The 288358-nt window shown below is 40.3% G+C and overlaps 5 protein-coding genes, 1 long non-coding RNA gene, 1 other non-coding gene and 2 pseudogenes across 9 annotated transcripts; 7 read left to right on the plus strand and 2 right to left on the minus strand.

The window, feature by feature from the left end:
* Window positions 1-1793: 1793 nt before the first annotated feature.
* Window positions 1794-1899, minus strand: LOC146636837 (U6 spliceosomal RNA). Its single transcript, XR_014905663.1, has one exon. It is a non-coding gene; the product is annotated as a U6 spliceosomal RNA (small nuclear RNA).
* A 46735-nt stretch (window positions 1900-48634) lies between these two features.
* Window positions 48635-148212, plus strand: fgf11a (fibroblast growth factor 11a). 3 transcript variants are annotated; one of them, XM_085349700.1, is made up of 6 exons: window positions 48635-48687; window positions 49089-50165; window positions 104577-104687; window positions 119762-119865; window positions 143256-143454; window positions 146126-148212. In XM_085349700.1, the coding sequence occupies exons 2-6, from the start codon at window positions 49973-49975 to the stop codon at window positions 146266-146268; spliced, it is 750 nt and encodes a 249-aa protein (XP_085205826.1). In that variant the 5' UTR covers window positions 48635-48687; window positions 49089-49972; the 3' UTR covers window positions 146269-148212. The 3 variants fall into 3 exon arrangements, with proteins under 3 accessions (XP_085205826.1, XP_085205827.1, XP_085205825.1); XM_085349701.1 differs by lacking the exon at window positions 48635-48687 and adding an exon at window positions 48825-48883; XM_085349699.1 differs by lacking the exon at window positions 48635-48687 and having other exon boundaries at window positions 48999-50165.
* A 9177-nt stretch (window positions 148213-157389) lies between these two features.
* Window positions 157390-187854, plus strand: chrnb1 (cholinergic receptor, nicotinic, beta 1 (muscle)). The gene is made up of 11 exons (XM_085349702.1): window positions 157390-157621; window positions 162193-162326; window positions 167114-167158; window positions 167672-167781; window positions 169738-169846; window positions 169947-170091; window positions 170283-170468; window positions 172550-172773; window positions 178830-179005; window positions 184012-184159; window positions 184688-187854. The coding sequence occupies exons 1-11, from the start codon at window positions 157561-157563 to the stop codon at window positions 184832-184834; spliced, it is 1485 nt and encodes a 494-aa protein (XP_085205828.1). The 5' UTR covers window positions 157390-157560; the 3' UTR covers window positions 184835-187854.
* A 1126-nt stretch (window positions 187855-188980) lies between these two features.
* On the plus strand, window positions 188981-207888 carry chrnb1l (cholinergic receptor, nicotinic, beta 1 (muscle) like). The gene is made up of 11 exons (XM_085351077.1): window positions 188981-189080; window positions 193054-193187; window positions 194657-194701; window positions 195068-195177; window positions 195533-195641; window positions 195754-195901; window positions 196298-196483; window positions 197060-197283; window positions 198662-198840; window positions 207460-207598; window positions 207748-207888. Exons 1-11 carry the CDS (start codon window positions 188981-188983, stop codon window positions 207886-207888), a joined length of 1515 nt encoding a protein of 504 aa, XP_085207203.1.
* A 6314-nt stretch (window positions 207889-214202) lies between these two features.
* On the plus strand, window positions 214203-219495 carry cldn7a (claudin 7a). The gene is made up of 4 exons (XM_085351078.1): window positions 214203-214425; window positions 217058-217222; window positions 218699-218783; window positions 219327-219495. Exons 1-4 carry the CDS (start codon window positions 214203-214205, stop codon window positions 219493-219495), a joined length of 642 nt encoding a protein of 213 aa, XP_085207204.1.
* Window positions 219496-221396: 1901 nt separating this feature from the next.
* LOC146636842 (uncharacterized) lies at window positions 221397-225020 on the minus strand. The gene is made up of 3 exons (XR_014905488.1): window positions 224791-225020; window positions 224124-224465; window positions 221397-222994 (listed from the first exon to the last, which is right to left on the minus strand). It is a non-coding gene; the product is annotated as an uncharacterized LOC146636842 (long non-coding RNA).
* Window positions 225021-236470: 11450 nt separating this feature from the next.
* On the plus strand, window positions 236471-241999 carry LOC146636843 (placenta-specific gene 8 protein-like). Its single transcript, XM_085351079.1, has 3 exons — window positions 236471-236570; window positions 236689-236843; window positions 241841-241999. Exons 1-3 carry the CDS (start codon window positions 236471-236473, stop codon window positions 241997-241999), a joined length of 414 nt encoding a protein of 137 aa, XP_085207205.1.
* Window positions 242000-259729: 17730 nt separating this feature from the next.
* Window positions 259730-261283, plus strand: LOC146636844 (UDP-glucuronosyltransferase 1-2 pseudogene; annotated as a pseudogene).
* Window positions 261284-286337: 25054 nt separating this feature from the next.
* LOC146636845 (UDP-glucuronosyltransferase 2C1 pseudogene) lies at window positions 286338-287927 on the plus strand (annotated as a pseudogene).
* Window positions 287928-288358: the final 431 nt, after the last annotated feature.

Raw genomic sequence — 288358 nt, forward strand, 5'->3', positions numbered from 1 at the left:
GGTGCTAACCTTGCAGCCACATCTCAGTCAAGTTCTTTATCCAAGTCACAGCAACAAAGTCAGTTCTGTTTTCTGGATGTGGAAAGGTCAGAGGTCAACCTCGAAGCCTAAGCAACACAGATTCTTGCTGATCTATTGGTAAAAGACGTTTGACAACATGTAAGAGATGAATGAAGAGAAATAAATACACATATTTTAGGACCCCTTTATTATAAACCCTCCACACATTTTTTTTTATGTGATATCTTCAACTTGTGCACACAACACTGCTAACAACCAAACAAATGGAGCAGATTACATACAGCCTCGCTTTGAGGAGAGAAAAAGTTACTGCTTGGAGTTTCATACACCAGCTTTACTTCATCATTATTGTTATGGCAGTATTAACCTAAACGAACTTTGAACTGGGTTTATTCTAGGTTTACTTCAGAAAACTAGTACTAATCTAAATCTACAAACTTCTTCCATTTACCAAAAGACCACCGAACAGCACAAGGCTGATGAAATTGAATAGTTCACCTTCATGTCTGTTAATGTCAGCTTGTTCTTAATGTGGAGCTTTCTCTATTTTCTAGCTTGAATATTTCCCTGCTCTCTTACTTTTGCTTTCTTGTCTTTCCCGGTTGCTTTCCCTTTCTTTTTCTCACTTACTTTCTCTTTTGCTTTCGTGCTTTTCCATAATGTTAAGCGATCAGACACACTGACTATTATTTATATTGTAAAATACTCGGTTAACACATTTGCACTATTTTAACTTCTTTAAGTTTCTTCATGTAATCTCTCTTGAACTTTCTCAACAGAGGTTTGTGTAATTCTTCATCTGTGGTTGGTTATTTCCTGGGGTGCAGATCCCGGGTGGGTAATTTGACAAAAATAATTATGAGTAATTTGGTTTTGTCCCCAGGTGACATTTGAGAATGTTATCCATAGCCTGTCATTAGTTATGTGATGATGGCACAGATGCTTTTGGTACAAACACACACATCATATCGTTTTCCATTAATGCCCGAGACCTCATGCTGATAGCAGCAATCTGTTAATGTCTTTTAAGCAGATTATGAAGCGAGGAAATCGCTGGATTGTTTGATTTACAGATGCGACTCTGTCACGCTCTGACCTCACGAGTCACTGGGACCAGTGACCAGCACAGTGGATTTTAAACCAAACAGTCATGATGTGAGTCTGTGCAGACTTTCAGCTTTAATTCAAGAGGTTTGATAATCGCAACCTTTGGAGTTTCCAACTAACTATGCAATCTGGTCAAAATCGTCTGCAAGAGCAACATGAGCCTCTAAGAATAATGAGCTGGGAGAGTTCTGTACCAGCAAAGACTACAAGTGGGTCTTTTCCAAAGGAGAAGGGTTAATCCTATGATTCTCTATATATATTTTAAAATATACCAATAACCTCTTATGACTCCATCCATTCGCTTCCGCTTATCTTTTTCAGGGTCACGGGACCTGTCCCAGCAGTTTTAGGGCAACAGGCAGGATACACCCTAGACAGCTCGCCACTCTGTCGCAGAGCAAACACATATACACAGACAACCATTCACATTCACTCCCACGGGCAATTTAGAGTTTCTAATTAACCTAAACCCAATAAGTGCATGTCATTGGGAGGATCCAGGTAGAACCCACACAAACACAGGGCGAACATGCACACTCCACACAGACTGATGGTAGAATTGAATGCAGAACCTTCTTACTGTGAGGCAACAGTGCTAACCACCGTGCAACCATGCTGCCCAGATACCATTCTCGGGCGTGCTAAGGGTCGTATGGCCATAAGCTAAAAATGAGGAGCGCTTCACAAATTTGCGTGTCATCCTCGCGTAGGCGCCATGCTAATCTTCTCTGTATTGTTCCAATTTTAGTATATGTGCTACCGAAGTAACACATATACTACTGTATATACTGTTGTGGGACATGATCATGCAAAAAGTTGTTGAATTACTGCATCATGTGTAGTGATGGCTAAAAGAGTGTTTTTTTGAGCTTACATTAGTATTATTTTTATAAACGTGGAGATCTTGAAGGCCTTAAACCGCAGCTGTTCACAATTCTTATTCACCCCGTCAAATCTAAATGAGGATGCGTTCCCAGGTAGTGAAATGAAGGTTGAAATTTCCCACTCCTTGCGAGTGCGATCGATTACACAGGTCTGGAAAAAAAAAGTTTTTTTCAGCCGCATGGGATATTTTTGTTAAATTTCATGTTTTTTAGGGTGCTGAATTCAATTTTCCTCCATCATGTACAGTCTTTTTTTGCAAAAAAGGACAACAGCGATGAAAAAAATCTATATTTTGTTACAATTAACTATGTATCATTTTTCTTATAATTAAAGAAAGAAACAAAAAACTATTCCTTCACAATATATTTACCACTTTTTGTCTGTGAAACCTTTTCTTCTTCTCTTTGATGCTCCTCTGAACACGCTTTCGCTTTATTTCTCTTGATTCTCACTCTTAGAAATATTACATTAATATAAGAAATTATTACTAGATATGGTTTTTTGACTCTAGTATAGGATACCAGATTAAAAAGGGAAATTATACGCTTAAGTAAACTAAAAGCATGAAAACCTGACTTGATGGAATTTAAAAAATATTTTTCCAGGTTTCAGTGATTATAAATCTATAAGGAGCAGTCAAAAAATCCTATGCAGTTTTTTGGTTGCAGACATGTGTTATTGAATTCAATAACAGAAAAAAAGTCAGATGTTTCTGCGGGTATGTGGTCACACTCCCTGATTGTGACTGTGTTCACTGGTCCCCCCTCACATTCACATGTCCACATCCTTCACTGTAGGGTTTAACATGTCCTCACCGGTGCCTCTCTCTCGTAAATAGGCCAGTGTAACCTCGGCCCTCAGGCAGCCTGTTTCGGTGTGTTTGCAGTTTGGAAGTTGTGAATGAGGCCAGGCTGTAACTACCACCGAGCTGAGCAACTGGGGCTGAACGGGGACATGTGTTCACCTGATGCACACAGTCGTAACTGTGCCATTGGGCCTTTACCCATCCTCTCATCCGAGTTACCTGCCTAAATGCAAAAGGTGTGAATATGTAAGTGTTCATGTAACAAAAACCCACCATAACCCGCTATCATCCATCCGTGGATTTGACAGAAGAGCTGGATCTCGAAGCGTCCTTACTCACCTGTAGTTGTGTGTGAAACCACGTGACACGTCACTAAATCAGTTCCACAGTGGACATCACTTCACACATTGATGATTTATATTCAAATTCTGTCTGCCTTTTTCTCACCATCATGCCCTGTGTGCGTGTTTCTGTGAAACTTGTCCCCGTGCCAGCGTGCATTAATCTCCATTATTGAATCACGTGTATTAAGAGTTTGCAGGGGGGGAAAGAAAAGGGAGGACAAATGGGGGAGAGCTCTGCTTTGTTTTCATGCCGCGCACACGTCGTGGGTGCCTACCCCAACCTTTTGCCCTTGTGCTGTACAGTTTCAGCCGCTCCTTTCGGGCCTCATAATGGCCGCTGTCATAGCTGATTGTGAATCACACGTCATTAAGCTGATAGTTTTCTGCTATGATTGAGTGGCGCACGTGAAGGTAGATGTAAAATTCAAGAGAAATGCACACTGTCGCCTTTCTAAACGTATGTGTAGTTAATCTTTTATGGGGTAATGCATTCTCCATGTGCAACTGTATAGCATGTTTCATTTGGGATCTCTTATTCCGACCTTTAGCCGACTCTTTAGCATAGCCTTTCTCTGGACTAGGATTGGTTAGATCAATTGGCCCACCTCTAGCTCCAATAAAAAATGGTGTGGATACTTGGGGTTAAGGCTACGTCCACACGTACCCGGGTATTTTTGAAAACGCAGTTTTTTCTATGCGTTTGCTCCTTTCGTCCACATGTAAACGGCGTTTTCGGTCACTGAAAACTGAGATTTTTAAAAACTCCTGCCACGGTGGAGATTTTCCAAAACTCAGTTTTTGCATTTACATGTGGACGAGAAAAACGGAGAAAACGCAGCGTCAAAGGTGTGCGCCTTTTTTGACGTCAGACTGTGCGCCACATTATTGTTTCGGTGAAATGGATTTCTACAATGGCGGACTTAGACAAAATACTGTTATTGTTAACTTTAATCTCTGCAGTGTTTACATGCTTACATATACAACACAGTTTCTGTCCCTCCACACATAGGACTCAGTTCTGCTTCTATGTGCCATCTTTGTTTACTCTTTCCCGCCCAGGTTTCTAGACTTCTGATTGGCCAACATTTCTAAACGGTTAGGAATATATCGCCACCTGTTGCTTTAGCATGTTCCTAGCAGCGTTTTCCTTTGTTTTTGCGTTTACGCGTGGACGGGATTTAAAAAAAAAAAAAAACGAAAACAGAAAATCTCCGTTTTCAAAAATACCCGTGTACGTGTGGACGTAGCCTAAGTTTTTAATTTTTTTGCTGTTTTGTTTTATCAGTTGTTCTTAACTTATTTACTATATAGCACATTGGTCCTGTGTTGGCTGTTTTAAAGTGCTTTATAAATAAAGTTGGATTGGAACTTTCTACCATAAGCTTTTTGCTGTCTATTTTTGGGGAAATTCTAGTTTTATTTTGGCATACCCATGTCTACAACAAAAGCTGTCACAGTGCCATATAAGCTATGCTGTAGCATTATGCGCACCTTCTTTGAACCTACATATAATAGCGACAAACAGCAGCTGTGACAGGTCTATATTCTTGTAGTATGCTGTTTAAAAACCATATGCTCACATGACATTAGTATGAGGTGAGTACCTCTATGAAACAAAATGTAAAAGACTAAACTTTTATCTAGCTTGCTAGCTTGCGCTATGCTAATTTCTACACTGATAGAACAGCTAGCTTTTTGGCAGCGCTGTTTTTCTCATTGTGAACTGGCTCCTCCTGTAATTCGGTCAAAGGAACTGCCAGTTTGATATATTGGAGACCTTACCCATTTAAGATCTTGACGTAAGCTTTACGAACACGTAAAATCTATGCAAATACTTCAAGTTTTGTTTTGTAGAAACAAGCTAGATTTTGCTGACCTGTATAAACAGATTTGACCAATCTGACCACTGCTTTGAATGGGTCTCTGAAATGATTTCTTTGCCTCCTTAGATGTGGTGCCAACTCTGCCGACAAGTAGTGATGTGCGATACCACTGATTTCCTTTCCGATCCGATACCAAGTAATATTCAGGGTGGTATCGACGATACTGATCCGATACCGATACTTTGTACAAAACGGATTTTATTTATTGTATCTCAAATTATAGCGTCATAATGATTACAGGACATCAGAATACCTTCTTCTTATCACTTAATAATGCAGAGTTCATCATATAGAAATAAAAAAACTAAAGTTGTGTGCTATTTGAACACCTTGCCTGCCTGGAGGACTAAAGGACTCCGTGAGAGACTCTCACCCTAGCAGCACCTGTCCCTCTCCTCCTCTTCAGTTCGCCTCAACATACGCTCGTCATATTTTGTGATATGATTTACTCTGAGGTGTTTGACAAGGTTAGTGATGTTGCCACAACCATACATGCCAACCCTCCCGATTTTTCTGGGAGAATCCCACCTTTCTCCAGATTTTCCACCCGGACAACAAAGTTGAAAAACCATATCGCAGAATTCATAGCGCGGCCCAGCCAATTCCAGTTTCCAACAATGACGGCAGCGACTTAGTTTTAATATCACTCTTATTTCTCTTTCTGGGTCGCAAAAAAACTTTTAACATATTTTCAGGTGAGAATGTAGCTGTGTAAACTTCAAATATCTGAGCCGACCGACACATCGTCTTCAAACCCCCGCGGTCTTTCACCACTCGGGTTAAACATGATGTACAAGTCACTTTGATAACTTAAAAATGTTCTTGTTTGGCTTTTTCAGTGTTTTATTTGTTCGTGAGTAAATCGGTTTGGCTGAGATTAAAGTTATTAGATTAGATTAAATTAAATTAAACTTTATTATTCCCTCGGGAGGGTTCCTCCGGGGTTTTCACACAGCTGAATAAACGTCAAACAGAAAACTGATTAAACAGAAGAGTTTACGTCAGTGTCCGGTTATATTTTAGACAGCAAGGAGCAGACGGCAGAGTTTCACTCCACCGAGGGAGCTCGTGACGTACTACCCGGCTTTCTTTAGACCGCGAAGGCTGGGTCCTCAGGTGGAAGCAGCCTCTGAATTTGGACACCCCCGCTGTTTCCGGGCCGGCCAATAATAACGGTGACATTTAACGTATTTTATCCGATAAATAAACCCTGTAAAATATATTTATCCGCCCAAACAGCCCTTTTGAATGTCTCCCTAATTCTGAGGTCTCAAGGTTGGCAAGTATGGCCACAACACCTCACTTTTTTTGCCACATTTATTGCAAACCACGGCTCAGCTGTTTGTGGAGGTAAAATACTTCCGCACAATTACGCTCAGCCATTGTTGTGAGTGCGCACGCCAAGGGGCTGCGAGACATTTATACAGCCGTATTTCGCACATGACTATGAAAGGCGGAAGAGGAAGTAGTTCCTTTGAATGTAGGCAATCCGAATGTTATAGTTTCTTTCCACTGTGTTCCTGTTAATGATAAACTACAAATTTACTCTAAATTACTAAAATATCGATATTTTAATGTGAGAATCGATTCTAGAACATAAATGATTGGTATCGGAGGAATCGATATTTCAGGATCGATCCGCACATCACTACCGACAAGAGCTCAAACTGCCATGCTGACCTCCTGAAATGTACAAAAGCAGCTGCGATACAGCTTCAACTTCCTGCTGTTGCCTCCTTGTGACATTTAAATGAACCAGAATTTCCGTTTCTTCCTTTTCTTGTCAAGAAACATCAGGACCAGCGCTGATGTCAACTTTATTGTTTTCACAATGTGTTTTTGTATGTATGTACTGTATGTTTGGTGTGTGCATATACATTACACAACAACTTCAGACCCAAATAATTTTGAATTTTGTGTCATGTTTTTGCAGCATGCTCGGTGAGTAATGACCTTTAGCCACAGACCAACCTTTATCTCGGGTCAGGTCTGCTAGTTTTCTCAGCAACTACTGTTACACATCTCAGCTGCAGCTCTGATTTAATGATGTGAAATACCAGCAGGTCACATTTTTCACCAGCGTACGTGTGTGTGTGTTAAGCCAATCTCCATCAAATATAGGGTGAGAATGCCTTATACAAATGAGGCCCTGTAAGTTTGGCTCCGAGCAGAAGCAGAGATGCCAAAATGATTTTTGCGCCCATCGATTTTTGACAGGGTAGTCGATGCTGTTGACTTTGTGGCTTGGCCAGAGAATGTAAAACCTCCTGCCTCAAGTTTTCTTATCTACAGGCTCAGGAGAGAGGAAGCGGAAGAAGGAGCGGGGGTAAAAACCAGCGTGTCTTTCTCATGCAGAGTGTTTGCCCTGCTGTTCATGACTTAAGCACTTTTTCTGTTTAGTTTGTCATCAAGTTCACTTGCAGAATTAATCTCTCACATAGCAGTTCCTTCATCTTATTATATAAGCATCCTCCTCAGTTGTCTCTGTCTGTAGACTGCTCCACGACTCTTGCAGGAGGCACTTGATGACATCACTGTTGATTGTAATGCTGCCAGTGATGCCCATCATTGGACACAATTACTTTTATCGATCATCTCTACCTTCTCTCCTCTCCTTTGCTCGCCTCCTTTCAACTTTGCAGACACTGCTGTTGGCGTCAGATCCATGTGTGTGTGAGTGTGTGTGTGCGCACAGCAGGAAATGTCTAACTCATATCCAGAGAAATCTTCTTTAAAACTTGGATAACATCTTTAGCAGCAGACCAGCTTTGACTTAATCTCCAGCGAGCTTTACACATCAGATATAATTGTTGTCCTCTTTTACTTGCAGCTACATGACTAACAAATGTGCTGCTAACAGATGGGACATAGTGTATGGCACAGACGTGGGAGTTTTATCAATGTCCCATAAGAGGCGATTTGTTCGGCTGAGAACAGGAAACAGACATAAGACCTGGAGGTGAGGGAGAAAAGTTTCACCAGTCAGTCATAACCAACTGTAAAATAATATTGATTTTATACAGCCACGTGTTTCAGATTTGCACCATGACAAACAAGAAGAAAGAAATAATTTTTTGTTTCGTTTTTACTATTTAGACAATTTGCGATGTCTGTTGCCAAGCTTTAGATAGAATGTATCACAAATTACATCATTATCTCAGAGTTCTGACTAAATCTTACAAAATCTGAACTTTTTAAAAATCTCCTTTTGATTGATAGCTGTGACAATTTGCAAGTAACAGAGTCACAGATTCGGTTTCCATTTGCACTCCCGCGGGCGGCAGTCACTTTCTGGCATACAATAACTTTTTGGCACAACACCTGTAGCTAAGGGGGCAAAACAGTCGCATGAATGCTGCTGTTTGACTGAGGAAGAATAAAGTAGTCGTGGTAAGCCAATCACACGAACACTTCAACATGACAAAGCAACAAGGTGATATATACCAGTTTTGAAATTGTGTCGATAGGCCACGTAAAACCAGAGTCATGATAAACAATATACACGCGTGTTTTTTCCTGAATAGTTTCGTCATGTTTACTGTCTAAGGACAGCGCTAGCAAGCACTCTCTGCTTATGAGCAAATCCCCCCCCCAAACAAAACAAAACCTGCCCTTTCGTGTTGGTGGAAAAATGCACCACGTCGACCAATCAGAAAATGATATGGCAACATGACATTTGGTTGTTTAGGAAGAGGGGGAAGTTTTAGGAGTGATGGTGAGAGAGAGAGAAAGTTTTGAAATGTGAGAGATTTGTGACGTTTAGCGGGTTTGGAGTGTGTAGTTAATGTGTTGTCTTGTGTAGTTAGTGTGTAGTGTTGTGGATAGTTTTGTGTTGTGTGTCAGAATGAGGCGACTGCTGACTACGGGTAGAAAACAGGAGGAGTGATACACCTGCTGCTGTCAGACCTGCAGGTATCAGGCTGTGATGTTTTCCTTTATAGTGGACAGAAATTTTTGGAGTGGCACAAATAATTTGTGTTGCATCTTATTGAATGCAGAACAGCTGACTGTTATGTAAATAGTTTGAAATGGTTATTTAAAAAAGGGTAAAAGGTAAATGGCTGCAAATATCTTTGTTGTTTGCAAAACTTGGTCAATTTTAAAATCCTATGCACATTTAAATTTGCATTTAAAGTCATGAAACATGATTAAATAAACATGTTTGTGGTTGTTACAGTAAAAATATAACTTTCTACTCAGATTTCATTTTTTTTGTCTGATTTTAGATCAATTGTGTTAATACAGTATGTCAAAATGAAAACATAACTGTAAATTCAGACACGTGAGGTTGTGCTGAAAAGGATGACACCAAACAAGGCAAAGTAAATAGTTTTTAAAGGTGAAATGTGGAGGGAAAATCAAAAGTAGTTAAAAATGGCCAATTATACCCTGGACCCCAGAGAGTTAAACGTTTTTTTTTTTTAAAGTAACGCAATAAATTAATTACTTTTAGAATCTCGTAACTCAGTTACTAACTCAGTTACTTTTTTTGAAGAAGTAACTAGTAACTATAATTAATTACTTTTTCAAAGTAACTTGCCCAACACTGGTTAGTCTGTTGTGCGGTGTAGTGCGGTACTTAGACGGCCATCCGTACTCTCATTAAGATGTCACTGAGGTATTGCAACTCATTTGGCTGCTATCTGCCCATTGAATTCTTATCAGCTGTTATCAGTCCCATACGTATCACTGTGGGTGATACGCCCGCGTAGCAGGCTCAAAAGGTACTTTTCATTACTTCAAGGGGGTTGCCCCTCCACCCCACCTCTGCTAATGTGGACTTGAGCTTCTGTTTTAAACTAAGCAGACGTCGCCCATTACCTCTGTTCATGACATGGTAACTAGCCACTTGAAGGAGCAGGAGGATGCCTGCTTGTGATGTGGGACTGATAGCAGGCGATAAAAGCCATGAAGTGGGTGACTATTCAAATAGGTGGGGGAGGTTTTAATTGACTCATACCTGCTGCTTTTTGTCTGCTAAAATGTAACAAGTTCTAACTAACTACACAAATCAGGAGTTTGTTATTTTTGCAGTATGGCCTCACCTGATAGGCAGACCACCTGCAACCAGCCCCGTCAACCTGCTTTCTCTTCTTCCCCTCTACATCCCTCATTAGCCTTTCGTCAGTACAGAATTATGCTGTCGTTTTATTATCCTCCTGAGGCGCCTGGTGCTGACGCAGCACTAAGGAGTTGTCTTGTGCCGTCTGCGTTTTTTCTTTTCCAACCCCTTTTTGCTTCCGCAGCCCAGGAGAAAAGGAAACGAGGGAGGAAGGAGCAGGAGGAGAGGGAGGTGATAGGATGGCTACCATCCTAGATGGCGGCATGGAGAAAGAGCAACGGCAAGGCTAGCAAAGACACGTGTGATGGAGAGGCAAACCATACACATTAAACTTTACAGCAAGAAAATGACGAGACAGATGAGAGACTGACATGTTACGCATCTACCAGAGATTACTGGTCCCAGCTCCGGCTCACAATTTGGGATCTAAAATAACTCGTTCTGCCTTGGCTCACTAATCTCTCCCTCTCTTTCTTCTCTTTTCCTTTTCCATCTTTTCCTCCGTCTACTATGAACGTACAGTTCAAAGACCCCTCCTGCTCCTCCCTTCCCGTTCCCACATTAATTAAATCTGTATGTAATTACTATCGTCAAGAAGGGAATCTGAGACGAGCAAAGAAAATTGGTCACGGCCTCGGTATCTTTGAAGTGAAATTACTTGAGCAAAATTTACTACCCGAACATAAAGATGCTTCATCGGGATCGACACGCAGAGGAAGGTGGAGGCTTAAAATCTTAATGTCCAAAATGTGACGCTGGGAACGAGCTTTCACTTGTTGCAACCTCAATGTGACATCTGACCCCACTATGAGGATACAGGAGGGGGAACAGGGAGACTGAGAGGGGTGAGAGGACAGAGCCTTCAATAAAGATTGTGCAATGATTTGTTGCTGTATCTCGCCTGCTTGTCCTCATTTCCTGACCTCAGAGCAAATGTTTCCCCGTAGCATCTTTAATAGTTTATTTATGAAAAGAGACTAATTATTCATAGCTGCTACAGGCGCTGGAAGACAACTATGTGAAGCTGTGACTTTGTAGGAGAGCGACGAGTTAAACCAATAGTACAGATTACATGTTGAGTTTGTGGTGTGACACGCTGAAAGCAAATTAGAAATACTGAAAGCGGTTTTCATGTGTACCTTCTCAGCTGAATATAGACAGTAATAAACAGGGCAGTCTGTAGACGCTCATGTTAAAATCCCCAACTTTACAGGAGAAATAGACACACTCAGCTGGGCCATCAACAGTTTGAGTATCTGTAGCTAATTTCCTGTGTTTGGAACAACTGGTGGTGAATTTTGAAAGTCTGAGGCCTTAGACCAGGGGTGTCGAACTCCAGGCCTTGATCTCACCCTGGATCAACACACCTGAATCAAATGATTAGTTCATTACCAGGCCTGTTGAGAACTTCAGGACATGTTGAGGAGGTAATTTAGACATTTAAATCAGCTGTGTTGGATCAAGGACACATCTAAAACCTGCAGGACACTGGCCCTCGAGGCCTGGAGTTCAACACCTGTGCCTTAGACTAACAGGTCCAGATCGCCTTGATCGATGATCCCCTGGCAACCACAAGGATAAAAGGTATATTCTCTCAACCGGTTGGCAAATGGCTCGTAGCTGTCGCTAGGTGAAATCAATTCCAAAGATTGCTTTGGTTGCTAGCAGATTGCTGCAGTTGTCCGTAATTTTACTGGTAAGATGCTGACTTGTCTGTAAACATATGCTAACTAATCACAGTCCCTAGCACAGTCAGCTTCACTTAGTTGTGCAGGTAACCTCTTTCAACCACTCAAGGAATTCACATTTTTCCCAAAAGGTGGGTGGTTTTCAGGGGGTCAGTGATGGTGAACACACTTAGAAATCTACCTGTTACCAGTGCTAATTTCTTATCTGTTGTTTAAAATAGATTACGCAGAGTGGGATTGCCATACTGACGGTAAAATCGATGTATTTTGGTAGCCTTGTAAAAACAATGTTTTTTTTAAATGACAGAGATTGCATTTGCATTGCTTAAACAATTTTTTGTCCCAAAGGGTTTTTAATCATATTTACAGATAAATGGTAAATGGCCTGTATTTGTATAGCGCTTTACTTAGTCCCTAAGGACCCCAGAGTGCTTTACACTACATTCAGTCATTCACACACTGGTGATGGCAAGCTACATTATAGCCACAGCTGCCCTGGGGCGCACTGACAGAGGCGAGGCTGCTGGACACTCTGACCACCACCAGTAGGCAACGGGTGAAGTGTCTTGCCCAAGGACACAACGACCGAGATTGTCGGAGCCAGGGCTCGAACCGGCAACCTTCTAATTACAAGATGAACTGCCAACTCTTGAGGCACGATCAGCTAGGACACTCGCTCAGAAAAAAAAAAGACCTACAGTATAATAAAAATATAGCACCCAGCAACTTTGTGATCCGAGGCAAGCTAGGTAGCCAGTGCTAATTACACAAAGCAAACGTTTTCCAGCTCTACCCTCATGTTCACATATTGCCACATCCTTTATTGCAGCGGTCCCCAACCTTTTTTGTGCCGCAGACCAATTTATGTCCGACAATATTTTCACGGACAGGCCTTTAAGGTGTCGTGGATAAATACAACTAAATAAAACCAGTACCAAAAAAAAGTCGCTCGCCAGTCTCGAGTTCACAAAAGTGCTTCAACCTTATTCCAGACTAATAACATGTGAGATGTCAATCATCCTCTTTCCCTCCAGGCTAACCTGCTGCCATCATCGACTCTTCATTCTGTGATTATTCACCATCCCTCCTACATGAACTGCTCAGGCCAGGGGACGGCAGAACACATGAATAATTCTAGCAGAGCTGTATTTATTCTTGCATTTAGTTTAATAGGACTGAGACTAATACGAGTGTGTTTGTGCATGTGAGCCTCTCTTTCACCCATCAATTTGTCCTCCGTCAATTGTACTCTCTACACAGAGATGGAAGCTTGTTGGCATGAATAGAAATGTACCTCTCATCGTGAATATCCATGGTCCATGATGCAACATTGTGTATGTGTTGTTCCAGCTTTTATTGACACTGATGACAGGGAAAATAAGTAATGAACAGAAGAAGAAACCTCTGTATGTGTGTCTGCACGCACGCATGTGTGTGTGTCTATGTGTTAGCCTTTAAATGTGTGCTTTTACAAAACTGTACTTTTCCCTAAAATCTACATGTGTACTGTATTTCTGTGAGTGTATGTGCATATATTTACATACACTAAGCACACAGATTTATACACACACACACATATATATGTATACATATATATGCAGAGCTTATGATTGGGCTCAAAGGTGCTATTTCAGATATGACTTAAAAAGGCAGGTAATCCATTTTTGCACACACTTTTTCCTCTGGGTGTGTGTTTGGGGAAACGATGGGAGGCTGTAGTGACGGGAAAAAAGAGGTGAAAACAGGCTGATTGGAAGAACGGTGGAATACTCCAGGGAGCGATAATGGAAACAGATGAAAGGAGCAGAAAAATATGGAGATATGATATAGAGCAATAATCTCAGCCTTATATTACCTTTCATGTACGGGCAGTGGTGCGAACTTACATTATACAAACAGCACAAGAGGAGCAGCCAGAGAGCTGGTGCATGTGTGTATGTGTATTCATACTATGTGTGTACATGTTTTTTGTGGGTAATTCATCATTTGCTCTACTTACAATACAAAGCAATTTTACAAGTAAACATACAGAGAGATTACAGCCCACAAAAGCACCACAACAGAACTGTTGTAGTAACTCACTCTGTGGCTTGCACACACACACACACACACACACACACACACACTGTTACGGCAGACCTCCGGCACCCAAAGTGCAGAATGCTGTTTACACTCACTGCTGTGTATGTTGTTGGGATTTAATACTGACAAGAAACATGCGACAGCTACAAAAAACAAAAAAACATATCAGATTGTTTTGTAGAATGTGTAGGAAGGCAGAGCTGTAGTGTTCAAAAAGTGGGTTTTATTTTAAACCCTAAAATATGACAAAATTATTACCTAAAAGCGATGATAATAAAAGAGATCAACTAAAAGACTGCTACATGAAAATACTGCTTAATTCATTTCATTTTTATAACAGTTGCCCCAGGGCGCTTTACATTGTAAGGCAAAGACCCTACAATGTTACAGTCAGACGACCCCCTACAAGCCAGCACTTGGCGAGAGTAGGAAGGAAAAACTCCCTTTTAACAGGAAGAAGCTGTATGCTAGTGGAGCAAACCATTATAAACACAAAAGGGTGTTTATATGGAGTTAAACCTCTGCAAAAATAAACATCGACGTTGCTCCCGGCTGGAAAAATGAAGCCCATGAGGAGGTGCCTAAAAATGCATTCTATGTGAAAGCCACATGATGATGATAGCTGCGTTTGTTAAAAGATTTCTGCTTCTACAAAAGTCTGTTTTACACATTTAATAAAAATACTGTTAATTTTCACGTAGTTTCAACAGAATTTTGTCTGCCACCCATTGTTTCTGGACTTTAGTAATCAAAATTAATGTTAGCAAAATGGCCACCACCATCTTGGAGCCAAAAAATATCATGTTATTGATTTATTGGGTAACAACTTTGATTAGCAGCCGACATTAATAAATTATACAGGCACAAAAAATGACACACGATACCTGCTAATTCCTGCTAAGTAACACACTAATCAAACACTACAATTTCGCTTACCAAAGCTGGAGCACATTGTTCTTAGATGGACTGTACCTCACAGAAAACCAAATTTTTTGTTAGATATTTCCATTGAAATGCTATAAAATGAACCAACAGCACAACCTTGATCGAGAGGTTGAGTTCAGCAGCTTGACATGGCAGAGTAAACATGCTTTTTAATGTAAAGTTGGGCAATTTTAAGAAGTCTGACCCAGTTCAAGTCTTGCCTTTTGTGCATCGGTGGTATGCTAGCTTTATTTTCCAGCCCTGGGTGCTACGTTGCATGCTAGCTGTTATCTATTGGCTAGCCTTGGAACCAAACACAGTTAAGACAAACCTCTATGCTATGTCGGGAATTTAGGACGGTCGGGATATAATGTAACTACGGTTACACCTTTCTGCATTTTCTTGTAACTTTAAAGCATTTTCTCAGATTTCCTTGTAGCATAAGGACAACATTTGTTAGGTCTGATTCACTAGTTTGAAATAATCTTTGTGCACAGAGATGATTAATCTGAGGAAAGAAGCTAAGCTGATTTAAATCCTCTTGAAATTTGGAAATTTTCTGCATACAGCTAGCATGCTAATACGTAGCTTCCCATGTGATTAATGGCTACATATTCCTGATCCCCGTTGGCAACACATTTGTAAAATGATATCATAGGCACACATGTATTCTATGACTCAGTTTTTTAATATTTTTTTTCCACAGTAAAATTTGAGCACACATGTACCGTGAGAGCAACGGGACTCTGGCTCATGTTGAGTCTCTGGTGCTGAGTATCTAGTGATGTGTACAGTAACAGCCAGCAGCAGCAGCAGCGAGGTGACATGAGGTGGCTGTCATTCAGCTCTATCTGCATATATAACATGTGCTCCTTTGTCTCAGCCACTTACTCCTCTTGTCCATCAACGTCTACATGTGACAGAGCCGAGCTACGGCTCAGTGCTTCATAGACGGAGACAGAAGGGGGGGGGGGGGGGGGGGGGGGGGGTGCAGGAGCGAGAGAGACCACAGGAAGGACAGTGAGGGAGACGAGAAGAGAAGCAAGTGCTGCGCTGAACACTGACAGCAATTCACGTCTTTCACACTGTAGGATGAGTCATCGCACTCGGCACTGCGCTGTGAACGAAACAGAATGGGGAGAGACACCTGCAGAGAGGGGCTGTAGAGTGTGACAGAGGGCTAGAAAGCATCATACAGTCACATAGAGGAAAAAACAAACAAGCAAACAAGCAAAAAAAAAAAACAACAACCCTAGTGTCTGCCGAATCTCCTGCTGCAAATAGGAGGAAAAAGGATGAGTGACAGACAGGAGGGGGGACAGAGTGTTTGAATAGAAACCGCACTGAGTTATAGAGAGAAATTGAATGATGATGCATTTGTGCAAAGTAAAATATAATATATAAAACAAAAAAATATATCAAAGTGATTGCTATTAAGTGAAAGGTTCCAAAGTTGTACGTATGAGATGCTGAATGTTTGTAATGTTGAAGAAAAACTACACAGAACTGGTGAAATGGCTCCTGTTTTTATGGATAAGTCATCATCTTAGAAAGATGCTCCGGATCCTGAAGAACGCAGCTCACTCTCTGGGCAGTATTTACTTGTTATATTTTGTGTATGTTCTTCAAATGTACTTTAAGAATTTTCTATGGTTGTTTGCAGAGGTGTGATCTCTGGTTCTGCTGCAGGACAGGAGTCATGCAGCGAGCTCCAGGGACAGTACCGGACATGCTGGCAGAGCATGCAGACTGGAGGAGCCAGGGATTGAACCACTAACCTTCTGATCAGTAGGTGACCTGCGCTACCTCCTGAGCTACAGCCACACCTGTAGCCTGCTGTAGTCCATCCCAGTGTTACAGCAGCAATAAAAATTTGCTTACGAGAGCGTTCCATCTGCGAGTGGTGACTGGAGTTTACAGCTGTCATCGAAGTGCGTTTTTCAAACATTATATTCACTTTAAAACGCTTTACGTTGAACCCTAAATGTAGTCTATACATGTATTAGTGCTACACAATGAGGTTGCCCATTGGTTTCTCATTTTTAGCATTGTGTCAGTCGACATTTTAAAGGGAGAAATTAATTCTAGAGGCCAGAGATCAACATGCTTTTTGAGCCTCCCTCAATTGGCCATTCAAAGAACTGCACTTCCATTGCAATCGCAATTTATCAGCCTCAGGTCGATAAAGTAGATGCACCTGGTGATCCGGGTTACCCTCCACAACTATAAATACTTTGTATCATTCCTTAAGCAGTTGTAGGTGCAAAACATTTCTTCTGCTTTCTTCTCATTGATTGCCCAGTGATAAATCGGCCCTGGTAAACAGTCCATTTGAGCAGACACTCTGGGATGGAAGATCTAGCAGAGGACACTATGTTGTTAGGAGCAGAGCGTTATGGATCCCTGCCTCGTGTTTTTCTCGCAAACCTTCCCCCTTTGATTTGAGTTGACAAAACCTTTTCCAGCCAGCTGGGAACAAAAAGATCTTCAATTACAGGCTTTCAAAAGCAAGGTTGATAGCAGAGGACACGCTTGGGTGTGGAGGAAGAGTTGATCCACGTCATTATTCAACAGTACACTCAAATGTATTCAGTAGGTGTATGGGAACAAATCAAGGGGCCAGGGTGGAGGGTATGGCAGGAGCTGGGTTAGTGTCGCTAAACAAGGTCAAAGGAGAAGCTGAGCTGGAGGAAGATGCAGAAGTGAGAACACATGAGTCATCTTCAGACTCATCTATCTGAAGGATTCTCGCACTGTCCTCTCACAAAGTTATGCAGTTCAGCTCATTATGGAGGAACGAGATTAAAGCTGACTTCTGGGATGGCAGTTGTGTTGTGTCCATGGCATCACTTCTGACCTACAATTTTTGTACTGGAGAAAAAGAAAGAAAAACAGGTTAAAAACATTTTAATCTTTGGTAACCATTGTTTTATGACAGGAACCAAAAGGTAGCTGTAGGAAACAAAGCCGTAAGTATGTTGATGTCACAACAGCCTCCTTTGTTGGCACTGTTGTTCAATTATAGCACCTTGACGAAAGTTTAACATGATAGTTGTGCACTTCCTGTTGCCAGTGGTTATTTCCTGTCATCAGCACATGCAGTCACTGAATGCCACTGACTTTTTTCATCTCAGCTAGTTGATTTCTATGAAGATTAGTCTGGATTAAAAAGTCTTTTATCAAGACTTGTCATAGAGAACTGCTGCATCTCTCTAAATGGCTGAATAGGATATTCCTACAGCATGCATGCGATTGTGGATACTCATACATTCAAGTCTTTAGTTGGTATTGATTAAAGTATATGCTGTTGTTTTCCTTATCTTGAGGCATTTAAATGTAGGACATGAACCAATTTTAATTACAGGGCAATAAGTTGGTCAATCAAATCAATTATTTGAACCAATCGCCTGTATTGTCATTTGTCACGGTTCACTAGCTCCTATTGAGTGGAGAAGGGAACCCTGTCAAAGAATAACATGAGTTAATGGGAAAACTCAAAGGAAAGTCAAAAATCTACGAAAAGCAGATCAAAGCAGAGGCATCAATATCAAATTGCGAATGGAAGCATCAGTTGAAGCGGATAACGACAAAACCACAAACGAAGGAGAGCAGATCGATAAATGGAATTGGAATCTTTTGCTGAGCCAGTGGTTGGGTCAACGACTTGAAGCTGGATGGAGATCTATAGATGTGGTTCCTTTGAGTTACACTGATATGAGAACGGAGCTAAAGATGAGGGCTCCATCGGGGTCCACCCACTCAGTGTTTTCTGCTAACTCTTCTGTTGTTGTGTTGGGCTCATATCTCATGTATGATGCATACTGCAAGGCATATTCTTTTAACACCATGCTCTAAATGTTAGATTTCAGATTTCTACAGCTTGCAGTGATCCCAAAAGGAGTCACAGCTTTTTACTCATATTTGCATTCAGAAGTCAAATATAATCAAACTTTAATAAATGATAAGGTAGCATTAAGGTCAAATACTCCAGGAGCCTGGAGCCAATAAATGCACTCAACATACATTTAATTTTGATTAAGCCCCTTTAATGAGAAGTAATTACAGCAGTCACTATACACAAGGTCTATGGCTTATGGGCAGCTTGACCTGCTAGTCCTTTTAATAATGTATTTAAGTGTAATGGGGTGAAAAACATTAGATGATGACACAACAACTGTGTAGTCTGAACAAATTGCTTTTGGTATGACAATCAGCCAATGAAGATATAAGGTGTCATTGAAAAGTTCTGACACAGCTCAGTCTGGCCCTGTGGTCCAGTTCCTCTGTGGAGTTTGCATGTTGTGACTGTGGCTGCTTGGGTTCTCTCTGAATACTAACTCACAATTCTGAGTCAGGTGTGAATGTGAATGTCATGTTGTGTGTCTCTCTGTGTAAGCTCTGTGTTATGCTGGCGACCTGCCCAGGGTGTACCCTGCTTCTCGACCAGTGGCAGCTGGGATAGATTCCAGTTCTCATCACCGGAAGTGATCATGGATGCAAAATGTGGATCAGTCTGAAGCAGAACTTTGATGATTGATCTTTGTGCAAGTTTGAGCTCAAACTGGTGAGAACAAACAAAGAGCAGTCTGGAGCTATACAAGGCATGCCCAAGAAGACCTTGAAGGTGGGATCGGACAAATTGGAATGAGAAAAGGTTTTTGATTTTTTTTTTAACAAACCACACATGACACATATTGTAACTAGCAGTTCTTTTGGCTCCCAAACCAAGCAAGTCCTCATAGACTTCCATGTTAGAAAGTATTACTTACATTTATTTAGGCTGTAGAAACAATATAAACGAAAGGCCGAAGTGAACAAAGACGAAGTTAACCACAAACAAAACTGGGAAAAAATAACCTAAACAATGAGCACTGAACACTGAAACACTGAAACCTGGACATGGAAAGACCTGGAACATGAAACACAAGGAATAGACGATCTGACGGGGAACAAAGGGAAACTCACACAATATAAAAAGCACAAAGGTGATTAGGGAGAGAGGAAACTCATGTGAACCCAGAGGAGGCAAATAGACTAAACGACACTCAGGGGAAGCAAAACTAAATTCAATTCAATTTCAATTCAATTTTATTTATATAGCGCCAAATCACAACAACAGTCGCCTCAAGGGGCTTTATATTGTAAGGCAGATCCTACAATAATACATACAGAGAAAACCCAACAATCTTATGACCCCCTATGAGCAAGCACTTTGGCGACAGTGGGAAGGAAAAACTCCCTTTTAACAGGAAGAAACCTCCAGGCACAGGGAGGGGTGGCGATCTGCCACAACCGGTTGGGGTGAGAGAAGGAAGACAAGATAGAAGACATGCTGTGGAAGAGAGACAGAGGTTAATGACAACACACTGAACATTGGATGAGAGACTGTCAAATAAAACAGGAAACACACTAAGGCACACACTAAAACTCCCTTGACGCGGGGACAAGAGGAAAGAAACAGACATGGGGAAGAGATGGACTGAGGAGGCAGAGAGATGAACCACAAGGAGAGGAACAAGGACATGACTAGGACACACAGAGGGCAAGGGAGACGTAAACACAGATGACACAACAGGCTCACACAAGTGACACAGGGGTGAGACGAAGACACAAGAGGAATCTCGCAGCCAATAAACCATAAACTGGAAACACAAGAAAAGTCAAAAACACAGAAAAAACTAAACCCAAGGCTAAACTGTAAAACTTAAACTCAAAATGCAGGGTCAAAAGACCCAGCGCCCTGACAATGTGTTTGTGCTGGTGGTAACTTTTTGGCATTTTATTAGAAGCAGCTGAGTTTCAGTATGGCCCGCTGTGAGGTACAGCCCGTCCTAGAAGTTTGTGGTTTAGTTTTAGTGTGTAAATTCCTAGTATTTTATTAGTCGCTGATGTAGCAGTGTTAGTGTGTGTCTGTGCATTCCACCTGTATGGTTTAAGGATGCAGCTTGCAAAGTGCAAAGTTAAATAATAATTCCCCGTGTGCTCATAATAGCTACCATTTTCACATTACATACAAATATTCTGATGTTAATATAAAAATCTAGATTGATGTGGCTTCAAAGTTACATTGGTAAAAACTGAAATGAAAACTTTATGCTGCAAGCCAGCTGCTGATTTATGCATGACAAATGTTAGAGGCCTATATTTGGGGAATTGGTTATGGCATTTCAAAGATTAAAATTCAAAACTGAACAGCTATATGTTCAGGAATAATGCATTGTGTTACTGACTGACCCTGTGTGTGTGCGTGTGCATCATTTGCAGAGGATGCTTGCTTTGTGGATGTGCATGTTCCTGGTTTGTTATATCACACTGGGGTTAATCACAACGTGCTGTCCTGATTGGTTTGAAGCTAATCCCCCCTGGAACATTAGCACTAACGGACATCCTCACACAGATGAATGCACACACACACGCGCGCACACATAGCCTTTGCCAGACACACTTGTATAGAGCCATTCATCAGTGAGTTTTTTCTCTGCTCCGATCCTCAGGCGAGCTGGTACTGCTGATGAAGATTTAGGACCTCCGCTATGAGGTGTGTGTCTCCCTGTTAACACTACGTCTGTCCCCTTCCCCACACAGTCGCCCATGTGAATCCTGACATGTATGTAAGCTGCCCACACAGGCACTCTCATGATGTGTGTGAAGTGGGATACTGTTTAAATGAATGATGACACTTCTTAGGTTTATTTTCCAGCTTGTTTTCACGTCTTTGTGCGTTGCCAACAGACAGAAAATGCTCTGTTAATCTCTGTGTGTCTCTGTGTGTCTCAGTGGTATTCCACAAGACCTATAAGAATTACATCAGAGAAACACTCTGCTCTGATTGGTTGGTTTTGGAGGTTCAGAGGCGGGGTGCAGTGCATTTTGTTTATCAGTCCATTACCCTTGTAGGAAGATAAGGATTGCCCACTAGATGTTGGGGATGCATTTGGGTAACGGTGTGCAACTGCCACACACATGAACAACTCAGATCTGCGTACAAAGTGTCGCCTTGTGTTTTCCAAGCTGGACAAGGTCACAGGAGGCATCTAGAGTATTCCTCCACGCAAGCAGTCAGTCATAGCAGAGCTGCTGATCCACTCACCTCTGTAGAGGTCATATTTGCCATCCCCAAAGCCCAGAGGCCTTTGAGGGAACATCAATCATTACAGACCTTGGATACATGAACACACACGTATACTTTAACACTATAGAACTATAATGTGCCATAGGAACAGCCATGGCTATCCCTTTCACCGAGGGATTTCTGTTCCTTAACACCCAGGTTGTATTTCCAAAGGGCATGCATAGAAGAATTTTAACTGTTGTTGAAATGAGAGCTTTTGATGTGAGGTAAAATATGTTCTTTACAGGCTCCTGCTGGGTTGACTTTGGTAAGTACAAAATGTCAAAGCATCTCAAACACAGATCAAGGTTGTTTCTGTTGCCGTCATCAGTCACTGTAGCCTCTGCAACAATTTCTCACCCTTTGCAACATAGTAAAAGCACAAGGACATGAAGGCTTCTCTTTCTTACAATTTCCATTAGCACTAGCTCAAAAATAGAGCGATTCATTTTCGTTCGTGCACTACATTCTGAATACTACTGAATATTGGAAAAGAATGGTAAATGTAGGACTGATGGTTATCTGCTTGAATCAGAAGAAGGTGCTCTTGTGTCTGTGCATCTTATTATAGGACGCAAACACAAGGTGTTACAATCTTTTGTTGCCAGACAGAGACATCCACGCGACACTATTGTATGCCCAACTTTTTCCCAAGTGGACTGTGAGAATAACAGCTTTAGTGCAATGTTTGCAGTTATCTGGATGTGAGTTTGCAAACGTGCATAATCCGGGTCTTGAGCTAGCCAGATGTAGCTCTGTACCAAATGCACAGGCAAAATAGTTTTTGATTGGTGAACAGGTTCGTCTGACCTACGCTGGACAACTTTATATTAACTCACTTTGCTTTGTGACAATAAAAAAGTTAAACCAAGCTCAAGTTGTGAATTAAAAAGTTACATACCTGTAAAAATCTTAGAAGATATTTTTCAGACATTTCATGAAAAACAAAAAATACTGGTATAAAGAGCAGGCCAGGACTTTATAAACCAGACAAAATAATTTAAAACTAGAGGACTAATGTACAGAAGAGGCTACCACAGGGCCCTGTGAAGTTTACAATGTCACGTAGTAACGAGGACTGCAAACCAAACAGAGATAAGTGCTCTGGCCTAGATTGTACGAGTTCTCGCCTGCCTTCCAGCACAGTATCAGCACTACTGTTACTTATGCATGCATAGCTGGTCAGGGCTGCACAGATGAAGTTGGCTCGGCTTAGCAGAAGCAAAAGCCATCTTCTTCAGATAACAGCAAATACTCTTACGGTAATTTATATTTTAATTTTTGTCTTAAAATATTCAATCCCCCTACCCTTACACGCACACAAACAGTGTCTTAAGAATTCAAACCTTCTGGCAATCCAAGCTGTTTGAACTACAGACGTATTTAGCTGACTAATATACAGAGCTAAAATGTATTCAAAATATGGAGATATTAAACATGAATACATTTACTGTCCAGTACAGTCAGCTGGAAATTCTACTTTGTACAGATTGTGAGCAGAATATTATTTTAAAGGATGTGTAGCATAGCAATGCATGACAGTGCCACCTGATTATAGCCCTTCAACCTTCCTCTGAAGAATTCTTGAAAGAGTAGTTGTCAAACAGCTGGCTGATCATCTGCATCCACATCGCCAGTCGGATTCCATCACAGTACAGAAACAGCATTAGTGATGGTTACTAATGATCTTCTTATGGCTTCTGACAGTAGACTCGTCTGTGCTTGTCCTGTGAGACACGAGTGCAGCCTTCAATACCACTGAGTACAATATTTACTGCAAAGATTAGTGCATGCTGTAGCTACTGCACCGCAGTGGTTTGAATTGTATCAATCTAATGGACTCTAATGTGTACATGTAGTTATGGAGCTCCACAGGGTTCCTTGCTAGGACCAATTATTTTTTTCATTATACATGCTTCCCTTAGGCAATATTACTTAAAGCTAGATCTAGATGATGCCCATCTTTATCTATCCATGAAGCCAGATAACACACAACAACTACTTACACTTAATGGGGCGATTGTGGCTCAAGAGTTGGGGTTTCGCCTTGTAATCGGAAGGTTGCCGGTTCGAGCCCCGGCTTGGACAGTCTCGGTCGTTGTGTCCTTGGGCAAGACACTTCACCCGTTGCCTACTGGTGGTGGGCAGAGGCCCGGTGGCGCCAGTGTCCGGCAGCCTCGCCTCTGTCAGTGCGCCCCAGGGTGGCTGTGGCTACAATGTAGCTTGCAATCACCAGTGTGTGAATGGGTGGATGACTGGATGTGTAAAGTGCTTTGGAGTCCTTAGGGACTAGTAAAGCGCTATACAAATACAGGCCATTTACTATTTAAAGAATTTCCTGCTTCTAAATTCAGGTAAAACTGAGGTTATTGTACTCCGCTCTAAAAATCTTAGAAACAGAGTATCTACCTTGGCCTCCGGTAACACTATGAGGAATCTTGGAGTCTTTTTTTTTTTTTAACAGAATACGTCCTTCAATGCGCATATTACACAAATATGTAGGACTGCCTTCTACCATTTGTATAATATCTCTAAAATTATAAAAATCCTGTCTCAGAGTGACACTAAAAAACTAGTTCATGCATTTATTACTTCGAGATGTTACTATTGTAATTTATTATTATCAGGATGTCCTAAAAACTCCATGAAAGCCTCCAATTAATCCAAAAATGCTGCAGCAAGAGTACTGACAGGGGCTAGAAAGAGAGAGCAGATTTCTCCTATAATGACTTCTCTTCATTTGGCTGCTTGTAAATCCAAAATCAAATTTAAAGTCCTTCTTAAAGACCTCACAGTACCCTATCACCCCATTAGAGCACTTCACTCTCAAACTGCTGGTTTTGAGAAAGCATATAGTTAGAGCTAGATCAGGTGACTCTGAAGACTCTTATTTTTTAAGTTTGATGCCTTCATAAAGCAAAACTATAATATCTTAAATATTATAGTCATAGTTAAATTCTCTACCTTTGTTTAAAAAGAGATTTATAAACTAAATGTATTAGTAGTAGTAACCAAATATTTCACTCTCTCCTGTGGTGTCCCCAGGGCTCATTTCTGGGACACTGTTTATTCATTTTATCTCTGCTGTACTTGGAACAGATTACTAAGCATTTCAACATGAACTATTACTTAATTACTTATGCCATTCAGCTTAACATGTGACTGAAATGATAAGGTTTACAGATTATCCAGGTTAATGGACAGTCTAAATACTATCAAATACACTGATGATAAGGCAGAATCTTTAATTGTTGCACCAGAAAATGCTGCCTACATTATAATCTCGAGCCTATATCCTCTGTTCACGTCAGTGTGTGTAGTCTAAGATTTTTGTGTAAAACAGCTCTGTTGCTGCTAGGCTACATCCTGGAACAAACAGATGGTTCCACATCACTCCCTCACAAACTGTTTCCTCTCCACTGGCTCTGTATCGACTCCGTTTAAAATTTTCACGGCACAGAGACTTGCATTGTCAGTTGAAACACGGTCAAGCTGCTTCAAGCTCTCTCCCATATAAGTCAACCGGTCTGAAATGACTGTTTTTAAAAATTAATTCAAAAATATTATTAATAAACAGTCTCTTCCCCACAGGTTCCTCTTTCAGCACATCTGAGATACTGAGCTGAAGGTGGTTTGTAAAGGTGGCCCGTTACTTTTCACATGGAAATCATGTAAACACTTTGAGGAGGGGGAAATGGCATTTCTGTAAATTCACTTCTCACTGTATTAATTTGATCCTCTTATAATAGAAAATAAACTGTTAACTACATTTATTTATTTTGCTTCACAACAAACTGTTGCTGACTTCAAGAGAGATCCGATCCCAACCTGTGATCCTCTGGCGCCCGCAGAAACATTAACTCTCTTCATGTAAAACAGATGTTCCTCATTCCTCAGCGCCGGTTACAGCTGCTGCTCTCCACTCGAACAACACAAAATAGATAAGCTCTCCAGGATATTTATCATTAAGTAATTGCGCACGGATCCAAGTGAGAGTCATTATGCTGAAAGTAGAAAATAATCTGGGGTGATTTGGCTCCCCACCCATCAGCCTTCCTCTGCGTTCTCTCCCATTGCCAGCCATTTCCCCTCCTGGTCTTGCCATCCTTCTCCACTTAATCCACCTTGTTGTGCCCTCCCCCCCTTTGCCGATCTCCTCCCTACTCCCCCCCCTCTCCCTATTCTCCTCTCCCCCCAAAAGTGACCAGATGCTGGCAATTTCATGACTGTTGACTTATTTACATTTTTGCAATCATGGGAGCGCATGAATATTTATGCCGCTGGTCTCTTGCTGCGGGGCATCTGCCTATACAGCCTGCTTATTTGATGTGTGTTTGAGCGCATCATTTCCATGACACCGTGTGTGTATTCACAGTTGCATTCTGTGTGTTCCTCAGCCATACATTTCAAGTGTGTACTTTTGTCAGCAAGCAGTGAACAGCTGGTGTGTGTGACTGTGTGTAAAGCAGTACTGTACTTCGTTCCTCCTTTCTGTGAAGGAGCGTGAGGACGCAGATGAAGAAAGCCAATCACTATTTTATGAGGACTAAACCCTCATGGCACACACATTCTGTCTTTTCTCTCCCTGAATGCTGTTTATAAATGGATTATTTTCAGAGCGCTGGAGGATGTTCAAGGAATGAACTACCCTGACTTTGAGGCTATAAGTACATCTATGCTTGGCTGATACAGTACAAGTTTTTTAACATAGCAGTTCTCATAACATAAAACTATTTCGTACTTTAATCATCGTGCATTTTGGCTCAGTATATTTTTTTATTGAGCATATTTCAGGCATGTAAAATAGGTTTGCAAAAGTTGCTACTTTCCTCACTTTGAAGCAGCTGGAACAAAGTGAATTGGCATGCTGTGTTGTTTTGTTATCCTGTTATTCCTTGCCTAAGGGGCTGCTGCAAGGTGTAGTGGTTAGCACTGTTAGCTCACACCAAAATGGCCCTGGTTTCGAGTCAACTGGGCCCCACTGGGACCTTCCAGCATGGAGCGTTCGTCCTGTTTCTTTGTGGGTTCTAACCAGGTAAATACCCACAAATTAAATAAATTAGGTCTAAACTGGCCTATGGCATGAATGTGAAGGTGTGGTTGTCCATCTCTTTGCGTTACCGCTATGGTAATTGGCAGTCTGTTGATGGTGCACACTGCCTGTCACCCAGTCACCTCAGGCAGGTACCAGCCTCCTGTGATCCAGACTTGGGAAATTGGTTAAAAAAATGGATGGATGATTATACAATCTTCCAGTCCTTTTAAATAAATATCAAAATCTGTAATGGCATATATCATTTAAAAAGTTCCTTACAGAACCATTCTGTGATCGTCGCCTTTATGATTATGGTTTAATTCAATTCAAGCACAAAACACTCAACTATGATGGCTTGAGCGAACACAAATACACTGCGACTTAAAAATATCAGGAAATAGAAACATGTCCCAAAAGCACACAAAACATCTTATGAGGCAGATAAAGATGTAAGGTAATCTATTTTAATCGCATGATTTATGTAATATTGTAGATTCATGTTTGCTGTTAGCCGTTCACTGTTAGCTTGAAGGGAGGGTTACTGACTTTGCGGTCCAAAGGCAACAATTAACAGGATTATTGTTATCTTCATGGCAAACTCAGCCATATGCTGTTTTACACTCATGTATTGAGGGCTGATGTACGGGGATTGCAAATCCGCCAAGACTCAAGCTGATACATCAAAGTAAATAAGATCAAACACTGAATTTCATTTGTCAGCAGGTAATATAATCCACCTAAATGATCATCGCTGCTTTTCACAAACAAAGGCATCTTTATATTGAGACTAAAACGGGGCAAAGCATTTAGAAACACGATTAGATTTTTCATGTGGTTTGTAGTTTTAAAGGATGGTTTTGTTGGAACACCCTAATTCACAAAAGAGGAAGTGGTTTTGAACTCTATCATAGGAAAAAAAGAGTTTTTCTTAATTTTTCATTGATTATGCCCCATATTTACCTTTTCCTTTAATGCACTTTTAAATTGGTTCTCACCAACTTTCTGCCACACTGCACATACCACACAAATGTAATTAAGTGAATTTCCCGCTTTACTGTGATGGAGAAATTAAAACGTAAAACTAAACTAAAAGTCAGATCCCTTTGATTATTTGTAGAGTTTAGTTTTGTGTGTCTTTTTTAAATTCCATGTTGACTTGTAATGATTTTTGATGTGTGGTTTGTTGCAGTGACTCATCTTTTTCATGCAGTTAAACCTCCCAATGAAGGTTAAAGACTCTTTGTACATGTGTTTTTAGATTGTGCACCGAGGGAGAGAGCTGAGTGTGCAAACAAAGGTGACATGCACAAGGAAAAACATTAGCGCTATTTATGCCACTGGCCGAGGGAGCGACTGCGTGCACACACATACACGCTGCAGCATGACAAGCGAGGGCTGTATGATTTAAGACTCTGGTCATGTTCTCCTCCATTTCCTCTTTAGCATAGCCACGATAGCTTTCTCTCTCTCTCTCTCACACACACTCACATACACACAAACATGTAAAATGATATAGAGAACCTAAAGCTCTGTTGCATGATAACAAAGGATACATTTGTGCAGACGCAGCCGGGTGCACTCCACAGTAAACAATTCAGGGTTTGCTGAGGTCATGAAAGGTTAACTGAGTGATTTCACCCAGTAATCATTTCTATCTACGAAGCAGAAGATAAACAATCACTTGCATCTTCCACTCTTCATTACCCGCTTCAACCTGTCCCACTAACCAAGCACAACACTGCACATAATGCATGGTGTTCGCTCTGTTTTCAGTAAGCCACCTAATACCTTGAAGACCTTTTAATGTGGTCTGGAAATGATCTCCTATCAAAAGCTTCTTCATCAAGCTACACAGGCTCAGCAAAATGTGGAATATTTATGTTGGTTCACAGTAAACCTTGTTGTGGGGCTTCTTCTTTAAACAGAATTCATCAGCACACACATCAACACGTACCCAATTTATTTATTTAAATGTATTAATTTATTCTTTAGGCACTTCATAACTGGCAGCCTGTCACAAAAAACACATCACTTGCTCCTGATTCTTTAGTAAATTCTATCAAAAATGCCAAAGATAACACAGTTTGACAGACATTTTTGCACCAAAAAGTGATTCCCAAAGAAATATGAGGCAAACGTTTGGTATGTTTCAGGATGATGTGCAGTGTGTCCTTAAAAAAACAAAGAACGAAGGAAACTGGACAAGTGGAGGATAAAAGAAGAAGTTCCAATCCTAAAAAGAAAAATATCTGCAAAAGATTAACAGTAAAAAGTCGGAAATAATCCAGCAAAGACCTGACACCTGAGAGTCCTTCACTCTCCATCGAATGTTCGCTGAAGCCTCATCAGAAACATCTCAGCTTAAGCGAAACAGAGAAAATGCTGAGGTAAATTACACAAGAACTGGATGCAAAATGAGTGGCAACAGGTCTTGTAGAGTGGAAATGTCAACATTATTGAAGCAGTGTGGGATCATCTCGACAGAGAACGGAACAAAAGGCAGCCAAGATCCAAAGAAGAGCTTTGAATGTGCTTCAAAGAAGCGTGGAGCACTCTTCCTGAAGACAAGAGCTGAAGTATTTGCAAGAACCAACGACAATTCAGGTTGTGTTGACGAATGAAGGTGGTCATACCAAACAAAGTCTGTACAAACTCTGTTTATGCCTTATTTACTGAATTTCCATATACTTTTTCACATGTTAATAATTTGCTGTACTAATTTCCCATTTCCTCAAATTCCTTCCTAGTGTTACAGATCACTGTAGGTATGCTTAATCATTTTTCCTGGCACAAAATCAACTAATTCTCTCTACAGAATGTTTTACTTTGAAAGGTTTTTAAACTGAAGACTTGACAAAGAGTATCCAGAACAAAAAAGGAAAAAAAAGAAGCAGCACATGAAATGCTGAAAAGTGTGTTTTGTTGTGTTAACTAATTATTGTGGAAAGTTAAATCACATTAATTTAGTGATCATTAAATGTGTTCAGAATTTGCAAATTAATGATGATTCATGTCATAAACCACTGATCTCCCCTACATACACTGTTTTTATGGGTCAGAAGTATTGGTATCGACAACACTCGCCCTGTAGTGTTTTCCTTGAGAAGAAGTCTACTTGAGAGAGCAGATTTCTCCTGTTTTGGCTTCCCTTCATTGGCTCCCTGTTAAATCCAGAATTCAAAATCCTGCTCCTCACATACAAGGTCTTAAATAATCAGGCCCAGTTTGGATTCGGGAGACAGACAATATCTGTACTTTCAAGATTAGACTTAAAACTTTCCTTTTTGCTAAAGCATATAGTTAGGGCTGGACCAGGTGACCCTGAATCCTCCCTTAGTTATGCTGCAATACACGCATGCTGCCGGGGATTCCCATGATGCATTGAGTTTTTCCTTTCCAGTCACCTTTCTCACTCACTATGTATTAATAGACCTCTCTGCATTGAATCATATCTGTTATTAACCTCTGTCTCTCTTCCACAGCATGTCTTTATCCTGTTTTCCTTCTCTCACCCCAACCGGTCGCAGCAGATGGCTCCGCCCCTCCCTGAGCCTGGTTCTGCCGGAGGTTTCTTCCTGTTAAAAGGGAGTTTTTCCTTCCCACTGTCACCAAAGTGCTTGCTCATAGGGGGTCATATGATTGTTGGGTTTTTCTCTGCATGTATTATTGTAGGGGCCTTACAAAGCGCCTTGAGGAGACTGTTGTCATGATTTGGCGCTATATAAATCAAACTGAAATTGAAATTGAATTTAAACTTGTAGTATCAGATTGATACTAAACTTTGCAGTATGGACAATCAATACTTTGAATACACTCTTGCAGTATAATATGTGCTTAGCTCACAGAAAGTAACACTTTATTCCATTTCTCATGGTTTTTATCCTGTTCATGGTCAGAGTGTAATGCACTCACAAGACACGGATTGTTCTGTGTAATACAAGCACAAGATAATCAATCCTTACTTTGTTCATAATTCCTTTCAGCTTGACTCGAAACAGAAATAATCAGTAAACATAATTTCTTACACATGTGATCATCATTACTGCAGTGTAAATTCAGCATTTTTGGAATTTCACTTTTGGCAGTAAGTTTAATTTTAGCAGCCATGAACTTCCATATCTGATAATATCTTTTACATTTTTTAAAATGTCGTTTTTATCTCCTTTGCTGCCTCCAAACAACCCTGAAAGCGCACCTAAATCTAACAAATACAGCATCCAGTATCTATTTTTACTTTCATCAGTGCCATCTTTCAGCGCACTTCTTCCCCTCAGGAGCTTGACTGCCTATGAGCCTTTCATCATCTCACCCTCATAAAGTCAGCTCCACCATCAATGGTTTATTAATAACATTACGGGCTTCTAATCAGATTATCTTCTTGAACTTCATCTCTGGAGAACTCTCATTATCCAAACAAATGCTAAACAAGCTTCTGATCCGGGACTCAATTTGATTTCCAAGTAGCCAGCCAATCAGCTGCTTCTTGAACTTTTTCCAAGCCTCAGGACACCCCCCACTCAGTGCGTGGGCCTCATCCATGGTGACCGATCAGCTGTTGACCAGGCTGTATGGATGACTGTCCCCTGGCTACTGCTGTCAGATTCGAAAAGCTCAGCAATAATGGCTAATCCAATTTAGCAAATCCCCGCTGTCAAAAACTCAACATACAGCACCCAATACAGTGGGGAACAGATCTGTAGAATACACATAAGACCTCATGCTGTGCCATGTTTCATCATGATTCATCGTGGAGAAAAACTCTCTAAGCTAGTAACATCAAAGACCGGTCTCTGGGCTGTCTTCATGTGCCAGGCAGACTCCAACAGGACAGAGCAGTGAGTACAGAAGAAGAAGAAGAAGAGCTTCCACACGAGGAGATGTCATAATTGTTGGGATCAGAAAATAAAGATGAAAGACTGAAAGACTAATTTACCCAGAGGGTTGACTGCCTTCTCAAGGTAACACAGGGGTGAGATTACAAAGACACAGAGCCTGAGGCGAAACCTCAGGAAGACAAAGGATGGAACATAAAGTGATGAGAACATACTGGGGAAAAATTCTGCATGTGTGCTGAAGTGATACAGTGGCTGTCATCCAATCATTAAATATAGCAAAGCTGGGATGCAACCAAAGTGCAATTGTGTTATTAGGAAATATGGAAGAAAAAGGAAGAAAGAACTTGTCTTCCTCTCTACTTTAGAGCATGCTCCTAGCATCGCATGAAAGCAGCTCTACAGCTCTATCTCCACTTCCCTCTCCATCCTTCGCTTCCTCTTCCATCCCTCTTTTCTCCTGTGTGGATCATGGCAGACTAATCTCAATCTGTTTCGCTGAGATATCACACAACAGCTCTGTAGCTGCAGCGGCGCCAGCCCATTGGGCTCGCCGGTCTGCCAGCCGGCACCGGCTCGCGGCAGCTCTGGCGCTCGCCTAACTTTAGTGTTGGGGGGGTTTCCATCAGCCGTGCACAAACACTCAGCTCAGCTGCTCCAACAGCGTCTCTCTGCCATTGTGCCGATTGTTCCGTCCCCTGCTTCACACACTGAGACGTTCACGCTCCGCTTTCCAACGACACTGAGACTAATTAAGACTGCAAGTAAAATGCTCAGGCTTTTAAGCAATCCTATAATTTTTTCTTAACTGAAATTAGGAGTTTTTAATGAACACATGGGAAGCAATTGCTTCGCTTTGATGGGGTTTCACATAAAGTTGCTGAATTTTCCCAAAATCCCAACAGTTTTTAATGACAGTTTCACTTTTAGTGGCTCCGGTTGATGTGTCTCCACTGAACCAGCCCTTGATGGGAGCTCCTCTGTGAACAATTGCTTAAACGTGTTTAATTAGATGCTACACTGTGTGTCTCTGCGTGTCTGCGTGTCTATGCTGTTACACAAAGTGAGAGTACAGTCTGTAAAACTGTGCCTCTGCTGAATTTCCCAAGTGTGCACACCTTCATTTCTGTCACTTTTACCGTCGCTACAGACTTTTAATCACAGATTACAGCTTCTTAATGCCAATTAGACCGAGATCACATCATTATTATAAGTTCATTAGATTTAAGAGACCTCGTCATATTTCTGAAACTCTGAATGCAATACTTCACCGCACTTTTTATTTGAAACTTTTGTTCTTCTTGAGGCATTCCCAGTCTATTTGGCTTATGACCTTGGCACCAGCAGCATTTTTCTAGGAGTGGAGGTAAATCAAAGTAAATCAAAGACTCATAATGTGCTACTTGAATACTTCATAGCAGGGATGTCAAACTCATTTTGGATTGCAGGCCACATACACACTTAGATCTTGAATCAGTGTTAAGAAGTGTAGCATTTCCAATGTATGTCAGGCTTTCTACGTGATAAAGAAATGTTGCTGTAGATGAAAGACATCTGTCAGCATAACTCTTTGGGCTTTCTAAGAACTGTCCTATAGTTATAAAATAGAAAGTTTTATTGAATTCATAGAAAAGTGGCATTAAAAAAAAATGCATATCCATTGTAAATAAAGAAATTTTTCCATTAAATCGTCTTTCATTGTTTATTTATTGCTTTATTTCTTTGTTGTAGTATGAATGGCCAATTGGGAAGTCTTTATTAGGCGAAAACGTTGTAAAACTTAAAATATAGTTAAAAGTCCAAATTTTATGACCTTCTTCACATTTTCTAAAGCAGCACAGTGGTTCAGATTTGAGTCTTTGCTGGTCCTTGAGCCTTATGTTTGACACCCCAGCTTTATACAGACCTGAACCTTAGAAAAGATTACAAATAATTCTGGATAATTTTGTTTCTTGATCTCCTGCTGCCCCAGATTTACTATGACACATGGGTCCAAATCCAGAATGGCACCCTAACAACCAGTCAGTTGCCTAAACTAAGACCAGTCTGCCTCAGTTTGGCAGTCGGTGCTGCCCGAAGGCTCACCATTGCTGTTTTTTTTTAAAGCTACTATGGCATCAGCAAAGTCGCTTCAAAACACGACTCCCCGACTGAACCTATACATCCATCTATTGCCTGCAGTCTTTGCCGAAAGACGAAGACTGCAGGCAAAGATGGCACTGACCACCAGACACAACTAATGATTCCAGGGACACAAAGAGCTGCGGTTATCTCAGGCAGAAAGCTTTGGGGGAAGTATTTCAGTCTGGCAATAAATTCCTATAAGGCATCAGTTTCTGAGGTAAACACAGTTCTTGGTCTGCCCAGGATCCAGTACCTCAGCTACTATTCTGCTCATCCTCAAACTACTCCTTTATAATTTGAAATGGTCAAGATTGTAGGAGTTAATTAAGTTTGTGCTTTTAAGTTAAACAAATCTAAAGAGTAATTGTACTTTTGATTATTAGTAACTGGGTAAAAATTCAGTTGTTTTACCAGTTTGAAACAGTCTGTTTTTTACAGCATAAGAAAACACAGTAAGCGTTTGCCATGTAGTCTCTCAGCTTATCCTTCCCTGGATATATTATTCAAACCGAAATATCTGCAGGTAGATGTTGGGGCGGTGGAGGGGTTGAAACAGCGGACAGGGATGCAGTTCCACTGACATGTCAGAAGGATATTAGTGACGCCTGCCTGAACTTAGTTGCAGTTCCATTAGTTTCCCACTGCTTTTGTTTTTTGAATGTTTTCACAGCAGTTTCACCGACGTCCCCAGATACGAACACTGCTACTTAGATGAATGCAGGACAACCAGGTTTGTGAAGATATACCAATAACTGGACAAAGCTGTGGATTTATCCGTCTTTTCCACAGCGTAACCCACCCTCACTTTGACCATGAAGCTGTTTTCATTTTCCACTCCACTTAATCTGTACTGCATTCATCTCCTTAGCTGTTTGTCAATAAACCCCCCCCACGTATCACTCTGCATATTGATAGCATCGCCACGACCTCCTAAACACCCAGAAGTCATCAACGGCTTTAATTAAAACTTCAGGAATAGAGCTCATTTACGTGGAAGCAGACATGCAGCAAGCAAACGGTGTGATGGGGTTGAAAGTTGAAGTTGAAAGTTTTACAGTTGTATCGTGCTCGCCCCACTTCTTCCACAACTCTCAAAGGGAGTAAAGAAAGTTGTATTGAACAAAATGAAGGAGCTGCTGGAGGCCTCTGAGCTGCGCCCAGCGCTGCGGAGAGATTGTCCGCTCTGCTCGACTGGGTGTTCGTATCTGCTCGAGACAACGGGTCAGTTCTCTTCCTCCTGTCTCTGTGTTGCTCAGTCCGCTGTGGCTCTGTAAGTATTCAGAGCTGCTAGCCTTCTCTTCTGCTCCTCTAACTCTGTCTTTTTAAGTGGCTCTAATACTCCCTTGTCAGCTTCCCCTATTCTCCTTCCTTTTTCCCCCCATCTCCTCTTTCCATTTCCTTTCATGTCTTCTTTCCCTCATCAGCATATTTCTGTCCGCAGACATAATGTCAGTGTCCCCTCGTGTCTCCCGGCTTCTCTGTCCCTTTTTCTTTCTCTTAAAATGTCATATCTGTGTTGCATTTTGTTGCCCTGTCACGTCCTGTCCTGCTCTGTCTCCTCAAATAAAGCGTCAGTGAACCTACCTGCTCTGGACCTCTGCTTATGAGTCTAGCCTTACAGTCTGTGTTTGTGCCCACACATGAATATTCATGATCTTGCCTGCAAAGGAGACACATACAAAGAGGCAGTGTGTGTGTGTGTGTGTGTGGAAGAGAGTGACTGGTTCGCAGATGGAGCTTCTACTCTTCGTCTCATACTGTATACTCAGCAGCAGGAGCGCACACACACAGCACTGTAGATGAGAGGAGAGGGCTGTTCCTTGATCCGTGTATTGTTTTGGAGATTGCCAGAGAGCCTTCTGAACTGAGTCACTTTCATTTTGCTGAAAAGAGAAGTTTGTTGTAGCAGCAGCTGCTGGGATCCTGCCTTAATTGCCTTGATTCCTTCGGTATCCCCACCCCTTTGTTCTTAACTGTGTGTTTTTAATAAGAGAGCAGATCCACAGAGGCACCCGCGATGTACAGTGCTGTAGTTGGTCCATTTCTACAGGGAACCCTTCAAAGTCGAAGAGCAATACCGACTGAAACATTAAGTGAGCTTCCGTCCACCTAAATTTAAAAGGACCTATATACAATATATTCTGCCAAAACAATTCACTCAGCCATCCAAATCATTGTGCTCAGGTGTCCCGATCACTTCCATTCAAGATTCAAGATTCTTTATTTGTCACGTGCATGGTCATACAAGTACAACACGCAGTGAAATGTGACCTGATACGATTCACAACTGTGAAAAAAGGACACATACAGTGAGTGAATATATACAAAGAGACATTATGTGCAGCAAGTGGGTGAGTTATATACATCATATAAATAAAATAAAGCCGGTGATTCTCTGGAAAAGCTGATAGAAAAAGTTCCTGTATAACATTGTTGTATATTAATAAAGCTCCCAGTAACCATAGATGGATTCAACTTTTAGTTATTGAGTCATTTATAAATTATGAGTAATTTTCATTACATGGCATCTGTGTCCCGTGTCTCTGTGTCCTTTCTCATTCTATTGTGTCTGCTGCTGAATGGGATAATCACATAGAAAAACAGTTCGTTCCAGCATTTTGTACTTTGAGAAATAGTCTTAAATCATCTATGATCTCATCATCATCACCTGTCTTTTCACAATCCTGATTGGTTTGTTGGGTAACCACTTGCTCCGAGCAGGAAAAACAACCTTGACCGGAAGTCATTACACCTTCATCCCTCAATAAATACACAGTGTCACAGAAACAGTCCAAGGTCTGGCTTTGCTAAAATAAATGGCGACAGAAGGTAGTGTAATATTTATGACAAGACAATAACAAGTCCAGCCAAACCTCAAATCTAATGAAGCTCTTAGCAGCGCACAATGTTGACCCGAGGCAAAAAGCTGTGCTGTGCTTTTATGCAAATGCAGGCATTTTTGTTTGAAGCTGATATCTAGCACTAATATCAAGCTTTGCTGCCTTGAATGTTTAGAAGAGTTTCATATTTTTATCTGCTAACATAGAGCACGAGTTTGTATTTTCAAAACAAAAGAAGAAAAAACAGGCAAGAAGGTTAATGCCACTTTGTTTGGTGAAGACTAAATAGCAGAAGATTGTGTCCAGTAAGAATTAAGCACATATATTCTACTCATATAGCATATCAAGACTCACACTTTTCTCTTTAGCTGAAACTAACAGCGCCTGTACTCATTAATTGTCATTTTGGTTCCAGACTTTGGCCCCAGGCTGTTTGCAATGTTTTTTTTTTCTTTTTTTTTTTCTTTTTAATTGAATTCTTAATGAATTTCTGTGAGCTGCTTCCTTGTTACTTGTCTTGTCCTGCAGACACAGAATTGAAGGGAGGGCTGCTTTGCTGCACCCACATAATCACTTTTTGTGAGGAAAACAGGGGTTTAGTTCTTTCTGCATGCTCAAATTAGAGATGAAAAAGTTGGTGGGTTGCACAAAGGATGCAGAAATTGTGGCTAACTAGATGGGTAACTTGCGAAGCAGCAAGCAGTACGCATTTTTGTGTGACTACTGCTGTGCAGCTTAGAGTAATGTGGTTGAGCGCTGAGAGACTGGCCAGCTTTGTCACGGGTACAGCATGGATTACAGCTGGCCATGCTGTTTCTGGCTGTAACTGGTTAGATCGTATGGTGTTGAAGAGCGAGTACTTTCACTGTGTGTATAGCTTCTGCCTGACTGCTTGAACAGCTGTGTCAAGTCTAATATCTAGGGGCATCCCCGTATACTAAACTGTTTGGACATTTGGTACATTGATAAGAATGAACCCAAAGTCGTCTTTAGTCATAACTCTATGATATCAGAATTAGTTTCAACATTTTCTCCCCAGTCTTGGCAAACAGAGGACAAAATAATGCAAGTAAGGTTGAAAGTTTCCACATACTCATCATGAACTTAGGTGTCATCATAATTTTGGGCTTTTAATCATTTCTTTAAACTGTTCTTTTCCAGAGTGGAATAATTGTATAGCATAAATGTGACTTCAATAATGACTTTAAAAGGAAGATTTGGGTTCAGAAGTTGGAAATTGAGTTTTCTGTATTCCAAACAGGCTCAAAAGTAAACATATAACTTACCTAATATTTGGTTTAATGTCTCCTAGCAAGTCGCACAAGTACTAAATGCTTTTAGAAGCCATTGACAAACTTCTGGCTGAATATTTGTTCACTCTTCCTGGCAGAATTAGTAGAGATCATTTAAATTGGCACGAACCAGACTTTTAGTCATCTGCCACAAATTTTCAATGGATTGAGGTCTTGGATTTGGGAAGGCCATCCCAGCAGTTAAATGTTAGCTTGCTTTATCCATTCCAAAAGCAACCTTGATGTGTTGTTTAGTTGGAACATGCGTCTTTATATAGTTCTCCTTCTTCATTATTCTAACCACTGGTACCATGGTAAATGGACTGATCTAGCATTCACACACATACATACTCCAAATTGCAATTCGGGGTTAGTATCTTGCCCAAGGATAGGGCTGTAATGGTCCAGGTGAGCTCCAGTGTTTTCCTATACCTTCCTGCGTTCTCTGGTATCCACCCTGAATGAAGAACTTGTCATGCCTTGAGGCGACTTTTGTTGTGATTTGGCGCTATATAAATAAAATTGAATTGAATGCCACCTGCTCAGCTCACCTGTTCCTGATCCGCAAGCTATCGGCAGCGTCCTCATCTTTCCTTTGCCAGTTCGTCAGCTAAAACCTCAAGTTGGTAGCAGGCCCTCACTTCATGTTCCCTGTGAAAGACTCGTACTTACCATATCTTCTCTGCGCTTCTAGTTGCCACGTTTCTCCATCATTCTACTGCCCGCAGCTCAGGATCTTCTGGACGCTGATCTCCATGACAAGGCTTCGTTTTATCGCTGCACACTTCACCGCTCAGGTTAGACTCCTTTCCAATACTCCTCACTTCTCCTGTCTAGTTTCCCCTGCAGTCCTCTCTAACCACACTCTCTCTCTGCCCAGTTCAGACCTGCTCTCCTCTGTGTTGACATTAATTCCGGTGCTCAATTAAAATTAACTAGTGGAAACCTTACCATTGCCTTCTGTACTTGAATCTGCTTTTGGCTTCCCGCACTAGCCTCCGGGCTCTCCTGACAGTAGAAGCAGGGATTGAACCACCAACCTTCCAATCTGCTCTACCTCCAAAGTGGGGACACATCTGAACAACTTGTTCTTGCCTGCAATTGTTTGAACTAATGATTTTTGAATCTGCAGTTGTTTAGAAAGGGCCCATTAAGCTTTTAGAGTTGACTTCCCAAAGCCATGACCTCAAACCTATTGAAAATTTGTAGACTGTACTTAAAAAAGCCTGGTTTCTACCAATTCTGCCAACCAAATATGGTTGCTGGTGAATGGAGCTGCGTGAACCAGCTCTTCATTTGTTCTCCCAGTTGCACTACTAAACTTTGCCTACCAGTAACCTCCAATACAACGAAGAAGGACAAACAGGGGATAACACAGAGCATGCATGTTGCCTTGTGCCTCGTTTCTTGCACGACGCAAGTTAAACACAGATTAGCATCCTGGTCCAGTCTCACTTGCCACCACTGAGAGATTTATTTGCGGCACCTAGGGAGGCCAAAGCGGTGGATACCTTCATTATGTGTTCATTAAAGCCCCCCCACAGAAATACCCTCCACATCAATCCCAATTTGGGGCTCATTTCTCTCAGGCCTGTACGAGTTAAACGGCACTGACTGACACAAAGGAACGGTGCATTATTGGATTATTTGAGACAGCGTAGAGCCGCTGGGGTGTAATTTACCAGCATCTAATCCACAGCTGTACCTGGAGATTTAGAGGTTAGAAGGGGTAGAACAACACCAGCAATCACACATAACGAGGAAGCGGAACTCGTACACCATTTATAAAACACACAAATGATAAACACGCACTTTTTCCAGCCTTCAGATCGGCTTTGACACGGCTCCGTTTATGGTTTTATAAATGCGTTGTATGTATTTTCTATCTTTATTGGTTATATTTATCTGTGACACCAAAGTCCCAGCATGACGTAGGTTGAAATATGGCGCCATAATGCATTAGCGCCCTCAGCTACCTCCGTGCAATTGCTGATGTCGAGATGACAAATCCTGAGCTATATGTTGCACAGCTCATATTTTTTTCTGTACACAGTATAGATGCTTGAATGCAATAAAAAGCATGCAGTCCTTCATTGTTGCACGCTTCAACACACATCCCAAAATTCCTTCCTTTGAATTCGTCTGCAGCATGAGACTTTATGAATTAGCCTGAGGCTTCCTGCTGTCACATGCAGTATATACTGTGTATATATGCTAACCTATATAAGACAAGGCTGCAGCCCTCTGCACTGCTTTCTTCTGCTACACTTCTTTACACACACATCCACTCCTGCTGGCTCCCAGCAGGGGGAGAAAGGGTGGGTGACAGATAACCGTGCATGAATACTGTACAGCAAATGAGGCATGAACCGGTTAGCATGAACCATTACTTTTATTTTTTGAAGTGGTGTTTTTCACTTTGACTTTCCGCTGGTGAGTCACACACCATCACAAATAAATGGCCGTGTTGTTTGGGGAGGTTAAAAAAACACAACAAGGAGCTTAGCTGTCTGTAAATGTGCAGCCTATGAATTTTCTTCCAACATATGTTGCAAACAGTAGTTCACAACCTTCAATCAAAGATTCCTCAAAGCCACAACTTGTATATTTTGTCCAGCACCAAGAAGTGTGTGCCAGTCAGTACCCAGTTTTATTCGCATTCAGTTGAGCAGTTTTTACCTTTTCCATTCCCTGCTGCTTTTTGTGGCATTTTATAGCCTTCGCTGAATCCCTGAAATCTGAATATCATTGAGCCGCCCACAGCGAAACACTCACTGTGTCATCATTTTTTTAACTGAATGCCTCCCATCTGTTTCAGGGAAAACAAAACAAAACCATGTAAGTGATGCATGATATTCACTCCTCACTGTTAGAAAAAACAGAAAGATGATGAAGAAATGGATGGTGAAGAGAAGTTTTGCAGGTTGTTGATTGCTGACACTCGCTAAAAACAATGAAGAGCTTTACATTAAACACACTTGCTTTCTTGTCATTACAGTTTAATGTAAACCTTGAGTCACAAACAGGTTTTTTTTATAATGGGAACTCCCCCTTTGTACATTTTCTTGAGGGTTGCAAACAGAGTTTGTGAATCACTTCTTACTCTAAATTAACTGTCATGTTTTGAGCTAGCCTGAGAATAAATTAGCATTTAGTTTTCATATGTATCAATCAATATGACGACTAATATCCTGGCATGCAGGGAACAAAAACTAATGTAACATATTGTGTGAAAATAGTTATTTAATATTCCCACTTGATCCCAGTTCTTTTGATAGATTTGTGAAAGAAAAAACCCCGTATGCTAACAGTCTTGCTAGGTGTGAAAGCTAGCAGTCCTGTGAGGTTGGAAAGTCCATTGCTAACAGCATAATACATTTTTAATGCTTCAGAAATATTTATCTGTACAAAGTTTCAAGTACTATGACTTGGACTTCAAAACGGATTTCCGCTCTCCTCATTTATATCCTGAAAAGGCGAATCATCATAATCTGGTTAAATTATAACCTTGGAACAAAGTCAAAAAAACTTGTATGTGTGTTTGTAACCTGTGTAATTTCTCCCAGACTTCTTACGTGATTTGGTGCGTCCACTTGCAGCCACAGTCTTTGCAGTCTGTGGTTTTTGTGTCTAACTAAAGAGTGATGAGTAAGAGGAAGCTTATGGGAAAGTGTAAACTGTCAGTTGGGTGGCTAGATCCGTGTCATCAAATTCACTTGTCTCACACACACAGACCCACAAATGAAAATGTGCACATCTTGCCCTCTTTGACCTTCTTGGTTTTATTGTCTCTTTCTCTCTCTCTGTATTTATGTCCCTGTGTCTTGGCCAGCGTTTGTGCTCGTCTCCTTGGCAGTTCTGCTCTCCCTACTGGTACTATCTGTACTGTGTCTTGACACATGGGTGCCAAGTAATGTCTTGTGCCTCTCCACAATCTCCTAAACCAAAAATCTTGATGCACCAGTTGTTGTTGGGACTGGACCCTCTAAGCTGCCAGGCTTAAAAGGTGCCAGAGTTGGCACAAGGCATGATTTAAAAGATATGGCAGAGGCCGATCGTGGTAGGATGACTTCTGATGTGGGTTGGTGTAATTCTGTAGAGAGTTATGGGATGGCCTGGGGGTGGGATGTTTGGGAAAGACACCCATACTGCTGTAAGAGGAGAGTGCACTGACAGAAAGAAAGGTAACTACTATTTTAACAACTTGGGAAACTGCAATACAAGGGTGTTATGTGCATATATATGCGGGGCTAAGTGGGTATTTGCTGGGGGTGGGGAGGATCCTGCAGTCCAGCAGAAACAGCGAGGAAGAGAGACCAGTGACAGGTTTGCCTACAAATCACAGAATCATCTTACATTTGCCTTCTCAGGAAAAAGCTGGCCGCTCCGGGGGCTGACACACTCTTGTTTTCCTGCCATTACAGTTTCATAAAAATCTTGAATCACAAACAGGAGAGGATCTGGGCTCCATTTTTCTTTTTAGCTTATGTTATGAGTTTTATCATGGGAACTCCCCCTGTAATATTTCCTGATGGTTGCCAGTAGAATTTGTAAATCACTCCTTACTGTAAATTGACTGTCTAGGTAAATTAGTATTTAGTTTCTCTTCACTATTCAGGCTGAAATCCTGTCCATGTTTTGTGGGCTGCTACATTCATATCAGGCTCGGGCTAATCAGGAGTGTAGCAGTGGTCTCACCAATCCCAGGGTACGTAAACAGTGATTCAGCGGCAAATCAAATCAAATCAAATCAAATCACTTTTTATTGTCACATCACATGTGCAGGCACACTGGCACAGCACATGCGAGTGAAATTCTTGTGTGCGAGCCCCACAAGCAACAGAGATGTGCAAACACAACAACACAAACGGCAGTTGCTAGGAGTTCTTAAATTAGCCCTGGGGACGTTCTCGTAAAGAAACAAACACTGTGGCTAAGTTTAAGTGCTGCGAAGCAGGTGCCATATTTCTTCAGTGGTCCCTTTTTATGGACGTTGCAACACCGAATCTATTTTGGCTCTGTGCATAAATGATGCTCTGAGTGTCGTGTCCATCACCATTTCAGCTGTTCAAAAGTACATAGTGCCAATGTGCTTGGGAAACATATTAGTCATACCAAATGGGAATGGGAACGCGATTGCTTTTCTACTCTTACACTAGAAGTACACTGGGTATTGGGCACCGCTGAATTTGTAAGTGTGCTCAAAACAATAAACACTCTCTAATTTTATGGTAGTTTCATTTTAACGAAGAGAGACAGCGTATCAACCAACAATCAAGAAAAACATGTTACATAAAAGTCATAAATAGATTTGAATGTCATTGAGTAAAATAAGTATTTGATCCCCAACAAGCAGCCAGAATTCTGGCTCCCACAGACTGGCACTGTGGCCATGCGGCACACAGATCACAACTAACCAACCAACCAACCAACCAACCAACCAACCAATCAATCACAGATACTCCTGATCTCTACTTGTATTTTGTATAAGGCATAATTGTCAACAGCCGTTAAAGGTCAGGGACAAGACTGTCGATCTGCACATGGGTTGAATGGGCTACAAGAGCATAAACTGTTGGTGCCATTATTTGGAAATGTAAGAAATATAAACCATCAATCACCATCGGTTGGGAGCTCGATGTAGTTTTGTGCTGTTTCACCACCTTGGCAGTTGGGCCAATTGTGGTCATGGGGTTAATGACCAGTCAAAGCTCTTCATCAGTCCCTTGACTACAAGTCACATTTAACCCTTAAATTCACATACTCAATGTACTTGAAGTACTTTATGTACCTCAAATCTATAGTTAACTAACCAAACATGCATGTGTTTGAAAGTAGTTGGAACACCCACAGAAAAAGCCACACAGGCGCAGGTAGAATATACTCCATATTCAAGACCAGGATCCTCTCCTTATCAAGCACCAACCTGTTCCCCACTCATACAGTACCAGCTTGTCATTCACACAGTAAGCCTGTGCTGAAATCAATCCATCAAAAAAAAACAACCATGTACCCTATATTATATAGGATATATATGCAGAGATGGGCAGTAACGCGCTACTTGTAACGCGTTACTGTAATCTGATTACTTTAAAAAAAATAACGAGTAAAGTAAGGGATTACTATCGCAAAACAGTAATTAGATTACCGTTACTTTCCCGTAGGAACGCTGCGTTACTGCGTTACTAAAACCGTGATTTTTTTTTGCGAGAATGTCTCATGACATTGACGTAAGCGAGTGCGACGTTCGTGACAACAGCTGTGTGCAGATCAACAATGGATAATATATTGAGTGCAGGAGAGAGTATGAGCGTGCAGCGTTTAAAGCGTGGAAGTACTGACCTTACTTTCAGTTTGATTCCATAAAAAGTGACAAAAACATTAGTGTCCATCGTGCGTGGGAAGAAAACTTCTTTTTACAGCGAAAAAAACCCCTAAACTTCCAAGCAAGCACCGAGTGCGCAACGACGTAATGGGAAACTCACAGAGAAACTCGCGGATTCTTCCACTGACCGCTGCGGCACACCTGCACCAGGGTAAACCTCCGCCTACCCTACTCCTGCTTTACAGGTGAAAATAGAGCAACAGGACCGTTAGTCTTTGATTTTATTTATTTTCTGCTGTGTTTTACTTGATTCTATTTGAAAGACTGAGTGTAAACACAAAAAATATTTTATTTTATGTGCTGGAATGTGCAGAAAATAAGTTTAAATATTAAACTAAGTTCTTCAAGTCAGAGAATGGTGCATATAATTTAATATTTATTTGATGCATAAAGTTAAAAGATTTAAACTGATAAAACAAGTTAAAAAAAGAGACTTTTCCATTTGATTACATTTTGTATGATGGATTATGCAGAAAAAGTAGAACTGGGCTGAAAGATCTATCGCTTTATCACCTCTTCAGGTTGTAAATCGTGTTTTTAAAAAGTAACTAAGTAACTAAGTAACTCAGCAATTAATTACTTAAATAAGTAATCAGTAAAGTAACGGGATTACTTTTTTGGGGAAGTAATCAGTAATTAGTTACTGATTACTTTTTTCAAGTAACTTGACCAACACTGTATATATGCTATATTATAACATTCTATATAGCGTATATTATAGACTTATACAGCTGAACTTCTTGTTGGAAATCATCAGAGAAATCACCCACTGCTGGCCATTAAAAAAAAGAGAGGTTTAAGACACTTCCATAAAGATTTTTGCTTGATATAAAAAGTAACATTTGGTGGTATACTGGTGAAAATATGTGTTAAAAGTAGTGATTGGGCATTCCAAGAAAAAGTGCAGGTTTACTGGGAATTCTTTTAATGAATTTTTTGGTTCTTTCTATATCATGCCCACCCCAAAATGGTGTCAGATGTGAGTGCATAGTTTAAGAGAGTCCTAACTGCAGAGCACCACACATGCTTTACTGGTCTGATGCATGCAGTCAGGAATGTGTTCCTCTATTTTTGTCGCTTAATGGGACTCAGCAAACAACTTCTAGGTGCATTGATGGGAAAATATTGGCAATGAAAAACACATTTTAGACAAAAAAAAAAACAGCTGCAAAAACTCTTTTTTGTTAACATTTTTTAGTATTTGAAAATTTGAAAAAAAACCATCATACAGCTCTTTTTTTATTTATTGATGAATGTTGAAGAATATAAATGCAGAAGTGTTTGTGCTTCTGAATCTCTTCACCATCAGTCGATTATCTCTCGGGGTCTTTTACATATAGTCAAGTGGATTTCATTACCCTTTTTTTCTTTGAAATTACTTACAAAAGCTTGTACAGTCACATGCCTTGCTTGATTTGAATAAGAATTGTGTGGTAATTTCATTGTTGCTACTTAACTCGATTCTTATTGGTCCAATAATCACTGAATAGGTGAACAGACTGATAAATGACAGATAGAGAGGTACGATGTGATTAATTGCCATAATTTACCATATTGCTACATCCTTGGCAACTGAGTGATGTCCTGCTGCCAGCTTACCACCTGTGTCATTCAGTCTGGGCATTCATAAATTTGCCCTCCGGCATCAAAATTTGAACATGGGCCAAAAGAACAGAAATATGTATGGAGATGTCAGCTGAAGTTAGAGGCAACTGCCAGTTCTCTCACAAGATTAAATGCACTCTAAATCTGTAGCTACTCCTGCCTTTCACAATCACCTGCTCAAACTCCCAAAGTGCTAAACTTGTTTTTCTTTCTTTCTTTCTTTCTTTCTTTCTTTCTTTCTTTCTTTCTTTCTTTCTTTCTTTCTTTCTTTCTTTCTTTCTTTTATTTTTTAATAGGCCTTAATCAGTGTAGTCTTTAGAGATTAAAACAGTTTTTATCTGACAGTGTAAGAGCCTTGGTGGAAGTGGTAATTACAGGATGTTAGCTGAGCAGTCAGCACAAGTATGTTTATTTTTTTAAAAAAGAATGACTTACTTGGATTATTGGTGGGTCCAGAAAATTTTAGGCATCATTGATGGAACATCAGAAGTGTCACCCAAAAAATATTACTCAAGGTCATAATGCTCAAAGACTTTATTTGACCATTTTCACATCTACCATGTATGCTAGACAGAAGCTGGACATAACAGCATTTCCAACAAAGTGGCTGGCGAGCCCAAACTAATAGGCAGATAGCGCACATACAGTGAACTTGTGTTTATTGGTGTGGCCAAAGTTTTTTCAAGTATGTAGGCCAGTACCACAGAATACTTATAATAGACCTCAGTCTTTATATGCAGAATAATGACAAAAAACCAACAAACCCAAAAACAAACTCTGAGGACACACCTGATCAAGCTCCTGAGATGATGTGCCAGTTCTGGTTTAGGAGGTTGAGCAGATCATCTGATAATTGAAAGGCTGGTTTTTCGATCCCTAACCCGAAGTTGCTCTCCGATGAATCCTTCAGAGTGTGAATGTTAGAGAGAAAGTACTTATTTAGAATAAGCATTGAGAGCAGGGAAAGTGTGGTAGTTTAAATACAGCAAGTTGTACAAAGTGCTTCGAGCACTCAGGTAGAGTGTACCAACGTCTTTGTACTCAGCTACATCGCTCAACAAAGTCAACAGGACCACATCATCCACAAAGCATAGATATCATCCTGACACCACCAAACCTGATACCTTCTAGGCCCTGGCTGTGTCCAGAAATCCTGTCTGTGAAGGTTTTGCAAGAAATAACAGTTGGAGACTGACACCCAACGGGTCTAACAGCACCAAAACATGCTCCCGAACCAACTTTCCAACTGATTTGGTTGAATTCCTTCTCCAAGGCCACAAAGTAGGCCGACTGGACAAACTACCACACACCCTTGAAAGGTTAGCAAGCTGGTCCATTGTTCCATGAATACATAATTTCAAGGCAATTCATCAAATATATTAATATTTTATTTTTTACATTTTTTTTTGTCTTTGTTCAGGTTAACTGCACACGTCTGGGAATGTGCATTAGTTCAATATGGTCAGTTTGGTAAGAAACCGGGACACTATGGGTCAATAATTAATTCTTATTGGAAGAACGAACAAATGCTATCAGAAATGCTACGCGTGGAGCGTTTGAGTGTTGTGCTTGAGCTGGAGGAAACTGAGCTCCAGCCTGAATTACAGAAAATGGAAACTAAGAAGAACAGACAGCGTCTTGTTAGCCACGGCATTAAAAGTGAGTATCTGCCTGTTCTAAGTTGAGAAAAGTGAGTTCTGGGTAAATTTACATGATGTTTAATGTACTTTACTAGAGCGTTTAATGAGCTAGCTGTCTAGCCTGTCTTCCATACTGGTGTCTGTACAAAACCTTACAGTGCAATTTAGGCCCATTAACCAAAGTCTGGGTGTAAACACTCTCGTTTCATTCTGCGTGATATGACCCCATAACTATGTGATGTTGTGTTTGTGTGCAGATAACATGACGGCAGAGATAGGAGGTCCTGACTGAATCAGGCTATGTGTCACAGCATCTGTATGTCCTCATCACGGCGGAGAATGCAGCACCGACAACCTTGCTTAGTTGGACTCTTTAAGGTAACATCACTTTAGATGTTGTGGAGTGGAGGTGGCTTGGTCTGAACTGGTATAACATATGAGAGGTGATAGATGGGAGATAGGGGAGGAGGCGACGGTGAATCTCAGACGTAGAAGGAGAGATCTGAATGACAGAGGGGGAGGAGAAAAGGGAGGGAAGAAGAGGAGCAAAGGGGAGGGTTTAGGGAAATAGATTTGAGAAAGAGTGAGGGAGGGAGTGTCTGTGTGTGTGTGTGTGTGTGTGTGTGTGAGAGAGAGCGAGAGACAGACAGAGCGAGAGGAGGGAGGGATTGAGCGTGTGAAGCACGCTGCCAGCACACGCTCGGTGAATGCACTGTGAACGGGAACATGCCGGAAAGCGAGTCACACATGCACACTCACACTTACACGACATGCTGGTCATCTGTGTCACACACCCTCGCACCCGTACACCTTCACAGTGTATACACATGCACACACACCCATCTCCCATATTCACTCCCTTGCACGTGTGCAATCGGGCTGAGAGAAGCCTTATACCGGAGACACAGACTTTCCTCTCACACGGACGCGGACTGTGCAGGTGGACTCGGCAGAACCACACCACACTGCTGTCACCCACCAGTAGACACTTTTGCACGCGCACCGGCAACACAGCACCCACCGTAAGGCAGAGCTACCTGCTTGCACACCCCCCCTTCCTCTGTCACTCCCTTCTCCTCATCACCTCTCCCTCCCACCGTCTCTCTCTGTCTCCCTCTATTCATTCATCTCTCTTCCCCCCCGCTGTGAAGTGGCATGAGTTTCTGAAGGACACAGCGCTCCGCTCTGCTGTGGTGTAGTGCGCTGCTGTTAGAGTTGGTGAGCCTGATCCGACAGGAGGGATAGATAGACTCACTGCACTCCCTCCCTCTCTTTCTTTCCCTCCCTCTCTCTCTCTCTCTCCCCCCCTCTGTGTCGCTGTCTGTCTCTCTGTCCCCGCGCTCTCTCGTTCATGAATGTCACCTCTATCTCTGGGAAATGCTGGATTTGTCAAGTCTCCGTCTTTTTCCCTGTCTTCTCTCAGGGCGCGGGTGAACGCGACGGGGATTCCAGGGGAGCCTGAAAGATGCCGAGGAAACAAGCCGCGCTCCGTTCAGCAGAAGCCGCATCCCTTCATCAGCTTGCAGAGCTGATACCTCAGGTCGGACAGTCACTACTTCTTCCTCTACTTCTCTTGCTCTGACTGTGTTCGAGGTGGAGAATTTTTACAGGTGAAGGCAAAGAAAGGACGGGAGTCACAGGCTGTCCCAACAGTGATACTCCTGTCATTTTGGAGAGTTAATGTGTGGACCCCTTTTTTGTCCCAGTGAACAGCATCAGGCTTCTTATTTTTGGGACTGAGCAGGTGAAGAGGACTAAATTTCATCGTTTTTTTAATGGTTCTGGTTTTATAATGCGACGAGTCCCGTTTTGAGACAAACTTCATTTGTGCTTGGAGTACTCTTAGACTGGGACAGAGGTGTCAGAGGGATAGCGGCTACACTGCACTGGAATTTGGGTGGATAACAACATGACTCGTCCTGGCAGAGGTAGAGTGACATGTGAAAGCTTTACTTGAATCGGTCTCCCAACCACAATGCACAAATCCCAGAAGGACATATAAAGGCAAACGACCACTCATCCAAACCTCCGTGAGCAGTGGTTGTCAGACTTGGGAGGGCTTTTAAAGGATCCACCCTTCTCTTTCCTCCACCTCCAACTCTTCCTCCCTTCCTCTCCTTCTTTTTCTGTTCCCTCCCAGTTGATTCGTCCTAGGAAGCCCCCTCCTCCGCTCTGCACCCCTCCCTCAGTGGTGCTCCGTCGCCCTGGGTGAGTGGGCAGGGGGGTGGCCCACGGTACCCCCCGACACCTGGGTGCCACCGAGCCGCCAGAGGCTGGTGAGGGGGCAGCTGGGTCAGCACTGGGAAGATGGCCGCTCTTGCCAGTTCCCTCATCCGCCAGCGCAGGGAGGTCAAGGACCCCCAGGCAAACCGGCAGATCGCCAGCAAGCGAAAGCCCTGCCCGAAGAGCAACAAGTCACTTTGCCAGAAGCAAATCCTCATATTAATATCAAAAGTTCGATTATGTGGCAGTCGAGGGAGAAAAATGGAGAAAAGACCAGGTGAGTTTGTAAAGGCCTTCCTCATTCAAATCCCCTTTTCCAGTTTGGCACTTCCCCTCTGTAACCCCCACCCAATCCCCTCTTTTTCTTTGCTCTGTTTGCTGGATAACTGAATTTTAGTTGACTTGCCAGACGACAGATTAATCCTCAGCTGTAAAGCCTGTAATTTCAGAGTTCAGGACTTAATCTGAATCTGGGAAACATTCCAGCCCATCTTCCTGGTAGCTGTACCCAACATGTCCTGTGTTTATCGTAACAGGGCTCATACAGGAAATGGACAGAGTAAATTCCAGCTAATACACTCAGCTCTGTAACACTCACCACAGGCATCAGCCAACCTGTGCTGTGACTTTAGTGATGACTTTGTCAGGGTGCATGTGGACACATTCACACTCATACACTGACACAGACACGCACACACTCTGGTAATCTGCAAGCCTACGGTAAATGTGGCCCATGCATGCAGTGATTTACTGGGAAGTAAAAATGTCAAGAGGTCTCTCATTTGTAATTCTGACAGCCATTACTCTCCCTGTGCTTCCTTCAAAACAGGTTAAACACACTTTGGACTAACATGTCTTGTTTGCAAGTTTTTTTTTCACACTGAACTAAACAGTTGATTTGTTTGATTAGGGTGACCTTGCTGCACAAGTTGGACAAGAGGGTTTGTGCCCCTGATATAAACCTTTGGGGTCTGTTAGAAAATACTTTTCTAAATTTAGATAAAGAGAGGCAGGACTGGGTCGTGAAACACAGGCACACGTACAAGTGGAGTGGACTTGGTCACTGGCAGTCTTGCCAACTCCTCAGTAAGGAAAATCGCTATTGGCTGTCCTAAAAGTCGCTAGAAGTCACTAAATGACGTCATCACCTAATTTGCATAATTGGTCATGCTAATGTAATTGTAACCTACGTTGTTGGAGACAGAAATGACATCGTGGAAGAGACATAAAGTGAGTAAAAAATGTCCTAAATGCACTTAGAATTTATTTAGAACTACAAATAAAATTTCTTTTAGCAGTTATTGTTTTTTTAATGTCACAATTCCAACCCTGCTCCTTTATCCGGGCTTGGACTGGCAGAAGTGACCCGAAATAGGCACTCTGGTAGAGTTACTTTGTGTGTGTTTATAAGTAGTTTTAAACCTTGTGATCCACATAACAGCAAAAGAAGAACTGATTGTGTTACAGTCAGTGCGCGATTCATTTGCAGTTTGGATGCATTGGTGTGAACATCTCCTGCCCTGATAGCGCTTTGGCACAGGCAAGGTGCCCACGGCAGTACCCGCCGCTTGTTGACTGTAAGAGTGATACGCGCTTTCACATCAAAAAGTCGTCATAAATAAGTCTCCAATAACACCAGAAAAAGTCGCCAGATTTGTTGCTAGTCACTTTTTAGAAAAAAAGTCGCTAAGGTGGCAACACTGGTCAACTGGTCGACTGACTTACTTGAGCCTTGAGCCTCACTGAATTAACAAAGGATTAGGAATAGGTGTAACTCTGAGGTTAGAGCTAGCCATATATGCTTTAGAGACAGGGGAAAAAACCAAAATAGATGAAGCACATCATTTTTCAGGTATGTCATTTTATTATATTTGTGCCTTGATTTTTTTTTTTCAGATTTAACCCTACCATCAGATTAGTATGGAATTAAAAACGTATCGATAACTCGAATTTCTTTGTGATAATTACGTAGGGAAACCTCTGGCGTGTGAAGCAGCATCTGCCATAGAGGCAGCTGCTCTCTATATTATAATTATGGTTGTAAAATATGTTGGACAGGCCGTGGCAGTGCCAGCTCCTTGGGAAAAGGCCACGTGCGCTACCATTCCCATTGTTTAAAGCCATTTACATCCTGCTGGCTTCACTGCTTCTCACACTCCTGTGGATTTATTATCGTAATCACGGGCACGTATGGAGGCTGTGGTTTGAGACACATTACCAGCTTCTCCATTTCAAGTTATGATCTACAGAAGCCTGTGATGAGCACCGCGTGTGACAAGATATCTTCATCATGTGTGCATGTGTCATGGACCCCCCCCCGTGTGTCTGTGTGTATGCTAGCTGGTGAGTGCGAGTTTGAATCCTCATCGTGTGTGAGTTTCTCCCTCCCTCTCAGAGATTTACCCGAGGCTACAGTTGACCCCTGGCCAGGAATAAACAACTGGAATATTCTCGAGCTGTGGCCTCTACCTCCTCCTCTTCTTCCTCCTCCTGGCATCACTTCAGACCAGCTTGCTTACAGCTTACCTTCACTTTGCTTCCAACTGCCTTCCATTGTTTCCATGGGCTTCATTTGCCTTCTTTTGGCTTATTCTGCATGCTGTGGCTTACAGTCTGTTGAATAGTCATGTATTTTCATTGGTCGCTGTTATCTGACATGAGCTCCTTTGGCTCTGGTTGCCTTTTATTGGTTTCTTTTAACTCTGAGACTGTTAAATTAAAATTCAGCCCAGATTTAACTACAGACATATTACAACATGAGAGCTTTCACAGTAAAAAAAAGAAGAAGCTAAACACATGAACTTATGAATAAGGTGCACATGTGCAAGTATCCCCAAGGCAGGTAGAGAAACACTGATCAACCCCAGAGCACCATTAACTCACTCAAGTTACACGTTAGTCCACAACTCACCAGAAAGCAGCAGTGAATCTTTAACTCCGAGCCAACGTTGTAACATCAGACCACTTGCAAAGTGATCTGTGCTGCTTTTTTCCCTTGTTTTTGCCATTGTTCATTAAAAATCGGTCTCTGTCATCCTTACTTGTTTCCATCTGAAGTAACTGGACCTTTTTAGTCCCAGGAAGTCTAAAATGTTTGATGGGTCTTGTTGTGTGTTTAAAAATAAAGCCAATATTACTAGTCTGCTGGTTATTGAAGAGATTGCAGGGTTAAAGTGCTTCTACATTGACTTTACCTTTAAGAACCTGGAAGTTAATCTATCTTTGCTTCCTACTCTATAGCGAATGTTACACAGCTTGAGTTATTGTTGAATGTTCTGATACAACCTATTGGAGAAAAATGTGGAAAGGTTGGTAGTTTTGATACCACTTATGATGTGCTGCAGGTCTTTTCCAGGGAACCCCAAAGGAGATTACACAGCTTGGTGCAAATTTAGGTGGGGATTCAATCCTTTGACGAAGCACACAAAATGCCATATCCTATAAGTAAGCAGAAAGCATTAGTGAAATGATTTATTCAGCCTACCAGAGCTCATTTAATTATGTAATCTTGTAGTGCCATTTTGAATACATTAACCGATGGAAAACTTCAAATCTAGAGAGTTGTGTGGCATGAGTCAGCACAGATGAGCTGCTGTGTGCCAGTTTAACAATCTGCCCACCGTATTTACAGACCAGTGTGTCAGGGACTCTCCACAGACACCTCAAACGTGCACCTCAGTCTTTCCGTATGCCTGTAAGCGTGCGTGTTTACGCTATCGTGTGTCAACCGCTCTCTGCTAGTACGTCACTACATTGTGACTGGATACTTCAGGTTCCCTTTGTTGAAGACCATTTGAGGCTATTGCAGGAGAGGAGGAGGTGTACTCTGAAACAATTGTGTGTGCGTGCGCACGTATGTGTCCTCAAACATTCGCTTTGTACCTGTGCTGTAGTGACGGCCGGAGTGACGTGTGTTTGTGTGTCCTGGCCCGACCTACATACATCTCCCCCTTACCTTCCCTCTTCTACTGTCACCCCATTTCTCCCGCTATCTCACTCCTGCACCTCCACACACACACACACACACACACACACACACCCTCTAACCCTCACCTAAACCATACTAATGATGCCCCAGCACTACAGCCCACTCAGCTTATAACAAGGTCATCTTGCCCCACACAAACACACACACTTACACACACACAAACCACCCTGAGCAGAGACACAATTTCAAGTACAAACATACAAACCCACACACTCATACAGGGACAAACACAAACAAATGATGAGATTTTATGATAATTTAGGTAGAGTGTGTAGGAGAGAGATAATTTCACCCCGGCTTTGTGCTTGTGTTTGTAAGCAGGGTTGATATGATCTAATGAGGATGTTAAGCCGCCTATTGGATATCAAAGCGAAACCAGTATAGCTTGTCTTGTCCTCTGACTGCCGGCTGGAGCTGCTGTGGAAACCCTCCTCTCTTCTGTTAACAGGATAGAATAACACTCGGAGTTGTTTCTGCAGCACGGGGGCCAAGTGTTCATCCAGCAACGGCAAATTGGTGTGTGTGTGTGTGTGCAGCACAGAGAGAAAATCTGCATGCATTTGTATCAGAGACAAAAGAGGAATGACAGTGTGACAATAGTGGGCATGCACACTTCAGCCTGACTCTGTGTGTGTGCGTGTGAGTGTGTCCGAGGCTCATTGTTGTGTCGTGATACATCAGGGCACATCAGCTCCTCTCATTAACACACACTGATTTATCAATAACGTGCGGCAGCGTTTGGAGAGCACACATTGAACCGGGGCGATTTACTGCCTCGTAGACCGGACACTCTGGACAGGCCACACGAGGGAGGACTATATTTCTTTCTCTGCCTCTCTGTTTGTCTCTCTCTTTATCAGCGTTCTCCCTCTCTCCTCCTGCTGGTCAATCCATCAGCTTTCTCCTTCTCTCTCTATCTCACCTCTCTTTTTTTCTCTTTTCGCCCATAGCTTTGATCACCCCGATCTTCCTCCACACACACATACACTTATCTTTTCAAGGACATCTTGCTTTCTTATAACTGTCCGTCTCTCAGTGTCTTCCTGTGTCTAATCATCTTTTCTTTGGTCCTTTCTTTGTTTATTCACTGGACACTAGAGAGACTCTTGTTATTGTGAATCCATGTGATGTAACATGTGGTTGAGTTGTTAACTGATCACCAGTGGGTGTGATGCATGCCCTATACCAGCTTTATCTTCTAAAATTATACCGGTGTACTAATTTTCAGCAGATGATACATTCTAGGAAAAGTTCAACCCACCATAGACTGTATGGATGTGATAGACCTTGCCACTGTGACATCACTCATTGGTGCGCCACCGCAAGGTTGCATTTATCACTATCAGAAAACAAACTTATTATCCACAAAGACCAAAAATGTTGTTTTTACAAGGTTGTAAACTGGATTTTAACTGCAATGTTATTGGGCATTACAGATAAAGTGACTGGAAAGACAACATGTCTATTTAATTAACCCTTTAATGCATCAATTATGACAACAACAATCAGAATTTCATGCATGAAAGGGTTAAATAACAATAATTACAATGAAACACGTCATACATCTATAGTAACATTAAACGACCAGTGGGTGGCAGGATATGGAGTGACAGATCATTGCCCAATGTAATGGTTTATGTGCAAGTGCACCATCAACACTGACACAAATAGGAGAAAACAGCCTTTGAATAGCTGTCCACTGTAGTGACAACTATGTGTGAAAGGGTTAAAACCACAGTCCTTACCCAACATTAGAAAATGGCCCATGTTTATTAAAATGCAACTATAGACAGGAGTTTAAAAGACAACACTTCAAATATTTATAGCTCTTTCAAGGGTCCCAAAAACACACTCTGATATCACTTGAATTAATTGCATGTTAAAGAAAAATGGATGGATGGATTTAATGGAGACATTGTTACCAGAAAAATCTCTGATTCAGCTTTTCATGTGGTGCGAGTTCACAGGAGCCATCGTAAAGCACTTTTTGTGTACCACATTTTTATTTTCAGTTTCTCTGTTACTGACAGTTAGTTAGAGATAACCAGCCTTCAATCTGCTGTCAGCCAAACTACTACTACCACATGCTTCATGCAGTGCATTAGTAGCTGATTACATCCATTGTTTTATAACCGGTTCTGCTCTCCGTCTTTGCCAGTGCGGCAGATGTTGTGTATGAAATGGGGCCCAGAATAAATGATTCAGAGATGCTAACATTTGCCCTGTGTGATGATCAATGTGGGCTTTCAGTCCCGCCCCTCCCAAACAATTGATTTATGGAGACAACCGGCGTTTGTTTTTGCTGCAGAGTTTTTTTGGATCAGCATCAATCATCATTATCAAACAAAATCGAATATTTCTGGTGGAAGTGCCCGTATCTGTGTGTGTGTGTGTTGTATTTTATCTGGCATCTGTCTGAACTGTGGGTGAGCGCTGATTGGGACACGTTTGGTTTATGAAGTCTAGTAGTTCCTACCCTAGTAGGAATAAAGCGAGCTGCTTATATGGCATTTTGTTGGCACGACATGGCACAGCGAGGCACTGAGTGCGTCAAAGTGTAATTAGAGCAGGGCAACGAGTGCCACGATGAGTTTCAGATCTGAAGACGTTGCTCTTCAAATGACCTCCAGTTGAGATCGTATCACACACAACTGAAACTCAGTGTTTGTGTGTGCATGGGAAGACGTTTGAGTTCATCAATCCTAATACTCAACATCCTGCTTTGGCATCAGACACTGTGATTTACCATCTTGAGAGCCCGAGTAACAAATAACAAATAACGTCAAGCCAACGCTACCACCATCACCACCAACCCAACATCGCCTTTCTCAATGTCACAAACCCCTACAGGAAGACTGTCCCTTTAATCAATGCTTGTAGTTTAACCCATTATATTAACATGCTGAGGGCAGCGAAGCCATCATTTGCATTTGATATGCAATCAATTTGCCGCATGGTCTCTGTGCGGAGCCGGGCGAAACGTGCATCACATGGCGATGACAGTTTAGGGGTACAGGGAACACAGACAGACGTACGACTGCAGCAACAATCAAGCGGCACGAGACCCTTCTGTCTAACATGATGACACACAGCAGTGCAGGGAGATCCACATAAGCACACAACACACACGCACGTACATGTCGTGGTCACGCGTTCGGAGTCTGATCTCTCTTTCAGCTCCACCACACAGTGTCCCTGACCGAAGTGAGGCTCTCCAAAAGAAAACTCATGAAATCAGATGCCATTTTTATCTCCCTTTCTTACTCTCTCTGTGTGTGTTTGTGTGTATAAACCTCTCATTCTAACACATACGCACCACATCAAAAGTGCTGTCGAGTGATGTGCAAAGATAAGCTGGCCTTATGGGAAAAGTCTCTGTGTGCATGCTTTTCTGCTTGCGTCTGTATCTGATTACGTGTTAATTTACTCTGATCACAGGGTGGTGGTGTAGGATTTACTGACAGGTGCTCTGGCTAGGGTTGCCAACCGTCCCTTAAAATACGGAATCGTCCTGTATTTAGAAACAAAAGCACACGTCCCGTATTGAGCTAATAAGGGACGCACTTTGTCCCGTAATACAGTGAGAATCAAAAGTAGTCTATAAATGTTTATGGAATTAACGCTTTGTTGGAAAGCATAATTCCCAGCCCCTCTCCTGCTTTGTGACCAATGAGCTGACAGCACACTTATGACAATTCGAGTATGACAATTCAGATTACCGCTCATCTCATTGGTCGATGAAAGGTCGCTTACGGAGAAAATACCGGAAGACAACAGATGACCACAACAAGAAGCATGGCCAACAGGGAAACAAACGCCGACACTGCGGTGCAAGTCTCGGACGACAGTACACCTAAAGCTGGGCAGACACTGTGCGATTTTCAGTCACGTTATTCAGCTCCTGCTCAAACTGCACGATTGACTCGCAGGGGTTAGAAGTTGGTAGGTCACGATGCAGGGTCTCACACTATACGGCCCGATGCTCTGATGCGACCTGAGTGCTCACACTGTGCCTCCATAACATGAAGGTTATAACAGAAAATCTGTCGCTCTCTCTCTCTCTGTCTTTCACTCACACAGACACACCACCACCATCAACTTTGCTAAATTGCTAATGAAAAACATGATCAGGCAGCTGTGAATGAGCAGCAGTGTAGATCCAACTATTTTCACGGTTGTTGTGGTCGTGATAATTTTGTGATGCCACATCGAAAAGGCTCGGATGAGCTTTCCAAAGTTCTACAAGTTGTGCCTCCATCACTTGTGTCCAGATCACACGCTGCACTGCCGTGCTGCGCCGTCTTTTTCACCGACGTTTACGTGTTTGCGCGTGAGCAGTGTGAGCGGCTCACGAGCGATTGATGATCGGGAGCTGCTCGAGGTGTTAATCGCTTCTCGTTACCCCACGTATACTACACGATGCACGATGAAGGCCAAAATCGGGCCGATCACCAAATCGGTCGCACGACTCAAAAATCGGCTCAAAATGGGCCAAAAATCGCACAGTGTAAGCCCAGCATTAGAGCAGCAATGTTTGTTCGCTCAGAGAAAGAAAAATAGGCTGCAAAAGTACTGGGAGGAATGGGAAAAGGGAAACACCTGGCTGGGAAAATACACCATAACACCTTTAAAGCGCACTGCACTGTGTGCCGGCGCACTTTTTCCATAGGCATGCTTCTAGTGGTGGGCACATGAAGAACATGAGGGGCGTGAAAGCTCGGGGAACCCTTAACCAATTTCTTGTCCACCAGGCCACGGCAGAAGCAGATATGGTATGTAAACACTGGTTTGTTGTTTAAACCCTCTGGTTAAGGTTAATATGGGCATGTGCAGTGAATATCAGCGCTATGTGGCCAGAAGTGTGATAATATAACTTATTTTGTGTAATAAACAACTGCAAGGATGGATGATTACAACAAATAGATCACTAATACATAAAAGTAATACATAGATGAATAATGATGATGAGTTATGATGCGTAATCATGGGAACAAGTGGGTTTACAAACCTGATTAGCTTTAGAAAAGCTGAAATAATACCTCAACTGAAGCCAGTTGTACTAAATGCACTAAATGTGCACAGTTACAAGAATGATTTTGTTCTATTGTTTTCTATTAATTTATATAATTTTAAGTTAAGCAGGACAGAGTTCTTTTAAAGAAAGATTTACTTATATCCTCAAAAGCTAAGCATGACAGGCTTCTGTTTAAGAAAGAGACCTGTTTTACTGTGTTAATGTTGTCATTTTGAGCTAAAAATAAATGGCTAAATGATCATTTGTTTCCCATATGGTCATATCACAAAGAATATGCATCTGCTTAAATCAAATTCAAGTCAAATGGTTAAAAAATAATTTCACACACAAAAAAAAGAGCTACCACACTGGGAAGGGTGAAGACAACTGGGTTGCCCGGCCCTGGCCACGAGGTGTCCCTTATTTATTTTTCAGGGAGTTGGCAACCCTAGCTCTGGCCCGTGGCAGATCAGCACACAGCACACACGAGCAACCCTTTTCTTTATAGCTTCTTTATATAATTCTTTTAAAATGTTGCTAACATGGGGTTAGACTTGTTATGTTTTCTTCTATAACTGGTCATTAGAAGTAGATCTCCAGGCTTTCTGAAGGTCTTTTAGAGTTTTTCTTTGGACATTTCTTTTCACTTATATCAGTCCAGTCCTTGCACATGATCATTTTCAGAGGAATAACTAAAAGGACGAACCAGTGTTGTGTTGCACTGACAACAAATAATTTTAAATTATTTTTTTGGGCACTTTGTTACTAATAACCTGTCATAAAAATATAATTTGTTCGATTTTCCTTTAATTGAATCAACAACAAAAAAATACCACTACCAACAAGATGATTCTTAAAGAGCTCTTAGCAGATTAGCAAAACATGCTAATCTGCTAGTAGTTTAGCATGTTTTGCTAATTGGCTAATGTCCCTACAAAATTTGAGAAACTGGTTAAGTGAAGGACAAAAGAAGAAGTGGCAGGCCTAAGAACTATCTGCGGCACATGAACAGCATAGAAAGTCGTGTCTTTAAGAAATAGGACAAAAGATCCAGCAAAGACCTGACACAGGGCTTGAATAGCTTCATTTATTAGCATGACAATCCCAAACACGCTGCCAGTTAAAGCATACCTGAAGAGGAAAACATACCATTGATCACTGAGAGCCTGGACATCAACATTAATAAAGCAGTGTGGGATTATCTTGACAAAGAATGAAAGAAAAGAAGAGCTTTGAATACCCTTTAAGAAGCCTGGAGAACTATTATTGAACACCACTTAAAAAAATTACAAGAAAACCTGTCTAGAAGAGTTCAAGCTGTGTTGTTCAGGTTTTTTTAGTTTTTTTTTACCTTTTTTATTATAGGTTAGCATGTTTTTCAACAAATCCCTGCACCTACCTCCTGTTTTCCTAGAAAAATATAAAGAGTGTGGTTCAAGACTTTTGCAATCTACTATATACCAACCAAAGTGTGATCTAGTTTCCAGTCCATAAACTTCAGCTTGCACAAGTCATTCAAAGTAAATTTATAACAGAAAACCTGCCCAATGAGCTGGGTTTGGACTTTAACAGCCAGGGGCTTCTAAGACTGCTATGAATGATATTAACCTAAATTACAAGATCCAGAGCTTCTGGCATATGATCCATCCAAAGAACTCAGTGTGGCAAGTGGACTACTGCTGCTTTCATTCCAATTTTAACTAAATTCCTCATGGAAGTGTAATACTGAATCAAGTGTCCCTTTTATTGATGTCTGAGCAAGAGCGGCTATATGGCAGCATACTGTATGATAAACAGGGCTGCTTCCAATATATTTGTATTTTGCAGTGAAGAGAAACGTATTCAGCCACAAACACAGGGAGACACAAGCACACGCAGGACCAAATCCCAGGACCCCCACAGATATTTACCACTTGTCCTGTACTGTATTTACAGTGCTGTTTCCAAGTCACTGCACGAATAATCCTGCATTACGCCTCTTACGAGTGTCTATAGAGAGGCAGCAGAGGCAAATGTCTTCCTTATATAATCATAATTGATTGTGTTAGTGTACAGACATTGAACAGGTACAGCTTTTCAGACAACTCTCCAACGGATACGCACACAATGTGTGCACAGTAACACAAACACTACTGTACTTGTTTTGGAAAGAAATGTGGCAAATTGCATAGACAGACTTGCAGTTTACATTTGCAGTACACACACACACACACACACACACACACACACACACACACACACACACACACACACACACACACACACACACAGGTGATAAAAGAGCTGCAGTCTACACTGTATCACCCTCTTTAGGCAGGTCTGTAGTTTTAATACTGTGTAAATCTTAAACTGGAACCTACAGCACACACGTTTCTTATGTAAAGGATTTTCTGTTAATTTCTTTTATATGTCACACACATAATTCATATGTATATGCATGTGTTTGTGTGTGTGTGAGTCATCTTGCTGATTGCGGCATCCTGTCTACCTGTGTGTTGTTCCCCAGCGGTACACAAGCACAGGTGCATAACGTGCCCTTCACTTTAATGTGCCATCAATCTGGAAAGCTGGAGGCAAGCCAAAGTGCAACCTTCCCAAGCCACTGCACACATCACGTATGGACACACGCAGCCATACGTGTGTGTGCGGTTAATGTATGGTGGAAATGCTTGCCTTAACATGAGAGTTTGCATAGAATCGAGAGGAGAATTTCTTCTAATCCCGGGGCTTTCCCTGTGCCATTAAATTATCCATCATGCAATTAGGTTGTCATTCATCAGAAATGGGCAGAGACGGATCGAGAGTGATAGAAGGTCCTCTTCACCATTTATTAAGTCTGCACTGAGCATTAAAATCTTATAAGTCAAATGAAAAATTTCAATTTGTAGATCTTTGATCAGCCTGCTCTGTTATTGTCCTTAAACCAAGCAGAAATATCACAAAAATGTCATCTCTCAATTTTTAGCAAAGATGAATTGGCATAATAATCTGCAACCAAATTTTTTAAGGTGTAAATTGGACACGAATAAATGCTACACTATATGGTTGAATTTTTGTGTGTATAAGCTGCAATAATTAGCACTCTTACACCAACTATGTTTTAAGCATCTAAATCAGTGGTCACCGAATGGTGCACCGAAGCCAAGTGATTATATCATAATTATTATTATAAGTCATGGTCCTTGAGATTTGTTCTGAAGTGGTGTAATTGAAATCAAACTGAAACTGGTTCTTTGCTAATTAGCATACAAGATGCTTGCAGCTACAATAACATCAAATGTTTGTTTGGAAAAACCCATTTTGAAACTGTGAAATGCCAAAATCCAAATACATGTATGCAATGTACGTTTATATGTAGTCTAATAATTTGCCTCAGCTGCTTTAGCCTACTTCCTTTTCACAAAATAAAAGGAAATACTTAGCTTATCCTTTACATCTTACAGGGCAAAGCTAGCACAGTGGGCTACTTCTATTTACTATTTCTCTTACTTCATCATGCAGCACATCTTGGCGAGCACAAGCTCTCTACAGGAGTGCAGGTGTGTTGCTTGAGTGGAACAGCTCGGTTATTAGTTCTTAATTTGCATACTTAACATTAAGACAAATGCATCAGTGGCAGCTGTCGTCGCGGGCCGCCTAACGGGTATTAGCGGTGTAGAAACTATTGGCGTTGCAACTGCTGTGTTTACACAACTCTGCTAGCCAGCAAGACAGCGGCTGGTCTAGCTGTACACTAACTGCACCTTATCCGGTCTTTAAGTCTGACATCATTAGCCTTGTCTGGGCTCAAACTCCGCTGCAGGTCCATAAGTCAAACAATCACTGCGGCATCACTGAGAGTTGAAAACTGTCTAAATTCTTTCATCTGTGATAAAATGATCAGTGTGGCTGCTTTACCAGGTGTAACAATTACGTTTAACATCCAGGCATCCATGAAAACGGAATTTATGACATTTAACGGAGTTAGAAATTAGCAGGAAGTTAGCTCGCTACCTTCCATCATACATAAATACAATATAGCATGTCCTGACTGAGGGATTTTGGAAACAAATTAAAACGTACAGCTCTGCTATCACTTCCGACATAAATGAAGACAGAAAACTAAACAGCAGTGACGTTTGTAGGGTTACTGAAGTTTGGCTAGCTGGTATATAATGATGTGCTACGTGACCGCTAGTGACACAGCTATGTTAGCATAATATAAACACGCAAACTTTTTTCCACTCAATAGTTAACATGAGGATTCTCAATGGTCAGCGACAAATGTAATCGCATGGCAGGATGCTGTAAACAGACCAAACTTCAGCCAGGAGAACAACTGAGAGAATCCATCCACAATATGAGGTTAGTCATTCATATAGTGCTGCATGAGCTGTAGTTACATCCAGAGATGGGCAGTAACGCGTTACTTGTAATCTGATTACTTTTTTCAGGTAACGAGTAAAGTAAGGAAATACTATTGCAAAAATGGTAATTAGATTACCATTACTTTCCTGCAGGAACGCTGCGTTACTGCGTTACGAAAACCGTGATTTTTTTGCGAGAATGTCTCATGACAGTGACGTAAGCGAGTGCGACGTTCGTGACAACAGCTGTGTGCAGATCAACAATGGATCATATATCGAGTGCGGGAGACAGTATGAGCGTGCAGCGTTTAAACCGTGGAAGTACTGACTTTATTTTGAGTTTGATTCCATAAAAAGTGACAAAAACATTAGCGTCCGTTGTGCGTGGGAAGAAAACTTCTTTTTACAGCGAAAAAAACCCCCTAAACTTCCAAGCAAGCACCGAGTGCGCAACGGCGTAATGGGAAACTCACAGAGAAACTCGCGGATTCTTCAACTGACCGCGGCACACCTGCACCAGGGTAAACATCCGCCTAACCCACTCCTGCTTTACAGGTGAAAATAGAGCAACAGGATCGCTAGTCTTTGATGTTATTTATTTTCAGCTGTGTTTTACTTGCATCTATTTGAAAGACTGAGTGTAAACACAAAAAAATATTTTATTTTATGTGCTGGAATGTGCAGAAAATAGGTTTAAATGTTAAACAAATTTCTTCCAGTCAGAGAATGGCGCATATAATTAAATTTTTGCTTGATGCATAAAGTTAAAAGGTTAAAACTAATAAAACAATTTTTAAAAAGTGTCACGGCTGGCGGAGTGAGCCGTGTGGAGTGGAGGAAAAGGAGGACCCAAAATGCAGCAACTGATGATACGAGTGAAGTTTATTTACACGGTGGCAGTGGCAAAAACAGGCAATGAAGCATGAGTAATGACAAACCTAAACTGGGAGAAACTAAAGAGCAAACCTGAAATCTACAAAACTGAGAGCGGAGCAGAGAGACGCAGACTAAGGAACAAGATACCAAGAAACACAGACGAGCCGACAACGAACAAAGACCGACACACACACACACACACACACACACACACACACACACAAGGTAATCGGGTAATCGCACACAGGAGGGAAGAACAGCTGATCTGAATACACATGATGACTGGAGGACACAAGCTGAACACAATGACAACAGACACAGACCTTCAGAATAGAACAGGAAATCTAGGGCACGAGCCTTCAAAGTAAAGCAGGGAACACAGACTGATTTACAACACGACACGGGGACATGAACAGAGCACCAAGGACAGACACAGGTAGGGCTGAATACACACCAAACTTCAGGTTCAACCCTAAACTAATACAAAATCAGAATAAACACGAGGCACAAAAATGACTTCAAAGAAACACAAAACTCTGGGTCAAAATTACCCAGGACCATGACAAAAAGAGACTTTTCCATTTGATTACATTTTGTATGATGAATTATGCAGAAAAAGTAGAATTGGGCTGAAAGATCTATTGCTTTATCACCTATTCAGGTTGTAAATCGTATTTTTAAAAAGTAACTAAGTAACTAAGTAATTAATTACTTTTGAAAATAAGTAATCAGTAAACTAACGGGATTACTTTTTTGGGGAAGTAATCGGTAATTAGTTACCGATTACTTTTTTCAAGTAACTTGACCAACACTGGTTACATCGTACAGTTTTAAAAACTGAGCTTTAAAATGATTAGCAGTAATAAAAGTTTTTAGGGGCTTTTTGAGAATAAATAGAAGAAAATACAAAACATTAAACATGTTAAAAACAGTAAAGCCATATTAAACGAGACTACTTTGGGCCCGGAAGCAGGATTTGTCACGTCATCACTTAAAGACCGGATACTGACAGACGATGTGCTTTGCTTTCATAGCTAGGGATTCCATGCCTTTTACCGTCTCAGTAAACTACGACCCATAGTGGTCAAGCAATACTAACTTAATTCTACTAATCTGAGTTTGACATACTTGCCTTGCAGCACTGAGTGGATGATCTTTCACCAACCTCTCTCTTCCACCGCGCTTTCCAAAAGCCATACCCGCAACCTTGTGGTTGTTAGTTCAAATTCATTGGCCAATGTTTAGCGTCATTTCGTTATGTGTCCCAACATCCAATGGCATGTCACATTGTTTTCATGACCGTGCCCTCGCCCCAGGTGCAGAGGCCTATTTCTGTTCAGGAATGTTGCAGTTCCTACCTCTACATTTATTTTTTAAAATATATAATTAGCACAGCGTGGCCGTGCAATGTTTAATGTTTTTTTTTTTTTTTACGTTTTTATTCATATTAATTATATTTTCACTTATTACCTCTGAATTATTGAAACAGACCAAGATGACATAAAATTTTCAGCAAAATTATCATTCAAATACTCCTTTAATTATTAATTGTTCTCATTAATTTTTGATCATTTTATATATTTTTCCATAGTATTACATTTGAATTTAACAGTTCACAGTTAACAATGTAACTATGCATATGTATAAAAATATATTTAAAAAATAAGAAAATATGTTTTATTACATTTACAGTGATTTTATGTTATTTTACATTTGACATGTAAAATCACAGTTTATTTATGTAAATTTAATGATATTCTAGAAAAACAGTAAAAAAAACTGTGAACTACACAGTAAAATAGAGAAGGTCTCTCCTTCCCTTCCCCCCCAACCAGTCACTACAGATGCCTGCCCCTTCCTGAAGCTGGTTCTGCTGTAGGTTACTTCCTGTTAAAAGGGAGTTTGCCTTTCCCCACTCTCACCAAGTGCTTGCTGTTAGGGGGTTGTTTGATTGTTGGGGTTTTCTCTGTGTTATTGTAGGGTCTTTACCTTGCAATATAAAGCTTGAACAGGTGACTATTGTTGTGATCTGGTGGTATTTAAATAAAACTTAGTTGAAGAATCAGAAGAAAATGGATGGATTGACTTGATGTTTTATTCTGTATGACCAAAAGCAAGTGAATGGGCCCAAAACTCATCAGCAAAGTATTTACTGAGGTCAGGACCCTTTTTCCCCATTAGACTTCTATAGGACCAGAAGTATTTGTGCAGTCACAGTTCAAGTCAGGTTTGACTTATTTAGGAGTTACTTAAAGAATCTTTACGCAAAAAAGCTAACGCAGTCTGCTTTAGTCTGATTCCGTCATTGATATGGTTAAAATATTTACCTGTTCTAAATTTGTATACAGATATAGAAATGAAAATTATACCCAGCTCAATGAGCTGCTACTGTTATGTGTGGTTATGTGTTTATGAAAGGCAGCCAGGGTACCTAGCTGTTTTTAATCCTTAACCTCCTAAGACCCGAACTCTTCCATGGCATGCATTTTTAATTTCTCTTTGATATTTGGGCATATTGAATGTAAAAACAAAGAATTACAGATTTGTTTTTTTTTTTACCTAATTTTTGTTTCCAAGAAAAACGAGAGCTACATATGAGGATATTCGTTTAAAATTTTGATAGAACAGTAGCAGTATAATGTCCTCATAAGTGGATATCAGGTGCTTGTAGAGCAAAATTGAGAATTTTGGTCTAAAAACCCAAAATGTGATGTCCACATATGTGGACGCCATATGCTGTAAGCCACCCAAGGCCTTTGCGCCATGAAGACAGCCATTCAAAGATATTTATCATCATTATTTTTAAACCATTTGAGTTTCATTAGACATGCTGAAGTGGTAAATGATGGGAGTGTCGGGTGCTGACATTCAGTAAGGTCACAATGCAGATTTAGACTCATGACGTTTTCTTCCATAATGACTCAAATCTCTAGAACATCAATCACGTCTTTAATAACTAATAAGTTAACCCATGTTTTCATGCAGGCATAGGTGGTGAAGCATTGAATACTTACATAACTTATAACTTATTTAACCCCTTTTTCATCACAAATTTATGTCCGTCTTCTCTTAAATGTAACCTCATCATTTCAACACACCTTATTGCAGATCTGCAATCAGTTGTAGGTTCATTGCACATTCATACAGGCTGAGGTATGTAGGCTTGTATGTTTATGACAGACTAACAAGCTAATGCCTAGTGCCTAATGCAGAGCTGAGGAAATTCCAGTGTTGTGTACCAACTCTACCCATTCACATAAGGCTATGCCAGCGTCTTATATGCTTTCTCTTGAGTGCAAGGACGTTTCTTGGTTGATTCTAATTGAAAAAACAAAACTGAAAAAAGACCTTGTGATTAGGGTTGGAAGACCTCTCAAACGATCAATTCTCAAAAAAGTGCTCCAGCTTACTACACATAAGTTCTTGTACAACTATAATCCAAGTGAAAATGAACTTTATTTGACTTTTTAAAATTGTATTTGTATAGCTCTCTGCCACTACACCTTTCAGATGCCGGTAGGTGCTGTTGTTACTTTGCTGTGTTTGGCTAAGTTTTGTACTTCTTCTAACAAAATGCAGAGAGCGTAGCTGAGCGGTGTATCGTGTGTCCGACAGGTTTTCTTTGTGATACCTGGTTCAACAAAACCTAAGATCTCAAACAAAGATAATGGCTATCATGGCAGAAAAAAACCCTTTTCCGTTAAGCTACGATTTCTGCTTCAGGCTCAGTGCACAGAGCCTTAAACATGTCTGACACTAGGACTGACACTTGACTCTTCTTTTACACAAAACAAACCTATCAGGAAGAAACCAGAGATAAAACTTATTCTTGCATTATCTAAATTCCTGAAACAGAATTCATGTAAATTCCTTTGTGCTTACAGTTTGTGCTTCTTTAATGCGACTGCATGGGGCCATCTGGGTGTATCAGCCCCACAGGTTTCATGTATAATGTGTTCTGTGATCTTTTAGTGTCACTTTGGTGCTTTTTATAAAAGATTTTTTCCATGACTCTGAACACAACCTGGTCCACAGCTTGTTATATGTTCAGCATAAGTTACCACGGCAATTCTAGTGCCAGAGTTAGATGCCCCTCCCACTGTCATGGAGGAGATCTTTGCCTAATCTGGCAGATGATTGGCTGACAGATGTAAGGAAGCTCACAGGGGCGTACAAAACTACAGAACGTTTCTCAGATGTTCTCTGGTCGCTCCTTCCTTTCACCTTACGTCAACCTTCTTTGATCTTTATGTTAGTTCATGTTTAATAAATTATATTTTCTTAGAGTAGTTCTCTTGTGTTGGCTCCTTCTCTGTCATTTACCTCGAGCCATTTCCTGACAAATGGGGGTTCTCGTCATCTTGGGTGCAAGAGATCCAAGGCGGTGATGCTGGATGATTCTCCTATTTGACACAAATTTGCATGAGGACATAGACAAGTGAGAAGAAGTGATTGGACACAAGACAATTTCTTAAATAAAAATAAATAACCATAAACATAGAATGTGGGTTAATCCCCAGCGGTACAGTTTCCTAATAGCTTGGAAAAATGTATTCTCCAGGGTCACATGCTTGCTTGTATGTGATTTGTTAGCACAGCTCCTTTCTCCAGTTGGAGAAATGATTGACCAGTTTACTATGGAGCCAGAATTTTAAACAGGGGAAACTACCCATCTGTATTCATTAGAAACTGCAACAGGGTAATGACCACAAAGATTGCATGTAGCAGATGGACAAAGCTGTCTGCCGGTTTATTGCATGCACTGGCAACACAGAGAAAACAATTTAAATTCAGAATATGTGTAAATAACATGAACAGCTGAAATCAGCAAACATGAACACAATGTTGGGCTGAATGAAGGAAGGGAAACACCAGGGCCCGACTGCACACAGGGCTGTCTCACAGAAGGCTGTGTCTCTGTCCATATATGCTACCATAAAATAAGTGTGAGCCATGCGAATTACACTATCAGTACAGCTTCCTCAGAGTTCCTGGCAGGCGCATCGACACAAACATTTGCTGTTTTTCTAAGTGTGAAATGAGGAAGCCGCTGATTTTACTATAAAACTGTGCAAATGCTGTTTTTAAAAAAACAGGAATGTGGGCTATGAAGTGAAGCATCCGCTGCTTCCTCTTGCTCTCTCTTAGACTAAAATTGAGATGGGAGATGGTGTGATTAGAGCAGACGAGGACAGACTGAAGTTTGACCTCTAGCTGAGGATATGGAGAGAGTGGATGAGGAGGAGGAGGAGGAAGGAGAGATAAAGAGAGATGTAAGTGGGATCCCACAGGTCAGAGGTCCAGCGGAAAGAGAAACGATGATAGTTGTGTTTTTAATGTGATCAGAATTCAGATGGAGGGATTTTTCTTGTGCTGTGCTTTTCTGAGTATTGCTTCGTTGAGCATGAATTGGACAGAAAGGTCTATTTTAGTAGCTGCTTGTCATGTCTGGGTGCAGTAGGTGCGATTATTCTTACAAAGGTGGAGGCTGATGGAGGGTATTGACTTTTTGTCAGCTCTCGTTGAACTAGAGACTTTTTGGAGGGCTTTAACTTTGAAGAGCTGCGAAATGAAGACATTTCTGTTTGGACCTGGAGATAAAATAAAAAAAACCACCCTGACAAAGAGGGAGTGTTTGTTCACGCCAAATCTACTTGAACCTTTGAGCACACACACACACACACACACACACACACACACAGGTCCTTTTTCATATACTGCTGCTTAACCTACACACTGTGCTGGCTGCTCTGCCATCAGAGGTAGAAGTAGAAAAAGAAAGTCTTAATCCAAGAAATTCAGCTTCATACGGACCATTACTCATTCCTGTGTTAATGGGCTAATAACTGAAAGCTTTAAGTTAAGACAGAATGATCCAAAACATGGCACCTCTACAGGTTTAGTAAGCTAGTTAAAACAATTTGATTTCTCTTGAACCCCAACACTGCTGTGACTGAGGGCAGGAGTGGGAACATTTGGTTTTCCAGGCTCTGACGCCTGTGCGTTAGCCCCAGAAATGACAAGATCTCAGCTAAAAGCTCATACAAACCATTTCTACGACCAACAAACGCAGCTAAACAGCAAACTATTAAGAGCGCAGGTAGGCACATTTTGCGAAATGATGCAAACACAAAGCTCCAAACACCCATTCACTCGACAGCACATAACGCAAATTAACTGGACCAGCCACAAAGACCAAAGTCACGCTTCACGTTTGAAAAACAGTAGCATGAATTGAGCTTTCATTCCAAAACTTAAAAATTTGCGGTTATGTCTCATTCCCTGAATAACTCCATTTCCCACAATGCCTCAGAGCTGTTTCTCATCAAAACACAACACCAGTTTTCTGCCCAGTTACAGCGATTTAATTGGATGACAGCGAGTGTCTCGAATTTTGCGTCACATGGAATTCTCGCCTTGCAATCGGTGATTTATGGGATTGATATAAACGCAGGGATCTTACTGTAATTCTATTGGCTCATTTAATCAAGATCACGATTGGCTCAATCATGCTAATAGAAGCCAAAGTTACTGCCCCTCAGAATTTAAAGTCCCGGAAATTATTTTCACTGTGCAAATTACATTCATGCAAGCCACATTACGAACATGTGTGGGCAATTCTTTACAAAATATTCAAAGACAAGCATGTTTCAAGCAGGTAAATAAAGTAAAATAATTTCTGCTGTTCAATAACTACAACATTTCAGCTCTCACAGACTGAGCCAAATGTGCCAAACTGCAAAATGACTGGCTATGTCTTCACTAAAACCTCTGTAACTTCAGCCTCAGCCTTTGCATAGATAATTTCCACACATTGATTCATGATTTTCTGGAGTTTGTTGTCTACTACAGCATATTTTCAAAGGGGTTATATGCTATGAAATAAAATAAATAAATAAGCAAGCAAATCTTATTTTTCTGTGATCCATCCTCAGTTACCTTTATGTCTGTGAAGGTTCTCAGTCATCCAGGTCATCGTAGTCAAAGGAGCTTGCAAAGAAAAGCGTCTGGACTTCTTTAAGTTGCTTGAAGACGTTTCACCTCTCATCCGAGAAGCTTCTTCAGTTCTTAGGGTCAAATGGTGGAGAGTCCCAGATTTAAACCCAGTGGGAGTTTCCCCCCAAAGAGGGACAAAAGGACCCCCTGATGATCCTCGACCTAATCACATGAGCCAAGGTGTGAAAATGGGTGTGGGTCACAGTCAGCCAGAGTTTCGGGTGAGCTCATTGTGAAACCTAGCCCCACCCTACACAGCCAAATCTCCAGTGTTAAATTAACACTAGAGAGTGTCTATATGGGTCCACACCTCTGAGTGTTAAATACAACACTGTTGAGTGTTAAATTAACACTTTTGACAGTGTTATATGTTTAAAAGTAACCTAGTCAGTTTTGAAGATTAACAATGGCTAACACTGAGCAGTGGTGATTTTCTAACACTGGAAAATAACTCAAAATGTTAGAAATATTCCAGTGTTAGAAAATCAGCAGTGGCTGTGGAAGTGGCTGTTTGGTCTCTCCAATGTAGAGGTCTGGGCATTCCTCGCTGCACTGTACAGCATACACCACATTGTTAAGTCGGTGTTTTGGAGTTATGTCTTTCGGGTGAACCAGTTTTTGTCTGAGCGTGTTGCTGGGTCTGAAGTACACTGGGATGTCGTGCTTGGAGAAAACTCTCCTGAGTTTTTCTGATACACCGGCTACATAGGGGATGACAATGTTGTTGCGTCCGTCCTTCTTATCCTCCCTCGCTGGTGTCTGATCTTCTTTTCTGTGCCTCTTTGCTGACTTATGAACGCCCAATTAGGATAACTGCATGTTTTGAGTGCTTCCTTTACATGTGTGTGTTCCTTCTTTTTCCCTTCAGGCTTAGAGGGAACATGTTCTGCCCGGTGGTGTAGGGTCCTAATTACTCCAAGTTTAAATTCCACTGGGTTTAAATCTGGGACTCTCCGCCATTTGACCTTAGAACTGAAGAAGCTTCTCGGATGAGAGGTGAAAGGTCTTCAAGCAACTTATAGAAGTCCAGACGCTTTTCTTTGCAAGCTCTTTTGACCAGCTACCTTTACAAAATACCATCTTCTGTAATATTTACACCTCTGATGAAGTCTCACAAGCATTAGCTTTATTTTGATACCAAGATTGTTTATACAGAGTTTGTAATTGCAGACAAGTTGAGCAGGAACTTAAGAAAAAAAACAAACCCTTGGGGTTTAAGAGGTTTAAAGAAAAGGGGTGAAAAAAAGCTTCAAGGACTTAAATTTTTCAGGAGCTAAGGAGATAATAAGGGTATAGGAGGAAAGGAAGCAGGAGGCAAAAGCCATATATCTTGGAAAGCCAGAGACATACAAAGATAGGGAAGAGGAAGTAAGAACTAAAAGCACTCTAAAACAGCGAGGAGGAGATAGTGAGATAAGGATAAAGAAGGACAGAGATAGGCAGGTGGAAGCAAGGAGGGAGGTAAGAAGAGGAGGGGATGTAGGGATAGGAGGAGGTTTAAGGATGGAGAGGAGGAGAGAAGAAGGGAGGAAAATTGGGAAGGTGTAAGAAGGAGGAAAAGGTTCGAAAACTGTGGATTGAGAGAAGAAGGCAAGGCTGGGAATAGTGGTGGTGGTTAAAGGTAAACAAATTAGGCTGGAGTCAGTACATGACGCTCTGAGGAACTTTTATTAGATAGATTATCTGAAAAATACCCGTGTGTGTGCGTTTGTGTGTATTAATGAAGGTTTCAGCAGTGAGCAGGAGAGACCTACATGGATAAGAAACAGAACATGTGAGAAAGACTGGATGTAAATATGAACATGCCGTGTGTGTGCGAGCGCTGTCGTGTAGCTGAGATTAGAGTCCGGGGGCAGGGTCCTTTCTTTAGGAGAAGATAAGCAGACATAATTAAGAGGCCATCAATAAACTTGCTAATAAGCACTCCACGTAACAGACAGACGGAGTGAGCGAGGATCATGTGTCATCGTGCATGTGTGTAACGCAGGGAGGGAGGGAGCCGTGCTCACTTTGCGAGCGTCTTTCATTTTTCCTATCAGGCGTATCTGCTGGCTTAGATAACTTATCATTATGAGATATATCCTGCCTGTGACACATACACACTGTCGTCTCCACTCCATTTGCATAAAGAGGGCTTTTAGCGATGCCCTTGTACCCTCAATGACAGTATCTCTGCATTAGTCAGTGTTCACACACAGATATCCTCACGCAGAAGCATTGCGTATTAATTGCTTAACATTCTGCCACATTTCAGTGAAAGGATGCTAACGAGCGAAGCGTAATGTTTACCATGAAACGCAGAATTATTCAGCGGGACAACAGCTTCACAGACGGCCTCTCAGTGAGGTCCAGAAAGCCCAAAGAAGCTGAGGGCAGATAAAGAGAGTGGATATTTGGTAATGAGCCTTTTTAAGTTTTTTTTTTTAGCAAAGAAATAACATCAGTGGACGTTTGGTGCTTTGCACTGAAAATGCAAGTCAACAGAAGTATGACTGATTTATGTGGATGATAAAGAACAACCGTCGGTGGCATTTGTGAAACTTTAGATTTCAGTTTAGAGCGACAGGTTTAATAAAATGCATACAGACAGAAGAGTTTCTCTAAATACTGAATGAGAGTTACGTACCATTATTCAGCAGGATATACTGGATTTAATTCACACTAACTGAATCCTCTTCCTTCTTCTACATGTCGAGGTAAAGTGAGCTCTCGAGCATCAGCGGCAAATATTCTAACCCCCTCCCACACACTCACCTCGTGGAGCGTGTTTTGCTACGTGTGACTTTCAGCAGAAGTCTAGATGTTAAGATTAATGTCAGTCAGGGAGCTGGGGAGTGCTTGTGTCGGAGAAGTAAACAACATGTTGAAGTGCATGTGTGTGCACGAATCACGGTTTACATTTGATCGTGTGTGAAGTTCAGGTTGCGTGCGGGGAACCATCCTGGGAAACACTGACTGGGCTGCAAAAAACGAAAACAGGAGGAGCATTGATTCTTCCTCCGCAGAGATCCGATCTGATACCGAGCTTGTGCCACGTGCACCGCTGAGCTGGAACTCTCAATGCATTTCATTCTTTTAGTTCTTTTAGTTTGAAAATCCAAAAAATGTCTGTCTATTAAAAGGCTCAGCCTGACATGCGAGTCAAAACCCTGCTGTGGAAATGCAGCTAATGCTCACATTACTGTATATTTTATTCTGTGAATGCAATTTCCAAAAGATTGGCATTAAATTTAAGAATGTGCACACGTTATACTTACACACTTGGACACTTGGGCAACTGCTTTATTGAAGCCTGACGTTGCAGCGCTCAGACTGTAATGTGTAGTGTCAGCATGATGTACAGCCTAGAGGTTGTCCACTGACAGTGATTTTGTGGACTTCCATGTGTTTCTGAATTTATAAAATCAAACTGGCTGTAATATTGTAATCAGTCCAAAAGGAAAAGCACTACTGAGAGCTCCTGTCCAGTGTCTGGTAGAGCTGAATGATTAAACATAAGCTGATAATGCTAAATGCAGCTTGGCAAAGTCCCAGCCCTAAAAGTCCCTTATGAATCCAGTATATTACGTACATTCATCTATTCATTTGTCACAGTTGTTTTTATAGGGTGTAATTATAGGAAAAACAAAATTAGCTGATTTGAAGCAAATAAAGACTTCTGTCTACTTGCTGTGTAGTAATAAAGCTTTATGGTGACTGAGCACTATTTATTCAAAACAGACGGTGGGATAAGAACGTGGTTAAAGGAAAATTGAAGTTTATATATGTCAATTATTATAAAACTGCACTTAACAAAGGTATTTGCTGACGTTGCCAAACTCTGTCACTGCCCTTAACCTGCCAGGCAACCAGATTGTTTTTATGCATACATGAATGAATGTGCAGTGTTACTTACAAATTTCACAATATATATGTATTTGTTTCTCTGAAGACATATCCACATTTCTGTATATATTTTTTTAAATCCACAATTTTTTTTATAAAGATTCGTCTTCTTTAGAAATGTATGAAAATACATAATGACAATATATATTAATAAAATAGAGTGAATTTTAAAAATGTTGCCAACATTATAATACACTGACAATTTAAGTCAACTAATTTAAGTTTTTTCTACTTTACACAGCAAAATAGGAATATATTTTTATTTGATGATCGAAAATATAATTGTCTACCTACTAACTAGTAAAAGCAAAAGATTAGAAAGAGTAGAACACCAGGGTGAAAACAACATCCAGATAAAGGGGAAAAATGAATGTGATAGCAATAATATAATATTCTATCAATCATTTTTAAAATACTATTTTTAATGTGTCGAACAAGCTATTCATTAGCTCACTGCTAACAAATGATTAGCTAAATGTCCATTTGAAACATGATGTCTGTGAAGTAAGATTTTGTTGCAAAGTTTTATTTTACATAATGGTTACACAGTTTATTTACAACGAAATCTGAATAGCACATTGATAGCTGTGGTCAGGGGTGGGCAACTCCAGGCATCAAGGGCCGGTGTCCTGCAGGTTTTAGAGATCACCCTGGGTCAGCACACCCGAATCAAATGATTAGTTCATTTTAAGGTATGTTGAGGAGGTAATTTAGCCATTTAAATCAGCTGTGTTGAGGCCTGGAGTTCCCCCAACCCCTGGCTTAGGTAAAGCTCAGATCAAAACTGATAGTTCTGATAACCTCTTTACACAGCTGGTTTCTCATCACGCCCATATTACTGGTGAATTTAGCTAGTGAGATGTCATGTCTGACATTAAATGGCTGCTATTTTAGCCAGTTTACATTAATGTTCTGGTTGTAGTAATATAACTGTTTTACTCAAGGAACATAATTATTAGTTTAAATTAGTGCTGTCAGCGTTAATCTCGTTAAAATGACGTTAACGCCATAACCGCATTAACGCAGCAAATCTCCGTTAGCGCGTTAGCGTGGATCGCCCCTTGCGTGGGGCTGGATGGCACTAAGGCGTTAACAAGCTAACCGCGCTAACATGTTGATGCTGTGCAGCCCCACGCACAGGGCGATCCGCACTAACTCGCTAACGGAGATTTGCCGCATTATTGCGGTTATGGCGTTAACGTCATTTTAACGACATTAATGCTGACAGCACGAATTTAAATTATTATTAGTATTAGCACTAATCAGTGTTGGGTAAGTTACTTTAAAAAAGTAATTAATTACTAATTACTTAATCAATATTGTATTTAAAATACTTATCTAATTACTGTGTCAGAAAAGTAACTTAATTACTCAATAAGTAATTTAACTAAATACTTCTCAAAATCCCTATAAACCTTGAGTGGACAAACAATAGAAATTAAACTCTTTAAATAATAAATATATTTTTTTAAAGACGGAGACTCTACAGTACGCAGCGGTAGCATCTCTTCCACAATGTAGCCTGCAATCATTTTTTAAGCTCACCTTTTTAAGCACCTTCCGTGCTGCTGAAGTAAAATCAAGTTTTGCCTGCTTAGCAGGAGTTGCCGCGGTGTTATCCATGGATGATGAACAAGGATCACTCAGAAGTGTTCGTCCATGCTCTCGTGTCAGGCGCTTCAGTAATTACTCGTGCTATTAACAGCGGCTGATAGTTTTTTTCTCCCCAGGACATAGCTTACATACAGTATTACTGTAATATTCTTGTCTGCTTGTTTCAGAAAAGTGAAGAGACGGGAATATGTCCATTTCATAAAACAGCCACTCGCTTCAGCCGAGTCCGACATACCTAAAAATGAACAGTAATCAGTTACTCTACTTTTTCAGTGGAAAAGTAATTTAATTACAGTAGTAACGTGTTACACCCAACACTGGCACTAATAACAGTACTACTCATGTTAGATTCTTGTTTTTTGCTCATAATTGTAAAACCAACATGTCACATCTTTAAAATAACAAACAAAAAAACTTTCTACACCTCAGCATCTTTTACTGACAATGCAAAAAGTGTCTCAAATCACAGTTTACTAGAACTGCTTTGTAAACAAGAGGTGAACAAGAGAGTGGTTTCAGATAAAACATATGCTTTCATACGTCCATGGATTGACAGTGTTTGCCGTGATGTTTGACTTTACTGCAAAGCTTGTGTTCCTCTTTAAGCGAAAGCATTTTGCTCTCCTCTCCCATTTCCACCTTTCCCAGCCTCTCCGCTCTCAGTCCTCCTGGCTTTTGGCTTAAATGTAATTACAAAACTCTACTCCCACACCTGCAGCAATTAGACCGACAAAATGGCTGAGGATCTGCTGCCTCCCACTCCCCACGCCTTACCAACAATTAAACTACAGAGACAGAGAGAGGAAAAATGAGTAAAGCAACACGGGAAAGTTGATCATGTTATTGAAAACCCGCCTCTCGCCTCTTTACTTCTCCATGAGCCATCATTTATGCACAAATTATTCCTGTTTTTCTGTGCTGTTGCATGACAGTAATGACTGGGCTAATGATAGCAAATATGGCTTTACATGTTGTGCCACTGTACAAACTTGCTGCCGGATCCTTTGCATTTTCATCCTTGGCCTTAAAAAGATATTATAATATTCATTGTCAATAGTTATAATGGCCTTTTGTATTCCTGATCCTGCAGTCCTCAAATACTCTGCGAATAATGTATGAATTTGACACAGCTTTAAACATTATTTAAAATTTCTCTCCACACTTAAAAACAGATTGTCATAATTGTCATTCTGTTATTATCAGTTCTATGCAGTGGCCCTGAAACACAACAAAAATAGAAATAAATACTGTAAAAGCTTGTAAAGAAAACACAATCAGGGTACTTTCTGGTGAGACAACGGACCAACTGCAGAAATGACAAGCTAACAGTAAAGCTAAAAGCGAGCATGTATCTGCATTTTATATGAATAATGTGAATAAAAAACACATTACTTTAAGCTTTTTTTTACCTCACAACATCGATGAATCTTCCACTTCTTTTAAATTCTCGGTTTATTCAGCTGTTTTTTGTCTATTCACGTTGTGTTTTATTCAACATCCAATGTGGTTCTTGTGTTTCTGCAGCATTTTATTACTGGCTGGTATTTTCTTATGTCATAGAAAATTTGACCTCACAGGGCCACCATAGTTCTAACGTTTTACTTTCTCAGAGGCAGAATAAGTGCCTCTCTGCACTTATCATGCATAAGCAATTATCATGCATAAGCACTGTTACTACAGTAGCTGTAAGGGTGCTAAATTCCTAATATTTTGTCCAGCCAATGCACCTTTATTACTTCATGCATATAGTGCTGATTTTAAATTTCTTTTGTCAAAACTAGTTGAAAGTAATGAAAACATTTTGGCAAAAAGGCTTTAAAAATATCATAAAAGGTAGAATGTGCAGTGTCCATCGACTGTGTACATTAAAACCAACTTTTAATACTGTATAAGGTCGTGCTTCTGATTCTTGTCAAATGTGCGCACTGGCCTGTGTCCAACTGCCTCAGCCAACGGGCTCAGACATTATTTAGAGCACCGCTGATGGTGACTCAGGTTGATCGTCAGACTTTAACATACACGCAATGAAGTGTGAGCAAGCCTGAGTGGGTTTTCTGTTTTCCTCGTGTGTGTGGGATATTTAATTTCATATTCACATGTGTCAGAAGACAAGTGTTATTTTCAGCACAATATGAAAAGTGGACAGAATTTAATTTAGACTCTGGCTTAATCTTGTAGTGCACCTGAACGCCTCATTAACTCACCCGCAGAAATACAGTCAGCCCTTCTGCGCAAGTACTTGGTTACTGCTGGATAACGCAGAGGACTAAAGCCAATATAAGCTGCGAGCTCTGAGGTGTATCACATGGATCTGTGGCCCCGTGGGCAGCCCTGCTCTGCTGCAGCCTTGTAGAGACACACGATTGCATGAAACGAATCACTAGCGGTGAGCCAGACAGACTGACCTACCAGCAAAAAGGAGGAAGAGATGTACTGAGGGGACGACTGGGAGAAGATAAGCGACAGATGAACAGGCGAACAGATGTAGGAGGACATCACCGGCTGGACATGATGGGGTTGCCCGGTTGGGTTTTAAAGGGGAGGCCTGCCTCCTTACGCACAGAGGGAATTATCCACGTCCAGTACAATAAAGTATGGTGTATAATTACAGTGCAGTTTAGTAGCTGGAAGGAAATTGAATCCTTCAGAACCGGGACGAGAGCAGCGAGGGAAAGAGAGGGAGGTAGATAAGCAGGTGAACAAAGGGGAAAAGTCTAAAGAGAGGAAGCCTACTGTAGCTTCACTTTTTCTATTATCTTGGAGGAGCAAATTAGACTCCGAGGCACCGGAGCTACTGTACAAACTGTGCCTGTGTGCTCTCTCTAGTTTCCTGTGATTAGCTGTGGCCACTTTAAAAAAATAAGAACGCTGCTGCGCTGTGAGGATATCCCCATCTAGCTGCTTTCATTTTAGCTGACAAATGAACAGCAGCCTGTGACAATTTCCCCTGCTCCACCCACCCCGAGGTGTCACTCCAGGACACTTTGGGTGGCTGTTTGTTGTTGAGTCATCGCTGTTTGGCGTCACCAATCAAAGCGCGGTTGTACTGGATGGGAAACAGCTGCTTTGATGAGATCAGGAAATAATTAGGAGTAACATTTTGCGAACTGCGTGGCATTTCGGTTGATTGCAGAACTGCCAACGAGAACATAGTGGAACGAGCGTAAGTGTGCATGTGCTTTGGTATGAGGGCACGAATGAATTGAGGACAGACCAGAGGAGAGAGTCTCTGCAAATCAGTTTAATTAAAGAGTACCGATGCATGAGATTAGATTGGGAGCCTATGGTGTAAAAGATATGATTACACAGTGAGAGAGACACAGAATAGGAGATGGAGGGAGAGGGAGAGAGAGAAAGGACAGAGTTAAAGAGAGAGAGAGTGATGGTGAGAGGTTGGGAACAAACACAGCGGCACACTCCTGTGGTAGTTGTCGCCTGTGGTGATGCACAGCATGCCGGTCCCACGGTGCTCCTTAGGTTACCACAGCACCCGGGGTGTTTCCTGTCTTGACGATTTGGTACCTCCCGAGTCAGGAGGGGTGTGCGTGTGTGTGGCTGAAACTTCTCTGGCTGTGCGGACTGTCTGTCGCTGAGAGCCTAATTAGTAGTGTCGTTCAGAATCTGGTGACAAGATTCAGCACAAGTGCTGCAGGATGCACACTCACCCACACACACATGCAATGTCCTTGTTCGTGAGAGAAGTGAATCCCACGTGCACTTTCTTGGATGAAATCCTCAGACCTAAGGCGACTCTTTTAATGTCATTAAATAGAGAGCTTTAGTCAGAAGTCATGTTTCAGCTACCGTTTTCTACAGTCTTTGTTACAAATTGTTACAATCATTGATGATTGCATAACCTGAAATTCAGGTCTGAGTAATACACTGGTGAGGTGTATGACCACTGACATGTGGAGTGAGTAACATAGTAGAGTAAAATTATGTCTTCATCACGGCACCTGTTGGTGGGTGGGATATGTTGGGGAGGAAGTGAACATTTTATGTTTCGAGTTGATGTTTTAGAAGCAGGAAAAATGGGCAAGTGGAAGGATTTGAGGGAGTTTGCAAGGGCCAAAGTGTGATGGCTAGATGACTGGGTCAGAGCATCTCCAAAACACCAGTGACAGGGTCATGAGTGGCCAAGTGTCAATGAGTTTCAGTTTCAAGTTTCAAGTTTGATTGTCATGTACAGATAAACAGTGTAGCCACACATTTATCCAATGAAATTCTTTGGCTCGTGCTCCTTAGCTTTACATGAGCATGTAGAGAGTGTGCAGTTATATTAAGAAGAAAATAACAGAAATTAAAAGTAGTAATACAAATGGTGATGCACGTAATGTGGTCCGGTCCAACAGACGAGCTACTGTAGCTTAAATTGCTGCAAAAGATGAGGCTGGCTTTAATGGAAAGGTGTCAGAATATACATTGCATTGCAGTTTGCTGCCTATGGAGCTGCCTATCTTCAGTCTGGTCAGGGTGCTGATGCTGACCCCTATCCACTACCGGATGTGCCAACAATGGGCACATCTGTATCAGAACTGGACCATGGCAGCATGATGTGGATGACTGGGTAAAGTGTGCATCACTTACCTGGGGAATACCTGGCATCAGGATGCACTATGGGGATATGGCAAGCCGGCAGAGGCAGTGTGATGCTTTGGGCAATGTTCTGCTGGGAAACCTTGGTTCCATTGGTCTGATATGTTGACTTGGTCTCCAAATTAAATTAAATTAAATAAACCTATATAGCATTGATCATATAACACTGATCATATTCAGAACAAAGGTTCCCTCAAGGTGCTTTGTATTATAAAGCAAAGATGCTACAATAAAACAGAGAAAATAGAAAAAATCTGCAACTTTCATATGACCCCTAATGAGCAAGCACTTGGGAAGGAAAAACTCTCTTCTAAACAGGAAGAAACCTCCAATAAAAAAGGCTCAGGGAACGGCAGCCATCTGTCTGGGGGTTTTCTGAAACAAATGCATGTGTTTCTGTTGACAGTAAAACTGTTAAAACCTAGCATCTGCTTTCTTGCTACTCCTCTATGACATACATTAGCAGCTAGTTTTTCTGTTTTCTTCTTATTATTGATCTTCTTACCCACTTTAGATCATGGTGCAGTGCCTTTAAAAAACAATGACTATGGATAATAAAGCATACCCTGCACTAGGCCAAGTCAGTTTGGACCTTGGCCATTAGCTGTGAACTAGCCAATTCCAGAACCAACAGTATCAAGTAAACTCATAAAGCCTCTAAAAACAGACATGATAATTTAAATAATTTGTAGAATACATTTCACATTACTATTGACATTGACCACATGATCTCTGCCACACATTACACTCAAAAAGATTCATAAACACGAAGCTAGCAGTACCTAGCTTTGTGCTAGCAGTAGCTAGCTTCATGTTTATGAGCTTTCTGTCTCGCTAGCTACTGATAGTGAAGTGGGAAATGAACTTTTTCTACATACAAGCGACAGTATCTCCACATTGTTAGTTGAATAGCTTTGCCAGGCTACAGCACACCTGGTTGACATCACATCACAAGTCATCATTATCACATTTATTTACTTATTTATAAAAGGCGCTGACCATAACTCCTAGTTAGCTGACAGCACCTGTTGAATTGTAATATTTGTGTTCTTGAAATTAAAAAAATAGGTAACTGCATGTATGTCATATGTTAAGAAAAATGTTGTTATGCATTTATTACTTTTAAATTTGACAAGTGTAGGATGCAGCGTCTCCACGAAAGACAAGATTTTATTGGCATTTAATGGCCGATATCAGCCTGATTTAGCACCACTGTTGTTCTGCTTGGAGTTAGAAATATCACAGCCAGCATGACAGATGGCTGTGAAGGATTACGGGTATAACCTGAGGAAAAAAAAGGTATTATAGTGGTATTATGGTTACATGAGTGCCGATGGCCTCATTTGGGACCTGATAAAGGGATAAGCAAGACAGGGGGAGGAAAAGTGAGGCCGCTACACTGCGAGGCAAAGTTTGTTTCCCTTTTATGACTTCAGTCACTTGTTAAAAGGAGTTTTTCTAGCTTGTAGGAGTAGAGAGAAAGTGAGAGGGAGTGTATGAGGGGCTGATTAGCATTGTGCCCCATGTTCCACTGCTGCGGCTTGGAGAGAGAGAGGGAGAGAGCATGAGGAAGACTGAAAGAGAGAGAAGTGCTGGCTCAGCACCGTACCAAAGGAAGAAGGAGAAGACGAGAGGAGGAGAAGGAGAGGAGAAAGGAGATGAGAGGTGTTAGTTCCATATGTTTAAAGATGACTGAGAGCAGAAAACAGTGTGGGGCAAAAAGGAGAAGCAATTAACTGAGATAAGGTGCTCCCTCTCTCTCATTCTCCGTGCACTTCGTGGTTCTGGGCTGTCCCAGATGGAAGCCCGACAAACGTGGAGACTAACCCTTGTTCGAGCCAAGGGAGAACAAAGGCAACAAAGGCCGTCTATTTCAAAACTTGAAGACGCAATTATCACATCGAGATTGTTGCCACGATCGACATCGACAAAACAGCCAGTCACAATGCAGCGCAGCCACACCGTCTGCTAATAAGGTTAACTTCACAGGCATGTGCAGAACGATTGTGTGAGCTGGAGGCATGTCTGCAAGATTGCAGACCACAGTTGTTAGCTTGCGCTAAAATTCATTCTGCATGTTACAGCGTTTGCGATGTAACTACCGTACATGTGGAACACCTTTACCAGACATGCTCATCATAACAGAATCACCGCAAACACATGCAAGATCTACTCTGAGCTGAAACCTCATTTAGCAGCACGTCAGACTGATATCCAATATAGTTCAGTTTATGAAATCTATATTGCCTGTATGATTCTGAGTAGTAGTAGATCATCTGAGATGATCTACTACAACTAAGCCGTGGAGATCTTCAACTAACATCCGAGTATCTCATCCCCCCGGAGATCGTTAAGCAACCCCCGGGGCTACCCGCAACAGCAAGCCGCAGGAGGAGACGTTGCGAGCGGAGGCAGAAGAGAGGCAAGCGGGGAGGCCTGTGGGCACGGCTAAAGACTAGTCCGTTTAAACCACCACTCCCGATCATATTCCTCTCCAACGCCCGTTCAATCCGTTACAAACTGGATGAAATACGACTGCAGATCGCCACTCGACGGACTTTTAATAACTGTTCGTGCATGATTTTCACTGAAACCTGGCTGGACAGCGCCATTCCCGATGCGGCTATCGATCTAGCAGGCCGCACCGCCTATCGAGCCGACAGGTCTGCGGACTCGGGTAAGAAGACTGGCGGGGGGCTGTGCATCTATATTAACAACCTTTGGTGCACGAACGTCACAGTAACGGAAAAACTGTGCAGTACAGAGGTAGAACTGTTGGTGTTAAAGTGCCGTCCATTCTATCTCCCTCGGGAATTTTCTGCCGTTTACATCTGCGCTGTTTACATTCCACCAGATGCTAATGCTAAGCTAGCGTTAGCACAATTGAGCAGCAGCATCAATAACAGCCTGGTAGCACACCCGGACAGTGTCTTTATTGCGGCTGGGGATTTTAACCACGCGGACCTGAAATCTGTACTTCACAATTTCCACCGTAATGTGAAGTGTGCTACCAGAGGAGATAGAACGTTGGACCAGGTGTACACCAACATGGCGAATGCGTACAGAGCCCAGGCTTATCCCCACCTGGGTCTGTCAGACCATCTCTCCCTTCTGCTACACCCAATATACACACAAAAGATCAAGAGCACTGGGATTACAACCAAAACCGTGAGAACATGGCCGCAGGACGCTATTCCGATGCTTCAGGACTGTTTCCACTGCACAGACTGGGATGTATTCAAGGTGCAGGACACTGACAATCGTGTCGCATTGGACAGTTACACCTCCACTGTCTTGGACTACATCTGTTTCTGTGTGGACAATGTAACAACTTGGAAACGATTCCGTGTGTTCCCTAATAATCCACCCTGGATGACACACGGAGTTCAACAACTTATTCGAACAAGGAACAACGCTTTCAAATCCGGGGACCAGGAGGCATACAGTGCTGCCAGGGCCAACCTGAGAAGAGGCATCAAGACTGCCAAGCAGCAGCACAGGAGGCGTATCGAGGCCAGGTTTGAGAACAACACAAACCCAAGGCAGGTCTGGGAGGGCATCAGGGCTATCACGGACTACAAAAGAAGAACACCATCACCCTCAGCCGACAGTTCTACTCTGGCTGAGGATCTAAATCTCTTTTATGCCCGTTTTGACAGGGAGAACACCGACCCTGTCCTGTCCCCTCTCCCCTCAACCGACCCTGCTCCGGTCCTGAGCACTCATGAGCTGAGGCGTGTGTTCCGGAGCATTAACACCAGGAAGGCGGCCGGGCCGGATGGAGTGCTGGGCCGGGTGCTAAAAGACTGTGCTGCGGACCTGGCGGACGTCTTCACCTCTATATATAACACCTCGTTGTCCTGTTCACTGGTACCATCCTGTTTCAAAGCAGCAACCATCGTTCCCATCCCAAAACAGTCAAATGTCACATGTCTGAACGATTTCAGACCTGTGGCACTCACCCCCATTCCCGCCAAATGCCTGGAGAGACTGGTCATTAAACACATCAGAGCTGCTTTTCCACCATCCCTGGACTCGCACCAGTTTGCATACAGGGAGAACCGGTCAACCGAGGATGCGATCGCCACAGTGCTGCACACATTACTGAAGCACTTGGAACACAGGAACACCTATGCACGGCTCCTCTTTGTAGACTACAGCTCGGCTTTTAATACCATCCGGCCATACAAACTCCGTCCCAAACTCCACCAACTGGGACTTAACTCCTCTCTGTGCAACTGGATTGTGGACTTCCTCACTAACCGTAGACAGAGTGTCAGAGTGGGTAAGAACACCTCTTCCACCCTTGTGGTCAACACTGGTGCCCCTCAGGGGTGTGTTCTGAGCCCTCTGCTATACACTCTCTTCACCCATGACTGTATTTCCTCCTGCGCGTCCAATCTCATTGTTAAGTTTGCAGATGACACTACAGTGCTCGGACTTATATCCAACAATGATGAGACAAACTATAGGACAGAGGTGCAACAACTAGAGTCATGGTGCCACGACAATAACTTGGTCTTAAACACCAAAAAGACCAAGGAGATCATTGTAGATTTCCGGAAGAGGGGTCATAACAACCATCTGCCTCTCTTCATTGGCAGTGAGGCGGTGGAGAGGGTGAGCAGTTTTAAATTCTTGGGGGTAACTGTGACCGAGGACCTGTCCTGGGGCAACCATATCACCTCAGTTGCACGGAAGGCCCAACAGCGCCTCTACTACCTGAGGAGACTGCGGAGCGCACACATTCCCAGATCTCTGATGTTGAACTTCTACAACTGTGCCATCCGCAGCGTTCTGACGTATGGATTTCTAGTGTGGTTCCCCAGCTGCACCAAGGCCGATCAGCAAGCACTCCAGCGGGTGGTGAAAGAAGCTGGCAGAATTATTGGAACAAGTCTGCCAGAGATCAGTAATATCTTCCCCACTCGCTGTCTGAGGAGGGTGCACAGTATCCTGCGGGACCAACATCACCCTGCGCGCCACCTTTTCCATCTGCTGCCCTCAGGGAGAAGGTACAGGTCTATACAGGCCAGAACATCCAGACTGGCCAACAGCCTGTATCCACAGGCTGTGAGGCTCCTGAACTCTCTGCCCCCCTCTCACGGACAATAACCATATCCAACTTCTTAATAGCAATGAACTGGTCTGCATTGGTGCATCATATCTTTATTCTCTTCCCCCTCCTGCCCCCCCCTCTTTCTTAAATAGATAACTATCATATCTGATATCATATCTCACAGTACAATAATATTGAATGGGTTGCATTGTTGTATTTTGTCATGTTTCTCAGGTCTTTGTCTGAATTTCTATGAACATTATTGCTAAGGATTGCATTGGAGTCACACTGGGTTAAATATGTACACTTGGGTTTTAAGGGGTATTTATTATTTTCTTCTTTTTTTTGGGTTGTATGGAAGCCCCAAACGCAATTTCATTGTTCTTGACAATGACAATAAATAAATAAATACTAATACTAAATACTAGTAGAAGTGAGTCCGCTCTTAGCATGTGGGGCTTTCTCTCGCTGTGAATTGTCTTCCAGATGTTGGCAAATAATCTGCAAAGAAATACAAATGTGATGATATATTTTAGTGTACTGATTATTCTGTCTACAGATAGAGTGCTAAACCATAGGTGGTTAATGGTGATAATTAACAAATGCATAATAGGATAATAATAGAATGTAATATGTTACCGTAGGCACACTTTGTTTTACTTCAGATTCGTTTTTTCTCACTGACACTCACACTGTCTGTCACTTAATTTTCAGCTGTCAGCCTGAGTTTCCTTTCTCCTGGTTTTTAAATGCTGCCTCTCGCGTTACATCGTGCCATCTATACTGTGTGTAAGACACCCTTTATCATTATATTAACAAGATGTGATGATAAAAAGCACAAATGTCATATTTATATGTCATGTTCCTTTCGATTATGTGACTCATTATGTTTGAGATTACATGATGATGATCACTGCGCTCTAAAAAGCTTGTTCAAAAATGCTCATAATCTAGTTTTTCCTTCCCCGTAAACTAGACATAGGAGAGCCTTCAGCTCAAACACTTTTGTGATTTGTCTTTGAGTTTATTTCATTTATTAGGGTTTGCTTGTTTCATCTTACTTTTTTATTCTTCAAAAAAAAAAAAAAAAAGTTTAAGCATAGTTTTATTGTTAGCTACAGTATTAATATTGTTGTATTTTTATTATTTCAATGTGGATTTATTAGCTTAAAAATCTAATGAGCTAATCGATGACATTTTTTTTAGGACAGTGGAGTCATGATTATGGCTCAGTGGTTGTGGCCCCATGCCCCCCTTTAGACTCACCCCTGCTTTTCACAGAGCTGCGCTAACAATGAACAGCTACAAAGTTTGGTTTGCTTCATGTTGGCCTTTGTTGAACAGGTGGTTTGATTCAGCATTCCCACAAACTTTTAATGGGGATAAAACTAACAAGTGCTACAAATTTCTTTCACTTACTGTTAGGCTCACAGTCTCAGTAAAGGCTCCACCTCTTTAGTCTTTGTCGGACTCCGCCCCTATGTTAAACTACGTAGAAAGTGACCGCCTAGTGCTACAGAGTCGAGGATTAAATAAAGCAATGAAACAAAAAAATTTGCATCAAGACTTTTTTAAAATTGAGTTATTTGATGCATCACTGGAACCCTAAGCTATAATAATCGTGTAGAGAGCCACATAATCACACCAGGTGATATTTCACCAAGTTCTCGTTACCACACAGGTTTGTACTGTAATAACTCAATCCCACACCTCCCTGACATTGTTATTAGTGGATTTATTCTCAATCTGCTACTTAAAATATTCCCCAACAAATCATTATGTCCTTCTGTTTGAATAATATTTGCATAATCCTGCACAGCCCGTCTGTGTTTTATGTTTCAAGCCTTAAAATATGAGTAAAATAGCCACACATCTATGAAAGGATCATTTTAGTTTCTCTGACTGCAATCCTTTGACATCTATTCTTCACCTTTTTTTAGTGATAGTGTCGTGATCTTCTGAAACATTGAGTAAGCTGGTCTTTACATTGAGACACTGCAGTTAATTTCTCCCTGATTTCCTGCTTTCGAGGACCAGCACATACCGAGCTGTCAAGTCTCTCATAACAATGTGAGCGCAAATTGATTTGTCCTCTTTCTCTCAGCGTCTCTGCATGAGATCCAAGTGAAGGACTGAGCAAAGAGTCCTTCTGGGTTGTTTAAATCCGTCAAGTCATCGTCGATTCACCCTTTCCCGCAGCCCATTATCCGTCTGCTCCTACGCACTCACACTGCTGCTACTTGAGGATGAAAAACCCACCTGAGTGTGTGTGTGTGCATGCGCGTGTGTCGGAAGGCAGGAAATGGTCATTAACTAATGCACGGTGGGGAAGCATGTCCACCGTTGCTGGCCTAGCTGAGGCCGGAGGTCACTGACGCAAAAGCACACCAATCCCTTGCAGGGCTGACTCTGTCTCATCCATCTCTGTCAGAGTCTCAGCCAAGAACACACACACAGACACAGCCACACACACACACACACGCACACACCAATGCACAGAGACACATATGTAGGTTATCCTCAAGTCCATGTGTGAACACGCGGGCTCGCATGTCAGACGTGCGCACAAACACGAGCGAGTAAACATACATGGCCTGCGATCTCACACACACAGTGAGCGCACAGAAACAGATGGAGCATCCGCAAAGCATCTGGCATCACTTCCACGTGCGATTTCGTTGCGCTCTCATGGGAAACGATTGTGAAGCAGAATGACAGCAGCAAGTGTCATGACCCATTTCTATTTATTTCTTAGTGTAACGGGATCTTCAGCTGTACACATTCATGAACCCAAAGATACTTGATGAACGTTCATGACGCACCATGAAGATATTGAGCTGGCTCTCAGGAACACGGAGGCCTGCGCTTACTCTGGAGCATGATAGCATTGCAGAGATCTTCGCTTAATGCCTTTATTAGCGTCATTTAAAGCTTTTTTGCTGTCTACTCTGACTCTTTTGTTGGGGACATATAGCAAAGCAGTGCACAAAACAAATGTAAAGAGTCCAAGGTGCTCTCATATTACGTGAACTCATCCTTGACCTTTTCTTTGTGCGTCTACTAAGGTGCCCTAGTTTATCGGCACAAAGACAGGCGACATTAAAGGAGCAAAGTACAAATTCAGTGTTCTATAGATTTCAGTGCTTCAGCTAAAACTACCATGACCTGGTCTCACAGCGGAGACAGTGTGAAAACACAAGTATTATTAACATGTGTGCACAGAAATACTTCAGAATTCTGCCTTATTGTGCCAAAACATGTAAGATGGTAAAGTAAGAAGATATTGTGTAAGAGCAAAGAGGGTGGCATTTTTAAACCGTTTTTATCACACATTACTGGTGATTCTACAATTGTTTTTTTTTTTTATAAACCAGTAACAACTGAGGTGTTACTAAGGCGACTAACGAGGGTAGTCTTTTTTTTTCCAGATTTACAAAGTTTGACTTACAGCTACAAACTCAAATTATATGTCAGCATCAACATAATTTGCAGCTGTAGTGTACTGGCGTAGCTCAGGAGGTAGCTCAGGGAATTACTGATCGGATGGTTGGTGGTTCGATCCCTGGCTTGAACCACCAACTTAGGGTTAATATCCTTGGGCAAGGTATTAAGCACTTAAAAGCATAGAAGATGTTGTATGAAGTGCTTTGAGTGCTCCAGGAGACTAGAGTCCAATCAGTCCATTTACCGAAACAAAGAATTTGATTGGCTGGGGCACAATTTTGTTAACCAACCAACACAGGATGCTAAAGCACAATAGTATTAGCAAACTCTTAATATCACGTGTGACATGAAGAGATGCAAATGAAAAGTGAAAACAGGCCAAATAAAACCTTTTATTGCTGATGATTGATTAAAATGTGTGCTTTGCTTGGCATGAACCTTTCCTGTTTCTGAAGTTGGACGTGCAAACATAATTCATATCGAATCAGATAATTTAGGGATGACCCCACGCTTGCCCTCGTTTGGGTTTCTGATGTTTCTCTGCATTTGTTAGTGTGTTATTTCCATCAGGTTTGGTATTGATGTGACTGTAAGATAAATTTCGGTATGATGTGGGAATTAATTTTTCATTGCTGTGAACAGATGATGCAGATTAATCTCACAGTGTCTACAACAAAGATTTATACAAACAAGGAAAAGATTTTGTAATGCAGAAATGCACCAATATAACTGTCATCCTCTTCCAGGCGCTTTTCGGACTCGAAGAGCCCCAGCTTTACACTTTCATCGGTGGGAGTTATAAACTTCAGAAATTTGGCCAATTTGTGTCTTTAGGGCTGTTTCTCGCACATTTTCATGCGTGATATTTATTTCTTCCATTTGCGCGTTACTCTGAGTTATTGCATAATGTGGTTTAAGTGTCATCCAGAGAGCTCCTATAGACAGGAAATTGGCTCGGATTTACCTCTAATGGGTCCAAAGGGAATATTCCTATTTATCTCCGTGTAGGTCAGCACTTACCAGGAAAGAGCAGAAATATAGCGTGGTGTTAAAAGGCTGAGAGATGTAAGGTGTTGTTAAAGGGAGCGAGGAGGAAGAAAGCAATAAAGTGAGGAGGACAGAAACACGTTGAGAAGGTTTTCCAGAGAAGAAATAGAGAGATGCTGGCGACGAAGAGAGAAAAAGTGTGTGGGTGGAAAGTTTGGTTCCCGGCCATTGACTCTTTTCAGTGTTACAACACCAGGGCCACTGGTGATTGATCTCTCCACTCGCCTCCCACCCTGCTCTCTCCCTCTGTGATGGCCCTCTGCTCCTTTTTCTCTTGCTGATTCACTTCTCTCGCTTTCATCCCCTCCTTCTGCAGATGTTTTCACATAGTTTATCTCTATCCGTCGCCCTCTTTTTCTCCCTTGCTGTTTACCCTGATTCCTCATTCTTCACTGTCCTTCCTTCCTCCTCTGTTGTTCCACTTTGTATCATTAATTCTATTGTTCTCTCATTACTTGTCCCTCCTCTCCTCTTCTTCCTTTTCATGTTGCACTTCCTCGTGGTGCTCTTCCCTTCTTTTCTTTCTCCTCCTCATCGTTTTACCCCCATTGATTCTTCTTGTGCTTTCAAACTGCTCTGCCTTCTCATTTTCCTTCTCATTTTCCTTCCCAAGTCCATTGCACATGTTTGCAGTGTTTCTCCACAATAGTCCGCCCATCAGTCATTGTCACCCTCTTCTCTCGCTCCTTTCCCACTTTTCTCCTTCCTAACTGCTTAATTTTCTCCCCCTTGTTTCCTTCCTTGTCGATTGCCTCCTTTTCTTCCTCGCCCTTGTCTCTTTGTCCTTTCTCCTTCCCCCTCAGGTGATATTGGGTCCTGGCCTGGGTGGGCACAGTCTTCTTCCTGATCGTTACTCTAATTAACATCAGTAAAGAAGGGTCCTGGGATACTGAAAACCTCTGCACTGGCTGACTCACATTGCTCTCTATCTCTGTGTTGTCTTCGATCAGGCCTCTAGCGCAGGCATTTACAATAAAGACATAGTATTGGGAGACTGACTCATTTTAATCTTGCCGTTTTTATTTGATTTTATTCAAGAAATGCTGGTTTCCCTATAAATAGCAAAAGTCCTCAGTGTTGTGCAAGTTTCTGTAGCTCTAGTTTGGTTCATTAGTAGGTCTGGAGAAGAAAAAATGACGTTTTTCAGGAAATCCTCCAACACAACCAATCATCCAACATCTAAACTCAGCCATTCAGTAAAATCCTCAATTTTACAATATTTAAGCACAGCAACCATTTTCTTAAAAGAGACCAGTTATGCTCATCTGAGGCTATTATTTGTTATTCTTGGACTCTAGAGCAGCTTGGCCTGGTTAATAGTTCAAACAATCCGGATTTATCTTGGACTACAGTTTGCATAAGATGATCATTCCGACATCATCTTATGTTGGAAGCAGGCTATTTTAGCTCTCTTTCTCTTTGCAGGATTTTCCAAATCAATGTTGTGTGCTTGAAATGAACACATTAGAGATATCTGCTGTCGTAGAGCGCCAAGAGTAGAAAAAACCCTGTCTAACGTTGAGTGTTTGCAGCAGTCATATGTCTGAGCTTTTGGGTCACATAGGTTACGTGCCCATTATGAACACCAACCCAGAACAGAACAGGATATTAGGATGTGTTAAAAGCCCATACACTACTCCACCACCAGCATTATTTCTATCTACTTAGCATTAGGCACAATTCCGGCTGTTGAACTGGACAGCACGTTGCTCCTGGTGTCCATGCTGGGATACAAGCACCAAATTAGTTAAATGAAATATTGAAAACCAGAGTCAACAATGAAGGAACCAATCATAAAATACCTTAAATGACCTGCAACTGCCTACTGAAAACCCAAGCTGTTGGGGCTCATTTACACCTCGTGAATATGGGACAGAACAGAAATAGCAGTGGCACTAAAACTCGATTTTCACACTTTAGTTTTAGAACCTGTAAACAGGACCTTGAGATCAGGTAATAAAACCGGAACCACCGTTTTAGTAGTTGGAGTGCTTTAATGTCCACTGCCAAGTTTTCACTTACTAATTAGAAACAATTTAAGTGCAGAACTTTTGAGCTTCTTGACTTTTGATTCGTGGGGTTATTGCCTGCTTTGCACACATGCTAATTAGCATTACCTAGCGTTTACTATCTATAGCTATATTTATTCATTCACATTTGTCGGTGGCACATTTTCATAATTTTGCCTCTGCATTGCACTGCAGTGGATTTAAGATGAATCAGTGGGACATGCAGCTGTTTGTCTTTAATCCAAAAGGGATTAACAAACATGTTATATCTACAGCCAACATATTTTACTCATTTTCGGAGGCCATCTTCTGAGGATTTCTCAGTAGCAGATAATGGCCATTTAATCAACATTTTGAGTTTCAGATTCACCAAACATTGATCGCAGAATTGATCAGTCAGGATTTTCAACTCATTCACTGCCAGCCATTTTCAAATGGCTGGCAGTGAAACACAACAAGACTTGCACCACATTTTTGTCTCACTGCGCAATCCCTTACGTGCGCAAACCCTGCACCTCCTTGCAGGTCTACTTTTACTGCTGGTGGGCTTCAGTTCAACTTACGTTGACTGCCATTGACGTCAATGGCAGTCAACGTAAGTTTTTCAATTGACGTCTATAGACGTCAATGGCAGTGAATGAGTTAAGACACTGACAATTGACACATGAATTTTACTCAGTGGAAGAGGCTTCCTGGCAATATAATCAATGGTGATTTCAAATGTCTACGCATGTAAAGCAGTGTGATGTAGCGGTTTAGTTTGAATTCAGTTCCATTTTCTTTATAAAGCTCCAAATCATAAGAACAGTCGCCTCAAAGTGCTTTATATTGTAAAGTGAAGACTCTACAATAATACAGAGAACGCACCAGCAATCAGACGACCCGCTAATGGCTCCAAAGGGACCCAGCAAGTACTTGACGACAGTGGGAAGGAAAAACTCAGTGTTAACAGGAAGACAGCTCCGGCAGAATCAGGCTTAGGGACAGGAACTGCTGGGACTGGTTAGGGGTAAGGGGAGACAAAAGACACATTATGGAAAAGAACCAGAGATGAATAATAACAAATAAATGTAAAGTATCATATAAACACTTACTAAGACTTACTGGTAATGTTGTATGTTTCAGTGCTGGGTATTTGGTAGCTTTATTTCTCTTTTCACTTCCAACGGTTTTCCTCTCTGCACCCACCTGGGCCCCTAACTTCTCTTTAACTTTTATGTTTGCCTTTCTTGTACTCCCCACATCTTTGTGCATATTTTGCAAATGCACAGACAGTGCCCTCCCCCTTCCTCCTCCTTCATCTTTGCTCTTTTCTTGATTTATGCCCACCGTCTTTGTCCCACTCTTTCTCCTTTTCATCCCATTTTCTATCTTGTTCTTTATCCCCTTTCCTTATCTTCCTCTCCATATACTCTGCCTCACTCATTTTCTGAGACAGCTGCTTTTGTTTCTGTCTCGTCTCGTCTCTCTCGCTCTCTCTCTCTCTCTCTGACTTAATCATTAGGCCATTCATTTAAGCTTTAAATCATTAAGCTTTGGAGTGCAGACTGAAAAAGTTCACCCATTGCTTTTCTAATTAATCCACAATGTCTCGCTCTCTCTGCCCTATAAATGTGTGTATTGTGTCGCTCTCTGTTCAAGTAGTTCCTAGTTCCTGGTCACCGTTTTTCTTGTTGTGTGCATTGGATCAATTTGTGCTTGTCCAGGTGTGGTTGCTTTGTCAATGTAGTGAATCATTTTTGTAATTACTGTAGAACACAGCCAGCATTCATAGCCATTATATTCATATTGGAAAATCCTGGAGGGCACAATTTATTCGCTGTCCCAGTGTTCAGTGTAACATATTTTCTCAAAATGATTCTTGCATACTAATAATTTGTTCAGAAGTACAAAAGCAAATGACTTTTTCTAAGGGTAGAGAGAGGTTTTAGTTCATAGTAAATACTGCAACATCTAAAATATTCTGTCCAGTGTGTCAGTTGTGTTTTTATAATCTAATATGACCCCAGAAGCAGCAGTTATTTCTTATTAGGACATATAGGAAAACAACTTAATTAAACCATTTTACCATTTTACAGAATTGCATGCTATCATGTTTTGCTCATTATGTTTTGATTTGGCAAATAAGTAGATACAAGCCACCACAGGCCACCACTCATGCTCAGCCACAATACCAACGGCTCATCTGACGTTAATGCCAGCTCGCGTCAGCTGCTTGCTCAACCGACACCTACCGACACCTTCTATGCATCAGAATGTTAAATCTCATATAGGGTACACTGTTTAAGCTGCTGTAGATTGCATAAAGTTGGATCTGCAAGCTGCTTTGCAACCCACCGATACCAAGTGCATCTTTTCATGCTGTGACTGCCTGATGCCCGTTCTGTACTGTGCTGGAGTCTTGCTGATGCTCTCCCTGCATTACATTCTCCACAGATAGGGTTAACAGACTTCTTTTGGCTGTACTGGTCCTGAGCAATGTTGGTCAAGTTACTTGAAAATAGTAATTAGTTACTAATTACTGATTACTTCTCCAAGAAAGTAATCCCGATACTTTACTGATGACTTATTTTCAAAAGTAATGAGTCTCTTTATTGCTTAGTTACTTTTTAAAAACATGATACACAACCTGAATATGTAATAAAGCAACAGACCTTTCAGCTCAATTCTATTTATTCTGCATAATCCGTCATATAAAATTGAATCAAATGAAAAAAGTGTTAGCATGCAGAGTGCACAGCGGACGCTAATGTTTTTGTCACTTTTTACAGAATCAAACTCAAAGTAATGTCAGTACTTCCAAGCTTTCAACACTGCATGGTCGTACTCTCTCCTGCTCTCCATATTATCCATTGTTGACCTACATGTTGCTGCCTCGGACATCAGACGTTCGTACGTCATCGTCATGAGACACTCCCACAAACAAAATCATGGTTTAGTAATGCAGTGGGCTTACTTTAATTTTTTTGCAACAGTAATCCCTTACTTTACTTGTTACTTGAAAAAAGTAATCAGATTACAGTAACGCAGAACTTTTAACGCGTTACTGCCCATCTCTGGTTCTGAATAAAATGTGATTTATAGGACACAGTTTTGCAGATTGTCTGTGAGGAGAGTAGTGTGATCTTTCTGAAGCCAGCGTGAGGAGTAGGAAAACTAGCATATACACGAGGGTACGCATCGGTCTAAACTGGTCATCCACCTCTGCTCATGTCAGAAGAGAAAACACGTTCTTACACCGTTTATAAATAGTGTGAAGTATTCCCCATAGCTTTTAGTATATTCTTCTAAAGCAGCTTCTCATGCTGTGTTTGCTCGATTTGACTGTTGACTTGTTTTGTGTCCGAAATGTAATGAGAAGACTATCTCACACACGAAAAAGTAAAATTCATGGCTTAATTGTAGCTTCACTCTCACTCCAAAAAGTCCACGCATTACAGTTTCACACGCTAACTGTCTATCTTCATATCACAGCTTCCAAAAGACACACACTTAAGGTATAATAAGAGAACTGGCTCAATAATGAGCTAATAATGATGATAGCGGCCAGCTTTTCGAGCCAGCTGACATTCTGTTCTCCTCAGCTCTTTCTGCTGCTGTTTGTGTGGGGGCATTGATCTCTCCTCTGCAATACAGAGTCTGACACATCAGAATCAGATTTTCACACACACGTTAATTTAATCTTGCCTTCCTGAGCAGTTACTTTCCCTGCAGATTTACTGGGTACCCACTTCTTCTCCATTTCTCAGCTAGCCACTGTGCTTTCTTGGTTTTCTTTTCTTTTTTTTCTACTTCCTTTTAAATGGTGTTATTTTTGTAATTTTAATTACAACCAACAGCATGTCTTAAGTGCAGGCCTGGTAAACTTTAAGCAGGATCGCAATTCATCGGTTTTGTCAGTATTGATTTTCCTAAAAGCTGAAGTTGGACCGCAGTGGGAGAGAGAGAGAAAGAGAGAGAGATTGAAGGGGAAAGAGGGAGAAACAGTTTGCTTTGAAGGCATCCCGCCCCTTTCTCGCTCTCCATCCTATGAGGGATAAGGCGTCTGGCGGTTTGGAGATGATTGATGCTCCTTGTAAATATGGCCATTACCATATAGGCTCTCCCCACCTCTATCCCCATTATTCACTGTCAGCTGGGGCCACCGTGAACCCCCTAATTTTATGCAATTTAGCAGCACTCTTAATGTGAATATGAAAACACAGGAACTCGTGTGGCACTTTCTCATCTGAATGTTTTTCAGCTTTCTGGAGGAGCATTAAAAAAAAGAAATAAAAAGGCTTTTATTGTGATTTGAAAAATCATACTCCACTTGTTCCTATTTCAATACAGGATGTGTTATTGCTTTTGCGGCTGCTGCCGAGCGTTTACCAATGGCTGCAATAAATGCTGGGAGATGAAATACTAGCAGTTGTAAAATCCATATGTCCATGGATTAATAGCATCAGGCTTTCATGCTAGTGGTGAGGAAGACAATATTAGAGTCAGTGGGGAGTTACAAGTTATTATCTGAGGAGAAGCCGAGGAGTGTTTCGGGGACCAGTGTGCAGAAGCATGACGTGTTAAGTAGCGGTGACCAAGGACTGAATTACAGTACCCACAGAGCTGTACATGATGGAAGAGAGATAGGAGGAAGTGATCCTTGCACACTGGATGGGATAAACAGAGAAACTGATTTATGGCATGAAAGAACCGAACAAACCAAGTTTGCTGATGAAGATGTGAGATGCAGGGCCCTGGCTGCAAGAGGAGTTTGGTTCACTTGTCTTGGCGAGAAATTACAGGCGTGAAATGGAACTAGATAAGATATTATGTATGTGTCTCTTACTCCTTTACAAAGGTGCACTTAAAACAAAGGATGTGTGAGACATTGTTTTCTCCTAATGCATGATTACGGAGGCAGGAAGTCTGTCCACAAACAACTCGTCAAATTTCTAACTTCATTTTTGTGTCTTGGCCTCACTGCCCTATTTACAATAACCCTGGAAAAGCCCCTGGTACTCTTGCCACTGCATGACACAATGGCAAGAGCAAGCGTGGACGGTAAAGACGACACTCTTTCACATGAACAGCATGCAGCTGTAAATTACTGCTGCACTGCTGCTCAGCCTCGAGGAGTAATTACCTGTTTTTTGTTTCCACCTGTCACGCGGCACAAAGAACAATCTGTCAGCCAGCTCACTGAGTTACAGTAGGTGTTTCAGAGGCAATGCGACTTTACAGTTGCACTTGGAGGCTATGGATAGAAACAGCCCCGACTTTTAATGCAGTTCATTTCCCCCACTAAACTTTTAATCACATCTTAATAAAAAGATGCAACTAAATTAAAAATATAAAGCTTTAAATGACTGGTAGTAAGTGGAAAAGATTCACACACTTCCTGTCAGGATTTCTGTACGGAGCCCCGCAGGGGACATGGGAGAAAAAAAATAATTAAGATGGACTTTTGCGAGATCTTGCAAAACAAACTCGGGATCTCGCAAAAGTTTTGCGAGATCTCGCAAAAGTTTTAGCCGCATTCTTCGGAGGCCGCCAGCTCGAAGCTCGGGAGGTCGAGGCACGATGTGCCGGGAAAGCGGTGTTCCTCCCGGCTGTAGTAGGTCTCGACCTCCCGTTAGCTTCGAGCTAGTGGGTGTCAGATTTCCGAAAACGTCGGACCACTTTTGCAAATATGTGATGTCTTGTAAACCGAGCAGGTATCTGACGTTTACACAACTACATTCACTCCTCAAAATATCTTAAAAGTGTATTTTGTGACCCAGAAAGAGTAATATTACAACTAATCTCGCAAAAGTCTGTCTTAATTTTTTTTCTCCCATGTCCCCTGCAGGGCTCCGTATTTCTGGTATTAGTGTTCAACTAGAACTGCTATTTTTCTGTTGCTCGTACATACCACCGCTTGTCCAGGTTTAGCTTGACAGGTGAAAAAATGACTCTAGGTTATTTGTACAAGCAACTAATTATGAACCTTTAAGTTTTATTCACTTAACAATAAAACTTAAAAGTTCATAATTTGTGCAAGACAGTAAAAAGATACAAAGGCATGTTATTAACGAAAGACAGGGATAATTTAATATTTTTTTCTATTCAGTTCATCTAATAGAATGAAGGTTTTATATTCCGCAGGGTAAATGAATCCACTGTTGCATTCATAACATAACATGACATAATGCAATGCAACAACACATATTAACAAACTTCATCCTTAAATTAAAGCCTTGTGCAACATTAAGACGTAGGTTCATCATAGATGGTTTTTGAGTGTGTCTTTTTGAATGTGATGTATAAAGCTGCGGATTTTCTCCCAGGGAAGGTTTTTCTTTTAATTGTTCCAAGAGTTAATGAACTACAATGACCATATTTCATAAGTGATGTTGCACATCTGTGCTCCCTGGAGTTTGACTGTGCCGCTGCTGACAGAGACGGAACAGAGAACGCGTAAGACGACGACTCAACAAACAGATGGAAGTATAATCATCAGCTCTCGCCGCAGTGCCATCAGCTTCAAGAGCTTTGGCAGTCTTTAATGTGCCTAAAGGAAAAGAAAAGAGTTACAGTGGAAGGATAAATGAAACATCAGTATCTTTAATGTTTCCCAGTGAACTTACTACCTGTGGGGAACACATGAAAACACATTATGGTCCAATCATAGATATCTTTCTCGCTCTTTCTTCTTCGCCATGTCTGCCTTGCTACATCTAACTCCTCTTCCTGCCCGCTCCTCTTCCTCTGAGTGACAGTCTGTCATTCAGCACTCTCTGCTGCCGATAAAGTGCTGTCCCCCCTTTTCCTCACTGCTTCACTATTTAAAAACAGCAAAAGTAAGGATTTCCCTGCAGGCTAGGCATGCAGTTTTTGGGGATGAGATGAGTGAAGATAGAGAAAAGCAAAGATGCAGGAAAAAAAGGAGCGCTCAAAGAAGAGAGAAGAAAAAGAGGGGAAAGTTAGAAAGAAATCTTTGAATTGACCAATGTAGATTGCTGTGAGGACACTTAAGATGGGAAAGACAGTCAAGGAGAGAGAACTATTTCTACTGTGTGTGTCTGGTGTGTGTTTGATGACTGAAAGACAGACACGATCCTTGGCAGACCATCTCTGCTTCTTCAGCAAAGTCCATTCTGTTGGAGCTGTCAAAACACACACACACACACACACACACACACACACACACACACACACACACACAAACTTTAAGAATAGCAGTGTGTAATGGCCGTGAAAATAACACTAGCTATTGCCCAGTTGTCATCTGACTCGAGGCATCGGGCAGCTGGAGGGTTCAGGGTGACTTTGATGGTTGAAATTCTTAATAAGTGAAATTAATCCCGCTCTTTATTAAGGTCACTCCATAATTGGCGTTGAATGTCTGTGGGATTACGAGAACAAATCCTCGTCTGTATAAACACACGCACAGCCACATGCTCTTGCGTTGCAGGATATGATTCGCAAACTCTGTTATCTGTCGACTAATGCTGCGATTTTCTCGGGGATACATTCTGATGGGACAGAGTGACTGCTGTCCGCACAAGCACGAATTTGTTTTAGCTGTAAGAGGCTTTTCCACACTGCCAACAATAGAAATCCAAGGGAAACTCAGCAGAGTTGTAATTAAAACAAAAACAAAAACAAGTAGATGTCAGTAGGAGCTTTAAAAATGTCTCCTTCAGTTAAACCCAAGCTTGATTCAGTCTTTGCCCTCAACTCACCAGGAGTCCTGGACAAGTGGTACCACTTACCGTATGCAGGATTTGCCAAAGTGTTTGCTTGCAGTCCTACAAAACCCAAGTAGTAGCTTAACGGGGATGTTCTTAGGTTGAATGCTGATTGGTTAAAAAACTGGCCTGAACGGGAAAGGAACTGACATTGGAGTTCAACACAAAGAGGCAAAAGGGTGAAAAGACAACAATGGCTGCTGTGGATGATTTTTATTGATTTGAACACACTTCGCTCTTTATAGGTTATAACTTTTCTCTGTAACTGGAGGAAGGACAAACAATGGCTCACGCAAGAAGAGCCCACACCACTTGTTTTCATATTTCTGTGACCTGCGTGAAACATCTGCAATCAGCTGTGTATAGGCTCTGTGAAGATGTCCTGGGGGACAAAAAAATTCAAAAAGATAGTCTGCATTACAAAGGAAATGAATAAAGGGACTAGAAGATGCTATAAAGTGTGCGTTTTTAGAGCTTTGCAGATGACTAAAAGCATTTTCACACCTGACTGGTTTGTTTGGACAGGTGAGATAGCTACCAATTGGAACCTGGTGAGAAACAACTGGACTGAGACTATATTTCCAAATGTCATTTTGTTTACTGTGGTGCAGTCTAAAAGCAGAAAGAAAACCACGATGTTATGTGATAGCAGATGTGTGATTTTAGCATGAGTGGAAAGCACAGGAAGAGCAGCGTGATCCGCTGTGAGTCATGAGGGTCCTGATGAGGCATCGAGGATGAAGGATTACATCAAGAAAGCTGCATTACTTAATAACTTTGTTTATAAAACATCAGTGGGAATATGATTCATATCTTTATATCTTTCCTTTGGTCTGGGTTAAATGAAGCACACTGCACCAATGAGGACATGAAAGTTGTGATGCAAGCTTGTTTTTTTGTCCTAGCTTGATGGGAGCTCTGCTGAGAGACAGGAAATGAGGGAGAAAGCTGAGGACTGACATGAAAATGTTCTCATAAACAGACAAAAAGAAACTTTTTTAATAAGAAAACTAAACTCTTTATAATCATAGCTCCAGGATTATTCATTTTTCTCTTTTGACGTCAGAGGATTATTTCAGAGAACTGAAGTTACGTCTTTATTAGCTGACTTGTCTGTCTCATTCACTGTGCTCATTTCCGTTTCTGTTTTCTTCTTGTGGGCCTTTGTGCAGGCCCTCAGTTCACTCATTGTCTGAACCAACTTCATATGATCTTCTCTGCTGGCTGAACTGTAGGTTGTGGGGCTGCGGTGGAAATGACCACGTTAGAGACAACCACCCCTTCTCGCTGATGTCACACAGATCCAAAAGTAGAAAAAACTTTCTGAAGCATGAGCTTTTGAATCATTGAGAGTACTTGTACATAGACTGACCTCATTATTTGAAGCTATCTTTAATATGAGCATGCAGAGCTATAGCAGTATATTTATGACAGAAACTAGGTCCCCTTTAATAACTTTACAGCCACTTGCTGATTAATCAGCTGCTTGGCTATCAGCTGAGTGTAGTCTTTAAATACCCTCAGGCATGCAGTGCAACCATTATAAGTGCGTGATACATTCCTCCTTCGACTCTTAACTCGATCCAAGACAAAGTGTTTCAAAAACTAAATGTGTGATTGCATAAACGGTTTCTTCAGTATCAGGGTGAATCTTTGAACTGCAAACAAATGCAGCTTCAGTGACTTCAATTTTATTTTAAAGAGAAAATGCAAACCCTAATTTCTAAATATTATAAAAAACGTGTCTGTATTTAGTTTGACTTTGTTGGTAATGTTCGCCTTTTTCTGCAGCATCACTCTGGATCTGTTTCTAAGTGTGTGTGTGTGTGTTTGTGTGTATTTAAACTCTCGGTTTAACTAACATCCTGCCTGAGGTATGACTCAAGGCAATTTCTCCTCATTTTAGCTCAAGCGATGCTCTACGTGTGTGTAAATACAATATCTCTGCTCTGCACATGCATCAGCAGTCTCCTTGTGTCCAAGCAGCACTTCCTATGTTTTGAAACACAGCATCATCACCAAATATCCACACGGAGGCAGAGTCACGCAAAAGGTCAGCGTCAGCCTCCCACCTCGTGCCCGTTTGTCACCGGGCTCTGCCCTTCCCTGTAGCAGATGTGTTAAGCAGCACATGGCCTGGTGTGTGGGCTGAAGCTTAATTTGGGATTAACACTCAGGATATTACAGATTACCTCACTCTGCGTTTGACCTTCTGTGTTTAGTCAGCCAGCGTTGGATGGATGAGCTCTTATCTTTTAGTAGTTACAGCGACTCAATCTCGCCGCTGAGGCCGGAGCCTCTAATGAAAAGCTCCCAAACATGTTGTGTCACGCTGTCAGCATGAAAGCAAGGATTACACATCACAAGTCTTTTGACTAATTCACAGATATAGTGGGGGTTGAACATTTAAGAAGTAATCAGCTTCAATTCATAGATTTCCGGAAAGATGTTCGAGTCACAAAGCAAACAAATAATTTCAGTCGCACACGGCATCGGTTTTGATCGCAGATGTACTACAAGTGTCAAAATGCTCCAAGCGTTAGAGGATGTATCTAAGTCAGTTGTGTCAATATGACGCTTTCCTGTTTTTTTTAGGAATCCATTAGTGTTGGACCAAAAAGATTGTGCCTCTTTTCTTTATTCAGCTCTTACTTCAAAACGCTTTAGTGCTCTGTAACTGCAAACAGTAGTTATGACAGGCTGAAATATCTACTGAAATATAAAAAAACGACTTTTTTTGATTAGCGAGGTTTGTTTGTGTTACATCATTGTTTCCCATGTGCTTAAACACACACACACACACACACACACACACACACACACACACACACACACACACACACACACACACACACACATACCCCTGCTGTCAACTGAGGACCAACTGCCAGCTGCCCCCATACTTCTCTGTCCTCATCTATATTTGATGCACCTCATTAAAAGTTGATTGTGGAAACACTTCAGCATTCCCGACATTCCTTTTGATCCACTATTTAGTCTCCCTCAGCACTTCAGACCGAAAAAGTCCCCTCAGTCATGCATGAGTCAGTTAAAGGCAGGAAACAGAGCGCGTGAGGAGAGCTGAAGACATGCCAACTTATCTGTAGTGCGACAGCTGGTCCAATACAGCTCATAGTTGAGAGCAGGCTAAACAAATGTAGGGAGATTGTTCCTTGCCGACTGTCAGTCATGTTGCAAAAACCAGTGAATTTAAATTTCCAAAGCAATAAACGTTCAGAGGACGGAGAGGGAAAAACAGATATGGAATTTTTGGATGGATCTAGTAACTTGTGTTAGTATTTAGCCGTCTAATCCTACCCTGCACTTTGGGAGATCAGCACCAACCACTGCTAGCAAACAGTGCTTTCCAATATCAAACTAAAACAAATACCTTTGAGAGTTAAAGTAAATTTAATGGTAAGGTAAGTAAAGTGCACACATATCCACCGATTAATCAACAGACCAACAGCATACCAGGTGACATTTAACTTAATATGTGGGTCTGTGGGGATTAACTTGCTAGGAAGCAGTTTTGAGTGGCCACCCAAGGAGCTACAGCTTCTAGTCTACAACAAGATTAGTGTTTCGGGCTGATATACCACTAAGGCTTTACCTCAGTGAAATTTACTACACGTCTAAAACAAATCTTTTGACAAAAATACTAATAAAAAAATTAATAATCCTGCTCTCATAGATATGTTTTCCTTTAGTATTCCTCAAACAGCTGACCTTGAAGTTCTAACACTTTTCTACGCGTGTTAGAAGTGGTCACCTTTTGAAGTGACGTGCTGCTGCGAGGCCTCTCGTGCACGAATGCAAACACGCACACGGAATAAAGCATCTTAAACAGCTTGCCTCCCTCGCTTGAGCCTCTCTGTGAAAGATGCATGTTTTAACCCAACGCCGAGGTCCCATCAATCGTGTTGAAGGCCACAGTCACACACGCATATACGAGTACACACACTTCACTGTTTGACTGTTTCGCTGGGTAAATATTAAGACCTGCCTCTTAGGTAGCCGTGTGCATTAATATATGTCACCTGATGAGAGTGTATGTGTGTTCTCAGACGTTAGCGTGTTTAACATTGTGTTTGCTCTGCAGAGCCTCAGCTGAAGGGCATTGTCACGCGGCTCTACTGCAGACACGGCTTCTACCTCCAGATGCTGCCGGATGGCACCATGGAAGGCACAAAGGACGAAAGCAGCTCCTTCTGTAAGTAAAGGAGGACAGACTCTTAGATATTGTTGCTGTACAAGGGTTCTATTTCATGCCTGAGTCAGTACATGCACCTCTAGGAGTTTCCCCTGCTTCCATGTCAAAGTGTGTTTAAATGGGATCTTCCTGGTAAGACAGATTAACATCCTGAGAGCACGCAGAGGCACGACAACCCTGCCATGCTTTCTGGTTTGATTTGCACCAGGATTGATCAGGCTGAAAATGCATGCACACTTGGCGAGGTGGACTAGGGGAACAGCTGCCAAATGGGATTCATTCTCATTGCATAATATATCACAGAAGATCTCTGGCACTGATTAAGCTCTTCAAAGACATGCTTTTAATTGTTTTGCTTACAATCATTCTGACCTTCAGGTTGTAAGCCTTATGTGCCTATGAATAACTCATCTGTGAGTATACACACTGCACTGTAAGTGTGCATGTTGTGCTCTCAGTTTCAGGCACAACACCCTGAATTATTTAGGCATATGTCAGAGTGCAAGTTTCCAACAGAGTTCAATGAAACATTAAAGGGTCTTTAACCTGCTGGGTCCATGTGCTGTTGGAAGAATCCGTAGCAGCTAATATTCTGGTGTATTTATCACTAGTAAGTAGATGTCATGTGATGTCTCCTAAATGTTCTATCCAGGCAGTTCAATCACCACACAGACTTGATGTTACAGTGGTCACAGCTGTTCATTGGAACAACGTGTCAATGCTGCCGCCATATCGCTCAAGGGGAGACAGGCTGTCTAATGCATGCACGTCTGCAGAGGCTGATGTCTTTACACAATTAAAAATCCTCATTAATCACTGATTTTTCAAGTAGCTTTCAAGACAATTTTTTTGTTGTAAAAATGTTTTTTTAGCAACAACTCTTAAACCATTGGAAGTCATGTTTATTTCCTATTAAATGGTGACACTTGTGAGGAAAATACATTTGTTAGTTGAGCAGCAGAGTTGTTGGTTGAAAGATGTGGGTTGCACCTATTAAAAACTTCCCAAATCTTCTCTGCCAATGCCAAACAGCTTAATCTGCTACTCCCTCTTCTTTGGCGTCGTTCAGTTGATTGGATGGTTGAAGTATGAAGAAACAAGACATTTTGAAAATTTTGCAATAATTTTACAATATATTCCTTTAAAAAATTGGGGGCCCTCTGTAGCATGTGGAAGAACTTCTGGTGATTTTCGTTGGTAAGTTAGCCATTGTTTGTTTCTGTCTATCTGCTGGTCTGACTTTTCTCAGCTTCAATCATGGTTTTTAAGAGAAACTTAACACCCTTTAAGGCACAAATACTGTAACTGAATTATCCTGTTAAATTAACACGCTCGATCTATGGAAAGGATATTTCCTACCTAACTCTAATGTTATAGTTTTATTGTTAGCAATAGCTGCTAACCGCTACCCAATGATAACTTAATAGATGGCTAATGTGGCTACTGGATAACTGCTAACAGTCTTTGCTGGCTGGGTTAATGATTATGATAACTGTTTAATGCTTCAGTGTTGTTGAAATGGGAGATTCTCTGACCTCTCGAAATTCCTCATGAAACAGCGTTCAGTGTTGTGAACACTGACTATTGTTCATGTGTTCAGCTGCTAGCGATTCAATTTCTAACTATAGTATTTCAAAACTACTTAATGGTATCAAATAACCACTCTGAAGATTTTATTGAAGACCTACAGTTCTTAACAGTCACACAAAAACCTGCTGTCCTTCTTTGGTTGCTGAGTTTGTGATTGTGCACACACACCTAACCCTGCGAGGGGCATCGCCTAGAACATTAATGACTCAAAACATCCTATCCCATGATTCCCTAGAGTCTCTGGATGGACTCCAACCTTTCCAAAGAGATCAATATTATATTACAGGAAATCCCTGATGTGGCAACACGGCAGCTTTTTTCTGTCAAAACACCAGTTTGGGTGGGAAATATGAGCTTAGCACAATTTTGGATTTACACTCTACACAGGGAGGGGAGAAAATCACACGTTGACACTCAGCTGTGGTTCCCCTGTACAAGATTATATTTCAGCATTCTATTAAGACGTCAGAATCCTTGTGGCTGCATGATTGTTACTGGGTTGGAATAACCTGGATCTAACCTTGAGGTGTTCGTTGTGAGGTTTTCCCCTGGCATTTGTCCTGGAGACTAGCTTATGTAACTTGGCAGGATGATATTTGCTGATGGGAAACATAGCAGCGCATAAAGTGTTTATTTAGTGAAATAAACAATGAGTGAAATATTTCAAGACAACTCTCCAGAAGACTGATTCTCCAGATTCTCACATAACAATCCCCGGGACTGTTATCCCTGAAAGCTGGTTTGGCACCGAGGTTATGAAACCTCTAGCCCAAGGAGGTTGGTTAAACACCTCCATAAAGTGATTAGATCTGCACTCACCTCTCCCTCTTATGTAACTGCACACCTACGCTGAGGCAAATGTCGGCTGAACATTCTGTCTGAAGTGATCACATAATACCGCTGGGCACATCTGAAGGCGAACAGGGCTCATGCCCAGACAGATGTAAAGACGAGCATTGTGTAACAGCACCCCTAGCGTGCAGTGGCAATAAACTTCAGTCGGCGGAGGTCAGACCGCAACTTGTTTGCAGGGGTTAATTTTTATAACAACACTAATTCCATCAATGCCAGTATCTGGTGCATGGCTTCCCTGAGCTGTTACATTTTCAAAGGCGGCATGTGATAAACTCTGCAAAACCCAAACTGTGCACTTACAGATTATTTATTAATTCAAGCAAACAGTCTTCTAGAGATTGACATCAGTGAAATAGAGTATCAATCAGAGACACAATCATCCACCTGGCTGCACAGAACATTGAATGAGCAGAAATTGCTGTGTGAGCATCAACTCTTATAAACTGTATGAGTGTGTGTGCATGAGAATGTGTGGAAATTCAGACCATAAAATGCAATGTGACCGACAAACAGACACCTTTTGCTTTAACTCAGTTTCACTCTTGCATATAGAATTCACCTGGTTTTTTTTTTTGCTTTCTTTTTTTTTGGTGATACATTGGGCTGATCTGACCATCCAATGCAGAATCACGATACAGCCAGAGAGAATACTCTTGAAGTCGCGTTGATAGAATCTCCTCAAACCTCCTCAGCAGCCGCAGAAGGAAGAGTTATTGTCTCACTGCTTTTGTGACCAGCTCAGATCCTCACTGACGTTGAGCCCCGGAAACTTATTCTCTCCTCCTGTGGAGAGAGTAACCCAGCAGTGTAACCTGCTTGGTTACACACTGAGCCCAAAAGCCATTCGATTCTACCAACTCTGTTCAGTCTGTCCGTTGTTACTTTCTCTCTTGGTGCTGCTAAAAATGAATTAGCTGTGACACTGGGACTTTCTGTGTGCTTGGCCTTCTCAGATCCTGTTCTCACTCCCGAGGTATCAAATGCTATAGATGGTAGAAGCTGTCAGAATCACAGAGATACACAGAAGGCATCCTTTAGTGTCAGTTCCATGAACCACTGGCTGTGGCAAGAGTAAGATAAATCTCAGCGTCCCAACTTGACACATACATTTTAAAAACAGCTGATATTTTTTTTTGTTTAGGAAAATTCCCAGTAGCTAACTGAAAACTAGGAAAGCATATGAGGAACTAACTTTCAGAATAAAACATGAAGTAAACACAAAGGACAATCCCCCCGTAGCAGGAGGAGGAAGAGGACAGAAACAGGTATTATTCCCAGTCTTTTTACTTTACATCTATCAACAGATACCCCTTATCCCAAACTCTACACAGGTTACAGGTGATCTATCTTAAGAAGTAAATGTATTTGGACTTTGGAAATAGACTAATCACTGCCTAACATTTAAAGAAAAAAAAATCCTTATTGATCATGGGGACAAAAGCAAACCTTAACCCAGGTTTAGGGGCAAGATTAGGGTGAATTGTTGGAAGTTAAAGTATTTGTAATTTTTTTCTTATATCTGAAACAGATCAACCCTTATATGTAACAATAGCCACCTTCTACCACTCATCAGCCTCATTTTCAGCAGTGATTATGCACCCCACTGAAGTGTATAACACAAAAGTGTGTAACACCAAAAAAGGCCAAATCAGCATCAAATGGGATAAATAATTAAGGGAGGAACAGGGAAGTTCATATCTGAGGCGCTGGCCCATGCAGCCAGCTGTGATACTCATCGGCTGATCTCCAGGATGAAACTTTCGCCTGTGACCTGCTGCAGTGAACGACCTCCAAGGGGCAGGAGGGAGCCCGGTCCATTGGCTCCCTCTTGTCACCTCTCTACCTGGGGTACCAGGCTTTACAGCAGCTACCTTAACCTCCTGTTTCTCCTGGACCCAAATGTGTCAGGAAGGCAGGACACTGAAAGGAAAGCCAAATGGAGGGAAAGAAAAAGCTGGGAAGAGGTACAGAAGCCCTGAGGGGATGTAATAGAACAAAAAGTGACAAGAGTGGCTTTTGTATGGCCTTGGAATACTTTTATCACTTTTTTAAAGCAAGCGGCTTCAGGGATTTCTTAACTAGGTGACAGAGGAAGCTGTCACCAAAGCACACTATATTTTTGCAAGTGAGAGATTGGTGGAAACAAAGAGGATCACAGAGGAGTGGAGAATGGGAAGACGGGCCAGAGCAAACTGAGCCAGTGAGACAAGATGGGCTGGCAGAGAAAGAGAGTAAGTGAGATGGAAGGAGGGGGGGGAGACGTGAGGATGACGGTGAAAAAGGCAGAGGGACAGGAGGGAGTGATGGGGAGCACGAGGAGCAGCTGGCATACAGCTGATGGCTCCTCAATCACTGTGTCTCCCCCCTTTTGTGGGAGGTCAGAGGAGCTGCCCCCCTCTGCTCCTCCTCTCCTCTCTCCTTGCCTGTTCTTGGCTCTTCCAGGCTGTTATATAATAAAGCTGGGAGAGGAAAGAGGGGAGGGAAGAGGAGCAACTTTAAGATTTACTTATCTTTTCAGTGGAAATGAAGTTGCTGTACTGTGTGTTGCTCTGACATGTTTTAGCCACTTTAATAGAAATCAATTACACTTCATAGTTGGTTGAACATTTGTTTAAGTGCAACGCAGATTCTTGGGTTTTTAAACTTTCCATTCATTTGAAAAGTTCATGGAGACTCTGAATTTAGTTGAGATGACCATTAAAAAAAGTTTAATTATTTCTGTAATGATTAGAATTTTCTTCTAAGTTGTAAAGATATGGGAAATAATTCTACGTCTAGTAGGGCTGCCACAATTAGTTGAGTAGTCACGATTATGCCGACGATTTTGTCGACGACTTAATTAATAACCCTGTTACCGTCGTTTGAAGCTCTGTAAGATCCTGAAAGACACAGGAATAAGTACTAAGATTTAAGAGTGTAATAATGGACTGAAACAGAAGATGGCAGCAATGCATCTACAAGGATGCCAGCTGCCATTAAACGCCAAAGAAGAAGAAGCATTCCCCGGTATCATAGCTATCCCAGAATTCATAGCGCGAATCAGCCAGTTCCAGTTTCAAACAATTGCGGCAGCTACTTATTTTTAATTTGACTCTTTCTGGGTCTCTTAAGTTATTTTCAGGTGAGAATGTAGCTGTGTAAACTTCAAATATCTGCTTGATTTATCAAAACATCACATATTTGTAAAAGTGCTCTGGCATTTTTGGAGAAGTTTGTTAAGATAGCTGACCGGGAGGTCAATGTTCACCAGAGCCAGCGAGAACAGGCCCCCTGCAGTCTTTCGCTACTCAGTTTAAACATGATATATAATTCACTTAGATAACTTAAAAATGTTATTGTTTGGCTTTTTCCAGTGTTTTATTTGTTCCTGACCAACTGAAAGTACCACCAAAGGAGCAAAGAATGCTGGTAACCGACATGTGTCTGTGCTGGAAATGTCAGATGATTACCAATTTGTCCAAAGATGCTAAGGACTAAATCCAAATCAAGGGGTGATGACCAAATTGCTTTCTACGTAAACAGTGTTTAAGTTATGGATAAAATTGTAACTTGAATAATGTGCCTCTTCAGGAATTTGAGTGGTTTGACTGTACTGCTGCCAAACAACTGTGGCTACATTTAAGTTACATTGTGTTTTTATAAATGGCCTCGGGCCATTTCGAAAGTGTTTCAAAAGGTCACATGTACCTGATGTCAGTACTGGTAAAAAAAATCTGAGACAGGTGACAGAGCAAAGGAAGATTTAAAATACCTTAAAAGAAAGAAGGGAGAGAATAAATTCTGTGGATAGGTCATGAGGGATTGATCTTGATTTCCTTCGGGGGACGAAGAAAGCAAAAATCCCAGAAGGAGACAGATTGATGGACACAGAGAAAATGGAAGAAAAATGGACACAAGAGAAAGATAGATGAAAGCTATTGACTCTCAGCGTGTACATCGGGAAGCCATGAGGAGGAACTTGATTCCCAGGCTTTTATCCACTGTAATTACCATCTCCCACAGTTGGAAGGAAATTTTACTTATCTCGCTTTGCACTCTGGAACAAGTCTGTTCTTTTTTTCTTTAACTTTCCCCCAGTGCTCGATAACGCTCCTGCGCAGAGGGCAGGGAGGCAAAAAGCTTGAAAGGCAGATGAGGGAAGCTCAGCTCTGTGTGAGAGCTGAAGCATCCAAGGATTTCCTCCTTGGAATATGTGAATATTGAAAGCCAAAGCTCCATCTGACAGATGAGGAGAAAGGTGGAAAGAGTAGCAGAGCGGGCTCACAAGGATGAGAAGAAGAGCATGAAGAATACCAAACAAGAAGAAGTGAGGATACGAGGCAGAGAGAAGAAGAGAGAGCGATGAAGAGCCAGACAGATGAGGCTGCAGGGTAAAATAGGACAAAGATGAATGGGAGAGCATTGGTTTCACAGGATGGGGAGAATGACAAGAGGCAACAGGGGAACTGAAAGGGAACAAATAAGGAAGAAAAATGGAGAGATGTGTAAAAAAAAACAATAAGATAAGAAAAAGGGACGTTAATTCATGACAAAGAGGGCTGAAAAGACAAAAAAAACACCAGGGAAAGAGAGGAGAGAGATGGATGGAAGTGAAAGGAAGACAGATAAAGGCACAGAGAAATCAGTTATGGAGAGGAAGGTCTAGAGGGAAGAGGTGGAAGTTAAATAACAGGACTGTGAAAGTAGTTGTCTTGTCATCAGAGCCATCGACCACTGGGGAAATCAGGCGTGAAGCTCAGCTGCAACTCATTTAATCTGCTCTTGAGCCATTAAAGCTCATTTCTTTCCAACACAAATGACAACGTGCGAAGAGGCTATTTCATTTGTTGCCAATGCAAATCCACTTTTCTGTAGCTTTATTAGTTCAAGTGTCACATTAATGATCCCAGTGCAGTGGGCTGTTGGGAAAAGACTCCATTTCATATTCTTGCGACTATGTTGGGATTTTGATTATTTAAGTACAATGTTATTAAACAATGTTGTAAATTAAATAAGATCATGACTATCATCCAGTAGCTTTCAGTGCAGCTTAACTTTTGATCATTCCAGATAATAAGGAATTATTCACGAATACGTTAGAGTTCACAGCTTGACGTTAACGCTGAGCAAAAATACACGTTATTTAAAGTCATGTTAACATATCCAGTTGTAATGTGGTAGGTTACCACTGCTAGATATCGTTACCTTTAAAACTTGTTACGTTAAAGGATTACGGTCAATAATAAAATTAAAATGAAATTTCTGGTTCAAATCCACGTCAGTAGGTACGGAGGAATTCAGCGTCTAGAGCCACCGCCACTGTAAAGCACAGTGGAGGCTGTATCATGGTTTCAGGCTGCATCTCAGCCAGTGGTGTTGGAGATCTTGTTAAAACTGACAGAATTATAAACAGAAAAGCACTGAAATTCTTGGTCAGCAATGCTTTACCATCTGACGAGCTTCTAATTGTCAGCGGCCTGGACCTCAACTTTATCAGAGGACTGGGGATGATCTTAAGAGAGAAAAAAAAGAGACTTTAGGGATGATTCATCCCTAAAATAAGAGCCTTTGGGAACTGACTCGATTGTGTAACCAACCAAGAACTCCAGACTTGTCATGTAACCATTGGCTTCATCTTTCAGCTGAGGAGGTTACTACTTGGATTAAACCATCATGGGTCCTTTTTATGTCGAGTTTGCATGTTCCCCCTGTGCTCAGTGTGGGTTCTTAGCTGTCAATGTAAACACAAGTGGTTATGTAGCTCTGTGCTGTACCTCTCGGTTTTAACAAGATAGAACCTGGATTAATATTCCAGGCTATATTCCGGTTCTCACTTGTTGTGAGTGGGGAGAACCTTCAGCTCCTCTGTGACTCCTCCTCACGACCACACTGGTACTGGGAATTCCACCGTGCTTGTCCTTTTGCTTGTCCTTTAATAAACACACTCTCCACCGGCCTTACAAGGCCCGTTTGAACGGCTGCTGGCTTATCATACATGAAGCGAGCAGTATTCATACAACCCGTAACATTACTTTGAGTTAGGGAGTTAAAAATATGAGGTCCATGCGTCCATGTGCAAGAACGTTTCTCTCACACTCCACAGTTAGCAGTGGCGCACACCTGCGACATCACCAAACACTAAACTAGTTTTCCCAAGGAGACACCACACAATTCCGACTATTACAATAGGTAGCATAGCAAATGGACAAAAGCTATAGGCAGGCAGCAGTGTGTCTCTGTGATCCTCTTGCTCTACAGTGGTAACACTGTAAAGAAAAGAAGCTACAATAATCTAAAATCAGAGTAAAACTGAGTATTTTGTTTAGAAAATATTGTATAGCCAAGATAATTGGGTTAATTTAGTTACTTATCTGCGCTTATCTCTTATAGCACTGGTAAATTGAATGATTCTACTTAAAACCTCCTTCAGTTTAAAATGCCTGCCCTCTGGAAAATCTAGCACCATATGCAAAAGCTATTCATGTGAAAACTTCTAACTGCTGAACTTTAGATGTCACCTACATCACCGAAAAGTTGCATCTGAGCGTATGTATACCACATTACACCAATCCAAATCATATACTGAGCCGTGACTGGCTTCTCAACCAGTGGTGATGTCACAAAATCAATATCTATAGACACAGAGAAGGTCAAACATCTATGTGTGGCACATTTTTAAGGAGCAGGGAACTTTAAATAACTGCAAATAGTAAAGACAGATGTGAGGTGAAAAGGGGAATGTTAGAAAGCAACAGATGGGTGAAAATATTGAGAATTACTTACTGCTGAAGACAAATCATTTAATCTAGTTTTATCTTGCATGCTAACAGCAAGTTCATTTATATGTTTGCTTGAATGAGCCTATAGGATTTTAGCCTAGTTATGGAACAGTCTGGACGACTTACAGTATTTGAGATGCATGAATGATTTGAGCTCACATTGTGTGTCATCACCGACGAAAACTTATACTGTATCTGTAATTCCCTCGATTTACTCAGTGACCATCGACATAACTCATAACTGAAGGGTATGAGTGGAACATGTGCAGGAACATTATAATCTTAATAGTGTAGGAAACTCAAATGCAAGAACATAACTCGTTCACAGTAGCTCAGCTTCTCTGTAAGCCCTGTTACCGTTTATGCATTCTTTAGTCTGTTCAACATAAGTAAGAAATAGTTTAGACATAACCTTGGAATGAGTCAGTTTTAGATGCATCAGCATCTCGTGACAGTGCTCTTATCCAACCAGCTTCACTGAGACTGGAAACTAAATGAAGCGCAGCTGTCCATAAGTTAAACTCTGTGTGACTTCTCAAAGATGACTGTAATCCTCTTCTCATTCCTGTAGAGACCAACTGTGCTGCACAATGCAACACTGCAGAGCAGCAGCGCAGAGTGCAGGCCTGCAGAGGCCCTCCTTACAGCTTAACTCTATGTCCTGCTTCCCAGTGCTGAGCCGCCCCTCCCTTTCCTCTTCCCATCTCTACTTTCTCCTTGTTTATTTATTGTGTAGATGATCTCAAGCCTCAAATTGACTGTGGGATTGATTTGGCAACGGCCTCCCCTTCATTTCCCTTCCCCTCTTCTTCTTTCCCCTCCCCCAAAAGACTTTTGATTAATCTAGCAGTGTCCTCTGTTCTACTAGAAGCGACTCAAATGTAACGACGGAGAGGAAGAGGGATGAAATGGGATGCCTCCGCTATCCATGCAAACAGTTATGTTATACATGCGATTAGCAAAGCTCTTTTTGATGGAGGATAAGAAGGAAATAAACAATCTGAAGTGTGAAAGCAGGAAAAAAGAGAGTGAGAGAAGGAATGAAGCAAAAGCTAAAGCCTGATTGTTTTGACCTTCTACTGGTGTTGTCCAAATACAGCTTATAATGATATCAGGGACATGCACACACAAATGTCTTTGTTATTTTGCTGAGGGCAGAATATTATTTTTAATGGCTACTATCAATTTTGAGCCTGTCTTATTCCCAGGATGTCAAAGTATTAAAAGAATCAGCAAAAACAAGGCAAGTGCAAACCAGCCGCTGGACTGCTACCAAAGAATATCTCGTGTTTCATAGAGGCAGCTTTTGAAGTAACAGGAAGTAATGTCTGACTTTTTAGATTCATAATTCTGGGAGTGAGCAGAAATTGCAATCTCATATATCGATTTTATCACTTATAAAATATTCTAAATATTTTTGTCTTTTAAATTTTTTCCCACCTGACTACCATTAAAACATAGATCATGAATGTTACTCAAAGAACACTTAATAATTATACACATGATATCTTGCTAGAGAAAGATACAAGCTTCATGCTAACAGCATCTTTGTTCCTGTTCTGCATGTAGAACAAAAAATATTGTCAGCAATGTGAACTGACACTTCTATCACACTTTTGCTGCTTAGCTACATGACGTTAATCTCCAAATCCAACAAAACAGGCTAATGTTAGCCAAAAACTCTTATGCTGTAGCTGTTGACATAGACTGATGACTTTTATATTGTCACAGCTATAACCCTTCAAAATATCCTGTATTTTTACAGAACATCTAGTTATTTCTGTAGGTTGTGTGCTAGCTACAAATGCTAACTATAAAGTTTTTGTATCTTTATGTTTGTAAAATGTAAAACTGTCATGCAGGGACTACGGCTCATTTCTGTCTTTATTATCTTGGACAGTGTAGTCCACCTGCATGTGTTGTGGTGGTTTTCTTCCTGTGTGTATAGATAACATGCAGTTATCGCCACAACAGTGCACCTAGCACTGTTAGGAAGTGAGAAGCAGGAGTAGGAGGGTGACAAGAAGGTGGGAGGCAATGTGTGTGCATGTGCCCAGCTCTATTTGTCATCCCAGCCATGCTCATTGGTGACACCTTGTTCATTTGCGAAACCAACTCTTTGAAATGCAGGAATCGATTGAGCAAATAGAAGCAACATGCTGAAGATGGAGAAAGGAAAGAGAGAGAGAGAGAGAGAGAGAGAGAGAAAGAGTAGGGTGGGCTGTCTTTATATTCAGTGCAGGTGGTAAAAACTGTACGTCACAGTGACTGTTCTGTGGAAAGTTGGAATATAATCTAAGTTTTTAAGTTTTCCTCAACAAAAAGTTAAAGAGCATAAATGCTGCTCGAAAAAGAAGGAATGTGTTTTGTTTTCCAAGTTGCCGTACTAGAAAGAAAATCTTAACTCTTAAGAGGTCAGAGCTTAATCTTCATCAGAAATAATACTGACAAGTTGTTAGTTTTTAATCACGGCCAGCATTGACTTTCTGACACCATCTGATAACTTAACTTCCATCCATTATGTTGGCAGAACTTTTGATTTGAAATTGATTTGTCTATTAGTGGCTAATGGCTTCATGAATCTAAAACATGCTCCTTAGACTTCATTTTTCATCCGTGTAAGAAATCTGTCACTTTGACAACTGGGCTCTGACTTTATAATGCACTCTTGCAATTTGCCAAAAGAAGACGAAATCACTCACACATACTGCATCCCAATTATGCTTCAGTTTTTATATTCTCGACCAGAGTTTAAACGAAAAGCTTAGCAGTGTTGTCTGCTTTGGCCTTTAGGACTAATGGCAGTATGGGAATTTTGCCAAAGTCAAAATCAACTTGATTGTAACAGACATTGTGTAAAGAAATGAGTAGTTGCTAGTAACTATGTGATGGTGGAATGCTTCACAAGACAACAGCAAGTAGAAGCTGATACTCTAAAACACAAAATATGAGCACCTCTCCTTAGCGTAAGAACTAGAAAAGTGAGACACAATACGCTGGTAGGTGCATGAGTCCAGTCTCTAAAACCCAGTTATTAAAATGTTCTGTACTATTTCTCCAATCTTTATACAACGTCTGAGGTCGTGTTTGTTGTGTGCGGCAGGCAGAACTCGACTCAAAATTCAGCTTTATTGCTGGACTCCAAAAGAACAAACAAAAACTGGGATACACATGAACTAAGCAGGCAGGCAGGCAGAACAACAGCAGGGAATGAGGGAGAAAGCGACACTGGACAGACGGAAACAGGGGGCTTAAATACAAGAGGAATGACGAGGGAACAGGAAACACATGCATGAGGCAAATTAGACACAACGAGACAGCAGAAGCAAAACTAAACACACCGAACATGGAACGCAAGACTGTCAGAATAAAACAGGAAACACTAAGACGTAGACTAACTCACAACATGACATTTTTTGCTGAGAGGAAAGAACAGTCAGGGAAGCTAGATGGATTAAGGAGGCAACGGGAGGAGATAACGAAGGGGACGCAGGAACAGTTAACGGAGACAACACATAGGGAGAGAGCGAGAGAGCAATGATTCGAGACAGCACGAGAGAGCGAGAGGAGAGGCATGATATGACGGAAACATGGGATAAACATGACAGGCAGGGGAGGCATGGAATTAAACATAAGGAGGAGAACATGGAAACAGAAAAAGGAAAGAAGACACAAGGACACTCACATAAACAGACACACACAGAGAGTTCACAATTAGCATAATTTCTGACAGATTTCAAAGGGAGCCTTCAGAAGTTGTTGCTTCCAGACAGTAATCCCAGCCTAAACACTCTTACGGCCAAATGGGCTTTAACTGAGTGAGCAGTAATTGATGCAGACAGGAGATGTTAATATGTATACAACCTGTATCCATTTGGTAGATTATACCAACAAAACCTTTGGTTTCCTGTCGGTGGGTGATGGTAATATTACTAGCTGTTCTATTAAAATGTCATTTTTACTGTGGCGTAATTTCTTTTTCTAGCAAAACTCAGAAATGAAGCAGAGTAGTCGTATCTGACATTGTTGACTAAAAAACATTGTTGAATTTCAATAACTGAAAGACATTGTTGTCCAGCAGTGTGAACACAGACGTGACATTTCTATCCACACTCAAACAAGACACACATTACACATTACTGTGACATGACTTCAGACTGTCAAGGAAGAGAGACTCCTTGTAAGCCATACCACCCTTATATATATATATATATATATATATATATATATATATATATATATATATATATATATATATATATATATATATATATATATATATATATATATATATATATATGAATGCCATCAGGTCACTACTGACCTATCCAGAGTTAGGGTTATTGTAGAAGGTTAGTTTTATTTTAGAAACCTGATAAATCAGACATATTAGAAAGTAGAAGTTGCTACATTTTGAATGAAGTCTCATATAGTTTATCTACAGAAGCATTTGGGTGTAACGTTCTCCTAATCCTAGATGGGTCACCACTTATCTGGTAGATTTTATGAGCTTAAGTGTTTTTCATAGTTATATTGTTTTGTTTGATCTTTCAAAACTCATGTGTATTTTTTTTGGCTCAATCCATGTGCTTCAGGGGCTTTAATCATCTCAGTAGCATTTGGTCATCATGACACTGTGACCACAGAGCAGCTGGCAGCCACAGGCTGCTTTGTCAGTACCGTTCAGCTTACCATGCCACATCATATAAGAAACTTTTTTAGACACTCAGACACGATCTACATTCATACCAGAAAAGCTTGTGCATCTACAGGAACAAAAATGAGAAGGAAACAGTGACTGTTGTTCTGGTGTCCAGGCTGAAGTTAGCTCTTATGCAGAGCTATGCATGTAGGAGATCCAAGGTTTCACAGGAGGACATTCAGCAAACTACATTACAAAGTGCTGTTTAGTGTGTCGGGATGCAGAAAATGAATTCACTTTCTAATGCACGCTATTCTTAAAACTCTCTGCTGAGCTACCTTCTCTCTCTCCTTCTCGCTGTGTCTCTATCTCTCTGTGGCATGAATCTAGATTTTAGGGAGAATCCAAAGGCCTGCCCGGCGACCACCACCACACTTAACCTCTTCACTAAAAGACTATAAATGTCAAACTATGGAAAATTCTTTATGCCCTTAATGAGTTTTTGGGGGATTGCATTCCTCGCATTTTTAGCCTAAGCTATGACCTGCATTACTTAATAATCCGGTTCACTTTCAAGCTATATACAGCCTTTAAAATGTGTGGCACACCTTGGGATGCAAGATTACAGAGCTTTGATTAAAATGAGCTAATGCTGATTTTTCTAATAAAATGTTCAGGGTTCATGCACACGTTCTCTGTGAAAATATCATTATGACTGTCAGAAATCCCATTGATTAAAAAAAAAATTCACAGCTGCATGTTTTTTCTTTTCTGAATTTACTTCATTGTAACTGCCACGTTCAATAATAGATTCGTGTATTGCAAATGAAAGTATTCCTATGGCATGTAGGGCAATGTTCTGTTTTTCTGATGTACACCTGGTGTATTCAAGAACAGATAAAAGAAAGCAAAGGAATTTGCCAGGTCTCTGTCCTAAACAAGGCACTCAAATGTATCTCGATATCAAGCATTAAACGTATTGCACTCTTACTCTCACCCCAAGAAAGGTAAACACAAAATTTCTGTCTCCAAATCCTTTCCGCCCTCTCTCTTTGCCTTTTTCACAAACTTGCTTTTCTCACCTTTGACAGATAAACTGTACAACAGGGAGTGTGAAACAGGAGACAGCTGGAAAGCAATTGTCTTTTTATGCCACGAGAAAGCACTGTGAACGTTTAAGAGACAGAATGATTGCTCTAACATCACTCCTCCCTCTCTGTGTCTTGCAGTGCAGTTCAACTTGATTCCTGTGGGGCTCAGGATAGTGGCCATCCAGAGCACCAAGACAGGGCTCTACGTTGCCATGAACAGCGAGGGCTACCTCTACACTTCGGTATGAATAGCAAACACACTGTCATTCCATGTTTGTTTGCTCCGATAGAGCTAATACAGATATATGCCCAAAGTTTACAGGCTTATCAAGGTCATCTGTAATTGCAATCGCTTTTCTTAAATTGCTGAGTGACATGTGATAGCTTAGGCCTCAGTCACACAGGAGTACAGAGTGGTTGGAGACTGCTTTAGGGAAAAATCTCCATTTGCAAGTGGTCGCTGGCAGTCACCGGGTAAAATTGGTCTTCCAGCAACCACTTGCCAACTACTTGGGGAATACATATTTTCTTTAGCGTCTGCAGATTGCCAGATGTGAATGTGGTGACTACTCTTTAAGGCATAATTAACACAGTTCTGCTGATCTATGTGCCAGTTTCCATTATAGTGGACTGATAGCAGTGTATTACTTCAGTGAAACATGAATCTCCCTCCATACACACAACTTTTCTAAATAACCAGCTTTGCTCACAGTCAGTGAGGCAGAGGTGGAGACGTCTGAATCTGCGCAGCGCTTGTAAAGATCTGTACATTAAACAGTTTCCTGCTCTCGGTCACAGCAGCACTTGTATGCCACCATTTTTTGAAAAAGCACAAACGACGCTCCCGCTGAGGTTTCGTATTGATGTGAAGACAGAAGCAGCAGAGCCACAGATTTGGAATAACAGGTGATCCGAGTGCACTCTATCAGGATGCAGAGAAAAGCTTTTCTTTTTTTTTCCAGCTGTTTTTTCGTCCTCTTGGCAAAATGGCAAAGTGTGTGAGATCTTGTTTGAAGTGCATCGGTGCGCTCACTTCAAAGTCCATCCAACGCTGCCTGCGCACATACTGCCAGAAATGAGGAGGGGAGGTAAAGGGTTTCTGTCAGGAGCAACAATGCAAAAACAAGCCTGGAAAGAGCGCACACACATAAATCATCCCCCTGTGCTGCCACACATACAGTATGTGAACAGCAGTTTGTCCTTAATTCTAGCAGCTTCTCACTTTGTCAAACACAAGCTGCACTGAGCATAAGACAGTTCTTACTTTACAGTCATCCTGGCCTAGAAATTACATAATATTAAGTAAAGTTAGTTAATAGGTTTGTTACCTCATGTTTGCATGTATAGATAAGTTGAATGTAGCCTCATTGATACTATCTATTGATCGCTGGACTCATTTTGAAGCTTCAACATTAGCATGTTGTCTTTTTGGTGTCAGGAGTGACAATATGTGGATGAGAACTTGTCCACAACCACAAGCAAACTTGGTAAGTGAGCCATGTCCACAGACAGTATGGGTGCAATGCGCAGATGGATGCCTGCTAATTAGTAACAGCTCAATAAATACTAGAAGAAAAAAAATAGGACCACAAAATTATTGGATGAGCTGTAACATGCAGCAGGTGATATTCATTGCCAGATATCTCTTGTCAAACACCACAAATATGGTGAAGAGGTCCAGTTCACTTACTTTAACTTAGTTTATTTTAGGTTTAGCACTTTAATATTAAAACAAAAACAACTACAAACATATTATATCGTTGGCTGAATTTGGACATTTTAATATGGAAATTGAACGCTTTGGAGACTACCTCAAGTGTCAGAGGAACTGGCACATTAGCATTTACTTAAAGCTAAACCAAGCTAGCTGTTTTGCTAGGTGACTTTGCAAGCTAATGCTACATTAATATCATTATTCATAATAATAGAGACCAGCTGAAAGATGCAATTATAAGTAACTGTAAGTTACTTATAATTATAAGTAACTGTAATAACATTTGTTTACAGACTACTTATAATCAGGTGGTTTGATCACTTGTAGTCAGTTGTCAAACAGACTTTGGTTGCTAGCAGTGTGGGGGACACATGAGGGGTTTGTCTAAATGAATCAGTTTATCTGATAATTGACTTCATTATTTCTTTATTAATTTTGTTTTATTATTATTTTTAGAATTTACCTGAATTAACCTGTTTGATAAACAATAACCAGCAAATGGACCAAAAAAAATAAAAGACTGGATATCTTCATGCTACACTGGAAGTCCCTGAAGAAATATACCTTCCCCCCTAATGAGACCCAGAAAATGGTCCTTGCATGACTTTTCCAGGGCTTGGAACCATTTCTCGATCATAAAAAACCTTGAATACACACACACACACACACCTCCAAACACACAGATGCAGAGGTTATACTTACCCAAGCATTCTCCTGACAAAAAGAAAGGTGACCCATTTTCACTAAGGGAAATAACCACAGGGAAAGAGAGTGTTGAAAAAAAATGTTTAAGAAAATCCCTCTGAGATGGGAACAGACGGAGGACAAAGGAGTGGTGTTGGATTTTTTTTTATTTTTTTGCTCTCCCTCACCTTAACTAGCTGCTCTGCTATTGTTCTGCACAAGTGAGCCCCAAAGACAGAGATGGGGAAGAAGACCCAAGGCAGGTTTTGTGCTCACCGGCCTCGGGGTCTGGAGAGAGGGAGAGTGGAGTCTTGACATCCTGTTATGCAACCATTAGTGTTTTAGGAGCCTGCATAATTTCTTGAAAGATAGGGGAATTTTAGGAAGTGGTCTCAGAGAGAGAGTTTAATATGAACATCTAGTGGAAACTGCTGTGCGACGTGGGAGAAGGAGAAATACTCAGTTGTTGTTTAATTTATCTGCATCCTTTAAAGTTTCATTGTTTTTGGAGGTAATGCCTGTTGGTGGTTGGTTTGTTTTACATTTGCCTTGGAGCTGAAGTTGGAGTTATCTGATAACTGGGTATGAAACATTGGTGTCTCAGTTAAAAGACAATAAGTTCAATGAAAAATGAGCCAATGTTATTTTAACTGGCTGTGTCTAATAGTTAATGAATAGTTAAGAAAAGGCAATATAGAAAACAATGTAGTAAGTTGATAGTAAGTAGTATAGAAGCTCTGCTTAACATAAGGCAACTGACAGCCATACAGCAATTAGACAGTAACTCTGCTATCAGTGTGCAATTCAATGAGGTCAAGTTTGCAATCACATGCTATCAGTCAGTGATAAATGTGGGATCTGTTGCTATCAGCTGCAAGCGTTGACATCTACATACACAGAAATTCACGATAACTACTTACATTTGGAGTCCAGCCAGAACGGATCCATACCATGTTTTTAATATGTGCATTTAACCCCAAACCACAATATGCACATGTGAACCTCAACAAAGCAGTTTCTGTGCCTAAACCCACTTGCTTTGGTTCCTGTATCTTATCAAACACAGAGACACGGATTAAAAATGAATATAAACTGTGTCTGAAAGGAAAACCTACAAACTGAAAACTGTAGCTAAAACACATTAACTGAATATAAAAACAAAAAACTAGAGTTCAGAAACGACTGAGTGAGAGCACGGTTGCTACGTCCATCTTTTATGTACAGTTTGTGGTTACAACAACATCTGCTGTGAGTTCTGCTTACACCAATTTGTATCGTCCAGAATGAGTTTCTGGCTAAAAGCAAAAAGGATCAGTTGATGGAAGCACTACATTAATGTGAAGAATCAGTTGAAAAATAGCAACTGCACAACTAGGCAACCAAGATGCTTTACAGAAGTGTATACAATATATTTATACTTTGGTTATATTAGTGTTGACTGAAGTATTCTCCAGCGGGATTGTAACCAAGGGGTGTAAAGTTGTTCCCGTCCTTCTCCCTTTTGTAAAATAAGAAAAGCTCACATACACGACATCACTGCAGTGGCTACTCAGCATTAATCTTTCATTGGCCTCTGTGGTAGATGTCATGTGCTCTGCAACATGCACGGTAAATAATTCCAACAGTTGTTTGAAAGACATGAAAATGAAGCACGTTCTGGGTTTTTTAGGCAACGGCTCAGAGAAATGAGAAAAGTAGTTTTCTGTTTTCTGCCTTGGTCTTCCCCCAGAACTGTAATTTATCTTTATTCATCAGTTGCATCCTTCCCATTTGTTGCTCCTTTGTTGTAATTTTCCTCAGTATTCTCCATCTGATCTGTTCTCATTTTTAAACTCAGCACTCCTCTGCTGCCACAGCTCATTTTCCCCACGAGGATCACTGGGATTTAATATAATCACCTAATCTAATTTAATGATGACACCATTTAAATACTTCAAATATTTGTGATGACCTCAGTTTATCTTGCAAGCTGTGTAAACAGCCTCAAACAAAGATTTTGTTTAAGTCAGTGTACTTAATCATATATTTTACATTTAATTTGTTGTTTAATCTTGCACGCCAAAAGAGAAAGGAGCCAGTGACAGAAAGGAAGCAAGGAAATAAGTAGATACAAAACGACTGAGTCTCTTAAGCAAATTTTTCTCCTTTCCACAAACAGAAAGGTCAAAGCTTCAGAGCTATCCTTCTCTGCTCTGTAACGCAACGTGGCTTGGAACCAGGATCCAGTATTAGAACCACACTTTTTTTGAAGTAGAACAAATGCAGCAGTCGACCAAGTTTGTTGATTTCTGCGAATAACTCGTTAAGGAGCAGCATCATAGATGAACTAACCAATCAAGGGGACAGTAAATGAAAAGCTTGAAGTGGAGCTAGTGGAGCGCATGGCTTTGCCTTCTTCCTGTCTGATGGCAAAGTGTTGAAAATGCTCTGACTCTAGCAGGCACTTAAACCAGTATTTCTCAGGTGGCTAAAATCTGTTTTGCTGCTGTTCATAGCAGCACATGGCTTCACTTTCTAAATCGCTCAATTTTCTGTCTGCTTGGGGGGGAAGTTGCCTAAAGACATCTATTACTGCTAATGCACTCACTGTGGAACAGACAGCACTTCAAAGAAAGTGAACTGAGTGAAGTATCCCAGCTGAGTGGACAGTTTATCCTGTGAAACGGGTATTATTTTAAAAATCAAAAAGAAATATGACTCATTTCATGGAAATCAGTCAGGGCCTCCCACCTGAGCCCCTCCAAATCTGCTTTGTTTTGTACAATAGCTGTAGAACATCTAATGAAGCCATGCAGAGTTTTGCTTTCATATTATGAAAATATCCCAGTTACAGGCCCTGAAAGTGCACAGGGGTGCACTGAAATATGGCGCTTTTAAGTTACTTTCAGCCCTCATCACTTCCTAAGCACAGGAGCTAGCCAGCAATGACTCAAATACCAATATTTGCCATTAGAAAACAGTAAACGTCTATATACAGTACATGAGGTTGATTGCTTTAGATGGCACTGTGCTGTGACACACACACACACACACACACACACACACACACACACACACACACACACACACACACACACACACACGCATCATGAATAATACATATTTTTCATTATACAATGAACACCCAATTCCACAGCTTGTTTTGTTTAAACAGTATAGACATTCTCTGACAACCACACACAGCATTAATGAAAGAACCTTCAAAGGAAAAATAAATAGAAATGATTGAAGAAGTATTTTTCTCTCTCGAGTGTTGACTTACCTGCCTCAGCAAGAATAGGCGGCCTTGAGAGATATTTAAAGATCACCAAACAACTTTGCCTTGCTTCTTGTAGCAGTTAGCGAGGCAGAAAAGGCTGGGACGTGTGCACGTTGCTGCAAAGTAATCTGTTGTAAAAAAAAAAAAATAACACGCTTGTAATACCTTAAAGCATAGGTCAGGAAGTTGTTGTGCACGAGATAAACAAGGCAGTGTGGGAGCGACAGGCTAAATGATGGAGCAAATGTCCTTTTGTCCCTACATGAGCCTCTTGTTTCGGGAGGATAAAGTGAGATGATAATAGAGGTGAGAAGGAGAGAAGAGGAGTGAGTCACTACAAAGTATTGGATTTTTTTTTTTTTTTTGCATTTACATAAAAATATGCAGAAAGGAAATGGGCTTTGTTTAAAAATGAGATCCTGACTTAGAAATAAGCTTAGAGATTGAATTGAAAGATGAATTAAAAGCTGATACAGATGTAACATTTTCAGGATTTTCTTCCATGCTAGGTGGTTTTCATGAAAATCAGTATTCAAGGCGAGAGCCCCTTAAACTCCTTGAGAATAGAGTGGCCGGTGGGGCAGTTTGATTGACTGGAATGGCTGAATCTTAGCACCAGTAATAACAAACTGGGCTGACTGTTGAAAGGAAGGAAGACGAAAAGATCGGAAGATGCTGGGGAGAGAGAAAGGGAGAAGGATGGCCTGACAGCCCCAGACTTGGACCGAACATAACGTCCCTTCTGGGAGCAACAACCACGGCCATGCTCATCTTTCTTCCCCCACCCTCCTCCTTCCTTAACCCCCCCCATCTCACTTGTATAGCTTTTACTTGCCTGTCAGTCTGTCTTACTCTCCGTCTGAACATTTGTGTCTGTTGGCGTCTCTTGTGGTTTGTCCTTTTCCTGTTCCCTCCTTGCTTTTTGTCACTAGCATATCACTGTCTTGATGTGTCCCTTATCTGCAGTCCTCGTCCTTGCTGTGTCCTCTTTGTCCTCGTCTCTCCCTTTGTCCCATTCCACCTCATCCTGAAACCTTTCCTTTCTGCTGTCAACCCTCCCTTCTTATACTTTTATCCCCTCCAAAAAATGCTTTTTATGCTTTGCTGCAGACAAATGAGATTTATTTGTATTTATTCTAGCATACAAATGTTGATGTTGAAAATCACACAAACATTAGATACCATCTACACACAAATGCAGCATCTTCACTCTTACAGTCACTAGACTGATACTACTGTGTAGGTTTAATTGTTGATTAATTGAATGTGCCAGAATACTGTTCCTGATAGTCCCTGCCCACTTTAACCCACGGCCCTATGAAACCTACATTGATGCTTTATCTCAGTGATAGCTAAAGCTTGACTCCGTGATCATAACATGCACAAACATAAACTTCGTTCCTTCAAGAGACAGATAGTCCAGCTGTATGAGGAAAGAGGCCAGATGGTCTGTGTGTATCCATCTGTCTTTACACATCCCCAGCAATACACAATTCCTCTTTATCATCCTCCTGTCGCCTTCACCTCTGCAGTACCTTTATTCATCTGGCCACCATACATCTCTCTTTATTTCCCCATCTAGCACTTCTCTTTCAGTCTCGTCTGACTGCCTACAAATTTTAAATCATGCATACTGAGAAAGCACTTAAGAGCAAATGAGCATGTTGCAGTTATCTGCCCTTCATCCATTCTGATACCAAGTAGTTAGCAAAGGAATGTTTGTTTTAAGTTATTAATATTAATTCTGGGACAGAGAGCAGGCTTGTGCAGGTTTGTGGAGTTCTGTGCAGTGGCTGGGCACTGCTCTTGGAGAACTGGGGCATGTGGTTCAGCTCAGCAGAGGTTAATGGCGAGGGGAAACTCCTTGTCATGGTTCTATTGTCTGAGGCGGCTGGGACCCGCTTACCTGTGGGCACCTCCTGAAAATTGCTTTCTGATAAAAATAGTGCTCAGCCGTGGACCTGGCCCACTTTATTAGTCGTATGCTCTGGAAAAGCCTCCGGGGTAGAGAGATGGCAGCGGAGAGGGATGGAGGAGTGATGTGTGAAAGGGGTGCGGGTGGTGTTTTGAGATGCAGTCACACACAAAGCAACAAAATGAACCTGTACACCACACACCCACACTCACATTCCCTTGTGCAATTTAGCCACCCTCCACATCCCCACAAACACACATGTGCAACCAGGTATAAACAATCTGACAGAGGCAGGCAGACATAATTGGGCCGAACTCCGATACCCGGGACCGGCTCTGGCCAAGCTTTCCGCAGTTAACAGGGGAAAGTTGGACAAAGTAAAACTTTGCTCGAATGACATTGCGAATATACACCCTGAGGATAAACGAGCAGAGCCCCACTTCTGTCTTCTTTCACATGCGAAACATATTGTACTATCTGAATAAGCTGTTATTGCAGGATCACGATTACACATAAGTAAGTTAAAGACATTTTCCAACACAGAGGTTTTGAATTTCACATTTCACAGCTTAAATTTAAGCTTTAAATACTGTAGAAGAACTATATAAAAAACACTTGTAGTTATGGTTTGGGCTAATATGACCTTCTAAAGTAAAAAGACTATATTGAGAACCTCTGCTAGCATAGTCTAGTTGATAAAGGATAATGGATGGAAGCAGCTGCATAGACGATAAAACAGTAGGTGTTTAGCTAAGCTGTGGATCCACACTGACCTTCTTCTTGCTCAGACCTTGTAAAAGCAACATCTCGGGATTTCCTTCTTTCCTCCTGCTAATTGTTACAAATGCTAAAGGACTTAATCACATGGTATTAGTCTGAGGTTATTCTTGGTACCCTTAAAATAATACAAATACAGAAAACAAAGAATGCAGCATACAAACTGTTTGTATGTTGTAAATTGTGTTTGTATGTAAAAGTTTGTGGATTGCTGGGAGAAAGGAGTCATAGCAGTGAAAATGTTTGTCCTCTTAGCAGTCAAGCTAAGCTAAGCTAAGCTAACTGCCCAACATGCTGAAGATTTGCATTAGTTAGACTAGTTTACCAGCTAGCCTGCTAACTAGCCACTTCTACATATGTTTTTTACACTATGAGTTGACTGTCCCTAGCTTTTTAGTTGGCTGCACTGTTATTATCACCAATTATTTTTGAGAGTAGTTACAGAAATGCAGTTTATTTCTCTCATGTTCTTGTTCCTTTGTTCCTTCGTTCGTGTTCTCTGCACTGTTTGTGACCTCCTCTAAGCTCTCCACTGGGAACTTCTTTTGAAATGCATTGAGGTACAGGTCACTAAATTGCCTTTGGTCACAAGACCAACCCGGGAGAGGAGGTAACGAGACGTGAATTAGAAAAAGGAGAGAGGGGTGGTGACGAATGCCTGCAGGTAGGCATGTGGAAGAAATGAGAAAGGGATGGCACAGGAAAACAGTAAAGGAAGATTTCATATCCGCTTTATAATGCTGCAGCTACAGCCAGAGCAGGCACAATGGCCTTGCTATGATTTGACAAGAGTTACGGCCGTCCCAGTGAGCTGAGAGGGTAAATCCAAGTTCTGCATTCTGATCAGTACCAGCAACTAGTAAACACGCGCACACACAAAGGGGGTAACATGCACACAAGCAGACAGCTATATTTGTAGACACATTTTATACAGTAATTTATAGGATACAAAACATAATTTAGAAAAGGTTCAAGTAGCAAAGCCTTTTACTGTAAATTAATTCCTATAAGAGGGCTTTCCTTTATAAATCTCATGCTGTGGCATTTTGCTGTCATGTCTCACAAAACCAGTTAATTGGGATGGATGGTCTTTGGTGATATAGAAAGTTACCACATCCATCATTGCATTGTGTTCTATAAGAGCAAGCAGCTCCTTTCTCTGTAGAGACTGGCTACGAGGCAGCGTGTGTGTGTGTGTGTGTGTGTGTTTTTCCCCCAAGATATTTAGTTCACTTTGTTTTCCTGCAGAGATGTTGTGAAGACTTCTGTGCGGGGATAACAACACCAATAACTTCTATGTAGCTCATGAATGAAAAGATTATGTTTAATTCATATTATCAATTTAGCAGTTAAATACTGTAGTTTCTATTTGTGACCCACATATTTATCCAGGAAACATCAATAAAATATTTTGTTATTTGGTTTGTTTGTTCCACCACCTTTATAAAGTTACATTTGTATTCGTGTGAGTGTGAAATTCATTGTCTTTTACCTCTGCTTTGCTCCTACCAATAGCTGTGGGAAATGTTTGGTTAACCAGCTGCTCTATACTCTGTTTATGAGCTCTGATACATTCGTCTGTATTGTATGAAATTAAAACAGTGAGCAGAAAGAGACTACAACATACTCATTCTGAACAGCATTTAGTGTATACAAGTCAGACATCAGGTTAAAGTTAGGCAGCAAAAAACACCCAGGATCAGGCTAAGATACCTCCCGCTTATTTCTGGCAACAGATTCAGCATCTTCTTGCTTGTGGCACTGTGTCCTGACAATTATAACTAAACATCTTCAATTTTTTTTGTCAAAAGAAAGATTATTTTGTCATAGCAAAACTTCCATGTTATCATATGTTTATTTGACCTCTAACAAATACGCTGGCTTTTGTTCAGCTATTTTTCTTTATTTCCCTGCCCGTGTTGCACGTTCACATTTTTAAACTTACAGAGCGTTATTGCCATTTTCATGAGTGTTGCAGGGCTTGAATGCATTAAAGACTTTCATTTCCAAAGAGGACTTTCTATTGTATTAGTCATGCACTGTTACATCAAAATATCATCAAGCCAGGAATGTTTGACTTGAATAAAGTAGCTACAGTCTTTTATCCATCCATCCATCCATCCATCCATCCATCCATCCTCTAGACACGGGGAGACTCCACATAAAAAGGACCCCATCAGGTGGAGTCAAACTCAGGATTTACCTTCAAACTGTAACGTAAAATTAGTGCGCAATGTTAAAGGTCTACTGCACTTGTTGTGAGAATGACCTATTAAAGATTGAAAGCAAGTTACATCTCATTGTTTTTGAGATGTAACTTAAACCTACACAGTAGTAAAAACTGAAAAAATATAACAACCCACCACCACCCACACACACACACGCACACACACACACACACACACACGCACGCACGCACGCACGCACGCACGCACACACACACACACACACACACACAAAAACCCACTACAGGCTGAGAGGACAGACAGTTAGCAATAACCTGTTAAATACCTTTGTATTTCTCCCAGGTTGCAGCAAAGAAACCCTACATATCTCCAACAGCTGTTTAGCAATATACACCTGTCTCCAAGAAAAGACCAAATGTCTGTGAAGGGAGGCTGGAGCTGATTAATGAATGAACACAGGGCTTTCATATGAGTAATTTATGCCACAAAACTGCATAGTTAGACTTAGGAAGCATGACACTTAAGGATATTTCACAGAATTAGCCATGTTGTAGAAAATCATCTCAGAAAATCTTTCTGTCGATCTGTGCATCAGTGGAAACAGTATCTCATATACCATGCTGTATACACCAGGTTCTAAATAGCTTCAAAGCTGCAGCTTGGGGACAAATGTAAGCTTGCTTGTTGGTAAAGTACTGCTAAACCTCATTAGGATGCCCAATATGTATGTAGCATGTAAAATCATCCGCCAGCTTCTCCTCAGCCCATACTAATACATGTCTATGTGCCCTGTCACGCACAAACTGATGCTCCTGACAGGTGGCAAACTGGCAATTAGTCAGTTCTCTCAAAAAAGTCTACTTAGAGTATGACCTGAAAGCTGCCTGCCCACACACACACAAACACACACAAAAACTCACACACACTCCCAGCTCCTGTCCTCTGACCTTCCTCACCCACCCATCGAATCAGAAAATGCTTATGTCTTTTTCTTTGAGTCAGCACTCTTTTTTACCTTTCCACCTTTCTCTCTTTCTTTCTCTCTTTCCCCTGGTCTTTTGCATTTTGACCCCCACCCCACAGCCCAAACTAAGTCTCATCTGGCAGCTAAGATGTGCAGACACGTGACAAAGAAGGAATGGGGTGAAATGTGAAACAAGGCAGGAATGATACTGAGATAAAGAGAGGATAACAGGATGGTCGGGGGGTAGAAGCCTAATATAAAAGGAGAGATGAAAAAGATATAAAAGGCAGTGTACAGGTAAAGACGGGTTATCTTTGGTTGCCTTTGGAAAATCCCCAAATGCACAGCGAGGGTCTGGCACTCAAGGTGAGAAGCAGAGGACATCCCTCCCTCCGTATCCCTCTGCTTCTTCCCCCTCCTACACCCGCCTGCACCCTCTCCAGCTGTTCTCATCACATTCGGCTTTTTTGTGTGCGCGGGGTTTTTTTCTGCTTATTACGAGTCTGCTTTCTGCTTCATGTGCACTTGTTTATTCATCTTTTGTGCAGACAAATATCATGAACATGTGTTTACAGACATTCATGCTGAATATATTTTGTTCCGGTATCTATGTGTGATGCCACAAATGTCTGTCTGGATATCATGACCATTCATGCCTGATCGAGCTCCTTATGCCGTCCCCTGTAAAAACCAAAATATTATCAACAAAAAGACATTGCCAAAAAAATGTTTCTACTCTCCGTAGGATGGCAACCCAGATGCACGAGAGGGTTCAGCGAGAGGCCAAAAGGTGGAAAACAGAGAAAAGACAGAGGACAGACTTTTAGAAAAAGCAGCTGGGTTGTTATTATCCTGTCAGATAACAAAAAATTCACTGTTCCTTAAAGAGAAATAAGCTCGTTGTATCTGAGAGCAATCTGGATCATGACTTGGATATCCAAATCTGTGGCAGCTGGTGTTCCCCGGTGTCATGTTATTTTATTTATGTTGTCAGATCTCAGTACTTTCCCATGGTTGAGAAAAGTTAACTTTAAACTCAGTGAAGCAATAGACAAGTTTTCTTAAAAATAATCACTGTGGGCTGTAGAGGGAAATGATCCTTAGTTTACTGTGTGGTCAGAAGCCTGTCAGCATCCAGTTGCTGTATTAATGGCTTGGATGAACTTGTGGCTCAGGAGGAACAGCAGGGCATCTACTAACTGGAAGGTTCGTGGTTTGATTCTCCAGTCTGCATGACAATGTATTCTGATTCCCAATACTTTTGTGTGAGTATGTAAATGTTAGGTAGGAAGAAGTGCTTGTGTGAATAATGTTGTATAAAGTCCTTTGAGTGTTCAAGTAGGGCAGAAAAGCGCTATATAAGAATCAGTCTATTTACAAGAACTACAGTTATTAATTTAGGCAATGTCTCAATGCCAATTGATAATTATGAATATTTCTTTAAGTTGCTGCTTTTGTGCTGTTCAATTCAATTCAATTTAATTTATACAGCGCCAACTGACAACAACAGTCGCCTCAAGGTGCTTTATATTGTAAGGTAGACCCTATAATAATACATAGGGTCAGAAGAACCCAACATAAAGAGAAAAACAACAATCTTATGACCCCCTATGAGCAATCAGTTTGGCGACAGTGGGAAGGAAATACTCCCTTTTAACAGGGAGAAACCTCCGGCAGAACCAGGCTCAGGGAGGGCTGGCTATCTGCCGTGACCATAACATACAACCATCTACAAAAGCATTGGACCACACTTCTTAATGTTTGCATTCACATGTCTTCAGTCTCATTGCAACAAATCTATATAGTCAAGTATGCAAACTGCCTTTAAAAACATCTGTGAAAGAATAGCTCATTCCAGGACCACGATACTGTAATGGGACGCCACTGTTACAACAGGTTAGATCAGGAAACGTCTTCCCTCCTACATGAACTGTAAGTGGTTTTACTGCAGAGTGGAAGCGTTCAGGAGCCACGGCAACTCAGCCACTTTAGGAGTTGTAAGTGAAAAGACAGCTTGGATGGACAGTTATTGACCTAAAAATGCATAAATAAAATTAAAAACTGTCACTCTTTATTAATACTTTGAGTTCCCTCTGTCTGTCTTAATAATTACAATAGATGCAGCCTCCTCAGCATCAGCCTCCTCTGATCCAAATGCACCTGAGAATGTTACTGAGAGGCTGTTCAGAAGCAGCTTACACAGTCTTTTGTGAATCCTGTTATTTTTTTGTAGCATACTGTCCTACAGCAATAGAGCATACTTACACAGCTACAATGAGGATGACACATCCTTTTTTCAGAGTGAAGCATCTTTTCGCCTCTGAAAAAAAGGTCCTAACAGCCCCGCGTACAGTGGCAGTCCAAGTCAAGCAGAAAAATGCTGCTTTTAAAACTCAAGCAAACAGGCTCTTTTCTGGTTTTACAAAATTGCTTTGAATGTCAGAGCTTGTTTTTCATTTAATAGCTGTGGATGTTGATGCTTTTTAGCACTCGAGCTGACTAGTTTATCCGCTAGAGAGTACAGCGCTCACTTGGAGATGGAACTTTCCTTACCTAAAAGCTGAGCAGCTGCTTAAATGCACAGTTTGAAAGAATGGCGCTGATGATAGTGCGAAAGAGCAAAGCAGCAGGGCTGTATGTTGTCCATAAACGATATAATAAATGATAATTATGCCTATCTTTAGAGAATTGTTTTTTCCAAGCTCCTGTGATGCTTCCTCAGCTGTTTGTCCTCAATTAAAGTTGTTTTTCTACTCATTTGCTCAGATAATAATCGGCTTTTCTCTAAACAAGCATTTGTGAGGCTAACCTTGCTCTGTGTGCAGATTGTTATCCTCCTGACAAGAGTTGCATCTGTAGGTAAATATTCAACATGCACGTTACAGAGACACAGTCATTGTTGTTTTATTCCTCTGTCACGTATGTCCTCTGCCAAAATGCTGCACTTCCATGGCTTTATTTTGTTAATAAATATTTGAGATTTGAGGTTTTATTAATCAGTCATCTTCATTCATCTTCAGAATAACAACTAAAGTAGAAATATGCACAGAACCAAGAGCCTTTCAGGTGAAAGAAAACAATTCCTGTTCAATTCAGAATATTTTACAACCCAGCTATCTTTTTAAACTTTTGTGCCCTGCAGGATATTTTTATGACACTTCTTTTTTTTTTTTATTCGATTGTGAAGTGAAAAGACAAGATAGATGTGACAGAGAAACGAGGGCTGATAATTTCAGCTGACAGTCGTCTGATGGACTTAAAGTTGTGAAGCCAAATTTGGCCTGTAGACCTTTGTGATGACACGATGCACTCGTCTACATGAAACACAAAGGAGATTAAAATAACTCGGTGTCACTTTGACGCTGATGAAAATGTGCACAGTACAAAAGTTTTGACCAAATACGTTAATGTGCACTCATCTTATAGTAGTCACATCTACTAAATGTAATGTGAATGGAGACGAACCCACAAAGAATTATCAGCAGATTTCTGTAGAGTAGCATCTGTTTACCAAACGCTTGCATGACTGTCCCGCCCTTTTAATGAAATGATTGTGTGAATGTTGTTTACACAGTTTTTTTCTGCTTGCCCCAAGTGGCTACAGACATTGGTAATCCGATTTTTTTTAATTAAGTTTTCTCTTGTGTGTGTTACGAATACTTGAATGTGATCAACTTAGCAACTTTGACTTCACACTTTAGTTTCTGGACTCTGGATTTTGAAACCTCATGATTACCATTTTGGTCAACACCATGTTAGCTGCATAATTCCAGTCAATGCAATTCCATTTATTTATGTTTTACATTGTAAAGTAAAGATTCTACAATGATATAGTGAAAACTCCAATAACCAAACGACCCCCTATGGGCAAGCACTTGGAGACACTGGGAAGGAAAAACTCCCTTTTAACAGGAAGAAACTTCCAGAACCTCATGGTGGGGCAGCCATCTGCTGCAACTGGTTGGATGTGAGGGGAGGGACACAGGACAAACGACACTGTGGAATAGAACCAGCGTGTAACTAAGGGTCACCTAATCCAGCCCCAACTATCCGGTTGTTCAGTCTGACGTCACTAGCCGTGTCTGGGCCTAAACTCCGCTGCAGGTCCATATATCAAACGATCACTATGGCATTACTGAGAGTTGAAAAACTGTCTAAAGTCTTTCATCTTTAATAAAATGATCAGCGTTCTGCTCTACCAGGTGTAACAATTGAGTTTAACATCCAGGCATCCATGAAAACGGAATTTATGACATTTAACGGAGTTAGAAGTTAGCAGGAAGTTAGCTCGCTAGCTTCTATCTAAATACAATATAGCATGTCCTGACTGCGGGGTTTTGGAAACAAATTAAAACGTACAGCTCTATTATCACTTCCAACATAAATGAAGACAGAAAACTAAACAGCAGTGACGTTTGTAGGGTTACTGAAGTTGGGCTAGCTGGTATATAATGATGAGCTACGTGACCGCTAGCGCCACAGCTATGTTAGCATAATATAAACAAGATAACTTTTTTTCCCCTCGATAAAAGTTAACGTGATTGTTCTCGGTGGTCAGGAACAATTGTAATCGCATGGCAGGATGCTGTAAAAGGACCAAACTTCAGCCAGGAGAACAACTGAGATAATCCATCCACAATACGAGGTTAGTCATTCATATACTGCTGCATGGGCTGGGCTGTAGTTACATCCTAAGGTTTTAAAAACTGAGCTTAAATAAATGATTAGTGGTAATAAAAGCCGAGGGAGGTCAACAGTGATCACTGACTGTTTTAGGAGCTTTTTGAGATCAAATATAAGAAAATACAAAACATTAAACATGTTAACAACACAAAAGCCATATTAAACGCAGACTACTTTAGGCCCGGAAGTAGGATTCGTCACATCATCACTTAACGACTGGATAAGATTGATGCTAGAAGTTATGCTAATGCTAATACGCTTGGTTAGCAAGCTGCACTGTTAAGCTGTACAGCCTAAAATGTACATACTAATTAGTGTAAAACCGAAGCACAAACTCCCCAGAAGACTGTAATACACATCAGACCACATTATTTATCAGATAATTCAATTCAAATGCTCCCAAAGGTGCCAACACCACAACCAAAGTTCAGTTCAGTGATTTCAATGACCAGAGATAAGGCATAGAGCAGGGGTCCACGAGGGCCGGTGTCCCTGCAGGTTTTAGGTTTAGTGTCCTTGATCCATCACAGCTGATTTAAATGGATAAATTACCTTCTCAACATGTCTTGAAGTCCTCCAGAGGCCTAGTAATGAACTAATCATGTGATTCAGGTGTGTTGACCCAGGGTGAGATCTAAAACCTGCAGGGACACCGGCCCTCGTGGACTGCGATTGGGAACCCCTGGCATAGAGCCAAACCTTTTTATATTTTTAGGAATATTTATTTATATACATATAACATATGTTCAGAAATTGTCCAAAGCTAAAATAAAAAAACAACTCCCTTCAAGTAGAGGAGGAGATGGTCTGGGCAAGCTTCGCACATTTCACATAACTTCCTGTACGGGCGCATGAGGCGTCCTGTACTGTAGCTCTTTCCTTAACAGTCGCTGCAATGTTCAAATGAGGTCGCATTAATGTAAAAGTCACCCATATGTGAATGGCAAAGCCATCACTTTAACTGCCTAATGAAGCCGGCAATGTTACATAGTTGATGTCTTAAAAGGACTTTACTGGGTCACAGGAATTAAACACCTCAGCACCTCATCTGATTGGTTTCACTCCACCAAAGCTGTTTTTTTGTTTGCATTTTGAAACTAAGCCAAATTTTTGCAAAACTTTGTAGAGGGATGGTTAACGAGCAGTGAAAGTATCCATTACATTTTTATGCAGTTTATTGTGCCTTTAAAAAAAACAAAACAAAAAAAAACGGAAACTGGATATGATCTGGATCTGCTGCTGGATTTAAATGTAACAATATTTTTTTTAAAGAGATACTAATTCTCATGACAAAGGTTGTAACAAAATATAAGATATAGATAGGAAGAGCACATAATGAGTTGTGTAAGGCAGTCAAACTGTTTGCTCTTGACTCCACAGCCGTGACTTACTCCTGTTGTTATCCAAATGAAGGCTCATTATTTTAGCCCATATTCAGATTATCACAATTTTTCCTTTTAATATGTTAAATAAAACATGTAACACGTATCTCCGACCAGCAGCATCCCCAGGACACAATCCCTAAGTGTCTGTGGCTTTGATTGAGGGCCACTGATTAACCTGCAGTGTCAGCTCAGCTTACAAATTGTTTTAAGTTATTCACGCTTGGTTGTGTTGCCCTGCCGTGTCACATGTCATATGGAACCCTAATCCAGGTTGTTGTCTTTTTTCTGCACCAGAGCTTGTTGTCTTTTTGCAAAGGTCTCACATAAAGTCCCCCATCTAAGTGAACGTGAGGTTCATTGTTTAATAGCAGCTGTGTTGCTGAGAACAGGGCTGAATGATGTTTTTGATGATAGTAAGAGAGTATTCCTAAAATACTTTCTCAGTTTCTCCTTCCTCAGCTGTCATGTTTCTCCCCTCGTTTCCTTTATCCTCATTTGCTTTTTTAAAATTTATTTATTTTATTTTTTTTACCACACCTCCTCCCCCTGTCCCCCCCCTCCCATCACTCGCCCAGTGATCTGTCCATCCGTCACTATCGATGTCAGTGTGGTGTGTGTATTTGTGTGTGTCTATATGCATGTCATCTGGCACTGGGTGGCCTCCCACTGATGTAAGAGGGATCTGTCATGTCTCTCTGTCACAACAGACACGCATGAGTAGATGTACACACACACACACACACACACACACACAAACACACACACACACCTAAATGCGCATGGTGGACTTGTCTCTACTCAGTCTGTTCTTAGTGAATGCATGAGCAATTTTTCCTCTTTTCCTTCCATCCTAACCCCTGAGATTTACTAGACATTTATATTTTTCTGCTAAAACAACCTTCAAGGCTGCCAGTAGGTTGTGGAGTTGTAGAAGTTATTATTTGTTAGGGTTATATCCACTTCTGCATCCAGAGGTATGAAATACAACATGATGGGACATTTCAACTAAACTCTCCTTAAAATGTGGTTTGTTAAAAAGCTGCAGAGAAAGAATCCCTGGGTGGATTCGTGGCTGTTCTCCAGCTCGAGTGGTTTTTAGCAGGCTAAACGAAGCCCTTCAGGGGGTTACAGAGTGACAAGTGGACACCGGTTAATTTTGTAGCATCAGGAGCTACAGCAGCAGCAGAAGCCCCGGCTGTGTGTTTGGAGCAGCACCTGCTGAACACAAGAGGAACTGCACTGGAGATGCTTTAATGTAGTTTGTCTCTTGGATGAGGGGAATGAGGGGTTATTGGGCTCAGGTGACAGATCGTATTCTCTGTTATTAGACTGAGGCTTGTTGGTGTCCTCGGTGAAGAGATACGAGGATGGCTGCCTTTCCTCAGCATTGATGAAGGGGAAATGATCAGTTAGAAAATCAGCCTGAAGTCCACTGAGAGCAAATCATGAAGACAGATGCTCATCTGTCCCCTGTGTGTATGCTGCTTGAATAATGTGTGTTAGTGTTTAATTTTGAAAAGTCTAAACTCTATAAAACAGCATTGCTGATCTCTCCCTGAGTGCATGCTTTTAACTACGTGCACAAAGCTTTCTTCTGCGTACAATTATATGATTTATTTGATATGTTCGATACAGTAGAAGTCATTTTAATCTTTTTTTAGTCACTAATGTGAGATGGAGAAAAATATCTGTTAATTAACTATTTAATAGGGCTGTGATAGACTGGCGACCTGTTGAGTGTGTACCCAGTCTCTTGCCTTAGTACAGCGAGGATAGGGTCCAGTCAACTTGAGACCCTGAACAGGACAATGAACTGAGAAAATGAATGGAATATATTGTAAATATCTAGACCACTGGTGTCACACATACTATGACCTTGGCCTTGATTTGGAAAGTGTGAAATTTGCAGTGAAGTCATGAATTACTCATTAAAAAGCATTTCTAGCATTTCTAGGCATTTCTAATAAAATATGTGGAAAGTTATCCGTATTTTAAGTCTGTATTTTAAATCATTTAACAGGAAATAAAACCCTCTGCTCTCTGTTTTTTAATGGAGGGGCTGACAGGTATCACTTTGGTTAGTCTTGGATTGTCAGCTTTTTCTTTCTTGTTTCCTTTGTTAGGTTTAAATCTTGGCTGTTTGGCAGGTGAACATTGTCAGGATGTACTTTTTTACACTTGAAGTAACTTGTAATATTTTTTTAACCTGTTATTCAAGATTTTTACTGCTCTGACTGAGTTTAAATCATATACAGGCATGATTCAGACAATCCATCTAACTGAAAAAAGAGTCTTATATGTGCTCATGCATGCAGATATTCACTTTAGTGCCCCACTCCAGATAGTGTGTTAGTTTGAAGGCTTAGTACACTTTTGTGTAGTAATACTGTATATACCGATTGTGTGGTACTGTAGTTACACTTTGACAGCACAGTAAGTGACTCAAATCAAGCTGTTCTCTTTAAACCTGACATTCTTCTTACGCTTTGGGAATGGACTGGCTTTTATATAAGCCAGTTTTCTAGTTGGACTACACTTACTATACACTTTAAGCACTTTATCTACCTCCCATCTACAGCCAGTTTGAAATAAGTTGATCTAACATGCATGAAACCCATACAGGCACAGGTAGAACATGCCGACTCATCACACAGAGGCACCAGCTTTCAAACCAGAAGTCTTCTTGCTACTTGTTATACGTTTAATTCTTATTCGTTTTCAGTGTTACTTTAATATTTTATATTTCTGTATTATTTTTATTGTAGTCTCTGGATTTTGTTTTGTCTCTAAGTTGGGATAGCTATCATTAAGGAGCAGACTGTAGTAAGCCCAGAGTGCCTAAATTGCCGGTGTAAAATGTGGGCTGGCAGATGCAACAACAACTTGATTGTCTTAAAACCATACTTGACTGTGTACTGAATGGAGATCTTTTTCCTTAACTAAGATTTTTGAAACCCATGTTTAAGATGTCAACACTTATTTTAGAAGGAATTCAAAGCACTGGCTAACCATATATTTGGTCTTACCCACGTCGAACTCTTAGTTTGTTTTTATTTTCTATCAGCATAGACACTGAGTCAAGATGACAGATGAGGGAGCAGCCTGCCCTTTAACATCAGTCTGCACCTCAGCTTTGAGTGGACTTGGCATTTTGTTGAGGCTGAGATGTTAAGAAGACACCAGACACTCACAAGCACATTTTGCACATCTAGCAAAAACACAGTAACTGTTATAAGAAATGGCCCAAGAAATTTAAAATGTGGGGGAAAGTAGCCCTGATATCTGGTTTGCTGCTGACATGACACATGCTTAACAGAAAAGTCACAATGATCTCACACACATAACTGCACCATTAAGTTACAGTGAAGGTTTACCTCAAAGCAAACTTAAAATAGTTCGAGTAAAGGTCAAAATTTGAAACAGCTAAAATATCCACAAACCACCAAAACAATCTCTTTTCATATACAATTAAAACGCTTATATTCTCTGGTGTGGTTATACTGTAGTGTATGGTTTCAACAGAGTTCAACACACTGAACAGGAATATGTCATGAGTCACTCTTGTATGCTTTTCATACAAGTTTCACACGAGACAGATACAAACTTCATAAGATTTATATATATCTTTTCCATATGGGTAGCAGCGGTCCCCAACCCCCGGGGCCGGTCCGTGAGTCGTTTGGTACCAGGCCACGAGAGTAGAGCCTCGGGTGTGAAATTTATAGTTTTTTCTCGTGTTGCAGTTGTGTCTTATTTTGAAAGAAATAATTACGTGTTACTATAGCGACCAGAGATTAATTAAGGGGCAGAGAGGAGGATGTTACTCTCAATGTTGTTGGCAGATTTCAGGAGGACGCTGCTAATAAAGTTACACAATTACACAGCGAATTTGCGTTTATTATTATATAATAAATACCACAGTTTTTGTCTTGGGCGTATCATTTTATTGTGTTGTATTTATCTGCAACACCTTAAAGGCCGGTCCATGAAAATATTGTCTTACATTAAACTGGTCCGTGGTGCTTAAAAGTTTGGGGACCGCTGAACTATAGTGATGCCGTGAGAATAAAGGCATGTTAATTGTACGTGAAGAGTGAGGGCCTTGGAGCTGTTTTATGTTTTACCTGATATAAAATGCACCACCAATCCAAGTGCTCCTTTTAAAACAGTTTAAAAATGACGTTTGTTAGAAAGCTGTAGGGAGCACTGCGTCAACACACTGGTCGCTCAAAATGATTTAGAACTTTTTGGAAGTGGAAAGACTGTCGGAGAGGCAATGAGTGAGGATTGCTTTGATGCACCTGAAGTCATCATATATGTCATCATATATCTTCAAATGTAGATGTGCCTGCACACGATGGCACTCTGGAGCAGTTCAAGTCATTTCCATCAAACGTTCTCCCCTGAGGAAACTGAGGACTTCACAGTAGGACCCTGTGTTGAAAACATGGTCCTTGTTGGAAACTGTGATGTGGGCCAGTTCCACTTTTCAAAAAATGTAATAAATGGGGTGTCCCAAGAAAATGAAAAAGTAAAGCAGAAGAGTTTCCATGTGAAAATTATACCAGGAAATTACATTGACAGGAGTGCAAGAACACTGGGTATTAGAATACAGTCAGTTTATACATCTGTGTTCACAACCCTGCAATAAAGTCTTTAAAGATCCTGCACAGAAAAAATGTCAAAACAGCAGAGCTGATGAAACATCCACTGAAAACTATAACAAGTTAAAATAAGCCAGGGTTATCTTTAAAATCCTTAAAGCACACAATTTAATGCAATGTGATCACTTTGTGTTACTTCTTCTAATCATGTGACCTTTTGTAGTCTGCAAAATAACAGAGCCTATCACAGAAAAGATGCTGCATCTTACCACACTTGCTTACTTTTGAGGATCTCCTAAATTTGCTTATCTGTTTCAGGTTCAGTTTAATTCACATAATTAATCAATTAATGGTCTTGAGCATGCATGTCTGATGATGGTGGTGGTGGGGTGGTAATGAGCTGCTGATCAGCTTTAAAGTTACCTTACAATCCTTTAAAGTTCCTACACACACACTGCACAGAGAAGATGAGACACATCACACTGCAGCGAAACGAAGTTAATGATAGCAATCTGATTACACCTTCAGAGACACTGCAGACCTTTGGATTTCACTCTGTGCTAATAGAGCTAAGGTAATGGGTGGGCAAGGGAATGAATGGCTGTCTAAGTGAATGGATGTGTAATTAAAGAATGGGCGATACAGTCGATGTAATTAGCTTGTTTATGTGTGGTACAATGGATATGGGCAGGCGTGAGGATCTGGGCCTGGAATGGCAGACGGAGAGAGGGAGACGAGATAGGAGACGGCGAGGAGGGGCGAGAGTGGGAAGGAGAGAAAGAGAGGGAGCAAACTCCTTATTCAGGCCTTTTCTGCTCACCCGTCACATCAAGGCTCGAAATCAATCCTGCAAATTGGTTTGTTCCTGGACAAGGTTACCAAATGACGGAGGGATGGAGAGAATGAAGTGGAGGAGACACGGAATATGAGATAGAGAAGGAATATGTGAGAGCTGTAACCAGAGATTGTGGGGAGGACGATGAAGGGGAGGAGGGTGGGGATGTCCCGCTGTTGACGTATTGCCTAATGCGGGGGCTCTGTGTGTGTATGTGTGTGTCTGAGTGTGTGTGTGAGCTGAAGGCCAACAGCGACGTCATTAAACTATGAAGGAGGTGAAGGATCCAGTTGATTGTTGTTTGTTACAGGTAAACCGTAGAGACTGAGTTATGACCTGCTGGCTCACAAAACACTTTGTCCGTGTGGCAAAGAGGCATGTACATGTTGGGACTGAGTTTGTCTGTGTGTGTGTGTTTGTGTGTCTGTGTGCATGCCACAGATGTTCCTGTAAACCTGTCACAATGAAATGTGGAACCCATTTCCTCCCATTCCCAGCTGAGCCAGTGGAACCGGAGAGTAAATATATAAATAATAGAACAGATAAAAAATGATGCAATCTCCAAATGTGTTATTCTTCTCCATTGACCTGACGTGTCTTTTTGTGTGTGTGTGTGTTGCTTACAGGAACACTTTACACCTGAGTGTAAGTTTAAGGAGTGTGTGTTTGAGAACTACTACGTCACCTACTCGTCCATCCTGTACAGACAGACCCAGTCAGGGCGGGCTTGGTACATCGGCATCAACCGGGACGGCCAAGTCATGAAGGGGAACCGCGTCAAGAAGACGAAGGGAGCTGCTCACTTCCTGCCCAAGCTTATTGAAGGTAAGCTTGTACGGTATGTACATGTAAAGCATGTTGCTCTCTATCATAAAACAATAAAAATTTCAATTTCAACAAGGGGGCAAAGAAAAAGATCTAAAATAAAAAGACAAAAGGTCATACAGAAGGAAAACCAAGGATAACACAAAAAATAGCAACTGTAACAAAGGAAGCAAGAAATTTCATCAGTCCAGAAAACTTTTTACTTTCCTTAACCTTCATGCAGGATATGAAAATAATAAAGATACAGGATAAGTTATAGAGATTAAAAGTTACATTAAAATGATCAACGTGATCACTTCACGTTGATCATTTTTCAAACCCCCATGAATAAAGTAACACTCATAATCTACTCATGACCTCAATCCATTGTTGAAAAGTTTGAACACATCAGCATGTCAGGAAATTACTATATCATCATAATCTGAGTCACAAATGTGAATCATGTCTTTTCTGTAAATGAGTTTTAGTGCAGAACATTAGATGTATTGAGATCATATCATCAATTATTAGAGAACATACCGCTGAAACTTGTTATCATCCTTTTCTTCTCTTTTATGCTTTATGAGTAGAATTTATAACAGCAACAATAAAAACCTACAACGTTTTTCAAAAGCCATTTAATAGTGCATGATATTTCCTCGTTGCCCGGCACAGAACAGGTGCTGCACCTGAGTGAGCATGGATCAGTGCACACTCAGCGATGGTGGGGTTTATAACCCATGCCCACTAAGGCTTTATTTGATGATTTTCAGTGTTTATTTACTCCTGATTTTCTAACTGTTGTGTGTAGTCTATATTTTGTATAACCTGTACAGCACTGTGGTCAGCTGAGATGGTTTTGAATGTGTTATGCTGTAGAAATAAACTTTGACTTGATTTGACCTAAGACAGTGCAACCTACAAGGAAAAACACCAGCAGAAGTGGCAAAAATGAATAATAGAGGATCTATTGCTGCTTTTCTATTATGTTATAATGTCCACTCCCTAAGCCAGGATCTGGTTTCTTCCTGTTAGAAGGGAGGTTTTCCTTCCCACTGTCGCCAAATGTTTGATCTTAAGCTAAATTTAGACTTCTGCAGGAAACCTACGTCCTAGCTGGTAACCAGAAACTGCTTTAATCCCTACACCACAACCTTCCATGCCTTTAGACTTGTTGTGGTATACGTCATCCCAGCGTGTAGTTACATTTCTCAGAAGAAGCACTCAAGGTTACGTAGAAGGTTGCAGCGTAGGGTTAAAATAGGGTTCTGGTTATGGCGTCAGTTACTCTATGCCGCATTAGTATTAGTATAATTCACGTGTTATGGGGTCATCTGATTGTGTGTTTATTCTCTGTATTATTGTAGGGTCTTATCGTAGGGTCTTTACTTCACACTATAAAGGACTTTGAGGCGACTCTTACTCGACTCGATTTTCTTATTGTGATTGTATAAATAAAATTAAATTGAATTAAAAGTAATCCATATTAGCCAGTATACTGTATATATTCAATTCAATTTTATTTGTACAGCCCCAAATCACAACAACAGTCACCCCTAGGCTCTTTATATTGTACACTGTAAAAAAAAAAAAGTAATATAAAAGTATTTTACTGTGTATTTTACAGTTTTGTACTGTTCTTCTAGATTATCATTAAATTTACATAAATAGACTGTGATTTTACATTTCAAATGTAAATTAACGTAAAATTACTGTAAATGTAATAAAACATAATTTTCTTGTTTTTTAAATGTATCTGTCTGTACATGTGCATATTTAGATTGTTAAAATACTTTCACAAATGTATCATAATTTCACAAATATGTGTAAGTTATTTGAAAGATTGAACTGTTAAATTCAAATGTAATGCTATGGAAAAATATATAAAATAATTCCTATAAACTTTTTTTTTTACATCAAATAATTATTATTATTGTTGCGATTTAGGGTGATCGTGGCTCAAGAGTTGGCAGTTCGCCTTGACACTCTCGGTCGTTGTGTCCTTGGGCAAGACACTTTACCTACCGCCTACTGGTGATGGCCAGAGGGGAATTGTAAAGCGCTATATCAATGCAATCCATTATTATTTAAACCAACTGTTAACTGTATATTTCTGTACATTTAAGTATTATTATTCACATTGCCACATTCATTGACCTTGTTTATGGGTAATTTCATTGTTTAATCACGTTAAAATGTTCCTAATTTAATGTTTAAAAGCACTTGAAAAAGGCAAAATCCCATGTAAAATTAGGGCAACAAACTGTATTGTCATTACTGAAAATAACCGTATTTTTATGGGAAAGTTATTTTCTGTTATTTTCTGGTATTATTTTGGCGCCCCAGCTGCTGGAATATTACTGATTTTTTAGGATTTTTTTTTACGTTGTAAGGTAGACCCTACAATAATACATACAGAGAAAAACCCAACAATCACATAACCCCCTATGAGCAAGCACTTGACAGTGGGAAGGAAAAAGTCCCTTTTAACAGGAAGAAACCTCCAGCTGAACCAGGCTCAGGGAGGGGCGGGGCCATCTGCCATTACCAGTTGGGGTGAGAGAAGGAAGACAAGATAAAAGACATGCTGTGGAAGAGAGCCAGAGACTGATATAATATACTGTATGCATTTATGTGTCCAATCTTTCTAATTTTTCTTTCTCCCTCCCCAAAATAAACTTGCCTTGCCCAGTGGCTATGTACAGGGAGCCCTCTCTACATGACGTTGGTGAACAGAGTCCGCCCAGAAAAACGCCCAAGACCTCCAGTGATTCGCCTGTGCTCCAGAACGGCAAGAAAGATCCTCAATCCAAAACCAAAACCTCCTCCTCCTAGCGCTCAGAGACACAGGAGAGAGGAGTGGTAGACAACACGTGGACAATGGGCACCAGCGGACACCTGAACAAGTTTGTTAGGGCTACCCTCCCCCCCACATGCTGCCTGTAATACTGATCCCATAATGCACTGGTGACAAACTGGGTAAAAAGCAGAAGCAAGTCCAGGCAGAGTGGAGTTGGCCAGTGGGAGGCCCCTTTTACCTTTACAGAAGCCCATTCACACCAGCCCACCATGTTCTTATTTAATGACCTTTATGATTAGCAGAGCCTGGGATCTAAAAGCAATAACTCCGCAAAGAGGTGAAAAGTGGCCTAACATTGTACAGCATGTCACCACAGCGTGTTCAACCAGCTGGAAGGGAAAACCCCCCACACCCTCTAGACATCATCATTGAGATCCTTCCAGTCAACCAAATATCCAAACAAAGTCTTCCTGGGTTTAACACAAAGAGTGCACTGGGTAAATCTGTCCCTCTGCTGCACATGCTCCACAATTGGGTTACGTCTTTATTCCCCTATGGGGTTTAATGCTAAGGTTAGCTTGACAAAGAGTCATGCTAATGTGAGGCTGTCACACAGACCCTTTGGTTCTAAAGCCATCTGCTCACTCCACATCTTCAGCGTGTGCGTCAGCAACTTTGTGAGATAGCCTGAATATGAGTCAGTCCTATATGCGTGTGTGTGTGTGTGTTCCCTTCTTCCATTCACCTTTGCTACGATTTTATTAGTTCGTGACATGGACTCAATTTTCCACTCTGCGGCACAAGAAAGCCCCTCCCTCCTCTGCGGCTCCGTTAATGGAGTCTGGGACTGATCAGAATCTTTCGACCCTTAAACGAGGGGTCAAAAGCTCCCCCGGCACATTGCGTAACCGCATAACCCACACTCATTTATACACTTACATCTACACATGCATGTTTGTGGTTTGTGCAGCACGTGCACACACTTTAGAGCCCAGATGTCCATGAGCATCGGCCGCTGAAAACCATCTCACACCTTAACACACTTAGCAAAGTGACACGCACGCTCGTGACTGCGCCCACTAACATGACACAGTGGTGAGTGTGTGTACGGGTTCTGGGAGATGATGAGGATATCATCAGCGAAATGGGTTGGTAATGGAGCCTGGCTGTGCGGTTTGTGATTGTGCTGCAATAGCTGTTTTCACTGTGGCCGGCCATGCATTGCACAAACCCTCAAGGGCCACACACTATCTGTGCAAATCATCTTTTGTTTCACTGCACACACACAAATACACACACACATATATATAGAAATGCCAATTTTGTATTTTTTCATCATACTCTGCCATCATGTTCAGGGGGTCTGACTTGAGATTTTGACCTAATTTTGTGTGAAATAGTCAATATTCACACATACACTGATATTCCAGTGAAAGGCTAAAACTAACAGAACAACCTTTCATTGGATATAAATCACAATCAGTAATCCTTTTAATTGGATTTAATGTCAAGTGGCTGTCTTGAAACTAAAGATAAATAATATATGACAGCTGGCTACGCAGCGCTGTGAGTAAAGTAGTCTGAAAGTGTCTGCATTTTCTGAGTTTTAAGCTGTTTCACTAATTTGTCATACACTAAGAGTTATCTTGCATCCGTATGAGAATTACACTTCCCCAAATTTTCGCGCTGCATAGCATTGTTCAAATAAACCGTGTTTATTCCTTAAAGATAAAGATAAAGTTAGAAGACATTATGGAAAGCAGCTCTGGTGGAAAAAGCTCAGTTCCCCCTGAGCAATGAGGCAGCAATACTCAAAAAATAAAAAAATGCCCAAAATGCTGACTTTAAGTAATTTGATTTAATGTAAGTTTCCATCTATTATTTATTTATTTTATCATGTAAGTACAATGTAAAAGGTTCACTTTAATGGTCAAATGAAATTTAGTTGATTGATATACCTTCGGTTTATACCAAGGTGATCCTTATTTGAATAAAAACCTTTGATTTTAGAAAGATTTAAAAATTTTAATTTTAATTTTTAAACTTGTAGTTTTCAGGTATAAGTTTGGGAGTTTCAAAAGTTACATTTTCAGAGACTTTATTTGCATGTATTCCCAGATATCAGTTTGGGAAGCAGATTGTACTTTGAAAGAGTACAATTAAATGAACTATGCCACCAAATTGCATTATGGGAAATGTAGTAACTAATGATCTGTTTTGCTGGAACCAAAGTCAGGATTTCTTCAGCTTCTTCTGCACTGATTTTTCATATAAAGTTCCCATACTTCATACATAAATTAGTGTAGGGTACTCAGTTAAATTACTGTAACATTAACTAAAGAAACTAATGCCGGGGAATCATTTGTTAATGTAATTTTTAACATTTTTAGAAATGAACTCTGCAGTTTTTTGGGGGTTTGGTTTTATAGTAAATCTCTCCCAGAGAGTTTGATTTTGATGCAAAGAGGAATTCAAGCCTTCTTTACTTGTCACGTCCTTACAGTTATTATTTAGAGCTTATATACTGTGATCCCATGATATGACTGAGGCAAAAATAATTAAAGTTGTATGAGCATAGATGATGGTACAAGAATGATGGCTCTGAAAAAAGGAAACTTAAGCGTCTCACATCTTTTTGCCAGTGTTTATTTGTTAGCCTGTCCTGGTAAAGAAAATCACTAGCATATTTAATATTTCACTCCTTTCTTTCCGGAGACCTTGTTTGGTGCATTTCCATTTGTTGTTTCCATTGAACACAAAAAGCAATCATTTTTCATATCAAACTTGCTACAATATGCCAGGCAGGGTAATTGTTTCTGCCTTATGTTTATGTACTGTGGGAAGCGAGGGAGTCCTTTGTGTTCGGGAGGTAAAGGCGAGGCGAGATTGATGATCAGGGCAGAGGGAGAGAGAGAGAGAAACAAAAGAAATGAGCGAGAGAAGAAGAGAAAATTTTAGGGAGGATAATTATGATGATGAGCACAACAAAAAGAGATTTAAAAGGGAATTATGCTAAGGTCGACACTCTTGCCTGAAGACACACATTTACTAGCGCTTCTCCTTATGCGCGTAATCCTCTGCCCCCATGCAACCTGTGGTTGTAAATAATAATAGCTGATAACCCAATCAGGATGGAGGCGAGGGTGCTGAGCAATGTAATCTTCTACCTGAGAATTGAAGCAAATTGTACCTCTGCTTTCCTGAAGGAAGAAAGGAAGGAAGGAAAGAGCAATCCAGTGAATACTTAAAGGAAAGGAAGTGGTCTGAGAGAGAGGAAATAAATAAAAGAGGGGGTGAAGGATATAAAGGAAGGTGATTCAATACATATATGATTTAAAATAATATATATTTTTTAATTTATTGTACTTAAGCTACTGTTAAAACCTCACTTTCACACTGAAGACCTTAATTAAACTGTTAAATAGACATTCAGGTTGATGTGTTTGACCAGACACCCTCCCTGGATCACACGATCCAGAACACAGTGTTTGACTATTATTTGCAGAGTAATTAGTGTTTAATTAAAAGAGGCTCCCTCCTCCCAGAACTGAAGCAAGTCTGTCTGAGACTGGATTCTCTTAGATGGAGAGAGGAGTAACTCAATAAACAGAGCTTTTGTAACATCTATATTATGTATTTTAAGGGCTGGGAAATCTATGTTCCAATATTTTTTTATGTATGTCTCATGACTGTTGTTTTTGGGTTTTAAAAGGAGGTTAAGGGCTAAAGTTTTAGTTTAAATAATCTTTGTGGAAGAGTTTAAGGAGCACGGATTTCGCACAGATTATTTTTACCATATAGATAAACAAACGTTTGAAAGTGTGTTCAGACAGAGCACCACCAAAGGCATTGGTGTTACGATGATAAATGACAAACTTGGCTCGTGTGTGCAAAGTTAAGCCGCTGTAGGAGTGCTTTAATCCTGCATTCTCTCTAATGGCCAGCAGGGGGCGACTTATCTGGTTGCACGAAAACGTCAGATTCTATAAAAGCCTTTGGGACAATGACCCAAAACCTCACTCCATGACGGTCTCGTTTGCTAGTTCCAAGATTTAATCCCATGTAGAGAGAAAAAATGCTAAAGCTCAAATCAGTGGATAAGAAAAATGAAATAATCTTTTCTCAAGCATTTTACAAAACTAACTATAAAGCACTATTCTACAAACAAGTAAAAAGCATATACCAGTTAAGGGCAAGCCAGTGCATCTCTTTATGTTTATGTGAGAGCTCAGCCATTAGCTCATCTTGCCAGGAACACCCTCTATTCTAGAATACTGTTGATATTGCTACATTCATAAAGGTAATTATAAAAGTGGCTTTTTTTTTTTTTTTAGCCCACAGCTGTTTTCATTTGCTAAACCAGTCCTCATCTCATCAAAAAGGTGCCCCGTGTCCTGTCTGAACACACCTCTGAGGGTAAAGTGACTGTGATGAAGTCTTGATCCACATTTTTAGGTTTGTGGTCTTTTGACAGAAAACCTTCGATACAAAGCTAAAAAGAACGTAAGAAGCAATGAAAGTGGAGAGGTGTCAATATGGGAAATGTGGGGTCCTGCTAGTTTGGATCTTGTCTCGTGAGAGTGAGAATATCTTTTTTAGTCCATTTGTAATCCTTTCCTGACTCTTAAATACAGAAAATCACTGGAGGGGCCCTTTAACTTTCAAAATAAAAGCTGCATGAGAGCAAATAAGGAAAAAAATATTAAATTTTTATGGAGTAAGTGTAGGGCTGTGAACATTTTGTGTCATGCCTCATGTCATGTCATACAGTGACTTTAAAGCCAAACTTTTGTTAAACCAGTCCATCTTTGTCACTTCACTGACCCCACGTCAGTCAACACTGACATCTAGTGAATGATGGATTCAAAGCTAACTAAACTTCGGTGTGTTTTGCATGTGTGTGTGTGTCGATTCAGCAATTAAATGCAATCCATTAGAAATGATCCATCAGCCACTTAAAGCTGGATCAGACATCTGAGTGTCCCACTGTAAAATATGTAGACACGTTTGATTTTTATCCGACTGTTATTTAAATACTAGGTGCAGCCTGATTACTGATGTTAGTACCCATATTTTTTAAGTAACAACTCAGATTTCCAGTTAATAATATCATCGTCATTATTGTGATTTTTTTAAGCTCAACTGAGAAGTAATCAGATTAATCCTGGAAGGTTTTATCTGTTATTTTTAGTCTATTTCAAGCTATGGTGGTGATCTTAAAGAGGATGTTGCTTTGTTTGCAGTCTTATTGATTTTACTTTTGCGGTGGCAGAAAAGTAGAATTACTAAATCATTTATAGCGGGTGGAAGGTTTGTGTGGCCACACGTGTTTGCACCGGTTTGTGTGTGTGTGTTTTATGCTGTGTTCGTACACACCTTCTTTTCCCTCCGTCTCTGTCCTGCGAGTCTTTTGTGAAGCCTGAAATCAGCCCGTCCGCTCTCAGCCTTCAGGCTTCACTTCAAACGACTCTGCGTAAATTACAGGATGTAAAGTTTGCCATTTCTCTCGGCGGCCGTCTCTCTGAGCACATGTTTGATTAGTGGACACCCCACTCCCCTCCCGTGGCTGAATTTACTGCTTTTAACTGGCTGATGAATGTCTCCGGATTCAGCTCTAAGCGTTAAATATTGGCCCTTTGGTGAGCTCGGCGTCACTGCTTCTTTATATATGAAAGGGATGGGGAAGGTGTGCCAGCTTGCGCCTAGATATCGAAGGGAGCTAAATGATGTCTATCTGATGCAGCTGCACCCTTCACACACACACACACACACACATACGCACACACATACGCACACACCTCTCCCCCCAGGGACTCCCTTCCCTCCCATTTCTCCCGAGTCAGGGCCCTCCCTGCTTACTGAGCGAATTACAACTGCAGTGAGAGTGAGAGGGTCATCTGGGGTTGTGAAGGACTCAGAGAGAAAGAGAGAGGCATGTGTCACATACTGTAGAGTGGCTACCTCGCGCCTCAAAGCCTCTCTTTGAAGTTCCATTTCCTCTCGGCGAGCCTTTTTTGCATACAGCTAATATGACTTCCCTTTGACCTGGAGGCAGCGCGTTTGTGTGTGTGTGTGTGTGCAGATATCCCACCTGCCAATTCTGGTAATCGTATGTAATGTTTGTGTAGCTGTTACTGAATATTTCTGTATGTCCTTTATGTGTATCCAAGCAGAGAGAGAATAAAGTACAGAGAGCGAGAGAGAATAAATCAAGAGGCCAAATCAATAAGCATGAGTCCTTGGGCAGAAAGCAATAAACTCTTATTAACAAGGTGCAGCCACATTATCTGGGAGGGTGTGGAAAACAGGGGAGAAATATTGATATAGAGAAAACAACTGCGTGTTTTATTAGAGCTTTTATTTTTCTAACACTTTGCCCTCTTTTGTGTGTGTGTGTGTGTGTGTGTGTGTGTGTGTGTGTGTGTGTGTGTGTGTGTGTGTGTGTGTGTGTGTGTGTGTGTGTGTGTGTGTGTGTGAGCTAGCAGAGCTGTTTAAGCGTGCGTGCGTGCATTACTTCGAGGTGGAGTCCCCTCACCACATCTGCAATGCAGCAGAAAACACAAAAAAAAGAGAAAGGGAGGAAGAGAGAGACTCACGTGCTCTGACAAAAGAGTGACGCCTTCCTCGGGTGTTTTTTTTTAATGAAAAAAAAAAAAAGCTTTTAAATTTGAGAGCTGGAGTATTCAATGTCACACCCTGAGAAGCATTAATGAAACTTCAGCTATAAAAGTTTTGCATTTTTGTTGTTGCTTTTTTTTCTTTTTTTTTAAAGGCACACCCCACGATCTCTGAACACATCTGCATTGCACACACACACACACACACACACACACACACACACACACACACGCACACACACACAACCCCCTGCATAGCCAGCGCAGATGTGGCTAAATCGGGTGACCTTTACAAGCAGATCATGGAAGGACTTCACCTCTTACAAGCTAATGCACCATCCACGCTTTAGTGGTGACTTTACTCTGTAGTGTTTCTTTACCTGTTTTCTAAAGTGTCATTTGTCAATCTAAGTACTTTGGGTGACTCTCGTGGAATTACTGTGATTTATAATGATATGATGTGAGGTCACATGTGCTCCACGTAACTCCTGGTTAGTCACATTCACGTGTGTTTGCTGATTTGATGTGGTTTTGTTGCTGTTTAAATACATATCTGTGTCTTTTACTCTCATGTTGTGGAACTAAAAAGCTAGATCTGTAAAGAATGAGAATTGTGGGGTTTCAAACCCTCTCCTTCCGATCCCCCAGAATCCACCTGTCTGTCACGTACCGCCTGACTGACCAACCTCTGACCTTCACTGTCATCTGTCCTTCAAACATGCACACGGACACATTTCACGTGTGTGTGTGTGCTTGTGTCTGTGTGTTATTCTCTGATCAATCTGTCACTCGTTTTTTTTCCGTTCTGTTGGTTTTTATGGACGATCCAACTTATTGTGAGTCTTCCAGAAAGAATTTTAAGGAAATCATCTTAACATTATTTTAATGTTAGACATATTCTTGTCTTCCAAATGCAAAAAGAGTGCTTCAGTCTTCCAGCTATCAAAGCCACAATGACACTATTTTTGTATTCAAAATGGGGCAAAAAATATATCTATATATCTCTCTATATAAATATATACACGCAAATGTGGTTGGGGTGCAGTAACTCCCCCTGTTGCTGGCAAGGTGGAACAACACAACATTGAAACACCATCCAAACCCATGGATCGCTTGGAGGAAGGAGCTGAAAAGGACTACAGAGAGCCCTGGGAGTTCGGAGACTCAGACTTGTGGGCTGAGATGGAGGATCACAGATGGGCTTGACTACAAGCATGCATGCGCCAATCATTTACTGGACACCTTCAAAGAAACAATCCTTCCCCAATATTTACTCTTTGACACCCTTTAACCCCTTGACCCTCCCCCTCTTCAACACTTCTACTATCCCAAACTCTTCTCTCTGCATTTGCTATATGATCTGTATTTATTTCTATAATAACTTACCCAAAGTCAAAGGAGACATATTATTGGATATAATTGAATAAAACAAACTAATATATTTGTATGATTGTAACACTGGTCTCTGGAGTTTTTTTTCTCTTTTTAATCAGGTCTTCTGTATCATTACATCTGCTTATTAGCTCTATGTTTGATTTATTAAAAAAACATCTAAATATCTACATACATATACATTCAATACATGCAAACCAAGTCAATTTAATGTCCATTTAATGAGCAAGAAGATACTTTTGGATGTGCCCTTATTTCCCAAAGTGAGACTGCAGCAGATGGCTCCACTACAGTTTACAATATGATATAGTATGGAAGATGGATGTAAATGCCCCCTGGTTATGTAATCCACACGTTAAAACCTCAATATTAGCCATTTTTGGGAGCTAAATGTTACCATATTTGATGGAAGAGTAGAGTGTGAATTTATCAGCTTGGTTAGGAAGCTGTCTTCATAAACTCTAACACTCACAGTCACAGCCAGTCGAAGTAATAGACTAATAAAACACAAGAAGAACTCGGAAAGCACAAACCTCTGCCAAGGTAATACTTACTTTTATGGGAACAACATTTTATTTATGTAAATTTATTTTGTTGCTTTTAAAAATACTTTAAAATTTCAGTGCTGTAAAAATCAGATAAAAGGAGCATGACAAACTGTTACTTTGATTCCACAGACATTCTGTAGGAGTAGTAATGGATAACATGAATAACTTGCGCTTATTAAATATTATTCTAAAATATATTTCTAACTAACTGGGCACTCTTTCTTTTGACAATACTTTCTTTAAAGATATAAAGCATTTTGGGTTCAGCTTGAAAGAAAGCCAGATTTAAAACGCACAAGTGAGATCAAATGTGATATGATTTTTTGAATCTTTATGCAGCATATGTTGATAATACACACTACAGTTATTAAGACGCTAGCTATAGGTTATAAGGCTTTTTGTCTGTTTTTGACCAATACATCATTGCTTTGGATGACCTTAGTGGATGTAAGCCAAATTTTAATGGACTGTTAACATGACCCTACTCTAGACCCCTAAAAAGTTTCATCATAATTTATTCAACACTTTTCAGGCTATGGTATTTACAAACAGAATAATGAGACACATCAAATGCTACCAAAGAACATGACCTCCTTGGCAGAGGTAACTAGAATTTCACTCGAGCACAGAAAGTAAGTAGCAAAAAGATCTGCATTGGCTTCATTTTTCTTCTTCAAAGGTTGCAGCTTAGCTTCAACATGCCAAGAAAATCACATCGTGTACTTTGTTTGCACTGTAAAAAATTTCCAATGTTTTTACAGTGCACTTTTAGTTGACCTCGGTTGGCAGTTGGCAGACTTTTATTTTGAAACTCTAAGAAAATGCAAAAATTGAAAGGATAAAACAAGATAAAAAGAAAATGATTAAATTGATGCTTTTTAATATACATACAGATGAACAAAAAGGAGGAAAGTTGACACTTTCAGTGAATAAACTATAATGACTTCCCCAAACATTTAGAATAAAGTTACACAACACAGGTTAACACATAATCTCTTTTTACTCATATTTGTAGATAAACAATCAATGTAATTTAGCTTAACTACTTCAGAATTAAATAATCATCTCTCATGAAGTCCTAGTTTGAGTTACTGCCAAAAAAAGCTTTATGCACTCTCCCCTGACCGGTGACGTGATGTGTGACTTGACACCGGGCGCTAGCTGTTAATAGTTAGCTTCTATGGTAATTAAATTGGCAGCAGGCCAAATGGCAGTGACAGTGTGTCATAAATTATGGTGGCGTGGATGGTCGACGAATGTGTGCAAGAGCAGTTTGGCATGAAGAGATGAGAGGAGGGACATAAAGACGGGGATGTAGATGTTTTACTGCAGGGGCAAATCAGAAAATACAGCAGTGTCTGGAGTGTTTCATCAACTTGACTTTATACTGAGAGAATAACAGCTGCTAACGTCTGGTCTGTTGGTTCTGCATGTGTCCTGTAGAACCAAAACATACATCAGAACTGAATGCACAAAAAGTTGAAATACAGTTTAAATAGGATCATTTAACCCCTCAGTTGGGCAAATAGGTTAAGCAATTAAAGGAAGTGATCGCAGCATGTGGGTGTAGGCAAGAGGAAGCTGGGGAAGAAGACTCAGCTGGAGGTAATGTCTCAGTGACATATTACAAAATAGGATTTTAGGTCAAAGGGTCATGAGATTAGAAAAAGAAAAGAGAAAGTCATTAAATAGATCAAATGAGCTGATAGTGAAAACTCTTGAGAACAAGAAGTTATTATTATTAAGATGGCAGCTGCCAGCGTGTTTTTGCATTCAAGAGTTTTGGAGCTGAGGAGAGCACTTACTGAAACAGCTTTCAAATCCAAATGTTTTCCAATTAATGTCTGATATTCTCCAGGATTTTAGCATCTCAACATTTTTGGGTCTAATATTTTAATTTCATAAAGCACGACATGTTTTTGTTAGGTGACAGGTCTGGTCAGCAGGCAGCTTAGTTTAGCACCTATTTCATCTTTATATAATAATACATGCAGAATGCGGTTTGACATTGTGTTTCATCGTGTCACCTTTGGACTGGATGTTGCTCTAAAACCTGTAAATATTGTTTAATATGAACCTTACAGGTACAAACGTTATCCATGCCATTTGGACTGATAATAACCTGATTGCTCCCTTTCCAAAAAAAATAATTTTAAATTATTATCCAATAGTCAGATTATTTCAGATTATTTGAGGCCCATGCAATTTTGGACCTTGTTTATGTATGTTTTTTGTTCCTTTGCATTATAGAGTTTTATCTTATAATGTGGCTACAGAACTGGCTTCATGGTTTTCTGAAGCGGAAAGCCAAAACAGCTGAACTGTCATTCTGTCAACTATCATTTCATAGGTTTTCTTTCCCCCCCCAAAAAAAATTCTCAGAATCTCTTTTAGCTTCACAGTTACATAAACAGCAATCTAACTTTTTTGGGAGGGTTTTGGAAGAGGAAATATACCAGAAAAAATTATACAATTTTTTTTGCATATAAAACCTCACAAGAATTTCTGCCAGTTTGATGCTTGTGTGTATCCCCAACCCCTTCCCCAAAGCCCACACCCCTTCCTGGAGGTAATTGGAGCACACAGCAGCTGGCATGGCTGCCTGACTGACAGACAACAACAGTACAAACTGAGTACTGACCAAGTCAAAGTTTAGCTGTAGAGTTCCAGTGAGCTGAACTGGTAAAGAAAGATAAGCATAGAAGAGGTTTGATTCACTCATTCAAGATCTATTTCCGGGGAGGACAAGAGTTTGGTTTTGGGCCTCATCATGAAAAGCCTGGATCTGTTCCTGCTGGCATGTTGCTTATACAGCCTGAGCACATTGGGAGGTAAGTACAGGCTGACACAGTATCAGAGGTGGGACCAAGTCATTGTTTTGCAAGTCTCAAGTAAGTCTCAAGTCTTTATCCTCAAGTCTCAAGTCAAGTCTCAAGTAATGTCAGGCAAGTCAGAGTCGAGTCTCAAGTCACTGGTGTAAAAGTCCGAGTCAAGTCACAAGTCTGAAACTTTGAATTTCAAGTCCTTTCGAGTCTTTAAAAAAAAAAAACGAAAAAATAATGTTGCAGTTATATGTTAAATGTAAATATTAGACCATGTAATTTTAAAATCTGTGTTTTTCTCAACACATGACAAAATAGTGAACTTAGAAAATATACACAAATTGTGAAATTGCACCTCTTTAAAATGCAGCTCAATTAAACCTAGCTCCAAGAATAATTTTCACCGACAGTTCTGAGATAAGCTGCATGTTATTCTTGGATGCGGTTATAGGACCGGCTTTAAAATCGCATGACAAAAATATCATACATATTAAAAAAAACTGTATCACCAACGTAGCCTGGAAAACATTTGCTAGTTAGATGAAGTCAGCTATCTCATCTTAGCATATTTATATGCATATTTATAATCATACGGTTCTTGGAGTGAGTGCACACACTCATGAAGTTTAGTAACTTCAGGTCACTGCAACAAGCCCAGGTACAGTTTACCGACGGATGGGTGCAGGACCTTGAAATGCACCGTGTAGAACGAAAGACCATCGTACGTATCATAAGTTTACCAGTCTCACAAACTGTCGTCATAAATACACATTCCTTAACCGTTTATTAATAGGACCTTTGAGCTCAACGGTAATTAATTAGTAGTGGAAATAATTTCTGGTACGCGTTACAGAAATGTAGCAGTGACAATAATACTGTATGCTGTAATCGTACTGGACAATTGGTGATACAAAACAACTGTTTTATCCTGTGAATAAAAGTATATGTTTTTGTCAATGTACCATAATAACAGAGGCGAAACGCAATATTGTGTCAGGACAATTCACTATTTATGCACAATAAATAAAGGAGCATAGCGCGACAATTTCTGTTCAGCGCCAGACTTGCTTGTAACCTATATCACCAATTATGTTATGAAAATGACGCATTAACTACAACAGCAGACTGACCTTTGTGTAAATGCTTGGAGCAGACTAACCTGTGAGCTGGAGGGTTCTGGGACGTTATATTTGATCTTTGAATGGCTGCGATCCAGGCCATCCGTCGCGTCTTTGTTACTTCGGAAACATGGCTCGAACAATTTCTCTTCAACGACGTAATCCGATAACAACCGATCTCTTTACCCGTCGGCTTCCCGTGGCTGTCATGCGACTGGCTATTGTAGTTAATAATACAACGGCTTCTTGACATTTTTGTGTTTCTTTTTATCGCTGTATAACTGATTTTAATTGAAAGCCTGCGTGCGCTAGTACCGCTTGCCACGAGTTCCCAGAATCCTTTGCGGTTCTACCCGTGAATGACGTCACATTTTCAATCTCTATATAATATGCATGTTAAATTTTATATTTGGGGTAAAATATCAAGTCTTTTCAAGTCCAATTCAAGTCCCAAGTCATTGGTGTAAAAGTCCAAGTCAAGTCACAAGTCTTAGAACATTTTTTCAAGTCAAGTCTAAAGTCATAAAATTAATGACTCGAGTCTGACTCGAGTCCAAGTCATGTGACTCGAGTCCACACCTCTGCACAGTATACTCATGTAACAAAGCGTTAGTTGTCATGCAAGGCCAACATGAATACTCGTGTAGTATCTAATGTACAATAAGATCATAGAATGGAAAGTACCAGAAAAGAACAAATTCAAAATAGAAAACTTTACAGTAATACTTGAGAATATGATTTCTCTGACACGATGTCAGTTCCTATTGGAATACTGTACAATAAAAATGTTTTATTAGCACGTTTCGACGTAGGCTAGACATTAATACAGGCCCAGCAGTTTATGTGTTTTCTTCTGCTCATGTTTCTTTAGCTTATCAATCTGGTTTGAGTGTTTAATGTCTTTTCCCATGGGCTAATTTAGAAAATGGCAGAAATCACAGTGAAGAGACATGTAGCATATCGTGCTGGTGTAACTGTGTAAAGAGCACAGAAAGAGCACAGAAACATGGTCATTAAACATAAAAATGAGAACCTTCAGTGGCTCTGTGAGGCTGTACCTCTTTGATCTGTTAACATTAGCATGCTAGCATTTGAAAAGCAGACAATATAAAAGATGGATGTGGCTATTGTGATGTCGCTCACTGGTTTCTGAAGTCCCAATTTGAAACATTGAGCTAAACATTACTTCCCTCTTGGTTGCAATAAATGTTAAAAGATGTAAGAGTTTATTTCCAGATTGACAACAGGAGGAGGCTAGTCTTTGGTTGATTGGTGAGGGAAGAAAACTGTGAGAAGTGTTGTGGAGCAGCATGTAATGGAATGTACTCAGATAGCAACAAACGTTTGCAAACCTCTTTGGGCCACAACAAGTCGTGAATGACGGCATTGGCTCATCGGGTAAGTCTGACTGCCTTTAGTCACAGGGTTACCTTTGGTGGGTCACATGCAGGTACTGTTGCAGGTATGTTGTAGCATTTGGGCCACATTACACTTCTTGTAGCCCATGTTAGGTCCCTTCAAGAACTTTGGCTCATACGAGTTTACCATTACTGTACAGTAATCGTGCTGTGCGTTCTGGAAGTAGCCCTAATTAGGCCAAGACGTGTCTGCTATTGAGACAAGTGACAAACTTATTTCATTAGCAGACAGGAGCTGATGTACAGCTAAAGTTGATGAGTTTAGAGGATCGAGGTGCGGCATCCACACGAGCTCCAGAGTGACAAACGTGGCATACAGGGACAGTTAAGCACAGGGATTATATCACGTAGGGAGCCATGACAGATTTATGATATGTACCTCTCATTCAAATTGCATCTCATAGCATCAACAAACTAATAAAACTCACTAATGAATTTATGCCGAAGACATTTTTGAAAGATAACAAGAAATGATGAAATAGCGAAACAAAATACCTGTAACACAATGGCAGATTTCATCTTTAAGGACTTGTGTTCACAGCAGTTATAAACTAAAGAAAATACGATCAGAGACACGACAGTCGCAGAGAATCACAGCCAGTTAAGTTGAACACATTTCTTCAGAGAAATCAATAACTTCATTTTTTCATACAACTTATTTGGTAAGTTGCCCGGTGGTTACTGGACAGTGCGCTCAAACCACTCTGAGAAGGATGTAGTGTATACTGAACTTTATTGCAGTCAGTTTCAATTTTAAACCATGTTTATCACTGCTGAGCCACTACTCACTCGGTGAGTTTATGAGAAAAAAGCTGAATAACTGGGTCTTTTCAAGCAGATACTCACATATTCTCTCCATAAAAGAAAAATATAGTACAAAATCTTTTTAATTTTAACTGGTTATACAACCATCCAGTATTTTAGTTTTAGCTAATTCTTTAGTCAGTCTTGTTATTTACCAAGTGATCTCAGCTGGGTAGTGAGATAAAAAATGCTAAATTCTGGCCTTCGATAGTCACCTCCCGTTCCATCAGCAGCCATGCTTCCTTGTGCCTAGCTAATGGGGTGCCTTGCTGGGTGATCGTCATCATTTATTCCTGTCAGGTCAGATCCTGCTGGGGCCACAGCAATGCCAGACGTGATGAATGCTGCGTCACAAGAGCTGCTGATTATAAATGCTTCTAACCTTCCAACACCAAGGAGGAAAATGTTGCAAGTAAATCAGGGATTACGCATGAAAATGCAATGGAATGCAAGTGTTTGAGTAGGTTTGCGATTATGCAGACCTGAAGCGAAACATTTAGCATTGATATAAAAACAGGACCTTAGAACCTCAGGAACTTATTTGAAATACATGTCTTTTACTTGTTTTAATTAGAGAAAATAATGTGGGAATGCACTACTACTACTTCACATGGTAAGCCAATCCATCTGTCAATCCTGAATTCCACTTAAAGCAGTCTATCCACATCCAATAGCAGTACAGCTTTTCTGACTGAAAGGTCTGACTGATTGATTCTGGACTTGAAGGTGGTAATTGTCATCTAGTCACTTTTTTGGGGGGGTCATTGGTCAGTGAAGTCAACAGCATAGCATAATTTGCAAAAAGCAGAAAGACATAGAGCTGACCTTTCACCCCTTGGCTGGACCTAGGAAATTGGTCTGTAAAAGCAGTTAACAGAATTTTTGGTATTAAACAATCAGGAACTTTACATTGAAACATTATAGTAATCATCAAAATGAATAATCAATCATTTTTTTTTATCAAACATCCACTTGTTGCACACTATTGACTTCGGTATTGAGACAGTCGTCGATTGATTATATTTTGATGCACAGCACAGCTTGCTCGGCGACACAGTGTCACCAGTGTGTATCTAGTGAGTGAACTCCTTTATTAATTCAGTGCATCAATGCAGTCAGCAGCTGCTGAGGCTTTTGGAGGGACATATCTAGCTAAATCTGAGTGAATGACTAGCAATTATTAAAGGACTTCAGTTTGAAGCCTGCCATCACAACTGACCTCTGTCAATGTGTATTACAGGTGCAACTGAATCAGAGAATACTCTGATGAAGAGCCTCTTTTCCAAATACAACCTTAAGGTCCGACCAGCTCGTACCCCTGAAGAGAGGGTGGTGGTTCGCGTGGGCATGATCCTCACATCCTTCGTCGGACTGGTGAGGCCCAAAACCCCAACACAAAAGTACACACAGTAAACAGCAGGTCACTGCAGATTTAAAAAAAAATCTAAATTCTAGCATAGTAGAATAAATTTAAACAAGGGCTGATTCTAATGGATTATAAGCCAGGTCTCCATCGACCCCTTTCGAGAACCCAGGACTGACTGTAACCCAGCATGATGTAACAGAAGTGTCGACCAGTTTAATGCTGATTCCCATCACCAAAATGTTTGCCATTAGCTGACAATTCACAAGAACAGTCGCCTTAAGGTGCTTTATGTTGTAAGGTAAAGACCCTACAGCATTTGGGAGAAAACCTCAACAAACTATGACTGCCTATGAACATCTGCTTTGTGACAGTGGTCAGAAAAAACTCCCTTTTAACAGGAAGAAACCACTCCCAACCACCTGTCCTTTAAGTAAGACTGCAGTCTGAACAAAATGAAGAGAGCAAAGCACTCCGTTGGCTAATACGTTACGAGGTCATGAAGATACAATGGAGCTTAATTATTTAAGGAACTATATATGAGAAGGATTTTACTTCTAGTCTGGATTTAGCAGAAATCCAGTGAAGAGAAGTTAATACTACTAGACGCTGTTACTGCTCTTTATGCAGTGTTCTGAATCGACTGACGGCTTTTCAGAGAGCTTGTAGAACAGCCTAATCATAAAGAACTCAAACTGTCTAGCCTAGAAGCTACATTCCTTTAATATCTTTTCCAAGATCTGAAAAGATGAATCTGTCATAATCGGACACATCAAAGTCTGTGACCATGCTACAGTAACTTCATGCTGGAACTCTTAGCCAGAGAGACGATGGTTTTTCTGTGGCTTTGCCTCTGAAATGTAAACGTAAAGCTTATCTTCCATATTCTCCACCATGAATGAATCCCAGTGCCATCTGAATTTAAATTCACAACCAGATGGCAAAAATGAGTACTACTACTGAGGTGTAGTGAAGTACTGTAGTTTTATTCATTCATGCTGGGAAATAGTGTTTAGTGGCATGCACTGATTGGGCTGCTGCCTGTGTGACTGCATTAAAGGATAAGCCGTACACACACACACTCACACACGGTCACTTTATGAGCTTTTTATTTTCCCCTTTACTCTCTTCTCCTAGGCAATCAAAAACCAACACACATAGTGCATCCACACACCCACACTCCTTACACCTCCACTCAAGGTCACGCTCTCTCTTCCTCTCTCGTCACGTGGATCATCTTAAGCTGTGGAGTTGACCTGTCTTGAAAACTAACCCACTTGGATTCTTAGTTTGACAAGTAACTAGTCCAGCTGGGTAACTGCAGAGTTATTATTAACACTGGGCCTGACGGGTATTGATATGCAGGCAATGACATGTGTGAGGTAGCAAGATGTGTTTGCATGAGGAAGACATCCAACGTTTGCTGCCCCCACTCATGCTTTGGTCCCAGCTGTCCCAGTTGGGGTTTTAAATAGCAGGCCGAGGAGCAGAGAAGCTTAGCCAGAATTCATGACTTGACCTTCACATCATGGGTACAACAGTCCCACAATGCAATATGTCACATTTTGTACATGCAAAAATGCCACTCATGCAGCAAATCCCCTCATGTCTCTGCCTCTTAGTCCTTTTGTAAAAGAGTTGTTTAGAGACTACATGTGTCCCCTGCTTGTTAAGCTAAACTAATATCCCAGTGGTTCCAAAAATTCCCAAAACATTAAAAATTCCTCTGCAATAATGTTAACTAGTCCAATAAAAGAAAATTCCAATAAAGTCTTGCAAAAAAAAAAAAAATAATCTGAGTAATATTGCGATTTAGTTAATAAGTCATTTAATCAGAATCAGAATCAGAATCAGAATACTTTATTGATCCCTGGGGGAAATTATTTTTTGTTACAGTGCTCCATTTTAAACCAACATTAAGACAAGACAGACAATACGCTAACTAAGAATAGTACAATATATACATATATATACATACATACATACATAAGTCACTTATAAATAAATATTTGGAAAAGAAACGTGTAGTTGTAGCAGCAAACAGTGTGTTAAGTGGATGCGTTGTACACATTTAGACACCTTTGTAACAACAAGAGGTCGCGCCTAAACACAAACATAAACTACTCATTCAACCAATAGATTCAACTCCAAACCCTTCTTTCAATAAAGTGGTATTGCCTATCGCTGCAACATCATGTCCCCTGGCCTCAGGGCTGGACTGGGACAAAAAATCGGCCCAGGCATTTTGACTAGAGACGGGCCAACCAGGTATTACAGGAAAAGGCATAAAGCCTTTGAATGAAAACAGACGCTGTGATGTACACCCTCTTGTTGGTATATGTATGATTTCTATACATTTTACATCAGATAAAAACTTTGGTTGTAAGATTCAGATAATTATTTTTTAAAAGCGAGACATTTTAAATGAGAATAAGAAAGAAAAGTATTTCTTTGTGCCCCCCTTTCCCTGTTAATGCCCTACCTGGCCCCCCTGGCAAAACTTTGCTAGACCCGCCCCTGCATAGTTACCAGCTGTCAGCTACGTAAAAAAGGATCCTGGTGTTATTTGTCTCTCATAAACAGTTCATAACTTCCCTTCAACTCATTCATGTCACCTAAAAGGTAAACCTGTTTCTCCATCACCTGTTCAGCTCTGATGATTCAGTAAGGACATCTCCTGGTTTCATCTTCATGTTTCCCTCTCACCACATATACAAACAGACATCATGACCAGCAGCTTTACAGCTGTGGCTCCAGCAAACATCGGCTGATACTAGAAATTAATATTAAATAAATTTTAACAACAGCTGATCAAGCTTAAACGTGCTGCTGTTGTTTACCGCGACATCCGCTGGTTTCCTGTTTCTGGCGCAAAGTGAGCGATAAACAAACAAGAGAGACGATCAGCTGATCATTGATCAGTTTCATGATTGAAGTAGCTGTGCAGCATAAACACACAGAATAAATCCAGCTTTGTGTGTTTTTCCATTATAGCTAAACTACGGGACAAACTGTGTTCCTTCTCAGCTCAATACGAAACGCATAATGTTTTCTCTGAATGAGGGACCATTCCATTTTTTAAGGAGCGGTTGGCAACTCTACTAACTAACCTAATGAATAAAATAAAGTTCACTATCAGTAACATCAAAGCACCCACCCAGCTGTATAGAAACTCCGTCATGCTAGCTAGCACGCAGTACGAGTTATTGTAACTGACTGTAAAAAGTCAGCACAATGAAAATAAACTCCACCTAAACTTGGTTTATATCTGACCCAGATAGACTGCAGGTCATAACTTCTTACCTGAAGTTCAGTTCACCTGACACTCGGACCGGCGGCCGCCTCGGGTCTCTGCTCCTCCTGCCTCTCCTTCCCTCATCCACCTGCTGGCCTCTGTGGAAGCTCTGCCACAGCCACCACCAAACAACTGAGTTATTTTTACACATCAGCCAGCATCTGGCCAATCCATCACCTCTCATTGTTCATGCCGTTACAAAAAAAAAACAAAACAAAAAAAAAAAAACATCGGCCCATAAAAACGAAAAATCAAACGCAAATGATGCCCGATGGCCAGTCCAGCTATGCCTGGCCTGTTGGAACAAATGGTTTTAACTATATAAAGGCGCTTACTACAAAGTTCACCACTGAGTGTATGTCATGGCTGTCTGATCACAGTGATGTAACAAACACATTTCCAGAGGCAAAAAATGACACAGGTATTAACATTAACAGTATGAACTACTAAAACTTAACTTTTAACCTGGTTTTAACTTTGAACTGTATGTATTATTTAGATATCTTTTAGACATCACACTGTACTTGCTGTCCTTCCATCAAAAGGTTAAGGCTGAAAGACGAACAAATAAAAAATTTTGAATCACATTGAGGTTCGATTAACCTCAGTAGAATGTATCCTGACTGTGGGGGGAAGTCCATGCAGTATGCACACTCCACACAGAAAGCCCTCAGCTGGCAGCATAGTCTAAACCAGGGGTGGGGGAAGTCCAGGCCTCAGGCCTGCAGGTTTTAGATATCACCCTGGGTCAACACACCTAACTCAAATGATTAGTACATTACCAGGCCACTGGAGAACTTCAAGACATGTTGAGGAGGTCATTTTGCCATTTAAATAATCTTTGTTGGATCAAGGACGTATCTAAAAACTGCAGGACCCTTGAGGTCTGGAGATCCCCCACCCCTGGTCTAAACCAAAAACCTTCTTATTATGAGGCAACAGTGGTAACCAATTCTTGCAATTAAATGCTTGCAACAACCTAAAAACCTAACTTTTCATGCAAATGGAAGGCTTTTCATAGACTGATGATTGACTAACCGGATTTAGTCCATTAAACTGATGGATGGTGTTTGGTGGGAATGGTACTTACAGCACTTTTCTGCTTTTGCTGAGCACTCAAAGTGCTTTCTTATTATAAGCCCCATTCACAAACCTATTTCTACACCTAAGAGCTGTTTTAAAACCTGTCTTTCACATTTCATTGAATGCTTTGCAGGCAAATTAGGATTCAGTATCTTAACCACAGATACGTTGACATGCACCTTAGAGAAACTGAGGATTGAACCACTGACCTTCTGATTAGTAGACAACCTGCTCTGCCTCCTGTACCACAGCTGCCCTGAATACCATTTTTCAAACTCTCACCACCACAAAACCTGTAATGCCATTAGGGTGTTCTTTGTGCATAACTCTGTATCTGTATCCCTACAAAATGAAAAACGATCTGAAGCAAACAGTTATGAAGTACATACTGAAATGCATATTTTCGCATTTTTATAACAGAATATGAAAAATGAAGAAATGAGCACCACTGTTGTCATGAATCTGGTGAGTCTATTTGCATGCCTGCTCGTCATACTTGCAAATTGAAGTAAATCTTAAGCCGATAGAATGAATTATCCAACAGCTTTCTGAGTGTACTCTAACTGAAAAACTCTTTCACATCACACTGAGCTCATCCGTGACTCCTACTCCAGTGGCAGTATGTTTATTAACACGGGGCCTCGTCTTTCGAGTACAGCTCAGTGCCAATGCACACTGTGCATATAATCAGTAGAACAGTTGGAGTAGTCATAATAGCAGGCAAAATGAAAAAATATGCAAATTGTGTTTTGTTATGCAAGGACAAATGCACAGGGAAGCCATCCCTGTGGAATCTAATTACAGAAGTGGAGAAATGAAAGATAAAGTGATACAATGACAAATTGGTTGCATTTGTTAAAGAAAAGTTTCTGCTTGCTGTCATTTTCTGCTTTAATCCCAACTCTTTTCATGGACTTGTGGATAATAACATCCCTACGTATTAAAAAAAAACAAGCTTTTATAAAAATGTTCAAACAGGAATGGACAGATTATCGGTTGTCATGGAAACCGAAGGAGCACAATGGGATTCAGGTGCTACGCATCCCCTCTGGGAAGGTTTGGCTTCCTGACATCGTCCTCATCAATAAGTAAGTATCAGCATTGCAACTCGCATTAGCATTAGCATCAACGTTAACATTAACAAAGACTTGAAAGGAGAACGTTTTTGATCTCTTTGTTCCATTTTTGTATTTGTATGCAGTGTTTGCAACCTTTTGTACTTACTAATTTACCCCTACCTGAGTGAAATAAACAAGTATTGCCATATAGTAAATATTTTCATATCAAATCCGTATCCATCGTACTATATTGTTTTGAAATTGGACAAATTGCATACCCCTGTAGCTTGTAGCTGCAGGCCACTGGAGACTAGGTGATGGGCCAGGTAAATTATAGTAGTGCTCATGTGTATTGGAAAAACTATATAACACAGCATTAAATTAAAGATTTAGATACTCAGAACAGCAAGCTTAGTCTTTTCCCCATATTGGCTCACGCAGACACGCTCCCATTAACACCACTGTAAATATCCCCACTGCTCCATTCATCAACACTTTATAGGCAATTAAGCAGCATGGCTCCCTAATAACTGAGCTGATAGCACCGCTCAGCTACTTCAGCTTGTGAGGCGTTCATTTGGAACCGTACGGATACACACAAATATGCACGTCCACACAAATGCAAATTTGCGCGTGCTTCTCTTGGGTTGTTCAATGCCGGCCATTTTAGCAGCAGCACTTTCACAGGGACAGATTTTTAGGAGGGCCCGGGGTAAAGACACAAGCTTCTCATTGTTCAATTATCAGAGACATAAAACTCAAACACTGTACACTGACAGAAGGCTAAATCTGTGTCTAATTGACTTGATGTCTTTGTTGTGCATTGTGTTATGAGCCCGACAGCTTAGTATAGGAACAACATTAGCGCTGCACTTACAGTCAAAGTGCTCCATAAAAAGTGTGCAAAGAATCTCCATTTAATGCCAATTACAATGTTTAGATGTGGGAGTGGAGCTAAATGTTCATATTCTACACAGCCGTGACTTTGCCTTGTCTGTCTCTTTCTAAGCTTTGTCAGAGGAACTGAGATGATAACAAAACAAAGACTACAACTGAGATGCAAACTTTGATTGCTGCTATTTTGCAACTTTATAACTTAAGTCAGCAGCATAGAGAGTTGTTATTGCTTCAGTACTCTAATAATGCCTTGGTGGTGCAGCTGCGGAACAGAGACACCTCACTGTTTGTCACATTTTAGTTTATGCTGCCTGGATTTCCTCACCAAGCCCTCTCAGCTATCTTTGTAAAAGCAAAGTCACAATAAACCATCCATCTCCAGCACAAAATAGATTACTTCCCATAGTACGGAGGGAGGGGGGGTGTCTCTGACCTTTACAGAAAAGTGAAACCAAAAAGTCATTTCTTGTTACAGTTTTACTCAATTGCTCTGTCACATTTTTGAAGTTTTCTTAAAAACACATTTTCCAAAGCAGATCATACATGGAGCAAAACACTGTATAAATACAGACCTCTGATAAAGAAAAGAAAAGAAAAAGTTTTCACAGAACTTTGTGGAGTATGTTCTTAGTGCATCTATAGAAATTAAGACAGTAAATAGCAGCCAGATGTCACCAGCCTAATGCAATTGAGGAACTGATCATCAGCAAGTGTCACCGTGTCTCTAAAAAGTAGAAGTTTTGGCAGTTTGCAGGTCTGGAGCATTCAGCTGTGTGTTAACACAATGCCAAGGAGGTAAAACATCAGCAACGATCTTAGAGAAGCAATTGTTGCAACACATATAAGTGAAACTAATGACAAATGCAGGGACTTTTCGTCTAAGAAGAGTCTTATTTAACTGTTAGACAACAGAACAAATGCAATTCATTTGACACAATACAATTTGTGCTATGTTTCAAGATATGTTATGGAATTCTGTGATATGTCACCATCCATAACATACTACAGATTACCTCAACATATAACATGTGATATAGTTTGATTTATTAACCAAAACTGGCTAATTTGTATTTCATGTTTTGTTTTCAGTAATGATGGACAGTTTGATGTGGCCCTGCATGTCCATGTTCAGGTTTACAGTAATGGCAGGGTAACCTGGACTCCCCCTGCTCTGTACTGCAGTTCCTGTGGAGTCAAGGTAATTTACACAGATCTACTATGTATTTATCTTCCATCCAGTTTCGTCTAAGCTCGGACGTTGTTTCCAACTCGTTTAAATGCCAGTTTTTTGTGTCTAGGTAACATATTTCCCATTCGACTGGCAGAACTGCACCATGCAGTTTCGCTCTTACACATATGACTCAACAGAAATCGACCTGCAGTATGCCCTGAATTCAAAAGGCAAGGAGATTCGGGAGATCCAGCTGGACGAGTCTTTCAGTGGTGAGCACTCATGACGTGATACATATATTCTTAAGTAGAAGTACTTCAGATGTATTTTCATGTTACTGTATATTCAAAGCATCGCATTTTTGCATAACCCCTTCTTGTGGTTTGCAAATGTGTTGCTAGTGTAATACGATTACTAAATGCGCTAAAATTAATAGAAATCTAAGCTGTGGATGTTTCTCTAGAGAGTGGTGAGTGGTACGTAAGACACAAGCCAAGCAGGAAGAACACATTTGATGACGAATATGAGGAAATGACTTTTTACCTGATCATCGAGAGGAAGCCTCTGTACTACATCATCAACATCATCATCCCTTGCATCCTGATTACTATCATCGCCATCTTCAACTTCTATCTGCCTCCCGATGCAGGTAAACACTTTACAGAAATTGCTTTCAGATCACTTGATGACTATGAATTAAAGCTCTCTTTATGTGATCGTTATCGTTATGTTATCGTAAACAAGCTCCACCTTGATGTAAAACTGCTAATACCATTTCCCAATTGAGTTTGTGTGGTCGGTTTAAAATGGGCAATCAGGCATTTAGCTAATTATAAACGGATCCAATTTCAGATTAGATAGGTGCTTCGTGGAACACAGTTGAATTGATAACCTTTAAAATGAAGGAGGTAGAAAAACAGCTTAGAGCAATCGGCTTGACTCTGTCCTTTCCCTTATACGCTTACCTTTATGTTTGGACAAGCCTGCTCATTGGGTACATTGATTGATTAGGACACACATATGCAAAATACAACCTGAGATATTAAAGTTTGACTTAGTACAAAACCCACAGATGTGCAAATATGCATGAATCTCAATAAGGTACACAGATCGGAACATAACATACTGCATTCCTGCATAGCTGCATTAATATTCATTGACATGATACTGTCATTATGCATTGATGTAGGCATGTATTTTAGTATATAAATATATTAAACATTGATAAAGTTATTATTTTCTTGAACAATGATGTAGGCCTATTTTTAGGAGTTTAAAATAGCTATAAAAAGTCATTTTAACACTCTGTAATATTTTTATTTAAATTTTTTGGAACGTGTGGGAAAAAAGTATTGCAGAAAATGTCTGATTAGGATAACTGCTAAACGTATCATAGTTTACTGACCAGTGTGTGCCATCTGCTTTGTTCACTGAAAAAAGCAACCAGGCAAGTGACCTTTAAAAACAACCACTTAGAGTCTTATTGGGATGATCAAGCAAAAGCTTCTTTTTGCTGCTCCCGTATTCACAAGTGGTCGCCACCAGAGATGTATCTGCATATTTGATTGGCGGAACTTTCTGCTGAATCGCCTTCCTGATGCAACCCTCACAGGGATTTGTGTCTCCTACTAGTCTTGAACCAGGGTCATATGAAATGACTGATTTGAACACGCAGTAAAGGGACACATAAACAGCACAGGGAATCGTAGGGTTTGTTTTTTAATCTCCTCCAGTTTTACATTAATTTTCCAGTGATGCAGAAAGAGATGCTTTGCTTCTCAGTGAGAGGCCACAAACTGCTCTCTTAACCTACCAGCTCAACCCTTCTGGGCCCTGTACTATGAAGCAAGTTCAGCATACCCAGGATGCCTTTCTGTTATCTGGATTCATTTACCCCAACGCTGACAGTCAGGATAAGCCGTCACACGGAGTTGGTTAGCAACTTGCTAAATTAACCCTGGGTCTTGGTGTAAATCGTTTGCAGCCAACAGAAAGAAATCCATGCATCCATCCACTCGCTTCCGCTTGTCCTTTTCAGGGTCGCGGGGGGCGCTGGAGCCTATCCCAGCTGTCATAGGGTGAGAGGCGGGGTACACCCTGGACAGGTCGCCAGTCTGTCGCAGGGCCAACACACAGAAACGGAAATACATTAAATTTAAATAAAAAAGTTGTCTCTAAGAAACCAAGAGACATTAGATGCTACTGGAAAACCTTAAATCTTCCTATTGCATGTGCACAGAGGTCTGAGGGATCCACCAGGACTGGTAACGCAATTCTATTGGAGAACTAAGTTGATCTCTAATTTTGCAGGAGATTAGATAAGCATAAAGCATAAATTATCATGTGATGCACCCAGGTAAGACGTGAACCACTTTTGCAGTAGATAAAACTGCAGGTTAACCCCGAAGTTACCTTGGTGATGAAATCTGGCCTCGTAGTACAGGCCTGTGGTCATTTACAAACACAGTTCGTACACAGTTTGTACGTGACCACGGAATGAACTAAAGAGCCAATGCTGTGTCACCCAATCAGCCTCACTTAGAATGGGAGATGAATTTTTCATTAGCATCATTGCTAGTAAATTACATTCACCAGATGCTCCTCGAATCTCAGTGAGTTGAAAATGGAACAAACCTTGGCCCGGTAAAGCTTAATGAGTCGTAACACAGGAACAAGAAATGCGCTGTTTCTGACTTTCCTAAATAATTGTGGTTTTTTTTTCTTTGCAAGGTGAGAAGATGGGTTTGTCAATCAATGTGCTGCTCACCCTCACCGTGTTCCTGCTGCTGCTGGCTGATAAGATCCCCGAGACCTCGCTGGGTGTTCCCATCATCGTCAACTACATCATGTTTACCATGGTCCTGGTCACATTCTCTGTCATCCTCAGCGTGGTTGTCCTCAACCTCCACCATCGCTCTCCCAACACCCACATGATGCCAATGTGGGTCCGCAAGGTGAGCGTACATTTCAGGGTCACACAAGCTTAATTTTTGCCTGCTTGGCACATCATCATACAAGACTTCTGAAAGGAAATAATATCTGTGTCTCTTAAGAAATAGTTTTTGTCTTTCTAGCATGTGTTGTTACAGTGTCTTGCATATATACTGTAGGTTGTTCATTTGTGCCAGAACAGCCCAGAAGCACAAGCAATCTTTCTTTCTGTTGTCAGAGGTTTTGTCAGAATACCACCTTTCATTTGCATTGTGAAAATACGTTAAGGCAAGTCATTAAGTGGCCAGCATGTCTGTGAGGAGAGCTGGAAAGGACAGGGGGATATTGGGAGGCTATGTGATAAATGAAAAAAACTTCTAAACATTGAATTATCTGTCAGCAAGGAAGTAGAGCAAGCGGTAGGTTAGGACCATCAACTCTAATTAGTGTGACCCAAGAGACCATCTATCTATCTATGCAACTCCAAGGTGAGTTGCATTTCCAACTTCAACAAGACTTCAATATGTTATATGTTTTGTTTAAATTACAGTTAAAAAACACCAGATAATTGCAACAACGAATGCTAAAGAGACTTTAATGTAATGTCCATATTTTTAGACACACATTTTTCCATATTAGAAATTGGTTGAATGTAGTGAATCATATATACAACCAAGCTACACCTACCAACTTCCTTCAAGCATGACTACTCCTGATAGTCACAGGCCAAGCAATGATCTTTTTAGGACACTTTTATTACAAATCTTAGAAAGTAGATTCAGTCCATTTGCAGGTTGCGTCCAGATCAACAGAATTAACTTTCTGTGAATTAACTTTATTTTGTACTCAGTCAGATGGTCATGGAATATATGTCACGACTGGGGCAGCAGCCATGTGATGTGTGGAAGGAGGACTCAAATGCAGCACTTATTCAGATGTGAGGGTGATTTATTAAGAATACCGAACATAAAGTGGGGATGGCAAAACAGAACTAAGGATGACCTAAACTGGGAGAAACTGAACCAAAGAGCAACAAACCTGAACATGAAGGGAGGACAGCAGGGAGAGCACGCAGGGGATTCACAGAGTAATGCAGAGGCAAACACACACTATAAATACACAGAGGGACACTGGGAAATCACACACACAGGTGGGAGACACAGCTGGACCTGATTAACCTGACGAGACAGGGGAACACTAACACCAGGGACCAACAGGGGGAGCACAAACCCAGAAACCCACTATCTAAAACACAAAACACAAACCATTCAAAAACAGCCCACAAACAATAATGAAAATAATAACAATAAATACACCAAACACAAAATCACTGAGTCACGGACTCAGGATCATGACAATATAAAAGGCAGAATCTCCAGACTGATCAACAGCTTCCTCATACAAGCTGTTAAAATGTTGAACTCCTGATTAGGATATGTACAGTAAATAAGAAGAAAGAAAGTGTACTTTATTGGTCCCCGTGGGGAAAATCCCTCTCTGCATTTAACCCATTCACTCAGTGAAGCAGTGGGCAGCCACTGGGCGCCCGGGGAGCAGTGTGTAGGGACGGCACCTTGCTCAGGGGTACCTCAGGGTGGCTGTTCAGGGTAATCGAACCCCCGACCTTCCGATCATGGGGCCACCACTCTACCTACTGAGCTATCCCTGCCCTATGCACTACAAGTCAAAAGTTTGGACACATCTTCTCAGTTAATGGTTTTTCTTTATTTTTAACACTTTCTACATTGTAGATACAAACTGAAGATATGAGCAGAGATATGAAGATATGAAGCAAGATGTATGGAATTATCTAGCAAAGAAAAAAGTGATAAATAACAAAATGTGTTTTATAGTTTAGATTCCTGAAAGCAGCCACTCTTTGCTTTGTTGACAGCGCTGCAAACCCTTGGCCTCGTCTCAGTGAGCTTGATGATGAAGCTGAAATGGTTTTCGGGGTTCATTTGTGGAATTTGTTGGCTTCTTAATGTGTGACCTAAACCCAATGGAGATGGTTTGGGGTGAGATGGACCCCAGAGTGAAGGCAAAAGGACCAACAAGTGCTCAGCATCTCTGGGAACTCCTTCAAGACTGACGACCTCATGAAGCTCATTGAGAGAATGCCAAGAGTGTGCAAAGCAAAGGGTGGCTACAGGGTCAGGCTGAGTTCAGACACTAGATTGTACATGAAAAGACCAATCATGAGATGTGGCTCACAGAAAAAGTACTACCTCTACTCCATAGTACCTCTACTTCCCCTTTAGTAAATTAATTGGGGAAAAAATTTTACTAATTTGATACAAAGAAGCTTATGAGTAACCTGAGGGTTAGGAAGTATATTTCTACATTGTGAACATGCATGAAAACTAAAATCAAGACTCCACCTCAAAAAATTATATTTTACCAGCAGTTGTTAGCATCTTGAAAATGGTCACTGTCTTGTATATTCAAATGGCTAATGGGTCATCATGTTAAAGACTGTGCACCTGAAATACATGAATTAAACTTTGGCATTAATTTGGCTTTGAAAGCTGTGTTAGCGTGGGTCGAGGCAGACTACTCAATTAGGTCCACATAGTTCTCGACACTTTAAACGTCATGTTATACCATTAACCTCCATCAGTTGCTGTTGCCCCCAGTGTACATTGTGTGAAGCTAATTACAGGCGTAAGTAGCAGCTCTGTGCTTTGGTCCAAGTTCTGTCATGGTTTCAGGGTACATTCACCACAGAAAGGCTCCCACACACTGGGCAGATTTCCGTGGCTTAATTGAACTGCTTGGCGCCGGATTGATGAGGAAAAGGAGGAGCATAGATTCTGTTTCACTCCTACTCGTGGGTAATTAAAGAAACAATAAAATGTGAAAGGAAGACATTTTTGGACACAAAACATTAGAAAGAAACGAATGATTAATTTTGTATTTATTGTTTCTGTGTTTCAAAAGCCTAATTTAAGGCTGGTCAATCAGCCACTAAAAGAACAAATATTTAAGTTTAAGGAAAAAAACTTCCTGTAATGGCCACCAGTCCTAAAGTGAGTGTGTCTCAGAGAAAATGACCAAATTTATGTAGTAGGCTGTCTAGAGCCTGTTAAATGGTGTTTGTTTCCATATCTGATTTCAATATTAATCCCTATTAATGACTAGTATGAAATGTACTGGGGTAATTTTTTTATGGCCTAAAGTTATGTTTCTCCTTCAGCGTTTGCTTGTATTCAGACACAAAGCAGCTGGCTCTTCAGATTTCTGCTACGTATGCTTTTTGTTTAATCCCATTATTGCTTGCTAAAATTTGTTGCACATTTAATATCACAGTTAATTACTGATGCACCTGGTGACACAGCTAACAGTGACACTCCAAATATGGTCATATCCTATTTCAGCATTTCAGCCCATCTCTAGGTAGACATTAACTGTGCTGCTCTTTATTCCACCCCCATCTTGGTGGCTGAATTCAGTGTTTCGTTTTCTTTCTCCAGACAGTCACTACAGACGACTAGGACACCTCCTCCTTCTGTTCCATCACCAGGTGATGCTTTAGATGCTCTCGAGTGCAGAGCTTACGTCTCTCTGTGGTGTCTGCCCGAGCACCACACACACTCAACAGCAATACTATCAGAGTTTTAGCAGCCATTGTTGAGGAATACGGTCTTTGTAGATGAAGTGCTGCTCTCCGAGGTGCTGTTTCCTCTCTTATTTTCACTGCTCATTGTCAGCCAAGCTGTGGGAAATCAGACAGATGTCACACAGTATCAGTAAGGAAGAAAGTTGAGAGACAATTGGGGATTTTCTGACATTTCTCTGCTTGATCTATGATAATTACTAACAATATTTTGAATGTCTAATTGATAGTGCCATTGTATCATTTCTATGGAAAATGTTCATAAATGTCCCAGTCAGTCCGTCTGTTTCTTTCGGCATTTCTGACTTGAAATCTCACACATTCCACTTCCACTCTGGCCTGAACAAACTCCTGAGAGAAAGATTTTCCTATAAATGCTCCATTTTCTTCACCAACGACTGTCTGTGACCATCTACTCTTTACTGCTGCTGTGGGAGTGAACAAAAATAGTAAAGTTTATTAAATTTTATTTAAATTACATTAAAAAAGGACCCTCCATCATGTCTCAGAGCTCTCAGTCAAGTCTATCAGGCTCCAGCGAGTGACTCACTGATGTGCTGCCTCGGACTGAGAGCTAGGAAACATGGCAGAAACAGCAGGTGAAACTGACGCATACTGGAAGTTGTATAAAGGCGTGGACGTTTGGTTGTAAATGAACTCAAAATCACTATTAAATTCGCTATTGAGTTTTTGCCAGTTTATGTTCCTCGCCAGGGGGCTATTATTGACATCCATCTGTCAATACTGGTGAGCCAGGAGTTCTTTCACAAAAAGAATATGAAAGCACTTCAAAGTGCAGATAGAGCAGCCATTTACAGCATTTATGATATTGATCAAGGCTAAAGTTCAACCCTGACGTGCTGTTTTATCATTGACTCCCTTGATATTGATATCAAAGGAGCTCCAAGTCCGACAGCTTCTGATGAAGACTCAACGCACTTAATTTTTATCATGTCCTATCAAACTGTTTTTTCTGTTTTAATTACACTCCCTTGTGCCCAGGACAGCCTGAATCCTTTACTGAAGTGCTTCACTGAAGCACACAGACTTATGTACTGTGTTCGAAGAAAACCTCGAAAGGAGACTTTGAAGAACTGGAAAGCATTACCCATTTAGTTTCTCCACCCACATCATTCAGCAGCAACTGCTTTCAAAGGTTATCTTACTGCAAAATTCAATATTTAGAACTATTTGTCATCTCTAATAGGCAAATACAGGGCAAGTGCACTCCAGCTGTCCCCTTAATCATGAAACAAGAATCCTAACAAATGGACTTTTAATGCCAGCAAAGATGATGGATCCATGAGGTGTGAGTGCTAACAAGCTATTGACTGAAAATATACAGCAAATAACCTTCTGTGGTCTTTTTTCAGCAAAAGAAATGCACATCTACACATTCATAAATGAATGCTATGAAATGTGTTTTTTAACATCTCGAAACTGCTAAATTCTGAAGATGAGCATAGAGTTTGCTCAGACAGGCCACAAAGAAAAGCCTAGCAACAATTCCAGCAAATGAACCAATCTCAGAGCCAGTCCACAGCATCTGAAGGCTAAGCTGATCTTATATAGGGTGCACTATTTAATCTAGAGAGGGCAGGAATCACCAGACATGCCACAATATGATATTAACACAATATTTCATTCATGATTCGATATTAATGTGACTTTTACTGTGTATTGAAATAACATATATTGCAAGTTATCAACTTTTTCTAGTCCAACTTATGCCCTTAAATTTAAACTAATCAATTAGCCAATCAGACAAAAGTTATCTTACTGAGATGAGATTTTTAAGCATACCAACCAAAAACCTGCCAGAAATGTTGCATGTTGGCAATTGCATGCAGTCTTTTTCTGATAATACAGCAATTCACTGTGATAAATTGTAGAAAATCAAATACATGTTAATGTCTACATAGTCAGAAATTCAAATTTAAGTAACTTCATAGGAATAGGAAATCCCAGTATCACATTTGCAAGCTGCTTTGCCACCGCCTCCACCCCAGCTCCTGCTTCTACATTTATCACTTTATACTTTGCATGTATGTGTGGAAGAGCAGGAAAACCCTAGAACAGAGCCATGCTGACAAATATGATAAATGGTAAATGGACTGATTCTTATATAGTGCTTTTCTACTCTCCCGGAGTACTCAAAGCGCTGTATACAACATGCCTATATATAAATGACTGCGCATGGAAACATGGTGTTTCGGCAACCCTGATGAAGGCCACAAGCCGAAAGTGTTGGTCTGCAAATAAAGCTGTTCCCTTGTGTTTTAAATGTTGCTGGAGTCTTCACCTCACCAGATCATTGTCCCCCTCCACGCAGTCTTGGAAGTAGGTGAGGTTGTTCCTAAAACCTGGGGATCTCTCCACATGGAAACAGTCTTCTGGCCGAACTGTCTTTAATGGGAATTGTAAAAGTATCTCTGTTCTTCTTTGCCTTTACTCTCCACCTAGATCTTCATCCACATGCTCCCTCCTTACCTGGGCATGCTGCGGCCAAAGGTGGAGACCCCCCTGTCTCTGGAGACCGTACCCCGCCGGGAAAAAAAAGTCACTGCAATTAGCATAGCTTCTGACGAATACTTCATCCGGAAACCTGACTCTTCCATTTTATTTCCCAAACCCAACAGGTAAAGCCAGGCTTATACGTGCACATGCTTGCTCTCGTGGTTGTGAGTGTGCCTGGATTTGGTTTAGCCTGCATGTTTGAAGAAAAAGCAAATGAACCCAGAAACAGCATGTGTGAAGTGGAGCAGGTGAACAGTTGTTGATTCAGGCAAAACCCGGACAGATGGATATGAAGAGATTCCATTCATCATTAGTAGGATGAGAAGCGACTGCTCTTGTCTCTGTTATGTCTTATGGGATTCTTGAAGTGAATCACATACTGGTATATAAGTTTAATTCCATTATATATATATATCATTAGATGCGTTTTCCAAATATTACTTTAGAAACAATACTTGTGCAGTAAAATAAGATCAAATACACTAAGAATAAACAAATTTGATTTGATGTCATGTCGAAATGGATTCAAATATATATCACTTTAGTGTCTACACAACCTTGCACTCATAGAAGTTCAGGTTTCCTCCTTAGCGCTTACCACCTCAACTTAAGACGAATTAAAATTCTGTTATATTTTAGGTGCTTTTTTCACTTTGAATTAAATTCAACAGTGTTTAAAAGCACAGAGCCTCTTGAACAGACAAACACCATATTTAAAGATACCAAATGCTACCATAATAGCAGCAGCTGCAGCACAAGAAGTAATTCCTCTCCTCTTCTGTCACCTATACGTGCACACATTTATTACATTGTGCTGCATAATATATTCTCTCAGTGAGGCCAACGAAATCTATCCAATGTTTTTTGGCTCACAATAAGGAAAAAGAAGAAGAAGAAGAAGAAGAAAGAAGATCCCTGTTCATTAGCTATAAGGGCTTTTCTACACTACCTGAGAACATTTATTCAGAATATGAGAACCATCTCCACATTCTCACATATTTAGAGTCATGTGAAAACGAAGGTACACCCCGTTTCAATTCTAAGGTTCTATATATCAGGACATAATTATAAATGGTTCTAGAAATATTTAAATACAAGCTCAGATGACAAAAATACAACATATTACACAGTGTCATTATTTATTTAACAAAATCAAAACCAAAATATGTGTAAAGGAAAGTTATGGATGCACTTTAGCCCACTCATTTTTTACAAAAATACTTAATTTTTTTGTGGCAGTTTTCCTGATGAGAGAATTGAAAAGACAACGTATATAAACACATGTGAAACGCCTGTATCATCCCATAATCCAATACAAGGTTTAACTAACTAAAAAAAGAATTGGGTCCAAAAACTATTTTCAGGTTTCTCTATTCCACACGGTCAGAAGTCTCCATACAGACTCAAATTAAACACTTAAATTGTTTAATAAACGGAGATGGAGGTTCCACATTGTCTTTTAACTTAACAAGGCTCGACTAAAATTTGCAGCTGTTCACTTGGACAAGCCGAGCCAGAAAGGTTTTATGGTCCAATGAGACAAACACTGAGCTATTTGGTACAATGACAGGAGGCATGTTTAGAATAAAGGTGAGGATTTAAAGGTAACACTGTACCAGCTGTGAGGCATGGTGGTGGTAGCATCATGCTCTGGGGCTGGTTTGCTGCCAGTGTTACTGGTTGATTCCACATTAAATGCATTAATTAAGGCTCAAGTTCATATAGTAGGTTATGTCTGAAGCCCTGGTTTCCCCAGCCTCCATCTGTCATTGCTCTTAATAAACTTTTATCACATCACATCTGTTCCTTCTCCTCCTGCATCTCCATTTTCATCTACACTGAGAGATCCAGGCAGTTTGTGTGTGTTTGTATTTAAATGCACTTTACTTCATCCACTATACTTTATGTACTTTTGCTATGCCAAAATATTTTACTAAATGCACTAAAATATCTTCTTTGAAGTCTCATATTGTCACATATTGTATCGATGCCCTTTCTACTGAAGCTTAAACTGTCAAATCATCATTTATGGAGCTGTTGCAAAGAAGGAACAGATTGGCTGTTTAAGATCTCCTTCTGTGAGGTCTTTCTGACCTTTGTTTTATTCAGTGACAGATGTCTGAGTGTCAGTAATGACTACTGCCAAGGTCTTATCTTTATTTAAAGTACTCTGAGATGTTACAATATATATATATATATAGCTTTATAAACCCAAACACCTCCACTGAAACGCAGTTTGCAGGTTTACATCAAAAGTTCCACAGAGGGCTGCCGATGATGTTGAGTAAAGAGCTGGATGCAGGCCAGTGTTGCACAATTTGGCAACAAATTGAATTACAGTAACCCCAGTCTCAATCCTTTGTGCATGAAAATTCTTTGACCTTCCTTAAGTAGTTACATAGGGTGGGGACCTGTATGTCTTCCCAATCAGCCATACGACACTGTCAACTAACGTGCATTCCTGCTGCTCTCACAATACACCATGAAGTTTGCTTCACAGTGTAGCTGTCCCTCAATCTCTACTCCTGGGAGAAATTAGATATGTCTAGAGGGAAAGAATCTTTGCTAAAACAATAATGACCCACCCAAATGGACTCTGACACATTAGAGTCACTGTCTAGGTGAATGAACAGTGAGGGGGGAGGGGCTCTGTTAGAGGAATTTGATGAGACAGCAGTATCTCTCTTGGGTCCACACGTACATTCGCGCGCCTCTCTTAATTGGGTTTAGTGCATGTCTTGGCACCAGACGCAGCCAGTTTTAGTTGAATTAGTCTCCTGAATACTCATTTACTTCTCGCTGATGAAGTGCTGCTTTGAGCCGTACAGGAGGGAAAAGGGAGGAGGGGGTTAAGAGGCCACACTGTGTCTCCCCCTCCCTTTTTCCTTTCTCTCTCAACCTGTTAGGACTTCATCCTTCTTAGGTCACAGATTCTTCACCTGCCACACTCGCAGGATGAGCAGCGGTGGCAGCGCTGCGTTGCAAACCTCTAATTTCATGCAAAGAATACCAAGCAGCTGTCTCCTCTGTCCTGCCTGAGAGGTTACCACTTTTAACGTTGTGCTACACTGCCCTCTGGTGGATACCTGCCTATCTTGTCAATCTTTTTTGTTTTTTTTTTGTTTTTTTGCAATGTTTTTTAAAGGAGGTGTTTAATATTTGAGGTGTTTCATAAGAAAAGCAGCTGCTCTGCCTTTGTAGAGGTTATTGAATGTCAGGTGAAAATCCATAAAGTTTTAGGCTGGAACTTAAGCAATGCTACTCAGAAAAGCACTTCAGCTGTGATGTGCTTGCATGCTGTATGACTTCGTAAGTTCATAGAAGTATAGGAGGTCTTAGTGTGTCTTTCTGCTGAAGGCAACAAGGACATAATTAATGTGCCATTGTTGAAGGACATGCTGCATGATTCCGTGCAAGAATTATTACCGAAAAATTATAGAATGAGTTATGTAATGTAAATGATCAACTGTGTGAAGCAAGACTATATCAGTGTTCAACAAGAAGTCTGAATTCCATCCTCCTGATGATAACAAGTTGAATTCATAAGAAACGGTCTGATCTGAACAGAGGTTTGTGAAATAGCCACGAAAAAGTAAAATGTTTTTATGTTCATGACAATGAATTGTTAAGTTATGGTTTTTTTTCATGGTATTGAGCACATATTTGAAAGTAATACATTCCAGGAGCATACATTTTTGGGGGGTAGAAAAAGAAGGAAAGTGTAAGACTTGTTGTGTTGCTAGTGCGAGAGTGTGCTGACTAACTTAGAAACACGGTCTTTCTCTTGCTTTTAAATCCAGACACATGAGAGCAGACTGATAGAAATAATGCCACAATGCCCATTTTAGTACAATTAACATTTTTGATACTAGACTGACACACTTGCTGTTGTTTGACCAGATGTTAAAGCTGGCTAACATTCATAATTATAGTGCTAGTAGTAACAGGGCATTCACACGTGTACGTTACTTCTTGGCTGGATGGCGGGAGCTCTTGATTTTTAGTTGAGCACATTTACTTCCAGATTGTCATAGCAACGGTAACTCATCAATGACAAGGCAGGCTTCAGTTAGCAGTTAGCATGATCTAATCTAACTATATATTACAAATTTTGGTCATATTTAACGACTTGTTTGATCATATTGTTATGGTGCTGATGACGAATTAACTTCTAATAACAGGCTTGTCTGAGGTTATTGGTGAGAGTCATAAAATTTCATGCATTATTTATTCAAAACAATGTTAAATACCCTTTAACAATAAATTACTCACATCATAAATACATGTATTTAAATATGTAAACTACATATGTATTAATTTGTATAAATATAAAATGTTTTGTAATTGTAAACAATTGTTTAAACATTTTGGATATTTTGTTTTAACTAGTCTGAAAGCAGACATGATAATAATAAAATAAAATAAAATAATAATTGCAAATTATAAAGTTCAATAATAGTGCCTTCGAAGATTGTCTTTTTGCGATGTAACTAACTGACGTAACACATTTTTTACTTTCTATGTTTTGAAAATAAAGAAATGAAAAATAACTTGACCTCTAAAGTTAGAACTGTCACGTTAATACAGTATTTATAACTGACAGCAGAGTCACACAGGTACACACAACACCTTTCTACTAGCTTCTCCCAATAACTCCTGGCACCCAGTAGCAGCTGACAGTTGGTAACTAAGGGCAACAACTAAACACAGAAACATGCACACACACACACACACACACACACACACACACACACACACACACACACACACACACACACAGAGCAGCTTGGTCAGCATGTGAAGGGCAGCGCCTTGTACAAACTCGCAGAGGGGGACCCGGGGAGCTCCTCTGACCTTCTCATTATTCCTCTGTGGTTGACAGTAAAGTGCAAAGGAGACGCGCAGCCCAGCTCATAAAAGCTGAGCTATTTTACAGCTTTTAATTAGCGTGGGCTGACACCTGCTCACACATCGCTACATTCTGCACGCTCGTGTGCATTTGTTGTCTTTGGGTGTTGACACTCTGTCTTTTTCCTGAATCCGTCCAGACATATATATTTACCATCACAATATTTTGTTTATTATTGATACTTTTCTGTAACATTATTATAATTGTGCTGTCATGAAGGTACCAGCCGGATGGCATATGCACAGACCTGAGGAAGTTCATTGATGGCCCCAGTAGCTACCTTGCACTACCTGATGAGCTCAAGTCAGCCATAGAGGCCATCACATACATAGCCGAGGCTCTGCAGGCTGAAAAAGACTATGAAGCGGTAAGTTTGAATGTTTGAGCACGTTTAACCTTCTAAGATCCACAAGGTCACATCTGGAGTGAAGGGCAGGGTTTGATCATTTCGAGCATTCAACAGATAAAGCTTAATCACTGAATATCTAAGTTGTCTTTAGTGATGACCCCTAACCCTAAACATAAACCAAGCAAAAGTGTTTTTGTAATGCATATCACTTAGAATGACAGTTTTCTTTGTCCCCTAATTGTCAAGATTTGAGATGACATTTTTGAGGAGAACCAACATATTATCACAGGGTTAGGGTTAGAGCTATCATTTACTTAAACCTTAGAGCATTAATATGTTTATTGTCCTTCCATTTTTTCTTCCTCTCTACTTTTTATCTGAACAACATGGCTTTATTTCTGACGTTTGTACTGTTGTCTTTTTGTCTCTTGTGTCTGTCTGTCTTTTGCCATTTTCCCACTGTTTTCCTTTCCTTATATTCATTTTCTTTCTATCGTACCCATTCTTTCTCTTTTTAATCTCTTGTCTTTCGCTGGCCTCTTTTAGCTGAAAGAAGATTGGCAATATGTGGCAATGGTGGTGGACCGGATGTTCCTGTGGATTTTCGTCGTTTTCACCACTGTGGGCACGCTGGCCATCTTCGCCGATGCTAGCTTCAACCATACCCCTACGGACCCCTTCAAGCCCTTCTGAAGCACAGGGGTGTCTGATTTTCATGAACCATGTTGCTGGAAGTTACGAATCCCTTGATGTACATGTAGAGGAAGACAATTGTAACTGTTAAAATAAGTACAGTTTCCAATGCATTGCCTCATCACAAAACACACAATGCCTTTTTAAATTATAGCTGTACTAGTACTTAAAGGGCCAGTAACTGACAAACCATATGGATTTTATGGTGTTCTTTTTAGATTTGTAGAATTTTAAACTTTTACTGTGTTTGTTAGATTTGGGAGAAAAGCTTTCAAAACCCCAAATTCATATAATGTACTTTGCAAGCCTACGATTAGGGTTATAAGTTAGGACTAAATAAGGTCTATGGTCTAGATAACCCCAACCCTAGCTCCATTCATAGGCAATTACAATATGCAATTTTTGTGTTTATATAATTGCTTTCCAAGTTTTCTCATTATAGAAACAAAGACAATAATCGGACACACAGAAATCAAAAACAGCTGAAAAAAAAAACCCCAAACAGTTTTGGCTTCAACCAAAATAAATGGCTAGGTTTCCACTGTAAGGACTTGGATACCAGAATGTTAACAGGGTTACACTCTGTTGCAGACATGGACACACCCATCATCCTATGGTGAAATTTAGTTAATTTGGGGCGATAATTTTCATCGATGCTGACTCTACCTGACTCAACCAGAATTTGTAAAAGAAAACAAAAAAAATAACAATTCTGATGTACATCACATGAAAAACTACTTACATTTCACAAGTCTCCAAACTATTTAGTCAGGGTAGGTTTACCTCAGAAGATTAATCTGGCCCAAAACCTTCTCCTAATTCCAGATGTGTTGCCAGTGACAGTTTGTATGTTAAATTTTTAAAATAATTAAAATAACAAAAAATAATAAATGCATTGATGAAATTGCATGAAATGTAACTACTAAACCAATGTTAGCATACCATACATGCGTATAAATGCTACAATATAAACTACCAGCGTGGGATTTTTTTATTTTGTTATTAGCTGTAGTAGGGTTTGAAGTGTGGCTCCAGGACTGGGTGTTCATATGTGGTGTTAACACATAAACACCAAGACAAACCAGGCCCTATAATGAGCGTGCTGCAAGCCCATGTCAGAATGTGCTGGAGAGTGGCACATGCTTTGCGGTATATTTCTGCAGACACAGTAATCCTCTGCATTTCAGGCATTGGTGTATGTAACGGAGCAGCACACCAACCCCATTCATCTGCTGCACCAACAGCCAATGGAATTCCCAATAATAGAGAAGACTCGTGCCTCTCGGTGCCTCGTTTTGTCTGGACACACGCATGCTGCATGTCCCTTTTACCACACCTGTCCTCTTGGTCTTGTGCTTTCATTTTGCTTTTGTCTTTTAAATAGAGATCTGAGGGGAGAATATCAAAGGCTCCATCTGTTCTCAGAATGCTATCACCTGCCCACCCTGCTATTAATATCCCCACATGTTGGCACTGGTCACCGGACACTACTGCATGGGCTTCCCTGTTATTTCTCTGTGTAAATACACTCTCTCACTGAGATCTATTAGCGCAAGTATTTGGGGGCTGAAATTCTGCCAGTCCACGGCAGCCCACCTTGGCGACAGCACTGATAGCCCCTCAGTATTATAGACCACCATATGTGACGTTATCGCTACACTAGTGGTTGAATTGCACTTGTTCCCTTTCCCGTCTAACACATAACCTTCTATGAAAGAGTAGCTTTGAGAAGCCAGGCTGCACAAAAACAAACACAGAGGTCATTCTGAATGATGTATTCACGCTGAGAATGGCAGCTCAGAGGAGGTCAAGTCAGAGGCATTTTCCCCTCACTTAAGTTTCAATCTGCTGTTGATTTATAGTTTTATGTTTTCACACTGGAAAGGCTCACCAGCATGAGGGAGAGAGGATGGAATGACCCAACTGAGAGGAGAGAAATTTAAAGGCAGAGACAGAGAGTAGGGGATGGAGGAAAGATGAACTGTATGAGGCTTGAAATATAGACATCAGCTTCGTAAAAAGCAACACGAAGGATCAGAGATAGAGCAGAATCCGGAGTTCACTCGGGGGCCTTTGCTTCATCGATCATTACGCTTGTAGTCCTCGCAGCCCTCTATGGCAAAAAACATCCATCTCCATTTTTATACTTTCATCCACATCTTTTCTTGCCTCGAGCTCACATCAAACTCAGAATCAGCAATGCTGAGGTGCTTTTTACTAAGACCTCTCCATCAGTATTGGCATCACCTCCCTGCTCCTGCCAAGAAGTTTGGTAATTCTAGATTTCATCACGCCACAGTATCTGTGAAGCAGAGCCTTTCATTTTCAGCTCCTTAAATCACAGTGTGACTAAAGCCATAGTTTTTATAGGAATTTGTACCTAAAGAACAGACAAACCCCATCACTTGTGCTGTTTAGAAAGATTCTCAAAACAAGTTTATTTCATAATTTAATCAATTTAGGTTTTTTTTACCAGAACATCAACATTGTTTTAAACAGTAAAAAAATATATATTTCACTATTTCTATGAACATAAATATAAATAAGCATAGCATTAACTGATGGAGGTCACAAAGTCAAACCCAGTCTACAATCCCTGCAGATCAGCTGATACTGTTCTACGCACCCAACTTTGCAAATCTCATATATTGTAGGGATTAAACTTTAGCCTGTCTATGGTTGCTGTGACACTGCAAGTTGCTTTGCAGCCCCCCTCCACTCCTGCTCTTCCTCTTCATGTTGTAGCTGACTTAATCAGTGTCAAATCTGTGAATGCCTGCTTTTGTCTGTATCTCTGTGCCACTTCCTTCCTTCTGTGTGGAGATGACCTTTCTAAATGTTGATGGGTTTGTACGCCATGTCACGCAAAAAACGTTGACGCACATGGAAATAACAATCGTCTTTGACAGGCACGGCCTTGAAATATTGTTTTGGTTTAAAATCATTTTTTATTTTTAAATTGCATAATCGATTTTGCTACTTTTGATTTGTAGGAAAATTAGACAATAAATTCAGTGTTTGTGGTGGTTCGTCGCTGTCTCTCTCTTTATATTCAGGATTACTCAAAAAATGGTGGATCTGCGTAAAAGATGGGCTTGGAAGGATTCTATATCAATGCAAGGACACAGACAATATTAAGCTGAAATTAAAAACACTGACCTTCTGGATCCTGGGGCTCAGTTCCTGCATGATATGGATGAAGTTTTGAGTCTTGGTGGATATAAACTGCTCTTATTGGTGTCACACCACTAGGGGGCAGCAGCTGGGAAGTCAAAATTCCACACATAGTGCCTTTAAATTACTGCATTTTCCCCCCAGGATACTTTTGCACACCTGTTTAAAGGACATAAAATAAAACTTTGATGACAAGCTATTCCTGTAAAACTAATGAGCTTAATAATTTTTTCATTGTCCACCTTTTCAGAAAACTGCTTAATATTTGAAAACCACTTTAACTCAGGGATATAACAGCCAGATGATACCACACACAGCACAGTGCAATGGGTATGACTGCAACAACCCCTAAGGTGGGAGGCTGAAAATGAATATTTAAAGCCTGAAGGAGGTAGAGAAGATTTGATTTACCAGGGAAGATGAATAGCTGAAGGGATCAAGCAGGCATTAAAAGTTAAGAGAGCCAGAGAAGCCACCTTCAGCATGACCCACATCAGCTTTACAGCACCACCAATCATCCTTCGCCTACCGACAACCCCCCAATCAACTTCCCAAAAATATCTCCATTGTCATAACCCACAGCACATAGCCATACCACCCCCTCCACTTCCTCTTACTCCCACACACAATCCCCGCAGTGCTAACCTCAGATTGGTGAGCACCAACAGGTGCCTGCCCCTCAGAGTTCCTAGTACAAGCGCACCCCCCCAGCACATCCATCCAATCAGGTCATGGTTTCACCCAGAGAGTCATGGCCACAAAAGAGACGAAAGGACAGGAGACAGGGTCGTTAGCTGAAGAGCGTGTGCCGTTCGGGGTGTTAACTAGCTGTAACCCAGCTGGAGCAGGGCACTGATTTTCCTGAGCTTTTAGGGGGTGACCATTCATCTTGTATCCAGGTGAAGGTGGGACGTGACTGGCTGTGGCTGCTAGAAGAGCCTTTGGTTGGCTAACAAGAGTCCAGAAGATGATATGATTGCCATTATTGGACAAATGAAGATGTACCTGAGCACTAGCATGAGGATGAATACCTTTCTCTTCGTGTGTGGCTGCTTTTGCCTTACTTTCACTGGTAAGGACGTTTTTAGGAATGCCAGTGTGTGACACTAGTTTTCATGGTTTGAGGATGTTTAAAAATAGATTTTAAGATGAATCATGCTAAGATGATTAAATGTCGCATAATCTGGCCACATAAATCTGGCTAATGAGCATTCCTGGAACTAATAGCAGCATGTTTACTAATAAGTATTTTCAGAAGAGAGACATGATGTTTCTCTTCCATCTAAATCAAAACCTACATAGTGAAATGTTCATTATACTAAAAAACAAACAAAGGAACAACATAAAAAAATGGAAAACTGCCGTTAACTTTTAACTTCAACTAAAAACAAACAACCATGGTTGCTGGTGACCTGCGGTGCAGTGTTCCTATTCGTCTATGTGTCCTAACTGCTAACTATTTCCTGGTGGGATCGAAGGGAATCTGTTTTCATGTGGAGGAATCGAGGCATAATTTGAATCAGACAGCTCCAGTCAAATCAGATAACACACAAGTATCTCACATCCACAACTTCACCCTGTCACTCCAGTTAAATTGCTATTGATTCCATCTCCTGTTTTTTTTCTTGATGTTCTTTTTTTTAATTCCCCCATTTTTGAGTGGGAAAGGCTAGGCGTTAAAATCATGATTAAAATTGATTTAACCAGGTTCAGCTCAAGGTCAAATTCATTTATATAGTGCCAATTCACAGCAGCAGTTCCCTCAAGGCGCTTCCTATAGTAAGGTAAAGACCCTACAATAACCTTGACCTCCTGACACCATAATGTGAGTGAAAAGCAAAAGAAATAAATGAATGACAAAAAAAAAAAAAAGCTGCACAGGTGAATTCCACCATGATTGTGGCCATTTCTTGACCTTTTGTCACACAGCCAGTGAGAATTTACAGGTATGTTTCATCAGCGATAAAACTGCAGTCCCAGGGGAACAAAGCCTGTATTTTATGTCCTTCCACAGATGTTGTCCACTTGAAAACAAGAGTGGCCTCCTTCTTCTCCTCTGGAACATATAATGAATCACATTAACACATCATTGTTTGTTAATCAGAATCTAATTTTGTCCCCGATGGAGCTGGTATCTCAGCCATCCCTTTGATCCTATTCCCTTACTACATATCAATTACATTAGCTCAGTCACCTTTGCTACCCATCGTACACCACCAGCACCTGCCCTGCCTCTCCTGCGTCTGTCCTCTGTCTTTGCCACATGCTGTTTAATCGCATATTTGGAAAGAAAGAGTCCCTAATGCTGAGCTTTCTGTGATACATGACTTCTAAGACATTGTCTTTTTAAAACATTATAACTTGACAGAGATTAAATGACAATAATAATAATAATAATAATGTCTAAGTACAATTCTACTGATGCAGTTAATTTACAGTACTGCGCAAACGTTTTGAGCCGCCCCTAATTTCTTTATATTTTTGTTTTCAAGAACCAAACCTATGAAAACTTTATTTTTTACATATCTTCTCCTTTCTAGTGGAAAGTTTAACATGGCTTTATCTGTGTTTCTTTTGGTTTGGTTTGTTTTTTCCCTCAGAACAATTCTTTTGGCATTTAAGAAACTGATGTTGATTAATATTTCTTCATGTTTATCATAATTGTCTCCTCACGGACACAAACTAAGAACAAAACAGCTTTGGGTTGAGCGAAATCTCCTTTATGTGTGTTAATCTGACACATGCATTCATGTCTTGGTTTGAGCTCCAGCATAGGCTGATTTCCAGTTTTCAAATATCCTTTCTTTTCAACAGATGTTGGATACAGTATAACAGTATGACAGTAAATAAATTAAGTTGATTACAAATTTTAATTTATGCCTCGGTTCATTAAGTATACAGTATTTGTAAAACTTGTGTAATGTGTTTGTATGATGACATTATAGATTTCATTACTAATTTAGGTGCCTGGGCACAAGTATACAAGAAGTACACATCATGACATGCATATACAAATCAAGATCCTACATCTTCAGCTTAGATTTGCGTTGACAGTTTTAGACACTTTCTGCAAACTTTACCTGGAGATCTGTGACGGCATTGAAATGTTTGAACAAATCAATGCATTTCTTTTAGTTAGTTAGTTTTAAGCCGTGCCATAGCTGTTCTGTCCTACACATTATTGAAAAGAACAACACAAGTAGAAGGATGGATTTCCTAAAAAGCATAGTTAAAAATATGATTGTCATGGTCCTGGGTCTCTGACCTAGCGTTTGTGCTGCCTACCTGTGGAGTCTATCATGTCTTGTTATGTATGTTCAGTTCTGTCCCTCGCTCTCTTGCCGTCACTCTGTGTCTCCATGTCTTGTCTTGCTCCCTCGTTCCCCAGTTCCCTGTAGTTAGTCAGTCTGAATCTCAGTGTGTGTTTCTCATGCTTCCTGTTTTATTTTGACAGTGTGCTTCATCCTCATGAAGTAAAACTGATGGTTCATGGTTTGCTTCACTCGCCTGTTAGATTATTATCCAGCTGTGTTTCCCAGGTGTTTCCACTCTGCCTTGATTCCCTGTGTTTATCCTGTCTGCATTTCCTTGTGTGTTTTGTCGTGCTCTCCCTCATTCCCTGGCTGTGTGTTCTGCCTGTGTGTTAGTTTGACTCCTAGCATATTCCCGGTTTAAGTTTGTATTCTGTAATTCCAGCAATAAAGTTGTGTTTTGGGGCCTATCCTGCCTTATCTCACACTGCTGTTATGTCTTTTGCCCCTTTATAATCATAAACTTTAGATCTATCACTTTTATTTGCTCATGTAAATCGACCATATCTCACAAATGCAGTATTGATATTCAGAATAATTGTAAATTCTAACTAATAATAATAAGTAGCCTGCTGATACGTGTTTGAGTATGAACAACATAACAGCGCAGCGGTCTGTCCACAATATAGATTAGATGATATTTTTAGCGTAGCTAATCTCAGTGGGAACTGAACCTCAAACCACTGCAGGCCTGACTCAGTGATTCCTGAAGAGCAAACATGCTGTGGTTTGGTGTCAGTGACTCAAATCCACAAATCAACATGTGACTTGCTTGTGTTGAACTTTATCTCACTCACATACACTAAGAATTGTTCAAGCCTTTCGCTTTTTTTTTTAGTCAATTAAACCTTACTTCTATAGCACCTTTGAACATGCCAAAAGTATGCAAGTGACTGACAATCTAACAAACGTAAAACTTTTAAGTGGTAATAGATCTAAGGTCAATGTTTTATTTTAATTTGTAATAAAATAGGCTATACAACATTTACATGCATTTATAGACATTATACTAATTCCCAGCTCTGCTGTTTTGTAAGATTCACAGTTGAAACTAGTGGATGAGAGACAGAGCTGTTGGCACACAGAGATCACTTAAACACACACTGACATCATTATTTGAGACTTGTCCAGGTTTGATATGAGGATCTATCACTGTAGTTATGTGACAGAACAGAATGATAACTTTAGAACATAGATGAAAAAGTCCGGTCATCTTCTTCTAATGTAAAGTAAAGAGCTCAGATTTCTGCATCTTCTGCTTGCTAATACTAGAGTAAAACACAAATCTGGAAGATGCAAAAACATGGATGAGGCATTTCTAATTTTCTACAACTATGTAACTGTAGTAGCCTGCACAGTTACTACAGTTGCATAGTTAAATATGAAACAACAGGCCTGATGACGGACTCTTTAAGGGCATTGGTGAGATAACTGCCATCTATGCCACTGCAGAATTTTCATTTGTGACTCCAGTGCCATTTCTTTTTTTGTGATTTCATGTATAAAATGCAAAATTTCACATTGAAAGATCTATTTGTTTTATAGGATCTCTAAGGCCTTGCTGTCTCTCTTTATTTTACCACTTCTTCCCTTCACCAGATTTTCATCCTTCCTTTTTCTTTGTTGCATTTTTGTTCTTAATATCACTGCTGTTCCTTTTGCAGATGTTTTTTTTTTTTTTTTTATCATTTTCTCTTCATTATACTATGTGTCTGCATTCATGCCTTCATGCAGGAGCCTCTGAAACAGAGAGAAGGCTTCATCAGAAGCTATTTGAAAACTACAACATGAAAGTGAGACCAGCTCGTTACTGGGAGGATAAGGTGACGGTGCGGGTGGGGATGACCCTCTCTCAGCTTGTCAGCTTGGTAAATGAACAACATAAACATAAATATTCCCTCAGACATGCAAACAAAATATTCTACATCCTACCAGTTAAGGATTCCGGATAGGGCTGGCTTTATATGTACCAGTTTAAACTAAATTTTTAGCTATTTCAAATCCAAAAATATTACAGCACAATAAATGAAATGCCAAATCCCTTTCTTAATCTGTAACAAGACTATCCAAACTTACTTGGCCCTACGTGATCTCTCAAATGAAGAAATCACTTAAATGGAAACTCTGACAAAATGAAGTAAGCTAAAAGATCTCAAACAGCAGCACAACATGCCAGGATCTAATGAAACCATTGACATACAAAGTCGTTGACATCAAAGCCATTTCTAACTGGTTGACCTAACAAAATTACTCCAAGACCATACTGACAACTCATCAAAGAGATCACAAAAGAACCCAGAACAGTATCTGAAGACCTGCAGGCCTTACTTGTCATATTTAAGTTTAGTGTTCATGTTTCAACAATAGGAAAGTGAATGAGCAAAAATTGGCATCCAGGGAGAGTTCTGAGGAGACAACAACCACTGCTGACCAAAAACAACAACAACAACGACACCACAGGCTCATCTCACATTGTCCTTGAAACATATTTTCTGTAGACTGACGAGACAAAAATGGAACTTTCTGGAAGGTCTGAGTCTAGTTACATCTGTTGTAAGATTAACAGAATTCATGAAAATAATCGTACCAATAGTCAAACATGGTAGTGGTAAAGTGATGGTCCAGGGCTGCTTCAGGGCTTGGATGACTTGCTGTAATTGGTGGAACAATGTCCAATGCTGAAGCATATTTGAGGATAATGATCCAGAATACATCCAAGTCCAACTCTGACTGGCTCAAAGAAAGCAGTCTGAACTTATTTCCAATTAAGATGCTTTTGAAAGACTTTAAACTTGCCATGCATTGTTCGAAAACCCTCTACTGTGGCCAAGTCAAAACAATTCTGCAAAGAAGAGTGGTTTAAATTTCTACACAGTGTTGCGAAAGACTCTTTGCCAGTTATCACAAACGCTTGATTGCTGTTCATGCTGCTGAGGAGGGCATAACCAGTAATTAGATTTAAGGGGCAATTACTTTTCTTTACATAGCACCGGGTAAAACTACAATTTGTATTTATTTTCTTTATCTAATAATATAATTATTTTAATGATTGGAAATATGTAACTGTGAAAAAAAATATGCTAAAGAAAGGAAGGAAACAATTACTTCATAGCATTGTATGCTTCTACACCATGTCTAAAATACATTCGCACTCTATCTTTTACCTAAAATGTAATTTGATTGCTGAGTTTGAATAGAACCAGGATCACACTCATCTGTCTCGATTAGTTTCAATAGAGGAGGTCTGAAAGTAATGGTACTGTCATACACAACAAGATATAGTGGCATCACTAATGTACATACGTCCACCCCTCTCCCTGTTATTATCCCACTGCAGAATGAGAAGAACGGCGAGATGACGACTAACGTGTTCATGAATCTGGTATGAGCATGAAAACATTCATCTTCATTAGTGAGCCTTGCTCTGATGCCTCTCTCCTGTGCTCCTTCGCTCTGCCCTCAAGTCACTTTTCATAACTACAAATTATTTCATGTTTTATCTCTCTTTTTCTCTGACTCACTGTCTCAGTTCACTCCCTCGCCCTCGCTGATTAGATTTCAGGATGGCTGCTCTGTTTGTGACAGTATGTGTGCTTGATTGTGAATGTTTATGTCAGTGGGATTAAATGACTTGCCAAACGCTGGAGAATCAAAGATGGGAATGACAGGGACATCACCTGTTGTCTGTTCGGCTGTTTACTCTTTTTCGTGATTCACTTTGCCTTTCTCCTTTTGTTCATCCCTGCAGGAATGGACAGACTACAGGCTGTCCTGGAACCCAGCTGAATATGACGACATTAATGTTCTGAGAATTCCTCCCAACAAGGTGTGGCGACCTGACATCTACCTCATAAACAAGTGAGTGTCCTGACTGCACTCACACTTACAACATCTTGCATCATGACTAACAGAGTGCCTGCCCTAAAGACGAGGTTGGTCCACCACATTTGGCCAAGACTTAGAATATCTCAAGTAGTGAGTAGTACTATCATGTTTCTTCTTGGATGATTTATAATAAGTTCAATGATCCCCTGACTTCCTGTCAAGATGAACTTTTTAATTTGTCTATTTGGATTATAATCAAACCAATCATAGTATTTGTTTGGACACGCCACATCGTGTCAGATTGATCAGCACCAACATTGGTATTTGTTTGATGCTGTGATAGGATAGATACTTTGCCTCAATAAATGTCACGTTTCTCTTCCTTCAGTAATGACGGCCAGTTTGATGTGGCTCTGTACGTCAACGTCTTGGTTTACAGTGACGGCACTGTTAAGTGGCTTCCACCCGCCATCTACCGCAGTTCCTGCTCTATAGAGGTACAGTCTAAGCTCGTTTCCATTGAAACAGTACCAGTGCATAGACGGTTCCTCCTTGGAGCTTTTTTGAGAGTCATCTTCAAAATGATATGTTGACTTTAACAATCTATAGGTGGCGTACTTCCCATTTGACTGGCAAAACTGCAGCATGATTTTCCGCTCGTACACCTATGATTCCTCTGAGGTTGACCTGCAATACTTTCTGGATGATGACGGCAAAGAGATCCAAGAGATTGTAATAGATGAGAACGCTTTCACTGGTTGGTGCACGTAGTGATGCTTTTCAGTATTTGTCCTGTTTTTGTGAACAGGGTGTCGAACTCCAGGCCTCGAGGGCTGGTGTCCTGCAGATTTTAGATCTCCCCCTGGGTCAACACACCTGAATCACATGATGAGTTTATTTCTAGGCCTCTGGAGAAATTCAAGACATGTTGAGGAGGTCATTTAACCATTTGAATCAGCTGTGTTGGATCAAGGACATATCTAAAACCTGCAGGACACCGGCCCTCGAGGCCTGGAGTTTGACACCTGTGCTTTACGTGTTCTGTACGTACATTTTTTTAAGTGGCTTCATTTTTTATTTACCAGACTGTGTCTGATTTAGAATAAATCCTCTTTACATTTAACTTCTTCTCCTTGCGCCTCACCTTGGACAGAGAATGGTGAATGGGCCATTTGTCACAAACCAACAAGAAAGAACGTTAAGGAGGACCTGTATGAGGACATCACCTTCTATCTCATCATAGAGAGGAAGCCTCTTTTCTACATCATCAACATCATTGTGCCCTGTATCCTCACCAGCGTGTTGGCTATATTTGTCTTCTACCTGCCTCCTGGAGCAGGTCAGCACATGTGACATGTTGTGACATTATGACTACACATCATTGCCAAGAGCAAGCATAGGAAGTGAAAAACTGCCTAATCTCATGACAATAAGCATGTGTCTAATTTGAGCTGCTCTGTAAGTCAGGGCGACCTTTAAAGAACTGTATTGATCTACAATACATTGAAGGTGAATGATGGATCACTGTTATTAACTGTCGTTTTGCAGACACATTTCATAATAATGCTTCACTGCCAATGAAAAAACAAATAAAACAGCAGAACATATTCAACGGAAAGCTTCAGGTTTTTTACAAGTGTATAACAAACCTAGCAGGCTGCTCGGCCTAAGATACCACTGACTAAAAGATAGCAGTTTGATATAGTACCTCAGTGTATAACCAGATTAGAGCCAATTGCTAAACCCTGAAATTGATGGAAATCAGCCTGAGTCTGATAAATATCAGCAAGTCTCTTGATAGCAAGTTCCTTAATGTCTTGAATTCTGCTCTTGTTAGTATAACACTGTCTACAGACAAAATGTTTTCTACCTTACTGTCATAATTAATTTGTCAACTTGTCCCTTTTCTTTACAGGAGAGAAAATGACTCTTTCCATTTCCGTCCTCATTGCTCTGACTGTCTTCATGTTGCTGCTGGCTGACAAGGTCCCAGAGACTTCCCTCGGCATCCCAATTATTGTCAACTACGTCATGTTCACTATGATCTTGGTGACCTTCTCTGTCATCCTAAGTGTGGTAGTCCTCAACCTGCATCACCGAACACCCAGCACACACATCATGCCAAGCTGGGTCCGAAAGGTATTTAATAATCATCTAAAATGTTTATGTAAGAATTTGAAATCATGGATCACATATAATTTTTTTTATGAATATACTTAAACTTTGAGGATATCATAAAGGTTACTTTATATGTAATTTAACTGTCCTGTGATGTCAGTTTCTCAGGTGCAGCAATGTGTTTTGTGTTCCTGACCCAGGGCATGTTTAGTTACGGTCTTATAGGTCATGGTTCAATGAGAATATATTTTTACAAAAAAACGTAAATCATTTTTTTAAAAGTACGCTGGAAAGACCTATATATAAAATATAATAGTTTTTCATGACACCAATTATTAAAAAAACCTCTTTAACATTATTATTTTTTTATGGGATAATAATAACTGTCACCGTATCTGTCTCCCATCTGACAGCACTCATTATGAAATGGGAGAAAATACTGAGTCTCCAGAGACGTTGTAGTACACAATATACTGTAGATCATTTCACACCAGAATGGGTCAATTTGACAGCCAACATAACAGGAGGGTTAAGAAGACTTTATTTAGTGTTTATTTTTCTCTAACTGTAAGCTCACATTTACACTGCTGGGCCATCTGTGACTGCCCTAGCCCCGCCCAACCCTAATTTTAGCCAATCAGAATATTTCATTTGTGTTTTTAGAAAATTGTTCTTTCAAGTCTTGCAAACAGACAACAAAAAACAACTTTTCACATTTCCCCCCCAGAAGTAGTACTTTTGTCTTTCTCCCAAAAAATACTGGGTTAATTTTCCTAAATATGATGCCTTAAACTTTAGAGCGTTAATATTATCAAAAAACGCAGAGGGGTGTATAGTGTTAATTTATTATTATACACATGAAATGTGATTGATAATTAATGAATAAAGGTTCATTATGTTTAACTGCATTACCAGAATAGCAGAACAGCAGAATAAGCAGGTGAGAATTTACTAAACCACGTTCCACAGATTCATTAAAAAGGGTTTTGTGCACATTATAATTCTATAATTTGAAAGTATGTAAGCATATGATAAAAATACAAAGGTCAGTATGAAATTTGGTTGGATAGGACATAAAAATGCACCACTTACAGATGGCAAAAATGGATACAATTGAATGAGTGTTGACATTCAAAGTTAACAATCTAATAGCAATTAGCTTCTGAATTTTTGCTGACTCTTATGATTAGGCACTTTGCAAAAGTGTGTTAAATTAAGTAGTTGTTGATTGTAGTTTGTCTGAATTCATTGTTTGAAAAGTGACATTACATGTAAAGCCACAGAGTAAAACAGATACCTTCTATAAAGTTGTAATTTATGCTTGGGTTAAGTTGGGTCAGCTTGAAACAAAAGTACAAACCTCTGTGAAACCACTGAATTCCTCCATTTGATTTTTCAGGTGTTCATACATTTCCTGCCTAAATACATTGGCATGATGAGGCCAAAACCAGAGGAACCCTTTTTGGAAGAGGAATCTTCTGATGACACACCTATTCAAAGCTACAATGGGCGACAGCCGGGAGGAGAGTATTTCATTCGCAAGATCAACCCTGATCTTGTCTTACCTTGGCGAGGCAGGTATGACAAAGAAAAAAAGCAATCTATTAGAGGTGTGACTGTGTCTAAATGAAATTGTATGAGTATCCAAAAATATCTACTTCATTTTCTTCGTATTAATAATTCACAAAAGCTTTGTTCATCTATTTGTAACCTTCCTTGACAATCGCTGAGCCAATATACTTCAAACTTCTTTGGTTTATTGCCAGGAAACAGCAGTTGGCTTGTTGTCATTTTGATTAGCTCCTCTCAGATCTCAGATTTTGTGCAGAAATCATGTGGATACTGCCTGCTCTGGTGTTTGTGGAAGAAGCTTAACTCTAACCCACATATATATAAATGTACAGGTATGGCTGTAAGGCTCTCTCTGAATCAAAATGTACTGACATTGATCCTCAACCTCAACCCCGACTCCATTCTGACAGCAACCAAAACGTACTTTTGGGAAGAATATGAACATATTTTGATGGGTGCCAGTTAGAATTAATATTTTCTGTTTCCCTGAAAACCAACATTTAAGTGAATTGTTTTTAATATAAGTTAAAAAAAAAGACATATTGCACCAGAATAGGGTTAGGGTTGAATGCCACAGGTTGAGCAAACAAAAAACATCACAACTATAAAGGTGAAACCTTTCCCCAACCCTAAGCTAAATTCTAACTTTAACTATTAAAACAAGTCTTAACCAGCGAATAGGTCTGTGAATGGTTGTGAAAAAAATGAGCGGGCAGTTTTTTTTCAAGGCATTAAATAACTAAGAAATAGAAATAAGTGGAGTTTGTGTTATGCACATCAGCAAAGTTGGTAAGACAGACTCCACACAAAGTTCTCCACTAGCAGAAAACTTTTACAAATATTCATTTTTCTTCAGGCAAAAATGTAACATGTTTGATGGGATTAAATGTATTGGTTTATATCATCAAATAAAGACAGACTGCCAAAAAGTTCTAGCGCCTGTCACGAATATTAAGAACCACAGAGCTGAAGTATTGACCCTGAGGCTAATTCATCCTGATTCAGCCTCTTTCTAAGCTGAGATGTGCAGATCCTGATGGGGAAAGCTATTTCTATTAACATTAATAAAAGCCAGTGTGGGCATGAATCTCCTTTGTAGAGTGTGCCAAAGTGTGAATGTTGGATCTGGTGCCAGATCAGCTATTATAGTAAAGTACACTGTGTGCTGGAGTTGGCAGAGTTATAGCCATCATTGCAGAAGCTCAGAGGATCTGTCAAGGCTGCAACAGTAAACACATCTCCTTGAGCCTTCTGATATCATATCTAATAAGATTGTGTTAAAGGTGTTTTTAAGAATTGAATTGTCGTACTAATTCAGAATGTATTGGATGCTTCAAAGGCATGACTGAAATGCAGAATATATATTCAAATCTCCACAAGTTGGATTATAACATTATAACAATCTCGTTAAAATGACATTAACGCCATAACCGCATTATGCAGCAAATCTCCATTAGCGAGCACCTTGAGGCAACTGTTGTTGCGATTTGGCGCTATACAAATGAGTTGAGACTGAGATTCCACTAATCTGGTCTGCTTCTGTAGTCCTGAATGAAACATTATAATACCTATTACCACTGATGAACTGCAGAACGTGCAATGATAATCACTGTCAGATGATGAATTTGAGCAAGTTTTGGTAATTATTTTATGTTTTCTGAAATGCATCAACAATTCAATCCAGATGCTCAGCTTACTGTTTTAATAAAATGACTAGAATGTGCGTGTGCATGTTAAAGCCGTGTCATAATGCAGTTTTAGGGTTGTTCATGTTTTGCTTCATACTGTCATTGGTAGTAGTTAAGAATGGGTGAGATAAGCTACTCAAGATAACCAGAAAGAGTGTAGTTGCTTAGAAACATGATGTCTTTATGTTACCTGCTTCATTCTGGCTAATCAGCTGGTACCTTGCCTCGTGGGTCTTGCCTCATAACCAGCTTCACAGTCCCATGAATGAGATCTTGTGCTGGACAGCTCTCATCCTGTTCCAAAAGCATCACATTCAGCCCCAGCTAAGCCCCACACCCACATCCACAGTCGCCAGCCACTAAGCCTCTGTTTAGGTTTGGCATTAGGGGGTAATCCCACAGAAAGGAGCTCGAGGGACAGTGAAGAATAGATGAGTGGAAGGGAAAGCTGGTGCTGAGTGATAGAGGCATAGGAGGCTTTTGTCGTGTTAGATGTGGGAGAGATGGTGGCTGTGCTATCATAGAAATACAGACATGATTCATCTATATGTCTGTTGCCTCATCCGGTTCTGTGAAAAATGAGGCAACACACTGTAACTTGATTTCACTTATCAGTTGACTATCAGACTTGTTGCTTATAAGAATTTTTTTGAATAAGAATTTTGTGGATGTTTGGTGATATGAGACAACTTTATACTATTCCAAACTCTGTGTGCTTGTTATAAAGTGCATACATGTTCAAAAGTTGATTCTGTTCATCTGGACGTAGCGTTTTGTGGGAGAAAAGTTTCGTCACTCATCCAAGTGACTTCTTCATTCTCAGCTGACTGCAGGTTTCCCCAAATCTTATAAACAGCACATTTGCATAATGACTGAAACCAGCCCACTGAAGGAACAATGGGCTGGGAGGTCAGTTCCTTAATCTTAATTATGCAAATTCTCATGACCATTGATCAACAACCACTGATCAATGGCCATGAGTACCATTCACAGAGAGTATACATATGCATACATATATGCATACATGTTCTATTCCCACATCTTGAAGCAAGCATGCAGTTTGGGCAAATTTCTTTTATTTTGTTTTTTATGTTTTTTCCCCTCTAATAAGAGTTAAACTCAATATAGATATATTTACATGATGGTATAGTTACAGTCCCAATGTACAGTACATACATGTGCCTGTGTGTGTTTGTCACAGTGAGGACTCCGTGAATCTGAGGTAATGAATACAAGCTGTGGAATGTGGGTGGCGTGTGGACCACTACTTACCACACACACGCACACACACACACGCACACACACGCACGCACACACACACGCACACACACACACACACACGGATGCATACACCAGCACCAGCCTTCCTATGGGAGTTGATTCATTTTTACTGTCCTATCCATCTGTTGTCATGCTGTCTTTCTGTAACACGTCCTGCTTCCTTACTGACGCCGTCCTCATTCTGGTGCTAGTTATCGACTCTCACACTGAACAACTATAGACCATATACATAGACTGCAGATATGTAGTGATGGTGCCAGTGTGACAGGTGCACTGTGGTGCCCAGCCAGCCTGTTACATGATATGCATCCATGATATCTACATGTTTTCATATAATGAAGAATGAAAACAATGTGAATCTAGTGGGTGCAAAGAAAAGTTGGAGCACAGCGTAACTGTTCTCAAAAGAAAGGTATGAACTCTCTCCACCATTTTCCATCCCCAAATTTAATAAGTGGGATAAAAGGCATGGATACATCACACTCAAATAGAAATGCTTTATTTAATACAAAGGATGTGCAAAATACAGGTGACAATCTTAATTTTATAGACATAGATAGATTGCATAAATCCCTCAAATTTGTCATTTCATAATCTAGTCTTTTGGTTTAATTATGAAGTTTAGTTTGTTACGAAGCAAGTGAGTTACAGAGCAGAAGAAAGAAGAAAGATCCTGCCTGGGTCTCAGTATAATTTGGTGGTTTGACCCTTATGCCGAATGGCTGTAACAGCGGTTTGACTCTTCCCTGGTCCATTTCCTGCATGTTATTCCGTCTGTCTGTTTGACCGTCCTATCACAAAAATAAAAGAGGCCTAATATAAATATAAAGATTGTGTCAGCACATGTGTTTCGCTTCATGGAACAGCTGTGTGAGACAAAGAATGAAGAAGTCAAATGTTACTGCATCACGTAAACGTTAACCCCTCTGCTTGGAGTTTGCTGCTGTCACTCAGTGTTTAGAGGAGCTGCAGGAAGCCTGCCTGGGTCAAGGACACACAAAGACACATTCTGTATGTTATAAAGAGACAAGACAGATGTGTCTAAACAGAGTCATGCTTTGTTTTAGCAGAGATTAACCACGCTGCACAGTGACTCGTGACATACGCAGCATAAATCTCAGGTTTTGAAACATTTATGAGGTTGTTACTACAGTTTTTAACTTCTCACAGAAGTGTTTTTGTGACAAACTCGAGCGGCAAGATATCCTCCAGGTTAGAAGGTGCTTTCTTTGCAAAACACATTGTTCTTTGTCTTATACAGTAAGAGGGGTTTTGAGTTGAATCTCATATTGTAATTGCTATAATAAATATTAAACCATGCATGGGGTTAGATTAATTATGGATTCTAAATTGGGACACCAGTCAAAAGCACACAACTCCACCTAGGACATGCTGGGCTGACTGGTTGTGTGTTTATTCAATTTATTTTATATTGGAATCAAAATGGTCCAGATTAGTAGTAGCAACTGTTATGATTGTTGAGATCTACACAGAGCCCAGTCGGTAGTCTGTGTATGTTAAATATGTTGAGAGGATGAGGGTTAATGCTTTGTGCTATAATTACCAAATGTTATCACATTAACATGCTAAACGCTTAAGGCTACGTTCACACTGCGTTGATGCGCTTTCGCCTGCAGTGTGAACGTAGCCAGCTACGTTCACACTGCAGGCGAAAGCGCATCAAATCCGATTTTTTTGACCCTATGCGACCCATATCCAATCATGGTATGACAGTGTGAACGGCACAAATCCGATATTTTCAAATCCGATCTGGGTCACTTTCGTATGTGGTACTGAATCCGATACATATCCGATGTTTTAGAAAGCGACTGCTGTTTGAACGGTCAAGTCGCATTAAATCCGTCTTTTACGTAACTGACACAAGACAGATGCCAATTATCAGCTCCGGAGAAGCGCCCGAGAAGACATCGCGAACGCTTCCTGGCCATCCCGTGTAGATGTCAGTGAAACTGCTGGGAAGACAACGTTGGAGAAACGTGAACATTTTATTTGTACTGTATAATGTTCAGATTCTGACAGAAATCTGCAACTATCCTTTGAAGCACCGCTCCTCTCTTAAACAGCAGTAAGGATAATTATTAGGCTATTTACATTATTATGTAATGTAATTATTATGTATGCAAAAATTGGAAACGTAAAGTCCGAAGTCTTTATATTAAGGGCCATCAGTCAAACAATACTGTTTGCTTTGGGTCTAAACAGAGCGTGTTGTGTGTGACGTCTTCTTTTGCGCATGCGGGCCGCTTTGAGCGTTCATACTAGAGCACGTTTGCTGTCGCATTTTATTTGTAGTGTGAACGAGCAGACAAAAAAATCGGATTTGATCAAAAAATCGGAATTGAGCATTAAGACCTGCAGTGTGAACGTAGCCTAAGACAGTGTGAAGGGTCAAAAAAAGCTCTAGCTGCTACACATTAGCGTGTTAGCATTGTCAGTGTGCGCATGTTAGCATAAACTAGCAAACACGAAGGCAACTACGAGCATGACTGCAGACTCTTAGTATTGCTTTTTAAGCTGCATAACATATAGCATATAAAAGCTAGTTAAATGGAAAACTTCCACAACAGGCAAAAAAAAAAAGCTTTTTGCTAAAAAAAAAAGAAGATTTAAAGCAGAAGTTTTTTGCACTGCATTTTAAAATGAAAACATATTGCATTTATTTGCAATTAAAAACACACAGAGCAGAAAGTGTGTTACTGTTTTACATCCACAGACACACAAGAAAAGAAGCAGGCAACATGAGGTCAAGTTATGGCAATTTTATTTTTGTATGTCAGTACATGCATTCAGAATAGAGTTTTTGAAAAACAAACAAACGTCCCAAGTAAAGTTTGGGGGGATTTTTGTGAAAGAAAGGTTGAGAGAGGGGGAAGGAGGAAGATGCTGCTGGGTCAGTTCTTTCTCAGCAGTCTGCTCCAGAATCCCCTCCTGTCCTCGGCTTGCTTTTCTTTTGCCTTCAGCTCTTTTAAGGTTTTGTTGAGCTGCTCCTCGGCATCTTTAAATGTTTCTTTCAGCTGCTGTTTGGCCAGTTTCCCTTTGTGTTTGAGGAGCTCTTTAGCTTCCTTTTTGTGCTTTTGTATTTCTTTAAGTTCATCTTTGCAGCCTTTCTTGGTCACCGTCGTTTCTTTCTTGAATACCTTCAACTCAATTTTCCCTTCTGCAAGTTCCTCTTGCACTTTCATCAGTTCCTCCTTCATGTTTTGAGTGTAACTCTTTGTATCTTCCATTTCTTTCTTTGCTTCCTGTATTTTAATTTTCTCTTCCTCCAACACTTTTTGAGCTTCCAACAATTCTTTCTTCATATTTTCAATCTCATTTTCTGTCTCGTGTTTACATTTTTTCTCCTCTTCAAGTTGTTGCTTCACATGCAGTAATTCCTTCCTTAGTGTTTCAGCTTCAGCCATTACATTTGCAGCGTCTTGTGTTGCCAACTGCATTTTGCTTTTTTCCTCTTCAAAAGCTTCCTGCACCTCCTGTAATTCCTGCATCACATTTCCTGCCTCCTTCTTTGCAGTTTGATATTTATTTTTGGCTTCTTGTGCTGTGCTTTTCTCTTCCTCCAATGCTTTTTGAGCTTGCAACAGTTCTTTCTTCATGTTTTCATTCTCGTTTTCTGCCTGTTGTTTTCTCATCTTCTCTCCTTTAAGTTTGAGACCCACATCCTGTAATTCCTGCAATACTACTTCAGTTTCAAACTTTGAATTTTTAGCTTCTCCTCTTGATTTTTCTGCCTCTTCTTTTAATTTGACATTTTCAGCCTGTATCATTTGAAATTTAAAATGAATCAGCTGTACTGTATTGTGAGGTGAAGCACTCGCCGATCCTCTTCTCGATCTCCCTTGATTCATTTTGGCCTTTTAAACAAAGGAACCAACGTTTTGTAGAGGAGTGAAGTGAAGTTTTCGATGTTTCTTCGTCAACTGTCGTTTGTCCTGCACAGAGATGCTGCTGTAGATGTGTCTCTAGCTGTGTCTGGATACAATGAAACATGCTGGAACTAAGTGCTTGTGTTGCACAGTTCTACTAAACATTCCATTTCATGCATGCTCCGCCCACATGGTCAGGAATGTCAGGTGCTGCATCTCCAAATGCTGCTCCCGTTGCCTAGCAATAACAGCTGTTTACTTTTTGGGGTCTGGTTCATTGTTTAATAAAGAAAACATGTCCAAGTATTGGGTGCTGAGGCTCAGCGCATATTCTAGCCTGCTGTGTGGGTGGGCAGCTAGAAATCACTGGTGGGCAACATGAGTGAGGAGAAAACTGGAGCAGCCAAGCAGGGAGCTGCAGGTTGCTGGTTTGAGTCTCTGTTCAGATGCTGGTGTCTCCTCTCTCTGAGATGTCTGCAAACTGTCCCAGATAAAACAATAAGGATAATAAACAAACACGTGACTAAAATAACAATTATGACTCTGATGTGTTTCATGTGTAGCAGGATGGCCTCTATACAGCAGTCGCTGCAAGCATCCACATCGCCACACTTACTATTCTTTAAGCAGGCGTGCTGGGCTCCTCCTAAGGAAAGTTTGAAACTTCATTTCCTTCATGCTGGTGAACTTTTTACCAAATATTTTCATCAAAGCTTCTCCATCACTGACAGGGATTGTTTGGATCTTCACACTCATCTCCACCAACCCTAAAAAATGAGTCTCACTTTGCTCATATAATGCCAGGAGTGTCTCCATATTCCACAAAAGTCTATGCAAACATGTAACAGTATCCCATATTCATAGAAATATTATTGATATTATAACAAAAGCTGTCACCAACACAATTGTCCCAAGTGCTTTTTTTTATTAGTTATTGCAAATGCTTGACTGCAGTTCTTGCTAGATGACAAAACCACTTATTAGGTTTAGAAGGAAATGACTTTTTCTACATGAGGTAAAGTTGGAGAGCTGTTTCCCCAAACTAAATGAAATCATCATTTGAAAAACTACAATCTGTATTTACTCTGAACATCTGTGTTAACATTTGAAATTGGAAACATGTAAGTGTAACAAACATGTTAAAACATAAGAAATCAGGAAGGGGCATGTATAGGAATTTCTTTTACTTATGCATTAATCACATTATTTTATTGTATGATACCTTGGTGCCACTGGATTTTAACATGTCTCACACTCATACAGTAAGACAAATGCTGGGGGTCTAGTAAGGAAGTTGGGGGAAGCAGACAACTCCACAGGAAGAGTCTTTTGTGTCTTTGAGGACTCTGGTAGGAAGCAAGGGAGTGTGAACCTTAAGGTGTGAAACAGCTGTGTACTGCCTTTTGTTCCTGGAGAAGGTATTTAACTGAGAGCCATGCTAGGCTCAGGGAGACTCTGCTGACCGTCTGTCCCGCGGTCATGCAGGGACTTCATCAAGCTTGCTTGTCTGTTCTTTGTGTGTTTTGATTAAAGAATGTTAGCTACCGCTCACCGCTCGTCTGCAGGCTTTATTTAAAGATCTTGAAATGGACATGTGTTTCCTTGAGAAATAAAATGATTATTGTCTCATCTTTCAATAATAAAGTCTTCTAAAGGAGAAGTTCCTGTGGGGGTTATGAGAAAAGGTCCACAAAGTTGCAGTGACTTTACTTTTATTCATTTTTGTTTTTGCATCTTCTTTGCTGACGTTCTCCCTCTCTGTGTTTCAGGTGTGAGAGCACAGTACAGCTCCAGAGAGTCCCCAACACTGACAGTTTCTGTCTGATCCTCCCTCCCAATCTGAAGTCAGCCATCGCTGCTGTGACATACATGGCCGAGCAGCTGAAGAAGCAGGACACGGATGACTCGGTGAGTGTCAAGCAGCTTGTTATTCACTCTGCCTACAGTTCCTGAGTACAGATTGTTCCAGACATGCCCTAGCGATGTTCTTGTGTCATTACCTACTTACGGTACATTGCTGACTCAGTTTTGTGTCTACGTGTGTGCGTTCTCTGCAGCTGACAGGAGACTGGCAGTTCATCGCCCTGGTGGTGGACCGTCTCTTCTTGTGGTTGTTTGTCATCATCACCACCCTGGGAACTCTGGCTATGTTCCTGGATGCCAGTTTCAATTACACACCTGACAACCCCTTCCCATAGTGGATTCCATATGCACAGCAGCTGGAGTTTGATTCATTGTTGCCACTTTACTTCTACTTCTTGTTGGTGCTTTCCGAGATCCCCGGATCTAACTTTCCATAATATCTATTCCATAGGTGTGTAGTCAGCCTCTGAAATGCTTTGTAATTAACTTAACAAGTAGAAGCATGCCTGTGATTTCATACCACAGAAATCGTGTAAAACAGTGATTTCTCTAAATGATCCAAATAACTATATAACAATGTGTGATAGTTTTTTTCATTTTTTTTAGTCTAACACTTGAAATACTTGTTTGTTTGGTTTTTGTAACACTCATGTTTAATGTAATTTGAAATACAGTAGTTAGCTTTTGACTCTGTTGCCCTTTGACATGTATCTGTGGTCAGATTCTGGGACTGTAATGTTGAACTTTTAGCAGTAGAGGGCAGTGACATAATGTTCAAAGATAGAGTCACTGCTGAGGAAAGAAAGGTATTTTTAAAGAGGCGTGTTTTTGCTTATGCCTTTGCATGTATAATTTAAGAATATTTAATTTTTAACTACAACTAAATATTAAGATATATATGTGCTCTGTACTTATGAACTATGCTTTTAACACAGTGCAATTTTCCTAAAACCCAAATAAGTACATTTGACTCTGTAGTGTTTAAATCATTTATCTAGCATTAATGATAATTTTTGTATTTTTTATTTACCTTAACCAGAAATGTATGACTAATTTATATTGGTGAAGAGAAAGAGTATGTCACTTTAATACTTTTAATATTCTAAAGGTTCATAAGACTAGATAAAGAAGGAAAACATATTTATAGAAAATACAGAATGCTCAGTTTATTATGTTCTCTGTGGAAGGAAGGGAGGAAGGGTTAGATGCAAAGAGTTTAACTATTTTAGCATATTTCTTTAGCCCTAATCCGAATCACTGGGGTCCATACACCCCAAACCCTACAGGAATATTTTCGTAATATCTCGCACGTGTTTTTTTTTCTATCATTCCGATTTTTATGATTTTGTCAGTGCCGTGAAATCATTGTTTTCTATTCCTGCTTTGCTTAGTGCTTTTTACAAATACAAATGTTTTGAGGTGCCAGGGGACCCCAGTTGAAAGCACCCAATTCCACCTCTGCAGTTTTAATAAACGGAAGTATTTGTTTACTTAATATTTGTCATGGGCTCTAAATTAACACACCGTGTCCAGGGGACTAGGTGCACACTGACAGTCATTTTTAAAAAAAGAAAGACTTCATTGCTGACTTCATTACCTGGATGGGAAGTGGGAGACAATGCTGGATCTACTGTACCTGTGAGAGCTGCAGCATGCCTCGGTCATACCACACATGAAAAGGAGAGCAGATACTGCTACATTGCATGTTTACTCTGAGCAGCAATGACCTTTCTAGGAGTTAGGAAACCTCCACCTGCTGACTGACAAGTACGCTGTTGGAAGATCTAGTTAACCAAAGAGTTTCCTTTGCCCCTGATTCACAGACAGGAAGGTTGAAACTATTTGCTCCTTTTTTCATTGCTAGCATAGCATGCGGAAAATACTACAACTGCCCATTCCGTCTGGCTAGCTTTAGTCTAATTAGATTGTTTCTTGTCCCTTTACAGCCACAGAAAATAAAAACTCTGTTCATAATATTTGCAGACAAATGATGTGGTTCCGTTGGCTTTGTCAAGTCATGACTTCTAGCTTGCACTGGGGCAGTAGGCGAGGGTTAGGAGTTTGGTCGTTTGGGACTCAGAGTAGAGTAAAGCCACTTCTACTCCACATAGAAAGGAGCCAGTTGAGGTGGTATGGCCATCTGCACAGGATGCCTCCTGGGTGAGATGTTTTGGCCATGTCCCAGGAGGTGGTGAGACAGCTCCAGGACAGACCCAGGACCAAGATTACATATGTGCGCTGCCTGGTGTTTATTTTGCTAATTTCTGTGGTTATTTCAGTTATTTTATATTGGGGTCAAAATTACCTCGACTGGTTCATCATATAAATCACAAACATATTTAAAATGACAGAAAACCACAGAAGTGGTAACATTGCCTGATAAAAAGCTGCAAGTTGCATTAAATATATTTTCATTTTGCATGATGGGCAAAACTAATGACATTAGTTGCATTATCAATGATGCTTTGGGAAGAAATAAGTTTTGCTTTTGTTATTATTTTGCTTCTCACAGCAAACGCCCCCATGGACCCCACACATACATACATATATATGACAGATGGATGAGGGTTAAACCAACAACTAATGATTATTGTTGAGATAATGTTAGTTAAGCAGTTTTCCAATGCATGTCTCCTTAGAAACGTCCTACTAATTCAGTTTTGGACAGATTGTTTGATAATCAAGTTTTAGTTACTTTCAAGTTGAACTACTGTAATCATATTCAATAAGAATGTGCCTTTAAAAAAACCTTTTAAAACTGAGACTCATCTCCACAGTCAACAAGACATATTCTGTAAAGGAATAAAGTGAAGTGTAGAGGCTATAAACATGACTTGAGTATAGAGTTAGTTCCACTTTAACAGGAGAGTTTGCTCAGTCCACAGTCCCAACTCAGCATAGCTTTTTTTTGTTGTTGTACTGGTGCCAATATGACCTCAACTAAAAATATGTTAGAGTCGGTTTTAAATTCATGGTCGTGCTGACTAAGATTTGGCAGTTGAGAAGGTTTTAGCCTGTTGGATTCAGTTTTAGTATCAGAATGCCCTTCAGTTAACTTCTCCTGAAATTTGTTGTAGTATATTTGTAGTAATAAAATAAAGGCAAAACCACTGGAAACACAGCTTACAGTTTTCATATAGCAGTGTGTACTTTTAGAAAATCAGCACATTCTGGATCTTGCAAGTACAGTTTAAAGACAAACTAATCTAGCTTTCTAATCATTCAATTGTCATTCATTGTCAAGAACTTTTCAAAACTTTAGTGCACACATTACACAGTTAACAGTGACCACGTATGTGTTCTACCTAAAATGCACAGGAGAGATATAAAACTGAGAAAAGGATGCCCCTCTTCTTCAAATCCTCCTGCTGATAAGGCTCTGTACATCCTGCAGATAACTGTCTGAAAATGTTTCTGTTAAGAATGCAGCACTTGCCAAAGCTCCTAAGAGAAAACAGTGTCTCTTTCATGTCGTGCTACCTACAAGGGAAGACAAAATAGAAGTCCACAAGACCAAGAACACAATCTATTTGTCCTGTCCTGCTGTTGCACAAAAGCCGAGACTTCTTGTATAAGGAAACTGAAGGTGGAGAAGAGAGGGGACATGTAGAGACAGGCGCCATCCCCTCATTTATGCACTGAGAGCCTTTCAGGGAAAAGCTGTGGGCCCACTGTGTTTTATTGCTAATGCCTCAGTGACTTCCAAGGGCACTTAGAGTTTAATCATGGGATTTGCACTCCACTTGCTCACTTCAGACCCAAGCAAGGCCTCAGTAACAGGAGGGAGGGCCCCTGAGAGAATGTTGTTAGTGCCCCTTGTTGGTCTGATTTAGCTGTTTTCTTCTTCACCTCCTATTGAGCTTTGAGCAACGGCTAAACCGGCAAGACGAATGTGTGTTTACGCTTTTAAAAAAAGAAAGTAGTAAAAGAGAAAGGAGGAGATAGAGAAGAGGGGTGGAAAGAGCAATGTTCTTCCTTTTATTTTTTGTTCTTTGCAGTCCAAGACCTGGGTGGAAAAGCAGCCAAGAGGACATCATATAAATCAGGTTACCAGTAGCAACAGCACTGCTAGTGCTGAGCCCCTAACCGTCTTCCCGCTCATCTTCCTCTTCCACGTATCACCCAGCGCTCACCTTTTCAGATGTTTGTCTTCCACCCCTAAAAACCTCCTGCCTCATCCTCCTCCTCCTCATCAGCTTCTACTGTATAGAAGAGAGAAACAGAGAGATTCTTTATGTGTTCATTCCTCCCCAGCAACAGTGAAGCATTTGGTGGTCTTAACAGCAGAGCCCTGAGGCCAGGATACAGTAGAGAAGAAAAGAGTTATGAGGTGGTTTAAAGTGGGCAGAAAGGGCGAGAACGTGACAAAATGTAAAGTTCAGAGGAAGGCCGAGTAAGGGGGGTAACAGAGCTGCGAGAGCAATCTGAAAAGCCTCATTACATCTTAAATAGGTAATCCAGCCAGTAGGTGAGCACATTCCCATTAACCTGGCAGTGGGAATAACTTCCTCCAGGCTTATGGGTTATTACTTCCTTTCCCTTTACTGTAGGGCTATTGTTTATCCCCAGCTTGAAGTCATACACACTGCAGTGCTGACCCTGACATCTGACCCGGACAATACGTGCTATTGTCTCTTGGTTTCTGTCCATTCACAAAAGGAAGTGGCTAAAACTGGTATGTTAAGTGGACCTAAGAGAATACATATATTATGATATATTATTAAGAACCCCCATGAAAAGTTTTTTGAAATTTAATAAATGTACATTTGTGACATTATTTGAGTCCAAAGTTTGGATTGGCCATTGTTGGAAGTAATTAAAAGGCCAGTTTTTAATGTTTTTTATATGTATGATTTTTTCATTACTTATTATAATTGTACTAGTAATTATCTTTAACATGTAAGGCTACAAAAGTCCTGAGAAGTTCTCCAAACATGAAGCGCATGCTCTTCTGCTAACTTTTCTGATTAGATATTCTTCTGTTTCGATGAATTTTCCTTTTTTGTATGAAACTGCCCCATGTGGACTTTCTTCTTTTTATATTCTTAACCTACTGGTTATTCCTCTTTTTTTTTTTTTTTTTTTTTTTTTTAGCTTCTTTTCAATCCTGACCTCATTAGCGTGGTGTTGAACACATTAGTTTAACAAGTAAAAGGTTTGATTCCAGCAGGAAACACAAATCCCTTTGGGGCTGTGTCAGTGAGGACATCTGGGGCAATCATGTACAGCTACCTGCTGTGATAAGCTTCTATCTCACTGTAAGTAGGAAAGAAGTTAATTTGGAAGTCAAAGCTGTGGATGGAGAATCGCGTAAACAAGATTAAAAATCAAAGTGAAGTCATGTAAATTTAAGGAAAATACTTAATTTTCCGCTTTTGTGGTGATATGAGTTGTGATTAAACGTTTGGGTGAGCCACATGTCAACACAGACTGCAGTGAATTGAAGTTTAGGATTTGCAGTTCTTGCCCTTTTTAGATAAGATAAGATAAGATAAGATAAGATAAGATAAGATAAGATAAGATAACCTAAAACACTAGAATAGGATAAGATAACAAGAATAAGATACTATATATATACTATATATAGAATAAAATACAAAGTTGTCAAAAAAAAGAGAATTGCACTTAGTGTTATTGCACAAGTGTGGATCTGTGTGTTTGGTCAGCAGTGAAGTCCTTGTTTTGGGGTCTGACAGCAGTAAGGAAAGACCTGATAAATACAGCGAGATGGGAAATCCTCATCAATAAAGAAACATAATTTTCTCTCGTCATTCAGACTAAGGTCACACATTTCTCAAGGCTTCCTTTTTTCAGACATAGTAGATGCCGCTATGAAGCTTTAATTGTTTTGTTGAGTGAGAGCAAGGTTCCTCTTTGGGTATGTTTTGGTACTTCTTGCATGCACTGCATACTTCTGTAAAGAATTTACTTAAAACATTGTTTTAAATAAAGCAAGGCCAAGACACCTGCAGGTACAACTGCTACACAACGGTACATTTAACTCTTACAGTTAAACTTACTATAGGTTTGAGTCATATCATCAAATTGTGTCTCCAACATACACCTGCACACACTGACATACATAAGCAGAAAGAGCACATTCAGCAGCCTGTCACATATTTGTTCCTGTTTTGATCTTTAATAACTTTCTTAGAAAATGTTCAACAGTGTTTTTTATGTTATTTGACGCTTCAATATGCCCTTTCAGTCTCATACGTTACCACAGAAAAACTTTTGAGAAGTTAGGTTTAAAAAAACAAAAAAACAAAACAAAACTAACGTTGACTTCAGACTACTCATCCTGAGTGATGGCAGCTGAACAGCGCAGGAATTCACAGAGACGAATTGTCGGGTTGAAAGACGACCTGTGGCTTTGCTGGAAGCGGTGGGGGCATTTCCCAGCAGAGCACAGAAAACTGCGACTCCATGCATCAGCGGGCATAATAATTACACACCCACTTCCATCATCACCAGCAACTTAGATGCCCATCCCCAACTAAAGACCCCCGCCACACACTTCTGCACGGACACGGACACTACCTGCGACTTTTGCATCATTTCCTGACTAATAAGAACAGACACTTTAGAAGTTCTGTAACTCGAGCAAAGTGAAACGAACACCGGATCCTGTTAGAGGTTCATTAAGAGCATGGCCAACTCCGGGATCCAGCTGCTGGGATTTTTCCTATCATTAATAGGTATTGTCGGTCTGATCATCGGGACTATCCTGCCGCAATGGAAGATGTCCGCGTACATCGGAGACAACATCATCACAGCTGTAGCCATGTACCAGGGACTCTGGATGTCGTGCGCTTTCCAAAGTACCGGGCAGCTCCAGTGTAAAATCTACGACTCCATCCTTCAGCTCGACAGTAAGTGGCGCATTTTTACCCCCTTGGTTTAAAAAAACCACTGAACAGGTTTAGTTCCTGCAGGTGCAACCTGCTCATCACAAATCATTATTAAGTAGTCCTTGTTTATTGTCTTGTCTAGTCATCATTTTATATGGAAAGTTTAAAAAAGAGGAAAATGACTTTAACTTTTAAAAGGAAACAACACACTGGCACGTTCTAGGAAAACCTTTTTTAACCACATGCCATTTGCTCCAGGAATGAACCTGAGCCCTGCATCACCACAGAGATCCTTTAGAACACATGTGGTCAAACTCATGGCTGGAGGGCCAAATCCAGCCAGATGCTAATTTTAAGCAAATTTTCCAGCTGCTTCAGGTCACAAAACAATAAATTTAAAGGTTTTTCACACTGAAAGGTATACCTTTGCGCTATGATACATGTAAAATACATGATCCAATTTCTATTTTATTTTTGAATATAGTTGTCATATCAAGTTTTTGTATTCACATGTTGACTTTAATGTCAAATAAATGGATGTGACTCCAATTGTATACAAGAAGGATGTTAATTACTGATATAATGAGGGGATTTTTTATTTTTTTATTTATTTATTACAGTTATGAATTACATTTTTAATTCCCAGCATGTCTCTTTGTGAAACTGAGTCCGACACCCCAGCTGTAGAATATCACATATGGTGCAAACAGTGCAGGAGTGGCTGCTGCCAAAATAATCTCTTTCATACCTCAACTGTAGCTTCCCAAGAACAAGTACAGAAAAAAATGATTTAAATACTCGATATCTTCAAACTCACAGGAAGAGACGTGACCTCTGTTTGTAAGCTGGCTACAAAAAGAAAAAACAAGCAAAAAACTGACAGACAGTGCTGCTTCTTTACTGATGATGATGAAAAATGTAAATGTTTTCACATCTGCTGTTATAGTTAGTACAGGACACATTCTTAAATGAAGGATAACACACTGTGGATACTAAAGCTGTGCGTGATGGGTGTGTGTTGGCCCACTTCAGTGGTTTGTTGTAATGCTGTCATGCTGTATTAGCTGAAATGATGATGGCCTCAGGCTGTTCTCTGTATCTGTCTCTGAATCGGTTTTTGAGGTCGCACCCCCCCCCCCCCCCCCCCAAAAAAAAACAAACAAACCAAAAAACACAAAACAAAAAACAAAAAACAAAAAAACAACAACAACAACAAAACAGAAAGAAAGAGAAAGAAAAATGGTTTGTCTAATTATACCAACACTGAGAAAAGTGGCCTGAATTGGTTTACTAAAGCGTAAAGCTTTATTATACAAATACAGGCCATTTACCATTTTTACTATGTAATTAAAATGTTATTTCTAAGACACCTTTCAGGATAAACACCCTACACAATAAAATACCAGAGGATAAATTCTCTGATTCTTATATAGCACTTTTCTACTCTCCTGGAGCACTCAGTGTTCACTCATTCACTGTTTTCTGTGCTCTTATGTGCATAGAAAACACATGTGCATCTTATGTGAACACTGTGACAGAGAACAACTTGGGGTTAGCGGCCTTCACTGGCATGCAGGCTTGGAGAGTCAGGGATCAAACCATGAACCTTCCAATCAGCAGAGCACCTGCTCTACCTCCCTCCTGAGCTACAGCCACCCACCGCAACCTATAAGATAAAAACAGAGCTAACCAAATGCATAATGGCCTTATACAAAATCTATCATTGTACATGGTGTATAAAAGGTATACAACTTTATTTATTATGAGATAATTTAGCTGGGGTTTTTTTTGAGAACAAGAAAAGCTACAGTGTCCTACAAGCGTCCCATTGTAGAGTGTAATCACACGGCCAAACATTATTAGCATATGTGAAACAGCAGACACTCCAAGCCAGGATACAGTGTATCCTTCTCTGCTCTCATTTTACTGTATAATGACCCTGTTGCTTGGCATTTCCCACTGATTTATATTCTGTTTCTGCATCCTCCTCTCCCCTGCCTCTCTCCACCCATCACTCCCTCACTGCAAAAGGTTTTGTTTGTTTGGGCAGAGCAGGGATGGCCTAGACTGGCACAGACTGGTTCTACCGTAGGTGGACAGGGGGGAGAGGCAAAAGGGGTCTCACCCTGTGATAGGTTTATAGTGTGAGTGTGTGTGTGTGTGGGGGGGGGGGGCACTGACAGATGAGAATCATGACAGCAATGTTTCCACGGGCCTCCTCAAAGGGAAGACATTCGAGGGTGTAAGATGTGTTCCTTCATACTGTTTATGTGTGCTCATGTGTATCCCATGGTTTCCCTTCCAGGAAAAGCTCACATTAAAATGTCTTCACAGGCTAATGCAAATGTAATTCACAACCTGGACAGCCACATAAAGCCTCCTTGATATGTTGGAGGCTGTTTGTTAGTCTTTATTATGTTCTGTTTTGTGACTCCTCATTTGCACTTTAACAACAGGATTATTATAAATGGTCTCATTTTAGTTTAGTATTTTTTAGACATTACTGTATGAAACAAAACAAATTATTTTCTTAAAATGCACACCCACATTCCACAACACAAAAGGTCATTTATTCTCAGGCTCCACACTGTTCTGTTACATTTCCTCTGCTTCATCGTTTTCTGTTGCCTTTCTTTCTCTTCCTCTGCTCCAGGTTCGCTCCAGGCCACTCGTGCCCTGATGATAGTTGGCATCATTGTTTCCATTGCAGGTCTGGGTGTAGCCTGCATGGGAATGAAGTGCACCACTTGTGGAGGAAGTGACAGACTACGCAAGGCCCGCATTGCCATGACAGGAGGCATCATCCTGTTAGTGGGAGGTGAGGGAGCTTACCAAAGAACCTAATTTGGCAAAGACCAGTGAATAGAATAGAACAGAATAGAATTCAACTTTATTGTCATTGCACATGTCACAAGTACAAGGCAACAAAATGCAGTTTGCATCCATCCAGAAGTGCTTTAGCCATGATATAGATATATTACAAAATATATATTAGCAATAATATAATAATATAGGTATATAGATATATATGACTGATTGGTGTAAGATTTAAACTGTCAAAATGTTATATCATCCAAAGGTTTTCACATAGGGTCATGTATGGTAATACAATGATGTTGTGCAGGGTAATTTAGCTTTGAAAAATATCTTGTTACATTATAAGATTACCTCCAATAAAAAGTAATCTGTCATGCTACAGCATTACCTGATGAGAAAAATAAATCTTCAGAGTACTTTGGCATTACCAATAATGCAGACGACTTGCTAATTTTATTCAGAAACCTTTATCTTAAAAGCTTGCTGTTGTGTTTTCTGAGCTTTAGCACATGTGTCAGTTATTAAAGCTATTTACAGAACCTTGTGAAACACGTCTGATCAGGAAAAAGTGTACTTTTTACAACGTTTAAATATTTTTAACGTTGCAAACGTTTTAAATGCTGATGTTGGGTAGAGTCTTTACCATATTAACTATCTTGGTTTAGCCAGTTAGCATGCTAATATTCGTGAAGAGCATGCTAATATTCGTGAAGACAGTTGTTGGATATTTGGTGAATGTGTGGTGAATTAGCTTTGAATTAGCTTTCCAGATAACGTACTGCAGCTTTGCTAGCTACCATATGAGACGGCTAATTGTAAAATAGCCCGTTTAAACCCAAACGTTTGTTTTTGCACCAAGAAATGAATGACACTATTATAGTTAATGTTCAGGGAAAAACTACATTTTAACATTTACCTTTCCATCCATGTCCTGGTTGACGTGAAGCATTACAAATAGTAGATATGTTACAATAACTCAAAGCAACACTCAACACGAGCTTGCTGGAAGAACATGCTAATATTGTTGTCTTCCTTTCCAAATATATTTAAAAGGGATGATTGTCACTGATTTGTGTTTGTAAGTATTTCATCACTATATTGTATAAAACATACACATTCAGTGTAATAGCTTCCTGTGATCCAATAAATAATGGAATCCATTTATGTAATTCCATCAAAGCACAATTGCCTAGATGTCCTGCACATCATACAGTAGGTGGGAGGAGGTTTGATCCCCACTCCAAAAAGCTTTCTACCCACTGATCTTCTCTGGCCCTCCAGAGGTCATTAGAATGAATGAATCCTGGCACTGAATCTAAGATCAGAGCTCTAACTGGCTCTGAAGAGAACAGAAACACTAAAAGCTAATTGTTCTGGAGTCAATAGCTAGCCGCCTGGTGACTGTATAAAGGGAATAAAAGCCTGGCTGGGCTTTTTCTGGCTTTGACGATGTGTTGATCGACTTTTGATCTTGCAGGGCTGTGTGCTATCGTAGCGTGCTCCTGGTTTGCTCACAATGTCATCAGGGCTTTCTATAATCCCTACACTCCAGTCAACACCAAGTAAGCAATCTAAAAGCACCCATTTCTTCTTTTTTTCTGTTTTACTGTTATTATGATTTATGTATTATTTATGTATTATTATGCATAAAAATTGTTTTTCCTTTAGTACTGTAGCTAAAACTGGTGTGAGAGAACAGTGCATTTTATTCTTTTACAGCAGTGATAAGCTAGTTATGTGACATAAAAATCTGGATGTCATCTGATCAGCTCAAACTAAATCTGTGTTTATGCTACTGGGTGAATGAGGCTCATAGTAGAAAAGGTTTTTTTTTTTTTTATCTCTCACTCCGGCTTATAGAGCTCTGGGGACAGTCCATGTCTATTATCCCTTAAAAAAAACCCTTAAAAACGCCAATCTTGTGATTTAATGCTATTTTCATACTATATGTTCTTTCTCTTACTCTCTTTGCATTGATGCACTACTTGCTTTTGAAACATAACAACTGCATAAATGACACCAGTGCAGGTTACTTTATTAACACATCAGTTTTGCCTTTGTTCGTAATATTGAAGCTGAGGATTGGGGTTGCCTTGTCTTTCCAGGTTTGAGTTTGGTGCGGCCATCTTCATCGCGTGGGGCGGTTCTCTCCTAGATGTCTTAGGTGGGGCCATGTTGGCTGCTTCTTGTCCAAGGAAGAAGCAAGTGTCCAAGTACCCAGCCATCGGCAGTACCCGCTCAGGCCCTCCAAGCAGCACTAAGGAATATGTCTGAGATTCCCCAACCATGTAGCCAGGAACTTTAAAAGAAGCTGAGGAGAATGATCCTCTTCAGCATCAGCGAGGCGGAAAACCGAAGATGTATGGATGATTGTGAATCACATGGAGGCAGGAAGTACTGAAAAAAGACTTTCTTTACTTTGTGTTCAGGCCTTTGATGACCCTTTGATTATTAAGCAGCACCCTCAATTGTTTAATGACGGATGTCTCTCACCCAATCCATACATTCCTCCATTGTTTACAAGTAGTCTTCACAAATACATTATAATTGGATGTCCTGACTTAATAGACAAACCCTCTTGGGCTAGCTCTTGAATTGCAGCCTAAATGGTGGGTTATAGCCAATACTTGCGCCCTCATGTTAGAACCAGCATTTATTAGCATTTGCCATGTAATTGAAAGTAATCAATTACAGTTTGGTGAGTAGTCTGCAAGTCAACACGCTGTCCAACACAGGAACACGGTGACAATACAGCATTTTATATCAACTGTTAGTACCAAAATAGATGTCACAATGAGCAGGGTGTGATTTCACACACTGCGATGACACAGGCCACTTGCTACAGGACTCCCCACAGCTTTTCATACCAGCATGTTACAAAGCCTGTTCAGATATAAAATATCTGATGTTGTAGTCATCACGCCATTATCGCTCTATTGGCCTTTCTATCAGCCACTGAGGTTAAACTGCAACTATTTATTTTGTCAACTGTAGGTCTTTACTCGTGTAGATTTGCACGATTGTTAGTTCACTGTAGCTTCTTGTAGCTTTCACAATTGAGTGTTTTTTAAATGTTCTGAACAGTTGGTTCTATGTTTGTAAATGCCATAGGTTTATATACTTTTAGCAGATAACAGCACCATGGAAAATATATGAAAGAATATTTTTAACATGTCCATCAGTACTTAAATAATAAAGATAATGCAACATTGTTAACTGTGTCATGGTCCATCAAACTGGTTATATGGTTGTTTTCTCCAGTGCAGTAGCACAGTAACATTTCTACTGACAGTCTTTTCATAGATTTTGCACTTTCTGTTTCATTTGAACTAGTAAAAGTAACCTTTAGGGGACATTTCATGAATGTTTTTGAAGACATTCATAACATTCATCAAAGCTTATGTTGTGTAAAACCTTTAGAGAACCTTCATGGAAGACTGGATAATGGTTCTTTGAAGTGTGTTTGCAGCTTTTAAAAAAAAAAAAAAAAATCTGCTAGGATTCTCAGAACCTTTAGGGAACCCTGAGGTGACATTTTCCAAAGCTTCTCTGAATGTGGTCATTTTCAACTTTTAAAGAACCTTAAAGGAACATTTTATAAAACACATTTAAGTGGAACCTTTAAATAACCTTCAGGGAGCAGTTTATTAGTAATGAACTAGTCGATATTAAATGTTAGTAACTTTATCAGAGTTCTTAATGCTTTAAGTATGTTGTTTAGAGTCTTAATTTACTCCTACAGACACCTAATTGATGAAAACATTTAGAGTGATGTTATGCGAGTTACTGTATGCATCCTTTGAGCTTGAAGTAGTCTGGCTATTCTCCTATGAACTCTGACATCTACAAGGTATTGTCACCCAAAGAACTGTTGCTCACTCTTCTTTGGCAATTCTCTGTAAACCATAGAGATGGTTGTGTTAAAATGCCAGCAGATCAGCAGTTTCTGAAATATTCAGACCAGCCTGTCTGGCACCAACAACCAACCCACATTCAAAGCCACTTAAATCACCTTTCTTCTCCGTTTTGATGCTCTGTTTGAACTTCAGCAGGTCATCTTGATCACGTCTACATGCTGTTGAGCAGGTGTACCTAATAAAGTGGCTGCAAGTTTATCTGCGTGATAAAAGGAGTTCAGAGTCAGCTGAACCACAGAAACACAGAGATTCCACAAAGATTCATGTTTTATTTCCCAGGATGCTTTATGAAAAGTTATTTCCATGCAAAGATCAAAACAACTATCTTTGAGTCAGAGAGCAAGCTGTGAGGTGCAGTGCTCCCATGACACCAACAAATTAAGTAACGAGCCAGCAAAAAACAGGAACATGACATCAACATGAGCCGCCTTTTATAGACAACACCATCTGAACCCGAGAGAGCCACTGCCAGCTTAAAAAAAATCCAAAGATTGTCTCTGCAGCGAGGGTGCTCGTTTCTGTGACCTCACACTGTAATTATAAAGTCTGACACAATAGTTCACCTAAACCTGAAAGACATTACCACACCACGTGGGTGTAGTTCACAAAGCAGATTAGAGCTTTTTTATAAATAAACATAAATACAATTAAGTTTGACCTTTACACGTCGGCATGCCAATCAGAGTCAATTTCTTTAAGCATCAATCTGATGTAGCATCAGGAATCATTTGGCAATTTCATCAAAGTCATTTACTGTACACATTTTGTTTTTATTGTCCTCACAGTTATGTAGCCAAACTGGGAAAGCCTGCATTAGGAAACACACACAAAGCTCTATGAAGCCGTTGTTGTTTACTGCCGAGTCAGCAGCTCAAAACCACCAATGAGCTCAGGGAAACGCTGACTCTACCAGATTTGAAGAGCAAAACGGTGGTTTGGTTTATCAAAGTCTACTACGTAGCCCTTAAATAACAGGATGCCAGTCACAGGTTTTGATGCTTCATGCATAGAATTCTGCAACATGTCACTGCACATAACAGGCATTCCCACAAAGTGCACCATTTGGAAACATAATAAAAATCCCACAGACTGAAGCGTTACCTGCTCAGAAACAAGTAAAAAAACAAAACCAAACAGATGCCGTAACATCACAACAAAGTGTCTCATTTTTTAAATAATAAATTATTAGCATTAGTTTTTCTCCTTTGTTTTTTGTTTTTTAAAGCAACTAGCGAGCTTTCATCCACTGGATAATAGTACACCACTTGAATCAGTGAGAGAGTAGAGAATGATAGTCATTGCACAACCAAAGCTTAACAATTCACCTGTCCGATACACATTAACAGGCTTGTGTTCCAACACAAGCAGCCCACGGGTAATCAGTAACCCTCACCAGTAAACAGGCAGGCGAGAGGATGCTTGTCATCTAACCGTTTGCTCAGTGCAACTTTAAAAATGTAGCCCTTGAGAAGAAGCTCTGAAAAAAATATAGACACTTCCTTCAAATCTTTCTTAAATCCTGATAGTCCACTACCTACCGAGGTATAGTGTAGAGAGCAATGCAATACGAATTCATTCACAGTCTGACCAAAGTTAAGTTAAATAAGCGCTATATACACAGTCAGGGCTTCAACAGGCGATAAATGAGCCGTTTTTTAGCCTTGAAGAAGCTTCAGTAGGACACTTGACAGGAGCAAGGACAAGATCGCTGTCAGAGGGTGTGGGGGTGGGTTTGGCGACCCAGGGGTTTTCTTTGTTGGCACTTCTTGGTGAAGCTTAGGAGATGGGTGACAGGGATACAGGGCACTGCCCGTTGTTGTTCATGATATCATCCAAGTCTTCATCATCCAGGTCCACTGAGGAGGAAAAAGCAAACAAGCAGTTATTATAATAATCACATATTAGCTACAATTCAGTTCAGTTTTATTTTTATAGTGCCAACTCACAACAACAGTCGCCTCAAGGCGCTTTATACTGTAAGGCAGATCCTAGAATAATACATACAGAGAAAAAAACAACAAAAATATGACCCCCTATGAACAAGCACTTTGGCGAGAGTGGGAAGGAAAAACTCCCTTTTAACAGGAAGAAACCTCCGGCAGAAGCAGGCTCAGAGAGGGGCAGGGCCATCTGCTGTGACCGGTTGCGGTGAGAAGAACAAAACAGGAGATTAGCTACTTAGGCAAAATGAAATTTAAAGGGGCAAGAAGGGTAAGTTCAAATCAAACATTGCTTTTTTTTTAATAATTTGACAAAAAGATTGACCACCCTTGTATCTATATGTTAAAAATAAAGCCACTGTGGGTAGCCAGTTAGCTTAGCATAGCATTACCACTGGAAATTGGGGTAAACAGCTAGCTTGCCTCTAAAAACAAATGTTCCTAAAAGCTGTTTGACACAGGGTTACATGCTAGCCATTTCCACTAAGCTACGTTTTCTGCTTTTTATCTTAGCCAGGCTAAGCTACAGTCACGCTGTATTAAAGACGTAAGGGTGATGTCACTTTCTTTATCTAACTAGTTACTTATCTGTAACACCTAATTTTCCATTTACAGATATCACGGTGAAAGGCACAATCAGTGTATCGCTGCATGCCTACTTGTGTTTTTTTTTTCTATAGTTGCTTGATTTTGTTTCAGTGGAGTTTGATTTGTTTTTACTTAATTCTTTAATTGTAACCTTGCTTATGTCTGCCCATTGACTTGTTCTGCATTATCTATGAGACATCTTTATTTGTATACATCACTGCTGACTGAAACACACATACAAATATAATAGCAACATTTTATCCACCTTATAAATATTTATGACTAATCCAATACAGTTCAACAGCCAATAAGGAGCTCTGACATATCTACTGCTACTGTTATGTTTTATTACATATGTGCATAGAACAAATGCATATGCTGCCTGCTATACTGTCATTGTGTAATTGTAAACTGTGTAGGTGGGGTCATCACTTCATACTTCTATATGGAGCCTCACCTTTCTTGGACCGACCGATCTGGCCTAGTTTGGGTGCCCTCTGTCCGAGTCTCTGAGGGTTGGGCCCGCCACCGTGACCGTTGACCTGGGGGTGTCCCGGGTTGAACTGCCCCGCCGGGCCGGGCTGCCTGGGCGGCCCGCTGGGCGGGATGAGCTCGGGGATACCTGAAGCACCGTACATCTCTGGGAGGCGTCCTTTAGTGTCTGACCGCTAGATGTCCGCACAGCCCAAGCTTTGTGTCGTGATGGAAAGCTTCGCACTTCCGCAATGGTATTAACCGATGAATGTATGGGCAACAGACGACTAAATACTGGAAATTACAGAAGGGAAGTCCGCCAAACCTGTCAACCAAAGTGAACACGTTTGTCAAAAAACGCGAGTGAGAGAGCGAAAAGCTCTGCCAGTTGTCTCCCAGCACTTCTCGGCTGTTTACACTACAATAAGCCGTGTACTCGTACGTGTTTTCAGTTGTATTACTACTATCAGGTGTAGCAGCTCCCTTCCTGCCCACTACAACAGCACAGCGACACAAAGCGTGTCTTCGGTCATTCTACTCGCTATAGTCAGAATAAGAAAAGCTTTTCCACCCGTCTCTAAACAACAGTAACTCAGCGGTTTCTCTACAATACGCTTAAAATATGACTAAATATAAAAATACGGCCTCACCTTCGTTTCTTTGAGGCCGCAGTAAAGAGCTGAATTCGGTAAAAGCCGCTTCTGAGAACCGTGTTGTTGTTTATCAGCGCTGTTTCTCTCTCTCCCTCTGTTGGCACGGCGTTGAGGAAGCGTCGATTTAAAGGGGCCTCTCAGCGTTTTCTCGGCCTTGGGGATTTCCTCGTATTGTGTCTTGACTCATAGCGTCTTGCGGACGTCACCGTGCGGTTGACAGCGCTGAACTTCAGATTATACAGTGGAGGTGTGCCAAAGTTCCGAGGGCTCAAAGCGTAATTACGCACCTCTTGTAATGAGAGAGTGACTCTAGAGCCAACCAATGACGGACGGTGTTCAATAACACCCCTCCCCCCCTCCACCCACCCCATACACACCACATAGAATGCTTCATGTCGGGTACTTCACGTCAACCCCCTCTTCCAGAGACTTTCATTTCATTTTATATGGGGAACATGAAAGTGTTTACAGGAAGTTGTTATTTACCACAAAAGTACACAACTTTTTGTCCGCTTTGACACTTTGTTCTTTTTTCAGGTTACTGCAGTATGCTGTGGCCTTGAGTCAGTGCCCCTGGCAATGTCTGAGTTCACCTTCACTTATCTAAGCAACCTGACTCAACCCCAGCCACTTACCTCGGCCACTTATTGACTAAATGAAACAGACAAAAACAAATCTTTAACTTCTTAAACAACACTGTCAGTGATTACAAATTCACTGCCCTGCATTTGGATCAAACTCAAGTGGTCTTTTGTTTATAGTACAATGGAAATTCAAGAGAGTCCAAACACACCAAAAATGTTATGCTAATTTTGACAATACATCTTTGACTCAGTGGGAACTTCATAAGTTCAGTGAAGAAAAGGCAGACTAGGCTTCAGTATGATACCATTTCCATTTTCTTTAATTAAGCTCATATCAGCCATCAACTAAAAATCATTGGTTTTCAACCAGGGGAAATATTACCAAGTACACACTTTGGTGTAGATGCAGCACAAATACTTTGTTTTAATAATCAGTGTTGAGCAGTTAGGTTATTATAGATGAAAGAATCCTGTCCCAAAGACTAAAAATAGGTTTGGAAACATATATTAATTAACTGAAAAATAAACACCCAACTTAAAAAAAAATATAAAAACAACAAAAAAAAAAAAAGACATTAAGCACTTGCAAAACTGACTAAAACAAAAATATAAATGTTTAGTTTTAGATTGAGTCGATGGATAAAGTTTTGTTTTGTTTTGCTTGAGACGTTTGCATAACTGTGAATCACCTTACTTTGTAAAATGTATTGAAATACTGGTTCTGATTTGGTCAAATTTTACTGATGGACAGCAAACACAAAGGTTCTTCTACAACCCCAATTCCAAAGACGTTTGGATGCAGTGTAAGCTGTCAATAAAAACACAATGTGTAATTTGTAAATCCCAAAAACCCATATTTTATTCACATGTTTGAACGGAGAAAATTTACCATTTTATGGAAAACTGAATTCATTTTAAATTTCATGACAGAAACACATCTCAAAAAAGTTTGTGCTGGTTCATGTTTATCATTGTGTATCTGTGTATCTGCAAATATACACATTCTGTATTTTTCATATGAAAGAAACTATACTGTGGTGGGGCTTGCTAATTTCTTGTTTTTGATTTATGTATGTTATGTTTTGTTTTACTTCATATGTTTATATGTTTCATATGTTGTTTGTTTAATTTAAGACAAAAAAAAAATTAAATGAATGAGAGGTAAAACTTGAGGGGGTAGGGACAAATAAGTAAATACTTCAGCCTACTCCTTTTCAAACAAATAATGGAATGATATTTTGTAATGATTGTGAAGGCACATGTTTGAAATGTTTGAAATAAAAATGAACTGAACTGAACTGAATTGTGTAGCATCCCTTCTCCTACTTAGGCAGTCCATAACAATCTAGGAACTGAGGAGGCCAGCTGCAGGACTTTTGGCAGAGGAACGTTGCCCCATTCCTCTTAACAGTCGTCTGCACTGCAGGGTACGGAAGATACGGAAGAGGATTAGGGCCACTGGAAAAAAAAAAAAAGAATTCTGACTTTAATCTCAGAATTCTGAGATTAAAGTCAGAATTCTTTTTTTTTTTTTTTTCCAGTGGCCCTAATCCTCTTCCGTAGCAGGCAGATCAGTTCAGCACCTGGAATCTTTCACTATGAAGCCATGTTGTTGGAGTAGATGCAGTATGCAGTTCGGCATCTGGCTGTGAAGATATGTTGCTCTAAAATATGCAAATACTTTTCAGCATTGATGATGCCTTTTTAGATGTGCCTGCCTAAAACGGCATAGCCTGCATTTATGAATGACACGGTGAACTGCATTCATAGATAGTGATTTCTAGAAGTGTTCTTGGGTCCATGCAGTGATTTCCACGAGCGAATCATGCCTATTTTCAATGCTGTGCTGCTCGACGGCCAGAGTATCACAGACATCTAATGTTGAATGTCTTCTTTGGCCTTCTTCCTTGCGCACAGAGGTTTCTCCAGATTTTCAGAATCTTTATATATTATATAGATGATATATACTGTATTTAAATAATGTATGTTTTTTCATTCAAATACATTAAGTCAAATTCTTTCTAAACAGACAGTTTTTGTTTTATGGCAGATTCGAGAATCTTAATCTCTGCTTTCTGTATTCTGTTGTTAATAAGATATGTGCTTATAAATCATTGCATTCTGTTTTTATTTACTTATATGCAATAACCCAACTTGTTTGGAGTTGGAGTTTACATTCCCATGAATAGTAGGGTTAGTTTGTTTTCTCTGTTTGTTATTGCAAACCAGTTAACAGGGGTTTGTTTGTTTATTTGTTGCAATTTCTGCTAACATTTCATGTCATTAATGTATCAGCCATATTTGTGTAAAGCCAGAAGTCAAGACTGTTACATGAAAGCGGTAAAAAACAGTTTATGTTTATGTACTGCTTAGAAATGTCAGTAATAGTGCAGTGGTTGTTAAACACCCATACTAATCTTTAATCTGACCAAATAGCCTCCTGTGGTGTAAACTAACAATTCTGTGGTTTTAAATGCATTAAAGCTCATGTTTGGTGAGGATTAACCCCAGTAAAGAAAAGAAAACAATACTCCGGGTCACTTGCATTCAGGTCACAGTTTTTGAGAGGGTGTTATCTCCATGTTTATCACATTTTACAGGTGAGCCCATGCACAGTTGAGAGATTATCCAAGTAAAAAATTCTTAGACATGCCGAGACTGATCTGAAACACAAACTGTAGACCCCACGTGGATGCACACCGTCTGGGCAGCTATATAACTGTCGGCATAAGCAATCACCAGACTCAGAGTTCCTCGTCGTCCCAACGAACACTTTAAACACTTCGGAGTAAGAAGAAACACCTTTGGCATCATGTCCAGGATCACCGCGGTAACGATCTTGCTCGTCATTCTCGTCAACAGCTTGTGCAGCAGCGCAGGTTATTCGACGATTATTCTTTTTCACTTGTTCTGCAGAGATGTAGATGTCACAGTTTTACTCTGCAACATGGCTGTAAACAGGTGACTCTGTTAAACTGTAGACTGTGACACTGGTGTTATACAGAGCTGATGGGTAAGGTATCGCTGCTCCACATGACTGATGTCTTATTTGTTATCTTCTTCCACTGCAGCTCCTTCCCATGGAGTATCCCTGTATATTCGCAAGTGCAGATGCACAGGTGAGTGACCAGTGACCACTTTCATCTTCTTTGCGTAAAAAAATGCAAAACAAACAAAAACAAATTTAAAGACACAAAACAAATATCTTAGTTCTTTGTGTTGCTATGGGCGTATGTGATGGTGTTTCCAATTGAACATTTAGGGAATTTTCTCCTAAGTTCTCTGCTATTAAAAACATTCCTTTTTTATGTGGAGACAGTTACAGTGACCAGCTGTCTTCTCTTGCAGAGATTTCCACAGGCAGGTTTAAGTGTCCCAAACCGCTCGTGCCCACAAACTACAACAAGCAGCGAGATGTGTTTAAATGCGCCTGCAAAAAAATACAAGAAGAGAGTAAGTGAAACACAATCCCGTCAAGAGAGATGTTTCTCTTTCCTGTGATAATATTCAGTAAATATACGAAGTTGTCATCATTTTTTTTCTTTTTTTGTCTTGTAGAGCGTTCAGATCTTCTGCGGTTCTGCCGTGTGATCAAGAAATACAACCTTGCTGATCTGCTCTGAGATAAAGAAGTCCAGACACTGACTAACCAAACTTAATATCCTATTACGTATGACATTAATCTTGTTATGTAGATGGTTGTGATTTTTTCTGAAATTGTAAATAAAGACAGTTATTTTTTTTATTACATAGAGTCTCGTCTCCTTCTGTGTTTCCACATATTTAACTGAAAAAGCCCTCAACCTTGAAAACAAATAAAATGAACATTTTTAATATCCTATTATTCATTTTTTGTCCTTTTTTTAGTATTTTGAAATTTTAAAAACATGAAAGAGAAGCAATTATTGTTATATATGATCTGGTCTCACTCTGAAATGTGTTCATAGATTTCACAGAGACAATGACATAAATACACTGATTAATAGTGAATCATTTCTATGGAGGATTACTTGTTTCCCAGCTGCCTGGCCTCCAATCTTCATGTTGAACTATAGTAAAAGAAGTTCAGCACAAAAGTGAGAGTGGTTTCTATGTCACCCAGAGTTAAACAAGACATTAAATGGACATTTTTCCCTAAATATCATCAAAGTGTGTGTTGCTTTAATGGCAGGAATGCTTGTGAAATAAATGACTCATTTCTTCAATGCTGTTACAAAACCCTCACCACACAGGCAGGAATGTCCACTGATATATAAACTGATGATAATGTTCATCTTCTTTTTTTTTTTAAAGGTTTATTTTTTTATGCCTTCAACTGAAAACAACAATAAAACAACAAAATCAAGACACAGAATCACTTTTCACATGTTAGCCTCACACGTCCTGTTCTTGTCTTATTGTCAGTTACTGTTAATAATCAGGTCCTACATTTCTGAGCAGACATAATATATTTTCAGGCTGCAGTATTTTTAATGCTACTCGAGCTGATTTCTGTTAGCTGTGGCCCCTGAAGAAGTAGACAAAACCTTTGTTTGATGGAGGCATCGATTCACAACTTTATCTGCCAAGACAAAGAGAAATTCAGATATCAGCACACCAGCGCTGCATATGTGGACAATAGGACCTGCCTTTGCAAATCATTTTGTGTAACTTTCAAACTTTAATAGTCATTATTTCCTTGAGTTGAAAGCACTAATGAAAACAAATGACATTAGCCCATTGTGCCAACACAGGCACACTCTCTGTCACTGAATAGTGAAGTAAAACCTGTGGGTTATAAGTCCTTTTAGAGTTTTATCTGTGAACTCCAAATCCTGCAGGTCAGCAGTGATAGCAGTCATGGGAACACAGAGGCTTGTTTTTCCAAACAATACGATCTATCTGATTTCAGATTTGTAGCAGAACTCTGCAAGCAAAGCACCATTTTGTCTCTAATGTTCATCAAAGGCTTGTAGAAGCAAGTCCACTTGGCGGTAGCCATCTTGGCAACAATTTCATGTAGTTTTTTCCAGCTAAACAAAAAAGAAGGGGTCATATCCAGAGCATTAAAACATTAAAACTCCATGTATGGAGTGTCCAATCACATCTAACAAATAAATTAACCAATAAACAGTCCAGTGCAACAAAATGTCTGGCTCATTATCATTTAGAATGTACTACCAAATGATTCTTTGGGTCTAGTGGGTCTTACACTAAACTCTCCTACACACATCTGTTCAGGATCCATTGAGTCTCTCTCTGATGAAGCCTGGTTTTAAATTTACACCTCAGTGATGCCACCGTGCAAAAATTGTTGCCAGCACTCAGTTTTCCAACGATTTGGATAAGTTCTAAGATTTTACAGATGAATCCATGCAGAGCTGAGATAGCATCTGAACAAACAAACAAGAAAACATCCCCCTTAAACATGTCAGGACTGATCTGTAAGTTCAAGCTCCTCACACCGTGTCAGCGTGGACTCACTGCGGGGGTATAAAACTCAGATCCTCGTCTTCTGCAGAAGAATCTGAACACGTCAGACGGAACAGACGAACCTTCGCCACCATGTCCAGGATCACAGGGATGACGCTGCTGCTCATCATTCTGGTCAGCAGCCTGTGTGATAGCACAGGTACATACGAGGATCATTAGTTTTGAACTTTATATGCATGGATGGTTATGTTGCTGTTTTACTCACCAACGGGACGATAACTAACTGACTCATTTTAAATGTAAACTATTGTGCACCACTGCCCGTGAGTTTGAGAGGAAATGTTACACGGGGTTGATGGATAATGTTTTACGTTCGTATAAATGATTTCTCACTTGTTTGCTTTTCTTTTTCACTGAGGGCAGAGTCTGCTGCTCAGTCTGGTGTGACCAAACAGGATATTCTCAGATGCAGATGCACAAGTAAGTTACCAGCAGTTTTGGCCTGTATGGCCTGTATTTGTATAGCGCTTTTACAAAACCCATTACAGTTTTGTTTGGTAATGTCATTGTTGCAGTTGTAACTGCAACAAAACACACAAACACCAACATTGCAGTCCTCAGGGCTGCTATGATGCTACATTGAAGTGTGTCCTATCTTGAAAAGATCGACTGCAAATCTGTGCCATTGTAAACGTTACCATGATGCCACATAAAGTTGGTTAACTGGCAATGACTGGAGTGAAATGGTTTCAGTGACCACCTCTATTCTCTCTTGCAGAGTCTTTCAGGGGCAAACTTAGGTGTCCCCAACCACTCCTACCCACAGACAGCAAAGAGAAACAGGCTCTGAACAAATGCCTCTGCAGCTCAGGAAAACAAGGCAGTAAGTGAAATGCAGTCATGTTTGTTTGAGGTTCATGTTTCCTGTAATAATGTTCAGTAAAGATATTTAAGTTGGTGTTGTTTAATTTTTGTCTTTTGTAGAGCGTCCAGACCTTCTGCGATTCTGCCACAGAAGTGTGTTTGGGGGAGCTGCTACACCCCTCTGACATAAATCAGTGGAATTATAAACAAACTTGATATAAAATTACATTTTGTATGATATTAATCTTTTTATATGTTTGTGAATTTTCTACTGCTGTAAATAAAAAAACAGATCTTCATCAGAGTTTTGTGTTCATATTGTTGTATGTATTATTATATTATTTTTTTGGTTCCATCATATATTTACAAAAAATGAGATCAGTTTCAGTTCTTCCATTCAAAATTACATTAAAGTTAAAGGAAAAGGGAAGGATTTTCCCTGATGTCATTAAAGCACGTATAGCTTTGAAGCCATGTGATGGTTATGAAACTGTGGTTATGTCTCAATGAAACAATCGCCACTGTTACATAGAATTATGCCTTTTTGTCTCCACACTGCATTCTTTTTCATTTTTCTAATTATTCAGTTCAGTTATTTTATTTCTATAGCGCCACAAAGTTGTCTCAAGGAGCTTTATACTTTTTTATAACAGGATATAGAATTATTCCAGCCTGTCCCCCTTTTCAGTTCTCATCTTGTTTCTTCTTGTCAGTTCATACTGTTAATAGTCAGGTCGTATATTTTTAAAGAGACGACTATGCAAAAGGTTTGAGGCTCCTCTCATTTCTTTACATTTTTCAAGGAAAAAAGGAAATAGTCATAGTGAGTTGAAATATGTTCAAACATAGGTGGGAACACAATATATACTTGTATACAATATACAAGTCAAACTAAATGAGTCAAAACCAGATGACAATTCTAATGAGCTTGAAAGTCAGAATTTGGTATGGCTGGTTTTATCCTTCAACACAGACTGAACTTTGTTGGGCAGCTTTCTTGTAATTTCTTTAAGTAGTCTTCAGGAATAGTTCTCAGGCTTCTTGAATGACATCCAAAGCTCTTCTTTGGATGTTTGCTGCCTTTTGTTCCATTCTCTGTCAAGATGATCCCACATTGTTTCAGTAATGTTGAGGTCCAAGCTCTGGAGAGGCCAATTCATGACTGATAGTCTTCCATTGTGTGTTTCTTTCTGTCCAGGTAGGCTTTGACTGGATTAGATCATAATCATGTTGCAAATTATCAATCAGTTTCTTTCCAGATGGCCCCAAAAGGTTGATTCTGTTCATCTGGATGTAGCATCCAATGAATTGTTTATGAGGTTGGGGAAACCTGCAGTCAGCTGAGACTGAAGAAGTCAATTGGATCATTTAAGAAACGTTTCTCCCACTGAAAACGCTACGTCCAGATGAACAGAATCAACCTTTTGGGATTTACTTACTTAGATGATTGAGCATGCATCAAGAGTGTCTAGATGCTCTTGCATGTTAGATTAAAGACTGACAGTAAATTTCAATGTTTATAATTCTGTCAATTTTGAATAGCACCAACACCACTGTCTAAAATGCAGCTCCAAACCATGACAACCATGGTTTACAGATGGCTGTAAAACCCTGTTGTGCCTCTCCTTCCCTTTTCTGTTCATGCTAAAAATTTTGTTGCATTTGTTGAACTACATTGGACAGTTTTTGCTGTGACATTTAGATGGTAGAGTCAGAATTTGATATAAACACCATGAAATTGGGGATTTTACTGGAATTTTGCTTTCTAAGTTTAAACTAAGAAAATAGGTGTTTCCCAAAATGACAAAGTCTAGCTTTGCTTTATTTCACAACTATTGCGTTGTGGTTGTGAAATGAGAACATTACTCTGTGGGCCTGTGAAATATTAAGTACAGTATTACAACAGATCACCACAGTATAAAACACAATATGAGACTGAGTTATTTTTAGTGCTTTCTATCTTCTATGAAAATATTAACGTCCTTCTCACCATCCCCCTCTCTTCTTTTCTAGATATTTCTTGTCAGTTGTGCTGTCAATAATCTCCATTTTCTTATATTTTTCATACCCACCTGTTTACTGCCTACGAGGAATGTCACCTCTTTTAATCTCTTTTATGATCATTCGTCTCAGCTTTAGCCCTGATGCAAGAGAAGAACAGGTTCTGTGTGATAAGGGTAAGCGTTAGTGAATGGGCCTTTCCTGTTAAATGTTTTGCACACTTCAACAAGAAATGAGAAATGAGATATCATAGTGGAGACATTGTTTGTGGTGAAATGGTTTACCAAGAAGAATCACTGGAAACCCTGTTCGGATGGTGAAATTCCAAACTACTAATTTTCTAAATTAGAGGTGTTGAGTTATGCAATCGTTTTATTTTACACAGCTTCCTACAAATTTTCGTGTCTAAACTACTTTTTACACTTTAACCAACCTCTCACTGGACTCAGCACACTGCAGGTCAGCAAAAAGGCCTGTTTGTCTCGTTTCACCCATATTTACACCAAAACATTACAGTCAGGTGGTGACTTATGAGCAGCATTCAGATATGTAAGTAAAATAGGGAAGAGTAAAAGAAAGAAAAAGTGAAAAAGAGTAGAGCACAAAACTTGGCTTACAACGGTTTGGATAAGGTGAGTCATCTATTCTATCATGTCTGGTTGAACATTTCCACACTCTCTGGAACAGCGATGTGAATTATTCCTCAGACGGAAGGCTGCCTGTAACCCGGTCTGCTCCTGAGCAGAGTTCTAGTGGAATATTTTATCTCCTCGGGGACTGAAATGTGGCTGAAGAGATAAAGCTAAATAACAGCTTATGTTAGAAGACAGCAGTGTTTAATACTTTAATGAGTGAGGGACAGCTTGCTCCTGAGGTCACAAACAAAAAGTTTGCTAGTTTGTACATCTGTACCTGTTTTTTTGTTTGTTTGGGGTTTTTTTTGCTGCTGTGTAGAGAAGTTAATCTGCGTGGTTTATGCTGGGGCATAAATAAACAAAGTAAAAAATAACTCATTGCTACAATAACTGCAAAAATGTTCACAGGTGTTTATTTTCCTAATTCCTAAGCTATTGATAATATAATTTCATTTTTGAATGAGGGAATGTCTCATTTCTGTGGTGACCTCCCGACTCAGGGAGTTTTATACTTTGTGGATCAGGCAGGGGTCGGGGTGGAAATCCTGGTGACCCTGAGCCTGGTTTCTGGTTAGATCTGGCTTTAGGAGTATGAAATATGACTTCTGGTAGAAGAGGTGGTGAGCAGGAGTAGGTAGACTTGTATTTGTCCAGTTTGGTACCTGCAGATTGGGTTTTTCACCCCCACTGGATTAGAGAATTGCTTCTGTGTGCCTTGGACCTGGATCCTGGAACAGGTCCTGACTGTCATTTGTGCTCATGTGCCATATCATGTTTGTACTCAACCTTCTTGGAGTCCCTGGGCAATATGTTTGAAGGTACGCATGATGGGGACACTATTGTTCAGCTGGACTGCTTCAGTGCTCACATGGACAATGACGGTGTGATTAGGAGGGAAGACCTGAGTGATCTGAATTCACATGGTGTTTTCTTGTTGCACTTCTGTGCTAACCACAGTGTGTCAATTACAAACACTGTATTTGAGCATAAGACTGTCCATATGTGCACTTGGCACCAGGATGCCCTAAGACACAGTTTGAGGATTGATTTTGTAATCTTATCATTAAACCTGCGACCATGTATGTATTAGACATTTTGGTAAAGAGAGAAACAGAGGCATCAGCTGATTGCCACCTGGTGTTGAGTTGGATCAGGCGGCAGTGGGAGATGCTGGAGAAACCTGGTTTACTCTATGTACAGTAAAGGCTCTTAAGGAGTGTCTGGGAAAAACCTGCTCCACAGGATCTTCAAATCCCAGCTTTGGTAAAGCTTTGAGAGCATTCCAAGGGTCCACAATGAGTCCCTCATATCGTGCACCTCTGTTGCCAAAGCTGATTTATGGAGCTGTGGCTCCAAGATAGTTGATGTCTGAGTGGCAGTAAAACCCCAAACCAGATAGACCACAGAGGTGAAGGTAGCAGCTAAGATGAAGAAGGAGTCCTGTGAAGCGTGGGACTCTGGAGGCAGTTGACAATATAACCCTGGCAGTAGCTAAAGCAAAGACTTGGTCAACTTCAAGGTATTTCTAGCTAATCATCAGATGAAAGAGGAAGGGGTAGTGACTTCCTCCTCACACTGCATAGAGTGGGCAAGGACAGCTAACCTCAAATTAGAGAGTATAATTTGGTGGTAGAAAGAATGATGTCTTCAATCCCACTTACACACCTTCTGCAGTGGTCCGGGACAAAGGGAGATGAATTGAACCTCATGTTCAGAAGGAGCAATGTAGTCCAACCACCCTTTGTAGCTTGGTCATATGGGAGGGGCTTAGAGTAGAGCCAGTACTCCTTCACACTGAAAGGAGCCAATTGAGGTAATTAGTGCATCTGATCAGGGTGACTCCTTGATGCCTCCTAGGTGAGGTGTTTCCTACCATGTGCTACCGGGAGAAGGATAGAGGGCAGATTCAGGATAGTATCTCTCCACGACGCTGGCAAGATTAAATCTCTTGGTTGGCATGGGAATGCTTCTTCAGTGTCCCCACAGATGATCTTGGGAGAGGAAATATCAGGGTATCTCTGCTCTGACCCAAACTTGAATAAGCAACAGAAAATGGATAGATGGACTAAACTTCATCATGTAATGAGCATCGTCAAGGAATTTATTTGCAATTATAATATAGTTCTCTTCTTATCTTTTATCTTCTAATGTTAATCCACTTTTCTTTTGAATAGTTCAATAATGTTGCGACAGGTGGTACAGGTTCAGCCACAGAGCACGGTTCAAGAGGAAGGGCAATGGAGCACTGGTCTGTGTGAGTGCTACAAAGACATGGGCGACTGTAAGTATATTAAATTATTAAATTGTCTTTGCTGATCCCCAGTGATTGACTGATAGTTGGATTGAACTCTTATTACCTGTCAGTGATTTAATATAGTGTATTTATGTAATCTATGCAGGCTGTTTTGCCCTGTGCTGCCTCCCAGTCTTTACCTGTAAAGTGACCAGTGCAGTGGGAGCTTGCCCCTGCCTACCTCTGCTGGACTGTATAGGCTGTGTACCACCAGCCTCTCTTGCCATGAGGGCGTCTGTCAGGCAGCGATATGGCATAAAGGTACTAGAAAACAGCATAACTGTTGCCTTTTTTTTTTTTTTAGAAAAAAACAAAAACAAACCCATAAAATTGTTTCCTGATGAAATTCTAAGATATACCACACTCAAATCACATGAGATTCACATGAGATTTTAAAATAAAACCTGTGAGGTCTAAGCATCTCTAATCGCACTACCCACATAGCAAGCAGGTCTGACCCAGATCTGGCATCAAGCTGGCACTTCTGACTGATCAGTGTTATGGCAGGATGTTATGTCAACCAGATGTGGGGCAGGTCTGGCAATGATGGCACTATTTATGTTCCTATTTTCCTATTTTAGTTAGAAGACCCAAATGCCATGTTGCAATACTGTACTGCTACGGTAGCCAACGTTTCAAATGCAGGTTGGACAGGTTTGTGAGTGTACACTTTATCAAAAACCTAGTGACGGTTTACTCATCTTTGCTAGTTGGTGGCTGTAGCTCAGGCGGTAGAGCAAGTTGCCTACTGATTGGAAGGTTAATGGTTCGATCCCTGGCTCCTCCAGTCTGCATGTCAAGAGTGTGAATGTGTATGAATCTAGTTAGAAAGTAATCCAGGAGAGTAGAAAAGCTCTGCGTAAGAGTCAGTCCACTCTACTCTGTCTGAATAGAGTTTCATTGTGTTACTTTTGCATTATTATGTTCCGGCACATGTTGTTATTAGATGGCTTGATTAAGGTAAACATTAGGCTGACATCTGGGGCCAGAACTGAAATTGTTCTGGGCCAGCACAGGGCTAGCAGTATGTCTGCAACTGGCCCGTGGCTGCACACAACTTACACATGGCCCACATACTGCAATGAATGATGGCCCTTTGGTGGCCCAGATCAGGTTTGCCAGAGGTAATCCACACATGGGCCAGCACAGGACCACCAGTGTGTCTGCAACTGGCCTTGTGCTGGCCCATGTGTGGGCCACCTCTGGCAAACCAGGTCTGGGCCGCCAAAGGGCCGTCATTCTTTGCGGTATGTGGGCCATGTGTAAGCACATTGTGTGGGCCAGATCCGGCCCATACCAATTTTGCTATGTTGGTAGGGGCAGCTAGCTTCTCTGAGCCTCACCAAAACATTAATAATAGAATTAATAATAAAATTAAACATTAATGACAAAAAAAATCTCAGTATATGTATATTTGAAATAAGTAAACCTCCAGTAACACTCACATAACACTTACATAATACAACCTAAAGAAATATGCACAAATAGATATTTTAGTTCATGTCTTCCAGTCAGTCTCAAATTTGGAACTTTATAGCCTAAGGCGCTGGAGAAATTGTGCCTTAGACTGTAAAGTTCCAAGGTGGGTCTTTGTAGCAGTTTTGTAATTATTTGATTCAAGTTCTTATTTCTTCCAGTGTTTGGGCTTAAATCCTATCCAAATCAATTTTTAATGGACAATGGAGTGGTGGCAAATGTTTTTTCTTTCTTTTTTTGAGGTAGAAATGACTGTCTTTGACTGACAAGATGAAGTACTAAGCTAAAGTTATAACTCAGTGCTAGCAAGCTTTGGTTTCAAAGAGACAGTAACTATTTACTGCTAAGATACAGATAAAATACTCGATACTCACATTTTAGTGAGTCCAGAGCTCCAGAGGTTGCTGCTTAGTAAACACAAATGGTTAGTTAATGAAAAGTAACATTTTGCTAATGCTAATAAGGCTAACAATCACATAGAAAGGCTACATGTCTCGTTGTCCTGGACACTACAAGTTTTTTAAATTCCCCTAAAAAGACTGACACCATGTCTTCCAAAATATATTTTCCCATGTGCTTCACTGGTGATAATATTCGAAACTACTATCTGAACCTGGGGAGCTGCTTTTCACTTCACACAGAGAGGACAGATGGTTTGAAAGAGGAGTGAAAGAAGCCATCTATGTCCACTGTGAGCGACCATCTTTGAACAGAGGCGGGGGTTTACGACACCAACTCTCTGCCATCTATAATCCAGTTTTGAGATCCCTTCCCAGACGCCTTAACACCCACTCACATCCTGGGCCATCTGACCTCAGGAATTCGCATGATAAGGTGGGGCCAGGTTTCACAATGAACACACCCGAAACTCTGGCTGATTGGGACCCACACCCAGTTTCACACCTTGGCTCAGGCGATTAGAGGATCATCAGGGGGTCCTTTTGTCCCTCTGTGGGGGGAAACTCCCACTAGGTTTATATCTGGGACTCTCCACCATTTAACCTTAGAACTGAAGAAGCTTCTCGGATGAGAGGTGAAACGTCTTCAAGCAACTTAAAGAAGTCCAGACGCTTTTCTTTGCAATCTCCTTTGACTACGATGACCTGGATGACTGAGAACCTTCACAGATGTATTAATAAAACTTAGCTGTTCTGCAAAACATATGTGGGTCTGTATTGTTGTATAAGCGGGTTTCAGTGTTTCCCTCACTTCTTCTGTTGGCCGTATTTAACAGGATGTAGGCATATTCTGTTTAAATTCAGTGTTGGACACTGATGTGATTAAAGCTTTTGTCACAGTTTCCTCAGTGAATAAATGATAGAGCCGTTTACCACAGGGCTCTTCCATGTTCAGTCTGGAAGACAAGTTAAACTTTACTCTAACTGTTAGCGATTATAAAGTCTTTCATTCAAATGAAAGAATCTATCCCTGCAGCTGTAGTTGATGTCATGATAAACAGAATGTGACTGATTGCTTCCCAATGCAGCGCATTGTGTCCCCAGCTCAATTACACAGAGCTGCTGGGCCTTTGCATAATTCTGACTGTAGCTGAGGAGATTGAGGTATATAAGTGATGAATCACAATAACAGCACACAGGAGAAATAGATCCAACGTCACTACGTGCTATCGTAATGACACCAGTTATTACTTGAGCAACGCAAACATCATTGTTAGTCTGTGCGGTAACATTAGATATTTGTTAATTATTAAATAAATAAGCGTGCATAACTGCCATGAATAAACAAATGAATAAACAACTAAGTACTGAATTGCTCCGGCACCCACCTACTGCCTCACTGCTGTGTTTGTCCACACTGTGCACTCATCCACCTGGATGTGTGAACACAGACTCCTGATAGACATCAGGTCGCCGTCACTGATCAGTGCTCAGCTAATATGAAACAGCTGTTTCCCATGCAAACAACAAATGTTCAGTTTGATGTGGGATAAGGCCAGCCTGTCCTTTCTGGGACAGTGAAGAAAAGGAGAGATATGGTGGGAGTGGTTGAAGGCCAGCAAGGCAGATGCTGGAGCGCTGCCATCGGAGAGAAGGAGGTGGTTGGTAATGTTGGCTTTAATGGAGGTGGAGTGGGCTGTCAATACCGCAGAGCATGAGCTAGGAGTGTGCCAAAAATTCTTATGAAAACAAGTCCCAGCATGTAGGCTGTTTGTGAAACAAGGCAACTATTCTCTCATAAGAGAAAAGAGATAAGGCCTTAACGGTACATACCATGAAAATAAAACTTCCTTACATACGCTGACGTTCAGAGCCATCTTTCTGTAAAAATTAAATATATTTATCCCGCTATGTTTCTTCAGTTACCCCCAGTTTCACTGTTCATAGACATTCATGGTTCCCAGAGAATCATTGGAGTAGACACTGGTGATTGCCAAGGCCAGCAGGATTTCTTGTAGTGCTACTATGAGATTCACATTTTAGATGAACTGTCTAATAAATGGACTCGCATGGAATTTGGTACAACTTGTTCTCATTATTTTTTGGGCTTGAAAGTGAAATATCTTAATTTTTATCTGATGTATTGCCAGGGACTTGTCAAAATACCCGCAAAAGTCTTTCAACTGCGGAAACACATCAAACGTGGCCGAGCTGTTGAATTCTCCAGTTTTTCTTTCACTTGTCTTTTATCATTAGCATGACACTGACGTAGTTTATAGCGAAAAATCTGTCTGATGTGTACCCTGAAAGTGTTTGTAATTTGTGTTTATCAGATGTCGGTAACAGTTTATGGCTGGCATGAGCATGAGCTGGCAAGTCTTCTAACCAGTGTCTTAGTGTTAAAAAGGTTTAGTCTGCTTTGCTGGCTAGAAACAAAGAGTTGAAGGGAAGACAAATGCTCTTTTGGAGTTTTTCTGTAGGAGTACAGTGTACTTTCCTCCTTTTGTCAGTTCTGTACAAAAGGTTTGCATTGGACTTCAAGAATTCTGGCCCTAATCTATGAGCACATGCAACTAATAGATCACTTGATGATGTACAAAGCAAAAACTTGTTTAGCTGTATCCATAAACCACAGAGGTGCAGTGCACAGACTAATGTATCTGTTAATCAAAACAGAAGAACAGGACTTCATTTGCCAAAACTTCCCAGACCCACACAAAACTTCCAATTAGGCCTAATACAGTCTGTCTGTTGGTAAAGGTCATATTACATCATAATCAAGCCAAAATGAAGTTAGAAGTTTAACTTACACAAGGCTAGACCTGCTGTTCTAGAGTGAGGAGTGATAGTAGGGAAAGAAAACCGACAGAAACTGGCCTCAAAGTTGCTCTGCTGACTCAGTATCATGAAGGGAAAAATCACATGCCGTAGCTGTGCATGGAATGAACATCGGCTGTTTTGCTGTTTCTCAGACTTTATTGATTTATCAAATCTCACCCACCAGCATTTTCATCCTGACATTACTGACAAGTCCTTTCTCTGTTGCTATGAGCAAAGACTTGGCTGCAAGAAAGCCGATGTCCTCAGAGAAAGGATTCTCACTGAAACACAAGAACACTTAGTACTCATGCACTGACAAAGATACTGCCTGCTTTTATCCACACTACATGCATTTTTGAAATCTGGCCTTCTTTGTCAAAAAGAAATGTTGCAAAACTATAATGTAAATATTTGACTCTATTTGTAGTCTAACTTTAAGTAATCGTGCTGGTTTACTGCAGTACCAATCTGCTGCATGGCGTTTCTTTCACACCTAAATGCAAATGTTCACCTTTTGTTTGAGCCTCCCACTTGCGTTCAGGCTTCTCTTCGTGTGTCTCACAGGGGAGTGTGTGGAGCGACTGTCTGTATGGTTGCTGCTGCTATCCGCTATCTTGGCTCCAGATCTCCAGAGAGCTGAAAAGAAGAGCAGCATCCCACGCCTCTTCTTCTTCAGCCAGATACACCCATCTAACATCCCTGCAGGGGGCGCACTTGGTCTAGACACATCTAAAACTGACTTTCTCCCCACAGTGTGTCCTCCAGAGTACAGGAGTTGATTTAATCACATTTCCTCTGCTCTGGAGCCACTCCCGGTTACCTCAGAGAATTCAGCAGGGACACAATGCGTCCTGCGGAGAGGAAAGTTCAGTTTGTCCCAAGATGAAGTGAAAGAGCTGTGATAAAAAGGCATTTCAATATCAGAGCCGGGGCTTTGTGTTCCTTTAAGTAACTACTTTGATTGTGAGATTATATTCTTTCACTGGTGGAAACTAATAGAGCTCAACTCTACAAACAATTTCTTTTCAGTAACCTTGGAAGATATAGCTTCTCTTATGATGATAAGTGTATGTAAGAAAGTGTTCTTCTCTTTCCTAATGATAAGGTAGATTTGGGGGTTTCAGGGATTTCAGGGTTCAGCTGGCAGTACTTCTGTGCACATAGCGAGTACTATTTATGCACATTGCTGTATTAATGTAGCATTTTTAGTGAAGTGAAACTTGTTATTGTTCTATACATGCAAGACACTACAACATACTGATGGTGTAAGCACTATAAATACATATATGGATATGTAAACACTGGACATTGTTATCATAACGTCACCATTTGGTTTCATTCGAGGTGAGAAGTTCACAATGTGCATCTTTGTTTCTTTAAACCTTTTTAAGTGACAGACACTTGTGAATCACAAGGTAGCCACACGCTAATGCATGCTTCACTTTATTATTTATTCTACTCTAAATCGGGCCATAATTTACAAAATGAACACCATGCTGCAATGTTACGTCGCAATGATATGTACAATGACATGAATTTTATCACTTGAGAAAATGTCTTTATAAACTGTTATTATGGGTTTCATGCAAAGAGAAGAGAGCTTTTATCTACAGTCCTAATTTAATGCTATTTTTGACACCATCTTCATATTAAGTGCTCACCTTCTAGAAGAATGAAGGAAACACAAACTACACAGAACGTTATTTATGAGCAAAAATGCATCTGTTTTTGGTTAATAATGATTATATGGCAATGCTGTTTATACTGAATGTACATATCAAATTAAGATTTTGAGATGAAACCAGTCATCCATATTTGTGTCTTCTTATCCAGTTCAGTTTGGTTTAGTGAGTGGGCTGTTGGGGAAGAATTGAAGAATGTCAAATATTTCCATTTTGCTTCTGTAAACTCTTTGATTATTCACTGTAAATATTCTGTTTCACCGCTAATATTCCATTTCCTGTGCATATCTATTTAGCTGATCTCTGTGTCGCTGCTAAATATTTAGTGTTGGATTGTTTCAGTGACTCGTAATAAATGCTAAATGTTGTAAAGCTGATTTTAAAACAATAGTGTGATGTGAATCCAAGGAAATGCCCAAGTCAACAACTTGTCAGTGAATTTGATGAAGAACACTTGCAGTATTCAAAATATGGGCACGGAGCCACATGCCACTGCTCCGCAGTACTCCTTTGTTCTACTCTATATCCCTTTAAAGGTTTAAACATGTAATTTTTATCAGCATTTTACGCGTAAGCATCAACTTTGAGTTGGATTTTACCCACATGCTAAATCAGCATAATTTGAGAAGCTGCTGATTTAGCAACTCTCGTTCATGCATTTTGACCTTAAAGTTTTTCTGTCTTAATGTTTTGTCAACATCCTTAATCACGCCCGCATGGTTAAAAACACGGGGACTCAGGGGCTGGTGTGTGTTGTGGTGTGACAAATATTGAATAAAATGGCTCAAACCTATGATCCCTGGACCCGCCGTGTCTCATTCACACCACATGTTTCTATTTAGGTACACCAGTTCCATTTAAGAGGAACATTCCAACCTAACCTTTACCCTAAATGGGTTACTGGGCGATTTGTTAGATGTTAACGTTAAGTTCTAACTATTTATGATGATGAGGAGGGTATGAATTAGTGTATTTCTCTGATTTACTCACGTTGCCACTGCCATGTGTGAACACATAGCATTGAGGTTTTGAGGGCACCTTTGCCATCATGTGAAGCATCCACCAAATATGGCCAGATGGTCATTACATCCCCCGGCCTCTGTCATGACCTCTATAACCAACCTGTGAGCCTCTGGCATCTGCAGCTGTTTTACGGTTCAGTATAAATACAGGATCAGGACATAAACTGAGTGCAACTGAGTGAGGTAAACAATAACTGTGTTTACTTTTAAAAGGTGTAAAAGATCAAAAGGAGGCATTTGCACATATCTAACAGCTAAAATCTCATTGATGTGTACCGACTGCTTTGTTTTTTGGTGCCTTAGGTAATGCCTTTCATGCATTACCTGTAAGATAGCAGGAAAAGTTTGGGAGTATCTGCGTTTACCTGCCCTGGATCCTTCTGGACTCATCCCATGGATGACCACAGTTGTCAGGGTGTTGACATGCCAGTGATACAGTATTGAGGCGCAAGTTCATATGACATTTATTATTACTGAGGCTTTTTTTAAATAAATAAATGGCACCGTAACTGCGTCAATACTTAGCAAACCATCACAAAAGTCACAGCTGCTTTCACGGTTTATCTGATTTGGGATCAGCTTCGACGTGTTCAGTCTGTTTTTACTTTCTCAGATTCCGTCTGAGAAAGCTCGTGGTTGTTTCAGAGGGTCGTACTCCACTCTGCACTCTACTTTTGTTCCAGGCGTTTTTGTTTAGATTGACTTGGACTATGTTTAATGACCACAGCCAAGCAATCAGCTGTGTTATAGAGCTGTTATAGCTTTGAACATGAACTATTTGATAACATTTGTTTCTTCTGTATATTTAACTCCCTTGATCCTTGCCCCTAGCTCGTGTCTGCACAGGGAACGGTATGCAATAACTGCATGTACCACTTCTTTCTGCGGGCCTTGTACATGGTGCCAGATAGCAAGAGGGAGCCAAATGAGGAAGAATACCATCACTTTTGTCAACATGTCCCAATATGAATCATTAACAGAGACGTCACTACCATCATTCATGCTATTTGAAAAAAGCAAGGGCCATTTAGATGGATTTCTAATTCTGCTTCAAGCATGACACTTCTAAGAAAAGGATTAAAGATCAGCACATGACAGCCATAAATCATCAACATGGGGTTCAGCAGACACTGGGTTTCTGTTATATACACCTATACAGCCTATGGAGGCATGCTGGTAAACTGATGATGGCTATTTATGTGCACACATTTGCAGTTATTGTTGTTTTTTATGTATTTTTGCTTTGCTTTGTATTTGCTTGATTCTTAGAATTTATTGCATTCTTTAAAAGTATATGGATGCCCTTCAGCTTGTGGTCTCTGCTCAATGTCTTGTTATAACTGAATAACGATTCCAAAATGAAAGTTGGATCAAAATCTGTGATGTTACTTTGACATCAGTTGCAGATGCAGGTCCGACACCTGGATTCTTATTAGACCTTCTAGCAAGAGAAATCCTTGCATTCAAGGATTGCTTTTTATGCCTATTTATCAGTGAGAAAATAAACAAATAAACAAATAAATAAACAAAAAAAATGTAAAAGTGTCTAAAGAAAAAAAATGAAAAGAACAAACATGCACAAACTCAGTGGCTCAAACACAGTACTTCAAAGATTTTGATGCTTCACTTGTCTTGCTGAGCTAAATGACTTCAAGTTTAAGTGTTAGCATTCCTGAGTTTATGATCTTAACAAAGCTTGGATAACTGCAAAAGTCTAGTGTGTTAAGTTCACCATGCAACAAATGAAATGGAATTTAGATGAGCAAAACAATAATACTTTAGTGTTATTTTATGTGGAGGAGACATTTTTTCATAGCCATGTAGTAACCATAGCACCTTAATTACCTAGGAGATAAAAGCCACTGACATCAGGACCAGGAAGCTCCTGACCATGCACGGAGGGTTTCACCCCAAGTCCAGCACTCTGAGCCTGTATGCTAAGCCTCCAGCTGCTTCTCTGTCTGCAAAACCACCCATGAAAGCATTTCTGTCTCCATCTGCTGGATGTGCTGCAGCGTGCTGCGGATGCCAGATGTTGTTCGTCCCATCGCACCCTCTGCATGATTCCACGTATATTCAGACAGATGCCTTGCTCCTTTTCTCCCTTGAGACATTTTGTGTCTCTACTTAGGGACACGTGACAGCTGACTATATCCACAGGCCACATCCTGCTTTTAATCCTGCTCAATCCTTCCAGTATTTTAGGCTTCTGGGTTTTTATGATATTGAAATATCCAAAACACATTACTGGATGTCTTTGTCTGGATATCTCATCTCAAAAATCCGTTCTGGCTTGCTCAGCATTCTCAAGCTGATGCATATTTGGTTCTACTTTTGGATGTGAAAGTAAAATTTTATCAGCTTTCCTAATCCAGGAATATCATCCTATCTTTTCCATGGTATGAGATATGTAGTGCTGCCCAAACCTGTTAGGAGGTCATTTGTGAGAAGACGGGCGTGCACACGGAATACATGGATTAACATGAATGAAAGTGGTCTAAGGAGATTGCAAAGAAAAGTGTCTGGACTTCTTTAAGTTGCTTGAAGACGTTTCACCTCTCATCTGAGAAGCTTTTTCTGTTTTAAGGTCAAATGGCAGAGAGTCCCAGATTTAAACCCCGTGGGAGTAACCCCCCAAAGAGGGACAAAAGGACCCACTGATGATCCTCTACCTAATCACATGAGCCAAAGTGTGAAAACAGGTGTGGGTCACAGGATGTGAGTGGGCGTTAAGGCGTCTGGGGAGGGAACTCAAAACTGGATTATAGATGGCAGACAGTTGGTGTCGTAAACCACCGCCTCTGTTCAAAGATGGTCGCTCACAGTGGACATAAATGGCTTCTTTCACTCCTCTTTCAAACCATCTGTCCTCTCTGTCCAAAATGTGAACATTGGCATCCTCGAAAGAGTGACCTTTGTCCTTTAGATGCAGATGGACTGCTGAGTCTTGTCCCGTGGAGGTGGCTGTTCTATGTTGTGCCATGCGCTTGTGAAGTGGCTGTTTGGTCTCTCCAATGTAGAGGTCTGGGCATTCCCCGCTACACTGTACAGCATACACCACATTGTTAAGTCTGTGTATTGGAGTGGTTCACCTGACTTCTTTATGAACGACTTAAAGAAGTCCAGATGCTTTTAAATCCAAGCTCCTTAGACTTAGACTTGACCTGGATGACTGAGAACCTTCACAGACATGAAGGAAAGTGATCGTGCCTCAGAGATAAACAGCATGTGTTTGCATGCTAATTTATCAGCTAACACTGGAAAACTTAGTTAGCAAGCTGCATCCGCGCTAATTACAGTTAAAAAAATTACTCACCAAACCCAAGGCACAAACCACTTGTAGCACACAGTGTACTATGTTATTTACAATAATACTGCCACATAAATCCCAACACCACAAACGGTGAACCTGCCCGCTTGATGACAAGAAATGACATGAACCAAGGTCGGGAAATACAGGTTGATATAATTCCTAACATTCGTCTCCACAAACTTATTAGAAAGGACCTGTATTCACAACCGCAAGTTTCAAACGCTTTTCACACCTGACGTTAACTTTATTAATTTCAGTGGGAAAGGCATTGCTTGGAGAATGCATAGGTTTGTTTTCGCAGATTGAGCTAACCAGAGACCGAATCCCAGTGCCTCGTTAGTTGTTCCTGCCGTACACATGACGAACCACATGTGATCACATTGGAGCAGTGCTTGCAGGTTAATGCTATGCTTTGGTGTAAGTAGAATTTACATGCTTGGTAATGGGATTTATCTGCTGCTTTATGCAAAGCTTTTTCTGTTGTGGACTTCGGAGGTTGATTCTGATAACTGCTGAAGCCTGACCTGCACAGAAACGGAGCTTGGAGCTAGTTCTCTCCTCAGCTGAATGAATTTGTGTTCTTTTCAATTCTTCAAAGCTGCATACGTCTGTACGTCTGTGGGCCGCCTATACCTCCAACTGACTCCTGCTCTTTGGCCCAGGTTTATGTAACTCCACAGAGACAGAGGATAGGTGGGGCAGGCTGTGTTTCACTGATATGACTGCTGAACACTGAATCAGGCTGTTATTGTAACTACTTTATTATTTTCCCTCCGGTGTGTGACCTTGCTGCTTCCTTCTTCCCTCGTTCCCTGAAACACCCATCTCACACTCAGTCACACTCTTGTGTTCTACAACTTTTGCTGCCTTTGCAAACATTAAAGAAACATTATTCTGTCCCTTAAACATGGGTCTCTTCTACTTTAATGTTCCTCACAGCTTCATTCAAACAGTCCTGTTCCTCTCCCTGTGAAAATGATCCAGAGTACTTGCAGACATTTGTGATTGTAAATGTGCGTAACTCTATCACATTGGCTGTCTAATCAATCAGCTTGGGATGAGCTTGAGGGACCTTAAAGAATCAGGCTCACAGAGTTTATGCTCTTGCTTCACCTGAGCAGTGTCCATACTACCAAAATATACAATCTCAGCCAGCTTTTCTATCAAACTGTTGTTATCATCATCAATAATATAATCTGAATCTATTTTTGGTCAATTTTTTAGGCCCTATATACCTCGAACACCTTGAAATGTCAATATTGACATAGATTAGCAGTTAAGACTGAAGAAGTAGGGTAGGTTGTCGGTAAATTTCAAGGTCAGTATTTCAATACCTGCGTCCCATCTTTCAGCTGCACATAAACTGCATGTATAAAACAGAACAATGTGTGTGTGACTTAAAGAATAAAGTGTTTTGTCAGTGTTTTGATTGGTCAGTAAGTCCAGAATGCACTAACTAAATGTTTGGGTTTTGTTTGACAGCTATGTTCTGGCGGACGCATTATGGTTGTCATGGTTACAGGGTGACGCTCTCTCTGTGATTGTGTGTTTCCTGGGTGAGAGAGCGTGTCACTACCCGATCCGAACCAGATACCCGATCGGTACCACACATGTGCGAACGGTGTCTACTTCCGGTCAAAGCCTTTTACGATAGTTATGGGTCAGAGTATCTGTTAAGATGTTAAGAATAATAAGTATCTCTTAAAATGTTTGCAATAATGAAGCATTTCAATATAATGTAGACAAAAATGAAAAATAAAAAGATAGTTACGGATCAGGATTCCCCGATCCTTACTGCACATGTGCAAAGTCGGACCGTACAAATCGGGTCTACCCGATCCGTACTGCGCATGTGCAGATTTTTTCTTCTTCTTCTGTTTGATTTAATAGCAGTTTACTCCCCAGTGTACGAAGATACCGCCACCTGCTGACCGAGCAAATGAACCGTATTGTAAACTTAAGTAGCGTCATTACAAATGCATGTTTAATTTGATTTAGTGATAGTCAAGTGTGTTTATGCTTGTCTGTGTGGAGAGGATTGTTGGAATAGTGATAATGATGTCCACTATCACTGTCAATTGTCAGTAAACACTTATTCTGGCTGATGAATCTTCACGTGGCGCGGTCAATGTATTTTACAGCGCTTGAGGCCGAAATTCTGATGGCAGCATATACCGATAACATGCAAATTCCGCGGAAAAAAGTAACACAGCCACAGCTGCAAAAGAAAGAGAGCATGCATGGCAAAACATAGCCGACAGAGTCAATGCGTGAGTGTTAATATAAACATTGATCTAGGGATTTCCACCCATTTAACACGTTATTTTATCATATGTTATTTTATTTGTTATTTTATACATTTTATTTTGTGATGTGATGTGAGCGCAGGTGCAACCCAACAGGCCCCAAACGTTCCTGGCAGCAAGTAAAAATGAAATATAAAAATATAGTCCAAACAGGTAAGGTGTAATTGTATTATGAGCCATAGTGCTTGGTCTGTTTGTCCGATGTAAATCAATTGCAGTTAGAGGCTACATTAATTTTCTTTCTGTAAGCACTTATTGAAATTATCTGAGCACATTACAAGTACATATTTGCGTACTCTGTATGCTCAAATGTGACCCGTTATAGCCAACAGAAAAAAAGCGGAGGCCTGAAAAACAGGTGGGGGTCCTCCACCACCACCACTCACAGAGGCTGAGCAGTTGGCCCTCAGCCAAAACAGTGGGCGCCCTGTGGCCGAAGGCATCTCTGCGGGGACATCCTCTGAGTCAATAACCCTGCAAGACACAAGTGCCTACATAGGGGGTGAATTCAAAATAATACATGATGTGCATACATCCTTTCTTCACAGTCACCTTCGCAGTGCTGCTCATTCATTTGATAAACTCTTTACCATAATGGATTATTTTGTAGTGAAGTTATTTTCCTACTGATTTTGCCTTGCCTCAGTCTTGGTTGTCTTTGAGAGCATAATGACAATGAAGTGTAAGGTGATTGGTATGTTTGTTAATTGCCATTTGGTCCCTTGTAAGTCATAAGTGACCTGTATGAACCTCATATTCTATCAGTTGATGGTGGTGGTGTACTGCATCTGGTGCAGCCTCCTGTTGAGCCAGACCAACATGCAGTTGTGAGTAATACTCCACAGATTATATGAGTTTACAGTAGAACAGCAATGTTGTTTATTTCTTTACTACAGGAAAATAATGAAGAAACATTGACAGCTGTTACAGAGGAGGAAGCAACAGAGACACTTCATGAGGTTTACATCTTTTAATACTTTGTGTACAGGAAACACAGGCGACCAATAAAGCCAGTTGAACAAAAAATCAGTTTATTCTTCTTTCAACATGTTGAGGTGATGGGTCAAAAGAAATGATTGTGACATATGGTGTCTCTGACTGCGCTTCCATCTTGTATGTCCGTGCGAGGGTCAGGATGTTCATGGTTTGGATCACTGCTGCTGTTTGGTTCAGAAGGACAGTGTTCTCCTCTAATTGTGGCAATGTTGTGAAGAATCACACATGCCACAATAATGTCACATGCCCTTTCTGGGGTGACCCTGAGTCTTTGCAGGCACTGGAACCGGGCCTTAAGCATTCCGATAGTCATTTCAATTCTGGCTCTTGTCCTGCAATTAGCCAGATTATATCGCTGCTGTGGGCCCGGTTCAGGGTCAGGGTAAGGGGTAAGCAAATAGGGTAAACATGGATACCCCCTATCACCAAGCAAGTAGCCAGTGAACTCTCCTAAGACAGAAGGATACACTTCAGTTCAAATGTCCCTGAAGCAATTGGTCTTTATATATTTTAAAGTATTCTCAACTCACCATGTCCAAATTTTGTGCTCAGTGTACATTCACGGAATATTTGTGAGTCATGGACAGAGCCTGGCCACTTGGCTTCCACATTTGTGATAATGTTGGCAGCATCATGATCTTCACAGTGCAGAGAACACAAATTAGCATCCATTACTATAATGGAATAATTTGTTAGTTTGAAATGCTACAGGGAACTATGTACCTGTACATTAATGCTGTGGAAAGACTTCCTGTTCACATAGTCTCCTTCATTTACTGAAGGAGCAATGATTGGAATGTGAGTGCCATCTATACAGCCAATCACGCCTGGGAACCCTGAAAATAAATGTAAAATTTAAGTAGTAGTCCAAGTATCACCACACCATAAATTAAGTTTTGGTCATCCTGATACCTGCAATTTTGTGGCATCCTTCTTTGATAAATCTTGTGGGTCTATGACCGGGGAACACCACAAACGAGTGCAGGAGACGTTTCAGTGCAACTGTAACATTCCTGACTGCCCGACAGACGGTAGCCTTGGAAACGTGCTCAGCGTCACCAATATTATACAGAAAGCTCCCGTTTGCAAAAAACCGAAGTGCAATACAAATAATATGTACACAACTGAGATCATGTCCGCGGTGTGTCACATGCGTAATATTAGGCCTGAGGATGTTATCCAAATAACTTATAGATTGTGCTGAGAAACGGTAACGTTCACACAGAAAATCATCAGGAAATGATAAAATGTCCAAACGCGCTCTGATCACTCTCTCCCGGCGGAGAGCTCTGCGGAGAATTTGGGCTTCACGATCTACTGGCTCTTCAAGGAAGGGGCACGCCATGTCTGACACTTCCTACTGTCAGGTTTCTGACAAAGAGGCGGAGACAGTCAGGGTTAGTTGTAGTAAACCTGCTAGGGGGCAGGTTAGCTTCACGGAGTGTGTCGTCATAGTGACTCACTCAGGCTTCAGCTGAACTCGCTTTGTGAAACCGAAAACCCAGAGTTTTTGTTAACTCAGGGTATACTTACTCAGTTTTTCCACTAAACCGGCTTCCTGAAACAGGGCCCAGAATTAGAATGAAAACAACAGAATTAACATGAAAACGACGGAATTTGAATGAAAACAACAGAATTTGAGAACAAACAATGGAATTTGAATGAAAACAATAGAATTCCCGTGGCATCAGAGAGGCTAAGAGACAGTACTCCAGGAAAATATCTCATCACTTCAAAGACAGCAGAGACTCACGGAGCCTGTGGCGGGGCATTCAGACCATCACAGATTACAAGCCCCCACCACAGACCTGTGATAGCACTATCCCCCTGCTGAACGAGCTGAACACTTTCTTTGCTCGCTTTGAAGTCCAAAACAGCACCACTGCACAGAAGACCCCACCCCCTCCTGGTGACCAGGTGATGACTCTGTCACCGGACAGCGTGAGGAGATCCCTCAGCAGGATCAATGCACGTAAAGCTCCGGGTCCTGACAACATTCCTGGTCGTGTACTGAGAGACTGTGCAGTGGAACTCACTGATGTCTTCACAGACATCTTCAACATATCACTCATCCAGGCTGTCGTCCCCACATGTTTTAAAGCCACCACAATCATTCCGGTTCCAAAAAAGTCCTCTCCCTCCTGCTTTAATGACTACCGTCCTGTTGCACTTACTCCCATCCTGATGAAGTGCTTCGAACGACTAGTCATGCAACACATCAAGACTGTCCTGCCCCCCTCCCTGGATCCCTTCCAGTTTGCCTATCGGCCCAACCGCTCAACCGATGATGCCATCTCCACTGCACTCCACTCGGCACTCACACACCTGGACAAAAATGACTCATATGTTCGAATGCTGTTCATAGATTTCAGTTCAGCATTCAACACCATAATCCCCCAACAGCTCATTCAAAAACTGGTCCAGCTGGGGCTCAACACCTCACTGTGCAACTGGCTGTTGGATTTCCTCACCGGAAGACCTCAAGCAGTACGGGTTGGCAGTAATACATCCAGCACCATCATTTTAAACACGGGGGCCCCGCAGGGATGTGTGCTGAGCCCCCTCCTCTTCACTCTGCTGACCCATGACTGCACTCCATCATACAGCTCCAACCTCTTCATCAAGTTTGCGGACGACACAACGGTGGTGGGTCTCATTAGCAACAGGGATGAGACCGACTACAGAAGTGAGGTGAGACGCCTGGCCACGTGGTGTGCTGACAACAATCTCTCTCTGAATGTGGAGAAGACGAAGGAGATTGTTGTGGACTTCAGGAGAATGCACACCCAACATGCTCCTCTGACCATTGACGGAGCGTCTGTGGAGAGAGTGAGCAGCACCAAGTTCTTGGGTGTGCACATCACAGAGGATCTCTCCTGGACGTACAACACCACAGCACTGGCCAAGAAATCACAGCAGCGTCTCTTCTTTCTCCGCAAACTAAGAAGAGCAGGAGCACCAGCCCCCATCATGTACACTTTCTACAGAGGCACCATCGAGAGCATCCTGTCGAGCTGCATCACTGTGTGGTTTGGAGCCTGCAATGCGTCCTGTCATAGAACCCTCCAACGCATAGTGAGAGCTGCAGAGAGGATCATTGGTGTCTCTCTCCCCTCCCTCCAGGACATTTACAGCACCCGTCTCACTAAAAAAGCCCTTTGCATAGCGGCTGATCCCACACACCCAATGCAAAGCTTCTTCAAGCTGCTGCCGTCGGGGAGGAGACTGCGGAGTCTCCAGGCCAGGACCAGCAGGCTGAAGGACAGCTTCATCCATCAGGCTGTCAGGAAGCTTAACTCTCTCCCGATTCTGCCCCCTCTCCCCTCTCTCCTCCACGGTCTCACTGAACTCTGTCACACACACACAAACACACACACTCTCTGACTCACTCACTGGCCTGCACCAGTTACCAGTCACTTTGTGGAGCATTGGACTGCCATTACCTCATAAGACTTTGTTGTTACACTTTCTCTTACCGTACACTACTAAATCTCCATTTGCACTATTTGCCTATTTGCACTACTCTGCCTGGTTTACACTCAATGTCACTTACCCATTATATTGTATATTGTATAGCTTTCTTGTTATATGTAAAATTGTATTTATTTAAATTTTTACTTTTTAATTATTTTACTTGCATTTTTTAAATCACTTTTATATTTAAATATATTTAAATGTTCATTTGCTATTTATCTAGGGATTGAAGAGTAACGCAATTTCTATTCTCTGTATGTCCTGTACATGTGGAAGAATCGACAAATAAAGTTGACTTTGACTTTGACTTTGACTTTGAAAAAATAGAATTAGATTGAAAACAATAGAATTTGATTAAAAACCAAAGAATTTGAATGAAAACAACGGAATTTCAATGAAAAGAACGGAACTAGAATTAAATGAATAGAATTTGAATGAAAACAACGGAATTAGAATGTACAGAACAGAGTTTGAATGAAAACAACGAAATTAGAATGAACAGAACAGAATTTGAATGAAAACAATGGAACTTGAATGAAAACAATGGAGGTTTAAAACAAACAACAGAATTAGAATGAAAACAACAGAATTAACATGAAAACGATGGAATTTGAATGAAAACAACAGAATTTGAGAACAAACAATGGAATTTGAATCAAAAGAATGGAAATAGAATGAAAAGAACAGAATTTGAATGAAAACAACGGAATTTGAATGAAAACAACAGAATTAGAATGAAAACGACAGAATTAACATGAAAACGACAGAATTTTAATGAAACGAACAGGATTTGAGAACAAACAATGGAATTTGAATGAACAGAACAGAATTTGAATGAAAACAATGGAACTTCAATTAAAACAACAGAATTAAAATGACGGAATTAGAATGAAAACAACAGAATTTGAGAACAAACAATGGATTGTGAAGAAAAAGAGTAGAATTAGAATGAAAACAAATGCATGTGAATGAAAACAACGGAATTTCAATGAAAAGAACGGAATTAGAATGAAATGAATAGAATTTGAATGAAAACAATGGAATTAGAATGAACAGAACATAATTTGAATGAAAACAACAGAATTTGAATGAAAACAATGGAGGTTTAAAACAAACAACCGAATTAGAATGAAAACAACAGAATTAACATGAAAATGACGGAATTTGAATGAAAACAACAGAATTTGAGAACAAACAATGGAATTTGAATGAAAACAATAGAATTTGATTAAAAACGAAAGCATTTGAATGAAAACAACGGAATTTCAATGAAAAGAACGGAACTAGAGTTAAATGAATAGAATTTGAATGAAAACAACGGAATTAGAATGTACAGAACAGAGTTTGAATGAAAGCAACAGAATTCTAAAACAAACAATGGAATTTGAATGAAAAGAACAGGATTTGAATGAAAACAACGGAATTAGAATGAACAGAACAAAATTTGAATGAAAACAACGGAATTAGAATTAAATGAATAGAATTTGAATGAAAACAATGGAATTAGAATGAACAGAACAGAGTTTGAATGAAAACAATGGAACTTGAATGAAAACAACAGAATTAAAATAAAAATGACGGAATTTGAATGAAAACAACAGAATTTGAGAACAAACAATGGAATTTGAATAAAAAGAGTAGAATTCGAATGAAAACAAAAGCATTTGAATGAAAAATGGAATTTCAATGAAAAGAAAGGAATTAGAATGAAATGAATAGAATTTGAATGAAAACAACGGAATTAGAATGAACAGAACAGAATTAACATGAAAATGACAGAATTTGAATGAAAACAACAGAATTTGAGAACAAACAATGGAATTTGAATCAAAACAATGGAAATAGAATGAAAAGAACAGAATTGTAATGAAAACAACGGAATTTGAATGAAAACAACAGAATTAGAATGAAAAAAACAGAATTAACATGAAAACGACAGAATTTTAATGAAACGAACAGAATTTGAGAGCAAACAATGGAATTTGAATGAAAACAATAGAATTAGATTGAAAACAATAGAATTTGATTAAAAACCAAAGCATTTGAATGAAAACAATGGAATTTCAATGAAAAGAACGGAACTAGAATTGAATGAATAGAATTTGAATGAAAACAACGGAATTAGAATGTACAGAACAGAGTTTGAATGAAAACAACGAAATTAGAATGAACAGAACAGAATTTGAATGAAAACAATGGAACTTGAATGAAAACAATGGAGGTTTAAAACAAACAACAGAATTAGAATGAAAACAACAGAATTTACATGAAAACGACGGAATTTGAATGAAAACAACAGAATTTGAGAACAAACAATGGAATTTGAATCAAAACAATGTAAATAGAATGAAAAGAACAGAATTTGAATGAAAACAACGGAATTTGAATGAAAACAACAGAATTAGAATGAAAACGACAGAATTAACATGAAAACGACAGAATTTGAATGAAACGAACAGGATTTGAGAACAAACAATGGAATTTGAATGAACAGAACAGAATTTGAATGAAAACAATGGAATTTGAATCAAAACAATGGAAATAGAATGAAAAGAACAGAATTTGAATGAAAACAATGGGATTTGAATGAAAACAACAGAATTTGATCAAAAACAAAATAATTTGCATGAAAACAACAGAATTAGAATGTACAGCACAGAGTTTGAATGAAAGCAACAGAATTCTAAAACAAACAATAGAATTTGAATAAAAAGACTAGAATTAGAATGAAAACAAAAGCATTTGAATGAAAACAACGGAATTTCAATGAAACGAACAGAATTTGAGAACAAATAATGGAATTTGAATGAAACAACAGAATTTGAAAGAAAAGAACAGAATTTGATCAAAAACCAAAGCATTTGAATGAAAACAATGGAATTTCAATGAAAAGAACGGAACTAGAATTAAATGAATAGAATTTGAATGAAAACAACGGAATTAGAATGTACAGAACAGAGTTTGAATGAAAACAATGAAATTAGAATGAACAGAACAGAATTTGAATCAAAACAATGGAACTTAAAATGAAAATGACGGAATTTGAATGAAAACAACAGAATTTGAGAACAAACAATGGAATTTGAATAAAAAGAGTAGAATTAGAATGAAAACAAAAGCATTTGAATGAAAACAACGGAATTTCAATGAAAAGAACGGAATTAGAATGAAATGAATAGAATTTGAATGAAAACAACAGAATTAGAATGAACAGAACAGAATTTGAATGAAAACAACAGAATTTGAATGAAAACAATGGAAGTTTAAAACAAACAACAGAATTAGAATGAAAACAGCAGAATTAAAATGAAAATGACGGAATTTGAATGAAAACAACAGAATTTGATCAAAAACAAAATAATTTGCATGAAAACAACAGAATTACAATGAAAACAACGGAATTTGAATGAAAACAACGAAATTAGAATGTACAGCACAGAGTTTGAATGAAAGCAACAGAATTCTAAAACAAACAATAGAATTTGAATAAAAAGAGTAGAATTAGAATGAAAACAAAAGCATTTGAAGGAAAACAACGGGATTTCAATGAAACGAACAGAATTTGAGAACAAATAATGGAATTTGAATGAAACAACAGAATTTGAAAGAAAAGAACAGAATTTGATCAAAAACCAAAGAATTTGAACGAAAACAACGGAATTAAGCCTCCACATTGTGAGTACGTTGACCATATGACCAAGATACAGCCAGAGGTTGCACATACTATTAACTTCTCCTCAGCAGCTGCCCCAAAAATTGCTCTAGATGAAAACATAAACACATCATCTGCAGTGAAAGGCAAAAGAAGCCGTCCGCAAAAAAGGCAAATTCCACTTGCTACTCTGGAAGAGTTGTCACCGATAAGCTACTCCATTAACAGAACATAGTTCTGCTGCATCACACATTAGGATGTTAGGGTAAGCTTTATTTTAATCGAAAACATTTCACTTAAAAATGACAGCAATAATACAGATTGAGTGGGGTTTTTTTTGGGGTTTTTTTTTTTAAAAAGCATATTCACACAAGATATTCTGTCCAAACAAATAGCTAATTGAAGGGTGGATGTGTGAAGAATTCCAGCCACAGATTATAGAAGGGGCAGATAGTGATGACTGTTGGAAAAGTAAAGTCTGATGTACTATATATTTGTATAGCCCCTTAATGACCCCTTTATTAAACTTTTTAAAAATCAAATTAAAAAATTACATTCATTCTTACTGGAAAGATCCCAACAGTCCCAAACCCAGGGACTCTGATCTGTAACATGATGAGTGGCTTCAGAGCCTGTTACTGACACGTGTCTGTCTGCTTATATTTATTGGTCTCTGCATCCATGTGAAAGTCAGAAAGCTGAACAATAGGTTAGAAATTTAAAAGTATCTTATCTGAGTGAAGGGATGAAAAGACTGTCTGAAGTAAAAAAGGATTGCTTCAGACCTGTACTGGCTCATGATAACCCAGTAGAGGTTGCCACGTTGCCAAGTAAGCCAAAGTAAAGAATTCTACAGGTTCGATCTGGGTCTCCTGCAGGGTTGTTTATGCACTGAGGAAACCTGGACTCATCAAAAATGACAAACTACTGGTAAAATATTAAAGTGGCAAACAGAAAAAGAAACAGCTACCTGCTGTTGCTAACAAACAACAGACCAGATCACATTCTAATACTAAGCTAGTAGCAAAGATCATTGGACCTTGAAAGATGTTAAAGCTCAGTGCATCTTGATCCTAAATCAAACAGGCAAAATTTGATTTTCATAATGTTATAAAACCAATGATGAGCAATTGGACTTTTAGCACTCATCCTTTGAACATATATGTATATTCTTTGCCCTAAGAATCTTTACTGTGACAAGTGAGGCTTGGAGCTGTTTAGAAGTCTTTTTGGGGGGTTTTCTGACCTCTTGCATGTACTCTTGGAGTCATTATGGTAGCCCGGCCACTCCTGTGAAAGTTCGCCACTGTTACAGGTTTCCTCCATTTGTGAATAATGGTTCTTACTGTGGTTCACTGAGGTCCCACAGCCTTATAAATGGCTTTTTAAGCCTTTCCAGAATAATGGATTTCAATGACTTAAATTCGCAGACAATTTCTATTCAAACAAAACACTATATAGCGAAAAGTGTTCACACTTTGCACGAATCATTAAATTCAGGTGTTCCGATGACTTCCATGGTCACAGGTGTATTAAACCAAGCACCTAGACATGCAGACTGCTTCTACAAGCATTTGTGGAAGAATCCTAGGAGCTTAGTGAATTCCTTTGGGAAACTGTGAAACAAAATTTCCTTGCTACTAAATACTCCACAGTGAGCTGTTAGTGGTATTGTAACAAAGTGGAAGTGATAAGGAACAACAGCAGCTGGGAGGCTGGTGGCAGGCCATGTAAAATCACAGACTGGGGTCAACGGATGCTGAGGTGCATATAGCACAGAGTTCATCAAATGTTTTTATTGACTATGTGTTACTAGGTAAACTGAGTTGATAATCGGCCCGAGTTAGTTTCCGAACATTTGCTTATTGACTATGGGATTAAAACAAAAACCAGTCTGAAACGTAAGTATTTCGGCAGTGACTCAGTAACTATTAAACTTTTAATGTATTAGCGTTCACTGAGGTTACAAGTCTGATTATTTGTTTCTGTCTATTATTTCTTCCAGGAAATGTCCGGTCTTTCCATCCCTCTGATTCTGACACTGCTCTGCTTCCTGCTTCTCAGCCCCCCTCCATGTAGCAGCAGCAACATTCTGGTAGTCCCTGTCGATGGTAGCCACTGGATAAACATGAAACTTATCCTTGAACAGTTACACTCCAGGGGCCACAACATCACAGTTCTGCGTTCTGCAAAGAGCTGGTACATCCCTAATAACTCTTCCATTTATACTTCTATTAATATAAGCACGGTTGTGGATGAGTCAGACATTAACTACTACAACAAAATGTTACAAGATGTTATGGAATGTCGCACTTATCCTACATTTATACGCACGCTCTGCCAACAGTACTTGATCACGTCCGTGTTAGATCAGGGTCACAAGATCTGGGCCAGATCAGTTGCTACAATAATAGAAGACACAGTATTTATTCAGAAGCTACAGGATACCAAGTTTGATTTAATGTTAACTGACCCTGGTATGACAATAGGGATGCTTCTTGCAACTTACCTCGAGCTGCCTATAGTTTTTAATGTGCGCTGGATTAATACTGGAGAAGGTCATTTCACCATAGCTCCCTCTCCTATCTCATATGTCCCTGTGTCAGCTAGTGAGCTCCATGATCAGATGGACTTTCTGGAAAGAATCAAAAATATGCTGCATTATCTTTATAATGTCATTGAACAGCACTTGATCATAAATCCTGCCTACTCAGACCTGCTCCAACGACACTTCCCTCCAGGTACTGATTTGCTGTCTTTACAGCGTAGAGCTGATATCTGGCTGTTCAGGGCAGATTTTGTCTTTGAGTTCCCTCGGCCCACAATACCAAATGTAGTATATATAGGGGGCTTCCACTGCAAAAAGGCCCAACCCCTTCCTGCTGAGCTGGAAGCATTCATGCAAAGCTCCGGAGATCACGGGGTGGTTTTCATTTCTCTGGGGACATTTATATCAGCCCTACCTCGGAAGGTCACAGAGGCCATCGCTGCTGCTTTTGCTGAGCTCCCTCAGAAGGTGATTTGGCATTTTGTGGGTGAAAAACCTTCATCTCTCGGAAACAACACCCTGCTGTTGGAGTGGCTACCTCAGAGCGACCTCCTGGGACACCCCAAGACTCGTGCCTTTGTGGCCCATGGAGGCACCAATGGCATGTATGAAGCCATCTACCACAGTGTTCCTGTTGTGGGCCTCCCACTCCTCCTTGACCAGTTTGACAACTTACCAGTTTGACAACTGACCAAAGAAGACTTCCTGGGCGCTCTCAAGGATGTTCTTGAGAATCCCTCTTTCCACACTAACATGCAGCGTCTGTCCCAGCTACACCGTGACAAGCCAATGACTCCAATGGACACTGCCATTTTTTGGATTGAATATGTCATCAGGAACAAAGGAGCACCTCACCTACAGTCAGCAGGTTTTCATCTGCCTTGGTATTCCTACTTCTGTCTGGATGTGGCTGCTTTAACCATAGCCATAACTGGAATTTTCATCTGGGCTGTGGTCTTTGTCTGTAGGCTCCTCTGCTGCCGGAGGTCAAAGAGAAAAATGAAACCAGAGTAAATGAGCCAAACATGATGCAGTCTTTGCAACGTTTAGCTTGACAGAGTCAGTGTCACATGATTAGTCTTTACAATAATTTCTCCCAAAATTTTTCTCCAAAGAAGATGTAAATCATTGCAATTAGAACTGCATTTGCTAGAGATTTCGAAAAAGTTACCCCAAAAGAGATTTGTCATTCAGGGGGAATACTTTTACTTCATATAGGCACCATATAGTACAACATGGTTTTTGATATGATATCAAAGGTCAGGAAATTTGTTTTCGATCCATTATTTGTTTGTTGTAATAATGCTTCTTGGTTGATTGTCAGAGAAGGTGCACTCCATAAGCTCAACTCTGCTGCTAAACCTACAAATGCATTAAGGGAAAATAAACAGCCTTTCCAACACATACGATATATTGACAGGAAGCATCGTTACGACAATGAAATAATTGACTAAACACAAATTTCTTTACTTTTTTTGCTAACTTTATTACAATTAGCTACAAATGTGCTTTAACTGTTTGAAAGAGCTCCCTTTCACTCCCTTTAGGCCAAATTTATTCTGATTGGCTGCCCCCCATAAACAGTAAGTTTAAACAATAAATGGGAGGAAGAAAGTTTTTGGCTCATTGGACTTACTTGCACATGCTGTCCTGGTTATTTGATGGGTTGGCCATGTTTAATATGGACAGCCAGCAATGACTACAAGGAAAGCAAAAGAGGTGAACTCTTTTCAAGCCTTGAAGCTTTTTTGAGCTTTTTGACATAGTTTTAAGCTGAGGTTTAGAGGATGGGTGTGAGCGTGTTACATTTGGCATAAACTGCAGTTGGTGTGAAATTGATATTCTATCTTTGAGTCACAGCTCAGAGAAATGCAAGATCACAGGTTATGACATACAAACTGTGAGTTTACAATGCATGAAACAGAACTTACAGAGAACTGTACTCTAAAAACAAGATGTTAACCTTCAATAAAAGACCATGTAAAACCAATGGTATCGGGTTTTTTTGTATTCATGTGATGTTTGCTTGTGTCTTGATGCATGTTCAATCATCTAGGTAAGGAAATCCCAAAAGGTTGAGTCTGTTCATCTCCTTTGGGTCGACCATCTCTGTGATCCTCAAAAGACGCTGGCCAGTCTTTCAATGATGAGAATGTACACATCTTGGACAGGGAGGAACACTGGTTTGAATAAAGACGGGGGCCTAAGGGTATATCTTTCACTATCTTACAATGCTTTGATTGCAGCCATTCCCCAACTCTCTGTGATTGGTTCTCAAGGCCTTAGATTTAATAACAATTGATCATTTATGAAACTGACTGATCTTCTTTCTTCTCCTTGGTTATTTCTTATAAATGTTGATGTACATGAGCAAATTATGATATTTACTGAACAGTCAAAATACTGCACTTATTTTGTATTAGATTGTAGTGTGGCAATTGTGGGATTGTTTACTTCAGGGCTGCAAACAGCACAAAGGTGGTCAGTGTCTGTTCAGTTGTTTTTTTTTTTGAGATGCTAAATTTGGAAATAACCTCTGACCAAGTCAGGAAGAGACTCACACATTAGTAAAAAAAAAAAAACCCAAAAAACGTGTTCGGTAGATGGAGATGAACATGTGTCAGCATAAAACTGTTCTTTAACACTTTATGGGTCTCTATTGTGTGGAGGAGAATCTTCAGGGAAAAAGAAAAACCAAAATCATATAAAGTGGCATTTGAAATAGTTTTTATTCTTTGCAAAATGGCTAAACACACCATTATGTCCAGAGTACATAATTCAATTCAATTCAGTTTTATTTATACAGCACCAAATCACAACAACAGTCGCCTCAAGGCATTTTATATTGTAAGGTAGACCCTACAATAATACATAAAGATAAAAAAAAATGAAAAATCATATGACCCCCCCATGAGCAAGAACTTTGGCGACAGTGGGAAGGAAAAACTCCCTTTTTACAGGAAGAAGCCTCCTGCAGAACCAGGCTCAGGGAGGGGCGGCCATCTGCTGCTACTGGTTGGGGTGAGAGAAGGAAGACAGGATAAATACATGCTGTGGAAGAGAGACAGAGAATAATAACAGGTACAATTCAATGCAGAGAGGTCTATTAACACATGTTGAGTGAGAAAGGTGACTGAAAAGGAAAAACTCAATCCATCATGGGAATCCTCCAGCAGCCTACACCTATTGCAGCATAACTAAGGGAGGATTCAGGGTCACCTGATCCAGCCCCAACTATATGCTTTATCAAAAGGGAAAGTTTTAAGCCTAATTTTGAAAGTAGAGATCGTGTCTGTCTCCTGAATCCAAACTGGAAGCTGGTTCCACAGAAGAGGGGCCTGAAAACTGAAGGCTCTGCCTCCCATTCTACTTTTAAATACTCTAGGAACAACAAGTAAGCCTGCAGTGCGAGAGCGAAGTGCTCTAATAGGGTGATATGGTACTACAAGGTCATTAAGATGGGGCCTGATTAGTAGGATTTTGAATATAACAATGTAATTTGTAAGTGACCACCTGCCCAACACAGACATGTTTGCAGAGGAGCCGAAAAACATGAGCAGCTGTGTTTGTTTCACAATTTTATGCTCACTGAATGACTAATATATCCAGCGTTGGGAAGGTTACGTTTAAAATGTATTCCACTACAGATTACAGAATACATGACAAAATGTATTTTGTCATGTATTCAATGAGAGTAATGTATTGTGAATACTTTGGATTACTTAATATATTATCATGCTTTTTTACAACTAATGAATGTCCTATTGCTGTGTGATTTATTACTATTACTGAAGGCTACTCACCGTACCAATAGCAACTAGATTTTTAAAAATGATATAAAATGAGTAACAGTAGGTGGACATTAGGTAAGGCTACACTTTTTGCAGTGATCTCGTGTAGAAAACTATTCCGCGCATATATAAAACAGGTCCGCGGCTCCGAACTGTAGTAAAGGGACCTCTGGCTAATACGTCAGGTTCATGTCGGGCTCGTAGCCGAAAACTAGCTTTACTTTGTTGTCAGGGTCAACTTTGTTAGCGAGAAACAGAGAGAGGCGTCGAAAGGCTGCACCAATGGAGCTTAATGTTTTGGAAGAAAACAGGAACACAGTGTACAGTCGAGTCTTAATAGCTTACTTACAACTGGGCTCGTCAGGCACTCTTTTTGGCTGCAGTGGTTATTATTATATTTACATGGAAAAGTACAACTTGTCACCAAGTTGTACTTTTCCACTCACCTTTACTCCCTCCCTCACTACAGACACATAACGGCTATGGCAGTCCATTCTCCCTGCAGCACGGACTACACTGCCCATGAGGCTACATTCTTTAGGGCTGTGCCTGTAACAGTCTGCCTATTGCCTTCATATTAAATCATTTTAAAAAATATTTCTTCACATCATTATGAGACACGAGATTGAGACATGAACATTTGAGTCCATTTTTCCCATAGAACACTATGGCAGGGTGTGGCTTGTGGCTCAGGTGCAGGGGAGGAGTGGAGCAGTGGGCTCAGGGTGGTGTCAGGGGAGCCTGAGACACACCTGAGCTCCATCCGCTGATTATGTCTCACCTATAAAGAATGTACCGGGACCTAAGTTGGTGTTTTGTGTGTGGCTGGCAGTTGAAAAGCTGCGGCCGAGGGTTGGAAGAAAGAACAACTAAATAAAAAGTTTTGAAACATGTGAACTGTGTGGTCGGGTCGGTCATTTTTGTCACAAACACATATTCAGACCAAACTAATCTGTTAATTAACTGTTTATATACATTTTTTCCAAGCTGGTCTTACAATCCTACACCTGCTTACAATATTCTTGCTAGCACTCGTGCATTCAAATGACTTTGGAAGTTTACATATGCAAAAGATTTGCCAACCTAAATTCTGACATAGTGTGAAGAGGTTTTCTTTTAATAGTTTATGCTGTAGTGAAATTCGTGCAAAAATATTGTGCGATGAATAGTAAACAGTAGCTGTCAGTACATGCCAGGCGTCTGAGTAAATGGTGTCATGGGGGTTGAAATGAGCCATATCATGACGCAAAACAATTGAAGGAAGGAAAAGTTCTGAACCAGCGAGTGCCTCGAGGAGCTTTGTTCACATGTTTTGGATTTGAGGTCAACTTTGAAAAGGTGCAGTGAATGTAGAAAGAGTCCCACGAGAAACATAGCCATGCATGTCTTCATTTGCTGACCTTACGTATTGAAGTAATCACCCTAACAACAAATGTGTTTATGCAAACAGCAGCCTCGGTCTTCAATTAATACTAGCAGAATGTTTTGTTGTATTGCCAATATACAGATGAAGATAGGATTATTAGCCCTTCCTATGAAAATTCATTGTTGTGTTTTACAAGTATATTTCAAGTGTTGTTAAACAGAGCAAAGAATTTTTAACACAACTTTTCCAAACATCCAAGCTTTATTATGATTGCTTACATTATTTTACGTTGCACACAGAAACCCCCCCCCCCCCCCCCCCCCTCAAAAAAACAAACAAAAAAAAAAAAAACCTACCAGGATCAAACATAAGCTCTCCAATGCTAATAGTAAGTTGTGCATCCTTTTTGTTAGCTAACCGCCTGTAGTCAGTTGTTGCTTTCAACAAGTCTCACACTCACCTCCTGAGCAAGCCTGGCTCATTGTTCTCTGTCGAAAGTCTCAAGATTGTCTTTCAAAATCTTCAGTCTTCATTTCTAGATGCAATGAAGCACCGCCACAACATAATACTCCCTGTACTTTGGATTGTATTTCTCTCCCTTCTTTCTCCAAACATAAACAGTGTCTCTATCTGCTCTTTAAGTGATGATGTGATGAATCCTGCTTCCGGGTCCAAATTACTCCACTTTTAATAAGGCTTTTGTGTTTTTTACATCCCCACAAGCTTGTGAGGATAGGTTAATTGGATAATCCAAATTGCCACTAGGTGTGAATGTGTGAATGAATGTGAGTGCGAATGGTTGTCTGTCCCTGTTTTGGCCATGTGACAGACTGGCGACCTGTCCAGGGTGTACCCCGCCTCTCGCCCTATGACAGCTGGAATAGGCTCCAGCGCCCCCCGCGACCCTGAAAAGGATAAGCGGAAGCGAATGGATGGATGGATGTTTTTTACATGTTTTAATGCTTTGTAACTTGTTCTATTTAATCTCAACAAGCCCCTAAAAACAGTCAGTGATCACTGTTGGCTTCTCTCAGTTTTTATTACCACTATTCATTTCAAAGCTCAGTTTTTAAAACCTTACGATATAGGTTTTAAAAACCTACATGAAGCGCCTTGAGGCGACTTTTGTTGTGATTTGGCGCTATATAAATAAAATTGAATTGAATTGAATTAACTACAGTACATGGATCATCTCAGTTGTTCTCCCGACTGAAGTTCGGTCCATTTACAGCATCCCTCCATGCAATTGCATTTGTCCAGAACCTTCAGGAACCCTCACATTAACTTTTATTGAGTGGAAAAAAGTTAGCGTTCACCCTCCAGCTTCACTGTTTATATTATGCTAACCATAGCTGTGTAGCTAGCCAACAAGTAGCACATCATTATATACCAGCTAGTCAAACTTCAGTAACACCTACAAATGCTGCTGTTTACTTTCCTGTCTTCATTTATGTCAGAAGTGATAGCAGAGCTGTACGTCTTAATTTGTTTCGGAAATCCCTAAGTGAGAACGTGGTATATAATATTTTGATGGAAACTAGTGAGCTAACTTCCTGCTAACTTCTAACTCTGTTTGGGCCCAGGCACGGCTAACGACATTAGACTTAAAGACCGGATGGACAAACACCTCTAGTTTTGTCTCATCTGTGTGTCTTTTGTCGCACAAGAGACACACTTCCACTATGCTTAAACTTCCTTTGGGCTGTTCTTAGTTCAGTCTGGTTTGAAGGTGTTGGGGTCAGGTGTTTCAAGTTTTCTTTGCAGTCAATTCCTGTGCACATTTCTAGTGAGTGTCTTCTTTGAGACTACACATCCCAACTTGGCTGAGTCAGTCACTCATACATTGTCAGTTGTTCTGTCTTTAAACACATCTCTCACCAGTTCTTTCCAGAGTCTTTGAAATATTTCTCTTCTTGCCTCTGCCAGGCTTGTTCCGTATTCTGTGATTCTCTTACTTTCTTGAAGATATTTTTTAGTACACTACTCTTGGGAACACTTGTGATAACTTTGTATACCCATCTCCTGCTAGCAGTAGTCTACACTGATTTATTTTCCTTTGGACATGATGCTTTAAAAAGTGAGAGCTTAAACCCTCCCTAAACATTTTATATCACATGTAAATTTGAAGCTTGTACTAAAGTCACTTTCAACTTGATTTTACAAGCTTTGGGGATTACAAAGTTAAAACACATAATTGCACAGCAGTGGTTTGTGCTGTGGCTCAGTAAAAAGTTCAGTTTTTCATTAGTGCTAATACTACTGACCCTGTTGAAATATGATGTTTAAAATCCATTGCTCTGTTAATAAATCTTTGACAAAAACTTTAAATGCCGTAGCCAAGCTAATAGGTTTATCCACATCTGTATATACAGTATTTAGCGTGTTTATGGAAACACACAAAAAAACATTAGCCAACTTAATAGAAACCGTGAGCTAAAAAGTAGGTAAGTATACTACTGAATTAAACATGTTGAATATCCAGAGCATTTTTCTCTACCTGCCCTTATGTAGACTAAAGTCTGTATTTAGAAAATTATATTGATATATCTAACTTCTTACAACGAACAAATAAAGATAAAGAATGTGATACAGCTTCTCAGATAAGGCCTGTTTTCCCATCACAGCCATGTGACCTTCTGCAGGTTGTGTTGCCTCCAGCTGCTTCTCTGTCTGCAAAACCACACATGAAAGCATTTCTGTCTCCATCTGCTGGATGTGCTGCAGCGTGCTGCGGATGCCAGATGTTGTTCGTCCCATCGCACCCTCTGCATAATTCAATGTATATTCAGACAGATGCCTTGCACCTTTTCTCCCTTGAGACATTTTGTGTCTCTACTTAGGGACACGTGACAGCTGAATATATCAAATCTGCTATCTACAGCATCTGCTCATTGTGCCAGGTGGTTAGAGATCAACAATACAGGCAGGAGGCCACATCCTGCTTTTAATCCTGCTCAATCCTTCCAGTATTTTAGACCTCTGGGGTTTTTTATGACATTAAAATATCCAAAACACATTACTGGATGTCTTTGTCTGGATATCTCATCTCAAAAATAAGTTCTGGCTTGCTCAGCATTCTCAAGCTGATGCATATTTGGTTCTACTTTTATCAGCTTTCCTAATCCAGGAATATCATCATAACTTTTCCATGGTATGAGATATGTAGTGCTGCCCTAACATGTTAGGAGGTCATTTGTGAGAAGACAAGTGTGAACATGGAATACATGGATTAAAATGAATGAAAGTAATTGTGCCTCAAAGATAAACAGCATGCATGTGTGAATGTGTCTGTGTGTGTAAACTTTACAGAATTTTTACCATGTAATGGTTCTGTTTCTGAAGCCTTGGGTCATACATTTAGAAACACATATCATCGACTTAAACATTGTTTCGAGCTCCAAGCACCCTTCATAGTATATTCTCTAATGGAAGTGGCCTCTCCCAGCAGGACAATGCCCCTTCAATAGGACAGAACCTCTCAGGAAAGGAACATGACAAACAGACCATATTTCCAGGATCCTAATACTATAATCTAAATGAAACGTGGATTTAAACACTGAGACATCACCCACTGGTTTTTGTACTGCAAATTTTAAAGCCACAACTTTAGCATTTTGAACTGTGCTATTTTCTTGGCATCACAACTAACCATAATTCAACAGGAAAGTACTTTAGGGAGCTAGATATGAAGTGGCTTTCCTAAATAAGTTGCATTTTATTGTTGAAGTACTAAACTGAGTCAGCCCAGCTATCGCCAGGTCATGCTAACATCAAGGTCAAGCTAGCTAGTTTTGAGATTTCCCATTGTAGTAAGCAGTGTTGGGAAGGTTACTTTTAAAATGTATTCCATTACAGAATACAGAATACATGCCCCAAAATGTATTCTGTAACCTATTCCGTTACGTTACTCAATGACAGTAACGTATTCTGAATACTTTGGATTACTTAATATATTGTGGCGAGTTCAGACAAGGAGGAGACGGAGGTATCGTTTGGTCTTGCTTCCCGTGAGCTAGCCAGGGAGCACAGCCGTTTATTACATTTGCAGAAGAACACACTGCCACTAGCTAACTGCTCAGCGCGGCAACCACAACACACATAGGGCGCCCTCTGACCCCGGAAGGACACACCGTCGCAGCGAGAGGGCGTCACCCGTCACCATGGCAACATACACAAAACATAACTGTACAAGCAGAACAGCCCTGACCCGCTACAATATTATCATGCTTTTTACAACAACGTGAATGTACTATTGCTGTGTGATTTATTACTATTACTGAAGGTCCGCGACTCCGAACTGTAGTAAAGGGACCTCTGACTAATGCTGGGCTCACACTGTGCGATTTTTGGCCCATTTTGAGCCGATTTTTGAGTCGTGCGATCGTTTTGGCGATCGGCCCGATTTTGGCCTTCATCGTGCGTCGTGCATCGTGTAGTATACGTGGGGTAACGAGAAGCGATTGACACCTCACGACCAGCTCCCGATCATCAATCGCTTGGTCGTGAGGGTGTCACCGCAGTTTGCCACACTGCGCACGCGCAAACACAAATGTCAGCGAAAAAGACGGCGTAGCACGGCAGTGCAGCGTGTGATCTGGACACAAGCGATGGAGGCACAACCTGTAGAACCATCCGAGCCCTTTCGATGTGGCCTCACAAAATTATCACGACCACAACAACCGTGAAAATAGTTGGATCGACACTGCTGCTCAATCACAGCTGCCTGACCAATGTTTTTCATTAGCAATTTAGCAAAGTTGATGGTGGTGGTGTGTCTGTGTGAGTGAAAGACAGAGGGAGAGCGAGCGACAGAATTTCTGTTATAACCTTCATTTTTATGGACGCACAGTGTGAGCACTCAGGTCGCATCAGAGCATCGGGCCGTATATTGTGAGACCCTGCATCGTGACCTATGAACTTCTAACCCCTGCGAGTCAATCGTACAGTTTGAGCAGGAGCTGAATCGCGCGACTGAAAAAATCGCACAGTGTAAGCCCAGCATAATACGGCGGGGTCCCTGTCGGCTGGTAGCCGAAAAATAGCTCTACTTTGTTGTGTGGGTCAACTTTTCTTGCGACAGACAGAGAGAGGCGTTGAAAGACTGCTCCAACGGAACTTGTTGTTTTCGGAGGAAAACACGAACACAGTGTACAGTCGAGTCTTAATAGCTTACTTACAACTGGGCTTGTCAGGCACTCTTCTTGGCTGCAGTGGTTATTATTATATTTACATGCTTCCAGCTCCCGTTTTTGCTCGATGACTGCTCGTACCTTTCCACTCCCCTTTTTCTCCCTCCTAGCGCTCACAGACACATAACGTGTATGGCAGTCCATTCTCCCTGCAGCACGGACTACACTGAACATGATGCTACATTCTTTAGAGCTATGCTTGTAGCATTCTGCCTGTTAGCTTAGCACAACAACAACAACAACGAAAAGGCGCTCTCTCACCCAGGAAACACACAGTCGCAGAGAGAGAGAGCGTCGCCCTGTAACCATGGCAACCGTAACGCTGCCGCCTGGAACAAAAGAACGTAGCTGTCAAACAAAACCCAAACAGTCCTGACCCGCGACAAAATGAAACAGGAAAGTACCCCAGTGTATTCCATTTATTTCAACAAAGTAACTGTATTCTGAATACCACCTTTTTAAACGGTAACTGTAACGGAATACAGTTACTCATATTTTGTATTCTAAATACGTAACGGCGGTACATGTATTCCGTTACTCCCCAACACTGTAGTAAGCAATCGGGTGTTATTGTAATGTTTTTCTACATGTGGGTCACAAATAAAAGTTTTAATTTGTATTGTACATGTTGGTATTTAATATCATACTTCTGCAATAGTGTATTTGGCAGCATATTGTTAGTTTAGCACCAAAAGAATCACACGTCACTTCAGTCATATCTCTGTGGGTGTTTGTGGGATGGTGGTGTTTGCATGTGTTTGTTGGCAGGAATGGCCTCTGCATCCATAACTTAAACCCAAAACTTTCCTGCTACCATGATACTGAGGGTGCATAGGTGTTTTTAAGTCAGTTACAATACGGAGCAGCAGGTACTACGGAGAGAATTCATTCTGCTCTCATTAAGTGTGGCAATGAACGTTACGTGGAAATGCCCTGATATCAGCTCATTGTGCCAGTGGTATTCGGTGTTGACCAAATTTTATGCACGTGGCTAGAAATGGAAAGCATGCTAAGCATTATCTTTCGTGATAATCGGTTATAAACTGTTGTGTGCAGTCCCTCTAGTTTTTCGCAGACTTAAATTGTGAACATAATCAGACAGTTTGTTCGCAGTGAAAATAAGTTTGCTTTTCTTTTGAAGCAAACATCAACGAACTATCACGCAAAACCTGTGAAACTGTGAAAGTGCTAACTTTGCTCTAGTGTGCAAACTTTATATTACGAGAGAAACACTGCGATTGTGTTGTGATAGCAACAAACCAGAGCATGCTGAGTAGAAATTGTCACTATTTATTTCCCTCTAACATTATTTTGCTTCTTCTTTTCATGGTGATTACTTAAGCCTTGGACACAAACTCATTGAAGTGTCAAAGATTGAATTTCAGCAGATATAATGATGACATGCATTTGATATGGTAATAGGTTAATAAAATAAACACTTTTGCAACCTAATCTGTAAGAATGTAAAACTCTGTGCCACATTGATCTAGTGAACTGGATAATATGACCGTACAAGGCTCTATAATGTAAACTGATCTGAAAACTAAGCTGCTAGCAAACAGAAAAAAAGGCTTTTTGACATTTTCTGAGACCTTGAGGCTTGTTGGTCCTTGTGGTTCTTGCAGTTGTTCACAACGTCTATGCTCACCCAAATGAAATAATCCTACCTATTAATGTAATGTGTGTGTACATCACGGTGGAGACAGCCACAGAAGCTACGGTAATGAAAAATAGTTAATTGCATATGTTTGTTCCTCGTCAGTCCACACAGTGTCTTTGGAAATCAAAGAAAAATTTGGTACCAAAATGTTTAATGTGATATTTCCATTATACAGAGACTCTGTATTCTATTCTAAATGTTCAAGGTTCAAGGCTCCTTATTTGTCACATGCATAGTTATACAAGTATAACATGCAGTGAAATGTAACCTGACACGCTCCTCGACATGTGCAAAAATGGGGGGGGGTGTAGAGGAAGAACATTATATATATATATATATATATACATTGGGTGAATGTGCAGTACACAGCAAATCCAGCATGTCCAAATTAACACTGTCGGATTTGATTTCAACACTATTAAAGTGTCTATATGGGTCCACACCAGAGAGTGTTAATTTAACTCTTTTTGGAGAGTTGGTACGTTAACTCTGATTTAGTGTTAAACACCAAATCTGTCTGGAGTTGATAATTTAACACTTGGTGTTAAGAGTTTATATATTAACTCTCAAAGAGTATTTTAGTTTAACTACGTAAGAGTTATCTTCTAATTCATTCTAAAAAGCGGGAATTTTACTGTTCTGAACTTCTAGAAATTTCTTTTGGAAATAAACATTTACTAAAAAGATGCAATGGTTTTTGAAAAACATTTATTCTGAACTGTGCACCACAATTTCAAAACATTTTCTGAAAGATGTAACAGTGTACATGTTCTCACTTTCATTAGAATTTTGTTTATCAAAAGGTCTGACATAGATGAGCTGGTAAATGCAAATAACAGCATTCTCATCACTTATTTCTTCAATACAATATGCATGTCCTTCATTCATCCCTTTGTGGAACTTCAACGCACTTCTGCTCTCCCCCATATTCCATCTTCACAAGCATATCCTGTGCGGAGATCGAATAAAAATTAGTTGACAGTAATTAATGGCACAAATAATCCAGTAAACAATTGCAGCACAGTTAAAAAAAGGAATCCTCTTTGAGCCATTACTTGTGTAAAGTATTTTCCCAAAAAACAAGGACACAGGCAACAGGTAATACTGAACTAAATGTAAAACCTCAACTTTTTTCATTTTTACCTAAACCGTGTGCACAAAACTCTGGAGGGATCTAAATGCTACCGTAGAATCCAGTCAGGACGTCTGCTACTGCTGTTTGCTCGTTTTTTTTTTATGGGCGATCGTTTTCAGGCTTCAAGTAGCACCATTATACCAACATTTCACATTCTAGACATTGTTTTAGGTGTATTTGACCAAAAGTTTGACTGAAAATTCACATGCAAGCTTTTTTTCAAGGCTGTGGTATTTGCCCGCAAACAATACCTTTCAGCTAGCTAAAACAGAATGTTATGCTATCAGCGAGCAACATGGCTAATGCCTTTCACACAGCTTTGTCTCAACTCCAAAGAGCCACAGAAGTAAAAGCTAATAATAATTGAAACAATCTTTGAAAAAATGACTTACCAAGCATGGCAAACAACTCAAATATGTAGAGCAAAATGTTCTGAAACGGCTTCACTTCAGCTTCGATTGGAGCCGTGCTGGGGGCGGAGTCTGTGAATTTACTCTGTTGGTGTCATAGCCCCTGTAGGAGTTCAGAGTTAAGAGGTCAGGAGTTAATGTTTCCATTGTAACACCTCCAGATTTGACAGAGAAACACTCATTTTTAACACTCGATTTTAACTACTATCATTTTACACCTCAGAGTTACATTAAAAGAATGTGACTCTGCTTAGAGTAAAATTAACTCTACTTTTGCAAGGAGACTATTAACACCAAAAAATTTAACACTTTTGAATTTGCTGTGTAGTAGCAGCAAGCAGGTGAATTCTGTACGTTAATATGAATAGACATCTGACTATTTTACAGAATAGACAATATAAACATATTTAAAATTAAAGGAATTTGGAATGAACATTGTGCCTGGGTTTAGAGTGTCTGGAAGAGTCCTGTCTCAGTCAATTATAGATGATGTGAGAGGGCGGGTGTGTGTGTTTAGGGCCCGGATGGCTTGGGGATAGAAGCTCCTCTTGAGTCTCTCTGTCCTTGCCCGGAAGATGCGGAACCTTCTACCAGATTGCAGAAGTTGGAACAGTTTGTTGCCAGGATGGGACGGGTCCTTCAGTATCTGCGCTGCTCTAGTTCGGCATCTCCTGGTGTAGGTGTCCTGAAGCGGGGGGAGAGCAGTATCCAGCAGCAGCGTTCTGCTGTATGGATCACTCTCTGGAGAGCTTTTTGGTCCTTCACACAGCTGTTCCATAACCACAACGTCATGTTCTGTGTGAGGATGCTCTCCACAGCGCCTGTATAGAAAATCCTGAGGATCTTTGGAGAGACCCTGAACTTCCTCAGTTGTCGTAGGTGATACAGGCGCTGCCTAGCCTTTTGGGTCTGGACCTTAATGTGGGCAGCCCATGTCAGGTCTGAGGAGATGCGGACACCAAGATACTGGGGTGGCTGTAGCTCAGGTGGCAGAGCAGGTCAGCCATATCAGAAAGTCGGTGGTTTGATCCCAGGCTGCCCCCTGGCTGCATGCCAAATATCCTTGGGCAAGATACTAACCCCATGTTTGCCTACTGGTGGTGGTCAGAGTGTCCAGCAGCCTCGCCTCTGTCACTGCGCCCCAGGGCAGCTGTGGCTACAATGTAGCTTGCCATCGCCAGTGTGTGAATGGTTGAATGACTGAATGTAGTGTGAAGCGCTTTGGGGTCCTTAGGGACTAGAAAAGCGCTATACAAATGCAGGCCATTTACCATTTGAAGGACTGCACCCTCTCCACTGGAGCTCCATTGAGCTTATGTGAGCCTATGTGAGCTTCTCACATAATTACCATTCAATCTCACTTTAAGGAACTGATATTTCTTTCTTGATCTTTCAGCCAATATAGAAATAATTGCAATTAAGTACTAAGAAAGGCAGTTTCTGAGAGCTCATACATTGGACAAAAGACACAGACTGCTTAAAAGCTGCTTAATGATGACAAGTTAGTGTCACGGACCCGGCTCTGGAGGACTGGGGGTCCGTGAGCAGTTTTGACTGTTGTTGTTATTATTATTATCGTTATTATTTGGTGATGTGTGTGTCTTTCTGCACAATGCTGTGTTAGTCTGTGTTCCACTCATTATATGTATAGGCAGGGTGTGGGTGTGTACATGTGTGGCTGGAGGATGGAGAACAGCCACATTCAGGCCTGATGGGTGTGGCCCTGCAGGAGGACTGGCCACACGTGAAGTTCCTGCCACACACCTGTTGGTGATCAGGGCTTGTCGGGGGAGCTACTTAGGAGAGTGTTGGAGCTCCCACCGGCACGGGATCATTGAGTTGTCTACCCAAGTTAGTGTGTGTCAGCGTACGACGGTGCAGTTTGTGTATGCCCGCCAGAGTTGGTGTTGATGGCTGTTTTTGTGGTTTTCCCCCCAAGTGGAAGAGTGGACCAGAACAGCAGCACGCACAAGGTGTGCTAGAACACAACAGCGGGGAGCACACACACACGGGATTCAAGGGTGCAACGGGGAGTTATTGTGTTTACAGCCTTCACTGTAAATAAAGTGCACTGTTCCCCCATATCCCCACGGTCTGACAGCCAGACCGTGACAGTTAGTGCACTGTAAACCTCTGGGTTCCAGGATATAATTGGCCATTTTTGACCACTTTTGATTTTTTTCTTTATTTCTTTCTTTTTCTTTCTTTCACCATTAAAAACTGTTTACTTGCCTAACAGTATTCAGGAAAATGCATCACGTAAATTATTTATCATAACCCTTGTTTTACTTGGTAAGTCAATACAATTAAAAAAAAAAACCTGGTCTATAGTTTCATTATATAGAGTTTCATCATACGGTGCCATGATCCATTCTGATCATGGCACTGTAAAAACAAACATTGATTAAAGCCCCTACTGCTATTATCATGGTTAATAGCACTAAACCGTAAGTGTTGTTGCCATTGCACATTGCACTTTTTTGATGATAAAATTTAGGTTATTTTCTCAGGGCTTATATTATTTTTTTGTGTGTATGTGATGTGTTTGTTTGTTTGTGTTTTTTATATTTCTGTATGGACATACTGCAAATCAGTTTCCCGTTAGAGACAATAAAGTTACCATTGACCATTGAGCATTCATTCAGTGATTGTGCAAATGTACTGTTTATAAAGTTTGTTGCAGGGTTCCCCAACTCTCTGTGTGATTTGAAGAGCAAAGCTTTTTGCCAGTGTTTTGACTGGTCAGTAAGTTCAGAATGCACTAATTAAATGGCAACCCAATTCCATTAGGACAGTTAAAAAAATGTCTTACTACTGACCTAACTCCTGTCTCATAAGTGACTAGAGTTTAGTACAAAAAGTTAATTTTGCTCAGTAGACTTTGAGAATCAGAATAGAAACCTGTTGAATTGGGCTCTCACATGGATAAGACTGTCACTAAACCGTCCTCTAGAAAATGATTAATAATGTTGAACAAATCAGGAGAGAAGGTGAGGGGTAATTTTGTACTAAACCAAACAAAATTCCATCTGATAACCAGCAGACACCTGGATGAAGGAGAAGAAAAACGATAATATGTGACATATTTAAAGCACAACCACAGAACTCCGAGTTACCTCTCGGCTATATACTGAATTGACCTGGCCTGTTTGTTTAAAAGGTACAACGTGTTTTTGGAAGTCAAACTTTTGGAAGAAATAGGTAAGTTCTATTATAATTTAACAATATGTCAGCCATAATACAACTTTATTTGTGTATTATTTTAGCGCTTTACATGTCACTGTCAGTGGGGATTTTATACAGTGTAATGCACAAAGGTGAACGCAACTATTTGAAATATGTTTAAAGATTAGAGGGTGGATGTGTGAAGAATTCCAGCCACCGATTATAGACTGTTGGAAAAGTGAAGTCTGAGGGACTATATATTTGTATAGCCCCCTAATAGCGCCTTTAATAAACTGTTTAATATTAATGTCTTATATGATTGAATACTCATTTTGCTATATGGACATTAGTGTCAGGAATAACTAGGAATGGGATTTGAAAAGATTTCATGATGCTGCTGTGTGGTAGGCAATGGACTCAAAATTCAGAGCTCTAGAGGCGAGGCGTAACACAGGAAGGCAGCTTTTTGGCTGTACTCTAACAAGCCTGAGTTGTACAAAATGCTAAACTAAACTATGATTCAGATTATAAAGGAACACAGAATACACGGGCAAAAACAAAAGTAATATCCATGCTGCAGACTCTGTCATTACTTTCCTCCTAAGTACACAAACTGAAATCTGATTGTAGCAAAAATACAAGGGGGACCAATATGTCCGATCAGCAGACAGGCAGGCTTACAGTTCCAAGGAACTGGACTACTGCAAACCGGGTCTTGATTCCCATCCCTTGATGTAACACATCTCAAACTACTTGCAGGAACTTTTTCTGTACCGCTGTAATCTAATGCATTACTGATCACAGGTAACTAATAATGTGTTACTTGTTTTACACAGAGTAAGCTCCTCAATTATCTGCATGAAAAAAAAAAATCAAAGGTGCCTTTACGCTGCACACTTGTGTAGCAAAAAGCTCACATGAGCCACTTCTGACGAAGTTGGAAAATGGAACAACTTCTGAGGAGAAAGTTGCATTGATCTATCTTTTTTTTTTTTTTTTACATACAATATTTTCTTTTGTCTTGGAAAGATCCCAACAGCCCCAAACTCAGAAACTCTGATCTGTAACATGACGAGTAGCTTCAGAGCCTGTCACTGACATGTATGTCTGTTTATTGTTTCTTCATCCATGAGAAAGTCAGAAAGCTGAGTAATAGGCAAAATATGACTAAATATCTTACGTGAGTGCAGGGATGAACAGAATATTTATCTTAAGTATAAAAATCCTGAGAGTAAAAGAGTTGCTTCAGAATTACTATAATAATATGACCTCTACTGGCCTATGGTGACTCTGCCAAAGTAAAGGATTCTAAAGCTTCCACCTGGGTCTCCTGCAGAGTTCTTTTTAAACTGAGGACCCTGGATGCAACAAAAATGGCATAATAATGGTAAATTGCTAAAGTAGCAAACCCATTTCTACCAAACTGTTTTAATTCAGCCACATTGGATGGCTTTTGAGCATGAACAGCCTATTAAAGGACATGACAAAGTTTCAATTATTGGCCCTAGTTAGTTTCTGAACATATGCTTATTTAGCATATTGCTAAAAAACAACAACAAAAAACCCATTTTGAATCTTAGATGCTTCACCAGTGACTTGGTAAGTCATGAACCTTAACTGGGACCTGGATAGACTCTTGGAGTAATTATATAATTATATTATATTGCACTATAGGTAAACTGAGCGGATAATCAGCTTCTAATTACTTTACGAACATTTGCTTATTGAATGTGGGGTTCAAACAAAAACCAGTCTGAATCTTAGGTCCTTCACCAGTGACTCAGTTTTTTCCTGTACCTTTTAAACAGACAGGCCAGGTCAAGTCAGTATGGAGACGAGAGGTAACTCTGAGTTCTGTGGTTGTTATTGAATGTGGGGTTCAAACATTCATTCAGTGCAAATGTACTGTTTATAAGGGTTGTTGCAGGTTTCCCCAACTCTCTGTGTAATTTGAAGAGCAAAGCTTTTTGCCAGTGTTTTGACTGGTCAGTAAGTTCAGAATGCACTAATTAAATGGCAACCCAATTCCATTAGGACAGTTAAAAAAATGTCTTGCTACTGACCTAACTCCTGTCTCATAAGTGACTAGAGTTTTGTACAAAAAGTTAATTTTGCTCAGTAGACTTTGAGAATCAGAATAGAAACCTGTTGAATTGGGCTCTCACATGGATAAGACTGTCACTAAACCGTCCTCTAGAAAATGATTAATAATGTTGAGCAAATCAGGAGAGAAGGTGAGGGGTAATTTTGTACTAAACCAAACAAAATTCCATCTGATAACCAGCAGACACCTGGATGAAGGAGAAGAAAAACGATAATATGTGACATATTTAAAGCACAACCACAGAACTCCGAGTTACCTCTCGGCTATATACTGAATTGACCTGGCCTGTCTGTTTAAAAGGTACAGGAAAAAATATATCACACAGTATCTCGGTTTGAGTAACACTTTTTGGAAGTCAAACTTTTGGAAGAAATAGGTAAGTTCTATTATAATTTAACAATATGTCAGCCATAATACAACTTTATTTGTGTATTATTTTAGCGCTTTACATGTCACTGTCAGTGGGGATTTTATACAGTGTAATGCACAAAGGTGAACGCAACTATTTGAAATATATTTAAAGATTAGAGGGTGGATGTGTGAAGAATTCCAGCCACCGATTATAGACTGTTGGAAAAGTGAAGTCTGAGGGACTATATATTTGTATAGCCCCCTAATAGCGCCTTTAATAAACTGTTTAATATTAATGTCTTATATGATTGAATACTCATTTTGCTATATGGACATTAGTGTCAGGAATAACTAGGAATGGGATTTGAAAAGATTTCATGATGCTGCTGTGTGGTAGGCAATGGACTCAAAATTCAGAGCTCTAGAGGCGAGGCGTAACACAGGAAGGCAGCTTTTTGGCTGTACTCTAACAAGCCTGAGTTGTACAAAATGCTAAACTAAACTATGATTCAGATTATAAAGGAACACAGAATACACGGGCAAAAACAAAAGTAATATCCATGCTGCAGACTCTGTCATTACTTTCCTCCTAAGTACACAAACTGAAATCTGATTGTAGCAAAAATACAAGGGGGACCAATATGTCCGATCAGCAGACAGGCAGGCTTACAGTTCCAAGGAACTGGACTACTGCAAACCGGGTCTTGATTCCCATCCCTTGATGTAACACATCTCAAACTACTTGCAGGAACTTTTTCTGTACCGCTGTAATCTAATGCATTACTGATCACAGGTAACTAATAATGTGTTACTTGTTTTACACAGAGTAAGCTCCTCAATTATCTGCATGAAAAAAAAAAATCAAAGGTGCCTTTACGCTGCACACTTGTGTAGCAAAAAGCTCACATGAGCCACTTCTGACGAAGTTGGAAAATGGAACAACTTCTGAGGAGAAAGTTGCATTGATCTATCTTTTTTTTTTTTTTTTACATACAATATTTTCTTTTGTCTTGGAAAGATCCCAACAGCCCCAAACTCAGAAACTCTGATCTGTAACATGACGAGTAGCTTCAGAGCCTGTCACTGACATGTATGTCTGTTTATTGTTTCTTCATCCATGAGAAAGTCAGAAAGCTGAGTAATAGGCAAAATATGACTAAATATCTTACGTGAGTGCAGGGATGAACAGAATATTTATCTTAAGTATAAAAATCCTGAGAGTAAAAGAGTTGCTTCAGAATTACTATAATAATATGACCTCTACTGGCCTATGGTGACTCTGCCAAAGTAAAGGATTCTAAAGCTTCCACCTGGGTCTCCTGCAGAGTTCTTTTTAAACTGAGGACCCTGGATGCAACAAAAATGGCATAATAATGGTAAATTGCTAAAGTAGCAAACCCATTTCTACCAAACTGTTTTAATTCAGCCACATTGGATGGCTTTTGAGCATGAACAGCCTATTAAAGGACATGACAAAGTTTCAATTATTGGCCCTAGTTAGTTTCTGAACATATGCTTATTTAGCATATTGCTAAAAAACAACAACAAAAAACCCATTTTGAATCTTAGATGCTTCACCAGTGACTTGGTAAGTCATGAACCTTAACTGGGACCTGGATAGACTCTTGGAGTAATTATATAATTATATTATATTGCACTATAGGTAAACTGAGCGGATAATCAGCTTCTAATTACTTTACGAACATTTGCTTATTGAATGTGGGGTTCAAACAAAAACCAGTCTGAATCTTAGGTCCTTCACCAGTGACTCAGTTTTTTCCTGTACCTTTTAAACAGACAGGCCAGGTCAAGTCAGTATGGAGACGAGAGGTAACTCTGAGTTCTGTGGTTGTTATTGAATGTGGGGTTCAAACATTCATTCAGTGCAAATGTACTGTTTATAAGGGTTGTTGCAGGTTTCCCCAACTCTCTGTGTAATTTGAAGAGCAAAGCTTTTTGCCAGTGTTTTGACTGGTCAGTAAGTTCAGAATGCACTAATTAAATGGCAACCCAATTCCATTAGGACAGTTAAAAAAATGTCTTGCTACTGACCTAACTCCTGTCTCATAAGTGACTAGAGTTTTGTACAAAAAGTTAATTTTGCTCAGTAGACTTTGAGAATCAGAATAGAAACCTGTTGAATTGGGCTCTCACATGGATAAGACTGTCACTAAACCGTCCTCTAGAAAATGATTAATAATGTTGAGCAAATCAGGAGAGAAGGTGAGGGGTAATTTTGTACTAAACCAAACAAAATTCCATCTGATAACCAGCAGACACCTGGATGAAGGAGAAGAAAAACGATAATATGTGACATATTTAAAGCACAACCACAGAACTCCGAGTTACCTCTCGGCTATATACTGAATTGACCTGGCCTGTCTGTTTAAAAGGTACAGGAAAAAATATATCACACAGTATCTCGGTTTGAGTAACACTTTTTGGAAGTCAAACTTTTGGAAGAAATAGGTAAGTTCTATTATAATTTAACAATATGTCAGCCATAATACAACTTTATTTGTGTATTATTTTAGCGCTTTACATGTCACTGTCAGTGGGGATTTTATACAGTGTAATGCACAAAGGTGAACGCAACTATTTGAAATATATTTAAAGATTAGAGGGTGGATGTGTGAAGAATTCCAGCCACCGATTATAGACTGTTGGAAAAGTGAAGTCTGAGGGACTATATATTTGTATAGCCCCCTAATAGCGCCTTTAATAAACTGTTTAATATTAATGTCTTATATGATTGAATACTCATTTTGCTATATGGACATTAGTGTCAGGAATAACTAGGAATGGGATTTGAAAAGATTTCATGATGCTGCTGTGTGGTAGGCAATGGACTCAAAATTCAGAGCTCTAGAGGCGAGGCGTAACACAGGAAGGCAGCTTTTTGGCTGTACTCTAACAAGCCTGAGTTGTACAAAATGCTAAACTAAACTATGATTCAGATTATAAAGGAACACAGAATACACGGGCAAAAACAAAAGTAATATCCATGCTGCAGACTCTGTCATTACTTTCCTCCTAAGTACACAAACTGAAATCTGATTGTAGCAAAAATACAAGGGGGACCAATATGTCCGATCAGCAGACAGGCAGGCTTACAGTTCCAAGGAACTGGACTACTGCAAACCTGGTCTTGATTCCCATCCCTTGATGTAACACATCTCAAACTACTTGCAGGAACTTTTTCTGTACCGCTGTAATCTAATGCATTACTGATCACAGGTAACTAATAATGTGTTACTTGTTTTACACAGAGTAAGCTCCTCAATTATCTGCATGAAAAAAAAAAATCAAAGGTGCCTTTACGCTGCACACTTGTGTAGCAAAAAGCTCACATGAGCCACTTCTGACGAAGTTGGAAAATGGAACAACTTCTGAGGAGAAAGTTGCATTGATCTATCTTTTTTTTTTTTTTTTTACATACAATATTTTCTTTTGTCTTGGAAAGATCCCAACAGCCCCAAACTCAGAAACTCTGATCTGTAACATGACGAGTAGCTTCAGAGCCTGTCACTGACATGTATGTCTGTTTATTGTTTCTTCATCCATGAGAAAGTCAGAAAGCTGAGTAATAGGCAAAATATGACTAAGTATCTTACGTGAGTGCAGGGATGAACAGAATATTTATCTTAAGTATAAAAATCCTGAGAGTAAAAGAGTTGCTTCAGAATTACTATAATAATATGACCTCTACTGGCCTATGGTGACTCTGCCAAAGTAAAGGATTCTAAAGCTTCCACCTGGGTCTCCTGCAGAGTTCTTTTTAAACTGAGGACCCTGGATGCAACAAAAATGGCATAATAATGGTAAATTGCTAAAGTAGCAAACCCATTTCTACCAAACTGTTTTAATTCAGCCACATTGGATGGCTTTTGAGCATGAACAGCCTATTAAAGGACATGACAAAGTTTCAATTATTGGCCCTAGTTAGTTTCTGAACATATGCTTATTTAGCATATTGCTAAAAAACAACAACAAAAAACCCATTTTGAATCTTAGATGCTTCACCAGTGACTTGGTAAGTCATGAACCTTAACTGGGACCTGGATAGACTCTTGGAGTAATTATATAATTATATTATATTACACTATAGGTAAACTGAGCGGATAATCAGCTTCTAATTACTTTACGAACATTTGCTTATTGAATGTGGGGTTCAAACAAAAACCAGTCTGAATCTTAGGTCCTTCACCAGTGACTCAGTTTTTTCCTGTACCTTTTAAACAGACAGGCCAGGTCAAGTCAGTATGGAGACGAGAGGTAACTCTGAGTTCTGTGGTTGTTATTGAATGTGGGGTTCAAACATTCATTCAGTGCAAATGTACTGTTTATAAGGGTTGTTGCAGGTTTCCCCAACTCTCTGTGTGATTTGAAGAGCAAAGCTTTTTGCCAGTGTTTTGACTGGTCAGTAAGTTCAGAATGCACTAATTAAATGGCAACCCAATTCCATTAGGACAGTTAAAAAAATGTCTTACTACTGACCTAACTCCTGTCTCATAAGTGACTAGAGTTTTGTACAAAAAGTTAATTTTGCTCAGTAGACTTTGAGAATCAGAATAGAAACCTGTTGAATTGGGCTCTCACATGGATAAGACTGTCACTAAACCGTCCTCTAGAAAATGATTAATAATGTTGAGCAAATCAGGAGAGAAGGTGAGGGGTAATTTTGTACTAAACCAAACAAAATTCCATCTGATAACCAGCAGACACCTGGATGAAGGAGAAGAAAAACGATAATATGTGACATATTTAAAGCACAACCACAGAACTCCGAGTTACCTCTCGGCTATATACTGGCTTGACCTGGCCTGTCTGTTTAAAAGGTACAGGAAAAAATATATCACACAGTATCTCGGTTTGAGTAACACTTTTTGGAAGTCAAACTTTTGGAAGAAATAGGTAAGTTCTATTATAATTTAACAATATGTCAGCCATAATACAACTTTATTTGTGTATTATTTTAGCGCTTTACATGTCACTGTCAGTGGGGATTTTATACAGTGTAATGCACAAAGGTGAACGCAACTATTTGAAATATGTTTAAAGATTAGAGGGTGGATGTGTGAAGAATTCCAGCCACCGATTATAGACTGTTGGAAAAGTGAAGTCTGAGGGACTATATATTTGTATAGCCCCCTAATAGCGCCTTTAATAAACTGTTTAATATTAATGTCTTATATGATTGAATACTCATTTTGCTATATGGACATTAGTGTCAGGAATAACTAGGAATGGGATTTGAAAAGATTTCATGATGCTGCTGTGTGGTAGGCAATGGACTCAAAATTCAGAGCTCTAGAGGCGAGGCGTAACACAGGAAGGCAGCTTTTTGGCTGTACTCTAACAAGCCTGAGTTGTACAAAATGCTAAACTAAACTATGATTCAGATTATAACGGAACACAGAATACACGGGCAAAAACAAAAGTAATATCCATGCTGCAGACTCTGTCATTACTTTCCTCCTAAGTACACAAACTGAAATCTGATTGTAGCAAAAATACAAGGGGGACCAATATGTCCGATCAGCAGACAGGCAGGCTTACAGTTCCAAGGAACTGGACTACTGCAAACCTGGTCTTGATTCCCATCCCTTGATGTAACACATCTCAAACTACTTGCAGGAACTTTTTCTGTACCGCTGTAATCTAATGCATTACTGATCACAGGTAACTAATAATGTGTTACTTGTTTTACACAGAGTAAGCTCCTCAATTATCTGCATGAAAAAAAAAATCAAAGGTGCCTTTACGCTGCACACTTGTGTAGCAAAAAGCTCACATGAGCCACTTCTGACGAAGTTGGAAAATGGAACAACTTCTGAGGAGAAAGTTGCATTGATCTATCTTTTTTTTTTTTTTTTTACATACAATATTTTCTTTTGTCTTGGAAAGATCCCAACAGCCCCAAACTCAGAAACTCTGATCTGTAACATGACGAGTAGCTTCAGAGCCTGTCACTGACATGTATGTCTGTTTATTGTTTCTTCATCCATGAGAAAGTCAGAAAGCTGAGTAATAGGCAAAATATGACTAAGTATCTTACGTGAGTGCAGGGATGAACAGAATATTTATCTTAAGTATAAAAATCCTGAGAGTAAAAGAGTTGCTTCAGAATTACTATAATAATATGACCTCTACTGGCCTATGGTGACTCTGCCAAAGTAAAGGATTCTAAAGCTTCCACCTGGGTCTCCTGCAGAGTTCTTTTTAAACTGAGGACCCTGGATGCAACAAAAATGGCATAATAATGGTAAATTGCTAAAGTAGCAAACCCATTTCTACCAAACTGTTTTAATTCAGCCACATTGGATGGCTTTTGAGCATGAACAGCCTATTAAAGGACATGACAAAGTTTCAATTATTGGCCCTAGTTAGTTTCTGAACATATGCTTATTTAGCATATTGCTAAAAAACAACAACAAAAAACCCATTTTGAATCTTAGATGCTTCACCAGTGACTTGGTAAGTCATGAACCTTAACTGGGACCTGGATAGACTCTTGGAGTAATTATATAATTATATTATATTGCACTATAGGTAAACTGAGCGGATAATCAGCTTCTAATTACTTTACGAACATTTGCTTATTGAATGTGGGGTTCAAACAAAAACCAGTCTGAATCTTAGGTCCTTCACCAGTGACTCAGTTTTTTCCTGTACCTTTTAAACAGACAGGCCAGGTCAAGTCAGTATGGAGACGAGAGGTAACTCTGAGTTCTGTGGTTGTGCTTTAAATATGTCACATATTATTGTTTTTCTTCTCCTTCATCCAGGTGTCTGCTGGTTATCAGATGGATAAATAACCTTTTAGTGAATGCTAAAAGGTTATAAGTTACTGAGGTCACAAGTCTGATTCTTTGTTTCTATTATTTCTTCCAGGAAATGTCCGGTCTTTCCATCCCTCTGTTTGTGACAGTGCTCTGCTTCCTGCTTCTCAGCCCCCCTCCATGTAGCAGCAGCAACATTCTGGTAGTCCCTGTCGATGGTAGCCACTGGATAAACATGAAACTTATCCTTGAACAGTTACACTCCAGAGGCCACAACATCACAGTTCTGCGCTCTGCAAAGAGCTGGTACATCCCTAATAACTCTTCCATTTATACTTCTATTAATATAAGCACGGTTGTGGATGAGACAGACATTAACTACTACAGCAAAATGTTACCAGCTGTTATGGAATGTCGCACTTATCCTACATTTATACGCACGCTCTGCCAACAGTACTTGATCACACCCTTGTTTGATCAGGTTCACAAGATCTTGGCCAGATCAGTTGCTACAATAATAGAAGACACAGTATTTATTCAGAAGCTACAGGATACCAAGTTTGACTTAATGTTAACTGACCCTGGTATGACAATAGGGGTACTTCTTGCAACTTACCTCGAGCTGCCTATAGTTTTTAATGTGCGCTGTATTAATACTGGAGAAGGTCTTTTCACCATAGCTCCCTCTCCTATCTCATATGTCCCTGTGCCAGGAAGTGAGCTCCATGATCAGATGGACTTTCTGGAAAGAATCAAAAATATGCTGCATTATCTTTATAATGTCATTGAACAGCACTTGATCATAAATCCTGCCTACTCAGACCTGCTCCAACGACACTTCCCTCCAGGTACTGATTTGCTGTCTTTACAGCGTACAGCTGATATCTGGCTGTTCGGGGCAGATTTTGTCTTTGAGTTCCCTCGGCCCACAATACCAAATGTAGTATATATAGGGGGCTTCCACTGCAAAAAGGCCCAGCCACTCCCCGCTAAGCTGGAAGCATTCATGCAAAGCTCCGGAGATCACGGGGTGGTTTTCATGTCTCTGGGGACATTTATATCAGCCCTACCTCGGAAGGTCACAGAGGCCATCGCTGCTGCTTTTGCTGAGCTCCCTCAGAAGGTGATTTGGCGTTTTGTGGGTGAAAAACCTTCATCTCTCGGAAACAACACCCTGCTGTTGGAGTGGCTACCTCAGAGCGACCTCCTGGGACACCCCAAGACTCGTGCCTTTGTGGCCCATGGAGGCACCAATGGCTTGTATGAAGCCATCTACCACAGTGTTCCTGTTGTGGGCCTCCCCCTCCTCTTTGACCAGTTTGACAACTTACTCCGGCTGAAGGTGCGTGGTGCAGCTCGGGTTGTGGAGGCCTACTCACTGACCAAAGAAGACTTCCTGGGCGCTCTCAAGGATGTTCTTGAGAATCCCTCTTTCCACACTAACATGCAGCATCTGTCCCAGCTACACCGTGACAAACCAATGACTCCAATGGACACTGCCATCTTTTGGATTGAATATGTCATCAGGAACAAAGGAGCACCTCGCCTACAGTCAGCAGGTTTTCATCTGCCTTGGTATTCCTACTTCTGTCTGGATGTGGCTGCTTTAACCATAGCCATAACTGGAATTTTCATCTGGGCTGTGGTCTTTGTCTGTAGGCTCCTCTGCTGCTGGAGGTCAAAGAGAAAAATGAAACCAGAGTAAATGAGCCAAACATGATGCAGTCTTTGCAACGTTTAGCTTTACAGAGTCAGTGTCACATGATTAGTCTTTACAATAATTTCTCCCTTAAATTTTTGCTTTGACTAAAACTGCATTTGCCAGAAATTTACAAACAGTTTAGAACAGCGAAGATTTGAATTACCCCCACGGAAATTTGTCATTTAGGGTGAATACTTTTACTTTACATCATAGGATATCTTTTTATATCAACAGATATCCTCAAAACTTAAAGGGGACCTAAACCTCCCTAAACCTAAACTTCTCAATACATCTTGATTGACCAGCAGAGGAAATTTGGCAAATTTTTCAAGGGTGCCACTCACTAACTTGACTCTTGTCTTTCTTTCACTCCCTTTAGGCCAAATTCATTCTGATTGGCTGCCCCTCATAAACAGAGGGTTTAACCCTTTAAA

This window comes from Diplotaxodon limnothrissa, linkage group LG3, assembly GCF_057381915.1.
Source record: "Diplotaxodon limnothrissa isolate DT_005_m linkage group LG3, D_limnothrissa_male_GT1.1, whole genome shotgun sequence".
Lineage (NCBI taxonomy): Eukaryota > Metazoa > Chordata > Actinopteri > Cichliformes > Cichlidae > Diplotaxodon > Diplotaxodon limnothrissa.

What these genes read in the sequence shown, in the direction of transcription:
- cldn7a (XM_085351078.1), top strand. Translation starts at nt 214,203, where the DNA reads ATGGCCAACTCCGGGATCCAGCTGCTGGGATTTTTCCTATCATTAATA. An exon ending in CATCATCCTGTTAGTGGGAG is followed by an intron (nt 217,223 to 218,698) that starts GTGAGGGAGCTT and finishes TTGATCTTGCAG; the next exon opens with GGCTGTGTGCTATCGTAGCG. An exon ending in TACACTCCAGTCAACACCAA is followed by an intron (nt 218,784 to 219,326) that starts GTAAGCAATCTA and finishes TTGTCTTTCCAG; the next exon opens with GTTTGAGTTTGGTGCGGCCA.
- fgf11a (XM_085349700.1), top strand. Translation starts at nt 49,973, where the DNA reads ATGGCCGCTCTTGCCAGTTCCCTCATCCGCCAGCGCAGGGAGGTCAAG. An exon ending in AAAAATGGAGAAAAGACCAG is followed by an intron (nt 50,166 to 104,576) that starts GTGAGTTTGTAA and finishes TTTGCTCTGCAG; the next exon opens with AGCCTCAGCTGAAGGGCATT. An exon ending in CCTGCCCAAGCTTATTGAAG is followed by an intron (nt 143,455 to 146,125) that starts GTAAGCTTGTAC and finishes TGCCTTGCCCAG; the next exon opens with TGGCTATGTACAGGGAGCCC.
- LOC146636843 (XM_085351079.1), top strand. Translation starts at nt 236,471, where the DNA reads ATGTTGCGACAGGTGGTACAGGTTCAGCCACAGAGCACGGTTCAAGAG. An exon ending in CTACAAAGACATGGGCGACT is followed by an intron (nt 236,571 to 236,688) that starts GTAAGTATATTA and finishes TAATCTATGCAG; the next exon opens with GCTGTTTTGCCCTGTGCTGC. An exon ending in GGCAGCGATATGGCATAAAG is followed by an intron (nt 236,844 to 241,840) that starts GTACTAGAAAAC and finishes TGTGTCTCACAG; the next exon opens with GGGAGTGTGTGGAGCGACTG.
- chrnb1 (XM_085349702.1), top strand. Translation starts at nt 157,561, where the DNA reads ATGAAAAGCCTGGATCTGTTCCTGCTGGCATGTTGCTTATACAGCCTG. An exon ending in TCACATCCTTCGTCGGACTG is followed by an intron (nt 162,327 to 167,113) that starts GTGAGGCCCAAA and finishes TTTTTATAACAG; the next exon opens with AATATGAAAAATGAAGAAAT. An exon ending in CTATCTGCCTCCCGATGCAG is followed by an intron (nt 170,469 to 172,549) that starts GTAAACACTTTA and finishes TTTCTTTGCAAG; the next exon opens with GTGAGAAGATGGGTTTGTCA.
- chrnb1l (XM_085351077.1), top strand. Translation starts at nt 188,981, where the DNA reads ATGATTGCCATTATTGGACAAATGAAGATGTACCTGAGCACTAGCATG. An exon ending in TGCCAAGCTGGGTCCGAAAG is followed by an intron (nt 197,284 to 198,661) that starts GTATTTAATAAT and finishes TTGATTTTTCAG; the next exon opens with GTGTTCATACATTTCCTGCC. An exon ending in GTCTTACCTTGGCGAGGCAG is followed by an intron (nt 198,841 to 207,459) that starts GTATGACAAAGA and finishes TCTGTGTTTCAG; the next exon opens with GTGTGAGAGCACAGTACAGC.